A 278,699-nucleotide genomic window follows, 5' to 3' on the forward strand; every position below is an offset into this window, starting at 1 on the left:
CACACCCCTAACCCTAATCCCAACCCTATTCCCAACCATAAATGTAATCTAAACCCTAACCATAACTTTAGCCCCAACCCTAACCCTAACTTTAGCCCCAACCCTAACTGTAGCCTTAACCCTAGCCCCAACCCTAGCCCCAACCCTAACCCTAGCCCTAATGGGAAAATGGAAATAAATTTTTTTTATTTTTCCCTAACTAAGGGGGTGATGAAGGGGGGTTTGATTTACTTTTATAGCGAGTTTTTTAGCGGATTTTTATGATTGGCAGCCGTCACACACTGAAAAACGCTTTTTATTGCAAAAAATATTTTTTGCGTTACCACATTTTGAGAGCTATAAATTTTCCATATTTTGGTCCACAGAGTCATGTGAGGTCTTGTTTTTTGCGGGACGAGTTGACGTTTTTATTGGTAACATTTTTGGGCACGTCACATTTTTTGATCGCTTTTTATTCCAATTTTTGTGAGGCAGAATGACCAAAAACCAACTATTCACGAATTTCTTTTGGGGGAGGCGTTTATACCGTTCCGCGTTTGGTAAAATTGATAAAGCAGTTTTATTCTTCGGGTCAGTACGATTACAGCGATACCTCATTTATATTATTTTTTTTATGTTTTGGCGCTTTTATACGATAAAAACTATTTTATGGAAAAAATAATTATTTTTGCATCGCTTTATTCTCAGGACTATGACTTTTTTATTTTTTTGCTGATCATGCTGTATGGCGGCTCGTTATTTGCGGGACAAGATGACGCTTTCAGCGGTACCATGGTTATTTATATCTGTCTTTTTGATCGCGTGTTATTCCACTTTTTGTTCGGCGGTATGATAATAAAGCGTTGTTTTTTGCCTCTTTTTTTTTTTTCTTACTGTGTTTACTGAAGGGGTTAACTAGTGGGCCAGTTTTATAGGTCGGGTCGTTACGGACGCGGCGATACTAAATATGTGTACTTTTATTGTTTTTTTCCAGGACGTCCCCCTGACAGCACGCTGGAGGACGTCCTCCTCCTCCTTGCTGGGACAGGAAACAACACGAGAGGTTAAAAGGTCCCACTCCGCCCCCTTTCCTTTAGTGTTTTTTCCTGTCCCTGCATGGAGGGACACACGAGAGATCAAGCTTACCGGAGGGCTCAGGGGGATCGTGCGGCTGGTCCAAAATCCTTCCCCCTCGTCGGTAGCCCAGGGCACATACTCCCCGGGTGGGAGTCCCTGCGTCCAGAGACCAGTCGAGCGGACGCGCTCCTGGGTGAGCCGCTTCCTCCCAGGGGGAGGCTCTCGGCTCAGGCGCCAGGAAGGACAAGAGGCGCCGGCGCCAGGATGGGCGCAGAGGTCCGCATGCTCTTATACGAGCAGGCAGGGGCAGCAGAAACCTCCCGGCTTCAGCGTGCGTTCCACTGCGTGGAACGCGGAAGTAAGTAATATAGCGCTTCCGGTGACGTCAGCGGCAGCAGAGCGGGTACATTCGGCGGCAAGGTATGCGTTCCACAGGGTGGAACGCTAAAGCGTATATAAAAAGGCGCCAGATTTAAAAATAGGCGCCGGCATTCTACAGGTTGGAGTGAGCTTCACATTAACCAGGACGCAGGTGCATGCAAGTGAAACAGCCGGAGAGGAGGTCTGCAATGCCAGAGACAAGGGGTAAGTGCAGCAGTGCTGCAAAATCCCTATATACATATATCTAGCAGGAGATGTTCTATTTATATGATATATATATTTATATTTAAACAGAGGATGTGGATCCCAGGAGTGAGGAGACTGGGGTAAGTGCGCATAGCGCATATTACCTTTCTCACTTATTCCTAAGTCACTAAGATGTACTCATTCTTATACTTAGGATAAGGAGACTCAACAGACATCCCTGTCAGTGGCAAAAAAGTCAGGCAAAGCACTGACAAAGTCCAGACGATGTTCCATATGTAATGCTAAATTACCAGAGGCACATAAAAAGGAATTATGCGAGTCCTGCATTTCCAGAGTTGTAAGAGAAGAACAACCATCATTACTATCTGAAATGATGTCTTTAATCCGGGAAGAGGTACAAAATTCATTGGCTTCCATGACACAGCGGTACCCCTCCAGCCCAGGTCGGAGCCGTAAAAGGCCACGGTTGGATCTGGACCAAGATGATGATGAAGTGCTTTCTAAAGAAGAATCTGATGGTAGAAGTTCGGATCAAGAAGAAGGAGAGCTACCATTAGAGGAACAGGATCAAGGAAGAAAATTTCTATTCCATGTGGAAGAGACGGAAGATCTAGTGCAGGCGGTGAGAAATACAATGCAGATGAAAGAAGAACCGCGGCCGAAATCCAGACAAGATTTGATGTTTGGAGGACTGACATCACAAAGACAGACGGTATTCCCTGTGAGTGATCACCTCAAACAGATGATATTACAAGAATGGAAAGATGCTGAACGTAGACTGATAGTATCGCGAGAATTTAAATGTCGTCTACCATTTGATCCAGAAGACATCAAGGCATGGGAGGAAATTCCGAAGATCGACGTGCCTATAGCCAAAGTTACTAAAAAAACGGCTATTCCATTCGAGGACTCTTCTAGTCTTAGAGACGCTATGGACCGCAAAGCAGATATTCTGTTGCGCCGTTCATGGGAGACGTCGGCAGCACTGATAAAAGCTAACATTGCAGCCACATCAGTAGCTAGATCAATGTATTTGTGGATGGGGCAGTTAGAGGAACATTTGGTGAATAAAACCCCACGGGCCGATTTAATTTCCTCCCTACCCATCATAAAATCTGCCACAGCCTTTATGGCGGACACATCAGCAGAATCTGTTAGATTTGCGGCCAGAAATAGTTCGTTATCCAATGCGACTCGTAGAGCTATATGGCTCAAATCTTGGTCAGGGGATAATGCATCAAAAAACAAATTATGTGCTATTCCCTTTTCAGGGTCCAAGGTATTTGGACAAGCATTAGACGATATTCTGGAATCCGCATCAGATAATAAAAAAGGTTTTCCTGAGGAAAAACCGAAAAAATTCCAGCCATTTCGGAAGAGACCTCCACCTCGAAGTTCCTATAAATTCAAGCAGCCAGAGTATAGAGAACAGTGGAGACCCAGCAGAGGTTCCTATAGAGGTGCCTATTCTCAGAACCGAAGGGGAAGAAACTCCCTGTTTGGGTCAAGCCCTAGATCTTGGAGACAATGACGCCATAGGTATAGGGGGCAGGCTCAGTCTCTTTCTGGACAACTGGAAAGAAGTCACAAAAAATGCCTATGTCCTAAAAATCATTTCAGAGGGTTACAGGATAGAGCTCATATCCCCAGCACCACAGAGGTGTATCCCACCTACCAAGGTGGCAAAAGATTCACCAATGTTCATAGACATTCTGAAGTTGTTCAGTTCTCAAGTTATAGTGCGGGTCCCCACAACAGAAATAGCCAGAGGTCACTACTCTTCACTATTCTCAATCCCAAAGCCATCAGGGGAAACACGCACAATAATAAACTTAAAACCATTGAACGTCTATGTAAAATACAAAAGATTCAGAATGGAATCAATAAAAACAACGGTCCATCTCATAGACAAAGATGCGGTAATGTGTACGCTCGACCTAAAAAGCGCGTATCATCAGGTTCCAATCCATGCAACATCTCAGGAGCTTCTGAGGTTTTCTGTAAAGTTTCCGGACCAAACCTGCCACCTTCAATTTCAAGGTCTCCCGTTCGGCCTGGCGTCAGCACCGAGGATATTTACAAAATTGGTGGCGGAAGTGGTGGCATACTTAAGAAACGAAGGAATTACAATAATTCCTTATCTGGACGATTTTCTGCTGGTAGCCAGAACAAGAAACATCTTAATCCTACACAGAGATCGAGCCATTGCAGTCCTAAAATATCTAGGTTGGGTCGTGAATCAAGAAAAATCTCACATGAAACCCGAATCTCGGAAGGTATTTTTGGGAGTTCTTCTAGATGCCACCACAAGACAATCCTTTTTGCCAAAAGAAAAACAGGTGTCAATAAGAGCATTAATCATGGAATTCATAAAGCACCAGGTCACTATAAGATCAGCCATGAAGGTCTTAGGGAAGATGACAGCCTGTATCACTTGCGTAAGGTGGGCACAGGCTCACTCAAGATTGCTACAGGATCAGGTTCTCTCGGCATGGGATCGACGTCAGTCATCACTGGACAGAGTAATCCACTTATCAAAGGCAGTAAAAAAGTCATTGCACTGGTGGACACAATACAGCAACCTAAGAGTGGGGGTTCCATGGACCTGTACCCCATGTGTGGTGATCACTACGGATGCCAGCCAGTGGGGTTGGGGAGCCCATCTAGAAGGATCATTCGTCCAGGGCAGATGGCCAAAGGATATCAGTCAAAGATCTTCAAACTACAGAGAGCTTTACGCTATTTGGGAAGCTCTAAGAAGGAATCACTCCCGCTTAAAAAACCAACATGTGAAAATCTTAACGGACAACATGACAGCAGTATCCTTCATAAGACACCAAGGAGGTCCCAGATACAAACCACTTCAGGAATTGGCACGGAAAATATTTTTTTGGGCAGAAAACACAGTCCTGTCAATCACAGCAGTCCACTTAGAAGGATCTCAAAACGTCCTGGCCGATTATTTGAGCAGGAAAGAAGTCTGTCCCACAGAATGGGAATTAAACCAAGAAATCTTTCACCAATTATGTCATCGCTGGGGGACTCCCAGGATAGATCTATTCGCTACAAGAAAAAATTCAAAGGTGGCCAGATTCTATTCCCTCAACCCTACGGACATACCAGAAGCAGTCGACGCCTTGAGTCAAACATGGGTCGAACCACTATCCTATGCTTTTCCCCCAATAGCACTCATTCCGAGGGTCCTCAGGAAGATTCAGGAAGACCAAGCAACAGTTCTGATGATAGTACCATTCTGGCCAAGAAGGAGCTGGTTTCCGTTGTTAGGAGCCATGGCGATGGACAGTCCAGTCAGTCTTCCTCTATGGAAGGACATGATTCATCAAGGACCAGTGTTACATCAAAACCCGGAACGATTGCACCTTTCAGCATGGATCCTGAGAGGGACATCCTGAAATCGCGAGGGTTATCTGATGAAGTCATCTCAACGATCCAAGCTAGTCGTAAACCAGTAACTTCATCAATTTATTACAAAATTTGGAAGAAGTTCTGTATGACAGGTGGCAGGTCGGCCGGAATGTCAGAAAACCCGGATGTGCCCAGAGTTCTGGATTTTCTCCAATCGGGATTCAATATGGGGCTGAGACCTAGTACCCTTAAAGTACAAATTTCAGCACTTAGCACATTTCTGGATTATCCATTAGCCTCTCATCCGTGGATAATGAGATTCATAAAAGCTGTCCAGAGATTACGTCCCACAGTTAGGCAATTAACTCCCCCTTGGGATTTAAATTTAGTACTCAGAGCCCTATGTAAAGATCCGTTTACCCAGAAAGATGACATGCCCATTGCAATAAGAACTTGGAAAACAGCCTTTTTGGTAGCTATTACGACAGCCAAAAGAGTAGGGGAAATACAAGCCCTGTCAATTAGGGACCCGTACCTCCAGGTTCGTGAGGATCATATAATCCTAAAACTAGATCCATCATTTATTCCCAAAGTAGCTTCAGTACAAAACAGAAATCAGGACATAATTCTACCCTCCTTTTGCAATAAACCCTCTAATACAAAAGAACAATCTTTACATTCTCTTGATGTCAGACAGGCAGTACTAGATTATTTAGAGGCCACTAGTACTTGGAGAAAGGATCCCAATCTTTTTGTCCTGTTTGGGGGTAAAAATAAGGGTAAAAAAGCATCCAAAACATCTATAGCTAGATGGATCACTACAGTAATCTCAAAAGCCTATGTGTCAGAAGGGGTAGATTGTCCTGTGGGAATAAAAGCCCATTCAACTCGGGCCATTTCAGCGTCATGGGCCGAACGGGCAGGGGCATCATTAGAACAAATTTGTAAAGCTGCGACTTGGGCCAGTGTGAACACATTCTGTAAACACTACAAATTGGATGTGTTAGCAAACCAACAAATGTCTTTTGGGAGAAAGGTTCTCCAGGCAGTTGTCCCACCCTAAAGGAGTTTCTTTGGTATTCTCCAGCGTGCTGTCAGGGGGACGTCCTGGAAAATGGGTATTATACCTACCGATAATTCGGTTTCCAGGAGTCCATCCTGACAGCACCGTTACTTCCCCCCCTTATGTATACTATGTCATATGCTGTAAATATGATTTGGTTAATAAAATTCAATTGGTATCTATCCATGGTGTGGTACTTGTCAAAACACTAAAGGAAAGGGGGCGGAGTGGGACCTTTTAACCTCTCGTGTTGTTTCCTGTCCCAGCAAGGAGGAGGAGGACGTCCTCCAGCGTGCTGTCAGGATGGACTCCTGGAAACCGAATTATCGGTAGGTATAATACCCATTTTTATTATTTAGATAAAGAAATGTATTTATGGGAATAATATATATATATTTTTTTCATTATTTTGGAATATTTTTTTTTTTTTTACACATTTGGAAAATTTTTTTTTTACTTTTTTACTTTGCCCCAGGGGGGGACAATACAGATCGGTGATCTGCCAGTTTGCATAGCACTCTGACAGATCACCGATCTGAGAGAAGTGCAGGCTGCTTCACAGTGCCTGCTCTGAGCAGGCTTCTGTGAAGCCACCTCCCTCCCTGCAGGACCCGGATCCGCGGCCATCTTGGATCCGGGTCTGGAGCAGGCAGGGAGGGAGGTAAGACCCTCGCAGCAACGCGATCACATCGCGTTGCTGCGGGGGGCTCAGGGAAGCCCGCAGGGAGCCCCCTCCCTGCGCGATGCTTCCCTGCACCGCCGGCACATCGCGATCATGTTTGATCGCGGTGTGCCGGGGGTTAATGTGCCGGGAGCGGTCCGTGACCGCTCCTGGCACATAGTGCCGGATGTCAGCTGCGATAGGCAGCTGACACCCAGCCGCGATCGGCCGCGCTCCCCCCGTGAGCGCCGCCGATCGCGCTGGACGTACTATCCTGTCCGTGGTCATGGGGAACCCACCCCACCTCGACGGGATAGTACGTCCGATGTCAGAAAGGGGTTAAAGAAGCCAATCTGATGGTTGCTAACAATTGAGGGTAGGTAGTAGGTGAGCAGTGTTGTAATTACTTTAGAGAATATTTTGCTGTCTACATTAATGATATTGGATGAAAATTAGGGCAGGCATTTGGTTCTTCTCCAGGCTTTGAAAAAAAATGTTATGTGAGCCTCAACTAATTGAGGAGCAAATAGGGAGTCTTCTAAGATATTACTGAACACTTTTCCTAAAAATAAAAACAGCAGAAAAAAAAGGCAGCACCGCTTACCTGCCCAGGTCTTTGGACAAATGCACTACAGGATGAAGCCAGCCTATATAGTAAGATGTTGGCAACACAGGTGCAAAATACTAAATAGACAGCCACTCCCCACCACCTACCCATTCATCGAGGGGGTGACTCTTTAATATACATTTGCACACTAAAGGCCTGTATAGTATGCTGTTCAAATAAAGGAAATGTGTAGTGTCTGGTTCTCAGCCTATTAGTCGCGCCCCTACTTTTCGATTAGGCGGGCTGGCCAGCACTCTCTCAATGCATCCCAGTGTGATTTATTTTCCTAAAAATGGTAATACCTGGGGTGCAAACATCTTATAAAATCTATTATTGAATCCATCTGACCCAGCTCTCTTCCCGTTAGGGAATGATTTAATGGCCTCTCCTACCTCTTGTTCAGTGACAGCTTTGTCTAGTACCTCCTGCTCAGGCATCTGTAAGGAAGGAAGAGCAGTGTCCATAATATATTTGTCAATTTATGTTATGAGAATATTAGGTGGCATGTCGTGATATTGACCATGGATATTATATAGTGGGCTATAACAGTAACAAATTGCTTCAGTGATGTCAGTGGAGTAATGTATTTCTGGCCTGGGTGCCCCTTTTATTTTGCCCTTTGCATGCATGGATGTAACCCCCTTGCCAATCAGTGATCACATTTATCTGCGAATTCATACGAATACCTTCTCATGCGATCTTGGTATTTTGGATACATTTAATCTATTGAAGACTTTAGCTCCTTTCGTTTTTTAATCAGATCGTTTTTATTGAACAAAGCAAAGAATTACCAACATTTTGTTTTTATACAAACATTGTGAGAAAAACAATAAAACGAAAAACCAGTAAACAATGCAACAACCTGTTACAATGAGATAAATCCCAATTTTACTCTATCGCACAATGCTTTGGAATAGTAATTTTACATTTGTACAGACATAAATATCTGAATACTTCCTCACTGATTATATTTTCCCTATTGGGACATCAAAAGTAAAAGAATAGATCTAAGAAGGAGCAATTGTGTGGCCTGAGACAATTATTATTTGCGGACACCTTGGGTATAAGGATATAAATTCCCGATTTACTGTAAGGGAATGGAGAAACGGTCCAGTATAGTATTTTTGAGGCGTTCTGAAGCAATACCTGGGGTAATTACCCAATGCTCCATATGTATATGGATTTCTTGACAAAGTTCCTTTAATATAAGCTTCCCTTTCCAAGCACAGATTGTTATTTATCGGGAGGATTTCTGTTATTGTTGGGGGAGAATTGTCTATCCAATGTGCAGATTGGGCCATGGATATAGATATATATACAGTAAGTAATGGGAATGGTTTGTGATATCAACTTCCTGTTTGTGGCACATTAGTATATGGGAGGGGGAAAACTTTTCAAGATGGGTGGTGACCATGGTGGCTATTTTGGATCCAAGTTTATGTTTTCCAATAGGAAGAGGGTCATGTGACATCAAGCTTATTGAGAATTTAGAAATTGTGTAGATGTCTGGTGAAAGCAGTAACCGGGTCATTGCAGATTTCAATGCAAGACACCCTATGCAAGAAAACGGTCACCTTTCCCATTTGATTTAGGTGTATCCATATAAATGGCCCACCCAAAAATGTTTGCCTCATCACTGAACATAATGTTTTGTGTAAACTGAGGGTCCTGTTCCAATTTTTGTCTTGCCCATTCTGCCAACAGTGGCGCGTTGCTGCAGGCCGCAGGCTGTGATGAGGGGGTGTTGCGGTGTGCGGAGCTGCAGGTAAAAATGACTGCGGTGCTCTGTGGTGCGGGGGGCTCTGCCGGTACTTTATGAAAGCCTAGAGGCCCCTGCACATCAATTACTGCAATGCTGTGGCCTCCGGGAAAATGGCCACCGGGGGCTGCGCATGCTCAGATTGAGATCTTGGCAATGAGATCTCGTCCCAAGATGTCAATCTGAGCATGCCCCGCCACCGGCAGCCATTTTACCAGAGGCCACATCATTGCAGTAATGGATGTGCAGGAGGCTCTGGCCTTTTGCAAAATGTCGGTGGAGCCCCCCGCACCACAGCCATTTCCACTCACAGCGGCGCACATCTGAACACCCTCTCATCCCAACCTGCGGCCTGCAGCAATGTGCAACTCTTGCCTCTTTGAGCAGCGACCCTGGGACCCTGCTTCACCACAGCCACAACCCCGATAAGCAATGAGACGCACGGATTATAAGAGGTGCCACCATTTTATTAGAAAAAGTTTTCGTCCTATTTTTCGCCTCAAAATTTGGGGTGCGTCTTATAATCAGTTCCTTTCCAGTCTAGTTGCATCGTCATCAAGTTCTTGATCCATTCAGCTTTTTCTGCAACATGCTGGAACTCTCTGTGGCAATGGTGGAGCAGGTGGCCAGTCAGATATATGGATTCTGGGAATGTCCAGGGCATCAAAGAATGGTCTCATGTCGCTTGGATCTTTCAAAGTAAACAATGTTCCATTTTTCTGGACCTGCAGCTGTAAGAGGCATCCCCAGGAGCACATCAGGCCATTTTCATAAAGGGTGTCAAGTAGTGGTTTCAACACCCTTCCTTTTGCAAGTGTTATTGAGGATAGACCTGTGAGCAATTGTATGTCCACAGTGTTGGCATAATTGCTTGTGTATTGATGCTTTCAGATATACTCCTTATCTGGATATTATTGTGATTTTCTTGGTCATCACCAATATTAAACAAACTGTTTATTTGCTGGCTGTGAAGATCCACTGATTGTTTATGAGCATTATGATGGCCCACACCTTGCATTACATCATCCTGTAATCTCTGTACCTTGTCAGTAAGCTATGATAGGAATGTGAGTCCCGACACCGCTGGAACAGAGCCGTAATGGAAAGCAAGTGCGAGTGTTTTTATTTTAGCAAGGCCAAACATGAGGAATGACAAAGGGTTGTACTAGCAGTGCATAATCCCTATAAGAAAATACAATTTTCGGTTAAAACATTTCCAACATTCTGAACATGAAAAAGGCTTCACCTGTGTGTGACCTTTTAGAAGTTTATTAAGAGTTGATTTCCATGTAAAACATTTCCGACATTAAGAATTTGAAAAAAACTTTTCCCCTTTGTGAATTCTTTGGCGACTAAGAAGAGATGATTTCTTAACAAAACATTTCTGACATTCTAAACAATAAAAAGGCTTCTACACTGTGTGGGTTCTTTCATGCATATCAAGGTTCGCTTTTCGGTTAAAACACTTCCCACATTCTGAACATGAAAAAGGCTTCTCCCCTGTGTGGGTTCTCTGGTGCTTATCAAAATCTGATTTCTGATTAAAACATTTCCCACATTCTGAACATGAAAAAGGCTTCTCCCATGTGTGGGTTCTGTGGTGCTTATCAAAATCTGATTTCTGATTAAAACATTTCCCACATTCTGAACATGAAAAAGGCTTCTCCCCTGTGTGGGTTCTCTGGTGCTTATTAAAATCTGATTTCTGATTAAAACATTTCCCACATTCTGAACATGAAAAAGGCTTCTCCCCTGTGTGGGTTCTCTGGTGCTTATTAAAATTTGATTTCTGATTAAAACATTTCCCACATTCTGAACATGAGAAAGGTTTATTCCCTGTGTGAGTCATTTGGTGAATAACAAGACCCCATTTTTGGTTAAAACCTTTCCCACATTCTGAACATGAAAAAGGCTTAGCTCCTGTGTGAGTTCTCTGGTGTATAACAACATTTGATTTTCGTTTAAAACATTTCCCACATTCTGAACATGAAAAGGGCTTCTCACCTGTGTGAATTCTCTGGTGTATAACACATTCTGATTTCTGGTTAAAACATTTGCCACATTCTGAACATGAAAAAGGCTTCTCCCCTGTGTGAATTCTCTGGTGCTTATTAAAATCTGATTTCCGATTAAAACATTTCTCACATTCTGAACATGAAAAAGGCTTCTCCCCTGTGTGATTTCTCTGGTGCATAACAAGATACCATTTTTGGGTAAAACATTTCCCACATTCGAAACATGAAAAAGGCTTCTCCCCTGTGTGGGTTCTCTGGTGCTTATCAAAATCTGATTTCTGAATAAAACATTTGCCACATTCTGAACATGAAAAAGGCTTCTCCCCTGTGTGAGTTTTCTGGTGCATGACAAGATTCCATTTCTGATTAAAACATTTCCCACATTCTGAACATGAAAAAGACTTCTCTTCTGTGTGATTTCTCTGGTGCCTAACAAGAGTCCATTTCTGATTAAAACATTTCCCACATTCTGAACAGCAAAAGGGCTTCTCCACTGTGTGAGTTCTCTGGTGTATAACAACATTTGATTTCCATTTAAAACGTTTCCCACATTCTGAACATGAAAAGGGCTTCTCCTCTGTGTGAGTTCTCCGGTGGCTATCAAGATTCCCTTTACTGTTAAAACATTTCCCACATTCTGAACATGAAAAAGGCTTCTCCCCTGTGTGAGTTCTATAGTGGCTATCAAGATGTGCTTTCTGGTTAAAACATTTCCCACACTTGAAGCATGAAAAGCTATTCTTCGCTATGTGAATTTTTTTATGTTTAATAAAAGACTTTTCGACAGGAAAACTATTTCCACATTTTGAAACTGAAAAAGGCTTTTTTGCTTTAGGAGCAGTTCGTTTTTCAATGCTTAATTTGTGACTTTGATTTTCCCTAGTAGTCGGTAATGAATCAGAAGACAGGACCTGTTTCAAAGGATCAGATGACAGCTCTTTGCTGTGAAGGGATGATAGTATATCTGGAGAAATGGCATTCACTTCAATTGTATCCTGTGGGATCTCAAGATCATCTGATTTAAAAATTGAAGATGTCAGCTGTCCCTCTGTTGTCGTGGTACAGTCAACTGCCAGGAATAAAACCAACATTTATTTTTGAACAAAATATCCTTAAATGTTATATTTTTGAACATTTCTACTTAAATGGCCAGTAAAAATAGAAAGTTATGTAAAAATAATAAATTATTCACCAAGACAATGACAGTTCTCAGTCAAATAGAAAACCTCATAGGATGAACCAGTGGAGCGTGGTGTTTGTTTCTTCATTCTGCCTACCAAATCTACTATATAATTGTCTAAGGGGTACTTCCGTCTGTCTGTCCCAGAAATCCCGCGTCGTTGACTGGTCTCGCCAGCTGCCTGTCCTGGCTGCCGCGACCAATCAGTGACGGGCATAGTCCGATTAGTCCCTCCCTACTTCCGTCCAGTCAATGCCCGGCGCCCGCTCCATACTCCCGAGTGCCCCCCAGTCAGCGCTCACACAGGGTTAATGCCATCATTAACGGAGCGTGTTATGCCACGGGTAACACACTCCGTTAATGCTGCTATTAAGCCTGTGTGTCCCCAACTTTTACTATTGATGCTGCCTATGCAGCATCAATAGTAAAATGATGTAATGTTAAAAATAATAAAAAACCTGCTATTCTCACCTTCCATAGTAAGCTGAGACGCGCGCGGCCTCCGCCATCTTCCATTCCCAGAGATGCATTGCGAAATTACCCAGAAGACTTAGCGGTCTCGCGAGACCGCTAAGTTATCTGGGTAATTTCGCAATGCATCCTGGGAATGGAAGATGGCAGCAGCCGCGCGCATCTCGGCACAGCTTCGCTGGATCCCGGTGGGTGAGTATAGAACTACCGTATTTTTCGGACTATAAGACGCACCGGACTATAAGGCGCACCCAGGTTTTAGAGGTGGAAAATAGGGAAAAAAATATTTGAAGCAAAAAAATGTGGTAAAATATTTCATAACATAAATAACATACTATTATATGTGGTGTTATTATATATAATAGTACGTTATTATGTTGGAAGCTGCGGGACCAGTGTGGTGTCTGTGAAGTACTATATGAAGACGCTGGAGGGCGAGTATAAGAATGGGGGCACAGGGCTTATATTGAAAGCACCACTCCAGCACTGCAAAATAACACTGGAGTGCTGCTTTAACCCCTTCCCGACCCATGACGCCACGTAGGCGTCATGAAAACCTGTGCCAATCCGACCCATGACGCCTATGTGGTGTCATGGAATGATCGCGTCCCTGCAGAGTTAACTCCAATTTCACCCGATCTGCAGGGACAGGGGGAGTGGTACTTTAGCCCAGGGGGGGTGGCTTCACCCCCCCGTGGCTACGATCGCTCTGATTGGCTGTTGAAAGTGAAACTGCCAATCAGAGCGATTTGTAATATTTCACCTAAAAAAACTGGTGAAATATTACAATCCAGCCATGGCCGATGCTGCAATATCATTGGCCATGGCTGGAAACACTGATGTGACCCCCCCCACCCATCGCCCCCCCAAGCCACCGATCTGTGGTCCGCTCCCCTCCGTCTTGTGCTCCGCTCCCCCGTCCTCCTGTCCGCTCCACCCGTGCTCCTATGCCACCCCCCCGTGCTCCGACGCCCCCCCCCCCGTGCCCCGATCTCCACTCCCTTATACTTACCGAGGCTCCCGGTGTCCATCCATCTTCTCCATGGGCGCCGCCATCTTCCAAAATGGCGGGCGCATGCGCGGTGCGCCCGCTGAATCTGCCGGCCGGCAGATTCGTTCCAGGTATATTTTGATCACTGAGATATAACCTATCACAGTGATCAAAATAAAAAAAAAAATAGTAAATGACCCCCCCCCCCCTTTTTCACCCCCATAGGTAGGGACAATAATAAAAAAAAGAAAATATATTTTTTTCTTTTTCCACTAGGGTTAGGGTTAGAACTAGGGTTAGAACTAGGGGTAGGGCATGGGCACACAGTGCGGATTTGGCCGCGGATCCGCAGCGGATCGGCAGCGGATCCGCAGTGGATTGGCAGCGGATCCGCAGCGGATTGGCCGCGATCCGCAGCGGATTGGCCGCGGATCCGCAGCGGATTGGCCGCGGATCCGCAGCGGATTGGCCGCTGCGAATTCGTAGCAGTTTTCCATCAGGTTTACAGTACCATGTACACCTATGGAAACAATGAACAAAAGGTTGTTTCCAGCTCCAAAAAGATGCCTTGAATAAAATTAAATCCTTTATTGGTGCATGTTTAAAAGACAAGGGTTGTCATGCTCTCCATAATAAGAACGGGAAACGAGCTACGCGTTTCGATCTGTTGCAGATCTTTTTCAGAGCTACATAAACACAGACATACCAACATTTTAAAGCTACTACCAACCAATCAGCATGAAGTACAAAAACATGTGACTTAAGGTCCTTCTAATGCAATACAAAGATCATTTTTTTAAAAACAACATATTTGTGTAAAAATTCATTGCAATATAAATATACATAAGAAAGATGGAAACAAAAATATATAAACAGCTCATAATGTGATGTTAATAATGATACATTAACTCGTTACGTTTATTAAGACCGGCTAGTCAAAATGTCTGATAAAGGTGGTTTAGTGGTTGTCCTTAATGTAACTGACTATCATCTTAAATTAATGGAATTGTTGTCTGATTCATCCACCTATATTGAATTAAAGGGAAATCCATCCATGGAATTTAAAAATGAAACAATTAAAATAATTGAGGAGGGTGTCAGTCTGGGGGTTATAACCAAAAAACAATCGGATTATCTAATTGTACAAGACCCTGTGTGCCCCATCATACATGGCTTGCCAAAAGTACATAAAAGCGACAGGATCCCTCCCTTAAGACCAATAGTATCTGGCATTGGCTCAGCTAATGAGCATCTCTGTGAATGGGTTGATTCCCTATTACAACCCCTTGTAAGCAAAATCCCTGGTTATATCAAGGACTCACGGGAAGTCTTGGGAGTTCTTTCTGATAAAAAATGGTCAGCAAAATTTACTTGGCTCTGTTGCGATGTGGTCTCATTGTATTCATGTATTCCACATCATGTAGCTATGCAGGCTTTACAGTTTCATTTGGACAGTTTTAGTAATTACTCTGTCGATTTAAAACAATATATTTTACAGGTTACTTTTTTCCTTATGACTCATAATTTTTTCACATTTGATTCTCGTTATTATTTACAGAAAACAGGCGTGGCCATGGGGGCTAAATTCTCACCCTCTTTGGCTAACCTTGTCATGGCATTTTGGGAGTATAATTATATTTTTTCTGTTTCCAATCCTTTTTTTTCTTGCATCCAATGGTATGGCAGATACATCGACGATCTACTCATCATTTGGTCTGCCGATGTGTCTGCCATGCCTGATTTCATTAATTATTTGAATTTGAATGATTATAATTTACGGTTTACTCACAGATTTAATCAAAATGAAATTAGTTTTTTGGATTTAAATTTAATTGGTATTGCTGATCATGTTATAGAGACAAAAACTCACCATAAATCTCTTAGCGGTAATTCCATTCTACATGCTCGGAGTGGACACCCCTTACATACCATCCAGTCTATACCGGTTGGCGAGTTTGTCAGAGTCAAGAGAAATTGCAGTGACAATTTAGTATTAAAAGATGAAATTGATATGGCAGCCAATAAATTGAAACGCCGTAGCTATCCACATTGGATGTTAAACAGGGCTCGCAAAATTGTTGATCACAGAGATCGTCATGATTTAATTACACCAATTGGTACAAATGAATCTGTTTCAAACTCAACTAATAGAGATAGGAATAAAAAACCTTTTATTTGTTTTCAATTTAGTCCTCAGTTTAGTAAAATCAAAAATCTTATCAATAAATTTCTACCCATCCTTTATGAGGATTCGAGTCTGGCAAGAATTCTTGACACAGGCATTAATGTAATACCCAGAAGGGCTGCCACTATAGGCAACAGAATTTCTCCGAGTATGTTTCGTTCAGATAAAAACATGAGTAAAACATGGTTAAATCATAATGGGTTTTACAAATGCGGCAGTAATAGATGCAAAATGTGTGTCCACACGTCAGTCAATAAGTCATTCACCAATTCTGATAAATCAAAAAATTTTATTATCAAACAATACATTAATTGCAATACTGCCTTTGTGATATATAAAATTGACTGTACTATGTGTCAACTGTCATATGTTGGCTGTACATCACGCAAGTTAAAAGTACGGATCAATGAACATTTATATGACATTGAAAATGCAGGTAATTCTTCCCGATCCGTTTCAGCTGCATCTAGACATTTTATTACTCAACATGCTTGCAGCACTACATATTTTCTGGCACATGGTATTGAACGTGTTAATAAACCTCAGCGAGGTGGGAATTTCAAACGTTGTCTTCTTAAGGCCCCGTCTCACATAGCGAGATCGCTAGCGAGATCGCTGCTGAGTCACAAGTTTTGTGACGCAACAGCGACCTCCATAGCGATCTCGCTATGTGTGACACGTACCAGCGATCAGGCCCCTGCTGCGAGATCGCTGGTCGTGTCGGAATGGCCTGGACCTTTTTTTGGTCGTTGAGGCCCCGCTGACATTGCTGAATCGGTGTGTGTGACACCGATCCAGCGATGTCTTCACTGGTAACCAGGGTAAACATCGGGTTACTAAGCGCAGGGCCGCGCTTAGTAACCCGATGTTTACCCTGGTTACCAGCGTAAATGTAAAAAAAAACAAACAATACATACTCGCCTTCTGATGTCCGTCAGGTCCCTCGCCGTCTGCTTCCTGCTCTCACTGACTCCCGGCCGTACAGTGAGAAGTGAGAGCACAGCAGTGACGTCACCGCTGCGCTCTGCTCTCAGTGTACGGCGGCTCAGTCAGTCAGAGCAGGAAGCAGACGGCAAGGGACCTGGACACCGAAAGGCGAGTATGTACTGTTTGTTTTTTTTGGTAACCAGGGTAAACATCGGGTTACTAAGCGCGGCCCTGCGCTTAGTAACCCGATGTTTACCCTGGTTACCCGGGTGCTGCAGGGGGACTTCGGCATCGTTGAAGACAGTTTCAACGATGCCGAAGTCGTTCCCCTGATCGTTGGTCGCTGGGGAGAGCGGTCTGTGTGACAGCTCCCCAGCGACCACACAGCGACTTACCAACGATCACGGCCAGGTCATATCGCTGGTCGTGATCGTTGGTAAATCGCTAAGTGAGACGGGGCCTTTACACGTGAAGCCTTTTGGATCTATCACCTAAACACCCGGTTTCCAGCCGGTCTTAATAAACGTAACGAGTTAATGTATCATTATTAACATCACATTATGAGCTGTTTAGATATTTTTGTTTCCATCTTTCTTATGTATATTTATATTGCAATGAATTTTTACACAAATATGTTGTTTTTAAAAAAATGATCTTTGTATTGCATTAGAAGGACCTTAAGTCACATGTTTTTGTACTTCATGCTGATTGGTTGGTAGTAGCTTTAAAATGTTGGTATGTCTGTGTTTATGTAGCTCTGAAAAAGATCTGCAACAGATCGAAACGCGTAGCTCGTTTCCCGTTCTTATTATGGAGAGCATGACAACCCTTGTCTTTTAAACATGCACCAATAAAGGATTTAATTTTATTCAAGGCATCTTTTTGGAGCTGGAAACAACCTTTTGTTCATTGTTACATTTTACCACGTGGATCGGCGTGGAGTTTCCGTGCACCTACCAACGGTTGTCTGGTGAGCTGGCTTTTTGTTTTTCTACACCTATGGAAAACCAAATCCGCTGTGCCCATGGTGCGGAAAATTCCGTGCGGAAACTCTGCGTTGCATTTTCTGCAGCATGTCAATTCTTTGTGCGGATTACGCAGCGTTTTACACCTGTTCCTCAATAGGAATCCGCAGGTGAAATCCGCACAAAAAAACACTGGAAATCCGCAGGTAAAACGCAGTGCCTTTTACCTGCAGATTTTTCAAAAATCGTGCGGAAAAATCTCACACGAATCCGCAACGTGGGCACATAGCCTTAGGGTTGGAATTAGAGTTAGGGTTGGAATTAGGGCTAGGGTTGGAAATAGGGTTAAGATTAGGCTTGTGGTTAGGGTTACGGATAGGGTTAGGAGTGTGTTGGGGTTACAGTTGTGGTTAGGGTTGGGATTAGGGTTACGGGTGTGTTGGGGTTAGGGTTGTGGTTAGGGGTGTGTTGGGGTTAGGGTTGTGATTAGGGTTATGGCTACAGTTGGGATTAGGGTTAGGGGTGTGTTGGGGTTAGTGTTGAAGTTAGAATTGAGGGGTTTCCACTGTTTGGGCACATCAGGGGTCTCCAAACGCAACATGGCACCACCATTGATTCCAGCCAATCTTGCGTTCAAAAAGTCAAATGGTGCTCCCTCCCTTCCAAGCCCCGACGTGCGCCCAAACAGTGGTTTACCCCCACAGCGTACTCAGGACAAACTGGGGAACAATTGTTGGGGTCCAATTTCCCCTGTTACCCTTGCAAAAATAAAAAATTACTTGCTAAAACATTTTTTGAGGAAAGAACAATTATTTTTTATTTTCACGGCTCTGCGTTATAAACTTCTGTGAAGCACTTGGGGGTTGAAAGTGCTCACCACACATCTAGATAAGTTCCTTGGGGGGTCTAGTTTCCAAAATGGGGTCACTTGTGGGGAGTTTCTACTGTTTAGGCACATCAGGGGCTCTGCAAATGCAACGTGACGCCCGCAGACCATTCCATCAAAGTCTGCATTTCAAATGTCACTACTTCCCTTCCGAGCCCTGACGTGTGCCAAAACAGTGGTTCCCCCCCACATATGGGGTATCAGCGTACTCAGGACAAACTGGGCAACAAGTATTGGGGTCTAATTTCTCCTGTTATTCTTGTGAAAATAAAAAATTGCTTGCTAAAACATCTTTTTTGAGGAAAGAAAAATGATTTTTTTATTTTCACGGCTCTGCGTTGTAAACTTCTGTGAAGCACTTGGGGGTTGAACGTGCTCACCACACATCTAGATAAGTTCCTTGGGGGGTCTAGTTTCCAAAATGGGGTCACTTGTGGGGGGTTTCTACTGTTTAGGCACATCAGGGGCTCTGCAAACGTAACATGATGCCCGCAGACCATTCTATCAAAGTCTGCATTCCAAAACGTCACTACTTCCCTTCCGAGCCCCGGCATGTGCCCAAACAGTGGTTTACCCCCACATATGGGGTATCAGCATACTCAGGAGAAACTGGTCAACAAATTTTGTGGTCAAATTTCTCCTGTTACCCTTGGGAAAATTAAAAAATTCTGGGCTTAAAAAATATTTTTGAGGAAAGGAAACACATTTATTATTTTCACGGCTCTGCGTTATAAACTTCTGTGAAGCACTTGGGGGTTCAATGTGCTCACCACACATCTAGATAAGTTCCTTGGGAGGTCTAGTTTCCAAAATGGGGTCACTTGTGGGGAGTTCCTACTGTTTAGGCACATCAGGGGCTCTGCAAATGCAACCTGATGCCCGCAGAGCATTCCATCAAAGTCTGCATTTCAAAACGTCACTACTTCCCTTCCGAACCCCGACGTGTGCCAAAACAGTGATTTACCCCCACATATGGGGTATCAGCGTACTCAGGAGAAACTGGACAAGAACTTTTGGGGTCCAATTTCTCCTGTTACCCTTGGGAAAATAAAAAATTGTGGGCTAAAAAATCATTTTTGAGAAAAGAAAAATTATTTTTCATTTTCATGGCTCTGCGTTATAAACTTCTGTGAAGCACTTGGGGGTTCAAAGTGCTCACCACACATCTAGATTAGTTCCTTGGGAGGTCTAGTTTCCAAAATGGGGTCACTTGTCGGGGAGCTCCAATGTTTAGGCACACAGGGGCTCTCCAAACGCGACATGGTGTCCGCTAATGATTGGAGCAAATTTTCCATTCAAAAAGCCAAATGGCGTGCCTTCCCTTCCGAGCCCTGCCGTGCGCCCAAACAGTGGTTTACCCCCACATATGGGGTATCATCGTACTCAGGACAAACTTGACAACAACATTTGGGGTCCAATTTCTCCTATTACCCTTGGGAAAATAAAAAATTCCGGGCCAAAAATCATTTTTGAGGAAAGAAAAATTTTTTTTTTATTTTCACGGCTCTGCGTTATAAACTTCTGTGAAGCACCTGGGGGTTTTAAGTGCTCACTGCATCTAGATAAGTTCCTTGGGGGGTCTAGTTTCCAAAATGGGGTCACTTGTAGGGGAGCTCCAATGTTTAGGCACACAGGGGCTCTCCAAACGCGACATGGTGTCCGCTAACGATTGGAGCTAATTTTCCATTCAAAAAGTCAAATGGCGCGCCTCCCCTTCCGAGCCTTGCCGTGCACCCAAACAGTGGTTTACCCCCACATATGAGGTATCGGCGTACTCAGGAGAAATTGCCCAACAAATTTTAGGATCCATTTTATCCTGTTGCCCATGTGAAAATGAAAAAATTGAGGCTAAAGGAAATTTTGTGTGAAAAAAAAAGTACTTTTTCATTTTTACGGATCAATTTGTGAAGCACCTGAGGGTTTAAAGTGCTCACTATGCTTCTAGATAAGTTCCTTGGGGGGTCTAGTTTCCAAAATGGGGTCACTTGTGGGGGAGCTCCAATGTTTAGGCACACAGGGGCTCTCCAAACGTGACATGATGTCCGCTAGCGATGGAGATAATTTTTCATTCAAAAAGTCAAATGGCGCTCCTTCCCTTCCGAGCCTTACCATGTGCCCAAACAGTGGTTTACCCCCACATGTGAGGTATCGGTGTACTCAGGAGAAATTGTCCAACAAATTTTAGGATCCATTTTATCCTGTTTCCAAAATTGTGCTGATGTAAAGTAGACATGTGTGTAATGTTATTTGTTAACTGTTTTGTGTCACATAACTCTCTCGTTTAACAGAATAAAAATTCAAAATGTGAAAATTGCGAAATTTTCAAAATTTTCGCCAAATTTCCGTTTTTTTTCACAAATAAACTCAGAAATTATCGACCTAAATTTACCTGTAACATGAAGCCCAATATGTCACGAAAAAACAATCTCAGAATCGCTAGGATCCGTTGAAGCGTTCCTGAGTTATTACCTCATAAAGGGACACTGGTCAGAATTGCAAAAAACGGCCAGGTCATTAAGGCCAAAATAGGCTGGGTCATGAAGGGGTTAAAATCCCATGGGAGAACTATAACTCCCAGCATGTCCTGCAGATCCTATGACATGCTGGGAGTTATAGTTCACCAAAGGAGTGGCAGAGTGCTTTATTGTGTTTTGTAAAGACTAACCTCTTAATTGTGGCAGCCAGCCAGCCACTGTGATGAGGTAAAAGCATCCCATGACTGCACAGAGAGCTCCCTCTTGTTGCCTTTCCACAGCACAGGTTACAAGAGAAAGCCTGCAGATTCTAGTGGGGAGTCTGAAAGACCTGTGATGATGTCAAGAAGAGGGAGGGCTCTGAGCTGCCATGTGATGCTCCAGCCCGCCCACTTCTGACATCACACAGGTCCTCCTTGTGCACCACAGCACTCAGCGTCCAGCCCAGGCAGGTATGCAGCGATCTCCTCTCCCCTGGCCCCTGCTGCTGCTGCCTCCTCCCCCGGACACACAGATCTCCCCAGCTGCTGCAGGAATCAGCGCTGGGGAAACCATGTGTGTCCCTGCTTAAGTGCAGTATTCATTTGCTGCTCCTGGCTCACCTCAGCTGATAGGTGGGCGGGGAAGCAGCTAATGAATATTCACTACACTTAATCATCAGGACCACATGGTTTCCCCAGCGCTGATTCCGGGCAGCGGGGACATCCTGAAGTGGGATAACAGTGCGGTCCTACTCGCTGCTGCCCCCCTCCCCTCATGCTACATACGTACCATAAGACGTACCCACACTTTTCTCCCAAATTTGGGAGGAAAAAAAGTGCGTCTTATGGTCAGAAAAATACGGTATTTTTTATTTTAAATATATATATATTTTTTAACAGGAATATGGTGCCCACACTGCTATATACTGCGTGCTGCTATATACTACATGGCCAGTGTTAGATACTGCGTGGGCTGTGCTATATATTATGTGGCCAGTGTTATATACTGGGTGGGCTGTGTGATATACTATGTGGGCTGTGCTATATATTACGTGGGCTGTGTTATATACTGTTTGGCCTGTGTTATATACTAAGTGGGCTGTGTTATATACTGCGTGGCTGCTGTATACTGCGTGGGCTGTGTTATATAGTACGTGGCCTGTGTTATATACTGCGTTGCCACAGTTATATACTGCGCGGCCTGTATTAACGCATCGGGTATTCTACAATATGTATGTATGTATGTATGTATATAGCAGCCACATAGTATACAGCACAGGCCACGTAGTATTTGTCTGCTATATACTACATGGCCTGTGCTATATACTATGTGCCAGCTATATACATACATACATAGATATTCTAGAATACCCAATGCGTTAGAATCGGGCCACCATCTACTATGGAATAAAAAGCCACCCAACACGGTTATGTAGGTGAAGGTACCAATAAAAACTCCTACGCATCTAAAAAAAAAAAAAAGTCCTCCCTCAGGTCCATCATCTGTAAGCCATCTGTAAGTGGAAAAACAGAGGTTTCCACAATATTAGTGGCTCAAAGGCTCTTGAAAAGCAACATGGCTTCCATTAACCAATCCAGCAATATCGCCTCTCCCAAAGTCAAATCTCCCCCACACTTGCAGTGTGCCGAAAACACATTTACCATCCATGTATTTGGCATTACTATAGTGAGAAGAACCCACTTAATTTACGTTGTGTGTGTCTGATGGAGCACAATCTGGGCACTATGTGTCAGGTAAGAAAATGGCAAATGTGCAATTTTCACTCTCCAACATCCACCACTGCGTGCTAATATCCAGAAAGTGTCTGTGGAGTCAAAAATATTCCCTACTTCTAAAGATTAATTCATTTTGGCGTTATAATTTCCAAAATAGAGTCACTTTATGGGGATTCCTAATGCTCCAAAAGGGTTTTCTACACTTTTGTTACATTAGGTCTTCTGCACATAGTGTGTCCCATCTCCTCTGGTATCTGCTTCTGCGACGTTTCCTTCTGTCACCAGGAGCCGCCTTATTCATTCTGCAGGCAGAGCTGGTAGTGGACGAGACATGGGAACCAGAAGATTCAAGATAATTTTAAAAATAATTTGTAAGGTCATCTTGTTTCCCATTATCCTTTGTGAAGAATTCTAAAGTTATCACCACATAAAGCGACACATGTCAGATTTGAAAAATGGGCCCTGATTAGGAACACAACACTGGCTGCAGGAAGTGGTTAAATCTGATTATTTTGAGCACTTACTGTTGTAGTCAAAAACTGACTATAAACAACAACACATCTACTGATATGATAAAACTCAGCAGTCTTCTTCAATAAAAAATATGTAACTAGTGGTGAAACCTCTCTGGGGTAATAAGAGTATGTGGCTCGGTGGCTCTTAGCAATCTAAACTATCGTAGGGCCAATATTTTCTGTCACAGGAATTTCAAGAGGAAATATTAGACATTTAAAGAGAACTTTTTAATGTAGATCTCGGGCATTTGGAAGACAAAACTGAGACTTTTTTTTAAAGATACCAGGGAGTTACAGACTCACATAAGTAATCAACCTATTATACAGAATGAACCTGTAAAAAATTACATTTTTTAATTTTATGTTGCATCTTTAACAACAACATAGGTATGAGGGGAGAGCTCCAACACTAAACTGAAGTTACACTTATTTATGGTGGACCATTGGAACTACTATGAGTCCTGACCAGAAGAGTAGCGAAAGTATTAGCACCCCCATTTCAGGAGAGATTGTACAATAATCTGAATTTCTTAGGATTTAAAACATGAAGGAATTTAGGACGTGGCGTTAATCCATGAACCAGGGCTCGAGCCATGCCAACACATCTCCTGCAGGCAGGAATAAATGTATATTACAGCAATCAACCACGCGCAGCTTAGGGCTTGTGCACACGCTGCGGATTCCATTGCAGAATTTTCCACAGCGGAATTGATAAATCCGCAGTGCAAAACCACTGCGGTTTTTACTGCGGATTTATCGCGGTTTCCGCTGCGGGTTTACACCTGCAGTTTTCTATTGGAGCAGGTGTAAACCCGCAGCGGAATCCGCACAAACAATTGACATGCTGCGGAATACAACCGCTGCGTTTCCGCGCGTTTTTTTTCCACAGCATGTGCACTGCGGATTTAGTTTCCCATAGGTTTACATTGTACTGTAAACTTATGGAAAACCGCTGCGGACCTGCAGCTGCGGAAACGCTGCGGTTCCGCAGCGTGAGCACATACCCTTAAAGATATATCATTACACAGCTGTAATGTTTTTTATGTAGTTTATCACAATCCTGTTTGCAGGTAGTCAGCTTTAAAAGAAATTGAAAAGTCAGGATAAAGGGAAACTCTGTTGTTATTGTACAGAAATTCACCCTTGACCCTCACTGCACGTTTAATGTTGTCAATCATAAAAGTCAAGTTTGGCCAGAAAGACTGGACCTGGTCTTGTAGAGACTATATGAGCACATTCAGCAGCACAGAAGAAAGAGAAGGTAGATTCATCCAATAAGATATCAGGGTACTAGGAAGCCAACAGCATCATTACCCTCCGCTTCCTCTTACAGGACCATCATATTTTTTTCCAAGTGATTTTCTAACTTGTCAACACATTCTACGAATGCTGTCATTTGGCTTTGTAGTTTACAAATCTGGGCAGATAACCGTCAGCATCTTTCTTATTTCAGTTGGTAGTTGGATCTGCCAGGTTGTAAGTTCTATGGAACAGGGCTTTCAATGCCTAAAGTCATTTGAACACTTTTGGGTGGTTGAATATTTTGTGGTCGAAAAGTAAACTGGTGATCACGACTGTGATATTGCCGGACTACACGACCGAAAAAGCAGACACAGCGGCTAACTGAGAAGAATCTGTGACTTCCCTGCATTTAGTGGTCACTACTCACCTGGGTAGTCATATGTAGGAATCTCCTCTTTACACCGCTCATCACCCCTCACATAAGTCTCTGTAGTATTAATATGGGTCAGATCTTCACCCTGAAACAAATATTGTAAAAGTCACAGGCAGATGGAAAAGTCACATCTATGATCAGCTCTAATTCTGCCAACTCCACCAGTCTCATCACACTAGTATAAAACATATAATACTGGTGGATAAAACAAGACTGAGAACAAGACCTTCACAGCCGTCTACACATCAAAGGGGCGATCTCATGACACCTTCTCTCCATCTACCTGATGAAACTGATGAACATTGGGATTTTCTTGTTTACAGTCTTGTGGAAAAAAAGGACGGGGACATCTCTCTGGTGTTGTCCTCATACTGGATAGATCTGGAGGAAACACATACAGGGACTGAATTCATTCTTTACATACAGATAATTATAGGCTGTGTGTATTTAGTCCTGTCTATTACCTGGTGATGTGAGGGGCTGGGGAACCTCCATCATGACGTCCTTGTACAGATCTTTGTGTTCTCCTAAATACTCCCACTCCTTCATGGAGAAATAGACAGCGACATCCTGACATCTTATAGGAACCTGACACATACAATGATACCGTCATCCCCCCGATCCCTTCATAACATTACTGTATAACTTTCCAGCATTTCCAGTGTCACCTCTCCAGTCAGCAGCTCAATCATCTTGTAGGTGAGTTCTAAGATCTTGAGGTCATTGATGTCCTCATGTATAAGGGGGTGAGGTGGAGGCCTTAAGATTGGGCTCAGAGGTCTTCCCCATCTATCAGACACCTGGTCCTGGCAGCGCTCACTAGAGGTCTTCTTCACTACTGTGTAATCCTGGATATATAGAGACACAGAAATAAATCTCAGTACAGACATTCCCAGAGTCCTCACCTCTCCAGTTCTATCCATCTGTTATTCCCATAGATAAGAATGATGTAATGTGACATCTTCAGAGTCTCTCACCACTCCAGTAAGCCGGAAGAGAATCTCTAGGGTGAGGTTTATTATCCTCTCCGCCATCTTGTCTCTGTCCATATTCATCCTTGATGGGTAAATCAGGAAAATTCTCTTCTATAGAAGATCTTCACTGAGAGGATCCGATATTGTAGAGACCTGAATGAGAAGATGAGCCGATGTAACATCAAAAAAATCCTGTATAATAATACAATTACCGGAGATAATAAGGTAAACACATGAGATTTATTATTTTACAGTATTTAGTTTTCTTGTTGGCATCTACTAATAAAACCTATATATTTAAGGCGACAGACAACAAGAAGTTTCTCCCTCGGAGTCGGCAGCTGAATACGTTTCTCATAGACTCATCTTCCATAACGCTAATTCTCGTCTCATTTCCCGACCCTGGAATCGGCATTAGCAATACTGCAGGAGATATTCATTACACGTGACAGGAGAAATAACTACTTCATGATGAGGACGACATCTTCGTCTTCTACTACGGCTCTAGAAACATATTTGTCCAGAGTCCATCACCATCGGCCGTCTATATGAAGGTTTCCCGTCTTCCCCGCACTGTAATCTTCTATCACGTTAGATCTCAGGTCTGATTCACATACAGAAGTTTGAGGCTTTTAGAAAAGCTTTTTGGTAAGAACATCAAGACAGGAAATATCTGACGCCAAAGTCTCCATGTAGTGTTTTTTCCCTCTGGATAAGATGTTTTTTTTTTTAGCATTTTCCAGTAGGCTTCCATATATTACATGAAAAACACGAAAAGCAGGTATTCACATGTAACAAAATAAAATTGGGCATAGAGGTACTGTGGGAACATTATACTGTGTGGGGTCCTGTCATGAATATACACAGCTCTGCTACACCCATTAGGTCTGTGCAAAGTACACACACATTCAGGGATGCTGCATCTTCCTGCCTTTGTAAGTGACATGCCACTAAGACACACGCAGCAGATTTGACCCCCCCCTCTCTTTCCCCCCAGCTTTTCTCCTCACCCTGCTGACAATATAGCTGTAACGTGAGGCTCCACGATTCCGATTCCTTCCCCCCTTCAGTGCTGGCAGCTGGAGAGAACAGGTTGAAAGCAGCCTACAGCCTCATGGAATTCCCTTTGTTCTCTTAAACTGGTATATAATCGCGCAGATTAGGTCTGGAAGCAGGACAAATACATTTTTGACCTCTGCATCGGCCAGGCCATCACACAGTGCTTTTTCTAAGCTTCAACAGTAGCAGAATTTGAGAAATGCATTACTGCTTATGCAGCAGCCCCCAAACGCAGGACCGCGGGGTACTCGGTACCGGGTCTGTCTCTCTCAGTTCTGGGGATGTCACGGTGGCCCGACCCGGTCCGTGGCCCTGCTAAGGGGCGCCGCAATGAAAGGTGATGGAAGGTTGAGAGGCGCAAAGAATAACGAGGACACAGAGTTGCAGTCTCTTTACCTTTTACTGTAGACTTCAGCAATCCGCAGTCCAGAGCACTGCTAACAGGGCTGTCCGAGACCGGCCGGTCCGAAGGCACATCCAGAGTTCCCTTTGCAGGTGGAAATCAGTAGCCTTCCTACTAGCGCCTGTGTGTTGTAGTACCTCCCTGCTGAGCACCACGGGATAGTCCTCACAAACTTTCGTATCTGTTTCTGTTCTTTCTTTCTCTCCGTCCCCCAGTTGGTATGGATAGGACGCACCCGTATGACGGGGTAGGCCTGGAGTTATTCTGGGACCCTAGAGACGCCCCTCTCCCACAATTGCCTCCGTTGTCTTCATTAGGTGAAAAAGGTGAGACAAACAACCTAAAGTTAACTGCCCGGCCGTGGTTGGAGTAGTGCGTAGAGCTGTTTACTCCCTCGGTATTCCGGTCACTGGCTACGTGCCTCGGAAGGATGTTGCCACGATCTTAGGGGCAGGACTCCTCCCGGTTATCTCCTTAGTGCTGTGTCTGTGATCTCGTTTCTCACTTCTCCACAATATACTTTGCTTCCTGACCTTTCTTAGGATACCGCCGCAATCAGGTGCAGGCGCGGTTCCGTAACAATCTGACCCATGCTAGGCCACTGCCAGGATCCCACCCCTGACAGGGACCTCCCTGGATCTTCCCAAGCAACGCTCTCCTCTCACTAGATGTTGCCCGGGCAAAACCCAGTCAGCTTCTCTCTAACTTCCTCTCCGACCCCCAGTTTTACCAAAGTGTGAGGAGTGGCCTAATACATAGAACCCTTTGCTCCCCCTGGTGGCCGGGTTGTGAAATGTAATGTGTGACTATGATACCTGGTCAGGTTAACTCCTTTGGTGCCTTCAGACGTACCATCACTCCCCTTAGCGGCGGAGCGGCAGTACTGCAACGACCAGGACTCTGGGGCGCTGCACTTACCCAGTCACATAGCCAAGTCATGTTTAGACTTAATAGAACGCTAATCTCAAAACAAGATGAATAATATGCTCGGCGTCCTTCCACGAGCCCCTCCCCAAGAGTTATGAGTAATGAAAGATTTGACATAACTTCGAGAAAGGGGAGGGCATTCCAGGGTGCAGCCCACTCAGTGAGGATATGAAGCGCAGGGAATAACATTGACCAGCTGAGTTTCGGAGGTGGTCTATTGCCCAGGAAGTCAGTTAAACTCTGCAATCTGCTCTGATGCATTGGGATGTGTCGCCCTTCCCCCGCCAAATGTACTACCATTATCTGAGAGAACTTTAAGTGCTCTTCATCTTTAATCCCTTTTATTTTGTAATCGTTCTGTACATACTATCAATGTCTCATTTTGTAAGATCTTTTTATATACTTTTGTAAACACTGCCTAATTTTTTTTAAGTAAAAGCTATATTTACTAGCTTAATTTTCCTTGCTCTAAAATGTAGCTCCAACGTCCTCTGAAGTAAATTACACTACTGATTGTGTTGGCACCTCACCCGCTATTATTCATAATAGGAGCTGGTGGCAGTGAAGTGTCCTGAGATTTTGGAGAAACTGGCAGCGACGGATGGCGTTGATAATTATATTTCCCACCTGAACGGGAGTAGTTATATCGCCCTCGCTACAGTGTGCCCAATAGCCAGTACATAGCAAGGAAGACTTTCTGGCGACTAATTACCCTAGGTGCAGTTCCCTGACTGACCTGAGGGTAAGGGGGGTGCTAGAGAGCTGCAAGTTCCAAACCGGAACTGGGAAGTGGGATATAAATAAATCCCTGATGAAAGAACTGGGGCAACCAAACAACCCCGGTTCATGACAGCGACTACAGACTTTCTTTCACATCCATAAAGGGGCACTTTTCTGTGTTTGTCAGAACTGTCCAAGGATTATTAGAGGTGATAGTTTACCCAAATTAGAAGGGACACCTGTGGATAAAGTTCTGGTGTGGACCTTCCACCTGCAGAGCTGCACTCTAGTGATATTTCCTTAGTGAACGGTCCGAGACGAAGAGCCGGCTCTTTGATGTGAACGACGGGGCCCCTGGCTCACCACTGGGAGCCGAGTCAAATTTTTTTCCCCTGCTGTTTGCTTAGCTTCTTCCAGCCTGACTGAGGGCTGGGATGAGTCGAGGAGGAGACTTAGCGTACCGTCACACAGTGCCATTTTCATCGCTACGACGGCACGATTCGTGACGTTCTAGCGATATCGTTACGATATCGTAGTGTCTGACACGCTACTGCGATCCGGAACCCCGCTGAGAATCGTACGTCGTAGCAGATCGTTTGAAACTTTCTTTCGTCGTCTAGTGTCCCGCTGTGGCGGCATGATTGCATCGTGTGACACAGGTTGTATACGATGTGCGCACAGTAACCAACGGCTTCTACATCGCAAATAGATCATGAAATTATCGCTCCAGCGCCGTGTATTGCAACGTGTGACCGCAGTCTACAACGCTGGAGCGATAATCATACGACGCTGCAACGTCACGTATCGTGCCGTCGTAGCGTTGAAAATGGCACTGTGTGACGGTACCCTTAGAGCAGTGTGTACAAGTGGGGAATAATTTACAATGCTTTGTTGTGACTGGGCTCCTGCCAAGTGAACACTGAGATGTACTGTGGTTGGCTGCTCAGTGTTATGAGTGCATTCATGATCTGTGATTGGCTGCTCAGTGTAGTGAGTGCACACATGATCTGTGATTGGCTGCTCAGTGTAGTGAGTGCACACATGATCTGTGATTGGCTGCTCAGTGTAGTGAGTGCACACATGATCTGTGATTGGATGCTCAGTGAAGTGAGTGCATACATGATTTGTGATTGGCTGCTCAGTGTAGTGAGTGCACACATGATCTGTGACTATCACAATCTGCAGTTAGAGACTGGACAGTGGTGGATGTCCGGCAGCTGCAGGATGAGCAGAGGCACTGCGGTGAGGAACTGGCAGCGATTAGGTTAATAACAGGAGGAGGATTTCTACCTCCCATTAATTCCTGTAGTTCCTGCTGCTGTACAGTGGGAAAGTAATATAAATCTGACGCAGACAAATACTGTGGACAGATCCCGGTATATGTACAATAATAGTGTAATAAGTCAGCAGCACTGACACACACGGCCTCTATAGCCCCGTAAGTGTGCAATCATGGAAGGCTACCTTTTTATTATTATTATTATTATTATTATTTCTGCTCTTTCGTTTTCCCCTCCTCTTCTTCTAAGAGCTGTAACTTTCACTTTGTCAGCGGGAAAATAAAAAATGTTGTGTGGGCTTTTGTTTTTTTTCTATTGGGGTGAAAAAAATTAGAAATTCATAAAAAAATTACTTGAGTTGCAATTTTCCAAAACATCTGGGACTTGTAGATATTAAATGTTGGGGTACATATGATGCTTTGATTGCCTTCTTTCTATTTTCTTTTTATTGAAATTTTTAAGGATAACAAACAGCTTTAGAAAAATATGAATATAACAAATGCAAATATTCAAATGTCTAGTTAGCATAGTAAGCTCCGAATGTCTACTAATAAAGAGCTAACGAGCTAACGTAATATTATTGTTATTACATGCGTTTTGACTCTCTTATTTTGATTTAACAGAGTAACTTTAACATATAACAAGAAAAGTAAAGAGAAGAGGATAAAGAGAAGGAGAACAGGAGTTGAAGGGGGGGAGGGATGGGGAGGGGAGGTACAGGTTTGGTGGCACCTTGGGACATATAATTATTTATGGCGATAATGTAGCGTAGAATGTGGGCTGTGTCCAGAGTTGGGTCCAAGACTTCCAAGTGTTATGAAAGATAGCCGTGGTATGATTAATTCTCGCAGCCAGTTCCTCAATGTGGTATAGTTGTTCGATTTCGGAGTATAACTGATGGGTGGTGGGTACTGTTTTTGAGTTCCAAAATGCTGAAATTAAGGATTTTCCCACCGCCAGAATGAATTGGGCCAATTTTGTAGCGTTCCTATCATTTGGCCAGATTGGGAGATTGAGAAAAACATTCTCTGGTTTCAAGACAAAACATTTACCTAATATTTTACGTATAATAGAAGTTAACTCGTTTCAAAATGGGGAGAGCAACGGGCAGGACCACCATATATGATTATAACTTCCTTCATCCGCTTCACATCTCCAACAATTAGTGGTTGAGGTGTGGTTCCATCTCTGAATGCGTTATATACCTGAAGGTATATATCTGAAGGTGTTATATACCATCTGGTAATAATTTTAAATGAGTTTTCTTGAATGCGTACGCAGTTAGATGGGCCATGTGAGTGCCTGTATATATGTTTGATCTGTGATTCAGAAAAGGAAGTACCCAAGTCCTTTTCCCATTGGGCTATATAAGCTCGTTTCAGTGGTACATCTATTTTAAGTATGGTCTGTCTCTAGAAGGATGTCTCTAAAAGGATAACAACAAATATTATAGCAGAAATATGCCAGAAAAATAACCCCCTGCTATAGATGCTTCATTTTTATTTTTGCTATGCTTTGTTATTGCCATCAATCTGACAACTTATCTGCTTCATGCTCAGGTATGTCTGCTGGCTGCTACCCCAATCCCATCACCCAACTTTCCTGATCTTCCTCACCGTGCTGTTCCTTCCTGGTATGTCTGCTGGCTGCTATGACTGTTTTTTTTTTTATTTCTACCTTACCCTGCATGTTTTCTCATTTTATTTCCTTGATGCCAATACACAGTTTGACTTTATCTTTCCATTTGGATCTATTTCCCCTTGCATTTTCCCTTCTGACTTCTAATTAATCCCCTCCTGTGTCTGTGACCAGTCTCCCTGCTGCCCCTCCCTCCTGATCACACCTGGCCTATTTCCTGAGCTCTTAAGGTACCGTCACATTAAGCGACGCTGCAGCGATATAGACAACGATGCCGATCGCTGCAGCGTCGTTGTTTAGTCGTTGTGTGGTCGCTGGAGAGCTGTCACACAGACGGCTCTCCAGCGACCAATGATGCCGAAGTCCCCGGGTAACCAGGGTAAACATCGGGTTACTAAGCGCAGGGCCGCGCTTAGTAACCCGATGTTTACCCTGGTTACCATTGTAAAAGTAAAAAAAAAAAACACATACTCACATTCCGGTGCCCGGCGTCCGCTTCCCTGCACTCCTCCTGCATTCTGTGTCAGCGCCGAACATCTCCGGCATCTCCCACAGAGCACAGCGGTGACGTCACCGCTCTGCTTTACGGCCGGCACTTACACAGGATGCAGGAGGAGTGAAGGGAAGCGGACGCCGGGCACCGGAATGTGAGTATGTGTTTTTGTTTTTTTACATTTACAATGGTAACCAGGGTAAACATCGGGTTACTAAGCGCGGCCCTGCGCTTAGTAACCCGATGTTTACCCTGGTTACCAGTGAAGATATCGCTGGATCGGTGTCACACACACCGATTCAGCGATGTCAGCCGGAGATCCACCGACGAAATAAAGTTCTGGACTTTCAGCACCGACCAGCGATATCACAGCAGGATCCTGATCGCTGCTGCGTGTCAAACACAACGATATCGCTATCCAGAAGGCTGCAACGTCACGGATCGTTGTCGTTCTCGCTGCAAAGTCGCTTAGTGTGAAGGTACCTTTAGGCTGTTATAAATTCAGAGACCCAGGTCTGTCTGGACCTAGGTCTGTCTCTAAAAGGATAACAACAAATATTATTGCATAAATATGCCAGAAATGAGCCAGAAGTGAACAGAAGGTAAGACTAACCACTGTTAATAACTGTACTAAATTTCATTCACTTTACGCCACACTTATTCTCATCATGCTGTCATACGCTCTAACAGTTTTGGCTCCCTTACTCCTCACTCTCCTTCGCTATCCTCAAACCCCAGCACCCCCTAACCAAGTAATAATCTCTCCTTCCCTCCTGCCTCCCCACCTGTCCTCCTCTGCTGACCTGCTCCGCAACCTCAGATCTCTCCTAAAAAAAACACAAAACAAGCCGCCCTCTCCTTCTCCCACCTGCTCTGTCTCTCTCCGCTTCTCCTCACCGCTGGAGACATATCTCCCAACCCTGGGCCCCCACAGCTCATACCTCCTATTACTACCCCCTCCTATCGCTCCCAACCCAATATAAACACCCGTAATCTTGTCCACCTCAAATCCGTGCCCATGACGCCCACCCCCCTGCACCCTCTCTCTGGATCATTATGGAATGCCGGCTCCATCTGCAATAAACTCCACTTGATTCACAACCTCTTTACCTCTCGTAATCTTTTCTTTCTGGGCATCACCGAAACATGGCTGACACCCTCTGACACAGCCTCCCCTGATGCACTATGTTACGGTGGCCTCCACTTCACCCACACTCCTCGCCCTGGCAACAAACATGGTGGAGGAGTGGGTCTTCTCCTTTCTTCCAACTGTACCTTTAACCCAATCCCACCTCTACCCTCCCTTATCCTCCCCTCTTTTGAAGTCCACTCTGTCCGCATCTACTCCCCCTGCAACATCCAAATGGCCATCATATACCGACCTCCAGGCCCGACCACTGCCTTTATTGACCAATTCTCCACCTGGCTCCTTCACTTTCTGTCTGCTGACATTCCCACCATCATCATGGGTGACTTCAACATTCCCATTGACACCCACCAGTCAGCAGCCTCAAAACTCCTGTCCCTTACTTCATCCTTTGGACTTACTCAGTGGTCCTCCTCAGCCACCCACACAGACGGACACACATTAGACCTGGTCTTCACCCGTTTATGCTCCCTATCTAACTTCACAACCTCCCCTCTCCCTCTATCTGACCATCATCTACTCACTTTCTCATCCCTGTCCTCCTCACCTGTCACCCATGTCCAGCAACATGAGCACCCACGCAGGAACCTCGAACACCTAGACACCCACACACTCTCCGACTCTATCCTACCACTGTCCTCTATATCCTCACTCCATGACACAGACACTGCCACTGCTTTCTACAATGCCACTCTTGCATCAGCTTTTGACACGGTCGCCCCTGTCATGCATAGCAGAGTGCGACGTACCAATAGACAACCCTGGCACAATAACATCACTAAAAAGCTTCGGCAAGTGTCCAGAATTGCAGAACGGCGTTGGAAGAAAACGCATTCACAAGATGATTTCACTGCACTCAAACAAGCAACACTGGCATTCAAATCAGCTCTCACCTCTGCTAAACAGGCCTACTTCACAACCCTCGTATCTTCCTTATCCCACAACCCCAAACAGCTGTTCAACACTTTTAACTCCCTCCTCCGCCCACCACTGCCCCCTCCGAGTTCCCTAATCGTTGCCGAGGACTTTGCCACGCACTTCAAAAATAAGATAGACCAAACAAGGCAAGTCTTTGTTGTCCAACCACCACAACCCCTTTGTATGAGAGACCAATGCCCAAACCCCATAACTTCTCTCCAAAATCTCTGAAGGGGAGCTTGCTCATCTGCTCTCCAAATCACACCTCACCACTTGTGCACTTGACCCCAACCCATCCCACCTCCTCCCCAACCTCACCACCACACTAAACCCATCCCTAACCCATCTCTTCAACCTATCACTAACTTCTGGTACCTTCCCCTCTGCTTTGAAACATGCCACAATCACACCTATCCTCAAAAAGCCATCCCTTGACCCAAGCGCTATGTCCAGCTATCGCCCCATATCTTTGCTCCCATTTGCTTCCAAACTCTTTGAGCAGCACGTCCATGCTGAACTCTCCTCTCACTTTGCATCTAACTCTCTCTTCGACAATCTACAATCTGGCTTCCGTCCGCACCATTCCACTGAGACTGCCCTGACCAAAATTACTAACGACTTACTTACAGCCAAAGCTAACAGACAATTCTCTATACTCCTCCTCCTAGACCTGTCCTCTGCCTTCGACACAGTTGACCACTGCCTCCTACTACAGATCCTCTCTTCCTTTGGGGGTCAAAGACCTTGCCCTATCCTGGATCTCCTCATACCTTGCCAACCGCACATTTAGCTTTTCCTACTCCCATACTACCTCTTCATCTCGCCCCCTCTCTGTTGGAGTCCCCCAAGGCTCTGTCCTAGGACCCTTACTCTTCTCAATCTACACACTCGGCCTGGGACAACTCATAAGGTCCTATGGCTTCCAGTACCATCTATATGCCGATGACACTCAGATCTACCTCTCTGGCCCAGATGTCACCTCTCTGCTCTCCAGAATCCCAGAGTGTCTATCAGCCATATCCTCCTTCTCCTCTTGCTTCCTCAAGCTCAATGTGGACAAATCTCATTATCTTTCCTCCATGACGCATATCTTCCCTACCTGATCTATCAAAATAAACGAAATCACACTTTCCCTTGTCCCCAAAATCCACTGCCTCGGAGTAACCCTTGACTCTGCCCTGTCCTTCAAACCGCACATCCAAGCTCTCGCCACCTCTTGTAGCCTCCAGCTCAAAAATATTTCCAGAATCCGTCCTTTCCTCAACCCACACCCTACCAAAATGCTCGTGCATGCTCTAATCATCTCCCGCCTCGACTACTGCAACATACTCCTCTGAGGCCTACCTTCTAACACTCTCGCACCCCTCCAGTCCATCCTTAACTCTGCTGCCCGACTAATTAATCTCTCTCCTCGCTACACTCCTGCTTCACCTATTTGCAAATCCCTTCACTGGCTCCCAAATTCCCAGCGTATCCAGTTTAAATTACTAATACTGACCTACAAAGCCATCCATAACCTTTCTCCATAACCTGTATATTTCCACACTAACCTCTCAATATCTTCCCTCACATAATCTCCGGTCCTCCCAAGACCTCCTCCTCTCCTCCACACTTATTCGCTCCTCACCCAATCGCCTCCAAGACTTCTCCCGAATATCACCCATCCTCTGGAATTCAGTGCCCCAACACATCCGGATATCCACTACTTTTAGGATCCTTCAAAAGAAATCTGAAAACTCATCTCTTCAAAGAAGCTTACAGCCTGTAAAGACAACACGGCCACCTCAACACCATTGGAGCTACTGCAACCCTCGACCTACTGTCTCCTTCCCCATAATCCTGTAGAATGTAAGCCCACAAGGGCAGGGTCCTCTTCCCTCTGTACCAGTCGGTCATTGTTAGTTTTGTTTACTGTAAGTGATATTTGTATTTTGATGTAACCCCTTCTCATGTACAGCACCATGGAATTAATGGTGCTATATAAATAAATAAATAAATAATAATAAGCATAGATTGGTACATTATTGAGAGGATTCGGGTAGGAGGTTGCTTTCTGGCACCTAGTGTTTCATAGGGGGTCAGGTGTTATGGACCTGGTGGTTAGGAGCACCCGGAATGACCTGATGAGTAAACTAGAAATCGGGACTAGCTCTGGGGAAGTGGGAACTCTGCTGACCGCAAACCCTACTCCTATCGCACACTAGAAATAGCCGTGGAGCGTACCTAACTCTCCCTAGACGCCTCTTCACAGCCTAAGAGCTAACTACCCCTAAAGATAGAAATAGAAGCCTTACCTTGCCTCAGAGAAATTCCCCAAAGGTAAAGGCAGCCCCCCACATATATTGACTGTGAGTTAAGAGGAAAGTCACAAACACAGGAATGAAACAGGTTTTAGCAAAGGAGGCCAGACTTCACTAAATAGTCAGAGGATAGAAAAGGGAACTATGCGGTCAGCACAAAAAACTACAAAAACCACGCAGAGTATGCAAAAAGACCTCTACACCGACTCACGGTGTGGAGGTGCCACTCTGCACCCCCAGAGCTTCCAGCTAGCAAGGAAATATCATGATAGCAAGCTGGACTAGAATTTAGCAGTACTAAGAAATATATTCAGGAAGCAGTAACAACAAATGAACTAGCAAGGACTTAGCTTCTGCTGGAGTAGACAGGTCCTCAGAGAAGTCCAAGAGAGATCTGAACCAATACTGAGACATTGACAGCTGGCATGAAGTAACGATCTGAGTGGAGTTAAATAGGGAAGTGTTGTGAATTCCGTTCTCGGGCTCCCTCCTGTGGTCGTGAGCGGTACTGTGTGAGTTTGTTCTAGGGCTCCCTCTGGTGGCCTTTAGCGATATGGCTGGTCTTGGCTGGGCTCTGCTGATTCATTTCCTGCTATGCTGGGCCTATTTAATTCACCTGGCCCTTCATTTGTTGCCTGATGTCGGTGTATTCAGTCCTGTTTCTGAGTTCTCCTGAATATTCCTTGTGACCAGTCTCCTGCTGGAGAAGCTAAGTTTGTTTGCTCATTATTTCCTTGAAAACGTTTCTCAGTATATAATGAGTTCAGTCCAGCTTGCTTTTATGTGATTTTTTTGCTTGCTGGTTAGTTCTGGGGTGCAGAGTGCGCCCCTCACATCGTGAGTCGGTGTGGGGGTTCTTGCATTCTCTGCGTGGTTTATTTTTGATAGGACTCTGTGTGGTCAGTACAAAAACTATCTATTTTCTGTCCATCTAGTATTAGCGGGCCTCGTTTGCTTAACCTGTTTCATTTCTACGTTTGTCTTTTCCCCTTAACTCACCGTTATTATTTGTGGGGGCCATCTATAACTTTGGGGATTATTTCTCTGAGGCAAGTGAGGTCTTTGCTTTCTCTCTAGGGGTAGTCAGTTTCTCAGGCTGTGAACGTGGCGTCTAGGATTTTAAGAACGCTCCACGGCTGCCTTTAGTGTGTGTGGATAGGATCAGGATTGCGGTCAGTATAGCTGCCACATCCCCAGAACTTGTCCTATATTCTGGTCATGTGTGTCTGGTCAGTTTTGAGGTCCTACCACCGGACCACAATAGTACAGCAGGCCACAAAGTGTTAATGCAGCAGAAGAGGGAGAAGAGAAATCCTGAAGTCATTTTTTTTTTTTCTCTGCACTGTGTTTAGTCTCTCTCCTCCCCTTAATCTCTGGGTGGTTCTGAATTCAGCTGCAGATACGGACATTCAGAGTCTGTCTTCTAGTGTGGATCATCTCACTGCAAGGGTGCAGGGCATTCAGGATTATGTAGTCCGCAGTCCTATGTCAGAGCCTAAAATACCAATTCCTGAACTGTTCTCCGGAGACAGAGCTAGGTTTTTGAACTTTAAGAATAATTGTAAGTTATTCCTTTCTCCGAGACCTCGGTCCTCTGTTGATTCTGTTCAGCAAGTTAAAATTATTATCTCTTTGTTACGTGGCGACCCTCAAGATTGGGCATTCTCTCTGGCGCCAGGAGATCCTGCATTGCTAAATGTGGATGCGTTTTTTCTGGCGCTTGGAGTGCTTTATGAGGAACCAAATCTGGTAGACCAAGCAGAGAAGGTTTTGCTGGCTCTCTCTCAGGATCAAGATGAAGCAGAGGTTTACTGTCAGAAGTTTAGGAAGTGGTCTGTGCTCACTCAATGGAATGAGTGCGCCCTGGCGGCGATTTTCAGAAAGGGTCTGTCTGAAGCCCTTAAAGATGTTATGGTGGGGTTCCCCACGCCTGCGGGTCTGAATGAGTCAATGTCTTTGGCCATTCAGATTGATCGGCGTTTGCGGGAACGCAAACCTGTGCACCATCTGGCGGAATTTTCTGAGCAGAAACCTGAGCCTATGCAATGCGACAGGATTCTGACCAGAGTTGAACGGCAAAACCACAGACGTCAGAATGGGTTGTGCTTTTACTGTGGTGATTCTGCTCATGTTATCTCAGAGTGTTCTAAGCGCACAAAAAGGTTCACCAAGTCTGTCACCATTGGTACTGTACAACCTAAATTCATTTTGTCTGTTACTTTGATTTGCTCTCTGTCATCCTACTCAGTTATGGCTTTTGTGGATTCAGGTGCCGCCCTGAATTTGATGGCTTTATCATTTGCCAGGCGCTGTGGTTTTATCTTGGAGCCTTTATAATTTCCTATTCCACTAAAGGGAGTTGATGCTACGCCATTGGCCAAGAATAAACCTCAGTACTGGACTCAAGTGACCATGTGCATGGCTCCTGCACATCAGGAGTTGATTCGCTTTCTTGTGCTACATAATTTGCATGATGTTGTCGTGTTGGGTCTGCCATGGCTGCAGGCTCATAATCCAGTCCTGGATTGGAAAGCAATGTCTGTGTCAAGTTGGGGTTGCCAGGGAATTCATGGCAATGCCCCTTTGGTGTCAATTGCTTCTTCTACTCCTTCTGAAGTCCCTGAATTTTTGTCGGACTACCAGGATGTATTTGATGAGCGCAAATCCAGTGCCCTACCTCCTCATAGGGATTGTGATTGTGCCATACATCTGATTCCTGGTAGTAAGTTCCCTAAGGGACGACTTTTTAATTTATCTGTACCTGAACATGCCGCTATGCGGAGTTATATAAAGGAGTCCTTGGAGAAGGGGCACATTCGCCCGTCCTCGTCCCCTTTGGGTGCGGGGTTCTTTTTTGTGGCCAAGAAGGATGGTTCTCTGAGACCCTGTATAGATTATCACCTTCTAAATAACATCACGGTCAAATTTCAGTACCCCTTGCCACTGTTGTCCGATCTGTTTGCCCAGATTAGGGGGGCCAGTTGGTTCACCAAGATAGATCTTCGTGGAGCGTATAATCTTGTGCGCATAAAGCAGGGCGATGAATGGAAAACCGCATTTAATACGCCCGAAGGCCATTTTGAGTACCTGGTGATGCCTTTTGGGCTTTCTAATGCCCCCTCTGTGTTTCAGTCCTTCATGCACGACATCTTCCGAAAGTATCTGGATAGATTTATGATTGTGTACCTGGATGATATTTTGGTCTTTTCTGATGATTGGGAGTCTCATGTGAAGCAGGTCAGGATGGTATTTCAGGTCCTGCGCGCCAATGCCTTGTTTGTGAAGGGCTCTAAATGTCTCTTCGGAGTCCAGAAGATTTCCTTTTTGGGCTTTATTTTTTCTCCTTCTACTATTGAGATGGATCCAGTCAAGGTCCAGGCTATTCATGACTGGACTCAACCTACATCTGTGAAGAGTCTTCAGAAGTTCTTGGGTTTTGCTAATTTTTACCGTCGCTTCATCACTAATTTTTCTAGCGTGGTTAAGCCTTTGACGGATTTGACCAAGAAGGGTTCTGGATGTGACGAATTGGTCTCCTGCGGCCGTGGAGGCCTTTCAGGAGCTGAAACGTCGGTTTTCTTCGGCTCCTGTCTTGCGCCAGCCCGATGTCTCTCTTCCCTTTCAGGTCGAGGTTGATGCTTCTGAGATTGGAGCAGGGGCTGTCTTGTCGCAGAGAAGTTCTGATGGCTCTGTGATGAGACCATGTGCTTTCTTTTCAAGAAAGTTTTCGCCTGCCGAGCGGAATTATGATGTTGGTAATCGTGAGTTGTTGGCAATGAAGTGGGCATTTGAGGAGTGGCGACATTGGCTTGAAGGAGCCAAGCATCGTGTGGTGGTCTTGACGGATCACAAGAATCTGACTTATCTCGAGTCTGCCAAACGGTTCAATCCGAGACAGGCTCGATGGTCGCTGTTTTTCTCTCGTTTCAATTTAGTGGTTTCTTATCTTCCGGGTTCGAAAAACGTGAAGGCTGATGCCCTTTCTAGGAGTTTTGTGCCTGACTCCACGGAAGTTTCTGAACCTACTGGTGTCCTCAAAGAGGGGGTGATTTTGTCTGCCATCTCTCCTGATCTGCGACGGGTGTTGCAGGAGTTTCAGACCAATAGACCTGACCGTTATCCACCGGAGAGATTGTTTGTCCCGGACAGATGGACCAGTAGAGTTATTTCCGAGGTTCATTCTTCAGTGTTGACAGGTCATCCTGGGATTTTTGGTACCAGGGATTTGGTGGCGAGGTCCTTTTGGTGGCCTTCCTTGTCGCGGGATGTGCGTTCCTTTGTGCAATCCTGTGGGATTTGTGCTCGGGCCAAGCCTTGCTGTTCTCGTGCCAGTGGATTGCTTTTGCCCTTGCCTGTCCCGAAGAGGCCTTGGATGCATATTTCCATGGATTTTATTTCAGATCTCCGTGTCTCTCAGAGGATGTCTCATCTGGTTGGTTTGTGATCGTTTTTCTAAAATGGTCCATTTGGTACCCTTGCCTAAGCTGCCTTCCTCTTCCGATTTGGTGCCACTGTTTTTTCAGAATGTGGTTCGTTTACATGGTATTCCGGAGAACATTGTGTCTGACAGAGGATCCCAGTTTGTGTCCAGATTTTGGCGGTCCTTTTGTGCTAAGATGGGCATTGAATTGTCTTTTTCGTCGGCCTTCCATCCTCAGACGAATGGCCAAACCGAACGAACTAATCAGACCTTGGAAACTTTTTTGAGAGGTTTTGTTTCTGCTGATCAGGATGATTGGGTGACTTTTTTGCCATTGGCTGAGTTCGCCCTCAATAATCGGGCTAGTTCTGCTACTTTGGTTTCTCCGTTCTTTTGCAATTCTGGTTTTCATCCTCGTTTTTCCTCGGGTCAGGTTGAGCCCTCTGACTGTCCTGGGGTGGATTCTGTGGTGGATAGGTTGCAGCAGATTTGGAACCACGTGGTGGACAATTTGACGTTGTCACAGGAGAAGGCTCAGCGCTTTGCTAACCACCGTCGCTGTGTGGGTCCCCGACTTCGCGTGGGGGATTTGGTATGGTTGTCTTCTCGTTTTGTTCCGATGAAGGTTTCCTCTCCTAAGTTCAAGCCTCGTTTCATCGGTCCTTATAAGATTTTGGAAATCCTCAACCCTGTGTCATTTCGTTTGGACCTCCCAACATCGTTTGCCATTCATAATGTGTTCCATAGGTCATTGTTGCGGAGATACGTGGTGCCTGTGGTCCCTTCTGTTGATCCTCCTGCTCCGGTCTTGGTTGAGGGGGAGTTGGAGTACGTGGTGGAGAAGATCTTGGATTCTCGTGTTTCGAGACGGAAGCTTCAGTACTTGGTTAAATGGAAGGGCTATGGTCAGGAGGATAATTCCTGGGTTGTCGCCTCCGATGTCCATGCGGCCGATTTGGTTCGTGCCTTTCATTCGGCTCGTCCTGATCGGCCTGGGAGCTCTGGTGAGGGTTCGGTGACCCCTTCTCAAGGGGGGGGGTACTGTTGTGAATTCCGTTCTCAGGCTCCCTCCTGTGGTCGTGAGCGGTACTGTGTGAGTTTGTTCTAGGGCTCCCTCTGGTGGCCTTTAGCGATATGGCTGGTCTTGGCTGGGCTCTGCTGATTCATTTCCTGCTATGCTGGGCCTATTTAATTCACCTGGCCCTTCATTTGTTGCCTGATGTCGGTGTATTCAGTCCTGTTTCTGAGTTCTCCTGAATATTCCTTGTGACCAGTCTCCTGCTGGAGAAGCTAAGTTTGTTTGCTCATTATTTCCTTGAAAACGTTTCTCAGTATATAATGAGTTCAGTCCAGCTTGCTTTTATGTGATTTTTTTGCTTGCTGGTTAGTTCTGGGGTGCAGAGTGCGCCCCTCACATCGTGAGTCGGTGTGGGGGTTCTTGCATTCTCTGCGTGGTTTATTTTTGATAGGAGTCTGTGCGGTCAGTACAAAAACTATCTATTTTCTGTCCATCTAGTATTAGCGGGCCTCGTTTGCTTAACCTGTTTCATTTCTACGTTTGTCTTTTCCCCTTAACTCACCGTTATTATTTGTGGGGGCTATCTATAACTTTGGGGATTATTTCTCTGAGGCAAGTGAGGTCTTTGCTTTCTCTCTAGGGGTAGTCAGTTTCTCAGGCTATAAACGTGGCGTCTAGGATTTTAGGAACGCTCCACGGCTGCCTTTAGTGTGTGTGGATAGGATCAGGATTGCGGTCAGTATAGCTGCCACATCCCCAGAACTTGTCCTATATTCTGGTCATATGTGTCAGGTCAGTTTTCAGGTCCTACCACCGGACCACAACAGGGAAGCCAGCATAGCAATAAACGAGGGCAGCTGAGAAAGCCAACTCAGTGACCAGCAGTTCCACTCAAAGCCACCAGAGGGAGTCCAAGAGCAGAACTAACCAAAGTACCATTCATGACCACAGGAGGGAGTCCGAGAACGGAATTCACAACAGTACCCCCCCCCCTTGAGGAGGGGTCACCGAACCCTCACCAGGGCCCCCAGGCCGAACAGGACGAGCCAAATGAAAGGCACAAACTAAATCGGCAGCATGGACATCGGCGGCAACAACCCAGGAATTATCCTCCTGACCATAGCCCTTCCACTTAACCAGGTACTGAAGCTTCCGTCTCGAAATACGAGAATCCAAAATTTTTTCCACCACATACTCCAACTCCCCCTCAACCAACACCGGAGCAGGAGGATCAACGGAGGGAACCATAGGCGCCACATACCTCCGCAGTAACGACCTATGGAACACATTATGGATGGCAAAAGAAGCTGGAAGGACCAAACGAAATGACACAGGGTTGAGAATTTCAGAAATATTATAAGGACCAATGAAACGAGGCTTAAACTTAGGAGAAGAAACCTTCATAGGAACATAACGAGAAGACAACCAAACCAAATCCCCAACACGAAGTCGGGGACCAACACAGCGAAGGCGGTTAGCGAAACGTTGAGCCTTCTCCTGGGACAACGTCAGATTGTCCACTACGTGAGTCCAAATTTGCTGCAACCTTTCCACCACAGAATCCACACCTGGACAGTCAGAAAGCTCAACCTGCCCCGAAGAAAAACGAGGATGAAAACCAGAATTGCAAAAAAAAGGCGAAACCAAAGTAGCCGAACTAGCCCGATTATTAAGGGCGAACTCAGCCAATGGCAAGAAGGTCACCCAATCATCCTGATCAGCAGAAACAAAGCATCTCAGATAGGTTTCCAAAGTCTGGTTGGTTCGTTCGGTTTGGCCATTTGTCTGAGGATGGAAAGCTGAAGAAAAAGACAAATCAATGCCCATCTTAGCACAAAAGGACCGCCAAAACCTAGAGACGAACTGGGAACCTCTGTCCGAAACAATGTTCTCCGGAATGCCATGCAAACGAACCACATGCTGAAAAAATAATGGCACCAAATCAGAGGAGGAAGGTAATTTAGGCAAGGGTACCAAATGGACCATCTTAGAAAAGCGATCACAAACCACCCAGATGACGGACATCCTTTGAGAGACAGGAAGATCTGAAATAAAATCCATGGAAACATGCGTCCAGGGCCTTTTCGGGACCGGCAAGGGCAAAAGCAACCCACTTGCACGAGAACAGCAGGGCTTGGCCCGAGCACAAGTCCCACAGGACTGCACAAAAGAACGCACATCCCGTGACAAGGAAGGCCACCAAAAGGACTTAGCCACCAAATCTCTGGTACCAAAAATTCCAGGATGACCAGCCAACACCGAGCAATGAACCTCAAAAATAACTCTGCTAGTCCATCTATCAGGGTCAAACAGTTTCTCCGCTGGACAACGGTCAGGTCTATCAGCCTGAAACTCCTGCAGCACCCGCCGCAAATCAGGGGAGATGGCAGACAGAATTACCCCCTCTTTGAGAATACCAGCCGCCTCAGGAACTCCCGGAGAGTCAGGCACAAAACTCCTAGAAAGGGCATCAGCCTTCACATTCTTAGAACCCGGAAGGTATGAGACCACAAAATCGAAACGGGAGAAAAACAGCGACCATCGAGCCTGTCTAGGATTCAACCGCTTGGCAGACTCGAGATAAGTCAGATTCTTGTGATCCGTCAAGACCACCACGCGGTGCTTGGCTCCCTCAAGCCAATGTCGCCACTCCTCGAATGCCCACTTCATAGCCAGCAACTCCCGATTGCCAACATCATAATTACGCTCAGCAGGCGAAAACTTTCTAGAAAAGAAGGCACATGGCTTCATCACAGAGCCATCAGAACTTCTTCGAGACAAAACAGCCCCTGCTCCATTCTCAGAAGCATCAACCTCGACCTGAAAAGGGAGCAAAACATCTGGCTGACGCAACACAGGGGCCGAAGAAAAACGACGTTTCAGCTCCTGAAAAGCCTCAACGGCCGCAGAGGACCAATTCACCACATCAGCACCTTTCTTTGTCAAATCAGTCAAAGGTTTAACCACACTAGAAAAATTAGCGATGAAGCGACGGTAAAAATTAGCAAAGCCCAGGAATTTCTGAAGGCTCTTCACAGATGTAGGTTGAGTCCAATCATAAGTGGCCTGAACTTTAACAGGATCCATCTCGATAGTAGAAGGGGAAAAAATGAAGCCCAAAAAGGAAACCTTCTGAACTCCGAAGAGACATTTAGACCCCTTCACAAACAAGGAATTAGCATGAAGGACCTGGAATACCATTCTGACCTGCTTCACATGAGACTCCCAATCATCCGAAAAGACCAAAATATCATCCAAATATACAATCATGAATCTATCCAGATACTTTCGGAAGATGTCATGCATAAAGGACTGAAACACAGATGGAGCATTAGAAAGCCCAAATGGCATTACCAGGTACACAAAATGGCCCTCGGGCGTATTAAATGCTGTTTTCCATTCATCGCCCTGTTTAATACGCACAAGGTTATACGCCCCTCGAAGATCTATCTTGGTGAACCAACTAGCCCCCTTAATCCGAGCAAACAAATCAGACAGCAGAGGCAAAGGGTACTGAAATTTGACCGTGATTTTATTGAGAAGGCGGTAATCTATACAGGGTCTCAGAGAACCATCCTTCTTGGCCACAAAAAAGAACCCTGCTCCCAACGGTGATGAAGACGGGCGAATATGCCCTTTCTCCAAGGACTCCTTTATATAACTCCGCATAGCGGCGTGCTCTGGCACAGATAAATTGAAAAGTCGGCCCTTAGGAAACTTACTACCAGGAATCAAATTTATAGCACAATCACAATCCCTATGAGGGGGTAGGACACTGGATTTGGGCTCATTAAATACATCCTGGTAATCTGACAGAAACTCAGGGACTTCAGAAGGAGTGGAAGAAGAAATTGACACCAGCAGAACATCGCCATGTACCCCTTGACAACCCCAACTAGACACAGACATTGATTTCCAATCCAATACTGGATTATGAACCTGTAGCCATGGCAAACCCAACATGACCACATCATGCAAATTATGCAACACCAAAAAGCGAATATCTTCCTGATGTGCAGGAGCCATGCACATGGTCAACTGAGTCCAGTACTGAGGTTTATTCTTGGCCAAAGGTGTAGCATCAATTCCCCTTAATGGAATAGGATACTGTAAAGGCTCCAAGAAAAAACCACAGCGCCTGGCAAACTCCAAGTCCATCAAATTCAGGGCAGAGCCCGAATCCACAAATGCCATAACCGAGTAGGACGACAAAGAGCAAATCAGAGTAACAGACAAAAGAAATTTAGGCTGTACAGTACCAATGGTGACAGACCTAGCGAACCGCTTAGTGCGCTTAGGACAATCAGAGATAGCATGAGTGGGGTCACCACAGTAAAAACACAGCCCATTCTGACGTCTGTGTTCTTGCCGTTCAGTTCTGGTCAAAGTTCTATCACATTGCATAAGCTCAGGCCTCTGCTCAGAGGACACCGCCAAATGGTGCACAACCTTGCGCTCGCGCAAACGCCAATCAATTTGAATGGCCAAGGACATTGATTCATTCAGACCAGCAGGCGTGGGGAACCCCACCATAACATCCTTAAAGGCTTCAGAAAGACCCTTTCTAAAAATTGCTGCCAGGGCACACTCATTCCATTGAGTAAGCACAGACCATTTTCTAAACTTCTGACAATATACCTCCGCTTCATCCTGACCCTGACACAAAGCCAGCAAGATTTTCTCTGCCTGATCCACTGAATTCGGTTCGTCATAAAGCAATCCAAGCGCCAGAAAAAACGCATCTACATTAAGCAATGCAGGATCTCCTGGCGCAAGGGAGAATGCCCAGTCTTGAGGGTCGCCACGCAACAAAGAAATAATAATCTTTACTTGCTGAATGGGGTCACCAGAGGAGCTGGGTTTCAAAGCAAGAAACAATCTACAATTATTTTTGAAATTCAGAAACTTAGATCTATCCCCAGAAAACAAATCAGGAATTGGAATTCTAGGCTCTAACATCGGATTCTGAACTACATAATCTTGAATGCTTTGTACCCTTGCAGTGAGTTGATCCACACAAGAGGACAGACCTTGAATATCCATATCTACACCTGAGTCCTGAACCACCCAGAGGTTAAGGGGAAAAGAGAGACAAAACACACTGCAAAGAAAAAAAAATGGGTTCAGAACTTCTCTTATCCCTCTTTTGAGATGCATTAACACTTTGTTGGCCAGCTGTACTGTTATGGACCTGGTGGTTAGGAGCACCCGGAATGACCTGATGAGTAAACTAGAAATCGGGACTAGCTCTGGGGAAGTGGGAACTCTGCTGACCGCAAACCCTACTCCTATCGCACACACTAGAAATAGCCGTGGAGCGTACCCAACTCTCCCTAGACGCCTCTTCACAGCCTAAGAGCTAACTACCCCTAAAGATAGAAATAGAAGCCTTACCTTGCCTCAGAGAAATTCCCCAAAGGTAAAGGCAGCCCCCCACATATATTGACTGTGAGTTAAGAGGAAAGTCACAAACACAGGAATGAAACAGGTTTTAGCAAAGGAGGCCAGACTTCACTAAATAGTCAGAGGATAGAAAAGGGAACTATGCGGTCAGCACAAAAAACTACAAAAACCACGCAGAGTATGCAAAAAGACCTCCACACCGACTCACGGTGTGGAGGTGCCACTCTACACCCCCAGAGCTTCCAGCTAGCAAGGAAATATCATGATAGCAAGCTGGACTAGAATTTAGCAGTACTAAGAAATATATTCAGGAAGCAGTAATAACAAATGAACTAGCAAGGACTTAGCTTCTGCTGGAGTAGACAGGTCCTCAGAGAAGTCCAAGAGAGATCTGAACCAATACTGAGACATTGACAGCTGGCATGAAGTAACGATCTGAGTGGAGTTAAATAGGGAAGCCAGCATAGCAATAAACGAGGGCAGCTGAGAAAGCCAACCTCAGTGACCAGCAGTTCCACTCAAAGCCACCAGAGGGAGTCCAAGAGCAGAACTAACCAAAGTACCATTCATGACCACAGGAGGGAGTCCGAGAACGGAATTCACAACAGTCAGGGGTCTATTGAAATCGATCGAAAGATATCTCTGGACGGAGAGATGTGAGAGTTTACCATGCTGCAAAAATGTTAGTCCCGAAAGTCCGGGTATGTTGTGTAGTTCTTGCAAGGGTAGAAGAGCTCCGTCCTCAAATAACTGCTCTAATGGCATATGAGCAGCTCGGATAGGGAGGGAGTCTAAGAGGTCTGTGACTTTAGTTAATGGGGAGAGAGGGGGGAGTCAGATTGTGGTATAGTTTTTCCCATATCTTAGTTGTGGCTAAGGTGTGAATATTTGTTAGTCTGATTAAGGACAGATCATTGTTTTGTCCCAGCAAGATGGAACGCAGAGGGAGAGGGGACATTGCTTCTTCTATCTTTAGCCATTGTTTATCCTCTGAGTTTCTGATCCAGTGGATTGTTCTTGAAAAATGTGCTGCTTGATAATATTTTGCAATATCTGGAGCACCCATTCCTCCCATGTCTTTTGGAAGCGTAAGGGATTTAGAATTAATTTGCGTTTTACTTTTTTTTGCCAGATGTAATTAAAGAATAGGGAGTGTACTTTAGTTAAAAAGGAGTAGGGGATTTGGATTGGGAGCACATTAAACAGATAGATAAATTTTGGTAGGATTAAGCTTTTTAAAATGTTTTTCCTTCCTATCCAAGACAGAAAGGTGTCTTTCCAGGACCGGAGGCATGAAGTCGTGTTTCCTAATAGATGATTATAATTAAGGGTAACAAGATCTTTGTCAGATGCACATAACCGAATGCCTAAATATGTGAAGCTTTTCTGTTGCCAGGGAAAGGAAAAAGCAGTTTTAAGGTGATCCACCACCTTGTTCGGTAAGCCTAGGTTTAATAGTTCAGATTTTGTTTTGTTTATTTTAAAATTAGAGAATTTGGTGTAACACTCTAGAATGTCCATTATGGCCAGAATGCTCTTTAAGGGTTTTGAGATTACTAATAAAAGGTCGTCTGCAAATGCCGCTGGTTTGTAATGGGTGTCACGGATTTGCAAACCTTCTACATCTTCACATTGTTGAATGGCCTGTAAAAGTGGTTCCAGTGATAGGACAAAAGGTAACGGAGACAATGGGCAGCCTTGTCTTGTACCATTGAGGATCTGGAATGAGTCCGTGAGAAATCTGTTTAATCTTATTTTAGCTGTGGGCATTGAGTACATACCCATAATCGCAGTTATTGTTGGAAGGGGGAAACCAAATTTTAATAACGTTTCCTGTAGGAATGTCCAGTCAACCCTGTTGAAAGCTTTTTCAGCATCTATACTCATTAGTACAATCGGTATTTTCTTCAGCTTTGCATATTGCATCAGGTGAAGAATTTTATATGTATTATCTTTCCCCTATCCGGATTGATTTAAGGAGATTAACTGAGGCAGCATGACCGCAATTCTGTTCGCCATCATTCTTGCATAAAGTTTTAGATCCATATTCAACAATGATATAGGCCTATAACTGCCGCATTGTTTTGGATCTTTCCCTTCTTTATAAATCAGTGAGATTCTGGCTTCCAGAAGCTGACATGGTGCCCTTCCACCTCCCTGAAGGGAGTTGCACTTGTTAGGGTATGTTCACACGTTGCAGAATTGCCGCGGAAATTTCCGCGGCAATTCTGCGCCTCCTGCCGCGGGTATATCGCATGCAGAATTAGGCATGCATATACCCGCAGAAAACTAGCGTTTTGCAAGCATAATTAGCTTGCAGAATGCTAGAGTTTTCCAAGCGATCTGTAGCATCGCTTGGAAAACTGACTGACAGGTTGGTAACACTTGTCAAACATAGCGTTTGACAAGTGTGACCAACTTTTTACTATAGATGCAGCCTATGCCGTATCTATAGTAAAAGATAGAATGTTTAAAAATAATTAAAAAAATAAAAAAAAATGGTTATACTCACCTGCAGACCTCAGCGTCGTCCGTTCCTATAGCTGTTGTGCGGTGAAGGGCCTGTGATGACGTCACGGTTTGTGATTGGTCGCGTGACCGCATGTGACCGATCACAAGACCGTGACGTCATCGCAGGTCCTTCACCTCCCAGCAGCTATAGGAACCGAAGCGGCAGCGTGCAGCAGAGAGGCCGGAAGACTGCGGGGGACATCGAGGGTGAGTATATGGCTATTTTTTATTTTAATTCTTTTATTTTTTACCAATTATATGGTGCCCAGTCCGTGGAGGAGAGTCTCCTCTCCTCCACCCTGGGTACCAACCGCACTTGATCTGCTTACTTCCCGCATGGTGTGCACAGCCCCGTGCGGGAAGTAAGCAGGTCAATGCACTCCTATGTGTGCAGAATCGCCGCGATTCCGCAATTTTAATGAACATGCTGCGTTTTTTTCTGGAATGCAATTCCGCTCAGGAAAAAAATGCAGCATGTGCACAAAAAATGCGGAATGCATTCTATTACATAGGATGCGTAATGTTAGCGTTTTTTTCGCGGTTTTATAGCATTTTTATAGCGAAAAACCGCGAAAAAAACACGAAAAATATGCTACGTGTGCACACAGCCTTAAGAAGGTAGGGGAGTAAGATTTCAGCATTGGACTTGTAATAATGAGCTGTGAAGCCATCCGGCCCCGAGGCTTTCCCTTTGGGACACTTCGACAGGGCTGACTGGAGTTCCAGAAGTGTAAATAGCTTAATTGTTCTTGTTGAGTAAAGGTACCTTCACACTAAACGATATCGCTAGCGATCCGTGACGTTGCAGCGTCCTGGCTAGCGATATCGTTTAGTTTGACACGCAGCAGCGAGAAGGATCCTGCTGTGATATCGCTGGTCGTTGAACAAAGTTCAGAACTTTATTTGGTCGTCAGACCGGCGTGTATCGTCGTGTTTGACACCAAAAGCAACGATACCAGCGATGTTTTACACTGGTAACCAGGGTAAACATCGGGTTACTAAGCGCAGGGCCGCGCTTAGTAACCCGATGTTTACCCTGGTTACCAGTGTAAAATGTAAAAAAACAAACAGTACATGCTCACCTTCGCATCCCCCGGCGTCCGCTTCCCACACTGACTGAGCGCCGTAAAGTGAAAGTGAAAGTACAGCACAGCGGTGACATCACCGCTCTGCTGTTAGGGCCGGCGCTCAGTCAGTGCAGGAAGCGGACGCCGGGGGACGCGAATGTAAGTATGTAGTGTTTGGGGTTTTTTACATTTTACGCTGGTAACCAGGGTAAACATCGGGTTACTAAGCGCGGCCCTGCGCTTAGCAACCCGATGTTTACCCTGGTTACCCGGGGACCTCGGCATCGTTGGTCGCTGGAGAGCGGTCTGTGTGACAGCTCTCCAGCGATCACACAGCGACGCTGCAGTGATCGGCATCGTTGTCGCTATCGCTGCAGCGTCGCTTAATGTGAAGGTACCTTTACAGATAGGATTGGGAGATTTAGGTCTTTTAAGAAAGTTTGGATCTCACATTTCCTCTGGCTTTTTTCTTTTTCTCCTTCGTTAAGGCGTAGTTGGTATAGGGATTTGTAATAATTTAGAAATTCTTTTCCTATCTGGGAATAATTCTGGGTTTTAGAACCAGCTTTAGTTTTTATAGAATGAATAAATGTGCGAGCCTGCTTTTTTTGATTAATGAAATGGTCAGTTTAGAAGCTTTATCTCCATGCACTAGTATGCGGTTTTTCCAAGAGGTGAAAAATTTAGCTGATTGTTCTCTAAGAATGACCTTTAGTCTTTGTCTTTTTTCTGTAATTCTAATAGGGTTTGTGGTAGTAATGTTTTCTTGTGTTGAGATTTCAGTCGTATTATCTCTCTATGTAAAGAATATAATTCTTTATTTTTTATTTTATTCAAGTATGATGCTATAGATATAAGTTCTCCTCGTATTACTAACTTATGTGCTTCCCAAAGTATTAAGGGTGATGTCTCAGCTGTATTGTTTAAGGGTACTGTCACACTCTGCAACTTTCCAACGATCACGACCAGCGATAAGACCTGGCCGTGATCGTTGGAAAGTCGTTGTGTGGTCGCTGGAGAGCTGTCACACAGACCGCTCTCCAGCAACCAACGATGCCGAAGTCCCCGGGTAACCAGGGTAAACATCGGGTTACTAAGCGCAGGGCCGCGCTTAGGAGCCCGATGTTTACCCTGGTTACCATCGTAAAAGTAAAAAAAAAACAAACACTACATACTCACATTCCGGTGTCCGTCAGGTCCCTAGCCGTCTCCTTCCCGCTCTGACTGACTGCCGCCGTAAAGTGAAAGCAGAGCAAAGCAGTGACGTCACCGCTGTGCTCTGCTCTTACTTTCCGGCCGGCAGTCAGTCAGAGCGGGAAGCAGACGGTTAGGGACCTGACGGACACCGGAATGTGAGTATGTAATGTTTTTTTTTTTTTTACTTTTACGATGGTAACCAGGGTAAACATTGGGTTACTAAGCGCGGCGCTGCGCTTAGTAACCCGATGTTTGCCCTCGTAACAAGCGAACGCATAGTTGGATCGGTGTCACACACACCGATCCAACAATGACAGCGGGAGATCCAGCGACGAAAGAAAGTTCCAAACGATCTGCTACGACGTACGATTCTCAGCAGGGTCCCTGATCGCTGCTGCGTGTCAGACACAGCGATATCGTATGGATATCGCTGGAACGTCACGGATCGTACCGTCGTAGCGACAAAAGTGCCACTGTGAGACAGTACCCTAACTCAAAATACGTTTTAATGTCCTTATTAATGTGAGATTTAGTGGAGGGGTTGTCTAAGATGGAGTCATTTAATTGCCAGGATTTGTTTGGAGAGAATTGTTTAGATAGGATCAACGAGGTTGTTACATATGAGTGGTCAGAGAACAGCGAGGGGACAATATCTGCTTGTTGGATATTGGGCAATAATGATCTAGGAGCAAATAAATAATCTATTTGGTGATAGGAGGCATGTGGATGTGAGAAAAAAGTGTAATCACGTTTAGCCGGATGCATGTAGCGCCAAATATCTATAAGGTTTAAGGAAAGAAGAGCCTGTTTCAACCTTGCCAAGTCTCTCAAAGAGATTGCACTCTTTTTCTTCGCAGTATCAATGGAGGGTTCTAGGGCTAGGTTGAATTCTCCTCCTAGTATGAGGATACCTTCTCTGAAGTCTTATTTTCTTAAACATGGTTAGAAGCCATTTTAATTGTTTCTTGTTTGGAGCATAAACATTACAGATAGTAACGGCCACACCCGCAAACACCCCTTTTATCATTAAATACTGGCCATTTGTATCGGCACTTGGTCGTGGAGTAGGAATGGAATTTCTTTAGCTATGGCTATTGATACTCCTTTTGATTTCGTTTGGGGTGAAGTGGCATGAAACCACCGGTCATAATATGCTTTCTCAAATGTAGGAACTTTGTTGCTAGTGAAGCGAGTTTCTTGTAAAGGTACCTTCACACTAAACGATTTACCAACGATCACGACCAGCGATACGACCTGGCCGTGATCGTTTGTAAGTCGTTGTGTGGTCGCTGGAGAGCTGTCACACAGACAGCTCTCCAGCGACCAACGATGCCGAGGTCCCCGGGTAACCAGGGTAAACATCGGGTTACTAAGCGCAGGGCCGCGCTTAGTAACCCGATGTTTACCCTGGTTACCATTGTAAATGTAAAAACGTCCCTCGCCGTCTGCTTCCCGCACTGACTGAGTGCCGGCCGTAAAGTAAAAGCACAGCACAGCGGTGACGTCACCGCTGTGCTGTACTTTACGGCTGGCACTCACAGTCAGTGCGGGAAGCAGACGGCGAGGGACGTGTGACAGACAGCAGAAGGTGAGTATGTACTGTTTGTTTTTTTTACTTTTACAATGGTAACCAGGGTAAATATCGGGTTACTAAGCGCGGCCCTGCACTTAGTAATCCGATATTTACCCTGGTTACCATTGTAAAACATCGCTGGCATCGTTGCTTTTGCTGTCAAACACAACGATACACGCCAATCTGACGACCAAATAAAGCTCTGAACTTTCAGCAACGACCAGCGACATCACAGCAGGATCCAGATCGCTGCTGCGTGTCAAACACAACGATATCTCTATCCAGGACGCTGCAACGTCACGGATCGCTATCGTTATCGTTGCAAAGTCGCTTAGTGTGAAGGTACCTTAAGAGTAGTAGATCAGTACCCTTTTTCTTAAAGTGTGAAAGGGTTTGACCTCTAGGTGTCGGTGAATTGAACTCGTTAGTGTTGGAAGTAAGTAACTTAAATACCTTCTGTTTGTCAGTCATCTAGATGTATCTTCCAATGATAGTGATCGCCCCAAGGTGCCTGGGGTAGGAGGAAAGGGGGAACTAAGGGAAGGGAAGAGAGGAAAGGCGTAGTAAAATTGTGAGAATGAAATATTAGAAATTGAAGAGACATAACATAGTACTTAAATCAAGTACAACATATTGAAAAATGACGTTGAGAATAGTAAATTACTGCCAGCTAGCAGGAGGCAAAATTAACCTGTAACAACAGTTACATTCTAAACTGAAAGTATTACTTCTAATTAAAAGAAGGTTTACACAAATGGTCAAATAACTAAGATATAATATTAGGGAAGGTTATAAAGGATTTTCTTTATTCACAAACTTTAAACATGGAGGATACAGACTTCAGCACAAACCAGATGGGTAAGAATCTCAACGCGTTTCTGGAGACTAAGCTCCCTTAATCATGACACGATTGAAACGATCTCTTCAGGTGTCCGGATCTTTGGCAGGAGTCAACCTGGAGACTTTACGTTTTGTCTTTTGGGATTTGGGTGTTGAGACATGGTGCCATGGGGTAGGTGTAGGAAGAGGTTGTAGCAAAGAAGCTGCATGGAAGGTCTCAATGTCTGGATACAGGTTCAGGGAGATGTTCAGTTCTTTGCAAATTTTTGGATTTCGGCAGAGGTTCTGGCTTGTAGTCTTTTGCCTTCAGTGATGACTTGTATCCCAAATGGAAATAGTCAGCAGTATTGAAATTTTTTCTGAAGAACAGCATCGGTGAACGGTTTAAGTAGATAACGTTTCTTTAGAGTAATTGCTGAAAGGTCCTGGAAAAGTTTGACTTGTGAACCTTTAAATTTAATGTCTTGTGCTTCCCGCGCACGTTTTAGAATCAGATCTTTGGTGCGGAAATCTAAGAATCTGCATAGTACATCTCGAGGTGGGTCTCCTTGTTTAGGTTTAGGGTGGAGCACTCTGTGAATTCTTACAATTTCCATATCTTGGGGGTCTTGCTCCAATAGGAGAGAGCGGAAGACCTCAGTTGCAGCTTTATTCAAAGCGTCAAAGGCAACAGATTCCGTAAGGCCTTTTATTCGGATGTTATTTCTGCGCTCTCGATTTTCGTGGTCCTCTAGGGTGGAATGAACAATTTGCAATTGCTCCTCTTGAGCTTTGATACAGGACAGAATGGCATTAGAATACCCTGTACAGCTGTTTTGAGCATTTTCTAAGGTCTCCAGTCTAAGGCCTTGTTGTGATATTTCCTGTTTGAGATCGGTCAGCTCTTTTCCGATGGGCTCTAGTGCCTTGGATAAAATTAGTTTGATGAAGGAGCGCATCACCGGCTGGTCTTTACAGCCACAGCCCATATCAGAGTCACTTTCCATGTCTGTATCTGTTTCCCCTTCTAGAGCTGAATTAGCAGGGTAGTTTGTTTTATTAGCACTGGGATTAGTAAGACGCCTTTTTAAATATTTATCCAGGTCCGATTGAGTGGCTAAAGAATTTGCCTTAGTTAATCTGGGTGTCTTAGTGCCCGATTTGACCATTGTATAATATGTTGAAACACAAAAAAGCTATTTATTCCTCCTCTAGTTAGCAGGCAGAGTTCCTACTGTTTCATATTACTAGAGTACTAACAATGTAGCCCAATTATTAGTTCAAGTATTGCGGTCACAGTTATGAAGACCCACAGGTTCCTGTATTGTTCTCAACAAGAAAAAGGGAGTTATAGTTTCTTTATGTAACCATTAGGCGTCAGTGTTGGATCACGCAGCTACACACCACCACTGCAACAGTATAAAACTCCTACAATCCTCCTGTAAAATTAGCCAGATTCCTTAGTCAACACACAATTATGATGAGAGGTCAGATATTTAGATATTTGGTGAGGGAATGCTTCTTGTGTGGTCTTATGGGCATTGGTTTCAGAGCACCTGACCGTGGAGTTAAGGCCCCGTCTCACTTAGCGACGCTAAAGCGATCCCCACAACGATACGACCTTCAGGGATCGTTGCTGCGTCGCTATGTGGTCGCTGGTGAGATGTCAAACAGTGAGATCTTCCAACGATCGCTGCTGCGATCTCACTGTTTGACATCTCACCAGCGACCTGTAGCGACCTGTACAACGATGTCACATGGGAGCTATTTTATGACGATTCAGTGTCTGAGTCGTCAACGAGGTCGTTGGTAAGGTGTCAAACACAGCGATGTGTGCTACCCAGCGGGACCTCAACGATCAAAAAAAGGTCCAGGCCATTCCGACACGACCGGCAATCTCACAGCAGGGGCCTGGTCGCTGCTACGTGTCACACATAGCGAGATCGCTACTGAGGTCGCTGTTGCGTCACAAAACTTGTGACTCAGCAGCGATCTCGCTAGCGATCTCGCTTAGTGAGACGGGGACTTTAGTGGCTCTTCAGCACAAGAGCACTGCATCAGAGTGTCATCTGCAACAATGGGTAATCTGTCTGTGTCTCTGCCCCCCTTCAGACACCGCTCAAAAGCTTCCCTTTCTATTCCAAGTGAGGTTTCCCTTTAAGCAGTCCGAGGTGGGGATGTTACACTGCCCCCAACTTTTGCGTTTTAATGTTCCCCTCCAGTGAGTTTTATGTGGGCTTTCCTATTATGGGGTACTATATATGGGGGAGGCACTCAGGGCGCTTCCATTCAGGGTGACTCACCGCTGCTGTTTCTGTGTGTTAAGACTGTGTAAGCGGTGTCAGGGGCCTGTTTTCATCCGACTCCTGCGTTATGAGGGCGAGTCACTCCCTGCAATCGGCTTCCAGGCGGCGGATGCGGCCAGGGATCCAGGCCCAGGTGGCGCAGTAAGAAGGTGGACCACACAGGGGATAGGCAGCTCCAGGTCGCTCACCTACCGGTAAGTGCTGTACAGTCTCCTCCAGCTAAGGGCTGACCTCGCGTCGGAGATACAGGAGCCGCAACAGCCGCTGCAGAAGTCAGTGGGCGGGAAGCGCCGCTGATGGATCTGTGACCGACTCACATACCACAGATATCTTCACTCCTAGGCTCCGGGCCCTGTCTGGAGGGACCGCTCGGGATCCGAGGTATACAGGCGAAGGGGGAAGGATCTCAGCCGGCTCGCCTGATGCTATGTCCCGTCTGGAGGAGGAAGGGGGAGGAAGGGCGCCACAAGCAGAAGGCGGGAACTGCCTCTGCAAGGCTTCAGGTCCCCCTTTAGGCCTCAGATTACCGCCGAGCCCAAAGTTATAGTTTGTGCCCGGGAAGGTGGATACTGCCTTGTCTTGACGTGGATGGGCCCTGTAAAACAGTTGATTGTCTGGATTGTAGCTGCTATCCAAGGAGCTCAGGGAGATCACGACTTGCCTCTTCGGCTGCTGGCCACGCCCCAGCTTTGATTGCTTCTTAATCTATTTTTTGTGGTATTGTGACCAAAACCCCACAATTCTGACATTAATTTTTTTTTACTTTTATAGTTTTTACATATCATGTATGTTAATTTTCGATTTAAATAGATTGTTCTTTTGTAGTTATATATATATATATATATATATATATATATATATATATATATATATATATATATATATATATATATATATATATATATATATATATATATATATATATAGCACTTCTTTGTTCGGCTTCCCTCACAGGTCCATATTTACAGGACATGTGGTGATAGTTTCCACATGTACTGGAGACACTGACACACACAGACCCAGTGAAATGGATGAGTCTGGGAATATGTCAGTGTGTTTCCTCGGACCGTGTGTCGTGGACGATACCACGGATCACACGGATCCATTCAAGTCTATGAGTCCATGTGAAACGTACCCCACATGGATGCTATCTGTGCGACACGTCTCGGAGCCTGGGAATCAGTGTACAGTTTGCTCTGTTCCCAAGTGCCGAGTGCTGAACTTTCCCCTCATCATGGTTCCCAGCAGGGCCGGACTGGGACAAAAAAAAGCAGCCCTGCCACACAAATCCCACCAGCCCACATACTATAACACGTCCCACCGCCGATCAGTGGATTTTTATTTACTTACCCAAGAGTTTTGGGTTTCTTTCAGCGCTGGATTGGCGCTTCAAGTGTAAACCCCCTAGCCCCAGTGATATTCTCACCCTCCGGCATCTTCCCCTCTTTTCAGCACTGCTACGGTCCCACGTCGCCATTCTGTAAGTACAACTTCTGACAGCCGTAAGTCAGAAGTTACATCACAAGCTCTCAATACAAGGTTCTGAGAGCCAGGATGAGGCCAGGACAAGGTTCTCAAAGACTTGTACTGAAAAGTGACCTCCGCATCGCTCCATGAAACACTAGAGCTGCAGGCGGGTCACTTTCCACAGGAGACGAACCGGAGCAATGCTGGAGACCAATGAAGGCAGTGGAAGGTGATTGTGACACAGGACAGCAGCCTTCCATTTAAAGCACCACTCCAGTGGTGCAATAAAAAAAAATGGTGGAGGGGTACTTTAAAGGAGCCACATGTGAATGGCGCCGGAGTACGCAGGATTGACCACAGCTCTATTTACATGATGCTCTTCAGAGCTCCGTTTCTCAGGATTATGGGGTTCCAGCAATTGGCAAGTTATCGCATATCCCGAGGTGAGGGGATTACTTGGGGTAACCCATTTAAATGGGTTTTCCAAGATTTATTTTTGTTTGGCCATAGGAATAAAAAAAAAACAAACCAATAAAGACAATCCAGAAGTGCAATGCAGCCTCTCAAGACAACAAGACAGTAGAAGTGTATATTTACAGAATAAGGCCATGTTCACACATTCAGTATTTTACCTCCGTATTTGTAAACCATAACCAGGAGTGGGTGATGAATACAGAAGAGGTGACGGGTTTCTATTACACTTTTCCTCTGATTGTTCCTCTCCTGGTTTTGGCAATAAATAATTAGGTAAAAAACTCACCAAATACTGAAGGTGTGAATGTGGCCTTAATACAAGTACTGAGAATTACACCCAGTGTACAGGACAGGAGAAGTGGTACTGTGCAGAGTGTGCGTCTGTGTGGTGGCTCCACTCTATTTACTACATGTGTGTACTGTACCAGTACGTGGACTATGTTACGTCCTGTGGAGCTGTGATATAGTTATCTAGTGAGCGCTGCGCCTGTGTATATAATTTGCAGTGCGGAGTCCACATCACATACAGAGCTCCACACTATATACTGTGTAATGAAGCCTGGTATGGAGCTGTGTGTATAGTATATAGTGTAGAGATGTGCCTGTATATAGTATAGAGTCCACACCATCAAATATACACACAGCACCATATTATATACACATATCTACACTATAAAAAACACACAGCACCTTACTATATGCTATATACTTAAAGTGCCGCAGTCAGCACAGTAACACAGTTAAATTGTAATGTTGATTAAGTTGATAAATAAAGGTACCTTCACACTAAACGATTTACCAACGATCACGACCAGCGATACGACCTGGCCGTGATCGTTGGTAAGTCGTTGTGTGTTCGCTGGGGAGCTGTCACACAGACAGCTCTCCAGCGACCAACGATGCCGAAGTCCCCTGGTAACCAGGGTAAACATCGGGTTACTAAGCGCAGGGCCACGCTTAGTAACCCGATGTTTACCCTGGTTACCAGTGTAAACGTAAAAAAAAAAAAAAAACAGTACATACTCACATTCCGGTGTCCGTCAGGTCCCCCGGCGTCCGCTTCCCGCACTGACTGTCAGTGCCAGCCGTAAGGCACAGCACAGCGGTGACGTCACCGCTGTGCTGTGCTTTTACTTTACGGCCGGCACTCACAGTCAGTGCGGGAAGCGGACGGCAAGGGACCTGACGGACACCGGAATGTGAGTATGTACGTTTTTTTTTTTTTTTTACATTTACGCTGGTAACCAGGGTAAACATCGGGTTACTAAGCGCGGCCCTGCGCTTAGTAACCCGATGTTTACCCTGGTTACCAGTGAAGACATCGCTGGATCGGTGTCACACACACCGATCCAGCGATGTCTACGGGAGATCCAGCGACGAAATAAAGTTCTGGCCTTTCTTCTCCGACCAACGATGGCACAGCAGGATCCTGATCGCTGCTGCCTGTCAAACACAACGATATCGCTAGCCAGGACGCTGCAACGTCACGGATCGATAGCGATATCGTTGCAAAATCGTTTAGTGTGAAGGTACCTTAAGTTGATAATGTGTGCAAAACTGTAAAGCGCTGCGGAATATGTTAGCGCTATATAAAAATAAAGATTATTATTATAAGTTGTGCACAGTAACTACAGACACTGTCAGCTCGGCGCCGTTATACTGATTACAATGATACCTGGTGATGAAATCTGTCTTGTGGTTGTTGTGTAATCTTTATTTTCAGTTTTAAGTTAATAATATGCAGTCCGGGGCGGCCTGTGGGTGGTGCTGTGGGGGGGTCTTCATATGGTGCTCTGATTATATATTCATAATGCAGACTGCTGACAGGTCACTGATCCCTCACTGCCCCCTAGTTTACATAATGAATATTATATAATACTAGCTGTACTACCCGGCTTCGCCCGGGTTAATGACTGCTGTTAGCAAAATAGAATGTGTTAACAAAAATTTATTCTGCACACAAAAACCACAAAACAAATAGATAGAAATGTAATTATTAAAAGGCAAAAACTAAGCTAATAGAAGAATTTCACAACATATATTAGCTTTGTTATACTGAGAATGTCTTTGTTGCCTATATTAACCAATCAGAGCTCAGATTAATTAACTGTAGCAAAATAGAAGCTGAGCTGTGATTGGTTGCTATTGGCAGCCTGATAAATCCCCAGCCAACAGGAAGCCCTCCCCCCTGGCAGTATATATTAGCTCACACATACACATAATAGACAGGTCATGTGACTGACAGCTGCCGTATTTCCTATATGGTACATTTGTTGCTCTTGTAGTTTGTCTGCTTATTAATCAGAATTTTATTTTTGAAGGACAATACCAGACTTGTGTGTGTTTTAGGGCGAGTTTCATGTGTCAAGTTGTGTGTGTTGAGTTGCGTGTGGCGACATGCATGTAGCGACTTTTGTGAGATGAGTTTTGTGTGGCGACATGCGTGTAGCAACATTTTGTGTGTCGAGTTGCATGTGACAGGTTAGTGTAGCAAGTTGTGTGCAGCAAGATTTGTGCATGTCGAGTTTTGCGCGTGGCAAGTTTTATGTGTGGTGCGTTTTGAGTATGTGCAAGTTTTGTGTGAGGCAACTTTTGCATGTGGTGCAACTTTTGTACATGTGGCAATTTTTCTGTGTGTGCAAGTTTTGCATGAGGTGAGTTTTCCATGAGGTGAGTTTTGCACGTGTGGCGAGTTTTGCGTGAACCTAGTTTTGCATATGGCGAGTTTTGCATGTAGCGAGTTTTGAGTGGTGACTTTTGTGTTTCGACTTTTATGTGGCGAGGTTGGTGTGTGTGTGGTGAAATGTGTGCTGAGGGTCGTATATGTGTTCAAGCACATGGTAGTGTGTGGCACATTTTGTGTTTGTGTTCATATCCCCGTGTGTGGTGAGTATCCCATGTCGGGGCCCCACCTTAGCAACTGTACGGTATATACTCTTTGGCGCCATTGCTCTCATTCTTTAAGTCCTCATTGTTCACATCTGGCAGCTGTCAATTTTCCTCCAACACTTTTCCCTTCACTTTTTCACCATTATGTAGATAGGGGAAAAATTGTTTGGTGAATTGGAACGCGCGGGGTTAAAATTTCACCTCACAACATAGCCTATGACGCTCTCGGGATCCAGACGTGTGACTGTGCAAAATTTTGTGGCTGTAGCTGCGACGGTGCAGATGCCAATCCCGGACATACACACATACATACACACACATTCAGCTTTATATATTAGATATACCTGTGTGTCATCTCCCCTGTAAATAGTATATACGTGTGTCATCTCCTCCTGTATATAGTATATACCTGTATGTCATCTCTTGCTGTATGTAGTATGTACCTGTATGTCATCTCCTCCTCTATATAGTATATACCTGTGTGTCATCTCTCCTGTATATAGTATATATCTGTGTCATCTCCTCCTGTATATAGTATATACCTGTGTGTCATCTCCCCTGTAAATAGTATATACCTGTGTGTCATCTCCTCCTGTACATAGTATATATTTGTATGTCATCTCCTCCTGTATTAGACCTCGTTCACACGTTATTTGGTCAGTATTTTTACCTCAGTATTTGTAAGCTAAATTGGCAGCCTGATAAATCCCCAGCCAACAGTAAGCCCACCCCCTGGCAGTACATATTAGCTCACACATACACATAATAGACTGGTCATGTGACTGACAGCTGCCGGATTCCTATATGGTACATTTGTTGCTCTTGTAGTTTGTCTGCTTATTAATCAGATTTTTATTTTTGAAGGATAATACCAGACTTGTGTGTATTTTAGGGCGAGTTTCATGTGTCACGTTGTGTGTGTTGAGTTGCGTGTGGCGACATGCATGTAGCGACTTTTGTGAGATGAGTTTTGTGTGGTGACATGCGTGTAGCAACTTTTTGTGTGTCGAGTTGCATGTGACAGGTTAGTGTAGCAAGTTGTGTGCAGCAAGTTTTGCGCATGGCGAGTTTTGCGCGTGGCGAGTTTTATGTGTGGTGCCTTTTGTGTATGTGCAAGTTTTGTGTGAGGCAACTTTAGCATGTGTTGCAACTTTTGTGCATGTGGCAATTTTTCCGCGTATGGAAGTTTTGCGTGTGGCGAGTTTTCCATGAGGTGAGTTTTGCACGTGTGGCGAGTTTTGCATGTGGAGAGTTTTGTGCGTGGTGAGTTTTGAGCGGCGACTTTTGTGTTTCGACTTTTGTGTTTCGACTTTTATGTGGCCAGGTTGGTGTATGTGTGGTGAAATGTGCCCTGAGGGTGGTATATGTGTTAGAGCACGTGGTAGTGTGTGGCGCATTTTGTGTGTGTGTGTTCATATCCCCGTGGTGGTGTGGTGATTATCCCATGTCGGGGCCCCACCTTAGCAACTGTACAGTATATACTCTTTGGCGCCATCGCTCTCATTCTTTAAGTCCCCCTTGTTCACATCTGGCAGCTGTTAATTTGCCTCCAACACTTTTCCTTTCATTTTTTCCCCACTATGTAGATAGGGGCAAAATTGTTTGGTGAATTGGAAAGCGCGGGGTTAAAATTTCACCTCACAACATAGCCTATGACGCTCTCGGGGTCCAGACGTGTGACTGTGCAAAATTTTGTGGCTGTAGCTGCGACGGTTCAGATGCCAATCTCGGACATACATACATACATACATACATACACACATTCAGCTTTATATATTAGATATATCTCTTTTGGAAAAAATCCCCTCCTGCAGGCAGACGCTGACGGTTGCGCCTGCGCTGCAGCCTAATCGCATATGTACTGCGTATATAATTCATTTGTTTAAGGTTATCCTGAAATTCATAAAAAAATAAATAATAAAAAATCAGTTTAAAAATGGCGCCGGCCGCTCCTGCACAGTAGGAGCTATCGGTGTATACATAGGTGATCCGACAGCTGCTACTGCGCAGGCAGCGACAACTTTGTAAAGAAAAAAATAATTTCCTCCTCCAAGATGGCGCCACCGGTGCAGTAGCCGCTATTGGATCACCTTTATATACACCGATAGCTGCTACTGTACAGGCATAGCCGGCGCCATTTTCAAACTGAATTTTTTTTTTTTTAATGAATTTCAGGATCATTAAACAAATTAATTATATATGCAGTGCATATGCGATCATGCTGCAGTGCAGGGACCACCGCCAGCGTCTGCCTGCCAAGATATTTATATTATTCAGTATGTAAAATAGGGGCAGTGAGGGGTCAGTGACCTGTCAGAGGCCATACTGATGAATACCTAAGCACCACACGAAGACCCCCACAGGCCACCCCAGAGCATGAGCATATCATTAACTCAAAACGGAAAATAAAGATTACACAACCACAAGACAGATTTCATCACCAGGCATCATTGTAATCAGTATAACAGCGCCGACCTGACAGTGTTTGTAGTTACTGAGCACAATCCTGCTGACAGGTTCCCTTTAATTATGCCATTTACGTCACACACCGGGGCTGACATGTATCCACCGCACGGGACACGCCGGGGCCGATGAAAATGTGTGTGTGTGTGTGTGTGTGTGTGTGTGTGTGTGTGTGTATATATATATATATATATAACACATGCACACTTACACACATTGGAGAAGACACACACATGCATGCTCACCCACTCTGCAAAACACACACACACACTCACGCTCAAACCGATACCAAAACACACATATTGGAAAATAAACACACATGCACACTAACACGCATGGGAAAACACATGCACGCTCACACACATAGGAAAACACACGTGTAACGGGGTCTACCGTGCTGGAGTACCTCTTTCAGTACCACCCCGTGTTTCAGGAGGTCCACTCTGCTTTGGCTGGAGTCTGAATGAAGGACGCTGGCTGGAATTGCTTGGTTACATGGGCACATATAAAAGATCACTGCTTCTCCACGTATTTCCAGTGTGTCAACACTTTACTCACAGGACACAGAATATATCACACAGATACAGAGGGCAGGCCAATTGAAAAGCGGCAGGCCAGACATACATTACAATAGCCGCAGGTGGCCGGAGCCTGCCGATATTTACTGTGGGAATTACAAAGGTGGGGGAGGTCAGAAGGGGGGATATCTTGTCCCCTCTGCCCAGGGGCGCAGCCTGTGGGCTGATGTATTAGGGACATGCATCTCACATGCAACCTATTATACATACATATAACTGCACAACATATTCTGGGTGCTGGGGGGTTCCGTAACACGGCTCCCCTTTTCAGCGACGCGATTGGCATACATATTCTGATCCTTAACGGATCGGTTTGGGGATGATCGAAGTTTATGGGGTTGGTACAAGTTCCGTTTGTCGACTTAGTCCATTGGCGTTACCGTTTTGTTTGCCGGGTCTGTAGTGGATGGTGAAGTCCAGAGGTTGTAGGGCTAAACTCCACCGCAGTAATCTGGCGTTGTCTCCAGAGACCAGATTAAGCCAGACTAGGGGATTATGGTCTGTTAGGAGGGAAAACTGTTGTCAATATAAATATGGCTGCAACTTTTTGAGTGCCCATACTACCACCAGGCACTCCTTCTCGATGACCACATAGCTTACTTCACGGGGCGGTAGTTTCTGACTCAGGTAAGCTACCGGGTGTTCTTGGCCGTCCAGCCCGACTTGGCTCAGTACTTGCCCCCAATCCAAACATAGAAGCATCTGTGTGAACAAGGAAACGTTTAGTTGGATCGGATGCGGCCAATACAGGGGTATTGGAGAGGGCGTCCTTTAGCTGGTGGAAGGCTTCCTCACACTCTGGGGTCCAGGTTACCTGGCGGGGTTGGTTCTTACGGGTCAGATCAGTGAGGGGCTTGGCTACGCTGCTGTAATTGGGAACCAATTTCCTGTAATGCCCCGCTGTCCCTAGAAACGCCATGACCTGGGTTTTAGTGCGTGGGGTGGGCCATTTGGGTATGGCCTCAATCTTGGCTGGTTCTGGTTGCTGTTTCCCACTTCCCACCCAATGCCCTAAATACTGAACCTCTGCTTTGCCCACGTGACACTTGTTTGGGTTCAGGGTGATTCCGGCCTTGTGGATCCTGTCCAATACTGTCTCTAGGTGATTTAGATGCTCTTCCCATGTCACGCTGTAGATGGTGATGTCATCCAGGTAGGCACAAGCATAGTCCTGGAGACCATCCAGAAGCCGGTAAGCCAGCCTCTGGAAGGTTGCCGGGGCATTCTTCATCCCGAATGGCATAACTCGAAACTGGAATAAGCCGAACGGGGTGACAAATGCCGACTTGGGAATAGCATCAGGACTAAGGGGAATTTGCCAATAGCCTTTGCATAGATCGATGGTGGTCAAATACTTTGCCCCCGCCATCCGGTCTAACAACTCATCCACAGGCGGCATGGGATACGCATCCGTAACCGTTTTCTCATTGAGCTTACGATAGTCTACACAAAACCGTGTAGAACCCATCCTTCTTGGGCACTAACACTACGGGGGATGCCCAGGGACTATCTGACTGACTCTTCAATGACCCCTAAACGCAACATCTCTTGTATCTCTTGTCGCATCCTTTCTCGTACAGACTCCGGGACGCGGAAGGGGGGTTGTCGCAGGGGGGTCTGATCCTGGGTCTCAACCTTGTGTTGTGCCAGGCGAGTGTACCCTGGTCTCCCCGAAAACATCCTCTGTCGCTGCCTCAACAACGCTTCCGCCTGCTGTCTCTCCCGGGGACCTAGGTCTTCACCCAAGTGTACCTGGTCCCATATTTTGGACCGAGTCCTTTCCCCTAAGACATCAGGCAAGGAAAGTCCGGCTAAATCCTCTGCTTCAGGTGCACAGATGGCCACTACCTCTTCAGGGCACTCCCGGTAGGGCTTCAGCATATTCACGTGGAACATGCAGATAACCCTGGGGTCGTCACAATCGGCAACATTATAGGTGGTGTCGGCTATTTTCCCCACTACCTGGTAGGGCCCCTGCCATGCAGCTTGGAACTTGTTCTGTCTAGTGGGCTCTAACACCAGTACCTTCTGTCCTATTTCCAAGGTGCGCTCTCTGGCCCTCCGATCGTACCATACGCGCTGGCGCCGCTGGGCCACCTGCATGTTCCCACGTACAGCCTGGGTCACCTCCTTTAGGCGGTCCCGGAATTCCAGCACATAGGGTACAATAGGTACCCCTTCTATGATGCCCTCCCCTTCCCAGTGTTCTAGCACTAAGTCTAGGGGTCCCCTTACCCGCCTCCCATATACCAGTTCGAACGGGGAGAACCCCGTGGATTCTTGGAGCACCTCCCGATAGGCAAACCGGAGGTGTGGCAAGAATTTCTCCCAGTCCCTGTAGGTCCTGGTAAAAGTCCCAATGAGTTGTTTTAACGTCCCGTTAAAGCATTCACACAACCAATTGGTTTGCGGGTGGTACGGGGCGCTTCTAATGGACTTTACGCAACACAGATTCCACAGTTGGTTGGTCACCTCTGCTCTAAACTGGGTACCCTGGTCCAAGAATCTCCCGGGGAAATCCAACCCGTGAGAAAACCTGGAGCAGGGCAGCCACCACCATCTCTGCCAGTATGTTAGGTAACACAACCGCCTCTGAATACCGTATGGCATAATCTACCACTGTCAATATATACCTTTTTCCTGACGGACTGGGTTTGGCTAACGGCCCTATCAGATCGACCGCTACTCGGCTAAAGGGTTCCTCTGTTCCGTAACAACACGTGCACGCTAAGGCGCATAGGAAAACACACGTGCACGCTAACACACATAGGAAAACACACATGCATGCTCACGCATGGGAAAACACACATGCACACTCACACGCATAGGAAAACACACATGCACACTCACACGCATAGGAAAACACACATGCACGCTCACACGCATAGGAAAACACACATGCACGCTCACACGCATAGGAAAACACATGCACGCTCACACGCATAGGAAAACACATGCACGCTCACACGAATAGGAAAACACACATGCACGCTCACACACATAGGAAAACACACATGCACGCTAAGGCGCATAGGAAAACACATGCACGCTCACACGCATAGGAAACCACATGCACGCTCACACACATAGGAAAACACACATCCACACTAACACACATAGGAAGACAGACATGCACGCTAACATGCATAGGAAAACACACATGCACGCTCACACGCATAGAAAAACACACTGTGTGCCAGGTAGCGGAGCTGCCCCCTCTCACCACTGTGTGCACATTGCTGAAGCCGGCCTTGGCTGCAGTCACATGTGCACGCTATGCGTCCAACCCCCCAGTGATGCTGCATAGCTCCCAACCGTCCCTCATTGTGCGGGACTGTCCCAGTTTTGAGCCTTTGCCCCGCTGTCCTGCACGGGACGCTCTGCTTCCCGCATACAGCAGGACCGACACGCCCCCTTGTGTTAAGCCATGCCCCGGGCCCTTACCCTTCCGTATGGCTGCCTGCTTTCTGCGCACAGGACCTGTGATGAGGTCACAGGAGGGGAGGAGTCAGGGGTCACATGATCGGGACCTCCGTGGATTGCAGGACTCAGCTCTGTGCTGGTTGCCAACTTGCCACATGGTGCTGCAGGATGAGGCAAGTAATGCCTTGTGTGGGGTCAGGTGGTGTACAGTGTGGATGTAGCAGAGCCGTGTGTGCGTGCGAGGTGTGTGGAGCGGAGCCGTGTGTGTGTGCGCGAGGTGTATGGAGCGGAGCCGTGTGTGCGAGGTGTATGGAGCAGAGCCGTGTGTGTATGAGGTGTATGGAGCGGAGCTAATTGTGTACGAGGTGTATGGAGCAGAGCCGTGTGTATGAGGTGTACGGAGCGGAGCCAATTGTGTACGAGGTGTATGGAGCAGAGCCGTGTGTATGAGGTGTACGGAGCGGAGCCGTGCGTGTATGAGGTGTATGGAGCGGAGCCGTATGTGTATGAAGTGTATGGAGCGGAGCTAAATATGTACGAGGTGTACGGAGCGGAGCCGTGTGTGTATGAGGTGTACGGAGCGTAGCCGTGTGTGTATGAGGTGTATGGAGCGGAGCTAATTGTGTACGAGGTGTATGGAGCAGAGCCGTGTGTATGAGGTGTACGGAGCGGAGCCGTGTGTGTATGAGGTGTATGGAGCAGAGCCGTATGTGTATGAAGTGGAGCTAAATGTGTACGAGGTGTATGGAGCAGAGCCGTGTGTCTATGAGGTGTATGGAGCGGAGCTGTGTGTGTATGAGGTGTATGGAGCGGAGCTAAATGTGTACGAGGTGTATGGAGCAGAGCTGAATGTGTACGAGGTGTATGGAGCAGAGCCGTGTGTGTATGAGGTGTATGGAGCGGAGCTGTGTGTGTATGAGGTGTACGGAGCGGAGCTAAATGTGTAGGAGGTGTATGGAGCGGAGCGCGTGTGTACGGAGCGGAGCCGTGTGTGCAAAGTGTACGGAGCGCAGCCGCGTGTGTAGGAGTAGCTATGTGTGGCCATTATACAGTATGGAGCATCATGTGCAGTCATTATACAGTATGGAGCATCATGTGCAGTCATTATACAGTATGGAGCATCATGTGCAGTCATTATACAGTATGGAGCATCATGTGTGGTCATTATACAGTATGGAGCATCATAGTTACATAGTTATTAAGGTTGAAGGAAGACTTTAAGTCCATCTAGTTCAACCCATAGCCTAACCTAACATGCCCTAACATGTTGATCCAGAGGAAGGCAAAAAAAAACCCATGTGGCAAAGAGTTAGCTCCACCTTGGGGAAAAAAATTCCTTCCCGACTCCACATACGGCAATCAGACTAGTTCCCTGGATCAACACCCTATCAAGGAATGTAGTGTATATACCCTGTAACATTATACTTTTCGAGAAAGGTATCCAGTCCCCTCTTAAATTTAAGTAATGAATCACTCATTACAACCTCATACGGCAGAGAGTTCCATAGTCTCACTGCTCTTACAGTAAAGAACCGGCGTCTGTTATTATGCTTAAACCTTTTTTCCTCCAGACGTAGAGGATGCCCCCTTGTCCCTGTCTCAGGTCTATGATTAAAAAGATCATCAGAAAGGTCTTTGTACTGTCCCCTCATACATTTATACATTAAAATAAGATCATCCCTTAGCCTTCGTTTTTCCAAACTAAATAGCCCCAAGTGTAATAACCTATCTTGGTATTGCAGACCCCCCAGTCCTCTAATAACCTTGGTCGCTCTTCTCTGGACCCGCTCCAGTTAAGCTATGTCTTTCTTATACACCGGAGACCAGAACTGTGCACAGTATTCTAAGTGTGGTCGCACTAGTGACTTGTATAGAGGTAGAATTATGTTCTCCTCATGAGCATCTATGCCTCTTTTAATGCATCCCATTATTTTATTTGCCTTTGTAGCAGCTGCCTGACACTGGCCACTGAATATGAGTTTATCATCCACCCATACACCCAGGTCTTTTTCATTGACGGTTTTGCCCAGAGTTTTAGAATTAAGCACATAGTTATACATCTTATTACTTCTACCCAAGTGCATGACCTTGCATTTATCCCCATTAAAGCTCATTTGCCATTTATCAGCCCAAGCTTCTAGTTTATATAAATCATCCTGTAATATAAAATTGTCCTCCCCTGTATTGATTACCCTGCTGAGTTTAGTGTCATCTGCAAATATTGAAATTCTACTCTGAATGCCCCCTACAAGGTCATTAATAAATATGTTAAAAAGAAGAGGGCCCAATACTGACCCCTGTGGTACCCCACTGCTAACCGCGACCCAGTCCGAGTGTGCTCCATTAATAACCACCCTTTGTTTCCTATCCCTGAGCCAGCTCTCAATCCACTTACACATATTTTCCCCTATCCTCATTATTCTCATTTTATGTAACAACCTTTTGTGTGGCACCGTATCAAAAGCTTTGGAAAAGTCCATATATACTACATCCACTGGGTTCCCTTGGTCCAGTCCGGAACTTACTTCTTCATAGAAGCTGATCAAATTAGTCATTAGTCATGTGTGGTCATTATACAGTATGGTGCATCATGTGTGGTCATTATACAGTATGGAGCACTGTGTGGCCATTATACAGTATGGAGCATCATGTGCGGTCATTATACAGTATGGAGCATCATGTGCGGTCATTATACAGTATGGAGCATCATGTGCGGTCATTATACAGTATGGAGCATCATGTGCGGTCATTATACAGTATGGAGCATCATGTGCAGTCATTATACAGTATGGAGCATCATGTGCAGTCATTATACAGTATGGAGCATCATGTGCGGTCATTATACAGTATGGAGCATCATGTGTGGTAATCATACAGTATGGAGCATCATGTGTGGCCATTATACAGTATGGAGCATCATGTGCGGTCATCATACAGTATGGAGCATCATGTGTGGCCATTATACAGTATGGGGCACTGTGTGGCCATATTTTTTTGTTTATAATTATTGTATATGAAACAGTGTGATCAGCAGTGCTAAATGGGTGTGGTTGGGACATGGATATGGGTGTGACTAATTATGAATGGGTGTGGTCAGAGGCGTGGCCTAAAATTTGCCACGGCGCGTTGCGCGCACCGCAAACTTTGTCCCTCTTTCCCATCTTCAAAAGTTGGTGCAGCATCCATACCTCCCACCAGGAGACAGAAAAATTAAAGGTTCCGGCAGCTGGAAAACAGGCTGTTGGCACCCTAAGAGGTTGTACACCACGGCTCACCCGGCAAATGCCCAGCAGGGCAGATTAGCAATCTGGGCCTGGTTCCCAGCACCAGCAGGGGATTATGGTGAGAGTAGTAGTCCGCTCCAACTGTATCCACCTGTAAAAATAGGATAAAATTTAAAAAAAAATCCTTATACTCACCTGTCCTAAATATCCCCCACTGTAATCCATGCGACTGATCATGCAGAGGAGAATGACGCCCGCAGCGAGTGGGCCCCGGACCTTTGCTGCGCTTAGCGAGTGGTGTCCTGCATGAGAGGTCAGTTGGACACTGTGGTAGCAGACACTACTCTCATCATGGTCCCCGCTGGTGCTGATCGCCACCACCCCCAACCTCCGCGGCAAGGTAGGGATACTACAAGGCCACAAAATAGGGTCAGTATCCCAGGCGTCCTTGTATGTGATATATCTGTTTGACACACCCAATTATGGCTTGCTCTTAGCAACTAATACCCCTGATCCCAACTATTCAAAATATTTGTGACTTGAGTACCTTACTAGATAAGATTTACATCCATTCAGTGTCTCCATCATTATGGCTACTTACCGTCACATATAAGTGTTTTTTTCACAGCGGTGCTTTCTTTATTTTTGCAGGGTCAGTGAGGGCAGCGCGGACATCGCGTGGGGGGTGCCATATCACAGCAAGGTGGGGTAACCACTAGGTCACAAGTAGGGCCAGTACCCCTATTGCTCCCGTGTGTGTGTCTCCTCTCTGCTCTGTCATATAGAAGCCTTTTTAATTATTTCGGAATTAAAGCTGTTGTGTATATAGCGGGTGGGACTTTTATTATTGTTGCTTAATATGCAAATCAGCCTGCACTAGCCCCAGCCTCTCCTACTGTAATTACACTCTTGCAGGAAAAAAAAAACTTTTCTTTTTAGGCTACTTTCACACATCAGGCTTTGTTTCAGGCACAATCCGGAAATTTTTGGAAAAAAAAATGGATCCTTTTTTTTTTTTACGCCGGATCCGTTTTTTCCCATAGAGTTGTATTAGCGCCAGATTGTGCCTGATGGCCAGACGTTTCATCCGTTTTCTTCCAAATCTGTCCAAATAGTCATTTACGGCGGACGGAGAAAACGTCCACTGCAACTTTTTTTGTCAGGCGGAAAAAAAAACTTACACTGACGGAATCGTCCCAAAACACATGAAACAGAGGGGTGAAACAATGAATCCGGCGCCCGGATCTTTTTCTCAAAGCATTTTCCATACAAATTACGCATATTTTATTTATTTACTTATTTTTTCTTCTCTCTCTGTCATCCAGCTACAAACAAACTCGAAAAAACACTGGCAGACAGATGTATTCCTGGAGACCTCTATGGTTATTGATGCAGGATTGCTATGAGCGCCATCCTGTGGTCGGTGCTCAGAGCATCGCCTCTATGTAGCAGAGCCGATCATGCTATGCCAGCTTCTAGCTTCTAATGGAGGCTATTGAAGCATGCCAAAAGTAAAAAAAAGTTTTTAACCCCTTTACCCCCAAGGGTGGTTTGCACGTTAATGACAGGCCAATTTTTACAATTCTGACCACTGTCCCTTTATGAGGTTATAACTCGGGAACGCTTCAACGGATCCCGGTGATTCTGACATTATTTTCTCGTGACATATTGTACTTCATGATAGTGGTAAAATTTCTTTGATATCACCGTTTATTATTATGTGTTTACTTGTAAAAAAAAATATGGAAATTTGGCGAAAATTTTGAAAATTTGGCAATTTTCCAACTTTGAATTTTTATGCAATTAAATCACAGAGATACGTCACACAAAATACTTAATAAGTAACATTTCCCACATGTCTACTTCACATCAGCACAATTTTGGAACCAACATGTTTTTTTTGTTAGTGAGTTATAAGAGTTAAAACTTGACCAGCAATTTCTCATTTTTACAACACCATTTTTTTTTTAGGGACCACATCTCATTTGAAGTCATTTTGAGGGGTCTATATGATAAAAAATAACCAAGTGTGACACCATTCTAAAAACTGCACCCCTCAAGGTGCTCAAAACCACATTCAATAAGTTTATTAACTCTTCAGGTGTTTTACAGGAATTTTTTTAATGTTTAAATAAATATGAACATTTAACTTTTTTTTCACAAAAAAATTTACTTCAGCTCCAATTTGTTTTATTTTACCAAGGGTAACAGGAGAAAATGGACCCCAAAAGTTGTTGTGCAATTTGTCCTGAGTACGCTGATACCCCATATGTGGGGGTAAACCACTGTTTGGGCACATGGGAGAGCTTGGAAGGGAAGGAGCGCCATTTGAATCTTCAATGCAAAATTGACTGGAATTGAGATGGGACGCCATGTTGCGTTTGGAGAGCCCCTGATGAGCCTAAACATTGAAACCCCTCACAAGTGACACCATTTTGGAAAGTAGACCCCCTAAGGAACTTATCTAGATGTGTTGTGAGAGCTTTGAACCCCCAAGTGTTTCACTACAGTTTATAACGCTGAGCTGTGAAAATAAAAAATCTTTTTTTTTTTTTTTCCCACAAAAATTATTTTTACCACCCAGTTTTGTATTTTCCCAAGGGTAACAGGAGAAATAGGACCTCAAAAGTTGTTGTCCAATGTGTCCTGAGTACGCTGATACCCCATAAGTTGAGGTAAACCCCCTGTTTGGGTGCACGGAAGAGCTCGGAAGGGAAGGAGCACTGTTTTACTTTTTCTACTCAGAATTCGCTGAAATTGAGATCGGACGCCATGTCGCGTTTGGAGAGCCCCTGATGTGCCGAAACAGTGGAAACCCCCAATTATAACTGAAACCCCAATCCCAACGGTAACCCTAACCACAACCCTAACCCTAATCCCAACCGTAAATCTAATCCTAACCCTAACTTTAGCCCCAACCCTAACTGTAGCCTTAACCCTAACCCTAGCCCTAATGGGAAAATGGAAATAAATACATTTTTTAAAATTTTTTAATTTTTCCCTAACTAAGGGGACGATGAAGGGGGGTTTGATTTACTTTTATAGTGGGTTTTTTAGCAGATTTTTTTATGAATGGCAGCCGTCACACACTAAAAGACGCCTTTTATTGCAAAAAATATTTTTTGCGTTACCACATTTTGAGAGCTATAATTTTTCGATATTTTGGTCCACAGAGTCATGTGAGGTCTTGTTTTTTGCGGGACGAGTTGACATTTTTATTGGCAACATGACATTTTTTGATCGCTTTTTATTCCGATTTTTGTAAGGCAGAATGACCAAAAACCAGCTATTCATGAATTTCTTTGGGGGGGGGCGTTTATACCGTTCCGCATTTGGTAAAGTGCATAAAGCCGTTTTATTCTTCGGGTCAGAACGATTACAGCAATACGTCATTTATATCTTTTTTTATGTTTTGGCGCTTTTATACAATAAAAACTATGTTATAGAAAAAAAAAATATTTTTGCATCGCTTTGTTCTGAGGACTATAACTTTTTTATTTTTTCGCTGATGATGCTGTATGGCGGCTCGTTTTTTGCAGGACAAAATGACGTTTTCAGCAGTACCATGGTTATTTATATCCGTCTTTTTGATCGCGTGCTTTTTTTACACGGTATTCACTGAAGGGGTTAACTAGTGGCACAGTTTTATAGGTCGGGTCGTTACAGACACGTCGATGCTAAACATGTGTACTTTTATTGTTTGTTTTTATTTAAAGAAATGTATTTATGGGAAGAAAAAAAAAATAATGTGTGTGTGTGTGTGTGTGTGTGTGTGTGTGTGTGTGTGTGTGTGTGTGTGTGTGTGTGTGTGTGTGTGTGTGTGTGTGTGTGTGTGTTTTTTGGAATTTTTTTTTTACACATGTGAATATTTTTTTTTGTACACTATAACAATGCCGCAGGGGGGGGCATCATGTTATAGTGTAGGATCGCTGATCTGACACTTTGCTGTGCACTGTGTCAGATCAGCGATCTGACATGCACTCCTGCAGGCTTACCAGCCTCCTCCCTGCAGGACCCGGATGCAGACCCGCGCCCATTTTGGATCCGGGGCCTGCAGGAAGGAGGAGGTAGGAGACCCTCGGAGCAACGCGATCACATCGTGTTGCTCCGGGGGTCTCAGGGAAGCACGCAGGGAGCCCCCTCCCTGCGCGATGCTTCCCTATACCGCCGAAACACTGCGATCATGTTTGATAGCAGTGTGCCGGGGGTTAATGTGCCCGTGGCAGTCCGTGACCGCTCCTGGCACACAGCTGACACCCGGCCGCGCTCCCCCCGTGAGCGTGGCCGATCACGCTGGACGTACTATCCCGACGGTGGTCATACAGGCCCACCCCACCTCAACGTGATTGGACGTCCAATGTCAGAAAGGGGTTAAAAATATAAAAGTTCAAATCACCCCCCTTTCGCCCCATTCAAAAGAAACAATACAAAAAATTTCAAACATACACATATTTGGTATCGCCACGTTCAGAATCGCTTGATCTATCAACAAAAAAAGGATTAAAAAGTAATAACAGGCAATCAAAAGATTGTATCTGCACCAAAATGGTATCATTAAAAAAGTCAGCTCAGCACACAAAAAAATAAGCACTCACTGAGCACAGATTATGAAAAATGGAGACGCTATGGGTATTGGAAAATTGCGATTTTGTTTTTTTTAAGCAAAGTTTGGAATTTTTTTTCACCTTTTAGATAAAAAAGAACCTAGACATGTTTGGTGTCAGTGAACTCGTAATGAAAACTGAACTGCATTACTGCACTAGAAATATGAAACATGAGAGCGTTTAGCGCATAAAAATGGCCAATTTTATGTGTACCTGGTAGCCACTTTAGGGCATCTCTCGTATACCAGGTCCTACGCTTTCCTTTCCTCGCTGAGAATAAACGTCTCCATCTGAATGGGTACCTGTGAAACCTCTTCTTAAGGCCCCGTCTCACATAGCAAGATCGCTAGCGAGATCGCTGCTGAGTCACAAGTTTTGTGACGCAACAGCAACCTCAGTAGCGATCTCGCTATGTTTGACACGTACCAGCGACCAGGCCCCTGCTGTGAGATCGCTGGTCGTGTCGGAATGGCCTGGACCTTTTTTTGGTCGTTTAGGTCCCGCTGACATCGCTGAATCGGTGTGTGTGACACGGATTCAGCGATGTCTTCACTGGTAACCAGGGTAAACATCGGGTTACTAAGCGCAGGGCCGCGCTTAGTAACCCGATGTTTACCCTGGTTACCAGTGTAAAATGTAAAAAAAAAAACACTACATACTAAACTTCGCGTCCCCCGGCGTCCGCTTCCCACACTGACTGAGCGCCGTAAAGTGAAAGTGAAAGTACAGCACAGCGGTGACGTCACCGCTCTGCTGTTAGGGCCGGCGCTCAGTCAGTGCAGGAAGCGGACGCCGGGGGACGCGAAGGTAAGTATGTAGTGTTTGTTTTTTTACATTTTACACTGGTAACCAGGGTAAACATCGGGTTACTAAGCGCGGCCCTGCGTTTAGCAACCCGATGTTTACCCTGGTTACCCGGGGACCTCGGCATCGTTGGTCGCTGGAGAGCGGTCTGTGTGACAGCTCCCCAGCGACCAAACAGCGACTTAACAGCGACGCTGCAGCGATCAGCATCGTTGTCTGTATCGCTGCAGCGTCGCTGTGTGTGACGGGGCCTTTAGACCACAGGTGTTTTAATCACAACAGGTCCATTACCCCTCCACAGAGAGAGAGAATGTTAGTCTAAGAAGAGGTTTCACAGGTACCCATTCACATGGAGACGTTTATTCTCAGCGAGGAAAGGAAAGCGTAGGACCTGGTATACGAGAGATGCCCTAAAGTGGCTACCAGGTACACATAAAATTGGCCATTTTTATGCGCTAAATGCTCTCATTTTTCATATTTCTAGTGCAGTAATTCAGTTCATTTTTCATGTTTCAGCGCTGCAGTGTGCTGCCTTATTTACTTGACTGTATATGAGTTGGTGACTCTAGGTTCAGCACCTGTTCACACTTAGTCTATGTTTGGATGTGACAGTCAGTATTTTGAAAAGTGAACTCGTAATGACCTGGAGAATCATAATGGCAGGTCAGTTTTAGCATTTAGTGAACCTAGCAAAAAAGCCAAACAAATTTTTTTTCCGTTTTTCAAGTACACGACATGGTAAAACCAATAGTGTCCTTCAAAAGAACAACTCGTCACTAGTGTTGAGCATTCCGATACTTGCGGTATCGGAATTCCGATACCGAGTTCCGATACTTTTGTGATATCGGGAATTGGTATCGGGATCCATATTCATGTGTAAAATAAAGAATTAAAATAAAAAATATGGATATACTCACCCTCTGACGCGCCCTGGACCTTACCGCTGTAACCGGGAGTCTCCGTTCCCATGAATGAGCACGTGAAGGGCCTTCGATGACGTCGCGGCTTCTGATTGGTCGCGTGAGCGGTCACGCGACCAATCAGAAGCCGCAACGTCATCGCAGGTCCTTCACGGGCTCATTCTTAGGAACGGAGGCTCCCGGTTACATCGGTAAGGTCCAGGGGCCGCCGGAGAGGTGAGTATATCAATTAAAATAAAAAATATGGATATACTCACCTCTACGGCGGGCCCTGGACCTTACCGAAATGTAACCGGGAGCCTCCGTTCCTAAGAATGAGCCCGTGAAGGACCTGTGATGACGTCGCGGCTTCTGATTGGTCGCGTGAGCGGTCACGCGACCAATCAGAAGCCGCGACGTCATCGAAGACTCCCGGTTACATCGGTAAGGTCCAGGGTGCGTCAGGGGGTGAGTATATCCATATTTTTTATTTTAATTCTTTATTTTACACATGAATATGGATCCCAGGGCCTGAAGGAGAGTTTCCTCTCCTTCAGACCCTGGGAACCATTCCGATACTTTGCGTCCCATTGAAATGCATTGGTATCGGGTATCGGTATCGGCGAGATCCGATATTTTGCCGGTATCGGCTGATACTATCCGATACCGATACCAATGCATATCGGAAGGTATCGCTCAACACTACTCGTCACACAAAAAATAAGCCCTCACATTCCCATATTGACGGAAAAATAAAAAAAAAGTTATGGCTCATTTGCGGGCTTTAGATGGTTGTCCAAGACTTGCAGCATTGGTCAACCCTTAGAATAGGCCGTCAATGGCTGGATTGTAGAGTATATACTCACTGCACGCGTACAAACTGAGGAATTTTGCTTCAAGTGAATAATTTAATACAGGTGGCAGGTGAACTGACAGGCAAATTTTTAACGTTTCGGCCAGTTAATGGCCTTGATCATAATGCCGCCCTTGGAAAAATTTCCCTAGATTAGAACACGAAATGTCAATGAGGATGGTTGGTGTGAGAGTAAACAGACAAAGTCCAAAATAGGGGATGTTATGCACAAGGGTCAAAAATGACGCCACACTGATTATATATGTCTAGAAGAATCTAGTTCTGTAAGTGGTAAAGTTGTGCATGCAGACATTATTGTGTCATGGGAACAGCTGGATAGCGTTGTAGCAGAAGCCGGCACCAATGGCTATTTAGGAAATGCTGGCACGTATTGTGTCTGAGGCAGATTCAGATAAACAGGTCGGCGCTGTTGTATAGGTTAGGAGGCCAAATCCAGTAGCGGTAGCACAGTTGTAGATACAGGTACAGTTGTACCCCAGGAGCGTGTGAAAGAGACAGCTGCGGGAGCCGGCATTGGTGGATGGGTGGGAGACGCTGGTACACGTGTGTCTGAGCGCTCAATAGGACACCTCTCCATTATTAAGCCACTAGTCTGAAAGGGTTAAAAAAAAAAAACACAGCGTTTAACATTAAAGTCTTTTAATGCAATAATTAAACACACGTTTTCCAACTTTATTGCACTCTCAATCCAAGCGAAGCCCTCGTTCTCCTGTAAAAAATTGTAAAATAAAAAAGGAACAATATCCCATACCTGTCCGCCGTACAGTCAAGTCCCAAGCTGCAAACCATCTCAAGGGGTTAAATAGTTTACAATCGGGAGCAGTGCTAATGCTACCGCCCGGACTGTAAACCACTGCATAATGAATGAAAAGCTGCCTCCACAGCCTCCCCCGCCTTACCGGATATGAACTCATTACCGTAGGAAAGTTTCTGAACATTTTCCCACGCTGTCAAGTTCACCTCAGGTCAGGCGGGGCCAACTACCGCTGACGTCACTGAGCATGCACAGATTCTCAGCCTGACCTAAGGTGAACTTGACAGCATGGGAAAATGTTCAGAAACTTTCCCACGCTAATGTGTTTATGTCCGGTCAGGCGGGGAGGCTGCGCAGGCAGCTTTTCATTAATTCCTCCGTGGTTTACAGCCCGGTCGGTAGCATTAACCCCTTGAGATGGATTGCAGCATGGGATTGACTGTGCGGCGGACAGGTATGGGATATTGTTGCTTTTTTATTTTGGATTTTTTTTTACAGAAAAACGAGGGTTTCGCTTGGATTGAGAGTGTAATAAAGATGTTAAACCTGTGTGTATTTAATTAAAACTTTATTCGTAATGTGCGTGTATTTTTTTAACCCATTCATACTATTGGATTAATAATGGATAGGTGTCTTAATGACACCTCTCCATTATTAACCAGGCAATAACCTTACAACCTTACAACCAACCTTACAACCTTACAACCTTACAACCAATAACCTTACAATAGAAAGGTGACATTAACCCCTTATTACCCCATATGCCACCGATACTGGGCAGTGGGAAGAGAGAGGCTAAGTGCCCCTTTTCTGGGGTGGCTGGGGACAGATGTTTTTAGCCGGGGGGGGGGGGGGGGGGGGAGGGGACTATAACCATGGTCCCTCTCTAGGCTATTAATATCTGTCCTCAGTCACTGGCTTTCCCTCTCTGGCGGAGAAAATTGCGACGGAGCCCACAGCAGTTTTTTCCATGAATGAATCCTTTAATTTAACATCTACAGCTCCAAAATTTTACACACACACACACACACACACACTACTAACATTATTAGTGAGGGAAATAAAAAAAAATAACAGATATGCAATAGTTTACTGTATGCAAACCATGTCTCATATCCTATCAGGGTCTGTAATGATTTAACAGAACAATTAACAATTTAATTATCGGCTATTCTGCTACCTAGCTCTGCACGAAATATAAAGCTAATATATATATATATATATATATATATATATATATATATATATATATATATATATATATATATATATATATATACATACACACACATACACACATATACACATACATACATATACACACACACTAGATGGTGGCCCGATTCTAACGTATCGGGTATTCTAGAATATGTAGGTAGTATATAGCACAGGCTACGTACTATATTGCACAGTGACGTAGTATATAACACAACCGACGTAGTATATAACATAGCTACGTAGTATATAACAGAGCCACGTAGTGTATTGTACAGGCACGTAGTATATTGGTCAGCCACGTAGTATATAGCAGAGCCACGTAGTATAACATAGCTACGTAGTATTGATAAGAAATATGGGGGGCACCACACACTGATTAATCAGCCAGAGAGCTCACCATGGGCTTGGAAACAACATGAGAACATATAGAAAAAAAAGGATCATGCCCATATATTGGGAACACCTCAGATTATCTAAAAGTCAAAAAAGCTTTATTGGTAGGAATGCACAGCACAAACAACAGTTAAAAACACTAGGATCCAACCCGCACCTGTTCTTCTCCCCCTCTGCTTATGCTGGCTCCATCTCCAAATATCTGGACTCTTGGTATCTGGGTATATTTATCCTCAGATTTTGGCATGCTTTATTTTTTTGCCGTCCCCATCTGTTTTCCTATCTTCGTTCATTGTGCATTACATTTTCTTTGCAAGGATGTTATCTAACATCTTTTTGCACCCATAAAGTACTGTGACATCGGTTTAGGCACATATATTTCTCATCTGCACATTGTGTCTGGATATATGCATATTGAGACCTGTATGGTTCACTACTTAGGAGCCAGTTTTTGTATTTTCCACATATTTTGTGAGCTTGCATTTTTTTGCACATTATTTGCATATCATTTTCTGTGTGAAAAAGAACGGGGGAAGGGGACTCTAGGTGCTAGTCATCATTGCTCCTATACTAGGGCATGGTTTCTTGTATAGGTATCTGTTTGTATTTTAGTGTTTTAAACTGTTGTTTGTGCTGTGCATTCCTGCCAATAAAGCTTTTTTGACTTTTATATAATCTGAGGTGTTCCCAATATATGGGCATGATCATTTTTTTCTATGTGTTCTCATAGCTACGTAGTATATTGTAGAGCCACGTAGTATATTGCACAGGCACGTAGTATATAACACAGTCACGTAGTGTATTGCACAGCTATGCGGTATATTGGTCAGCGACGTAGTATATAGCAGAGCCACGTAGTATATAACATAGCCACTTAGTATATTGTAGAGGCATGTAGTATATTGCATAGCTACGTAGTATATAGCAGAGCCACGCAGTATATTGCACAGTCGACGTAGTATATAACAGAACCGACACAGCCACATACTATATTGCACAGCTACGTAGTATATAACACAGAGCACGTAGTATATTGCATAGTCACGTTGTATATTGCTCAGCTACATAGTATATAGCACAGAGATGTAGCATATAACAGAGCCCACGCAGTATGTAACACAGCACACGTAGTATATAGCAATGTGGGCACTATATGCGTGGTTAAAAAAAGACTTAAAATAAAAAATAAACATATACTCACTCAAGGACCCTTGAAGTCCTGGCGCCTGTGTGCGGTGCACGCGGCAGCTTCCGGTCACAGGTTGGTATGAGCGCAGGACCTGTGATGACGTCGTGGTCACATGAACATGACCTCATGGCAGGTCCTTCTCGCATAGCACCGTTGGCACCGGAACCTGCCGCTTGCGCTGCTGAGGACAGCATGCGACGTCAGATGGTGAGAATAACCTTTTTCTTTTTTATTATTATTATTTGTAACATTAGATCTTTTTACTATTGATGCTGCATACGCTGCATCAATAGTAAAAAGTTGGTCACACAGGTTTAATAGCTGCGTTAACGGAGTACGTTACACCGCGGTCCGTTAGCGCTGGCATTAACCCTGTGTGAGCGCTTAGCGCTGACTGCAGGGCAGTAAAGCAGTGGCCATTTCGCTGCCAGACTATGGCTGTCGCTGATTGGTCGTGGCAATGGTTGTGGGCGTTTTGCCATGACAATCAAGCGACTTGGATTTCTATGACAGACAGAGGCCGCGACCAATGAATATCCGTGACAGACAGACAGACAGACGGAAGTGACCCTTAGACAATTATATAGTAGATATGCAGTGCCTTGCGAAAGTATTCGGCGCACTGGAACTTTTCAACCTTTTCCCACATATCATGCTTCAAACATGAAGATACCAAATGTACATTTTTGGTGAAGAATCAACAAGTGGAACACAATTGCGAAGTTGAACAAAATGTATTTGTTATTTTACATTTTTGTGGAAATTCAAAAACTGAAAAGTGGGGTGGGCAATATTATTCGGCCCCTTTACTTTCAGTGCAGCCGTCTTACACCAGAAGTTCATTGTGGATCTCTGAATGATCCAATGTTGTCCTAAATGCCTAATGATGATAAATATAATCCATCTGTGTGTAATCAAGTCTCCGTATAAATGCACCTGCTCTGTGATAGTCTCGGGATTCTGCTTGAAGCACAGAGAGCACCATGAAGACCAAGGAACACAACAGGCAGGTCAGTGATACTGTTGTGGAGAAGTTTAAAGCTGGATTTGGATACAAAATGATTTCCAAAACTTTAAACATCCCAAGGAGCACTGTGCAAGCGATCATATTGAAATGGAAGGAGTATCATACCACTGAAAATCTCCCAAGACCCGGCCGTCCCTCTAAACTTTCATCTCAGACAAGGAGAAGACTGATCAGAGATGCAGCGAAGAGGCCCATGATCACTCTGGATGAACGGCAGAGATCTACAGCTGAGGTGGGACAGTCTGTCCATAGGACAACAATCAGTCGTACACTGCACAAATCTGGCCTTTATGGAAGAGTGGCAAGAAGAAAGCCATTTCTCAAAGATATCCATAAAAAGTGTTTAAAGTTTGCAACAAGTCACCTTGGAGACACACCAAACATGTGGAAGAAGGTGCTCTGGTCAGATGAAACTAAAATAAAACTTTTTGACAACAATACCAAATGATATGTGTGGCGTAAACGCAACACAGCTCATCACACTGAACACCCCATCCCCACTGTCAAACATGGTGGTGGCAGCATCATGGTTTGGGCCTGCTTTTCTTCAGCAGGGACAGGGAAGATGGTTGGAGCCAAATACAGGACCATTCTTGAAGAAAACCTGTTGGGAGTCTGCAAAAGACCTGAGACTGGGATGGAGATATGTCTTCCAACAAGACAATGATCCCAAACAAAGCAAAATCTACAATGGAATGGTTCACAAATAAACGTATCCAGGTCCTAGAATGGCCAAGTCAAAGTCCAGACCTCAATCCAATCGAGAATCTGTGGAAAGAGCTGAAAACTGCTGTTCACAAACGATCTCCATCAAACCTCACTGAGCTCAAGCTGTTTGCCAACGAAGAATGGGCAAGAATTTCAGTCCCTCGATGTACAAAACTGATAGAGACATACCCCAAGCGACTTGCAGCTGTAATCGCAACAAAAGGTGGCGCAACAAAGTATTCACGGTATTCACGGTGGAAAATGAAATGCTAGATGAAATCTCAAGAAACAATGAAAACCCTATATTAAGGGTCACCAATAGTGTTGAGCGATACCTTCCGATATCGGAAAGTATCGGTATCGGAAAGTATCGGCCGATACCGTTAAAATATCGGATCCAATCCGATACCGATACCCGATCCCAATGCAAGTCAATGGGACGAAAATATCGGAATTAAAATAAACCCTTTATAAACTTGTAGGTTCATTCTACATGAAGGAAAACAACTAAGAATAATGTAGGATGTATTGGGGGACGTGGCGGAGATATTAAAGGCACAGAGGTTTAGCCCAATGTAATAGAATAGCAGGATTTTTTTTTTTTTTTTATGACGTTCGGCGTTAAAAAAAAAAAAATTAACAGTCAAATTCTTTCTATGTCAGATATTGATGTTTCACTACTTCCACGCCCTTCACCTTCTTTTTTACTTCTCCCACGCTTTCTTCTTCATTATCCTCATCATCAGCTTCTTTGACATCAACTTCTTCACCTTATTCATCTTCTTCTTCATCTTCTACCTATTATTTTTTGGGTTACATTGTTCATATTCTTTTTATTTTACTATTATCTTCATCATATTCTACTTCTTCATCATATTCTTATTTGTGACAGGCATTCCCGTAGTTGTTATCTATAAAAGTTTGAAGATTACACCTTCCGTTCTGCCTGTCACAAAACAGTTACATTTGTCCGCGTTCAGTTTGGCCTGCAGCATCAGGCTTTATCCAGGGGCACCACGAGGAGGAACGGACTCACCCCCATACACTGCTTAGTCTTCTTCTGCTTATAATTTAGATAATATTTTTTGCTCTGATATTTAGTGTTATGCTTAATGTCCTTCTGCTCTTTGTTCTGCAGCCTCTTGTTCTTCTGCTTCTCGGTCTTCCAGGTCGTCGTCGTCTCCAGGGTCGTCGTCTCCGGGGTCGTCGTCATCGGGGTGGTCTCCGGGGTGGTCGTCATCGGGGTGGTCTTCAGGGTCATCGTCTCCAGGGTCGTCGTCATCACGGTGGTTGTCGTCTCTGGTGTCGTCGTCATCTTAGGGGTGGTCTTCCGGGTCATCGTGTTTAGTCTCTTGAACTTGGAAATGTAGCAGAAGGTACAAGAAGGCTGAGAAAATGCCGAGAACCAGCTGATGGAACTGGAACTCGGATGGCTACCCGAAGGTCCAAGAGCCAATGGAACTACCGAGGACCAGCTGACGTTACTGGAACCCGGTTACTAAGCAGGAGGTACCCGTGCCTGAAAGCACTACCAAGGACCACCTGACGTTGGTGGAACTCGGATACCCAGAGGGAGGCACCTAAGCCAAAGGCTCTGCCCGGAACCAGCTGACGGTACTGGAACCAGGATGGGGAGCAGAAGGTACAAGAGCAAGTGTCTGCGTGGCTTTTGCAGGACACGATGCCGGCTGCACAGCAGGGGAACAGCTGGCGGTGCTGAACCCCAGTGACACATTGGCTGGTGTTTTTCTCTGTGCAGCTAGCAGTACCGGGCCCCAACTGGCGGTGTTAGAGCCCGGGGTCAGCAGGAGGAGGAGATGGAGCAGAGTGTAGGCCGAAGCCTGCACTGGCGGCAGCTTTTGGGTCTGTTGTGCCTGCGTGGCAGTTGCAGGACACGTTGCCGGCTGCACAGCAGGGGAACAGCTGGCGGTGCTGAACCCCACTGACACATTGGCGAGGTGTTTTTCTCTGTGCAGCTAGCAGTACCGGGCCCCAACTGGCGGTGTTGGAGCCCGGGCTCTGCAGGGGGAGCAGAGTGTAGGCCGAAGCCTAATTGAACCAATTTCAAAGGTAACCTTTAACCCCCCCTCAGGGGTTACAAAGTAGAAGAGCCACAGCTTATGCAGCAGTAGTGCTGCACAAGTCAAAGGTTGCTCTTTTAATTTGGCTCCTTGCACACGCTGAATGAAACACGTATAACATTTAGCCCTTTATACAGTCAAACTGTGTTGGAGGCGCGAGTTCCCTTTGTAATGAGACGCAGCACAGATGTCAAGAATCCCACCTTGGTGCTGGGTGCAGCCTCCTGAGCGTTGTTATTTGCTGTACAGGAGTCTGCGCTGTCGTGTTATCCCCTGGCCTAGCGCTGTTAGCGCTGCCCATCTTCTGGCATCATTTAATGTCGGCCGGTGCGGTTCGCGATGACCATGAATCCCAGCCCCGCAGTGTCTTAACATTGTTAAAACACTGCGGGGCTGGGATTCAGGGCCTGGCGCAGCACATATGTTCGCCTCTCACACTCGGGTCCTTACACCCGCTTCAGACTGTGCGGCGTCATCTGATCCCTTATCGCATGCCACGGCCATGAAGCCGCACAGTCCGAAGAAGGCGGAAGGAGAGGAGGGACAGGCGAACTGATGCACTGATCATGCCCATCAATCACACCCTCGCAGTCCCAATAAATAAGACACCGAGGGGCGTTGTGTGGGTCAGGGCGGCCGCAGAGGCGCAGCCAGCCAAACAATGATGCCAGAAGACGGGCAGCGCTACCAAGGGGGTTGCAGCGTGTCATTACAAAGGAAAGTCACACCACCGGGACGGTTAAATGGTCACACAGAGGACACATTTCAGACGTGTTTTCAGTTCCACATGTGCGAGGAGAATACGTTTATGAGCCACCTTGCACACATGCAGCATTACCGCTGTACAAGGTGGCTGGATAACGTAAAAACGCCTGGGGGAGGGGGGACAGGTTCCCTTCAATTTCAGTTCTGGTGTCTGCGTGGCTTTTGCAGGACACGATGCCGGCTGCACAGCAGGGGAACAGCTGGCGGTGCTGAACCCCACTGACACATTGGCTGGTGTTTTTCTCTGTGCAGCTAGCAGTACCGGGCCCCAACTGGCGGTGTTAGAGCCCGGGGTCAGCAGGAGGAGGAGATGGAGCAGAGTGTAGGCCGAAGCCTGCACTGGCGGCAGCTTTTGGGTCTGTTGTGCCTGCGTGGCAGTTGCAGGACACGTTGCCGGCTGCACAGCAGGGGAACAGCTGGCGGTGCTGAACCCCAGTGACACATTGGCTGGTGTTTTTCTCTGTGCAGCTAGCAGTACCGGGCCCCAACTGGCGGTGTTAGAGCCCGGGGTCAGCAGGAGGGGGAGATGGAGCAGAGTGTAGGCCGAAGCCTGCACTGGCGGCAGCTTTTGGGTCTGTTGTGCCTGCGTGGCAGTTGCAGGACACGTTGCCGGCTGCACAGCAGGGGAACAGCTGGCGGTGCTGAACCCCACTGACACATTGGCGAGGTGTTTTTCTCTGTGCAGCTAGCAGTACCGGGCCCCAACTGGCGGTGTTGGAGCCCGGGCTCTGCAGGGGGAGCAGAGTGTAGGCCGAAGCCTAATTGAACCAATTTCAAAGGTAACCTTTAACCCCCCCTCAGGGGTTACAAAGTAGAAGAGCCACAGCTTATGCAGCAGTAGTGCTGCACAAGTCAAAGGTTGCTCTTTTAATTTGGCTCCTTGCACACGCTGAATGAAACACGTATAACATTTAGCCCTTTATACAGTCAAACTGTGTTGGAGGCGCGAGTTCCCTTTGTAATGAGACGCAGCACAGATGTCAAGAATCCCACCTTGGTGCTGGGTGCAGCCTCCTGAGCGTTGTTATTTGCTGTACAGGAGTCTGCGCTGTCGTGTTATCCCCTGGCCTAGCGCTGTTAGCGCTGCCCATCTTCTGGCATCATTTAATGTCGGCCGGTGCGGTTCGCGATGACCATGAATCCCAGCCCCGCAGTGTCTTAACATTGTTAAAACACTGCGGGGCTGGGATTCAGGGCCTGGCGCAGCACATATGTTCGCCTCTCACACTCGGGTCCTTACACCCGCTTCAGACTGTGCGGCGTCATCTGATCCCTTATCGCATGCCACGGCCATGAAGCCGCACAGTCCGAAGAAGGCGGAAGGAGAGGAGGGACAGGCGAACTGATGCACTGATCATGCCCATCAATCACACCCTCGCAGTCCCAATAAATAAGACACCGAGGGGCGTTGTGTGGGTCAGGGCGGCCGCAGAGGCGCAGCCAGCCAAACAATGATGCCAGAAGACGGGCAGCGCTACCAAGGGGGTTGCAGCGTGTCATTACAAAGGAAAGTCACACCACCGGGACGGTTAAATGGTCACACAGAGGACACATTTCAGACGTGTTTTCAGTTCCACATGTGCGAGGAGAATACGTTTATGAGCCACCTTGCACACATGCAGCATTACCGCTGTACAAGGTGGCTGGATAACGTAAAAACGCCTGGGGGAGGGGGGACAGGTTCCCTTCAATTTCAGTTCTGGTGTCTGCGTGGCTTTTGCAGGACACGATGCCGGCTGCACAGCAGGGGAACAGCTGGCGGTGCTGAACCCCACTGACACATTGGCTGGTGTTTTTCTCTGTGCAGCTAGCAGTACCGGGCCCCAACTGGCGGTGTTAGAGCCCGGGGTCAGCAGGAGGAGGAGATGGAGCAGAGTGTAGGCCGAAGCCTGCACTGGCGGCAGCTTTTGGGTCTGTTGTGCCTGCGTGGCAGTTGCAGGACACGTTGCCGGCTGCACAGCAGGGGAACAGCTGGCGGTGCTGAACCCCAGTGACACATTGGCTGGTGTTTTTCTCTGTGCAGCTAGCAGTACCGGGCCCCAACTGGCGGTGTTAGAGCCCGGGGTCAGCAGGAGGAGGAGATGGAGCAGAGTGTAGGCCGAAGCCTGCACTGGCGGCAGCTTTTGGGTCTGTTGTGCCTGCGTGGCAGTTGCAGGACACGTTGCCGGCTGCACAGCAGGGGAACAGCTGGCGGTGCTGAACCCCACTGACACATTGGCGAGGTGTTTTTCTCTGTGCAGCTAGCACATCTGGGACCCAACTGGCGGTGTTAGAGCCCAGGGTCAGCAAGAGGAGCAGGGGGAGCGGAGTGTAGGCCGAAGCCTGCACTGGAGCAAGTTGAAAGGAAACCTTTAACCCCCCCCCCCAGGCGTTTGTAGCTGGAAGAGCCATCGTGTACAGCACTAATGCTGGAAAAGGTAAACTTAGCTCTTTTAATTATGGTCCTTGCAGATGCTGAACCTAACACTTATGAAATGTGTCCCCTCACAGCGTTCAACCGTCCGGTAGGTGGAACTTTCCTTTGTCATGTGACGCAGCACAGCCGTAATTTTTACCCCCTTGGCGCCGTGCGCCGCCTCCTCAGCGTTGTTTGAATCTGTCCCGGAGCCTGCGCTGTTAGGTTGGCCCTTGGCCATGCACACATTTTGCGCTGCCCGTCTTCTGACATTTGCTGTCAGGCTTGCTGCGCCTGTGCGGGTGCGCTGTCCGAGATTCAGCCTCGCGGTGTCGTCTAATGTAATCCCACCGCGGGCCTGGGATCCGTGGCCATGCGCAGTGCATATCCTCGCCTCTCACTCCCCTCCCTACGGCTTCTTCAGACTGTGCGGTGTCACGGCCGTGGCATGCTATTAGGGATCAGCTGACACCGAACAGTCTTTAGAAGCCGTAGGGAGGGGAGTGAGAGGCGAGGATATGCACTGCGCATGGCCACGGATCCCAGGCCCGCGTTGGGATTACATTAGACGACACCGCGAGGCTGAATCTCGGACAGCGCACCCGCACATGCGCAGCCAGCCTGACAGCAAATGATGTCAGAAGACGGGCAGCGCAAAATGTGTGCATGGCCAAGGGCTAACCTAACAGCGCAGGCTCCGGGACAGATTCAAACAACGCCGAGGAGGCGGCGCACGGCGCCAAGGGGGTAAAAATGACGGCTGTGCTGCGTCACATGACAAAGGAAAGTTCCACCTACCGGACGGTTGAACGCTGTGAGGATACACATTTCATAAGTGTTAGGTTCAGCATCTGCAAGGAGCACCACGAAAAGAGGCACTTTTTCCCTTTGCATCATTACTGCTGCACAAGGTGGCTCCTTCAGTAACAAACGCCTGGGGGGGGACAGGTTCCCTTAAATTTAACTTGTTGTGGCTGCGTGGCGGTCGCAGTACACGTTGCCGTATACACAGCAGGGGAACAGCTGGCGGTGCTGAACCCCACTAACACATTGGCGAGGTGTTTGGCTCTGTGCGTACAGCACTTCTGGACGGCAACTGGCGGTGTTGGAGCCCAGGGACAGGTGGAGGAGGAGGAGGTTGGAGGAGGTAGGAGGGATTGCCACACACACAGCAGGGGAACAGCTGACGTTACTGAACCCCAATAACAGAGGAGGGACTGTTGACTGTGCGTACAGCACTTCTGGACGGCAACTGGCGGTGTTGGAGCCCAGGGACAGGTGGAGGAGGAGGAGGTAGGAGGGATTGCCACACACACAGCAGGGGAACAGCTGACGTTACTGAACCCCAATAACAGAGGAGGGACTGTTGACTGTGCGTACAGCACTTCTGGACGGCAACTGGCGGTGTTGGAGCCCAGGGGCAGGTGGAGGAGGTTGGAGGAGGTAGGAGGGATTGCCACACACACAGCAGGGGAACAGCTGACGTTACTGAACCCCAATAACAGAGGAGGGACTGTTGACTGTGCGTACAGCACTTCTGGATGGCAACTGGCGGTGTTGGAGCCCAGGGACAGGTGGAGGAGGAGGAGGTTGGAGGAGGTTGGAGGAGGTAGGAAGGATTGCCACACACACAGCAGGGGAACAGCTGACGTTACTGAACCCCAATAACAGAGGAGCGACTGTTGACTGTGCGTACAGCACTTCTGGACGGCAACTGGCGGTGTTGGAGCCCAGGGACAGGTGGAGGAGGAGGAGGTTGGAGGAGGTAGGAGGGATTGCCCCACACACAGCAGGAGAACAGCTGACGTTACTGAACCCCAATAACAGAGGAGCGACTGTTGACTGTGCGTACAGCACTTCTGGACGGCAACTGGCGGTGTTGGAGCCCAGGGACAGGTGGAGGAGGAGGAGGTTGGAGGAGGTTGGAGGAGGTAGGAAGGATTGCCACACACACAGCAGGGGAACAGCTGACGTTACTGAACCCCAATAACAGAGGAGCGACTGTTGACTGTGCGTACAGCACTTCTGGACGGCAACTGGCGGTGTTGGAGCCCAGGGGCAGGTGGAAAAGCAGAGGAACACAATGTAGGCCGAAGCCTGAGAAAGTCGAAAGGGAACCTTTAACCCCCCCCCCAAGGCGTTTGTAGCTGAAAGAGCCAGCTTGTGCAGCACAAAAGATGCAAAAGGAAAAGGTGGCTCTTTTCATCATGCTCCTTGCAAACACAGAACTAAACACTTATAAAATGTGTCCCCTGAAGCCGTGAAACCGTCCCGGAGGTGGGACTTTCCTTCGTAATATGACGCAGCACAGCCGTCATTCCTACCCCCCCGCCGCCGTGCCCCGGCTCCTCAGCGTTGTTTGATTCCGTCCCGGAGCCTGCGCTGTTATGTTATCCCGTGGCCAGGCACACTTAGCGCTGCCCATCTTCTGACATCATTTGGTGTCAGGCTGGCTGCGCCTGTGCGGCCGCGCTGGCCGAGAGCCCGCCTCGCAGTGTCTTCTGATTTAATCCCACTGGGGGCCTGGGATCCATGGACATGCGCAGTGCATATCTGAACATCTCACTCCCCTCCCTATGGCTTCTTAAGACTGTGCGGTGTCACGGCCGTGGCATGCTATTAGGGACCAGCTGACACCGAACAGTCTGAAGAAGCCATAGGGAGATGAGTGAGAGGTGGAGGTTCAGATATGCACTGCGCATGTCCATGGATCCCAGGCCCCCAGTGGGATTAAATCAGAAGACACTGCGAGGCGGGCTCTCGGCCAGCGCGGCCGCACAGGCGCAGCCAGCCTGACACCAAATGATGCCAGAAGACGGGCAGCGCTAAGTGTGCCTGGCCACGGGATAACATAACAGCGCAGGCTCCGGGACGGAATCAAACAACGCTGATGAGCCGGGGCGCGGCGCCGGGGGGGTAGGAATGACGGCTGTGCTGCGTCATATTACGAAGGAAAGTCCCACCTCCGGGACGGTTTTACGGTATCAGTGGACACATTTTATAAGTGTTATGTTTTGCGTGTGCAAGGAGCAAAACCAAAATAGCTACCTTTTTCCTTGTGCAGCATTACTGCTGCACAAGGTGGCTCTTTCAGTAACAAACGCCTTGGGGGGGGGGGGGGGACAGATTCCCTTACATTTCAGTTGTTGTGTCAGCGTGGCGGTCGCATGACACATTGCTGGCTACACAGCTGGGGATCAGCTGACGTTACTGAAACCCAATAACACTGGGTCGTATGTTTTGACTGTGCAGACGGCACTTCTGAGCCTCAACTGGCGGTGTTGGAGCCCAGGAATTTAAGTTCAGGTGGTAGAAAGATGAACACAACAGGAGACCTGGATAACGTATACAGTGACCTAATTAGTTAATCAGGAGGAGGAGTGGCAAATTCCTGCGAGATCCAGGCCTTGTTCATTTTCAGGAAAGTAAGCCGGTCAACGTTATCGGAGGATAGTCGCATGCGACGGTCAGTTAGTACACCACCTGCAGCACTAAAGACACGTTCCGATAATACACTGGCCGCAGGGCAAGACAGCACCTCCAATGCATACTGGCTTAGCTCTGGCCATGTATCCAGCTTTGAGACCCAAAACTTGAAAGGGGAAGAGCCGTCTGGGAGTACAGCAAGAGGGCAAGACATGTAGTCTGTCACCATCTGACGGAACCGTTGCCTCCTGCTGACTGGAGCCGTCTGTGATGGTGTAGACTTTTGTGGCGGGCACAGAAAACTGTGCCACAGTTCGGCCATACTGGTCTTGCCTTGGGCAGAGGCACTGCTTCTGCTCCCTCTTTGTGCAGAGCCTCCACCACTGCCTGGACGCACTGAGCTGCTTTGGAATGCAGTAGCAGCACTTCTCTCAGTTGGAATGGAGAAGATGATGGAATTGACCAGTGTGTCTTGGTACTCCCGCATTTTTCGCTCCCGGTTCAACGGTGTGATGAGGCTTTCTACGTTGTCCCGGTAGCGAGGATCGAGGAGGGTGAACACCCAATAATCAGACATGTTGAGAATGTGGGCGATGCGGCGGTCGTTTCTCAGGCACTGCAGCATGTAATCCACCATGTGCTGCAGACTGCCAACTGCCCAAGAACCGCTGTCCCCTGCTGGAGGCGTGATCTCTGCCCGCTCGTCATCACCCCACCCTCGCTGTACACACTGAGTACTGGACAATTCGGTAACTCCCTCCTCTGGACGGATGTCTTCCTCCTCCATTGACTCCTCCTCATCCTCCTCACAAACTGTCCCCTGCCTACGCGTTTGTGAGGAACCACGTGGCGCTGACTGTCCAGAAGATGATGGAAATGGTGAATCCTCATCCTCCACCTCTTCCACAACATCATCCCTTAGCGCTTGCAGTGATTTTTCAAGCAGGCAGATAAGGGGGACAGTCATGCTGACTAGTGCATCATCTGCACTCGCCATCCGCGTGGAATAATCAAAGGGACGCAAAACCTGGCAGACGTCATTCATAGTGGCCCACTCTGTGGTTGTGAAGTCTGTACGGCGCTGACTGCGACTTTTTTGCGCCTGAAGCAGCTGGTACTCCATTACAGCTTGCTGCTGCTCACACAACCGCTCCAACATATGTAACGTGGAATTCCACCTGGTAGGTAGGTCACATATGATGCGATGTTCCGGCAGGCGGTGTCGGCGCTGCAGAGCCGCAATGCGCGCTTTTGCCGTGCTGGAACGCCGCAAGTGAGCACACTCTAGGCGGACCTTGTGCAGCAGTGCATCAAGATCCGGATAGTCCCTCAAAAAGCTCTGCACGACCAAATTGAGCACATGTGCCAGACATGGGATGTGAGTGAGGTTGCCGAGGCCCAGAGTTGCCACCAGATTTCGGCCATTATCACACACTACCATGCCTGGCTGGAGATTCGCTGGCACAAACCACACATCGCTCTCCTGCTTGATGGCATTCCAGAGCTCCTGCGCTGTGTGGCTACGATTCCCCAAAAAAATTAATTTCAAGACGGCCTGTTGACGTTTGGCCACGGCTGTGCTCATGTCGGTCGTAACAGGTACACGTTCATCACGGGTCCATGTGGAGGTGGACTGTGACGGCTCCTGCAGCGATGATTCTGAGGAACTGGTGTAAGAGGAGGAGTCAATGCGTACAGAATGGATTCCTGCAATCCTTGGAGTGGGCAGGACACGTCCTGCGCCACTCGCACGGTCTGTACCTGGCTCAACAACATTAACCCAATGGGCAGTGAGGGAAAGGTATCGCCCCTGTCCATGTTGACTGGTCCACGCATCGGTGGTGAGGTGGACCTTGCTACTGACGGCGTTCAGTAGCGCGTGTTTTATGTGTCCCTCCACATGCTTGTGCAGGGCAGGGCCGGCTTGCCTGCTGAAGTAAAAGCGGCTGGGCACATTGTACTGTGGGACTGCCAATGACATCAAGTCACGGAAGCTGTCAGTCTCCACCAGCCTGAGTGACAGCATTTCCAGTGACAGAAGTTTGGCAATGCCTGCAGTCAGAGCCTGTGCTCGTGGGTGGTTTGACGAGAAAGGCCGCCTTTTCTCCCATGCCTGTACTACCGATGGCTGTAGACTGGGCTGGGAGTGTGTGGATGACTGGGAAAGTGGCGCTGCGGGTGGAATTACAGCGGGTCTCTGGACAACAGGGCCAGAGGTTCTTCCACGGCGATCCTGGGAGGAAGCCGAACCAGCTGCGTGTGAGCTAGAGGAAGAGGCAACACGAGCTGAAGAGGTGGTAGCTGCCGCTGTTGGTTGGCCTACCTCTTCAGTGTGTTTTTCTAACTCCGCCGGGTGCCTGTTGCGCACATGTTTCCACATGTTGGAGGTATTGAGGTTGCTGACATTTCGACCTCTTTTGACTTTTTGATGACACACGTTGCATCTGACATAGCAAATGTCATCTGCAACTGTGTCAAAAAAGGACCAGGCACTGCAAGTCTTGGGAGCGCCCTTTTTGGCTTTTGGAAGAGACATGCTCCTAACGGGTGCCAAAGCGGAGGCTGCAGGATCCGCAGTCTTCCCCCTCCCTCTCCCTCTTTGGGCCGTACGGGGAATCTCTTCCTCAGAGCTGCTCCCACCACCTTCCTGTCCCTCACGCCAAGATGGGTCGAGGACCTCATCATCTACACTACCCTCTGCCCCCAACTGCTCCTCCTGGGTAGTCTCAGCAGCAGAGCACGCACCAGTAAGTGGCACCTGAGTGTCATCATCAGCTGATGCGGCCTGCGATGTGGTGACCGGAGCCACTGGCCCACCCGCCTCTTCAGAGGAAGACAGAAAAAGCTGTTGGGCATCACTGCACCCTGCCTCTTCTTCCATTTCTCCAATGCTGCTTGGCTGGCCCCCTGTTTCCAAGCCAAGAGATTCAGAGAACAGAAGTAGAGACGGCTCCTGTCCTGGGCTCTCTGTCTGCCTGGGCAATTTGGCAGGTGGTGAAGAGACAGATGGCTGCTCTCCAGTGCTCTGTGTCTGAGAGGATGTGGCACTAATGGAAGTTGATGCATTAGCTGCCATCCATCCGACAACAGCTTCAATTTGTTCTTCACGCAGCAGCGGTGTACGGCGCTCTGACATAAAGCTACGCATGAATGACTGTTGCCTGGTGAAAGTGGGTGCTGAGGAGTCACCGGTGCCCGCAGCAGGCACAGAATCCCCACGTCCCCTCCCTGCTCCGCGACGGCTCCCACGCCCACATGCCTTACTCACTGCCTTCTTCATCTTGGTTGACTGATAAAGATAAGCAGAAAAGTACTAACGGATTTGTGTGCTTATTCCTGAGCAACTCCTCCTAACAGGTATAAGAAACACTAATTTTCTAAAGTGTGGACTAGACTTTAATATGAGCTAATGTGGCCTACACAAATGTAAAGTGGTGTAACTGGTGTGTTTGGTGAACTTTATTATTTATTTATTTTTTGGGGGCTGAACTGACAACAGATAGAGCTGCAGTCACACGGAGACCGTGCAGACAGCCGTAAACGGCGCTGCAAGGCCCAAAAACCCTCCTCTAAGTTATCCTATGTAGTGTTTTTCCACAAATTAGCTGGAGACGGGTGGAAAGACACTAATAGGATTTTTTTGAATAAATTAGCAGCAGACTACACTACTTGAAAAAAAAATGAAAATTGATTTGGCGGTATGACGCAGTGAACAACCCTGAGCTGGAGACAACCAGGCTATGGCTGCTCACAGACTACAGGGCGAGCTGCAGTCACACGGAGACTGTGCAGACAGCCGTAAACGGCGCTGCAAGGCCCAAAAACCCTCCTCTATGTTATCCTATGTAGTGTTTTTCCACAAATTAGCTGGAGACGGGTGGAAAGACACTAATAGGATTTTTTTGAAAAAATGTGCAGCAGCCTGCACTACTTAAAACAAAATGAAAATTGATTTGGCGGTATGACGCAGTGAACAACCCTGAGCTGGAGACAACCAGGCTACGGCTGCTCACAGACTACAGGGCGAGCTGCAGTCACACGGAGACCGTGCAGACAGCCGTAAACGGCGCTGCAAGGCCCAAAAACCCTCCTCTACGTTATCCTATGTAGTGTTTTTCCACAAATTAGCTGGAGACGGGTGGAAAGACACTAATAGGAATTTTTTGAATAAATTAGCAGCAGACTACACTACTTGAAAAAAAAAAAAAAAAAAAAGAACAGTATGAGGCAATGAACCACCCTCCCTGAACTGAATACAACCAGCTATGGATGGCCTATGTGGCTGCACTCAGACTAGAGAGTGGGCTGCACTCACACACACACACACACACAGACCTTGCAGATTGCTGTGAAAACAGCGCTACAAGGCAAAAGCAAGGTGAATAGTAGGTGAACACAGCGGTTGCTAAATTAGCCTTTGGAAAGCACAAAGAAGCAAATCACTATCTCTAAACTGTCCCTCAGTCAGCAAACAGCGTCCTGTCACTAACTGAATTCACAGCAGAGTGATCGCAAAATGGCGCCAGCGACTTTTAAACTGCATCATGACATCATTTCAGCAGCCAATCACAGCCTTGCCAGTACTTTCATGCCCTCCATGCTAAACAGGATGTGCCCACACTTGGAATCATTCTCATTGGCTGAATTTCTGAATTTTGAATCTTGGAACTTCCGATTCCGGTATCCGATACGCGGCAAGTATCGGAATCCCGGTATCGGAATTCCGATACCGCAAGTATCGGCCGATACCCGATACTTGCGGTATCGGAATGCTCAACACTAGTCACCAATCTAACCCAAGAAGAGGTGCGAAACCGGCTAAATAAGATTAAAATAGATAAATCTCCGGGTCCGGATGGCATACACCCACGAGTACTAAGAGAACTAAGTAATGTAATAGATAAACCATTATTTCTTATTTTTAGGGACTCTATAGCGACGGGGTCTGTTCCGCAGGACTGGTGCATAGCAAATGTGGTGCCAATATTCAAAAAGGGCTCTAAAAGTGAACCTGGAAATTATAGGCCAGTAAGTCTAACCTCTACTGTTGGTAAAATATTTGAAGGGTTTCTGAAGGATGTTATTCTGGATTATCTCAATGAAAATAACTGTTTAACTCCATATCAGCATGGGTTTATGAGAAATCGCTCAAACCAATCTAATCAGTTTTTATGAAGAGGTAAGCTATAGGCTGGACCACAGTGAGTCATTGGACGTGGTATATCTCGATTTTTCCAAAGCGTTTGATACCGTGCCGCACAAGATGTTGGTACACAAAATGAGAATGCTTGGTCTGGGGGAAAATGTGTGTAAATGGGTTAGTAACTGGCTTAGTGATAGAAAGCAGAGGGTGGTTATAAATGGTATAGTTTCTAACTGGGTCGCTGTGACCAGTGGGGTACCGCAGGGGTCGGTATTGGGACCTGTTCTCTTCAACATATTCATTAATGATCTGGTAGAAGGTTTACACAGTAAAATATTGATATTTGCAGATGATACAAAACTATGTAAAGCAGTTAATACAAGAGAAGATAGTATTCTGCTACAGATGGATCTGGATAAGTTGGAAACTTGGGCTGAAAGGTGGCAGATGAGGTTTAACAATGATAAATGTAAGGTTATACACATGGGAAGAAGGAATCAATATCACCATTACACACTGAACGGGAAACCACTGGGTAAATCTCACATGGAGAAGGACTTGGGGATCCTAGTTAATGATAAACTTACCTGGAGCAGCCAGTGCCAGGCAGCAGCTGCCAAGGCAAACAGGATCATGGGGTGCATTAAAAGAGGTCTGGATACACATGATGAGAGCATTATACTGCCTCTGTACAAATCCCTAGTTAGACCGCACATGGAGTACTGTGTCCAGTTTTGGGCACCGGTGCTCAGGAAGGATATAATGGAACTAGAGAGAGTACAAAGGAGGGCAACAAAATTAATAAAGGGGATGGGAGAACTACAATACCCAGATAGATTAGCGAAATTAGGATTATTTAGTCTAGAAAAATGACGACTGAGGGGCGATCTAATAACCATGTATAAGTGTATAAGGGGACAATACAAATATCTCGCTGAGGATCTGTTTATACCAAGGAAGGTGACGGGCACAAGGGGGCATTCTTTGCGTCTGGAGGAGAGAAGGTTTTTCCACCAACATAGAAGAGGATTCTTTACTGTTAGGGCAGTGAGAATCTGGAATTGCTTGCCTGAGGAGGTGGTGATGGCGAACTCAGTCGAAGGGTTCAAGAGAGGCCTGGATGTCTTCCTGGAGCAGAACAATATTGTATCATACAATTATTAGGTTCTGTAGAAGGACGTAGATCTGGGGGATTTATTATGATGGAATATAGGCTGAACTGGATGGACAAATGTCTTTTTTCGGCCTTACTAACTATGTTAAAGTATTAAGTTAAAGGGGCCGAATAATATTGCACGCCCCACTTTTCAGTTTTTGAATTTCCACAAAAATTTAAAATAACCAATAAATGTAGTTCAACTTCACAATTGTGTTCCACTTGTTGTTGATGCTTCACCAAAAATGTACATTTCATATCTTTATGTTTGAAGCATGATATGTGGGAAAAGGTTGAAAAGTTCCAGGGGGCCGAATACTTAAAAAAAAAAAAAAAAATTGCATCCTCGCATTGCACACGGATGACATAATGATCACTGTTAGGGAACATTGATGCGATTCTCGTGCATGAAAAACGGACCAATTTTTATTCGTTATGTGTGACTCCAGCCTAAGGCCATCGATGGTAAAGTCGTGGACACCTCTGTAAACCTGCTCTACAGGCAATACTGTCTCAATGATCATTACTAGAACTTCACTGTCACTAAAGTCAGGATGTTAGTCTACGTTCACATTTGCGGTCGGCGCCGCAGCGTCGCCGCATGCGTCATGCGCCCCTATATTTAACATGGGGGCGCATGGACATGCGTCGCACTTGCGTTTTGCACCGCATGCGTCACCCGCATCCGGGCGCAGAGGACGCAGCAAGTTGCATTTTTGCTGCATCCAAAATCAATCAAAAAAAGGACGCATGCGGCGCAAAACGCAGCGTTGTGCATGCGTTTGTTTGCATTGTGCGTTGCGGCGCCGACGCTGCGGCGCACAACGCAAATGTGAACGTAGCCTAACCAGTGCTGCAGCCATATGACTTGCTGGGAATTGTAGTGCTGTGCACAACCAGCAGGGAAAGTTGTGAGCATTTACAGGTCCTTCTCAAAAAATTAGCATATAGTGTAAAATTTCATTATTTACCATAATGTAATGATTACAATTAAACTTTCATATATTATAGATTCATTATGCACCAACTGAAATTTGTCAGGTCTTTTATTGTTTTAATACTGATGATTTTGGCATACAACTCCTGATAACCCAAAAAACCTGTCTCAATAAATTAGCATATTTCACCCGTCCAATCAAATAAAAGTGTTTTTTTTAATAACAAACAAAAAAAACATCAAATAATAATGTTCAGTTATGCACTCAATACTTGGTCGGGAATCCTTTGGCAGAAATGACTGCTTCAATGCGGCGTGGCATGGAGGCAATCAGCCTGTGACACTGCTGAGATGTTATGGAGGCCCAGGATGCTTCAATAGCGGCCTTAAGCTCATCCAGAGTGTTGGGTCTTGCGTCTCTCAACTTTCTCTTCACAATATCCCACAGATTCTCTATGGGGTTCAGGTCAGGAGAGTTGGCAGGCCAATTGAGCACAGTAATACCATGGTCAGTAAACCATTTACCAGTGGTTTTGGCACTGTGAGCAGGTGCCAGGTCGTGCTGAAAAATGAAATCTTCATCTCCATAAAGCATTTCAGCATTTCCCCAGGTCAAGCCACTTTTGAACCATAAACAGCGGCAGAAGTGCCTGACCTGGGCTACAGAGAAGCAGCACTGGACTGTTGCTAAGTGGTCCCAAGTACTTTTTTCTGATGAAAGCAAATTTTGCATGTCATTCGGAAATCAAGGTGCCAGAGTCTGGAGGAAGACTGGGGAGAAGGAAATGCCAAAATGCCTGAAGTCCAGTGTCAAGTACCCACAGTCAGTGATGGTGTGGGGTGCCATGTCAGCTGCTGGTGTTGGTCCACTGTGTTTCATCAAGGGCAGGGTCAATGCAGCTAGCTATCAGGAGATTTTGGAGCACTTCATGCTTCCATCGGCTGAAATGCTTTATGGAGATGAAGATTTCATTTTTCAGCACGACCTGGCACCTGCTCACAGTGCCAAAACCACTGGTAAATGGTTTACTGACCATGGTATTACTGTGCTCAATTGGCCTGCCAACTCTCCTGACCTGAACCCCATAGAGAATCTGTGGGATATTGTGAAGAGAAAGTTGAGAGACGCAAGACCCAACACTCTGGATGAGCTTAAGGCCGCTATTGAAGCATCCTGGGCCTCCATAACATCTCAGCAGTGTCACAGGCTGATTGCCTCCATGCCACGCCGCATTGAAGCAGTCATTTCTGCCAAAGGATTCCCGACCAAGTATTGAGTGCATAACTGAACATTATTATTTGATGGTTTTTTTGTTTGTTATTAAAAAACACTTTTATTTGATTGGACGGGTGAAATATGCTAATTTATTGAGACAGGTTTTTTGGGTTATCAGGAGTTGTATGCCAAAATCATCAGTATTAAAACAATAAAAGACCTGACAAATTTCAGTTGGTGGATAATGAATCTATAATATATGAAAGTTTAATTGTAATCATTACATTATGGTAAATAATGAAATTTAACACTATATGCTAATTTTTTGAGAAGGACCTGTAGACATTTTTGTTTCAGGTGAAATAAACTCATTTTCCTCTGTAATCTGCTTTTCTTCCATCCTGTAACCAGCATATGTGCGGTGCAGAGATCAGAGTTACTCTGTAAGGCTGGAGTCACACTACCGCATAATAGAGATAAAACATCGCATAGCACTCGGACCAGTATTAGTCTGTGGGGGAACTCAGATCACCGTTTTTTTTCTCGGGCGTATTCAGCATGCTGCGATTTTAGGTGTATATCGGATGAGTCTCGCCAATGAAAGTCTATGGGTGCGAGAAAAAATAGCACACCACACCGACCACCCGTGTGACTTGCGAGAAATACGCACACATTTTCCTCACTTCAGCCCATTAAATTCAATGAGGAAAACAGTGAGAAATGTAAAGCCATACGGATGTTATACGGATACATGGGTGCGAGAAAATCGCATCATCGCATTGCAAACAGATTACACACGGATCACCAAATGGAGAACATTGGTGCGATCCCTGGCCATCAAAATTGGACTGATTATTTATATGTTGAGTGTGACTCCGGCCTGGAAAATGTCTCCAAGGATTTACTGATGAGAATGTTCTCCAGCGCCGGCAGATGTCACAGCACTGACTAATGGAGAAACCACAAATATTAGAGAATAACACAAGTCACAATACAGATGAAGAGAGAGGGCCTTCTCGCAGGAGCTACAGTCTGAGAAATGGCTAAAAAGCCTCCACTAGGCTCCTGTACAGCTGTATAATGAGGCCCAGACTTTATAGTGAAGGGACTGGAGCGAGGGCCTGTTCCCAGGAGCTACAGTCTGAGAAATGGCTGAAAAGCCTCCACTAGGCCCCTGTACAGCTGTATAATGAGGCCCAGACTTTATAGTGAAGGGACTGGAGCGAGGGCCTGTTCCCAGGAGCTACAGTCTGAGAAATGGCTAAAAAGCCTCCACTAGGCTCCTGTACAGCTGTATAATGAGGCCCAGGCTTTATAGTGAAGGGACTGGAGGGAGAAAAGTGTGAAAAGTAGCAGCAAGAAGAGCCGGAATGCCCATAACTGACCTGCAGAGCCGTACTCCACGGTAGAGGCCTTCTTCACTACAGATATCATTCCCTGAGGCCCCTGATCACATGACCCCCTGACTCCTCCCCTCCTGTGACCTCATCACAGGTCCTGTGCGCACAGAGCAGCCATATATGTGGAGTGCGGCTCTGCAGGTGGAGGTAGGTGCTGGAGATTCCCCATTACTGAGCGCGGGGGACATTAACCCCTTCTGTACTGAGACTCTTTTGATGTTGTTGTTGCCACTTTATAAGAATCATAACGTTTTTGTTCTGTTTCCTGTAATAGATACATAGGACCCAACTATGGGAGACAGGAAGTGAGGAAACGGATTGTTCTCCTAGTACAGGGCCCCTTTCTTGGCCCCCACACAGTGTAATGCCCCCATTATGCCCCTGTAAGCAGGGTTCTGCCCCACAACCAGCTGCCTCGGGCACTTTACCATGAGCTGGTACCTCAGATTCTTCCCCGCACCCCTTTCCTTTGTTTGGCGCCAAATCTGTTCTGGCTTTGGGGCTATGGCCTTTATAATAACAGTAAACTGCGTCATCAAGGTCTCCTGACCAGGTACCATCTAGACTCTTCCTGAAACCCTCCCTCTTCCCCAGGGCCATATTTAGAGTTTCTGCTGCCCTAGGCACTTTTAGTGCTACCTCCCCCATTGGTGAGTATGACAATATCGGCAGGTACTTTGCCATAAATCGCTGATGTGAAAGTCGCCTTTTGCAGCAGATCCGGCAGTTTTTCCGCATCTGCCGCGTAATGGATCACTTACGGCAACACTGCGTTCGGCCTCATTCTTTCCCTATGGGACTTGCGGACATGTGCGGCACTTGCGGTTTTGCGGCGATCTGGCAAATGCGGTACTTGTAGCAATGGAAAAAACACTGCTAGCAGTGTTTTTTGTATCACCGCAAGTGCAAAACCGCAATTGCCGCACATGTCCGCAAGTAGCCATCACTACCTGTCCCTGCACCTTGCTAGCTCATCCCTGACCATCCCTCTGACCTAAAACTACACTATAAAGCTTTAGAAAAAACAATTTATTAACTGACATATTCCATTGACATATAATGAGGGCTCCAGGCTATGGCGTAGACTAGGACGGACAGTCTCCGGGTCTCCATTCTCTATGTGCACACCCTCAGCCCCTGCCTGACTCCCTGTGCACAGACCTCCCTCCACCGGACCGGTAGTCGCCGCTCGCAGTACCATACCGACAGAGGTGTATCTAGGGTTTCTGGCACCAGGGGCAAGAATTCATTTTGGTGCCCCCCCCCCCCTCTGCCAAGGACATATGCGATTTGCACACTCAGTCATGTGCCCACGAGCTCCTCTCCCTAATGCTCTCAATGTTCAGTGAAAAACTGAGAGAAGCAGAAGAGAGAAGCAGAAGAGAAGCTCGGTGTCACAGGACCATAAGTGTAAAAGTCGCATGTGAGTGAAGTGTCCATGTGATGACTGCTGGAACCTGCAGAGCTGAATCCTGACATCGCAGCTTCTGAATTCTCACAACGAATTGACTGCACTCTTTTAGGATTCTCCCTGGCCGGTGGACGGTCATGTCAGCACAACCATGTCATTTGTATACTTCTGACCACATTCCGACCAGACGTGCCCGGCCTCACTCAGTTCATTTTCATTGACGGAGGCCATACATGTCTAGTCAGCACGTGACCGCATTAATGTAAATCCCCAGCATGAGAGAATTCTGACAGCATGCAGTGCGCACTGTGAGAATTCAGAAGTCTGCAGTCACAAAGAATGACTGCAGACTCGTCACAAACCTGGAGATCCCCTTTAATGCTCCTAATATAAATAAAAACATGAGAGTTAGTCAGTATCACAAATAACATTTACATCCAGGTACCTTATAGATGACGTCATCTCTGGAGTCGTTCTCCTTTTCTTCATCTTGTGCAGACCCCATGATTTGTTTTCTCATCCACAGCTGTCTCTGCAGACTTCCATCTCCTCCGCTCTTTTGCAGAAAATCTCCACATGACGCCCTTAAAGATACAAGTGTCATTATAATGCTCCTGAATAAAAAATTGCCCCTCACTATATTGTCTGCACATAATATGACCCCTACACTGTCCCTCTTATGGTACATGCTCTTCACACTGACCTCTCCTTTCTATACCGGCCCCTTCTTCACACTGTCCTCTTACACTGTGTCCCCCCCCTATAGGGCCCAGTATTTATACTCCATCCTCCCACCCTGCGTGCATGGCTCCCCCATCCTCCCACCCTGCGTGCATGGCTCCCCCATCCTCCCACCCTGCGTGCATGGCTCCCCGGGGGCGGGAAGGAGAGGGGGGCGGGCACTTGACCCCGGACTTTTATTTAAAAAAAAGAAAAAGAAACACCTAGCCCAAGTGTGCCCCCCCCCCCCGCATCCTGCCCCCTAGGCACGTGCCCTCAAGTGCCTAGTGGCAAATACGGCCCTGCCCTTCCCATTAATTTCACATGGTCCCGTCTGGACGGCAGATAGCAGTCTTTTTGTACAAATGCAGCACAGCCCTGAGGATTCTTTTTTATGACACACCATTTTACACCCCTTATGCAATATATATGATGCCGCTCACACAGTATAATGTTTCTACAGTACTCGCATCTCTGGTATTGAAGGTATTTTCACACTACCGCCATACCCCCACACACAGTATAATGTTCCTACAGTACCTCCATCCCACCACACACAGTATAATGTTCTCATAGTACCGCCATACCCCCACACACAGTATAATGTTCCTACAGTACCTCCATCCCACCACACACACAGTATAATCTTATTATAGTACCGCCATACCCCCACACACAGTATAATGTTCCTACAGTACCTCCATCCCACCACACACAGTATAATCTCATAGTACTGCCATACCCCCACACACAGTATAATCTTCTCACAGTACTGCCATACCCCCACACACAGTATAATGTTCCTACAGTACCTCCATCCCACCACACACAGTATAATGTTCTCATAGTACCACCATATCTCCACACACATTATAAAGTTCCCACAGTACCATCATCCCACTACACACAGTATTTTGTTCCCACAGTAGTTGTTTCCCACAGACACAGGACAATGTTTACACAGGACTGGCATCCCCCTCACACACAGTATAATGTCCCCACAGTACTGCCTTCCCCACACTTTTTAATGTTCCCACAGTACTGCGCCCTACATGTAAAATGTGGTACCATCCACCTCACTGACTACCTCCGACCACCAGCAGTTAATTAATAAATACTCTCTTAGCCTCATTCTTGGTGCAGATGCCAATGAACCCAGGATCTATGAGATATAGATATACGATAGTTGGATAGGCAGGAGTGTATCATCCAAAACAGTAGCCCACTCGGTTGCTACAGTATGATGCCTATGAATAGACAGGGCTCATGGGGTGTGGTATTGTTCACCCTCTCCTTCCCATCATCACAATTTCAGCGATATCCACATTCCCGTGACGGCGATACCGTTGAGTAGATTAGTGAATCAGAGATGAAAGCTCCTGATCCACCATTTAGCCTTCGCTTCTGAGCCTGAGACTCCGTGCACTGCAGGTACAATGATGTCACTACATCACACCTGTAGTATGGAGCCTCAGTACTCACACCGCACAGACCAGAGCAGCGCACCTCAGGAACTGGGTTGGGTGAGTAGTGTGTGTTTTTTTTTTTTTTTCTTTTAATCAAATATCAGAAATTGTGGGGGCATCATATTAAGAAAAGAGCTGTTGTGACTCTCATACTGAATGTGTGGCTGTTAGGGGCCAATATACTGGGGTTGTGGTGGACTGTAAATGCCTCCATACTGAGTGAGGGGTTTTATTTTGTGCAGCAGGTTGTGGTGGCCATAATTAGAGATGAGTAGGGATGAACGAGTATAAGGCCGGCGTCACACTAGTGAGTTTTACGGACGTATGAGCGCAGAAAATACGCCCAGAAAATACGCATAACACACGGCCCAATGATTCGCTATGGGGCAGCTCCTATCTGCCATATATTACACATCCGTAATATGCGGTATGTTACGGCCGTAGAAAATCGCAGCATACTGTGTTTGTCAGCGTATTGCACAAAAAATCCGCCAATGAAAGTCTATGGGGGCGAGAAAATGACGGATTACACACGGACCATGCGTGTGACTTGCGAGAAATACGCACCGGTGTTCTATAGAATAGCCGGCAATTCAGTGCGGTGTACAGTAAAATCACACTGACAGAATAGAATAGGTAGAATAAATGTGTACACATAGAATAGGTGTGTATATATATATATATATATATATATATATATATATATATATATATATATATATATATAGTCAGTGAGACACATATATGTGTGTGTGTATGTATATATATATATATAATATATATATATATTTAATTCAGCGCTAGATAGCAGAAAAGCCGGTAATTCAATTGCCGGCTTTTGCTCTCTCCTTCACAAACCCGACAGGATATGAGACATGGTTTACATACAGTGAACCATCTCATATCCCTTCTTTTTTTGCATATTCCTCTTTAGTAATGTAACAAGTGTCTCTGTGTAAAATTTCCCCTGCATTCCATTCATTCACCAAGTTTTAAAGGCAGGAGCACAGCTGCATTAGCAGAGCTCCTGGGTGTAAAATGATTTAACCCCTTCAGATGGATTTACAGCGTGGGACAAGACTGAACGACAGAAGGTATGGAATATTGTTGTTTGGTTTTTTTAACTTTATTTCAGGTGACAAGGGTCTTCAGGTGGACTAAGAGTATAATAAAATATTACAACACCATGTGTCTTTATTTCTCTGACGCCCATGACGGCACCACGGAGAGAGGGGATCCGCCCACCAAGGACAGGAAACCTACAGATAAAAAGGCGGTACCTCTCTCCCGCATCAGTTGGTTTCCTGTCCTTGATGGGAGACCTACAGATTCACCTCCGTGGTGTCGTCAAGAGAGATTCTTCGTGGTCAATGCCGGGGCCAATCAGCTCGATTCAGGCAGCGGGGGCCCCCCTGCCTCGGCTGGTGTGGTGACCCGAAGCGCCACCGCTGGGGCTGGCAGGCCTTTAGGGTGCGCGGAGAGAGGTGGCTGGACCATGGCCACCTCTCTAGGTAAGACTCACCGGCAGCAGCATGATCCAAGGGGAGTCCCTCTGTGGATAAGGAGCCTACATCCTGCTCCTCCGGCGTAAGACTGCGAGCTGTAGCTCCCGGGGGTTCCGGGAAGCCAGCAACAAGGTACGGTGATGCGCGGCGCCATCTTGGATTCCGCTGCGCACGCGCGAGATTCCCCGGGATTATGACAGAAGGGGTCTCTGCGCACGCGCGGCTGGCTGTGGCACCGCTCGTGCCGGGATTCCCGTCGGCGCGCGGGCAGAAGGGCCGCGCAGGCGCGCGGAATACAGCGCTGTGCTGCCGCGCTGGCGGTGGCACGCTACACGCGGCGATCGGCGCAGGCGCGAGATTCTGCGCGATCTCGGCGGAACTGCGCATGCGCGGGGAGAGAAAAAAAAATTTAAAAAAAATGGCGCCTTCCACTACTGCTTAATGAGCACACACATGGGGGCAAGCGCTTCCTATGGAATCCGACCAGCGTTCACCAGCAATGAGCGACGTCGAGCAGGCATCTCCCCTGTCCAGGGCATCTCCACCGCCGCCGCCACAGCAGCAGCAGCAGAGGCAGCGTCCCCAGAAAGGGCACCAGGATACCGGTAAAGGACGTTCTGGATCACTGCGCAGCAAGGACTCCAGCACAGCATCCGGCCCTAATGATAGACCGACATTGGATCACTCCCAACCGGTATTTATGGGTCCATAAGGTGGTAAGTGATCTACGTGAATGTTAGTGATAGTGAGGGCCTATTTTTTGTGCTTCCTTACTATAGGGGAAGAAATGCACAGGCAAGTCTAAGCATAAGATTTGTGCTCTGTGTAGGGAAGATCTTCCATCTTCGTGGGAAAAGAGGCTTTGCAGTGTATGTATCCAACAGACAGTGTCAGAGGGCCTCCCCGGGTTCGCAGCGGACCTTAAAAACCTGATCAAAGTTCAGGTAGAAGAGACCTTCAAGTCCCTTAAAGGAGGGAAAAAGCGGAGGAAGACCAAGCACAGATCCCCGTCTCCTGAGTCCGGTGATTCAGGGGAGGATATGGATTCAGACTCCTCCACCTCTTCTTCCTCCTCGGCATCATCATCATCATCCTCGACCTCCTCTGGGAGGCGTAGTTGCTTTCCCTTGGAGGAAACAGACAGTCTAGTTAAGGCTGTCAGAAGCACTATGGGGTTGGCAGACTCTCACCCCAAAAAATCTGTCCAGGACATAATGTTTGGGGGGCTCGACCAAAAAAAGAGAAGGGCCTTCCCCCTTAATGAAAAAATCCAGGCTTTAATTAAGAAAGAATGGAAAAAACCCGTAAGAAAGACACTACTCACACCAAAAAGGAAATACCCATTCGATGATCAATCTTGCTCCTTTTGGGATAAAGCACCTAAGCTAGATGTGGCCATCGCTAAGGCATCCAAGAAATATGCCCTCCCATTCGAAGACGGGGGTCTTGAAAGACCCTATGGACAAAAAGGCAGATGCCTTCCTCCGAGGCTCATGGGAGGCAGCTGGTGGAGGTCTTAAACCAGCAGTCGCGGCAGCATGTACATCCCGCTCCCTGATGATATGGTTAGACCAGTTAGAAAGCCAACTCAAAAACAAATCATCTCGTGACTCTATTCTAAATACCTTACCAGTTATGCGTGGAGCGGCTGCCTTCTTAGCGGATGCTTCAGCCGACTCAATCAAATTGTCAGCAAGAGCGGCGTTTTTTTCTAATGCCGCTAGACGAGCCCTTTGGCTTAAATGTTGGCCAGGAGATCTCCAAACAAAGTCTAGATTATGCACCATCCCCTGTGAAGGGGAATTCCTATTCGGGCCCACTCTAGATGATATCTTGGAGAAAGCTGGGGATAAAAAGAAATCCTTTCCCGCCCTGAGTTTCCCTTCATACAGGAGGCCCTTTCGGAGCAAGAGGTTCTTCCGAAGGAAACCGGGGAAAAATCAAGATAAATGGGAAGATAAGCGAAACAAGACCAAGGGGTTCATATTCAATAGGAACCCCAACGACAACAAAAAGCCTGCCCAATGAAGGCTTGCCCCAGGTGGGGGGAAGGTTGTCCCTCTTCCTCTCGGCCTGGGAGAAAATTACCAGCAGTCCTTGGGTGTTGAGTATAATAAAGTCAGGACTGAAGCTGAGGTTCCAAAAAACCCCTCGCCCCTTCTTTATGACAACATCGCTAAGGTCTTCGGAGGAAGAACAGCTAGCGTTGGAAAGAGAAGTCATGGGACTAGTAAACAAAGGGGTTCTTACGGAAGTTCCCCTTCAAGAAAGAGGACAAGGATTTTACTCTCCTCTGTTCTTGAGAAAGAAACCGGACGGTTCTTTCAGGACAATTATAAATCTGAGAAATCTGAACAAATTTCTGGAGATTCAGTCCTTCAAAATGGAAACAATAAAAACCTCAATAAAAATGTTGTTCCCATCGTGTTTCATGGTAGTCCTGGATCTAAAGGACGCCTATTATCACGTCCCCATCCACAAAGATCACCAAAAATACCTCAGGATAGGTATCTACATTGGGGGGTGTTATGCCACTTTCAGTTTCTAGCCCTTCCCTTCGGGCTGGCTATAGCACCACGAATCTTCACAAAATTAGTGGCGGAGGTAATGGCTCACCTGAGGGAGCAAGATACCCTGATAGTGCCATACCTCGACGATTTTTTGATAATCGGTTCCTCTCCGCAACATTGCGAGGAACAGCTAAAGACAATCAGACATTCACTAGAAAATCTGGGCTGGTTAGTGAACTTAAAAAAATCCAGGTTATCACCATGTCAAATCCAGGAGTACCTGGGTCTTACGCTGGACTCTTTAAAACAAGAATGCCGTCTCCCAGAGGGGAAAATTCGGAACATCATAAATCTAGTATCCAAAAGGCGAGACACCCCCTACATAACTCTCCGTCAAGCTATGTCCCTCCTGGGGTCCATGACGGCCTGCATCCCGGCAGTCCAATGGGCTCAGCTACACTCAAGGGAGCTTCAATGGCAAATCTTGTCAGAAGAAGTCTCTCTAAAAGGAAATTTAGAAGGTCGGCTCAACTTGTCTCCAAGCACAATTCAGTCTCTGAATTGGTGGACATCGCTAGACAATCTTTCTCAAGGAATCCCATGGGTAACCCCAGTCTCACAGATAGTGACAACGGATGCGAGTCCCAGCGGGTGGGGTGCACACCTGAACGACCTGTTAGCCCAGGGAGCCTGGCCACCTCATCTGATGAGGGTGTCCTCCAATATGAAGGAACTGCTGGCGGTCAAGTATGCACTATTAGAGTTCCTGGGTCCCCTTCGGTCTCACCATGTCAGAGTAATGTCGGACAACAAGGTGGTGATAGCGTACCTAAATCACCAGGGAGGTACCCACTCTCAGAGTCTGATGGAGATAACCAAATCGATCTTCCACATAGCCGAAACCAACCTCCAATCACTATCAGGCCTTCATATAAAAGGGGTGGACAACTACAGGGCAGATTATCTAAGTCGCTCTCGCTTGAAACAGGGAGAATGGGAACTGAATCAGTCAGTGTTCTCTCAGATCTCAGGAAAATGGGGCAAACCAAATATAGACCTTTTCGCAAACCATCTAAACAAAAAAGTGAACTCCTTTTGCTCAATAACACCTTGGGGGAACCCGGTATCTCTAGATGCGTTCCTGATCGCCTGGAACCAGCCACTAGCGTATGCCTTTCCCCCTGTTGCTCTGATTCCAGCAGTGCTGAGGAAGATTCGGGAGGACGGGGCCCACATAATCTTAATAGCCCCGTTCTGGCCGAAGAGGCCTTGGTTTTCCTGGATGATGAGAATGTCCATCTCCGATCCATGGGTACTGCCGGATCTCCCGAACCTCCTCTCCCAAGGCCCAGTTCATCATCCACGGGTGGAGAATTTGCACTTGACAGCTTGGCATTTGAAAGGGAGTTACTAGAAAACAGGGGTTTTTCTCCGGGACTGGTATCTACACTGCTCAAAAGTAGGAAGCCTGTTACAACCAAGCAGTACGGGAAAGTATGGAAAAAATTTCTTTCATCTTCTGGTGTCAAAATGGGGGAGGGTGTCCCCCTTAAAGCCATACTTGAGTTTCTGCAGAAAGGATTAGAACTGGGTCTGGCCACAAATACCCTAAAAGTACATGTAGCGGCTCTAGGAGCCTTATTCAACTATGATTTAGCAGGGAATCGGTGGGTTGCCAGATTCATCAGAGCAGCCGGTAGATCAAGACCTCTACCTGTGAAGGTTACCCCTAAGTGGGATCTAAATTTAGTGCTTAAAGCATTATCTAAACCTCCCTTTGAACCCTTAGCGGAAGCTCCTATCAAAATCTTATCCCTTAAAACTTCCTTGCTCGTGCCGCTCACTTCCGCACGTAGAGTCAGTGATATCCAGGCCCTATCCGCTAACCCCCCTTTCACACAAATCCTTGATGATAGGGTCATCCTAAAAATTGACCCAGCATATCTTCCAAAGGTGGCATCCCGTTTCCATAGGACGCAAGAAATATCTCTGCCCTCCTTCTGTCCTAATCCCAAAAACAAAGAGGAAGAGGCATTACATACATTAGATGTGAGGAGATGCCTGATGCATTACATAGAAGCCACTAGGGAGAGTAGGGAGGATACCTCTCTCTTTGTGTGTTTCCAGGGTCCCCGGAAGGGGAAGAAAGCATCTAAGGGCACCCTGGCAAGATGGATTACAGAAGCCATCAGCCTGTCATACTCAGCGAGTGGCGTACCCGTTCCGGGAAATATCAAGGCACACTCAACAAGAGCAGTGGCAACCTCTTGGGCGGAGAAGGCCGGAGCTTCTATCGAGCAGATATGTAAAGCTGCTACCTGGTCTTCACCGTCCACTTTCTATAGGCACTATAGATTGGACCTTTCCTCTTCTTCGGACCTTACTTTTGGTAAAAGGGTTCTGGAAGCGGTAGTCCCTCCCTAATGTACAAATCTCTGCAATTCTCTCCGTGGTGCCGTCATGGGCGTCAGAGAAAATAGTAGTTACTCACCGATAACGGTGTTTCTCTGAGCCCATGACGGCACCCGTACATTCCCTCCCTTTCACTTCTTGGGTGTGCACAGAAATATAGTGCCTTATGTTAATAGTGTAAATAATCACGCGGTATCTCAACTAAGTAATGTTAAAATAATAATAATAATAATAATAATAAAGTCTCCGTTCATAGTCTCCCATCGTTCTCTAGTAAACAACTGATGCGGGAGAGAGGTACCGCCTTTTTATCTGTAGGTTTCCTGTCCTTGGTGGGCGGATCCCCTCTCTCCGTGGTGCCGTCATGGGCTCAGAGAAACACCGTTATCGGTGAGTAACTACTATTTTCATTAAAATACTTTTTAATAATGTGTGTGTGTTTTATTAACCATTCCGTACTATTGGATTAATAATGGATAGGTGTCATAATTGACGCCTCTCCATTATTAACCTGGCTTAATGTCACCTTACAATAGCAGGGTGACATTAACCCTTCATTACCCCATATCCCACCGCTACACGGGAGTGGGAAGAGAGAGGATAAGTGCCAGAATAGGCGCATCTTCCAGATGTGCCTTTTCTGGGGTGGCTGGGGGCAGATGTTTTTAGCCAGGGGGGTCCTATAACCATGGACCCTCTCTAGGCTATTAATATCTGCCCTCAGTCACTGGCTTTCCCACTCTGGCGGAGAAAATTGCGCGGGAGCCCACGGCAATTTTTTCCGGGATTTAACCCTTTAATTTAATAGCTAGAGCCCCCAAACTTAACACACATACACTTCTTACATTAGTAAAGAGGAATATGTAATAAAAGAAGGGATATAAGATAGTTTACTGTATGTAAACCATGTCTCAAATCATGTCTGGTTTGTGAAGGAGATAGGAAAAGCCGGCAATTGAATTATTGGCTTTTCTGCTTTCTAGTGCTGTATTAAACATAAAAAAAAACAATATATATATATATATATATATATATATATATATATATATATATATATATATATATATATATATATATATATATATAATGTTCAAAAAAAGAGGCAGCACTCCATTGTTCAGTGTAACAACGTGCAGGGTTTAATTTACCCACATGTTCAGGCAACGTTTCAGCTCACAATGAGCTTTTCTCAAGCAGTGAGTGTACCCATGTGCTTCATATTTATACATTCCTATCATCCTTAATTGTGTTAAACCTCATAAAATTAATACAGTATTTTTTAAGTTATAAAGTGCATATGTGCAATACATTATGTGCGGATTAAAAACATATCCCCCTTATCATCTCAGATTCATATAGTGCTTCTTATGTTACTTTACCATATGGACGCATGTTCTGTGTGGAGGACGCCATTGTTTTTCTTCGGCGTCTCATTGCGCCTACTGCGCATGTCTCATTACGTCATCATTACAGAATGGTTGGTCAGCTAATCTCATAGGTTGTGTGGCACCTCTCAAACTGCGCATGCGTGCGTCATCTCCTCAGCGCCATATTTGTAGAGGCTTATTTTATAATTTAAGTGAAGTGGGTACTTATTTCTTATATTGCGATCCATACGGACTATATTTAGGTGCGATATCCCACCCTGACGCACCGGACGGCACCTTACTCAGGCTGTCTCCGGGAATCAAGTGTTATGCAGGTCCGGCACTTAACCCCTTCAGGCCAAATTACCGCAACCATCAACACAAAGGTGGCTGCACCCCAGTCCTAGTTATTTCTTATATCCATGGTACCACATTCATCTTATTAAGCACTCTAATTGTTTTTTTTTTTATAAAAAGCTATCTTTTTTTTCCCTTCCCCATGACAGCACCCGGTACATGAGAGATGGTCCCGCCCCCAAGAACAGGAAACCTGCATAGGAGATAAAAGATGGGGGCGGCACCTCTCTCCTCAGTTTGGTTTCCTGTTCTTGCGGGGAACCTGCGGTGCTGCAGAGGAGGGGATCTCCTTTGTTTAACCGGTCACTGACCGAGGTCCGCGGTGGGAGCAGCGGCGACAGCGTGCGCGCGTCGCCCACATACCTGGCTGCATGTGCGTCCTTCCCCACTGCGGACTCCTCGGCGTCCGCTCCTGGCCGGAGGCTGGGCCGGGGGAGGAAGAGAGAGAGAGCGTACCCATCACGACGCTGGCGCCAAGTGAATGGAAGAACTTCTGGTTTGTATACCGGAAGTGACGCTAGACGCCGAAGGAGCGGTGTGGTGACACTTCCCGGGGGGGAGGATGTTCAGGGGCGCACACACCGTCTCCTGCCCACACTTATTTAAACTGCATGGCGGCAAGGAGACGCTGGTAACAGCCTCCTACAAAGATGGCAGATCCTGTGGAATCAGCGATCCCTGCAGACACCCCACAGCCCGTCGTGGTACTGAGGGTCCGGTGGGTGAGTGCCTTTGTAAGGCAAACAACATATCAGTAACACTGTGTTTCTGTGTGTATATGCAGGGAAGGAAAGTTATCTCTAAGCAAAAGAATAAAGTATGTGCACTCTGTGATAAAAGTCTTCCCAAGACATATGAGAAGCGTATGTGCCGCTCATGTATAAAGGAAACGATAACTGAAGAATCGTCATCATTTCTTCAGAATATAAAAGCTATTGTAAGAGACGAAGTGCAGAGCACAGTAAAGGAGCAATTAAAGCATCATGAGTTGCAGAGCTCCGTAAAGCCGCCTTCTGCGCCCCAAACATCTGATATAGAATCTGAGGGTGAACCAGGAGAGCTTCCGGCCGAGGAACTCTCGGACTTGGACTCTTCGGATGAAGAGTGTGGTCGCCCATATGTGTTGTCAGAAGATGTGGGGAAATTGCTAAAACTGGTCAGATCCACATTGGGGGTGGAGACACCAAAAGAAAAACAAACGGTTCAGGACTCCATGTTCAGCAATTTGGAAGGGAAAAAGCGGAAAGTTTTTCCGTTTCATGATAACATATTAAATCTTCTCAAAAAGGAATGGAAAAAACCGAATAAAAAGATTTCGGTTCCCCAGGCCCTAAAACGTAAATATCCCTTTGATGAGGAAATTTGCGAAAAGTGGGAAAAGGCGCCAAAGTTGGACGCGGCTATCGCAAGTACCTCCAGGGGCATAGCACTTCCTTTCGAGGATATGGGTGCTCTAAAGGACCCCCTAGATAAAAAGGCAGATGCCTTTCTAAAATTAGCCTGGGAAGCCTCAACTTGGGTGTTCAAACCTGGAGTAGCGGCTACTTGCACTGCCCGTGCCATGGTTAAATGGCTAGACGAACTAAGCGACCATATAAAAACAAGTGTCCAAGAGACAGACTTCTAGAAGTCATCCCTTCACTACAAAATGCAGCGGGGTTCCTGGCGGACGCTGCTATTGATTCTGTACGGTTTGCTGCCCGGGCAAGTGCCCTCTCTAATTCGGGCAGAAGAGCGTTATGGTTAAAAAACTGGAATGCTGGGACAGGTCTACACCCATCTACAATACCAATGTCTCCCCTTCGGGGTATCAGTGGTTCCTCGTATCTTTACAAAAATAATTTCGAAAGTAGCATCCTTCGTGAGGAGAGAAAATATTCTACTAGTGCCCTATTTAGACGATTTCCTCCTTATAGCAGACAATCAAGAAGATTGCACAAAAGCAGTTACGAAAGTACGAGAGCTACTAACCAGGCTGGGGTGGATAATAAACTTAAAAAAATCAAGAATGATTCCGGTCCAGATACAGGAGTTTCTGGGAATTCAGTTAAATTCAATCAGACAAGACTGTGTCCTTCCAGACAGAAAGATCGAGGCCATAAAACAGCGAGTAAGACAAATACAGACGGCCCAATCCGTCTCGGTGAGGGAAGCCATGTCCCTCCTAGGTATGCTTACTGCAACAATTCCGGCGGTCCAATGGGCACAACTGCATTCAAGGGACCTACAGTGGCAGATTCTGTCAAAACAAACAAAAATACCCTACAACTTAAATCGAAAAATCGTATTGTCACAACATGTACGGGACTCTCTAAGCTGGTGGCTAGATTCCGAAAATCTAAAAAAAAGGGGTCCCATGGTCAATCCAGAATCCGGTGGTACTGACCACGGATGCGAGCCCGTTAGGTTGGGGAGCACACCTATCAGATCGGATCCTACAGGGTCTATGGGATCCACAAATGCAATTAGCCTCCTCAAACCTGAAGGAATTAACAGCGGTAAGGCAAGCAATTCTTCAAACGTAAGAGGACGTCAAAGGAAGACATCTGGTAGTGTTGTCCGACAACAGCACAACGGTGTCGTATATAAATCGACAGGGAGGAACGAGATCAAGTCCCCTAATGGAAGAAGCAAGAAGGCTATTTCGTTGGGCCGAAAACCATCTCTTATCTCTTACAAGTACACACTTAAAGGGGTCGGACAACCTCGTCGCAGACTTTGAGTCGTCACGTCCTGCACCAGGGCGAGTGGTCACTAAATCAAAAAATTTTTGGAGAAATCTGTGCCATCTGGGGGCTTCCTCAAGTGGATCTTTTCTCCACAAGGCAGAATCGAAAGGTAGAAAGATTCTACTCTCTGAACCCGAAAGAGAACCCGGAAGGAGTAGATGCGTTGCTGCACCAATGGAGATTCCAACTAGCCTACGCATTTCCCCCAATCCCATTAATCCCTACAGTCCTGAAGAAGATCCGAGAGGAGAAATCGCGCATAATCTTAATCGCACCCTTCTGGCCAAAGAGAGCTTGGCTCAGACGTATGTCCATCTCGGACCCATGGGTACTTCCAGATGTTCCAAATCTTCTGCACCAGGGTCCAGTGACACATCCTCAGGTTCACAGTCTACACCTCACTGCTTGGAACTTGAGACAGGACTTCTGCTAGCGAAGGGATTCTCGGATCCGTTAGTTACTACTCTGCTGTCCAGTAGAAAGAAGATCACAGCTGATAAATACCAAAGGGTATGGGGAAAATTTTTAGAATTTTCAGGCCGAAGGATAACAGATACCGTTCAGGAAGTCCCTATATCAGAAATCTTAGAATTTCTCCAAAAGGGTCTGGAGAGAGGATTATCTACCAGCACCCTAAAAGTGCAAGTCTCGGCGCTTAGCGCCCTGTTTGACCAAAAATTGGCTGATCACCCCTGGGTGTGTAGGTTCATTCGGGCCTCCTTTACAGCCAGACCATTCAAACCTTGTCCAAAGGTCGCTCCCTGGGATTTAAATTTGGTTTTAAATGCTTTGACCACCTCTCCCTTTGAGCCTCTTTCCTCCATATCGGTGAAAGCGCTAACTTTAAAAACGGTTCTCCTGATTGCCCTTACCTCAGCCAGACGCATTAGTGAGCTCCAGGCTATATCTATAGACCCTCCTTACACTACATTCCTAGAGGACAGGGTAACTATAAAATCTGATCCGGCCTTCTTACCAAAGGTCAACTCAAAATTCCACAGTTACCAGGAGATAGTCTTGCCCTCATTTTGTGCCAATCCAAAATCCCAGGGAGAAGAAACCTTCCAGCGCTTGGACGTCAGACGTTGTCTACTTCAATATATAGAAGTGACAAAACCAAGGTGACAGTCTTCAGCCCTTTTTGTCTCCTTTCAGGGGGCAAACGGGAAAAAAGGCCACAAAATCAACCATTGCACGGTGGCTCCGTATGGCTATATCGCTTTCCTATTCCTCTGCGGGGCAGGTCCCTCCACCTGGTGTTACGGCCCACTCTACTAGGGCTATTTCCACATCTTGGGCAGAGAGGGCAAATGCGTCTATAGAGCAAATCTGTAATGCAGCAGTATGGTCTTTCTTCCGCTATTATAGGTTAAATCTGGGGCTATCAGATCTCGCCTTTGGGAGAAAAGTGCTATCTGCCGTTGTCCCACCCTAGAGGTTCCTTCTATTTCTTCCTCTCATGTACCGGTGCTGTCATGGGGAAGGGAAAAAATGATAATTACTTACGGGTAATTTGATTTTCCAGATCCATGACAGCACCGCTCTAATTCCCGCCCTATCTTGGTGATGGTTGTGTGATTCACAAAAAAAAAAAAAAAAATTATATAGATAAGTAATAAATAAATAAATAATATACATAAGATGGGGAAATAACCACTTAATATATAGTCTTTAGAGTTTAATATAATGTATATATGACTAAGACTGACATAGCGGTTACCTTGCTTTCTCTGTAAACAAACTGAGGAGAGAGGTGCCGCCCCCATCTTTTATCTCCTATGCAGGTTTCCTGTTCTTGGGGGCGGGACCATCTCTCATGTACCGGTGCTGTCATGGATCTGGAAAATCAAATTACCCGTAAGTAATTATCATTTTTCTTTTTCTCTTTTCTCTTTAGATCCACTAGCCATCCATTCACATATGATATATTTAAAAAATGATAAATGCATATATTTTACTTTGTTTTAGTTTATTTGAAAAGCATTATAATATTAATATAGTTATATTGGTCCTCCACACGTTCATGTTCCACTTGGTGTCTATATTCCATATTCGGTGCATCTAAAAGGGACAAAAGATAAATACATAAAAATTAGAGTTACCGTATTTTCCGGCGTATAAGACGACTGGGCGTATAAGACGACCCCCCAACTTTACCAGTTAAAAAATAAAATCTTCTTAAAAGTTGGGGGTCTTCTTATACACCGTATGTCGTCTTATAGGGCCGGTGAATATGTGCCTTTTGGGGGGGGGGGGAGTGATCCTGATGAGGACGAGGGGGCGTCTCACAGGAAAGTGAGTATCCCCCATTACCTTATCATAGCGCTGCAGCGTGGGGTCTCTGTGCTGGGAGCGGCGGCTGCTGTGCTGTGGCGGCTCCTCTTCTGCAGTGTGGGGCCTCTGGTGCTGTGGGGCAGTGGCGGCGGCGTATCTTCATGCAGTCGGGGCTCCTCCGGCATCTCAGCCTGGAAGCCCCGCCGGCAACTCCATCGGTACAATGCGGTCAGGTGGCCTCCGGGAAAATGGCCGCTGCTCAGATTCAGATCTCGTCCCGAGATCTCGGGAGACGAGATCTGAATCTGAGCAGCGGCCATTTTCCCGGAGGCAGCTCAATAGGTGCGATGCGGTGGCCCGGCCGCTGGGGGCTGTGCATGCTCAGATTCAGATCTCGTCCCGAAATCTCGGGACACGAGATCTGAATCTAAGCAGCGGCCATTTTCCCGGAGGCCAGCGCATTACACCGATGGAGTTGCCGGCGGGGCTTCTAGGCTTTGAGATGCCGGAGGAGCCCCGACTGCATGAAGATACGCCACCGCTGCCACCGCCCCACAGCACCAGAGGCCCCACACTGCAGAAGAGGAGCCGCCACAGCACAGCACAGCACAGCAGCCGCCGCTCCCAGCACAGAGACCCCACGCTGCAGCGCTATGATAAGGTAATGGGGGATACTCACTTTCCTGTGAGACGCCCCCTCGTCGTCATCAGGATCACTCCCCCCCCCCCACCCACCATATACACCCGGCGTACAAGGCGATTCCCGGCGTACAAGACGACCCCCGACTTTTAAGAAGATTTTCAGGGGTTAAAAAGTCGTCTTGTACGCCGGAAAATACGGTATATCCAATTAGGCAACAACTCTAATGCAACACCAACAAGTCTTGATCTTATACCATTTAGTAAGGTACGTATATCAATTCTACATTATCGTATGGATTTTAAAATCTACATTTAACCCCTTTGGTTTAAGGGTATTGAGCTCATAGATCCACATGAGCTCTTTTTTCTTTAACACTTGTTCCCTATTCCCTCCTCTCCTTTGGGGGGGTACTACATCTATGATTTTAAATTTAAGTTCTTTTTCGGTGTGATTATGTTCGGTGAAATGTTTAGGTACAGGGAGGTCCATTCTTTTTTTCCTAATAGTATATCTATGCTGGTTCATTCTAGTTTTGAACTCGCACGTTGTTTCTCCAATGTACCATAGATTACAGGGACACATTAGTAGGTAAATAACATGATCTGAGTTGCATGTAAGGTATTGTTTAATTTTATACACTTTGTTAGTTTCTGGGTGCTGGAATGTGGATCCTTTTATCATGTGTCCACAATTAACACATCCTAAACAGGGGAAACATCCTTTTTCCAAGACGTCCCCCTGACAGCACATTGGAGGACGTCCTCCTCCTCCTTGCAGGGACAGGAAATACAACACGAGAGGTTAAAAGGTCCCACTCCGCCCCTTTTCCCTCAGTGTTTTTCCTGTCCCTGCATGGAGGGACACACGAGAGGAACAGCGCTATACAGCGTGAAGACTCACCAGACCGGAGGGCTCGGGGGATCGTGCGGCCAGGCCAATATCCTTCCCCTGCAGTATTAAGCCCCTGGCAGAAACTTCCCGGTGGGGAGTCCCTCTGCCCAGAGACCAGTCGAGTGGGCGGGCTCCTGGGTTGAACCGCTTCCTCCCAGGGGGGGGGCTCTCGGTTCAGGTGCCAGGAGAAGAGGCGCCGCATGGGGGAAAAATCCGGCGCCAGCAGCAGGTGCAGCGAGCGTTCCACAGCGTGGAACGCGGCAGTAAGGACTCATATACCGGACAGTACTTCCGGTATCAGCGCAGGTAAGGTGACGTCATATCCGAGGGGGCGCGCCTCGACGCTCTCTCCTCCCGGCATCTCAGCGTGCGTTCCACCTGGTGGAACGCGGAAGTGAGCGTCTTTAAAGGCGCAAAACACAGAGCGCCGCAGATTCTCATCCAGCGTTCCTTCCGGTGGGAGGAGCACCAGATTTGAAATTCGGGAGTAGCGATTTGGCTGCAGGACACAGGATTGTGTGGGTCTGTGCTAGCCAGACTGTTGCAATATGCCGGAGACTAAGGGTACCGTCACACAGTGCCATTTTGATCGCTACGACGGTACGATTCGTGACGTTCTAGCGATATCGTTACGATATCGCAGTGTCTGACACGCAGCAGCGATCCGGGACCCTGCTGAGAATCGTACATCGTAGCAGATCGTATGGAACTTTCTTTCGTCGCTTGATCACCCGCTGACATCGCTGGATCGTTGTGTGTGACAGCGATCCAGCGATGTGTTCGCTTGTAACCAAGGTAAACATCGGGTAACTAAGCGCAGGGCCGCGCTTAGTAACCCAATGTTTACCCTGGTTACCAGCGTAAACGTAAAAAAAACAAACAGTACATACTCACATTCCGGTGTCTGTCCTCCGGCGTCTCAGCTTCTCTGCACTGTGAGCGCCGGCCAGCCGGAAAGCGAGCACAGCGGTGACGTCTGACGTCACCGCTGTGCTTTCCGGCTATGGTGCTTACACAGTGCAGAGAAGCACAGCGCCGGGGGACAGACACCGGAATGTGAGTATGTACTGTTTGTTTTTTTTACGTTTACGCTGGTAACCAGGGTAAACATCGGGTTACTAAGCGCGGCCCTGCGCTTAGTTACCCGATGTTTACCCTGGTTACCCGGGGACTTCGGCATCGCTCCAGCGCCGTGATTGCAAAGTGTGACCGCAGTCTACGACGCTTGAGCGATAATCGTACGACGCTGCGACGTCACGGATCGTGCCATCGTAGCGATGAAAATGGTACTGTGTGACGGTACCCTATGGGTGAGTGCGGCAGATGCTGCTATATCCCTCATTTGTTTGTTAAAATCACATATTTATATGGGGCATTTCTCAACAGAGAATGTGGAGGACAGAAATGAGGAGACGGGGGTAAGTGCGCAGACTACTTATATACGCCCGCACGCACACTGAGCCATTCTTATTCTTATTGTAGGATAAAGAGGCCACTCAGACTCCCCTCTCTCAGGCAAAAAAGCCGGGCAAAGTGTTAACAAAATCTAAGAGGTGCTCCATATGTAATGTGAAGCTTTCAGAAGCATACAGGAAAGCTCTCTGCAGTTCTTGTATCACTAAGGTTGTCAGAGATGAACAACCAGCAATGTTATCGGAGATGAGGAGTCTAATCCGCGAGGAGATCCAAAGTTCTTTGGCCTCTATGTCTCAACGGGATATGGGCAGTCCGAGTCCAGCCCGTAACAGACCAAGAAGGGATCCAGAACAGGAAGACCAGGAGGGTTCTTCAGAAGCAGAATCGGAATACGGTGATTTGGACCAGGAAGAGATCAAGACATGGGAAGAAATTCCTAAGGTAGATGTCCCAATAGCCAAGGTGGCAAAGAAGACATCCATACCTTTTGAAGATTCATCTAGTCTCAAAGATGCAATGGACCGTAAGGCGGATATCCTGTTATGTCGAGCCTGGGAGACTTCAGCAGCTTTAATAAAGACTAACATCGCAGCCACGTCAGTAGCAAGATCCATGTTCATATGGATGGAACAATTGGAAGGACATTTGATTAATAAAACTCTAAGGGCTGATATAATTTCGTCCCTACCTATCATAAAGTCAGCCACGGCCTTCATGGCAGACACCTTGGCTGAATCGGTTAGATTTGCGGCTAGAAATAGCTCTTTGTCAAATACAACCCGAAGGGCCATTTGGCTTAGATCTTGGTCGGGGGATAATGCATCCAAAAATAAGTTGTGTGCCATTCCATTCACAGGCTCTAGAATATTTGGTCAGGCTTTAGATGACATTCTAGAATCTGCAGCTGACAGTAAAAAAGGGTTCCCCGAGGATAAACCTAGGAGATTTCAGCCCTTTCGGAGAAGACCACTTCCCCCCCCCCCACCCCCACGCAGACAACCGGAGTATAGAGAGCAGTGGAGATCAGGCAGAGGAACCTTTAGGAGTTCTTACGCCCAGAACAGAAGGGGAAGATCCTCCCTTTTTGGTTCAAGTTATAGACCAAGAAAGCAATGATGCCATAGGTATAGGCGGGAGACTAAGCTTCTTTTTAAGTCACTGGAATCAGATATCAGACAACAGTTATGTCCTCAAAGTAATCTCAGACGGTTACAGAATAGAGCTGATTTCCCGCGTACCGCAAAGGGTTATTGCACCAACAGTGGTAGCTACAAAGTCCCCGATGTTCTCAGACCTGCAAGATCTGTACAAATCCCGGGTTATAGTTCGGGTGCCCTTTCCGGAACTAGGCACAGGTCATTATTCCTCCCTATTTTCAATTCCAAAGGCGTCGGGAGAGTCCCGTACAATAATAAATTTGAAACCTCTGAATGTATACGTCAGGCACAAAAAATTCAGAATGGAATCAATCAGGTCAACCATTCACCTGATAAACAAGGATTCGGTGATGTGCACTCTCGACCTGAAGAGTGCGTATTATCAGGTTCCGATACACCCCTCATCTCAGGAGCTACTGAGGTTCTCGGTGAGTTTTCTGGACCAAACCTGCCACTTCCAATTCCAATGCCTCCCGTTCGGTCTAGCATCGGCTCCAAGAATTTTCACGAAATTGGTAGCAGAAGTAGTGGCTTTCCTAAGAAACCAAGGAATAACAATAATTCCGTACTTGGACGATTTTCTCATCGTAGCACGGACAGAGGTCATTCTGCTGCAACACAGAGATCGGGTTATAGCAGTACTGGAACAACTAGGATGGGTGGTAAACCGAAAAAAGTCTCATCTAAGGCCAGAGACCCGAAAAATCTTTCTGGGAGTACTCTTGGATTCTACAACCAGACAATCCTTCTTGCCAAGGGACAAATGAATCTCATTAATAAAGATGATTCTACAGTTCCAAAAAAGGCCACTTACGATAAGAATGGCCATGGAAATCTTGGGGAAGATGACAGCTTGCATCCCGTGTGTCAGATGGGCTCAGGTGCACTCAAGACCTTTACAAGAACAAGTACTCTCGGTATGGGATCGTTCTCGTTCATCACTAGACAGGAAGATGCTCCTTTCAAGGAAGGCAAAAAGATCTCTACGATGGTGGACCCAGGACTACAATCTAAAAATGGGCGTCCCTTGGATATCATCCCCTTGTGTGGTAATCACCACGGACGCAAGTCAGTGGGGATGAGGAGCACACTTGGAAGGAAGATTCTTTCAGGGCAAGTGGCCCGAAGAAATCAGTCGGATGTCGTCAAATTACAGAGAACTATACGCAGCTTGGGAAGCTCTCAGAAGAAACTATTCATGTCTAAAGGACAAACACGTAAAGATCCTATCAGACAACGTGACGGCAGTATCCTTTTTGAGACATCAAGGAGGTTCCAGACACAGGGCGCTTCAAAATCTAGCGCAAAGAATATTTGCCTGGGCAGAGAACGTGGTCCTATCAATAACAGCAGTGCATCTAGAAGGATCCCAAAACATCCTAGCCGACTATCTAAGCAGAAAGAAAGTTTGTCCAACCGAATGGGAATTAAATCAAGAAATGTTTCAAATACTATGCCATCATTGGGGAACGCCCAGGATAGATTTATTTGCCACAAGGAAAAATTCAAAGGTGTCCAGATTTTATTCACTCAACCCTTCAGACATGCCGGAAGCAGTCGATGCCCTAAGCCAAACATGGAACGAACCTCTGTCTTACGCTTTTCCCCCAATAGCACTTATTCCAGTAGTGCTCAGGAAGATTCAAGAGGACCAGGCAACGGTGCTGACGATTGTACCATTCTGGCCAAAGAGAAGTTGGTTCCCTTTGTTGGGAGCCATGACCGTGGAAGATCCTATCAAACTCCCGGGATGGAAGAATATCATTCATCAAGGGCCGGTTTTGCATCAGGACCCGGAGAGATTACATCTATCAGCATGGATCCTGAAAGGGACATCTTGAAATCCAGAGGTCTTTCGGATAAAGTAATCACAACCATCCAGGCTAGTAGGAAGCCTGTGACCACAGCCATCTACCACAAGATCTGGAGGAAATTCTGTTTGGAAAGTGGCAGGTCGGCCGTGATACCAGGAGCTTTGGATGTTCCTAGAGTCTTAAATTTTTTACAGACTGGCTTTAACTTGGGGCTCAGGCCAAGTACAATTAAAGTCCAAATTTCGGCCCTCAGTACCTTCTTAGATTATCCGTTGGCCTCCCACCAATGGATAATTAGATTTGATAGAGCTATCCAGAGATTACGTCCTACTTTAAGACAACTAGCGCCTACATGGGACTTAAATCTGGTCCTCAGGGCTCTATGTAAAAATCCTTATACTCTCGAGGAGGACATGCCCATTTCAATACGTACCTGGAAAACGGCCTTTTTAGTAGCGATTACAACTGCTAAACGCATAGGTGAAATTCAGGCTCTTTCTATCAAGGATCCATACCTTCAGGTTAGAGAGGACCATATAATTCTGAAATTAGATCCAGCTTTTATCCCTAAAATAGCCTCAGTTAAAAACCGAGACCAGGAGATAATTTTACCGTCCTTTTGTGAAAACCCTGCTAATGAAAAAGAACAGGCTTTGCACTCCCTTTATGTTAGGCGGGCGGTATTAAACTATCTAGAGGCCACTAGCTCCTGGAGGAAAGATCCTAATCTTTTTATTCTTTTTTGGGGTAAGAATAAAGGTAAAAAAGCCTCCAAGGCTTCAATAGCTAGATGGATCACGACTATAATTTCAAAAGCCTACTCATCAGAAGGGATAGCTTGCCCAACAGGGATAAAAGCGCACTCTACTAGGGCTGTTTCAGCTTCATGGGCTGAACGTGCAGGAGCGTCCCTAGATCAGATTTGCAAGGCCGCTACTTGGGCCAGGGTAAACACATTTTGTAAGCATTATCAATTAGATGTGATGGCAGCTCAGCAGATGTCATATGGGAGAAAAGTTCTCCAAGCAGTTGTCCCACCCTAAAGGAGGTTTTCTTTGGTATTCTCCAATGTGCTGTCAGGGGGACGTCCTGGAAAATGGGTATTATACCTACCGATAATTCGGTTTCCAGGAGTCCATCCTGACAGCACCGTTATTTCCCCCCCTATTCATGCCAGTTCATATGCTGTAATATGTTTGGTTAATAAAGTTTTCAAAGTATATCTATCCATGGTGTGGTACTTGTCAAAACACTGAGGGAAAGGGGGCGGAGTGGGACCTGCAAGGAGGAGGAGGACGTCCTCCAATGTGCTGTCAGGATGGACTCCTGGAAACCGAATTATCGGTAGGTATAATACCCATTTTTACTTCTACCTGTCAAAGTTACTTGGGTGCTCTTTTTGGTTGGTCCGATATCCGATTTTACAAGATAATCCCTAATATTTTTGTTTTTCCTATATGAAAAAAGTGGTGGTTTACTAAGTTCTTTTATACCAGGGAGACATTTTCCCAGCATCCCCCAATGTTTATTTATAATATTACCCACTTCTTTACTTTTTTCCACATATGTTGTTACTATTGGGATACGCTGTAAATGTTTTTGCTTGTTTGCTTTTTTATTTTTAATCAGTTCACTCCTTTCAATTTTGAGAACCCTTTCTTTGGTATCTGATAGAAGATCCTTCGGATATCCCCTGTTCTTAATTTTTTTATAAGGGAGTCCATTATTGTATCAACCTCTTCCTCATTCTGGACTATTCTTCGCACTCTGAGTAGCTGACTTAATGGTATCGATCTTATCATACTATGTGGATGTTGGCTGTCGTATGTCAATAAGTTGTTTCTATCTGTACTCTTTACAAAAAGGGTAGTATCTAGCCCGTGTTCTCTCTGTCTGATTATTACATCCAAGAATTGTATTTCAGTCCTGGATGACATTAGTGTGAACTTAATAGTTGGGTCTATGGTATTTAGATATCCCATTTTACAAAATTAATTTATTAGTTAACCATACATCATTATCATTACATGTCCCTTTGTTTAGAAAATAACCTCTTTTCCTCCATGGCATCTTGGCATTGCCATTTTGCCATGCATACACTTGGCCATTTTCATAGTCACTGGTGTCTCTACTCCACTTTTTCCTTATACATAGATGTAGTACCCCCCCAAAGGAGAGGAGGGAATAGGGAACAAATGTTAAAGAAAAAAGAGCTCATGTAGATCTATGAGCTCAATACCCTTAAACCAAAGGGGTTAAATGTAGATTTTAAAATCCATATGATAATGTAGAATTGATACACGTACCTTACTAAATGGTATAAGATCAAGACTTGTTGGTGTTGCATTAGAGTTGTTGCCTAATTGGATATAACTCTATTTTTTATGAATTTATCTTTTGTCCCTTTTAGATGCACCAAATATGGAATATATGCACCAAGTGGAACATGAACGTGTGGAGGACCAATATAACTATATTAATATTATAATGCTTTTCAAATAAACTAAAGCAAAGTAAAATATATGCATTTATCATTTTTTAAATATATCATATGTGAATGGATGGCTAGTGGATCTAAAGAGAAAAGAGAAAAAGAAAAAAAAAAGATAGCTTTTTATAAAAAAAAACAATTAGAGTGCTTAATAAGATGAATGTGGTACCATGGATATAAGAAATAACTAGGACTGGGGTGCAGCCACCTTTGTGTTGATGGTTGCGGTAATTTGGCCTGAAGGGGTTAAGTGCCGGACCTGCATAACACTTGATTCCCGGAGACAGCCTGAGTAAGATGCCGTCCGGTGCGTCAGGGTGGGATATCGCACCTAAATATAATCCGTATGGATCGCAATATAAGAAATAAGTACCCACTTCACTTAAATTATAAAATAAGCCTCTACAAATATGGCGCTGAGGAGATGACGCGCGCATGCGCAGTTTGAGAGGTGCCACACAACCTATGAGATAGCTGACCAACCATTCTGTAATGATGACGTAATGAGACATGCGCAGTAGGCGCAATGAGACGCCGAAGAAAAACAATGGCGTCCTCCACACAGAACATGCGTCCATATGGTAAAGTAACATAAGAGGCATTATATGAATCTGAGATGATAAGGGGGATACGTTTTTAATCCGCACATAATGTATTGCACATATGCACTTTATAACTTAAAAAATACTGTATTAATTTTATGAGGTTTAACACAATTAAGGATGATTAAGGAATGTATAAATATGAAGCACATGGGTACACTCACTGCTTGAGAAAAGCTCATTGTGAGCTGAAACGTTGCCTGAACATGTGGGTAAATTAAACCCTGCACGTTGTTACACTGAACAATGGAGTGCTGCCTCTTTTTTTGAACTTCTATAGAAACTTGGCTGATCGTTGGACTGCTTATCTGGGGCTTTGCACCCGAAGATAAGTATTTCTGTGCTGTTCCCTTTTCTTTTTTGCTTATATGACTGTATATATGTTTTTAAGAATATTTGAGCCGATGGATCCATGATATGTCCATTTTCCAAGCCTGCGCAAAACAATCGCCATATGGAAGCCATACGGATGACACACGGATAAATTTGTGCGTAAAAGTCGCATCCTCGCATTGAATACGGAACAGTGTTTTGGGACTATTACTGCGTATTATAGCTGTAAAAAACAGACCGTATTTTCATACGCCTAGTGTGACGCCGGCCTAATCGTGGGTATTCGATACTCGGCGAGTAATGAAGTACTCACAGTACTCGGAACATAGCGAATATTTCACTACTCGCCTCGCTCTATTCGGATCTCCCGCCCAGCATTTGCCAATCACAGTAATGCCACAGCCTTCTTGGTTTTGCGCGGCATTACTATGATTGGCTGGCCGCTCAGCGTCATACATGAGTCATAGCCTGCCTCTATATAAGCACTGCCGCCGCCATTTTCTATACATTGCATGCAGACCACAGCTTGTGTAGGGAGAGTGTGAGCAACTGCTAGGGAGAGTTGTGTTTGTTTGTGCAAATTGTCCAGAAATCCTCTGTAAAACCCAAAAGCTCTTTTCAGAGCTGAAAGTGTAAGGTCATGGACTGAGTAGTGACAGTTTTCCCAGCTATTTTTAGGGTCACATTGACCCCTGCAGGGCACTTATTTTGTGCTGTTGCAGTGCTGTGTTCACAGCGAATAGGACACACGATACTGCACAACTGACACGCAGCCAGCACCGCTGTCTTGTGTGGTGACTGGGGTGCATAACCTTGCCTTAAAACTCAGGGGAATTTTTTAGTGGCAGCACCGCTGTCTTGTGTGTTGACTGGAGTGCGTGATCTCGCCTTAAACCTCAGGGCAGTTTTTTAGTGGCAGCACCGCTGTCTTGTGTGGTGACTGGGGTGCGTAATTTCGCCTTAAACCTCAGGGCAATTTTTTTAGTGCCGTTGCGGTGCTGTTTGTAAAACACAAAGCAGTTCTAGGCTGTAGTTCTACCTTCCACAAAGCACAAACTGCTCCTTGTTCCCCAATGTCTGCATCTAAACATCTGCAACTATGGCAGAAAAATCCAAAGTTCCTAAAAAGGCTGAGATGAAAGGACAGGGACGTGGACAAGGAGTTGTCATTGGTGCCCAACAAGGAGACCGAAGAAGGTTGGTGCATCTAGGTTCCTGGTGAAATTTCCCAGTCTGGAACATAAACGGGTCTGGGAGCCAGAAAAACAAGAGCAGATACTGTCTTGGATGGCTGATAAGGCCTCAACTAAATTTTCTAGCAGCACCCAATCGTCCATGACCAGTCTCCTGTCCATACAGAGAACGCTGGCTCATCCTATTCTCAACCTGTTCCTAGTTCATCACCGTGTCAGGAGTCACAGGAAACATTTGACCCCAACCTTGGCCACTCTGAGGATCTGATTGGTCCATTTCCTTTCATTGACCCTGGTCTCTCACCTCACGACATTGAAGAGGAACGTGAGGAGATATCGTCTGTTGACGATGGCCAAATATTTGAAACCCCACGGCCAGAAGAAAGCCACTTTCATCCACGTGATATACCGGGTGAGGAGGTGGAGTCTGATGGTTGTGACACACAGTTGCCATCTGACCAGTCGACAATCTCAAGACGGAAGGAGGATGACATGGACGATGAGGTGGTCGATGATGAGACCATCGATCCGACCTGGACCATTGGCATGCATAGCCAGCACGGAGGAAGAAGGTGGATACGTAGCACCAAGAAAAGCACCAAGAGCTACTGGTTTGAGCAGAGTGCGAAGTGTGTCAACTGTTGCCAAGAGCAATCCCTCTGTGCCCCAAGTCAAGGCAAGGTTGCGTTCAGCCACTGTCTGGAAAAATGTTTTCGATAGTCCTTCTGAACCAAATGTCATTTGTAGCATCTGCCATATGAAGCTGAGGAGAGGCCAGGGCAAAGGCAACCATAACACCAACAGTATGCGGAAACACGTGGCAGCCAAGCACCCTAGTCAGTTGGTAGAACAACAGAGTACAAAATCGGTGTCTGCTGGTCAAACCACTGCCATGTCATCTGTGATCTGTCCTTCCCAATCTGCAGGAAGTAGGACAAAAATCATACCTCTTGCTCACAAGCTGCGGTTGCACAGACACAGGACACAACAAGCTTATCCACTTGTTTGTCCCAGCCAAGCGTTCAATTGTCCGTGCCCCAGATGTATGGAAGGAGGCATAAATACCAAGCCACGCTCCCGTGTAAATACCAAGCCACGCACCCACAAGCACAAATACTGAACGCGCACATTGCCAAGTTGCTAGCGATGGAGATGTTGCCGTTTTAGACTTGTGGGGACACAGTCTTTCCATGATCTGTTGGCTGTGGCTGCCCCACGTTACTCGGTTCCCAGCCGGCACTATTTTTCCCGGTGTGCAGTCCCCGCGTTACACCAGCACGTCTTAAACAATCTAAAGCATGCACTCACCAACGCTGTAATCGGGAAGGTCCACCTTACAACTGACACATGGACAAATACTTGTGGCCAGGGATGATACATCTCTGTCACGGCTCACTAGCTCAACCTGGTGGAGGGTGGGACAAAGTCTGAAACTGGACCATCACATATCCTACCCACGCCACGAATAGCGGGCCCGACCTCAATCAGGGTTTCCGCCTCATCATATACGTCCTGTCTCCCTCTTCCTCCTCCTCCTCTGCCTCGTCATCCTATGCTGAATTACCCTCCACATCACTCCCAAGTTGGGAGCTGTGCAGCAGCGCATTGGCAAAGCGGCAACATGCTCTTCTAAAGCTGATCTGCTTAGGTGAAACACCACACACTGCAGCAGAGCTGTGGCAAGGAATAAAAGAACAGACCGATCAGTGGCTCTCCCCACTGGAACTCCAACCCGGTCTGGTTGTCCGCGACAATGGGCGTAACCTGGTCGTGGCTTTAAAGCTCGTTGAAGCTGGTACACATGCCATGCATGGCTCACATGCTGAACCTAGTGGTGCAGAAATTTATAAAAACATACCCTGACTTGCCATACCTGAGAAGAAGCGCCGTATTTGCGCCCATTTCCGCCATTCCTCAACCGCTGTTGCCGGTCTTGCAGCACTTCAAAAGCAATTTAATTTGCCAACCCACTGACTCACTTGTGACCTTCCAACACGGTGGAACTCAACATATCATATGTTAGCAAGGATTAGTGAGCAGCAGAGGGCACTTGCTGAATACCAACTTAAATATGCATGTCCATCACACTGAGACTCAGCCAAGACACATAACAACTGTCGAGTGGGTGTGGATCGCTGATATTTGTGAGTTGGTTGATAACTTTGATTACTGCACCAAGCTTGTGAGCGGTGATCAGGCTATTATCAGCGTAACCATCCCTATGCTATGTCTGCTGAAAAAAATCACTGCAGAATCAAAAATGGAATCTTTGCGTGCCTAGCAGCTGGATATGGAGCAAGATTTCACAATGGGTGATCCTACCCAGCCCAGCCAATATCATCAGGCAAGATTGGGAGATGAAGACGAAAACGAGTAGGGAGAGGACTTCTTTTTCAGTGGTACCGAGGGGACACCTCATGCTACAAAGGGGAATCCCAACCCCAGTCTCATGTCTGTCCAGCATGGGTGGGCTGGAGAGGAGGAGGAGAGTCAATGTGAGGAGAGGATGGGTATTGTTCCTCCTTCTGGGTTCACAGAAGATTTGCCTCTTTGCAACTTGGCACACATTTCTGACTGTGCCAAGACCCTCGCATAATCCACATTTTCAATAGCAACCTAAACTGGTTGGCCACCTTTCTAGACCCACGGTACAAGGACAAATTTCCTTCGCTACTGTTGCAGTCACCAAAGGGTTTCACAATTGAATCCTTCAAGAGGGCCGTTGTCGATCATTTGATGGCAACAGCACCCTCAGACACTGCTGCTAGCAGGGGTACCATCTCTGTGCAACAGCATGCATTAATGGGGAGAGACACGCCAAGTAGGTCCAAAAGAGGTGGTGGTAAAATGTCCACAAACTGGGCCATCTTCAACAAACCGGCTCATGACCAAGGACTAGCTGGAACAGTAACAATGTCAAGGAGGGAGAAGTTGAAAAGATGGCCAACCACTATCTAAGTGACCATACCTGCATCCTTCCTGACGCTTCTATTCTGTTTAATTACTGGGTATCCAAGCTGCATAGTTGGCCAGACCTCTCCTTATATGCCTTGGATGTGCTGGCCTGCCCTGCTGCTAGTGGGATATCAGAGCGTGTTTTCAGTGCCGCTGGGGCAATCATCACAGATACACGCACACGGTTTACTACAGAGAATGCAGACAGCCTGTCGTAGCTGAGTCCCCTGGCAAAAGACCCCCCTTTTCTGGGCCTCTGAGTTTTATACCTTTGCCCAAAACTAAGGGTCTCCCCCCTGGATGACCTCATGGGGTGGGCAGAGCTATGGAATGCACTCCTCTTTCTTGAGTATATGAAAAACCATCATCCCACATATCTCGGCGTATGAACCTCGTAGAAAGACAACCCATGTCATTATGCTCAGTGTGACATGGAGCTTCATTTAAGTATAGACATGAGGTAGCTGGGTGACTCAGTTATGTAGTAATCTGTTTCTCAATTGTGCTGGTTCTGGAACCTAGAAAACTCACTGGCTGGTAGTTCTACCGAGGCACATGCCAAAAATGTTTATGTCCCACTTCTATCATTAACTGGTGCTACGATACTTACTTTTGCAAGGGCAAAGAAACCTTGTTTTTTTCCATGTGCTTCTACTTGTACTTTCAGTTTAAGGCCATAAAACTCCTCAGTGAGGGTTGCTGGCACGCTGGTCTCACATTACAGCTGTATAGCAGGGGGGAGGGAGGGGGAGTGAAATCAGAGCGTGTGCCTGGAACCATGGACCTTCTAGAAAATTACTCAGACCATGGCATATTTACATTATCGTGACAGTCTTGGCTATCTTGCCTCTCTTTATTACCAACCAGCCACAATTCTCCAGTCCGAAGGACATGCCGATGTCTTCACTGTAGATCCTTGTCAAATGGATCAGTAATTGATGTCTTGTTCATTTTTCGCATACAACTTGATGTCATCCATGTAGAGGAGGTGGCTGTTTGTGCTTCCACTCTTGAACTTGTATCCATAGCCAGACTCTGTAATTATCTGACTGAGGGGGTTCAAGCCTATGCCGAACAGCAATGGGGACAGTGCATCACCTTGGCATGTGCCGCATTTGATGGTCACTTGTGCTAGTTGTCTTGAGTTGACTTCCAATGTTGTTCTCCATAGCCCCAGTAAGTTTCTGAGGAAGGTTCTTAATTTCCTGTTGACATTCTACAGAGCCAAGCATTCCCAGGTCCATGTGTGTGGCATTGAATCATAGGCTTTCCTGTAGTCAATCCAGGCAGTGCTGAGATTGGTCTGTCTGGATCTTGAGTCTTGAGGGACTGCTCTATCTACTAGGAGCTGGTGCTGAGAGCCTTTGGTGTCAGTCCTGATGCCTTTCTGAGCTGGATTCATGTACTGGTTCATATGGTTCTGTGGTTTGGTGGCTATGATGCCTGACAGAAGTTTCCATGTTGTTGTAAGGAAGGTTAGCCAAGCTGGGTGGTGGCCTGCTTTTAGCAGTTGGTTCATCTGCTTTGCCATGCGTTCATGTACCGCTGTGAATTTCTTTAGCCAGTAGGAGAGGATCATGTCTGGGCCAGGTGCTGTCCAGCTCTTCATGTTCTTGACCCGCTGTTGGATGTCTGCTTCTGTAATGGTGACTGGTTCTTGCTCTAGGTGGTTGCGGTGTATCATTCTGAAATATTGCAGCCACATTGCACTGGTGTTGTGTTTTTTTTCCTTCTCCCATATATTCCTCCAGTATTGAATAAACAATCATAAAACCCCAATTTATAAGATAACTGAGAGTAAATAACTCTCCCCGGACACCACAAGGGTATCCACTCAAATGGACCACTCCAAATAGATAGAACCACAAAAGAATGGAGTAATAAAGTCTCAAACAACATAGTTGTAAAATAGCCTTAGCATCAAACTTTATTATATTAACAAAGACATATAACAATTATTATTGTATACATGCTGTGTGCAATATATACCAAACAGGGAGGTGTAATGGAGGAAATGTGTCAGTACGCAGGGTTAAATGCAGTCAATACTGTTCATCTCTGAGGTATACATAGTAAAACCTATCCAACACATGGGGTCCTATATCTGCTGATCAGAAAACATATTCCCCTAATGGTGACCCCAATGCATTTGTAAATACATATGCTTACCCATCGGTGGATCAGAGGGATAGACTGCACTGCACCCGGCGACCCCCGGGCAGGGCAACGTGAAAACATTCCCTGAAAAAAGACACAAAAGGTCAATGTCATGGCCTGCAAATAGTCCGGATCTCAATCCAATCTTTGGTGGAAGTTGAAGAAAATGGTCCATGACAAGGCTCCAACCTGCAAAGCTGATCTGGCAACAGCAATCAGAGAAAGTTGGAGCCAGATTGATGAAGAGTCCTGTTTGTCACTCATTAAGTCCATGCCTCAGAGACTGCAAGCTGTAATAAGAGCCAGAGATGGTGCAACAAAATACTAGCGATGTGTGTGTTTTGTTTTTTTTGTTTGTTTTTCATGATTCCATAATTTTTTCCTCAGAATTGAGTAATTCCATAATTTATCCCCTATGCTTGGTTAAAAAAAGTAACCATTACTGACTACCACATTTTATGTTCTAGATTTCTTTTAGTGTTTCTTAAAGCCAGAAAGTTGCCATTTGAAATGACTTTAGTTTTGTGCCATGTCTGTGATCTGCTTTTTTTCTACAAAATTAAACAACTGAATGAACATCCTCCGAGGCCGGTGATTCCATAATTTTTGCCAGGGGTTGTATATAGATGTCAGTGACAAATACAATTAGTACAGTGTGTGAGAATACCAGCCCCCAGCTGTCAGCTTTAGAAAGGCTGTTTGTCACAAATTGGGGTGCCACACGCCATTTTTTTAAAATGATTTATTCAAAGAATAAAAAGTGTGGGGACCTTTTTATTCTTGATAACCAACCTTGCGGAATCTGACAGCTGAGGGTTGCAGCTCCCAGCTGTGAGTTTTGCCTGGCTGGTTATCATAAATACAGGGGAACCCATGCAGTTTCTTTTTTTATTATTTATTTACCGCACAGTAGTGCCTGATGAATACACCCATCAGCCGCGCTGGCTCTCACTGTTATTAGCGACTGTAGGGGATGATGCGAGCTGTAGTCCCATCAGCTGACACCAGTGACCAGAGGTAAACTTTATAGCTCTGATCACAGGTGAGCGGTCACGCTGTCTTCTGACAGTCAAAGTATACCCATATAGAGCAGTCCTAACTAATGTATATAATCCCTATCTGATGTATTTAAAAACCTGATCATCTGTATAGTACCTGTATAAGCAGGGTTCAGAGAGGGAATATCCATGTGGACCTGCTAGATGGAACAGCTTTAGTGCAAATGACCCACAAAGGAGTGGTGGACTGCTCTATATGGGTATACCTTGACGATTGGTGGAGCAGCTTTGTATACATTTTTTTGCAAAAAAAAGTATCAACTAAATACCCTATTTTTTCCATCTTTTGACTAGCACTTGCTTATTACTGTGATTTTTTTTTTACAACAGAGTATTTTTGACCTCACTGTGCTCTTTTGTGTCTTCAAGTTTCTTGGTGGTGTGAACATGTTTCTACAGACTTGTTCAATGTGCAAGTAGCCCATGTGTTTCTGGTTCTATCCTTTCTGTGGGGGCAGACAATGGCTGGGAGCTTATGTTCCAGGGGATTCTAGATTTCTCCCTTCCGGTTAGTGTCTGCTGAGGTGTTGTGGAGTGGGAAAACTGCTGTTCATAGCAACCAATCACAGCTCTGCTTCTTTTAAACAGCTGTGGTGAAATGAAAGATGCTTAGTGATTGGTTGCTATGTAGAATGGGCGTGGCTTGACACATACATACATACACATACACACACACACGCACATACATACATACTGTCATACATACATACTCAGCTTTATATATATATATATATATATATTTATTTATTTTTTCCTCTTTTTATATATATATATATATATATATATATATATATATATATATATACATATGTCTAAGGGTCACTTCCGTCTGTCCTTCTGTCTGTAACGGTTATTCGTTCGCTGATTTTTCTCGCCAGCTGCCTGTCATCAGCGACGCGCACAGTCCGGAAGAAAATGGCCGCTCCTTACTCCCCGCACTCACTGCCCGGCGCCCGCATACTCCCCTCCGCTCACACAGGGTTAATGCTGGCGGTAACGGACCGCGTTATGACGCGGGTAACGCACTCCGTTATTGCTGCTATTAACCCTGTGTGACCAAGTTTTTTACTATTGACGCAGCCTATGCAGCGCCAATAGTAAAAACATCTAATGTTAAAAATAATTTAAAAAAATAAAAAACGATTATATACTCACCTACGCCGCCTTTCCCGCTCCTCGCGATGCAACCTGCACGTTCCGGTGGCACAGATGGTCTGGCAGAAGGACCTGCCATGACGTCACGGTCATGTGACCGCGACGTGCCGACGTCATCACAATACTGCGCGGAAAGGACCTGCCGTGGCGTCACGGTCACCTGACCGCGACGTCATCACACCCTGGGACCGGAAGATGCTGCCTGCACCGAACACAGGCGACAGAGCTGCAACGCGCCTGCGGAAGGCGAGTATATGTTTATTTTTTATTTCTTTAACCTGTGTCATACGTGGCTGGGCAATATACTACATAGCTGGGCAATATACTACATGGGCTGTGCAATATACTACGTGGCTCTGTGCTGTATACTACCTCACTGGGCAATATACTACGTCACTGGGCAATATACTACGTCACTGGGCAATATACTATGTGGCTGGGCAATATACTATGTGGCTGGGCAATATACTATGTGGCTGGGCGATATACTATGTGGCTGGGCGATATACTATGTGGCTGGGCGATATACTATGTGGCTGGGCAATATACTATGTGGCTGGGCGATATACTATGTGGCTGGGCGATATACTATGTGGCTGGGCGATATACTATGTGGCTGGGCAATATACTATGTGGCTGGGCGATATACTATGTGGCTGGGCGATATACTATGTGGCTGGGCGATATACTATGTGGCTGGGCAATATACTATGTGGCTGGGCGATATACTATGTGGCTGGGCGATATACTATGTGGCTGGGCGATATACTATGTGGCTGGGCAATATACTATGTGGCTGGGCGATATACTATGTGGCTGGGCGATATACTATGTGGCTGGGCGATATACTATGTGGCTGGGCAATATACTATGTGGCTGGGCAATATACTATGTGGCTGGGCTATATACTACATGGGCTGTGCAATATACTACGTGGCTGGGCAATATACTACGTGGCTGGGCAATATACTACGTGGACATACATATTCTAGAATACCCGATGCGTTAGAATCGGGCAACCATCTAGTGTGTATATATACACATATATATAATATGTGTGTGTATATATATATATGTGTGTGTGTGTATATATATATATATATATATATATATATATATATATATATATATATTGTAGCGTGGCTAAAGGGTGTCTAATCGACGGGAGATATGTGTCGCATAGATGGCTTGCCGCTGTGATGTAGCCATAGCTACCTATATGTCTGTCAGGACCTGTGGTGATGTCACAACCACATGCCTGATCATGTGATGGGTTCTGGGTGTGGTTAGACCTATAAAAGAAAGCCTAATACTTAACACAGTGGATATGTGTGGAGCTGCTAGGCTCCTGAGTGTGTTAAAGTTCCAGGTCTGAGCCTGGTGGACTGGACACTTTGTTTTTCCTTTTCCTGAACTAAAGGCCATTTGTTGGGGGCGTGGCCTAGCAGGAGATGTGAGAGGACGTGTGTCGGACCTCTCCCTGCTGCCCGAACGGTGACCCGGACATATCAGAGGCGCCGCCGAACGCCAATTACTGGAGAAGGAGCTCCTGAACATCCGCGGAGCGGTGAGCACCAGCCGCACTGTGCGCAAGCCACAGAATGACACGTAGGAGGCAGAAAGAAGTGGGGATGGTGGGCAGCACGCGCTCCCAAGATGGCGCCGACAGCGCTGTGGAAGAGGCGGCAAAGGCTGATGCTGCATACCGGAGGCGGCTGGAAGTGATCGCCAAGCTGGAGCAGTTTGCAAGAACGGAGGAATCAGGACGGCAGATGCAGGGAACCGGTGGAGAGGTAACAGGAGGGGCGGCAGACTCAGGGGAGCAGGTGGAGGTGAGGTCTGGAGCACAGGCAGAGGGGATGATGAGCGGAGCCCCCATGATACCTACTACAGTTCCAGCTGGGAAGACTGCTCCACTGAATGTGATTACTGAACTGACCCAGGCTTATACTGCACAAAAGGAGACTGGGAGCGCTGATGAGGCTGGGGAGCCAACCCTGAGAGATATTTTTTCTGCAGTAATATTCTGTAAAACTGCATTGACAACCCTAACTGTCCAGGTGGACGATCTTAAGGGGGAAGTTGCCTCTTTTCGCTCGGCTATGCACAAGATGGAGGGGAGAGTTGAAATGATGGAGGAACGTGTGGGAGGTGCAGAAGATCAGATTGCTGAACTTACAAAAAGAGAGAAAAAATATGTCCAGCGAATTGCGGAGTTAGAACTTAAAACTGATGATTTGGAGAATCGTTCGCGCAGGAACAATTTAAGAATTGTCGGTGTACCCGAAAAGGCAGAGGGAAACAACCCCACTGATTTTATCAAGACATGGCTGAAAACTAAGGTTGGAGGGGACAGTCTCACTAAATTATTTGCGGTGGAGAGAGCTCACCGGGTGCCGACCAGACCTCTACCCCCTGGCTCCGCCCCACGGACCTTTCTAGCTAAAATCCTAAATTACAGAGACCGGGATATTCTGCTAAGAAGAGCCAGGAATATGGAGGAATTAACTATTGATGGCAACCGAATATCTATATACCCTGATTATTCCACAGTTGTACAGAAGCTCAGGATGAAGTTCGGAGAGGCTAAAAGACGACTACGTGAACTGGGTCTGACTTATTCTATGTTGTATCCAGCTAAATTACGTGTGGTGGCCATGGAAAAGGTCCCCTTTTTTCAAAATCCTGAGGAAGTGTCCCATTGGCTGGATTTAAATGCAAAACGTATTGGAGCAGAAAAGACCCGCTGAGGAGGATCAGACGTGAACTTCAGGCTATTGTGATAGTTGTGGGAAGGGAGGAAAATTGAGTTGTTGGTTAATTTTGATATATTACTAGAGGAATCTGTTGTGTGGTTCTTGTGTGTTAAAGTTGTGTTCGGCGGCGCAGCTGTTTTTATATTCTGTTTTTAAAGGGCGGAGGGAGGAGCGACCGAAGGAGAGTGCTAAACCTATTGGGAGTTGGTGTCGGCTTTTAGTTTCAATATGTTTATTTGAAGTTTTCATAACAAAATACAAAATAACGTGAACAGTCCTCCTTGCAAGAAGTACATAGCTGTTTGAAGTATACCATAATAGAAATATAATGGTAGCAGATACCCGCCAGGAGGGTCAAACTCACAGACCAAACGAAGAGGACAAGACAGGACATACTAGGGATAGAAACAACAAGGAAAATAACGCCAATATAGTCTACTTAAATATGGGGGCAGTCCAGCGTGTCACATGGTATTAAGAGACGATAGTTGGGTGCACACAGGCCACTTCAGTGCACAGAATAGAGTTATATAGGTATTTTCAGACATTTGAACACTTATATAGATCCCTAACAATCCCCCCATCACTAGAACGGTTAGATTAATAAAGACCATTATAAATTAAAAATTCAGGGAGACAGTATAAGGGCCTGATTCAGAGGAGCGCCAGGGTCAAGGTCGAGCCATGGGTTCCAAATCTGGAAAAAAGCATTCCAGTCATCGCCCCTGGTAGCCTGGATTCGTTCACACAGTAGGATCTCATTCATTCTATCCTTCACCATCGAAATGGACAGTGATTGAGTCCTCCATTTAGCAGCTATGTGAATTTTAGCTGCCATACAAAAGGTATTCACCAATCTCTGAAAATTCTTCGAAAACCCCTGATATTTCTTGCCCAATAAAAATAATGTGGGGTCCATAGGTATTGGTTTGCCGAATAACTGGTCAATAATTAGTATTACCTCTTGCCACAAGTTCCTGACAATCGGACATTTCCACCAAATGTGGAGCATATCACCAGGGATATTACAGCCTCTAAAGCAATTTTCAGAGATATGTGGATAAATAGCGTGCAGTTTTGTTGGAACGTAATATGCTCTATGTAACACTTTAAGTGATGTTTCAGTCAAGGACGTCTGATGGCTGCCTTTAGACAGAGTATCACTACATTTGTGCCACGTTTCCAGAGGCAAGACAAGCCCCAGATCATCCTCACACTGCAACATATATTTTAGTTTCCCTGATGTGTGCGGGACATTCATCGTAGAATATATTAATGAAATTATCCCATTACCCATAGGGTCACCAGAGCACCTTTGTTCAAAACTGGTGAGGTGGAAAGGGGACCTGTGTGACAGGATCTGTCTGGCAAAGTGAAAAACTTGATTAATACGCATAGCTTCTCTAGTCGGAGGATCATGATATTGTGCAAATTCCTGTTTAGTGAACAAAAAAATTGAATGGTGTACAAAGGTGCTTTAACATGGTGATCCCCTTTTGAGTCCACCAGGAAAATAATGCAGGTTCTAACCCTGGCTGAAACATTGGATTATAAAACAATGGTGTAAGGGGAGAAGACTTAGATTGAAGTCTATGCTTAAATCTCTCCTTTCTCCATATGATCAGAGAGAGGGACGAGAAAGGGGCTATGGTCTGGATGTCTGGCGGGAGTGCCGTTGTAGACCACAAAAGGCCACAAAGAGAGTATGGTTGCAGGAAGTAGGATTCTAGTTGTACCCATCTAGGAGTGTTGCTGCTAGAGGAAAGTTTGGCCATTTGTGCTATTTGTGCAGATTTGAAATATAACAAAAAGTTAGGTAGTGACATTCCTCCAAGCTTTCTATGTAGGAACATTATTGTTTGTTTAATGCGGGGTCTCTTTCCATTCCATATGTATTTGGATATAGTTGACTGGATATCTCAGAGGCATTTTAAAGGGACCATAATAGGGAGCGATCTAAATAAATATAGGAATCTCGGCAGAGTGACCATCTTGATAGTGTGTAACCGGCCCAGCCATGAAATTTTTAGGCGAGACCATTTTGTTATATCTGTCTGGAATTTTTTAATTAAGGGGGAATAGTTCCATTTGAAAAGAGAGGATTTATGGGTCGTGAGATTAATTCCCAAGTAAGTTAGGAAATGCTCTTTTCTTGTGAAGCCAAACTGCGAAACCAGATTGTCTTGATCTGCCTTAGGAGTGTTGATAAACAAGGCCTTGGATTTATCCACATTAATCTTAAGACCCGATATCTTTTCAAATGTGCGGAGAATTGAGAATAGATTAGGCAGAGTGGTGTAGGGGTTAGATAGCGTGAGCAAAAGATCGTCTGCAAAGAGGCTCAGTTTATATTTTTCGCCAAGATCCGTGGGTCCTAAAATATTAGGATTGTCTCTTAAGGCTGCAGCTAACGGTTCCATGGCTAATGCAAATAATGCTGGTGACAACGGGCAGCCCTGACGAGTACCTCTTTGTATATCTATAGGCAGTGGTTTAGTTGATGGGAGTTTAAGGTATGCTGATGGTTTATCATATATTAGTTGAAGGCAGGACATCAGCTTTTGAGGGAAGCCAAATTTGGTTAACACTGAAAAGAGATATGGCCAGAGAACTGTATCAAAAGCTTTTTCGATATCTAAAGCTAGTACCATTAATGGTTTCTGTGTACGATTCGCTGAGTGGATGATGTTGAGATTTCTACGTATGTTGTCAGGTCCTTGTCTCATCGGGATAAAACCCACTTGATCTCGATGTATAAGCGAGGGGAGTAGCTTGTTAAGTCTATCGGTGATAAGAGACGTGAAAATTTTTAAATCGACATTTAGTAAAGAAATGGGACGGTAATTTTTTACTGATAAGTGGTCTCGTTTTGGCTTGGGAATGACAGTCACATGGGCGACATAGAACTCAGGGGGCATTTGGGAGCCTGAGAGAAGGGCGTTGCAAAAATTTTTAATGTGAGGCACAAGGAGATTTCCAAATTTTTTATAGTAAAGGGCCGACAGGCCATCTGGCCCCGGTGCTTTCCCCGTTTTTAATCTTTTAATTATTGTATTAATTTCCTCAGGAAGAATTTCTGACTGGAGTTGCTGAATAGCCGAATCAGCAATTTTAGGAAGGGTAATATCTTGTAGGAAGGAATTCAAGGAATTCAAGGGGGTGGTCTGAGGGGAAGAGTATAATTTCTGGTAATAATCATGAAAGACTTTATAAATGACCTCTGGGTGAGCTGATATACGTCCTGTGTTATCCTTGATGGAGGGGATGGTATTTAGAAATTCTCTCGCACGTAGTTGGCGTGCTAACATTCTGGAAGGCTTATTTGCCTGCTTGTAGAAGGTGGCTCTAGTCCAGGCAAGAATTTTTTCTGTTTTAACAGTGAGTATCGTATTCAGCTGTCTTTTTATGTCTGAAATTTGTTTTATTAGGTAGCGAGATGTAGACAGCTGATTGGCCTGCTCTAGCTTGAACAATTTGGTTTCCAGTCTATTTTGGAGGGCTGATCTGTTTTTTTTACGGGTAGAAGCTATCTTAATTATAGAGCCGGTTATGTACTTTTTGTGGGCCATCCAAATGTTCCCGGGGGAGGAATCACTGGTTGCATTAGTTTGGAAAAAGAGTTTAAGGTCTTCTTTGAGTTGGGAAGAAATAGAGGAGTCTATGAGCAGGGATTCATTTAGACGCCATTTAAAGAGGCCAGACGTGGTAATATCAAATTTAAAGACAGAGCGGAGTCATGGTCTGACCATGTCGATGAGACGTGGCGCGAGTATAGAACTGATGTTAGTAAGTTTGCAGTCGTTAACTGTAAGTCAATGCGAGAGTACGATTTATGCACTGGTGAGAAAAATGTGTAGCCCCTCGCGTGCCCGTTGACCTCCCGCCAGACATCCACCAATCTATTCTCATTCATCAAGTGTAGAATTTTTTTTCTATCTGTCTTGGAAACGTCGGATCTCCGAGCTGAGCTACTGTCCTGGGATGGATCCAGTACCATGTTAAAATCACCACACCAAATCAGGTGGTGATACGAGATTTGGGAAAGTGTTGTTAAAATTATTTTGAAAACCCGGAGCTGAGTAGTAGCGGGGAGATAACTATTAATGATACAGAGATTTTTACCTTGCAAAGTTCCCTGTAAAATTATAAACCTTCCCTCTGGATCGGAATAGGAATCAGTTAAGTGGAAAGGGAAAGAATTTTTGAGTAATATAGCGACACCCCTAGTTTTACGGTCCCAAGAGGCAAGATAGTGGCGGGTATAGCTAGAGTCAAAAAATTTAGGGAAGGATGTAGCGGAAAAATGGGTTTCTTGTAGACACAAGACGTCAGGTTTGTGTTTATGGTAATCTATGAATGCCTTTTTCCGTTTAATAGGTGAGTTTAGTCCCTTTACATTGTGAGAGACCACTCTACACATTGTTAAATAAGTAATTACTGCTTACAGACCCAAAGACCCGTGCGCTCCACCGACCAGACTTGCCAGATCGCCTCTGTTGAAGGCTGTAAAGCAGACAGCATTGGGTTAATCTGTGAGAAAACAAAGGGGGAGAGACAAAACAGGGGAAAACGAACACGTAAAACATTGAAAGAACAAGAATATGAGCTCCAGGCTCACAGAAAATGGGGATCCGGAGTACCATATTAAAAGTAAACCGGGAATCACCAAAGTAAGGCAACATGTGGTAAACCTGAGGTCCTACCCGTTATAATTGGAGGCCCTGCAAGGAATAAGGGGGGGAGAGAGGGGAAATGGGGGAGGGAAAGGGGGGAAAAGGGAAGTCTAATATAAAAAGAATAAACAGGTGCGGGCATATTCAAATGAATTCGAAATCGGGAAAATACAGATCAATCTGATAATAGTGAACAGTCAACTCAAAGTAACTCAATATAGCCAACTGGCGGATTCAAAGTAATAGCCACGTCAGGCGGAATTATCAAAAAGAATTTAGGGAACAGTCAGGTGATTCGTGAGCGTTGGCTCCTAGTCGTAGGAGCTGATTGCCATTCTTTAGTCGGTCTGGGTCTTCGCTGCAGAAGTGGGGGCGGAATATCGGGAAGTGGAATTCCAGCTTGCTCTAGTGCCTTTTTGCCTTCTTCCAGGGTACGTCATATATGACGCTCGTTCTCATGTGTGAAAGATAAAGAGAATGGGAAGCCCCAGCGGTATTTTACTTGCGCTATCTGTAGTGCTGTGGTGATCGGTTTAAGGGCTCTCCTGCGGAACAACGTGGCTGGTGCTATGTCCGAGAATAGTCGCACAGAGTCTGGGAGTCCAGGAAGTGCGGACAAAGATCTCGCAGCATTGAGAATTAAATCTCTAGACTCCTCATATTGCATTTTGAGGACCACGTCCCTGGGGAAATCTGGGGATCATGGTTTACCTAGAGCCCTGTGGATTCTTGTGATATGCAACGTGGACGGGTCAGTATTTGGCAGAAGCGCGATAAATAGGGCAGTTACTGTCTCTTTCAATGTTACATGAGATTCTGGTAGTCCACGTACTCTAATATTACCTCTCCGAGACCTGTTTTCCAGATCCTCACTCCGTAACTCCAGATCCATAATGTCAGCGTGGAGCCTGAGGGTCTCCTGATCTTCACTAAGAGCCTCCGCAGTGGCCTCCATTTTTTCTTCCAGGCATGCTGTGCGCTGGGTAATGTCTTGCAGGTGGGTGGAGACAGCGTTCATGGCTGCAGAGAGCTCCGTGCGGAAGGTCTCCTGGAGAGATTTGGTGAGCGTTGCTGTGGATATGACAGCGTCCCCTCCATTATTCAAGTCCTCCTCGTCCGCTCCCTCACTGAGATGCAGTGCCGAGGTGGGAGTGGAGACAGATGCGGCAGCCATTTTACCTGCACCGCCGCCCGCCAAGAGCTCGGAAATCGGGCGGCTCACAGGCTGTCCTGCGCCTCCCTTCTTGGGCATTGTAAACCTCGGGACTCTCGGCGGTAAGGGGGAGCTGACCGCTGTGAAATTGTCCCGATTCCGGCGCTTATAAGGGGGATATACGGGCCTCAGGTTGCGGAGCTCAGCCGAGCACTTCCTGCTCCATTAGAGTCCGCGCATGCGCCTCGGTGTCGGCTTTTGAGCCACTGCTGGGATTGCGACAGCACGTTCCCCTTTCTCATAAAGAGAGGGAGTAGGAGACCTTATCTTGATTGGTATAAAGTTCTGGGGGAGGAAGTTTATTGAGGGAAGGGTAGAGGGAAGGGAAGGGTAAAGGGAAAGGTTTTGTTTGTAATAATGAGGGCTTGGGGGGGAGTTTTGGGTAGGTGGGCTCAGGTTAGGGGGGTAAGGGAGACCAACGGAAGGAAGTTGAGAAATTTCACCACTATGCCAAATGATGGGAGATAAAGTTCAAATTTTGAGCTGGAACATTAGGGGTCTATCGAATTATACCAAACGTAAGGCTATTTTGCATTATATTTTGAAGCAGAGACCCTCGCTGATATGCCTTCAAGAGACTCATTTAGTTAAGGGGAAAAAACGGGTTTATTGCAGAAAAGATGGGTGAGAAAGGCATATCATGCGACATTCTCGGCCTATGCGAGAGGAGTGTCAATACTTGTGCATACGAGTGTACTGTTCGAGGAAGTAGAGGTGATAATAGATAGTGATGGACAGTATGTATTCCTTGTGTGTAAAATATATGCTAGGTTGGTATGTGTCGTGTCCGTCTATATTCCTCCACCATACTCGGGGAAAAAACTACAGGAAATCTTAAATATATCTGGCAGGTGGGGAGGAGTACCATTGCTCATAATTGGGGATGTAAACAATATTATTGATGACCACTGGGACAGGGGGCAGCATGCTATGTTGAGGAAGGAAGGGAATTTAACAGCGTTTGGTACCTATTTGAAAGAGGTGGCATGGAGGGACTTGTGGAGAGTTCGTCATAACGATACATACTGTTTCTCCTGTTATTCAGCGACATATGGCTCTCTATCCCGTATTGATATGGCTCTGGGCAATGAAGGAATAAATAGGTTGGTACAGGAGGTAGACTATATGCCTAGAGTAGTGTCGGATCATAGTCCATTGGTAGTAACACTGCAAATTGAAGGTCCTGGGGAGATGACTAAATTGGGTTGGAAGATTAACCCCTTCTGGTTACAAATTCTTGACATGGGAAAGATCGGGGAAGAGATAGGGGAATTCTTTAAATTGAATGATGGTAGTGCAGCGAAACATGTGGTTTGGGATACCATGAAAGCTTTTTTGAGGGGAATATTATCTAAAGGGATATCTAGACATAAAACACAAACAAAGGAGTCTGACAAAGTCATATTGGAGGAATTGAAGGCAGTGGAGGCTGCATTGAGTAATTTACATTCTCAGGACACCATGAACCGTATGAAGATGGCTCAGGAGGAGGTTAACAAATTACATTTACGCAAAGCAGAGAGGGCAAGAGCTTTCCAAAGAGAGGCTTTTTATGCGGAAGGGGAAAAGGTGGGTCACCTGCTATCAGTGGTGACGTCTGCCCAGAGGGACTCGACACATGTACACGCTCTGGAACTAGAAAACGGTAGCATTGTAACACAGGGGACCCAAATCCTGGAAGGTTTTAAGGGATTTTATAGTAAATTGTATGCATCACACACGGGGCAGAAAGAAGGTGAAATTTACAGATTTCTAGAGGAGGCAAATTTACCTAGGCTGGAAGTTGAGGATAGAGATTCGTTAGATAGGCCGCTTATGGTGGAAGAGTTGGAAGGTGCCTTGAGATCAATGGCGGGGGGGAAGGCTCCTGGGGCTGACGGCGTCCCTGTTGAGATTTATGATGTCCTTTCTGAAGAGTTGCTGACCAGATTGTTGGAGGTATTTGAGGAGTCACTGGAGAGGGGAATATTGCCTGCTTCCATGAGGGAGGCCACTATTGTGGTCATTCCTAAACCCGATAAAAACCCACGGTTGCCGGAGTCATACAGACCGATATCACTCCTGACAACAGATGTTAAGATTTTGGCTAAAGCCTTGACGAACAGACTGACTCAGGTGATAGAAAAGGTGGTTCATTCGGACCAATCCGGCTTTATGCCTAATAAATCCACTGCCATTAACTTGAGAAGGTTATTCCTCAATATACAGATACCGGTGGAAAATGCTGGTAGGAGGGTGGTAGTTTCCCTCGACGCACATAAGGCCTTCGATAGTATAGAATGGCAATACCTGTGGTCAGTTCTGGGTAGCTTTGGGTTTGGGCCAGTTTTTGTGTCATGGGTGAGACTCCTATACTCCTCTCCAGTGGCCAAACTTAGGGTGAACAACACACTGTCGGAAGGCTTTCACCTATTTCGAGGTACGCGACAGGGATGCCCGTTGTCCCCGTTGCTGTTTGCTCTAGCGGTGGAGCCTCTGGCAGCGGCTATTAGAAGGTCTCAGTTAGTAAAGGGGTTTGTGTATGGGAAAATAGGAGAAAATTGCTCTGTATGCCGATGATATTTTGCTTTTTCTTGAGGGTCCTGGAGAGCCTTTAAGAAATGTGATTTCATTAATTGAAGGATTTGGGCAATTTTCTGGATTGACTATCAACTGGAATAAATCAAGTGTTATGCAGGTGGATAGGGAAGTGGATTGTACGGGGGAGGTGGAGCAGAATACGAAATTAAGGGTGGTGACGCAATTTAAATATCTAGGGATCCAGGTTTCTCTTCCCCTAACTAGATTTGAGGAACTTAATCTTGAGCCATTGATAAACAAATTACACGCAAAAATTTCAGCTTGGAATAAGTTGCATTTGTCGGTGGTGGGTAGAGTAAATCTCCTTAAAATGGTTGTGATGCCACAGGTTTTGTATATTCTGCATAACTCTCCAGTATGGATCCCTATGACCAGGTTTCGTAAACTAAGATCATTATTTGGGGAATTGGTGTGGGGTGGGAAGAACCCTAGAATTAGGCAGGAGATACTGCAGCGACCTAAAGATGAAGGGGGACTTGCCCTACCTAATCCTTGGTTATATTTTTTATCTGCGCAGAGCCAGCACCTTAGGGGATGGGGAGAAGGAATTGAGAAAGGTCAGGGGCATGGTAGCCTGGTACATATTATTGGCATGTGGCCCTTGAGTCAGGGTCTAGAGGCAGGACTATTTAAGAAATTGGGAACTTGTTTTCACACCATTAATTTAATTCATAAGGTATGGCAGACGATTAAACGTATAAGGGGAGTCGTGAAATTTACTGAGTTTTCACCTATCTGGGATAACCCCTCTTTTCAAGAATTTAATCATATGGAAGGAATGGGATAGTGGAGGGAAAAAGGCATTGGGTTGATAGGTCAGTTGATTCACAACGGGAATATTAAATCTTTTGATATGCTGCAACAGGAATTTCAGTTCCCGGGGTTAAAGTGGTATCAATATAGACGGGTTCAGCACGCATATCAGGCACAAAAAAAGAGAGGGCCTATAGTGATTGAGAAGGATCTAATGTTGGACTTTATTCTAAATAACAACGGAACAAAAGGGGCAATATCCGAAGTATATGGTGATTTACTACATACCTTTCTAATGGATTACCCTATTAAGGCCAGAGGGAAGTGGGAGGAGGAACTGGGGCAAATAGATGACGATAGGTGGGAGTCTACACTCACCGGCCACTTTATTAGGTACACCTGTCCAACTTCTTGTTAACACTTAATTTCTAATCAGCCAATCACATGGCGGCAACTCAGTGCATTTAGGCATGTAGACATGGTCAAGACAATCTCCTGCAGTTCAAACCGAGCATCAGTATGGGGAAGAAAGGTGATTTGAGTGCCTTTGAACGTGGCATGGTTGTTGGTGCCAGAAGGGCTGGTCTGAGTATTTCAGAAACTGCTGATCTACTGGGATTTTCACGCACAACCATCTCTAGGGTTTACAGAGAATGGTCCGAAAAAGAAAAAAAATCCAGTGAGAGGCAGTTCTGTGGGCGGAAATGCCTTGTTGATGCCAGAGGTCAGAGGAGAATGGGCAGACTGGTTCGAGCTGATAGAAAGGCAACAGTGACTCAAATCGCCACCCGTTACAACCAAGGTAGGCCTAAGAGCATCTCTGAACGCACAGTGCGTCGAACTTTGAGGCAGATGGGCTACAGCAGCAGAAGACCACACCGGGTACCACTCCTTTCAGCTAAGAACAGGAAACTGAGGCTACAATTTGTACAAGCTCATCGAAATTGGACAGTAGAAGATTGGAAAAACGTTGCTTGGTCTGATGAGTCTCGATTTCTGCTGCGACATTCGGATGGTAGGGTCAGAATTTGGCGTAAACAACATGAAAGCATGGATCCATCCTGCCTTGTATGGAGCATCTTTGGGATGTGCAGCCGACAAATCTGCGGCAACTGTGTGATGCCATCATGTTAATATGGACCAAAATCTCTGAGGAATGCTTCCAGCACCTTGTTGAATCTATGCCACGAAGAATTGAGGCAGTTCTGAAGGCAAAAGGGGGTCCAACCCGTTACTAGCATGGTGTACCTAATAAAGTGGCCGGTAAGTGTATATTAGAATACATACCCAGGCTGTCGATGAGTGAACCTGGGAGACTGTCACAAATATATGTGATAAATAGAGCTTACAGGACACCTGACATGTTGTTTAAAGCCGGGCTGAGAGACGACTCTGGGTGCCCTAGGTGCTCCCAATCTCAGGCGGGTATACTGCACATGTTGTGGCTGTGTCCCAGATTGTTTGCATACTGGGTTGTGGTGCTAAACCAGATAGGGGTGATTTATGGATGTTCAATTCCCAGGGATCCGGTGGTGTGTGTACTTGGGTATGTGGAGGAAATCCTTCCCGACGGCACGGCCAAAATGGCAATTGCTAGATTATTGTTCATTGCGAGGAAGGTGATTGCAAGGTATTGGATCAGGGAGGAACCTCCTACTAGATGAGAATTTGTTGCACAAGCGAATCATATTGTCCAGCTCGAAAAAAAGTATATATAATAAGAGGAACAGGATGGGGTTTTTTCAAAAACTGTGGCAGCCATGGCTGGATGGGAACAACTGAAGGGTGGTGGTAAAATGATGTTAATTGTGCTTATGCATGTAATGTGTATTCTCTTCCTTCTAAGAGTACTGTATGGTTGGAGTTGGTCTTTAAGGGGGGTGGGTGGGTCTGTTTCTTTAAAATCAAAACATTAATGTACCTTGTTATTTAAATGGACTGTATTGTATCTCTTTTGCACAATAAAAATATTTGGTTACAAATTTTTTAAAAAAAAGGCTATTTGTTTGCTGTTATTTTGCCACATGGTTTATGATGTAATAAACCTATGAACTTTTTAAAGGAACGTGCCTCCTGAAGTGTCAGCCATCGCACCTGAGTGAGTGAAACCCCTACAATTGGTGGAGAATGCGGGCAGCGTTCCCAGCGGAGACGAAAAGTCTGTTATTGAATGTCCTGGGTCAAGTCTGTTGTAAGCCAGCCGGGGAAAATGGAGGAACTGCTGAAACACTTGGTCCAGTTGCAGTCACAGCAGGAGCAACGGCAGCAGGTACAGCAAGAGACCAACAGGCTGTTGATGCAGCAGATACAACAGAGCCAGCAGGAGCAACGGCAGAGCCAGCAGGAGCAACGGCAGCAGATGCAGCTTCTGGCAACTGCCATCCAGGGCAAGACGAGCGCCCCAACCCCAGGTTTGGCTGATGACACCCACGTCCGGAAGACGGTAAGACGCGCATTACAGAAAATGACTCCCGGGGATGATGTCGAGGCCTTCCTGACGGTGTTTGAGAGGGTCGCTGAGAGGGAAAAACTTCCGCCAGAGCAGTGGGCAGAGGTGTTGGCACCTTACCTGACGGGGGAACCTCAGAAGGCCTACTATGATTTGACCTTGCAGGATGCCAAGGAGTATGACAAATTAAAGCCGAGGTTCTCGCACGTTTGGGGGTGACACTGACTGTTAGGGCACAGCGAGTTCACTCCTGGGCTTATCACCGGGACAAACCGCCTCGCTCCCAAATGTTTGACCTGTTGCACCTGGTCCAGAAATGGCTGCAGCCAGAGTCCTCTACGCCTGCACAGATGGTAGAACGAGTGATGATGGATCGGTTTGTGCATTCCCTCCCGAGGTCCATACAGACTTGGGTGGCCCAGGGTGATCCCCAGAATGCCGACGAACTGATCGGACTGGTCGAGAGATATCAAGAGTTGGAAGGCTCCTCCGGGAGACAACCCATGCCGTACTGGGGGTCCCAGAAGAGAGTGGAGTCCCAAAAAGGGGTGGTGCGTCCAAGGTCACAAAGGGCGGGGGAGGTGGTGCCCAAGGTCCCTACGGGTGATATTATTTGTTGGAGGTGCCACGGGCCAGGACATATAGCTGCCCGTTGTTCCCAGACCACTGAGCAGATGGACTGCAGCATGGGACGCCGTTGTTCATACTATGCGTATCCAGCCTGCAGTGTGAACTCTCCGCCCAACATGGGACCTCAAGCGTGTCCCGTAAAGGTGAACGGTCGAGCAGTAACGGCAATGTTAGACTCGGGGAGCCTAGTGACCCTGGTGAGGGCCACTTTTCCTCTCCACCTACTCCCGGGAAAGAAGGTCGGAGTGCGGTGCATCCATGGTGATGCAAAGGACTACCCTGTGGCTAGGGTGGACATTGAAACGGCATGTGGCACTGAGTCCCACATAGTCGGCGTCGTGCAGGACTTGTTGCACCCTATAATTATTGGCCGGGATTTCTGTTTGTTTTGGGATTTGTGGGGAAAAGGTTCTGAGCTCCCTAGCAAGAGTAGGGAACCAGTGAACCCTGGAAGGGTGTCACCACACCCAGAGACAGACAGGTTTCCTTTTTGTGTGCTGGTTGGGGATGAGGAGGAAGTGTCCCCTGCATCTGACACTATGGAGCTAGAGGTATCCGGTGAAAATTTTGGGACTGCCCAACATAGGGACCCCACTCTGAGGGAAGCCTTTAATAATGTCACAGTTATTGACGGGGTGGTACAGGAGCCGGGGGCAGACACAAGGTTTCCCCATTTTCTGATGAGTGGGGAGTTGTTGTACCGGGTCACGAAAATAAGGGAGGAGTTGGTAGAGCAGTTGGTAGTACCGGGTCCATATAGACGGAAGGTGTTGGACATGGCCCATTCACACATCTTGGGTGGACACCTAGGGATGGAAAAAACGCAGGAACGGGTTGTGCAGAGATTCTATTGGCCTGGGTGTCACCGAGAAATAGTGAACTATTGCAGGTCCTGCCCTACATGTCAGCTAACTGCTCCCACTCCTCATTTCCGGAACCCCCTTGTGCCACTGCCCATTATTGAGGTACCGTTCGAGAGAATTGCCATGGACTTGGTTGGTCCCTTAGTTAAATCAGCCCGGGGCCATCAGTATATATTAGTCATCCTGGACTATGCCACACGCTATCCTGAGGCAATTCCCTTGAGAAATTCTTCCTCGAAGAGTATAGCCCGCGAGTTGGTCCATGTCTTTTCCCGGACAGGTCTGCCGAAAGAGATCCTGACTGACCAGGGGACACCTTTCATGAGCAAGGTGATGAGGGAGTTATGCAGAGCCCTGAAAATCTTGAGGACCTCGGTGTACCATCCCCAGTCAGATGGTCTTGTTGATAGATTTAACAAGACACTGAAGAGCATGCTGAGAAAGGCTATAGAGAAAGACGGTAGAGACTGGGATTGTCTCTTACCCTATCTGATGTTTTCCATTCGTGAAGTTCCACAGGCCTCCACCGGGTTCTCATCGTTTGAGCTTCTATATGGCCGACATCTGCGAGGACTCCTGGATGTAGCCAAGGAAACCTGGGAAGCCGAAGCCACGCCCCACAGAAGCGTCATTGAGCATGTGGCCCTGATGCAGCAGAGGATTGCAAAGGTGATGCCTATCGTGAAAGAACACCTCCTCCAGGCACAAGAAGCTCAGGCCAGAATCTACAACCGGTCTGCAAGAGTGAGGCAGTTCAATCCGGGAGACCGAGTTCTTGTGTTAGTTCCGACGGTGGAAAGCAAGTTCTTGGCCAAATGGCAAGGGCCATATGAGGTTGTCGAGAAACTTGGTGAAGTAAATTATAAAATTCACCAACCAGGAAGACGGAAACCATTCCAAGTATACCATGTCAACCTCATCAAGCCGTGGCAAGATAGAGAGCCGACAGTAACTCCATCGTTGTTAAGCAACCCAGAAGGTGAGGTTGGAGTGGTTACTATAGCGGAGACGGTATCGAAGACCCAGAAACAACAGTGCCGGGAGTTACTCCAGAAAAACAGGGACCTGTTTTCAGAGTTGCCAGGACACACGAAGGTCATAGCGCACGAGGTCCTAACTGAGCCACATGTGCGGGTGAACGTGAAGCCCTATCGTATTCCTGAGGCTCGACGAGAAGTTATCTCCAAGGAAGTGGAGCGTATGTTGAAGCTTGGAGTCATTGAGGAATCCAAGAGTGGTTGGTCGAGCCCAATTGTCCTGGTCCCAAAACCTGATGGAGAGTGGAGGTTTTGCAACGACTATCGGAAGTTGAATGAGGTCTCCAAGTTTGATGCTTATCCCATGCCCCGCGTTGATGAGCTCATCGAAAGGCTTGGACCTGCCAGGTACATAACCACCTTGGATTTGACGAAGGGGTATTGGCAGATCCCCATGACACAGGAAGCCAAGGAGAAGACGGCATTTTCTACACCAGATGGATGTTTCCAGTATGTCCGGATGCCGTTTGGCTTACAGGGAGCTCCGGCGACCTTCCAGAGGGCTATGGATAGAATCCTTGCACCCCATAAGGCATACGCTGCTGCGTACCTGGATGATATCGTCATCTTTAGCCCGGATTGGGAGAGTCATCTGGAAAAGGTCCAAGCGGTGTTTGATGCCATAAGAGAGGCCGGTTTTACAATAAACCCGAAGAAGTGTGCCTTGGGTAAAGAAGAAGCTAAGTACCTTGGATACATAGTGGGTCGTGGAGAAATAAAACCCCAAATCAGTAAAGTGAGGCAATTCAAACATGGCCAAAACCAGTTTCCAAGAAGCAAGTTAAAGCCTTCCTGGGTATCGTGGGATATTACAGGAGGTTCATCCCAAACTTCGCCACGATAGCTGCGCCTCTGACTGACCTGCTAAAAGGGACAAAATCAGTAATGTTTAAGTGGTCCGAAGAAACAGAGTCAGTTTTCCAAGGAATGAAAGAGGCTTTGTGTAAGCAACCCGTTCTGATGGCCCCAAACTTCAAAAAAGAGTTTATTCTTCAGACAGATGCCTCAGATGTCGGGGTGGGAGCAGTCCTTTCCCAGGAGCTACATGGGGAGGAGCATCCTGTGCTCTATCTGAGTAGGAAGTTGTCCTCGTCTGAAAAGAACTACTCAGTCGTTGAGAAGGAGTGCTTGGCCATAAAATGGGCGGTGGACACATTACGGTACTATCTGCTGGGATGTAAATTTAGATTGATATCCGACCATGCCCCACTTAGGTGGATGAGGGAAACGAAGGGTAGAAATGCTAGGGTCACCCGTTGGTTCTTAGCCCTGCAGGACTTCTGTTTCCATGTGGAACATAGGGCCGGAAAGCTGCATGGTAATGCTGATGCCCTGTCAAGAATCCCTTGTCTAGTGGGGGAAAGTGCCAAGCCCCACGGCTTTAGGCAGAGGGGGGAGGTATGTAGCGTGGCTAAAGGGTGTCTAATCGACGGGAGATATGTGTCGCATAGATGGCTTGCCGCTGTGATGTAGCCATAGCTACCTATATGTCTGTCAGGACCTGTGGTGATGTCACAACCACATGCCTGATCATGTGATGGGTTCTGGGTGTGGTTAGACCTATAAAAGAAAGCCTAATACTTAACACAGTGGATATGTGTGGAGCTGCTAGGCTCCTGAGTGTGTTAAAGTTCCAGGTCTGAGCCTGGTGGACTGGACACTTTGTTTTTCCTTTTCCTGAACTAAAGGCTATTTGTTTGCTGTTATTTTGCCACATGGTTTATGATGTAATAAACCTATGAACTTTTTAAAGGAACGTGCCTCCTGAAGTGTCAGCCATCGCACCTGAGTGAGTGAAACCCCTACAATATATATAGATTTTTTTTTCTTTACGTTGGGGGGCCCAATTCCAGCTATTGCTGTCGGACCTGTGATTTCTATCTACACCACTGTGTACAGGATAATAGAGTATAATAAAGTAGTTATGGATGAGACTTAACTAACATTGTGCAGTGACTCTGCTTTCCATATAGTGACAGATATTTCTTGTTGCTGAATCTATGATGTTTTTCACTTTAAACTTTTTTTAAACCCCTCTGATCAGTGCGATCCTACAACATACAAGCCTCTGATGGCTCCAGTGATGCCCTGTACTACTGTAGTGCTGTGTATCATCACTGCCTTTCAGTGTAATTCTAACGGCCCCATACCCATGAGATAAGTGTTGGCTGAATGGTCATTTGGCAGACGGCCATCTCTCCCGACTCCCCCATACACACAAATATTCCACCTTTCCTGTGGTCTGTATGAGAGAGTCACCTCCAGACTCTTCTAGAGGAGGATTATCTACAGGAAAAACAAAAGGATTATCCTCTGAAATTCAGGATGTCAGATCCTTCTCTGACCTGACATCATCTGTCGGCAGGCTCCCAATTACATTATATCACCCACCCGAACTGCCGCCACGTCACCAACCACCCAAGCTGCCACCTCACCAACCACCAGAGCTGCCGCCTCACCAACCACCAGAGCTGCCGCCTCACCAACCACCCGAGCTGCCGCCACGTCACCAACCACCCGAGCTGCCGCGTCGCCATCACTAGTGCTGCAGCACCCCGACCTCCTGTCTCTTCCCCATTATCCCAAAGAATGTAAGTCCGCAAGGACAGGGTCCACTCTGTCCTCTCTCCCCTCTGTACCAGTCTGTCATTGTAATTTTGTTTACTGTTAACGATATCTATAACCCTGTATGTAACCCCATTTTACATGTACAGCACCATGGAATTAATGGTGATATATAAATAAATAATAATAATTAATAAAATAGTCACCCAAACCCCCAAAATCAGTGATTTCATGGAACTTTAGTCTAAGGTCTTTCACACATCAGTTTTTTGGAATCAGTCACAATCCGTCAAAGTGTTGAAAAGTCGGATCCTGTGCAGATTGTAAAAAAACTGATGCACTGGATCCGTTTTTTTGACGGATACGTCGAAGGAGGTGCTGCCGGAATTTAAAGGAACAAAACTCTGGAGGGGGAGAGAGCTTTTTTCCCTGAATGGAAATTCTTCCTGGCATGCTCAGTTTTAAAAAATGGAATCCGTCCCTGGATTCCATCTTATGACGGACAGCGACGGATCCTGGTCCATTGGCTTCCATTATAGCCAACTACGGACAGCCCAGGATCCATCACTGACCGATATTTCGACATACACAAAAAACATTACTATGTCCATTGTATCCGTGAGACGGACACAGAATTTACGACAGATCCGTCAAACGACAGACAAAAAGGAAGGCCATCCGTCACAATCCGTCGCTAATACAAGTTTATGAGAAAAAAAAACAGATCCAGGATCAACATTTGCTGGATCCGTTTTTTTCACAAAACGACGGATTTTGACTGAAACAAAAAGTGTGAAAGAGGCCTAATGTGTATGGGTGCGTTAAAAGGTAACTTATTGGACGCTGCCTCTGGCCTGGCCTAATAGATCTTTGTACACTGCAGGCCAAGACACCATTATTAGGCATGTAAGTATCGTAGTAACTAGGCCGCCCCATACTATCGAGTACTTGGGGGGCGGAGGGCATTCAGCCAAACTCTGTCACACCTTCTTAGATGCCAGGTTTGCATTTCACAGCAGCAAGTGGTTAAACTGCCAGGGTTTTTGTTGAAGCCGCTCCTGTGCCGTCCCTGCGGTGCACATCTATGTTCTGGTGCCCAAAAAGATTAATTTCTTTTTAATAAATGTTTAACATGTTAAAAATTATAAAATGTCTTCTGCTTTTTTCATGTTTTTTTTCTTTTTACAAGAATTGTTGGAGCCAATTTTCTTTAGAAACATTTTAATATCTGTTTTTTTCTGGTGTTTTTCTTGTAATATAGGAAAGCCTAAGGCCAGAAATAAACCCCATAAATCACTGTACATGGAGACTTTGGGATTGGATAATTTCTGTTCGCGTTGATTGTGGAAACAAAAAATCTTTTATAAAAGCCTCAAACTTCTGTGTGTGAATCAGACCTGAGATCTAACTTGATAGAAGATTCAGGGCGGGGAAGACGGGGAAACCTTCATATAGAGGCCGGTGGGGATGGAGTCAGTGACGGACTCTGGACAAATATATTTTTAGAGCCGTAGTAGAAGGTGAAGATGTCGTCCTCATCATGAAGTAGTTATTTCTCATGTCACATGTAATGAATATCTCCTGCAGTATTGCTAATGCCGATTCCAGTGTCGGTAAATGAGACAAGAATTAGAGTTATGGAAGATGAGTCTATGAGAAATGTATTCAGCTGCCGACTCCGAGGAAGAAACTGCTTGTTGTCTGTGGCCTAAATAAAACTAAATACTGTAAAATAATAAATCTCATATGTTTCCCTTATTATCTACAGTAATTGTATTATTACACAGGATTCTTATGATGTTACATCAGCTCATCTTCTCATTCAGGTCTCTACAATATTGGATCCTCTCAGTGAAGATCTTCTACAAAAGAGAATTTTCCTGATATACTCATCAAGGATTGATATGGACAGAGAAAAGATGGCAGAGAAAATATTACACCTCACCATAGAGATCCTCTTCCGGCTTACTGGAAAGGTGAGAGATTCTCATGATGTCACATTACATCATTCTTCTCTATGGGAATAACAGATGGACAGAACTGGAGAGGTGAGGACTCTGAAAATGTCTGTAGTGAGATTTATTAATGTGTCACTCCATAACCAGGATTACACAGTAGTGAAAAAGACCTCTAGTGAACGCTGTCAGAACCCTGTGTCTGAGGGATGCGGAAGACCCTTGAACCCAATCACGGGACTTCCACCTTACCCCCTGATACATGATGACATCAATGACGAGAAGATCCTAGAAATCACCTACAAGATGATTGAGCTGCTGACTGGAGAGGTGACACTGCTGGGAATGCTGGGATATTATACAGTAACGCTATGAAGAAATCGGGGGGATGACGGAATCATTGTATTTGTAGGTTCCTATAAGGTGTCAGGATGTCGCTGTCTATTTCTCCATGGATGAGTGGGAGTATTTAGAAGGACACAGAGATCTGTACAAGAAAGTCATAATGGAGGTTCCCCAGCCCCTCACATCACCAGGTAATAGACAGGACTAAATACACAAGGCCTATAATTATCTGTATGTAAAGAATGAATTCAGTCCCTGTATGTGTTTCCTCCAGATCTATCCAGTAAGAGGACAACACCAGAGATATGTCCCCGTCCTCTTCTTCCACAAGACAACAAGAAAGAACATCCCAGTGCTCCTCAGGATCATCAGGTAGATGGAGAGAAGGTGTCATAAGATGTCCCCTATGATGTGTAGACGCTGTGAAGGTCTTGTGCTCAGTCTTGTTTTATCCCCCAGTATTATATGTTTTATACTTGTGTAATGAGAACGGTGGAGAAGGCAGGATTAGAGCTGACCATAGATGTGACTTCTCTCGTGACTTTTACAATATTTATTTCAGGGTGAAGATCTGACCCATATTAATACTACAGAGACATATGTGAGGGGTGATGAGTGGTGTAAAGAGGAGATTCCTACATATGACTACCCAGGTGAGTACTAACCACTAAATGCAGAGAAGTCACAGATTCTTCTCAGTCACCGGCTATGGCTGCTTAATTGGTGGTGTAGTCTGGCCGAATTACCATGATCACCATTTTGCCTCTAGACCACAACACTCTTCTCCACCCAAAACGGTTCAAATGACTTTGGTCATTGAAAGCCCTTTTCTATAGAACTTACAACCTGATAGATCCACCTATCCCCTGGGTTTAGGAGACGCTGTTACCTGCCCAGATCTGTGACCTACAAACCCAAATGACAGCGTACGCAGAATGTGCTGACAAGTTAGAAAATCACTTGAAGAAAAATATGATGGGCCTGTAAGAGAAAGCGGAGTGTAATGATGCTGTTGACTTCCTAGAACCCTGAGATCTTATTGGATGAATCTCCCTTCTATCCCTTCTGTGCTGCTGAATGTGATCATATGGTCCCTACATGACCAGGTCCAGTATTTCTAGCCAAACTTCATTTTTATGATCGACAACATTAAATGTGCAGTGAGGCCAAGTGTGAATTTCTGTACAATAACAGCAGAGTTTCCCTTTATCCTGACTTTTCAATTTGTATTAAAACCAACTAACTTCAAGGAGGATTGTGATAATCTACATAAAACACATTCCACCTGTGCCATGATATATCTCTAAGCTGTGCGTGGCTGATGGCTGTAATATTCATTTATTCACGCCTGCTGGAGATTTGTTGGCTCGAACCCTGGTTTCATGGGTATGATGGTTCCACGTCATAAATTACATTGTTTTTTGATCCTAAGAAATTCAGATTACTGCACAATCTGTAAACTGTTGTTTAATCTGTTTTTGTAGTTTTCAGTTAATGAGATTCTCGTGCTCTGGGGCGGGGCTTTATGTGGTGCTCTGGAATGGGGCTGTGGGCGGGGCTGTGTATTGCTCTGGGGTGGGGCTGAGGGTGGGACTGTGGGCAGGGCTTTATGTGGTGCGCTGATTACATATTCATCTGTATTGACTTCTGACAGTTCCCTGATCCCTCACTGACCTGCCCCCCCCCCCATTTTTACATAATGCATATATTAGTGTTGATATTATTGTTGATAATGCCTATAATATTGTAGCTATTGGGAGGCTTAGAAAAAAATAAAATAACATCCAGCAAAATGACACCTGCGGCGCCTGTCCAATAGCATCTATCTCTTACTTATAGATGCTACTGTGCAGGCGCTGGTGACATTTTGCTGGATGTAATTTTTTTATAAGCCTCACAATAGCCACAATATTATAGGCATTATCAACACTATTATATGCATTATGTAAAAATGAGGGGCAGGTCAGTGAGGGATCAGCGACCGGTCATAAGGCAATACAGATGAATATGTAATCAGCACACCACATAAAGCCCCGCCCACAGTCCCACCCACAGCCCCGCTCGAGAGCACCACATAAAGCCCCGCCCCAGAGCACTAGAATCTCATTAACTGAATGCTACAAATACAGATTAAACAACAACCACAAGACGGATTTCATCACCAGGCATCATTGTAATCAGTATAACGGCGCCGACCTGACAGTGTCTGTAGGTTACTGTGCACAATCCTGCTGACAGGTTCACTTTAAGACATCTCAGCTCTGCACTACTATACACAGTTCTCTTTAAATGTGTTATATTTCTTCTTGAAACTCATCTGACAGAAAATATTGGAGCTTACGATAGTTTAGATTGTGAAGTCGCCGAGCCCTGTGCTCTAATTACCCCAGAGAGGTTTCACCACTAGCTACTCATATATTACTGATGGAGACTGTTCAGTTTGAGCATTTCAGTAGATGTTATTGTCTATAGGCACAGTTTATGATTACAGTAGTGTCCAAAATACTCTGATTTACCTCTTTCTGCAGCCAGTTTTGTGTTATTAATCAGGCCCCATTTTTACAATCTGATGTGGTCACTTTATGTGGTGATAACTTTGGAATTATTCACAAAGGATAATAGAAAACAAGTGGATCTTACAAACCATTTTTCAACTTCACACAATACCCTACATACGATTGTACACTACTCTCTGGGCACATGGCAGTGTTCAGAAGGGAAGGAACGCCATTTAGCTGTTTGAATGCAGATCTAGCTGGAAAAGTTTGCAGACACAATGTATTGAGAGCACTGTTCGTGGTCAACTGGCAGCTCAAAGGATGTCCACCATGAACATGCTTGGCACTATCTTCTCTGCTTTCCATCTCCCAAGGATTGCCTTGCTCATCGCCGTTTAACACCATTACATGGATCTGGACTTACACTGGGACCCCTAGGCTTGGACCATGGTGTTACCTGCTATTCTGTGGTTTAGATGGCAAGAAGCATTATCAGCTAGCTGGGTCAGAAGCAGAAAGACAGAATACAGAATCAGAAGGCACAAAAGTAGTCTGTAAACGGGCCACGGTCACAACAGTAAACAAATACACAAGCCGCAAGCTGAGCACAGAGGACTGAACCAGAGGAGAATAACCCTGTTTCTGGCAGATTCCGGCCATGTGATTTCAGCTTTAGTAGGGTGTGGTATTTTCCGATTGGCTGAAGTAGGGAGCAGATTACTCCAGCTGGATAGCAGGAACAGATTCCAGATGAGATTGGACACACCATATGCAGAAGCCCTAATATGACTAAATGACAGAAAACCAGAATAGTCGAAATCCCCATAAAGTTTTTCCATTTTATAAATTAAATCACTGAGGGTTATAATCTATACATACAGTACAGACCAAAAGTTTGGACACACCTTCTCATTTAAAGATTTTTCTGTATTTTCATGACTATGAAAATTGTACATTCACACTGAAGGCATCAAAACTATGAATTAACACATGTGGAATTATATACTTAACAAAAAAGTGTGAAACAACTGAAATTATGTCATATTCTAGGTTCTTCAAAGTAGCCACCTTTTGCTTTGATGACTGCTTTGCACACTCTTGGCATTCTCTTGATGAGCTTCAAGAGGTAGTCACCGGGAATGGTTTTCACTTCACAGGTGTGCCCTGTCAGGTTTAATAAGTGGGATTTCTTGCCTTATAAATGGGGTTGGGACCATCAGTTGTGTTGTGCAGAAGTCTGGTGGATACACAGCTGATAGTCCTACTGAATAGACTGTTAAAATTTGTATTATGGCAAGAAAAAATGAATTAACACATGTGGAATTATATACTTAACTCCTTCACCCCCAAGGGTGGTTTGCACGTTAATGACCGGGCCAATTTTTACAATTCTGACCACTGTCCCTTTATGAGGTTATAACTCTGGAACGCTTCAACGGATCCTGATGATTCTGACACTGTTTTGTCGTGACATATTGTACTTCATGATAGTGGTAACATTTCTTTGATATTACTTGTGTTTATTTGTGAACAAAAATGGAAATTTAGCGAAAATTTTGAAAATTTCGCAATTTTCCAACTTTGAATTTTTATGCCCTTAAATCATAGAGATATTTCGCACAAAATACTTAATAAGTAACATTTCCCAAATGTGTAATTTACATCAACACAATTTTGGAACCAAAATTTTTTTTTGTTAGGCAGTTATAAGGGTTAAAAGTTGACCAGCAATTTCTCATTTTTACAACACCATTTTTTTTAGGGACCACATCACATTTGAAGTCATTTTAAGGGGTCTATATGATAGAAAATAACCAACTGTGACACCATTCTAAAAACTGCACCCCTCATGGTGCTCAAAACCACATTCAAGAAGTTTATTAACCCTTCAGGTGTTTCACAGGAGTTTTTGGAATGTTTAAAAAAAAAATGAAATTTAACTTTTTTTCACAAAGCAGAGCTCGGAAGAGAAGGAGCGCCGTTTGACTTTTCAATGCAAAATTTACTGGAATTGAGATCGGATGCCATGTCGCGTTTGGAGAGCCCCTGATGTGCTTAAACATTGAAACACCCCAAAAGTGACACCATTTTGGATTGTACACCTCCTAAAGAACTTACCTAGATGTGTGGTGAGCACTTTGACCCACCAAATGCTTCACAGAAGCTTATAATGTAGAGCCGTAAAAATGAAAAATCATATTTTTTCACAAAAATGAACTTTTCGCCCCCAATTTTTTATTTCCCAAGGGTACCAGGAGAAATTAGCCCCTAAAAGTTGAGGTATAGGAAGGTAGTGTAGCGGCGCTAATGAAAAAAAGCATAAAAAAGCAGCTGGTATAGCCCTTAAACCACACAGGGCGAAGAAAGACTCAGATAAATACAATTAAAAAATATATACCTGCGCTAAAAAATGCATAGAAATTAAATAGTAACTATTTAATCAGAGGGGAGGTAGTACTGGAAGCAATAGGGTTACCCGTATGTGAGTCAGAATAGGACCTTCGGACTCTGAGGACAAGAATAAAGAAAGGGAATAGATGTGTATATACTCGTATACTGCTATATTTGGCGATTTTATAGGCAGAACGATATTAGGAGAATTACTATAACAACTGTGTTTTTAAAAACAAAAAACTAATCCCATCGAGGCTTGCAGAGCTGTGTTTCTATATATAGACACACGATAGTAATCCAGAAAGGGTTATACATACTATTCAGCGTGTAGACACCTGGATCTGAAGAACGTCAGCAGGAGAAACATACACGTGCACTTGTAAGGTTGTAACTAGATTGTTACTTTCCTTGTGAAGATCAGCGACGTTCGGAGGTGGTAATTCCTCGGCGTGCTGTCCCGGCCGGTGACAGCCGACCGTGCGGCAAGGGATGAATAGGAGCTGAGCGCTCTGTATCGTTGCAGCTGACAGGACCTTCGGGGATTTCGGGTCACGTGTCCTGTACGTCACGTGGTGCCCCTGTTGGAGGTACGGAGCACTGTAGGAGCCAAGAAAAACCGACCCTAAAAGTTGTTGTCCAATTTGTCCTGAGTACGCTGATACCCCATGTGTTGGGGAGGAACCACCGTTTGGGCACATGGCAGAGCTCAGAATGGAAGGAACACCGTTTGGAATGCAGACGTAGATGGATTTGTTTGCAGGCGTCACATTGCATTTGCAGAGCCCCTGATGCACCTAAACAGTAGAAACCCCCCACAAGTGACCCCATATTGGAAACTAGACTCTCCAAGGAACTTATCTAGATGTGTTGTGAGAACTTTGAACCCCCAAGTGTTTCACTACAGTTTATAACGCAGAGCCGTTACAATAAAAAATCTTTTTTTTTTCCACAAAAATTATTTTTTAGCCCCCAGTTTTGTATTTTCCCAAGGGTAACAGGAGAAATTGGACCCCAAAAGTTGTTGTCCAATTTGTCCTGAGTACGCTAATACCCCATATGTTGGGGTAAACCCCTGTTTGGGCACACGGGAGAGCTCGGAAGGAGCACTGTTTTACTTTTTCAACGCAGAATTGGCTGGATTTTATATCGGGTGCCATGTCGCATTTGGAGAGCCCCTGATATGCTTAAACAGTGGAAACCCCCAAATTCTAACTGAAACTCTAACCCAAACACACCCCTAACCCTAATCCCAACCCTAACTATAACCCTAACCACACCCCTAACCCGAACATGCCTCTAGCCCTAATCCCAATCTTAACCACACCCCTAACCCTAAGTCCAACCCTAATTCCAACCGTAAATGTAATCCAAACCCTAATTTTAATGCTAACTTTAGCCCTAACCCAATAGCATGGGCCATGGCTGGAGACCCCGATCTGGCCTCCCTACCGACTGGCGGCGGCGATCTGCAGCCGCCGTCAGTGTTCCCTACCTCTCCGTCCTGTCCTAAGCACCTTCCTCTCCCCTCTGACCCCCCCCCCATCCTTCCCTCCGCCCCCCCCCCCCCCCCCCCACTGTCCAATCGCACCCCCCCATACTTACCTAGTCCCGGTGTCCTCGGTCTTCTCGCATGGGCGCCGCCATCTTGGAAAATGGCGGGCGCATGCGCAGTGCGCCCGCCGAATCGGCCGGCCGGCAGATTCGTTCCCTGTACATTTTGATCGCTGTGATAAGTTCTATCACAGCGATAAAAAAAAAAAAGTAAATAAACCCCCCCCTTTATCACCCCCATAGGTAGGGACAATAATAAAGTACAGAAAATATATTTATTTTTGTTTTTCCATTAGGGTTAGGGGTAGGGTTAGAGTTAAGGGTAGGGTTAGGGTTAGAGGTAGGGTTAGGAGTAGGGTTAGGGTTGCACTTAGGGATAGGGTTGCACTTAGGGATAGGGTTGCACTTAGGGATAGGGTTGCACTTAGGGATAGGGTTGCACTTAGGGATAGGGTTGCACTCAGGGTTGCACTTAGGGATAGGGCTGCACTTAGGGATAGGGTTGCACCTAGGGCTAGGGTTGCACCTAGGGCTAGGGTTGCACTTAGGGCTAGGGTTGCACTTAGGGCTAGGGTTGCACTTAGGGCTAGGGTTGCACTTAGGGCTAGGGTTGCACTTAGGGCTAGGGTTGCACTTAGGGCTAGGGTTGCACTTAGGGCTAGGATTGCACTTAGGGCTAGGGTTAGAATTAGGGCTAGGGTTAGAATTAGGGCTAGGGTTAGAATTAGGGTTAGAATTAGGCTATGTGCACACGGTGCGGATTTGGCTGCGGACCTGCAGCAGATTGGTCGCTGCGGATTCGTAGCAGTTTTCCATCACGTTTACAGTACCACGTAAATCTATGGAAAACCAAATCCGCTGTGCCCATGGTGCGGAAAATACAGCGCGGAAACGCTGCGTTGTATTTTCCGCAGCATGTCAATTCTTTGTGCGGATTCTGCAGCGTTTTACACCTGCTCCATAATAGGAATCCGCAGGTGAAATCCACACAAAAACAGTGGAAATCCGTGGTAAATCCGTAGGTAAAGCGCAGTGCGTTTTACCTGCAGATTTTTCAAAAACGGTGCTGAAAAATCCGCGCACAAATCCGCAATGTGGGCACATAGCCTTAGGGTTAGGGTTGGAATTAGAGTTAGGGTTGGAATTAGGGTTAAGACTAGGGTTAGGGGTGTGTTGGGGTGAGGGTTGTGGTTAGGGTTGGGATTAGGGTTAGGGGTGTGTTGGGGTTAGTGTTGGAGTTAGAATTGAGGGGTTTCCACTGTTTAGGCACATCAGGGGGTCTCCAAACGCGACATGGCGCCACCATTGATTCCAGCCAATCTTGCGTTGAAAAAGTCAAATGGTGCTCTCTCCCTTCCGAGCCCGGACGTGTGCCCAAACAGTGGTTTACCCCCACATATGGGGTATCAGCGTACTCAGGAGAAACTGGACAACAACTTTTGGGGTCCAATTTCTCCTGTAACTCTTGGGGAAAAAAAATTGCGGGCTAAAAAATTATTTTTGAGGAAAGAAAAATGATTTTTTATTTTCACGGCTCTGCTTTATAAACTTCTGTGAAGCACTTGGGGGATCAAAGTGCTCACCACATACCTAGATAAGTTCCTTTGGGGGTCTAGTTTCCAAAATGGGGTCACTTGTGGGGGGTTTCTACTGTTTAGGCACATCAGGGGCTCTGCAAACGTAACGTGACGCCCGCAGAGCATTCCATCAAAGTCTGCATTTCAAAACGTCACTACTTCACTTCCGAGCCCCATTGTGTGCCCAAACAGTGGTTTACCCCCACATATGGGGTATCAGCGTACTCAGGAGAAACTGGACAACCACGTTTGGGGTCAAATTTCTCCTGTTACCCTTTGGAAAATAAAAAATTGCGGGCTAAAAAATCATTTTTGAGAAAAGAAAAATTATTTTTTATTTTCATGGCTCTGCGTTATAAACTTCTGTGAAGCACTTGGGGGTTCAAAGTGCTCACCACACATCTAGATTAGTTCCTTGGGAGGTCTAGTTTCCAAAATGGGGTCACTTGTGGGGGAGCTCCAATGTTTAGGCACACAGGGGCTCTCCAAACGCGACATGGTGTCCGCTAATGATTGGAGCTAATTTTCCATTCAAAAAGCCAAATGGCGTGCCTTCCCTTCCGAGCCCTGCCGTGCACCCAAACAGTGGTTTACCCCCACATATGGGGTATCAGCGTACTCAGGACAAACTGGACAACAACATTTGGGGTCCAATTTCTCCTGTTACCCTTGGGAAAATAAAAAATTCCGGGCTAAAAAATCATTTTTGAGGAAAGAAGAATTATTTTTTATTTTCACGGCTCTGCATTATAAACTTTTGTGAAGCACCTGGGGGTTTAAAGTGCTCACTATGCATCTAGATAAGTTCCTTGGGGGGTCTAGTTTCCAAAACGGGGTCCCTTGTGGGAGAGCTCCAATGTTTAGGCACACAGGGGCTCTCCAAACGCGACATGGTGTCCGCTAACGATTGGAGCTAATTTTCCATTCAAAAAGTCAAATGGCGCGCCTTCCCTTCCGTGCCTTGCCGTGTGCCCAAACAGTGGTTTACCCCCACATATGAGGTATCGGCATACTCAGGAGAAATTGCCCAACAAATTTTACGATCCATTTTATCCTGCTGCCTATGTGAAAATGAAAAAATTGAGGCTAAAAGAATTTTTTTGTGAAAAAAAAAGTACTTTTTCATTTTTACGGATCAATTTGTGAAACACTTGGGGGTTTAAAGTGCTCACTATGCATCTAGATAAGTTCCTTGGTGCGTCTAGTTTCCAAAATGGGGTCACTTGTGTGGGAGCTCCAATGTTTAGGCACACGGGGGCTCTCCAAACGCGACATGGTGTCTGCTAACGATGGAGCTAATTTTTCATTCAAAAAGTCAAATGGCGCTCCTTACCTTCCAAGCCCTGCCGTGTGCCCAATCAGTGGTTTACCCCCACATATGAGGTATCAGCGTACTCAGGACAAATTGGACAACAACTTTTGTGGTCCAGTTTCTCCTTTTACCCTTGGGGAAAATAAAAAATTGTTGCTAAAAGATCATTTTTGTGACTAAAAAGTTAAATGTTCATTTTTTCCTTCCATGTTGCTTCTGCTGCTGTGAAACACCTGAAGGGTTAATAAACTTCTTGAATGTGGTTTTGAGCACCTTGAGGGGTGCAGTTATTAGAATGGTGTCACTTTTAGGTATTTTCAGCCATATAGAACCCTGAAACTGACTTCAAATGTGAGGTGGTCCCTAAAAAATATGGTTTTGTAAATTTTGTTGTAAAAATGAGAAATCACTGGTCAAATTTTAACCCTTATAACATCCTAGCAAAAAAAAATTTTGTTTCCAAAATTGTGCTGATGTAAAGTAGACATGTGGGAAATGTTATTTATTAACTATTTTGTGTCACATAACTCTCTGGTTTAACAGAATAAAAATTCAAAATGTGAAAATTGCGAAATTTTCAAAATTTTCGCCAAATTTCCGTTTTTTTTCACAAATAAACGCAGAAATTATCGACCTAAATTTACCACTAACATGAAGCCCAATATGTCACGAAAAAACAATCTCAGAATCGCTAGGATCCGTTGAAACGTTGCTGAGTTATTACCTCATAAATGGACACTGGTCAGAATTGCAAAAAATGGCCAGGTCATTAAGGTCAAAATAGGCTGGGTCATGAAGGGGTTAAATAAAAAATAATTATTTTTGCATCGCTTTATTCTGAGGACTATAACTTTTCATTTTTTCGCTAATTATGCTGTATGGCAGCTCGTTTTTTGTGGGACAAGATGACGTTTTCAGCAGTACCATGGTTATTTATATCCGTCTTTTTGATCGCGTGTTATTCCACTTTTTGTTTGGCGGTATGATAATAAAGCGTTGTTTTTTGCCTCACTTTTTTTTTTACGGTGTTCACTGAAGGGGTTAACTAGTGGGACAGTTTTATAGGTTGGGTCGTTACGGACGCGGCGATACTAAATATGTGTACTTTTATTGTTTGTTTTTTTTATTTAGATAAAGAAATTTATTTATTGGAACAATATATATATTTTTTTTATTTAAGAATTTTTTTTACTTTTTTTACTTTGACCCAGGGGCACCATCACTGTGTAGTGACAGATCGCTGATCTGACACTTTGCATTGCACGTTGTCAGATCAGCGATCTGACAGGCACTTCAGAGAGGCGGCACTGCAGAGAGGCTTCCCTGCACCTGCTCTGAGCAGAGGGAGGAGGAGGTAGGAGACCCTTGGAGCAACGCGATCACATCGCGTTGCTCCGAGGGTCTCAGGGAAGCACGCAGGGAGCCCCCTTCCTGTGCTATGCTTCCCTGTGCCGCCGGAACGCTGCGATCATCTTTGATCGCAGTGTGACGGGGGTTAATGTGCCAGGAGCGGTCCGTGACCGCTCCTGGCACATTGTGCCGGATGTCAGCTATAATAATCAGCTGACACCCGGCGGCGATCGGCCGCGCTCCCCCCGTGTGCACGGCCGATCAACTGACGTACTATCCCGTCACTGGAAATTAAGTCCCAGGTCACCGCGACGGGATAGTACGTCATATGGGATTAAGGGGTTAACAAAAAAGTGTGAAACAACTGAAATTATGTCTTATATTCTAGGTTCTTCAAAGTAGCCCCCTTTTGCTTTGATGACTGCTTTGCACACTCTTGGCATTCTCTTGATGAGCTTCAAGAGGTGGTCACCGGGAATGGTCTTCCAACAATCTTGAAGGAGTTCCCAGAGATGCTTAGCACTTGTTGGCCCTTTTGCCTTCACTCTGCAGTCCAGCTCACCCCAAACCATCTCGATTGGGTTCAGGTCTGGTGACTGTGGAGGCCAGGTCATCTGGCGTAGCACCCCATCACTCTCCTTCTTGGTCAAATAGCCCTTACCCAGCCTGGAGGTGTGTTTGGGGTCATTGTCCTTTTGAAAAATAAATGATGGTCCAACTAAACTCAAACCGGATGGAATAGCATGCTGCTGCAAAATACTGTGGTAGCAATGCTGGTTCAGTATGCCTTCAATTTTGAATAAATCCCCAACAGTGTCACCAGCAAAGCACCCTCACACAATCACACCTCCTCCTCCATGCTTCACAGTGGGAACCAGGCATATAGAGTCCATCCGTTCACCTTTTCTGCGACGCACAAAGACACGGTGGCTGGAACCAAAGATCTCAAATTTGGACTCATCAGACCAAAGCACAGATTTCCACTGGTCTAATGTCCATTCTTTGTGTTCTTTAACCCAAACAAGTCTCTTCTGCTTGTTGCCTGTCCTTAGCAGTGGTTTCCTAGCAGCTATTTTACCATGAAGGCCTGCTGCACAAAGTCTCCTCTTAACAGTTGTTGTAGAGATATGTCTGCTGCTAGAGCTCTGTGTGGCATTGGCCTGGTCTCTAATCTGAGCTGCTGCTAACCTGCGATTTCTGAGGCTGGTGACTCGGATAAACTTATCCTCAGAAGCAGAGATGGCTCTTGGTCTTGCTTTCCTGGGGCGGTCCTCATGTGAGCCAGTTTCTTTGTAGCGCTTGATGGTTTTTGCCACAGCACCTGGGGACACTTTCAAAGTTTTCCCAATTTTTCGGACTGACTGACCTTCATTTCTTAAAGTAATGATGTCCACTCGTTTTTCTTTACTTAGCTGCTTTTTTCTTGCCATAATACAAATTCTAATAGTCTATTCAGTAGTACTATCAGCTGTGTATCCACCAGACTTCTGCACAACACAACTCATGGTCCCAACCCCATTTATAAGGCAAGAAATCCCACTTATTAAACTTGACAGGGCACACCTGTGAAGTGAAAACCATTCCAAAATACAGAAAAATCTTTAAATGAGAAGGTGTGTCCAAACTTTTGGTCTGTACTGTATGTGGTCAAAATTGTTGGTATCCCTCTTTTAATGACAGAAAAACCCACAATGGTGACAGAAATAACTTGAATCTGACAAAAGTAATAAGAAATAAAAGATCTATGAAAATGAACAAATGAAAGTCAGACATTGCTTTTCAACCATGCTTCCACAAAACTAAAAAAAAAAATAAAATTCATGAAATATTCCTGAACAGAAATGATGGTACCCCTGAAAATAATGTGACAAAAGGGACATGTTAAATCGCGGTGTGTGCACTAACTAGCATCACAGGTGTCTACAATCTTGGAATCATTGAGTGACCTGTATATAGGGCTACAGATACTCACTGTGCTGTTTGGTGCCATGGTGTGTATCGCACTCAACATGGACCAGAGGAAGGAAAGGAAAGAGTTGTCTCGAGATTAGAAAGAAAATTATAGACAAACATGTTACAGGTTAAGTTATAAGAGAATCTTCAAGCAGCTTGATGTTCCTGTGACTACAGTTGCACATATTCAGAAATGTAAGATCCATGGGACTGTAGCCAACCTCCCTGGACTTGGCCACAGGAGGAAACTTGATGACAAATCAAAGAGACGGATAATATGAATGGTAACAAAAGAGCCCAGAAAAACTTCTAAACAGATTAACGGTGAACTTCAAGCTCAAGGAACATCAGTGTCAGATCGCACCTTCCATCGTTGTATGAGCCAAAGTGGACTTCATGGGAGACGATCAAGGAGGACACCATTGATGAAAAAAAATCATAAAAAAGCCAAACTGGAATGTGCCAAACTACATGTTGACAAGCCACAAAGCTTCTGAGAGAATGTCCTATGGACAAATGAGAAAAAAAATTGAACTTTTTCCTATCGCCACGATGGCTCCCAACGAGAGAGGGGATACACCCACCATCAAGACAGGGAGGCTCTGTTATGTTCTGGGGCTGCTTTGCTGCATCTGGCACAGGATGCCTAGAATCTGTACAGGGTACAATGAAATCTCAAAACTATCAAGGGATTCTAGAGAGTAATGTGTTGCCCAGTGTCAGAAAGCTTGGTCTCAGTCACAGATCATGGGTCTTTCAACAGGATAATGACCCAAAACACACACCTAAAAGCACCCAAGAATGGCTAAGAGGAAAACATTGAACTGTTCTGAAGTGGCCTTCTATAAGCCCTTATCTAAATCCAATTGAGCATCTTTGGAAAGAGCTGAAACATGCCGTCTGGAAAAGGCAACCTTTAGACACGAGACAACTGGAGTAGTTTGCTCTTGAGGAGTGGCCAAAATACCTGTTGAGAGGTGTAGAAGTCTCATTGACAGTTACAGGAATCATTTGATTGCAGTGATTGCCTCAAATGGTGGTGCAACTGTGACGTCTAAGGAGGGACGTGCTATGAGAGTGAACCCTCTGGGTCACGGCACTGAAGCTCCCACAAGCGATCTGACCTGGGAGAGCCAACCCCTATACAGGGATCGTTAGGGGCAGACCCGAGGGAGTCAAGTACCGCGACAACTGGCATCAAGAGGGGCGGCTCAAGAGGAGACAAGAGGACCGCAGACCAGACCAAGGAGAAAAGGTAAACTGGACTGGACCGGAGTTAGGGAGACGGAACCACCAAGACAAAGTACTCTGAGGCAAGTACAGGTTAGGTAACAGGGAGAAACAGAGGAGTAGGACGGAACAGGTAGTCAGGAGCAGGCAGGTAGTCAGTTCCGGACAGGTAGTCAGGAAAAAGAGCCAAAACAGCATACAGTAAGCACACGGTAATTAGGCGCCTCCAATATGGAGCCGCGTGATATACCCTGTGCTGACACCTTATAGGAGTGCTAACGCCTCTGGGAATGTGCAGAGAGGGTTAAGAGGGTAGGGGAGCGCGCGCCCGCGACCAAAGGCGCATGCATGGGGCTGACACAGACCGGAAGGAGAGAGGACACCACGCAAGAACCCCCAGGCGGCAAGAAGACAGGTCGGGGAACCAGGGCGGCAATAGAGACACAAACCCTGCGCTAATCTCTCCCTGCTCCGCTGCTGTAACAACTTTATATGATCAACTTGCATAGGTTCTGGAGCAGAAGTACTGGGAAGCCTAGTCGGACAAGGACTAGGAACCCAGATAAACCTAAAAGACCTCCTTTCCCTAACCGCCTCACAAGATGGATATAAGGTCCTCTAAAGTGGTAGGCGAGCTCATCCTTTATCTTACCTATAAGGCCCCTACCAATGCCTCATTATTCCACCCCAGCTCTGACGATAGTGTTCGGAAGCGGATAGCATATTGTCCCGGAGTTCGGGAGACTGAACCACCAAGACAAAGTACTCTGAGGACCGGAGTTAGGGAGACGGAACCACCAAGACAAAGTACTCTGAGGCAAGTGCAGGTTAGGAAACAGGGAGAAACAGAGGGGTAGGACGGAACAGGTAGTCAGGAGAAGGCAGGTAGTCAGTTCCGGACAGGTAGTCAGGAAAAAGAGCCAAAACAGCATACAGTAAGCACACGGTAATTAGGCGCCTCCAATATGGAGCCGCGTGATATACCCTGTGCTGACACCTTATAGGAGCGCTAACGCCTCTGGGAATGTGCAGAGAGGGTTAAGAGGGTAGGGGGGCGCGCGCCCGCGACCAAAGGCGCATGCATGGGGCTGACACAGACCGGAAGGAGAGAGGACACCACACAAGAACCCCCAGGCGGCAAGAAGACAGGTCGGGGAACCAGGGTGGCAATAGAGACACAAACCCTGCGCTAATCTCTCCCTGCGCCGCTGCTGCAACAACTTTATATGATCAACTTGCATAGGTTCTGGAGCAGAAGTACTGGGAAGCCTGGTCGGACAAGGACTAGGAACCCTGATAAACCTAAAAGACCTCCTTTCCCTAACCGCCTCACGAGATGGATATAAGGTCCTCTAAAGTGGTAGGCGAGCTCATCCTTTATCTTACCTATAAGGCCCCTACCAATGCCTCATTATTCCACCCCAGCTCTGACGATAGTGTTCGGAAGCGGATAGCATATTGTCCCGTATTCTCCCCAAGTGCCCTGGCTCATCAAAGACCTTATGGAAAGTGTCCAAGAAGTTCTGAATACTAGAGACAACAGGGTCATCCCACTCCCACAGGGGTTCACGCAAGCTAAAGCCTCCCCCTCGAGATTGGACTCGATAAACGCCACCTTGGCTCGATCAGACGGGTATTGCTGGGGCAGGAGCTCGAAGTGTAGACTGCACTGGTTTAGAAAACCCCGACACAATTTGGGATCTCCGCTATATCTAGGAGGCTTTCCCAAACGAGGTGGCGGATGAGGTGCAGGATCACGGAGAGTGGCAGAAGCAGGGGTAGAGGACTGAAGAGAAAGTAAGTGGTCATCAACGGATGCCATGTAACTAAGAATATGGGACTGAGTATCACGCTCGCTACTGCGCGAACTCCTGCTGGAGCCCTGCCAGCAGAGGAACATTCCCTGGATTGGAAGTGTGTAAGGCGGTCAGCCAAGTGTCCATACATTTCATAACGGACACGATCCGGGTCTGATTTTCACGCAAAAGAGCAATTATTTTTGAGTTGCGGCTGTGGTACCAGGGGGGGTGCATGGCCTGATTACACTGTGATGTCTAAGGAGGGATGTGCTATGAGAGTGGACCCTCTGGGTCGCGGCACTGAAGCTCCCACGAGCGAGTGGACTTGGGAGAGCCGACCCCTATACCGGGATCATTAGGGGCAGACCTGAGGGAGTCAAGTTCCGCGACAGCTGGCACCAAGAGGGGCAGCTCAAGAGGAGAAGGACCAAGGAGAGAAGGTAAACTGGACTGGATCTGAGCAAGAGAGATGGAACCACCAAGACGGAATACTCGAACGGAAGTACAAGCTAGGTAACAGGGAAAAACAGAGGGGTAGGACTGAACAGGTAGTCAGGAGAGGGCAGGTAGTCAGGAGGGGGCAGGTAGTCAGAACCGCACAGGTAGTCAAAACAGGGCCAAAACAGCATACAGTAAGCACACGGTAATCAGGCTCCTCCAATATGGAGGAGCCGCCTGATATACCCTGTGCTGACACCTGATAGGAGCGCTAACGCCTCTGGGAAGGTACATAGAGGGTTAAGAGGGCAGAGGAGCCCGCGCCCACAACCTAAGGCGTATGCACGGGGCTGACATGGACCGAAGGGAGAGAGGACACCACGCTGGAACCCCCGGGCGGCAGGATGACAGGTCGAGCAACCAGCGCGGCGCCTGGAGTGGTGAGCGAGAGCAGGGAAGAGGACCCAGAGGCGGAAGCAGCAGCGGCAGCGGACGCCAGCATGTCAGTGGAGGCAAGTATGTCAGCGGGCGCCGGCATGACAGCAACAAAATATTAACCTTTTTGCGCCAGAGCCTGTTTTTGCCTTTTTGACCAGACCAATTTTTTCAATTCTGACCAGTGTTTCTTTATGAGGTCATAACTCTAAAATGCTTCAAGGAATCCTGGTGATTATGAGATTGTTTTCTGGTGACATATTGTACTTTATGATAGTGCTAAAAATTTATTTTATATAGCTTGCGTTTATTTGTTAAAAAAAATGGAAATTTGGCAAAAATTTTGAAAATTTCGCAATTTTCAAAATTTTTGTTTTTATGCTCTTAAATCAGAGAGTCATATCACACAGACTAGTTAATAAATAACATTTCCCACATGTCTACTTTACATCAGCACAATTTTGGAAACAATTTTTTTTGTTAGGAAGTTAGAAGGGTTAAAAGTTGCCCAGTGATTCCTGAGTTTTAGAACAAAATTTACAAAACCATTATTTTTAGGGACCAAATCACATTTGAAGTGAATTTTGAAGGGTCAATATGACAGAAAATGCCCAAAAGTAACACCATTCTAAAAACTGCACCCCTCAAGGTGCGCAAAACCACATTCAAGAAGTTTATTAACCCTTCAGGCGCTTCACAGCAATGAATGGAATGTGGAAGGAAAAAATAAACATTTACTTTTCTTTCACAAAAATTTTCCTTTAGACCTTATTTTTTTACTTTCGCAAGGGTAACAGGAGAAATTGGACCCCAAACGCTGTTGTGCAATTTGTCCTGAGTATGCTGACATCCCATATGAGGGGGAAAACCACTGTTTTGGCGCATGGCAGAGCTCGGAAGGGAAGGAGCGCCATATTGGTGAGCAGATTTTGCTGGAATTGTTTGTGGGTGACATGTCACATTGTCAGAGCCCCTGAGGTGCCAGAACTGCATAAGCCCCCAAAAGTGACTGCATTTTACAAAATACTTCCCTGAATGAATTCTTCTAGAGGTGCAGTGAGCATACTGACACCACAGCTGTTCCATAGAAAATTATACCATTGGGCAGTGAAGAAAAAATAATTACATTTTTACCATTAAAATGTTGCTTTAACCCAAAATTTTACTTTGGAAAATAGGTAGATATGTAAATGGTCACTACACCCATAGATGAATTCGCAGAGGGGTGTCATTTCCAAAATGGGGTCACTTCAGTGGGGATACTGCTGTTATGGCACTTTGGAGAGCCGCTAAGTGCCAGAACAACAGAATCCCCCTGAAGGGACCCCATTTTGGAAATGACACCCCTCTGCTAATTCATCTATGGATATAGTGACCATTTTCACTACACAGCTGATTTCTAGAAACACGTAGTGGAAGTTTTAGAGCAAAAATTGCACAAATGTCATTGTAGTACCCAATATATTGTGCCCAGCTTGTATCTCTGGAGACGTACCCCCGGAAATTGTTAAGTCAGCTCTACTCAAATGTGTCTGTCACTAAATAATAAACCAAATTCTTGCATGTCAAAACAGTTTAAAAACTTGGTTCTGTGTGGAGGATTTTAAATCAGCCATGGAGGCATTGAGCCATGAAGGCATTGATTGGCATTGTGGGCAATAATAGCGGGTATCATGCCTCATTCCTCTCTTGGAACATACACGACATCTTCTCTGGGGGTTCTTCCTTGTTTCAGTTGCTTGAATGAGTGCAATAAAATGTTGCTCAGTGAGTTTTCTAAGATCTTCAGATTCTAAAGGATTGGCGGGGACAAAATTTTCAAAAACAAGATTTTCAATGACCTTTTCCTGATAATCAAGGAAGTATCTGCATTTCAGGCTTTTTTATATAACACAAAAGAATTATATGTGGCCACCTGAAACAAATAAATGACTAACTTTTTATACCAGGTGTATGATTTTCTTGATACCTGGTATGGCTGTAGAACCTGCTCTGCAAGGTCCACACCCCCCATGTATTTGTTGTAGTCAATGACAGACACAGGTTTTGGAGTAGTGGATCCCTGTTGGTGTGGGGGTATGCTCAGGGCCGGCGTCAGCACCCGGCGTACCCGGGCAACTGCCGGGGCCCTGACGAGACGGAGGGGGCCCATAACGGTAAGACACTGCTGCCGACACTAATGCGCATCATGTGCTCCTGGGGGGGCCCCGAAGCCGGACTTCATCCCTCCCTGCAGGGCCGCCATCAGGGCATTACAGCCCTACCCTTACTGGCATATGGTGCCCGCCCGGTGAGCAGAGAGGGGCCCGAGCGGCCCCTCACTTCTGCTCTCCACTCCTGGTACAGCCGGCGTGCTGGAACACCGGGTATCAGCGCATCTGCGCGCACTCATTCTCTGCTCCTTCCTCTCTGCATAGTGAGGACTGGAGCAGAGCGCTGGCAGTGCGCGTGGCCGTGCAGAGAGTTGCTGGCTGCAGTGTAGCAAGGGCACACAGTCACACACGCTGTGACACTACTCACCGCACCTGCAGTCAGCAGCAGAAGCATCGGATCCCTCCCCTCCAGCAGCGTCACAGCTCTCACACTGTGAAGAGCCATGGAGGGGCGGGACTAAATGTCGGGGGTGGAGCCACAGACAAGCAGGGAGAAGAAGGCAGAAAGGATTAAGGAAATGTAAAAATCAGAGCGGGAGACAGAAAAGATGTAAGAAGTGAGACAGAAAACACAACAGAGAGGCAAGACACAGGTGAGAAGTTTACATATATATATATATATATATATTGTATAATTGTCTAAGGGTCACACTTCCGTCTTTCTGTCTGTCCTTCTGTCTTTCTTTCTGTCACGGATATTCATTGGTCGCGGCCTCTGTCGTCGCTGATTGGTCTCGGCAGCTGCCTGTCATGGCTGCCACGACCAATCAGCGAAGGGCACAGTCCGATTAGTCCCTCCCCTGCAGTCAGTGCCCGGCGCCCACTCCTTCCTCCCCACAATCAGTGCCCGCTCCATAATCCCCTCCAGTCACCACTCACACAGGGTTAATGGCAGCGGTAACGGGCCGCGGTGTAACGCACTCCGTTACTGCTGCTATTAACCCTGTGTGTCCCTAACTATTTACTATTGATGCTGCCTATGCAGCATCAATAGTAAAAATATGTCATGTTAAAAATAATAAAAAAACAAAAAACCTGCTATACTCACCATCCGTCGCCTTTCCCGCTCCTCGCAACACTCCGGTGACCGCTCCATGCAAGCGGCAGCTTCCGGTGCCAAGGATGTGACCTGTGACCGCAACGTCATCACAGGTCCTGCGCTCATACCAGCCCTGGGACCGGAAGCTGCCGCATGCGGTACAGGGCCAGAATTTCATCGGAGGGTGAGTATATGTTTATTTTTTATTTTAAGTCTTGTAAGGTTTCTCTTACTGAGAGTGTTGGGGGACACTCACTTGGCCGCGATATTCAAGCACACGGGCACGGGTTTATAAAACAAAGCAGTCCATGCGGTTTATTAAGCCTCATAAACCGGGGTACGCACAGTTCATAACATGAAACACAACAGGCACCAACTGGTGATATTAACTTGCAGCTTCTAACACTTCAGTGTACGGCTTTGCCTCACGGCCACTAACACGCTGGTCCTCCCTTAACCAGTTCCCAAGGGAGACCACACAGTTCATAGAACTTCACAAGCACTACCGGCCTGTACGATACCTGACGGGAGCTCCGGCTCCACCTGCTGACTCCTTGCCAGTCCGCACCTCCGGGTAAGCTGCCTTACAGGGATCACCAACTTGCCTGGCCGGCACACACTAGTCAGTCCAGAGCCACTGAAGGATTGTAGCTTCCCCAGTTCCACTGTGCACTGCTCCGGGATCCGGTCCTCCTCCTAGGACCTCCCACGCCAGCAGATGCTTTCCAAGAAGCCTCCTCTCAGGCTTCCAACACAGGAACACACCGAGCCCTCAGGAACTCCCTCAGGGATTTTGCACTTGGACCCTTCAGGTCCAAACACTGGAACCACACAGGAACCTGTGACCCACACTCTGGTCACGTTATGTACCTGTAACCACACCCACAGTAATGGATCACATGGACTGGTCACGTGATCCTGACATCACTGCAGGTCAATTCTCACGGCTTCAATACAACTCCGTGCACATCCCGGGGAGACCATGCAGCGCCCCCTACCTGTTACAGGGGTTACTGCATCACATATATCACATATCCCCCCCCCTCTGTTCACACCTGTAGGGTTGAACACCTGTCATACACGTGGGATCACGGGATATGTCATGCACGTTGCCTTGCCCTACCTGTCGAGAGAACCGTCTCAGTCGGTTTTGAGCATCACACAGACCCATCCAGTTGTTGAGTTTACCCCGCCCCCAGCGGTCAACATGTAGGCCTTGAGCTTTGGCCCTTAAGTTACAGTCTGTCCGTGACACCAAACCTTTAGTCAAGTTTGTCTCTTTACTCGACCTCTCTCTCCAGGGTCGCCACCCACGGTTGGTACGGACATTAGTCCCACTTACAGTCGAGACTAGCAACTGATCAGAGTCTGACCCTCCATCACTACGTCTACTACTGTACATGTCCTTTTTGTTTCCTTTTCGTTGGGAAGAAGGCGGCTGCCACCTTGTGTTCTGCAGCTGTTTATTGACCTGCCGTCTGTACAGTCTCAGCTGCTCTATTTCTCTCAGGTAGGCCACGCGATACTTCAGGAGCATCCGGATATTCGCTAGACTCTCCTTGGACCCGACAACCAGGAATGACACCATTCCATCTTCACCCACCTGGGCCTCGTCTTCAGCCGGAATCCTCAGTCTCTTCACACCTGACACATCCACCATCTCCTGCATCGCTTTTCCAAATCGGCCAATGAGCTTCGCTACCAGAGCTCTGGGCACTTGGACTGTGTCCTCTACCAAGCCCAGACGACTTTGAGCTTTCCTGGCTTGCTCCAAACAACGAGTGGCCTCACCATTCTCCCACAGGACCCTCTGCTTCGTGCGGAGGCACCGTAGGTGCATGTCCCTCAGGACAGCCACCCTCTTCACTGTGACTTCCTTAGTAGACAGTACCACCAACTGTTTCGTCTCCAGTGCCCAGTGCACACTAGACGCTTCCACTGCCTTTTCAAAGGCCTCATGCACACCCTTGCGGGTACATGCATCTTGCGCCTCTACGGGTACATCTATCACGCACTTGAAGAGCGGAGTCTCACTTCCTTCAAGAACAGATGGCTCCTGCCTTGCCATGGACCTTTCCATCAAGACACCTGTCACAACCGGGTGACCATCTTGTTCTGCTTTTAGCGCCAACTCCTCTTCAGCTTTACTCTCATTACCACTCTGGTACTGGCACGAGAAGTCTGCGACCACCACCTCTTTTCCTTGTAGAGGGCCTTTCAGTGCTTCTCTAAGCACTACAATGTCTTCCTTTAGGGTCTGATACACACTTTGCCGCCTGAACAGGTGGCCTCTGAGCTCCGAGACTTCCTTCTCCAGCTCATCCACTCTGCGCTCAGCCGCTTGTTTCAGGACCCTTTCTTGTTCGACATGGTCGTTCACCGTCTCTATAACCAATTCCATCTCGCTTCTCCCATCCTCCGGACTGGTGAAACATCCATCACTTGAGGAGGTATTCACTTCCGGCACCATCTCCTTGGTGGCCTCCTCCACTTCCGCACCCTCCGACTCTGCACTGTCAGGGTCGGCCCTCTCTTGGGTCTCAGCGGTGACGTCATTAGGTTCGTCCCTTTTCCCTGGGACTACAGAGTACTTCATACACCCCAGGTCCTCAGCATCTTCCGTCAATTCCCCACACGGAGCAACGGGTTCAGCCCCTTTGGCTCTTTTACGTCTCCGTCGACGGGAGGAAGAATTGCCTGAGTCAACCTTATTACACTCTTTTCCACTGGCGTCACCGTCTGAATGGGAGTCGCCACCAATCGTCACCACAGGTCCTGGACCCCGTCCTCCACCCGTCAGCACAGGTCCTGGACCCCGTCCTCCACCTGTCACCATAGGTCCTGGACCCCGTCCTCCACCCGTCAGCACAGGTCCTGGACCCCGTCCTCCACCTATCACCATAGGTCCTGGACCCCGTCCTCCACCCGTCACCACAGGTCCTGGACCCCGTCCTCCACCCGTTACCACAGGTCCTGGACCCCGTCCTCCACCCGTTACCACAGGACCTGGACCCCGTCCTCCACCTGTCACCAGGGCATACGCGTTTGTTACTGGCCATGACTTGTCACAGTCACCCCCAGAATCTGTGTCACACCCCACAGTCTGATGACCCTGCAAGTCACTCTCTGTCTGGGTGTCAGCTCCACATGTTTTATCCAGCAGACCACTACCAGTCGTATTGTGGCACACTTCAAGTGACGTCAGGTCAGTTAGTTGGGCAGTCGAACCTTTCCCTCTGGTCAGGCCTGCCTTCTCAACCTTACTAACTGACATCCACATTATATCCACAAACACTTCAGCCTTTTCCCACAGTGCTACCAAATCTTGTCCTATTACCATAGGATACGGCAAGATCGGGTCTACAACCACCTCATGGTATGTGGAAACCTCCGCTGCGACAATGTAGATAGTGGCTACCTGGAGATATTCAGTGTCGCCAGGTGACACAGAATCTCCTGGACGGGTTCTCAGCACAGACGCTTCTCTCCCCGGGTCTATCAACCCTTGCACACACTTTCCATCCAGCCAGAAAGGACACAGTCGTGACACCTCACCGATTGCCGCCCCTTTTTTGGCTCCGCCCCCTTTCTGGGCAAGTGCTCCGCTTTTTGATACCACCCCGGTTCGAGATTCAGCCCCCCTTCGGGATTCCACCCCTTTTTGGGCCATTACCCCTATTTGGGTTACCGCCCCTTTTTGGGTCTCCGCCCCCTTTTGGGCAACCATTCCCGTTTGGGCCACCGCTCACTATTAGGGATAATCCCCTCCCTGGGATACACCCCGTGGACTCCCCCACGGTACTCAGGCCCCAGTTCACACAGTACACCCCAATGTCTCTGGGCTTGTACTGGCCCTTTAAGAGTCTGCACAAAAAGAAATTTATTTATTTATTTTTTTTTCTATGTCACTTTCACCAGCTCCTGCTGGTACCGCCACAGCTCCCGCTGCAGTAACACACAACCGGCACCTCCAGGTGCTGCCAACCACAAGCCACTACAGCTCCGCCTGCTGTGGAACCTCTCGCTGCAACCACGGCTACTCTCCACACGGCTCTGCACGGATCCACCGCTGCCGCTTGTCACCTACGTGACCCCGCCGAGTCACAGCAGGCGCTTGTCACTTTCGTAACCCCGCCGAGTTACCGCCAGACGCTTGTCACCTTCGTGTCTCTGCCACAGCAATTAACTCCACGTGTGCTAGCGGGATTGTTGCCAAAATTCTCCACCAATTGTAAGGTTTCTCTTACTGAGAGTGTTGGGGGACACTCACTTGGCCGCGATATTCAAGCACACGGGCACGGGTTTATAAAACAAAGCAGTCCATGCGGTTTATTAAGCCTCATAAACCGGGGTACGCACAGTTCATAACATGAAACACAACAGGCACCAACTGGTGATATTAACTTGCAGCTTCTAACACTTCAGTGTACGGCTTTGCCTCACGGCCACTAACACGCTGGTCCTCCCTTAACCAGTTCCCAAGGGAGACCACACAGTTCATAGAACTTCACAAGCACTACCGGCCTGTACGATACCTGACGGGAGCTCCAGCTCCACCTGCTGACTCCTTGCCAGTCCGCACCTCCGGGTAAGCTGCCTTACAGGGATCACCAACTTGCCTGGCCGGCACACACTAGTCAGTCCAGAGCCACTGAAGGATTGTAGCTTCCCCAGTTCCACTGTGCACTGCTCCGGGATCCGGTCCTCCTCCTAGGACCTCCCACGCCAGCAGGTGCTTTCCAGGAAGCCTCCTCTCAGGCTTCCAACACAGGAACACACCGAGCCCTCAGGAACTCCCTCAGGGATTTTGCACTTGGACCCTTCAGGTCCAAACACTGGAACCACACAGGAACCTGTGACCCACACTCTGGTCACGTTATGTACCTGTAACCACACCCACAGTAATGGATCACATGGACTGGTCACGTGATCCTGACATCACTGCAGGTCAATTCTCACGGCTTCAATACAACTCCGTGCACATCCCGGGGAGACCATGCAGCGCCCCCTACCTGTTACAGGGGTTACTGCATCACATATATCACAGTCTGTATACTACGTGACTCTGTGCTGTATACTCCGTCACTGGGCAATATACTACGTGGCTGGGCAATATACTACGTGGCTGGGCAATATACTACGTTGCTGGGCAATATACTACGTGACTGGGAAATATACTACGTGGCTGGCCAATATACTACGTGGCTGGCCAATATACTACGTGGCTGGCCAATATACTACGTGGCTGGGCAATATGCTACGTGGGCTGTGCAATATACTACATGGCTGTGTTATATACTACGTGGCTGTGTTATATGCTATGTGGGCTGTGCAATATACTACGTGGCTGTGTTATATACTACGTGGCTGTGTTATATACTACATGGCTGTGCTATACGCTACGTGGGCTGTGTTATATACTGCGTGGGCTGTGTTATCCACTACGTGGCTGTGCTATATGCTACGTGGGCTGTGTTATATGCTATGTGGCTATGCTATATTTCTCTGCTGTATCTGTGCATCATGAATCGTGCTATGTGTTAAAGGGGGGGCCCACTGAGACTCTTTCGCCCGGGGCCCTCTAAAACCTGGAGCCGGCCCTGGGTATGCTGGTGTAGTACTTGTCAACATACAGATTGTAGCCTTTTTGTAAAAATGGAGTTATCTGCTCCCAAACGATTTTTCCAGCTGTCCCCAGATAAGTAGGGCATCCTGGTGAGTTTAGTTGGCAATCTTTCCCCTCATAAATTGAACTGTCTCACGTTTTATAGAGCTTTATTCCGAACCTTGCCCTTTTAGAAGGAAGGAATAAATTGCTTGAGGTGCAGTCTTCCTTTCAATTTTACAAGGAACTCATCAATGGAAATGTTTTCTGTTGGGGTGTAGAGCTTTAAGTACTTTTCTGTCAAGTCTTCGATGATAGGTCTGGTTTTGAATAGTCTGTCATTTTCTGGGCAGGCATTGACTATTGTCATTAAAATACCAAAATTTCATGAGCATTTCATAACAGGTCCTAGGAATTACGGGGTGGCTTGAACAGGGCGGTTGGACCAATAGGACCGAATGCTCGTTTTTTTAACAAGCACCATAGCGAATTCCTTAACTTTTTTTCATTTCTAAGACATAAGTTGGTGTCCATAAATTTGATTTAGCATAATAGGATCGTGAATTCTGGCTGATGAATTGGGACGCATATAAATTTGAAGGACAATATGCTCTAGCAAGCTATCTGTCAGAAACAAATTAAAAACAATTACCTGGTCCAAAATTTTCCACCTCCACATTTATACCAGGAATGGCATTAACCCCTTTCTGACCTCGGATGGGATAGTACGTCCAAGGTCAGAACCCCGGCTTTGATGCGGGCTCCGGCGGTGAGCCCGCATCAAAGCCGGGACATGTCAGCTGTTTTGAACAGCTGACATGTGCCCGCAATAGCGACGGGTGGAATCGCGTTCCACCCGCCGCTATTAACTAGTTAAATGCCGCTGTCAAACGCTGACAGCGGCATTTAACCGGCGCTTCTGGCCATTGGGTCAGAAATGAGAGCATCGCCTACCCCCGTCACATGATCAGGGGTCAGCGATGCATCTGCTTAGTAACCATAGAGGTCCTTGAGACCTCTATGGTTACTGATGCCGGTTTGCTGTGAGCGCCACCCTGTGGTCGGCGCTCATAGCAAGCCTGTAATTCAGCTACATAGCAGCGATCTGATGTTCGCTGCTATGTAGCTCAGCTGATCGAGTTGTGCCAGCTTCTAGCCTCCCATGGAGGCTATTGAAGCATGGCAAAAGTAAAAAAAAAAAAAATGGGAAAAAAATATAAAAGTTTAAATCACCCTCCTTTCGCCCTATTCAAAATAAAACAATAAAAAAAATCAAACCTACACATATTTAGTATCGCCGCGTTCAGAATTGCCCGATCTATCAACAAAAAAAGGATTATCCTGATCGCTAAATGGCGTAGCGAGAAAAAAATTTGAAACTCCAGAATTAAGTTTTTTGGTCGCCGTGACATTGCATTAAAATGCAATAACGGGTGATCAAAAGAACATATCTGCACCAAAATGGTATCATTAAAAACGTCAGCTTGGAACACAAAAAATAAGCCCTCAACTGACCCCAGATCACAAAAAATGGAGACGCTATGGATATCGGAAAATGGCACAATTTTTTTTTATTTTTTTTAAGCAAAGTTTGGAATTTTTCTTCACCACTTAGATAAAAGAGAACCTAGACATGTTTGGTGTCTATGAACTCGTAATGACCTGGAGAATTATAATGGCAGGTCAGTTTTAGCATTTAGTGAACCTACAAAAAAGCCAAACAAAAAACAAGTGTGGGATTGCACTTTTTTTCCCATTTTCTAGTATACGACATGGTAAAACCAATGATGTCGTTCAAAAGTACAACTCGTTTCACAAAAATAAAACCTTACATGGCCATATTGACAGAAAAATAAAAAAGTTATGGCTCTGGGAAGGAGGAGAGCGAAAAACGAACACGGAAAAACGGAAAATCCCAAGGTCATGAAGGGATTAAAATTAGGGATGAATGGAGTAGCCAAAACTGAAGCCTCCCATCTGGGAAATGCTACATCAAGAGGCAAAGCCCCTTGGACATTGGTGTGCGCCAATTCACGAGCACTAGGGACAGCGCTAGTACTGGGCATTGTTCCCTGAGTTGGAGACATTTCTCCAGAAGCGCTATTTGTCCTTCTTATTGTACTGGTCCTTGTGTGTGAGGATGGACCAGAATCGCTGCTCATTTCTGAGCTATCACTGTCGCTACTTTAGCCCTCGAAATCCACATCGCCATCTGGAGCCGCACTTTCTTAGCCATCAGAACATAAAAGTGCATAAGCCTCCTCTGCACTATAACACTGACCGGCCATTTTACTCGTTTTTATTTTATTTTTTTCCGGAAATAGAAAACTGACGTGACGTGACTGAGGTGACCAAAATATTGGTGAGACAATTGAGAAAAGCCTTATTCTTTAGCCTAACCCTAACTTTAGAATAAATCCTAACTCTAACTTTAGCCTAACAGTATCCTTAAAGGGCACCTGTCACCCCGTTTTTTCATGTATGAGATAAAAATACTGTTAAATAGGGCCTGAGCTGTGCATTACAACAGTGTATTTTGTGGACCCCGATTACCCACCTATGCTGCCAAAATACGTTACCAAAGTAGCCGTTTTCACCTGTCAATCAGGCTGGTCTGGTCAAAAGGGCGTGGTGTATTCTCCCAGATCTTGCTTAGTTTTCCGTTGGTGGCGTAGTGGTTTGCGCATGCCCAAGGTCCCGAATCCACTGCACAGGGGAGTTAAAAGAGCGCGATGTGCACTATTTCATTGGTGATCGGTGGGGGTGGCCATCTTCCTTTGGCCGCGCGTGCGCAGAAGCGGCGCTCTGCTGGCCGCGGCTTCAGGAAAATGGCCGCGGCATGCCGCGCGTGCGCAGATGGAGATCGCGGTGGCCATTTTCCTGAAGCAGAGATGCGCCGACGCGCGTTTCACGCCCCCGGAAGAAGGTACGGGTGAAACGCGCGTCGGGGCGACAGGGGAACGCCGGATCACCCGATTACCTGATACCACAGAATATACGTACTTATAGCGGTGAGATTATTTATATTTCGCAACCCCTATATATATCTACTTTAATCAATATAGTGCGGATTCCTTTGTTTGGTACCATATTATTATATATTGCTAGTAGACATTTATTGGGTGGATTGTGTTATATTCAATATATGTTTCACAAGGCTTTAATTCATATGGGCTGTTATTAGTTCTTTTCTCTGATGGTATACATGCATATCAAGGGTATTTTTCTGGCCCCTTGGGTATTTCTTTGTTATGTATGTCTCATTTTTATGGTTTTATAAATTTGACTAAATAAATAATTGATTTTATTTGGCTTTCTGTGGATCTCTTCATTGGAGCTAGCTGTTGATTCCACTGAACCTCCTAATTGTTGTTCTCTATGCTAAGAAGTGCCATAGTATATATTTGGACATTATTGTTGAATTGTGAACTGTCATTGTCTTGGTAAATAGTTCATTAATTTAAATATTTTTTTACAGAGCTTGCCATTTCTATTGACAGTTTAAGTAGAAATGTTAAATAATATAAAACTCAAGGACATTTTATTAAAAAAATGTTTATATTAGCAGATGACTGTACCAGGAGATCAGAGGGACAGCTGACATCTTCAATTTTTAAATCTGATCATCTTGAGATCTTACAAGATACAACTGAAGATATATCATCATCCATTCACAGCAAAGATCTATCATATGATCCTATGAAACAGGTCCCATCTTCTGATTCATTACTGACTACTAAGGAAAATCAAAGTCACAAAACAGGCATTAAAAAACAAACTGCTCCTAAAGCAAAGAAATCATTTTCCTGTTCAGAATGTGGGAAATGTTTTGCAAGTAAATCAATGCTTGTTACTCACCATAGAACTCACACAGGGGAAAAGCCTTTTTCCTGTTCAGAATGTGGGAAATGTTTTAGCCAGAAATCAAGTTTGGTTTATCACCATAGAACTCACATGGGGGAGAAGCCTTTTTCCTGTTCAGAATGTGGGAAATGTTTTGCACGTAAATCATTGCTTGTTACTCACCATAGAACTCACACAGGGGAGAAGCCATTTTCATTTTCAGAATGTGGGAATTGTTTTAAATGGAAAATAAATCTTGATAGCCATCAATGAACCCACACAGGGGAGAAGCCTTTTTCCTGTTCAAAATGTGGGAAATGTTTTAAGGAGAAATCAGATTTGGTTAATCACCATAGAACTCACACAGCAGAGAAGCCATTTTCATGTTCAGAATGTGGGAAATGTTTTAAATGGAAAATAAATCTTGATAGCCATCAAAGAACCCACACAGGGGAGAAGCCTCTTTCCTGTTCAGAATGTGGGAAATGTTTTAACCACAAATGGCATCTTGTTAATCACCAGAGAACTCACACAGGGAGAAGCCGGAAAGCGCGGACTGCGCAGGCGCCGATTCCGGCACCAGGAGGACACAGAAAATCTGTCCTCCTGGTGCCGGAAAAGGCGCCTGCGCAGTCCGCGCTTTCCGGCGCCATTTTCTTGAAGACACACTGCAATGTGTCTTCAAGAAAATGGCGCCGGAAAGCGCGGACTGCGCAGGCGCCGATTCCGGGAGCAGGGGGATATTCATGGCCCGGAATGGCGTCGGTGGAACGGGACAGGTAAGTATACTCACCCTCCACAAGTAACAAATTGCTGTGCCATGAGGCTGTGGCACTTCATGCCACAGCTATTTGTTACTTACGCCACTTACGTCCACAGCCGCCGCACCCAGCACAGCCGCCCACAGCCACGCACAGCCGCCGCACCCAGTACAGCCGCCGCACCCAGCACAGCCGCCGCACCCAGCACAGCCGCCTACAGCCACGCACAGCCGCTGCACCCAGCACAGCCATGCACAGCCACCGCCCCCAGCACAGCCGCCGCACCCAGCACAGCCACGCACAGCCGCCGCACCCAGCACAGCCGCCACACCCAGCACAGCCGCCGCACCCAGCACAGCCGCCGCACCCAGCACAGCCACGCACAGCCGCCGCACCCAGCACAGCCGCCGCACTCAGCACAGCCGCAGCACCCAGCACAGCCACGCACAGCCGCCCACAGCTGCCGCACCCAGTACAGCCGCCGCACCCAGCACAGCCACCCACAGCCGCCGCACTCACCACAGCCACCGCAACCAGCACAGCCGCCGCACCCAGCACAGCCACGCACAGCCGCCCACAGCTACGCACAGCCGCCCACAGCCACACACAGCCGCCGCACCCAGCACAGCCACCGCACCCAGCACAGCCGTCCACAGCCGCCGCACCCAGCACAGCCACGCACAGCCGCCTACAGCCACGCACAGTCGCCGCACCCAGCACAGCCGCCGCACCCAGCACAGCCGTCCACAGCCGCCGCAACCAGCACAGCCGCCCGCACCCAGCACAGCCACGCACAGCCGCGCCACATACAGCCGCCCGCACTCAGCACAGCCGCCGCACTCAGCACAGCCAGCACAGCCGCCCACAGCCACGCACAGCCGCCGCACCCAGCACAGCCGCCGCACCCAGCACAGCCGCCGCACCCAGCACAGCCGCTGCACCCAGCACAGCCACGCACAGCCGCCGCACCCAGCACAGCCACCGCAGCCAGCACAGCCGTCCACAGCCGCCGCACCCAGCAGCCATGCACAGCCGCCCACAGCCGCCTAGAGCCACGCACAGCCGCTGCACCCAGCACAGCCACCCACAGCCGCCGCACCCAGCACAGCCGCCGCACCCAGCACAGCCGCCCACAGCTGCCGCCCACAGCCACACACAGCCGCTGCACCCAGCACAGCCACCGCACCCAGCACAGTCACCCACAGCCGCCCGCACCCAGCAGCGCCACGCACAGCCGCCCGCACTCAGCACAGCCACCCGCACTCAGCACAGCCGCCCGCACTCAGCACAGCCGCCCGCACTCCACACAGCCGCCCGCACTCAGCACAGCCGCCCGCACTCAGCACAGCCGCCCGCACTCCGCACAGCCGCCCGCAATGATGGGGGCGGGGCGCAGGATGGAGCAGCACGTGATAGGATGGTAGGATGATACCCACGCTGCACCACCGCGCCTTCGCCCCGCAGGACCACTGCGCCACCAATTCCATTGTCACGGGCATAACTACGCTCCCCTGGCTTGCTGCTCCTGTTCCCCGCAGTACGCATATACTGCACTAACACGCCGTTGTGCCTGCATGACTACTGCGCCACCAATCTTTCCCAGTGGTCACAGTCAGGAAAGCGTTCCCGTGGCTTGCCGCAAACTTCTCCTGGACCGTCCATTTAATTGGATGTACATGATCAATTTGAGATATCCCAAAAAAACGGTGCCACTAATCTTTCGGTGACCATAAAGGCGACTATGTGATAAAGGCCGAAGTCCGGCCGAAACGTCAAAAATTGTCGCTTCACCCACCACCGTAAATAAAATTTATTCACTTGAAAGCACACATTTCCATTGAGTGCAGTGATTCTATATGTATTTTGCACGTGATAGGATGGGGGCGCAGGATGGGAGCACATGACAGGATGGGGATGCAGGATGGAGCAGCACATGACACGGTGGAGCAGCACATGACAGGATGGGGCGCAGGATGGAGCAGCACATGACACGGTGGAGCAGCACATGACAGGATGGGGATGCAGGATGGAGCAGCACATGACAGGATGGGGGCGCAGGATGGAGCAGCACATGACAGGATGGGAGAGCAAGATGGGAGCAGCACATACCAGGATGGAGACCATATACCAATATAAATGCTCGCCACCCGGGCGTAGAACGGGTTCAATAGCTAGTAAAATATAATCTGGGTAAGCCATGTGTAGATATAAAAATTCAGCTCCATCTAGTGGCTATGTGCAAAAGTGCAACCATAGAGTAAAATGTATCCTATGAGAGTGTCACTATCAAGGTTGAAATGAGATTAAGTGCACCATACAGTTGTGCTCAAAAGTTTACATACCCCGGCAGAATTTTTGCTTTCTTGGCCTTTTTTCAGAGAATATGAATAACACCAATCCTTTTTTTCACTCTTGGTTAGTGGATGGGTGAAGCCATTTATTATCAAACTATTGTTTTCTCATTTTAACCCCTTCAAGACCCTGCCCTTTTTAGGTTTTGCGTTTCAGTTTTTGCTCCCCTTCTTCCCAGAGCCATAACTTTTATATTTTTCCATCAATACGGCCATTTGAGGGCTTGTTTTTTTGCGGGACCTTTTCTACTTTTGAATGACATCATTGGTTTTACCATGTTATGTACTAGAACGGTGAAAAAATTTCAAGTGCGGTGAAATTGCAAAAAAAAGTGCAATTCCACAATGTTTTTTTGGATTTTGTTTTTTACTATGTTCAACAAATGCTAAAACTGAGCTACCATTATGATTCTACAGGTCATTACAAGTTCATAGACACCAAACATGTCTAGGTTAATTTTTTATTTAAGTAATGAAAAAAATCCAAACAAAACAAATAAAAATTGCACCATTTTCCGAGACCTCTAATGTCTCCATTTTTCATGATCTTGGGTTGAGTGAGGGCTTATTTTTTGTGTGCCGAGCTGACGTTTTTGTTAATACCATTTTGGTGCAGATACAATGTTTTGATCGCTCGTTATTGCATTTTAATGCAATGTCGCAGCGACCAAAAAACGTAATTCTGGCGTTTTGACTTTTTTCTCACTACGCTGTTTAGCGATCAGGTTAATCCTTTTTTTATGGATCGGGCGATTCTGAATTCGGTGATACCAAATATGTGTATGTTGGATTTTATTTTTTTTTTATTTTGATTGAGTCGAAAGGGGGTGATTTAAACTTTTATATTTTTTTTATATTTTTAAAAACATTTTTTTACTTTTGGCAAGCTTTAATAGTCTCCATGGGAGAATAGAAGCTACTATAGCCCGATCAGCTCTGCTCTATAGAGGCGATGATCAGATCGCCTCTATGCAGTAGAATTACTTGCTATGATGCTATGGAATTACTTGCTATGGATCGTGATTCCACCTGCGACTATTCAGGACACATGTCAGCTGTTCAAAACAGCTGACATGTCCCAGGAAAGAAGTGGCTCAGCACCGGAGCCCACATCAAAGGGAGGGAAGCGACCTCTGCAGTACAAATGACCCTGATCAAAAGTTCACATACCCCATTTCTTATTACCGTGTATTGCCCCTTGTAACATCAATGACAGCTTGAAGTCTTTTGTGGCAGTTGTGGAGGAGGTTCTTCATTTTCTCTGATGGTAAAGCTGCCCACTTTTCTAGGCATAAAGCCTCCACTTCCTGTAAATTTATTCCTGGGCTGTCTAGAATAAACTGCATGCTTGAGATCTTCCCAGAGTGGCTCAATGATACTGAGTTCAAGAGACTGAGATGGCCACTCCAGAACCTTCACTTTGTTGTGCTGTAGCCAATGACAGGGTGAATTGGTCTTGTGTTTTGGATCGTTGTCATGTTAGAACATCCAAGTACGTCCCATGCGCATCTTCCGTGCTGATGATTGCAAATTTGCCTCCAGTATTTTCTGATAACGGGCTGCAGTAATCTTTCAACTTTGACCAAGTTTCATGTGCCTTTGTAGCTCACACATCCCTAAAACATCAGCGATCCAACTCCGTGCTTTACAGTAGGAATGATGTTCATTTCATCATTGGCCTTGTTGACCACCCTCCAAATGTAACATTTTTGGTTGCAGCCAAAAAGTTCAATTTTGGTCTCATCACTCCAAATTACCTTGTTCCAGAAGTTTTGAGGCTTGTCTCTGTGCTGTTTTGTGCATTGTAGGTGAGATACTTTGTGGCAGTAATGGCTTTCTTCTGACGACTTAACCATGCAGCCCATTTTTCTTCAAGTGCCTCCTTATTGTGCATCTTGAAACAGCTACACCGCTAGTTTTCAGAGAGTCCTATATTTCAGCTGATGATATTTGTGAGTTTTTCTTTGCATCCCAAAGAATTTTCCTGGCAGTTGTGGATGACATTTTTGTTGGTCTACCTGACCATGGTTTTGTTTTTGCAGAGCCCCTGATTTTCCATTTGTTAATCAGTTTGAACACTGCTGACTGACATTATCAATTCATTGGATATCTTTTTGTATCCATTTCCTGTTTTATACAATTCAACTACCTTTTCCCGTAGATCCTTTGACAATACGTTTGCTTTCCCCATGATTCACAATCCAGAAAAGTCAGTGGCTGGATGAAAGATGTAAGAGTCTGTCTGGATCCCAGAAACACACTCCGCTTTTATGCACACACACTGATTACAAGCAAACAGGTCACAGGTGAGGATGTTGCCTTTAAGGCTGAGTCACACATAACGATATCGTTAACGATATTGTTGCAACGTCACGCTTTTGGTGACGTAGCAACGATCCCGCTAACGATCTCGTTATGTGTGACAGCGACCAATGATCAGGCCCCTGCTGGGAGATCGTTGTTCAATGGGAATGATCAGGACCATTTTTTGGTCGCTGATCACCCACTGTCATCGCTGGATCGGCGTGTGTGACGTCGATCCAGCGATGTGTTCACTTGTAACCAGGGTAAATATCGGGTTACTAAGCGCAGGGCCGGCCGAGAGCTTCCCTGCACTGACTGTGTCAGGGCTGTCCCACACGTCCAGATAATTCCGGTACCGGAATAAATCGGTACCGGAGTTATCCGTGTCCGTGTGCCTGGGAACTCACGGAGGCCATACGTGCGGCACACGTGTGCCGCCCGTATGGCGAGTGGGTACCACACGGAGCGTGTGGTACCCACTCTGCATGGTGCTGAAGCTGCTGAAGCTGCGATTCATATCCTCTCTGCAGTAGCGTTTGCTGCAGAGAAAATATGAAGAATAGTGTTAAAAATAAAGATTTAGGTGTCCGCCGCCCCCCCACCCCCTGTGCGCCCCCCCGCTGGTCAGAAAATACTTACCCGCTCCCTCACTGCTTCCTGGTCTGGCCGCGGCTTCTACTGCATGCGGTCACGTGGGGCCGATCATTTACAGTCATGAATATGTGGCTCCACCTCCCATAGGGGCGGAGCCGACTATTCATGATTGTAAATGATCGGCCCCACGTGACCGCATACAGTAGGAGGCGCGGCCAGACCAGGAAGGAGCGAGGGAGCGGGTAAGTATTTTCTGACCAGCGGGGGGGCGCACAGGGGGTGGGGGGGGCGGCGGACACATGGATCTTTATTTTTAACACTATTCTTCATATTTTCTCTATAGCAAACGCTGCTACAGGGAAGATATGAATACCGGCTTCAGCACCATGTGGGGGGGACAGCGCTTACTGTAGCGCTGTCTCCTGCACGCACACGGACCCCAGACGGAGAATGTCCGTGTGAGGTCCGTGTTTTACGCGGACCCATTGACTCTATTGGGTCCGTGTAAAACGTGCGCTCCCACGAACACTGACATGTCTCCGTGTTTGGCACACGGAGACACGGTCCGCAAAAAATCAATGACATCTGAACAGATGCATTGATTTTTATGGGTCTACGTGTGTCAGTGTCTCCGGTACGTGAGGAAACTGTCACCTCACGTACCGGAGCCACTGACGTGTGAAACCGGCCTTAGCGCCAGCCGTAAAGCAGAGCTCAGCGGTCACGTCACCGCTGTTAATTCCGGCGCTGACACATTCAGTGCAGGGAAGCTCTCGGCAGCAGCGTGTGCATATTAGCAGCGCTCTTGCTGAAAGCAGTTTTAACCCTGTGGACGCCGGCGGGGGACGTGACAGACATCAGAATGTGAGTATGTAGTGTTTTTTTTTAACTTTTACAATAGTAACCATGGTAAATATCGGGTTACTAAGCGTGGCCCGGCACTTAGTAACCCGATGTTTACCCTGGTTACCCGGTTGCTGCAGGGGGACTTCGGCATCGTTGAAGACAGTTTCAAGGATGCCGAAGTCGTTCCCCTGATCGTTGGTCTCTGGAGAGAGCTGTCTGTGTGACAGCTCCCCAGCGACCACACAACGACTTACCAACGATCACGGCCAGGTCGTATCGCTGGTCGTGATCGTTGGTAATTCGTTTAGTGTAACTCCAGCTTTAGTAGCCATTCACACCCATTTGTGTCAACCTCTGTGCATGTTATCAGGCCAAAATCAGCAGTGTATGTGAACTTTTGATCAGGGTGATTTGATGTTTTGGGTTGTTATTATGATTTACATAGAGAAAACACAGTTTGACAATAAAAGGCTTCACCCAACCACTAGCCATGAGTGGAGAAAAAGTTTTGGCGTTATCATTCATATTCTCTAAAAAAAAATAAGGCTAAGAAAACAAACATTTTGCAGGGGTATGTAAACCTTTGAGGACAACTGTATTTGAGTATAAGACAAATATATATATATATATATATATATATATATATATATATATATATATATATATATAAACGAATTGTAGGTATATCACTTGATAAGTTTATAAGGTCAATAGATACTGTGCACTTATAAATGAATAGCTTATATAATGAGAGGACACAGAGCAAAGGGTATATATAGTAAGAAAATAAAGCGCTAACAGTGCATTACATTCCTGGAATGAAAATAGGAGATATAAAGTGCAGCAAGTGCTCTATGGAATATTCCAGGAATATAGTACAGCCCATATAGTGTAAAGGAGTAAACATCCTAACAAGAGATGGAGATTACAAATCCTATAGACGACATGCCAGTAGTATACAGATAAAGATGAAATATTTACCACTATTTCCTCTTATGCGCGTTTCGCCATGTCAGCTTCCTCAGAGGGTATGGATAAGTATTTCCAACAAACCAAGGTCCTGCACTAATCCAGGCAAGGATAGTAACTATAGGATAAAGTGGGAGTGTTTCTAAAGGAATTAGGGCTGTTCCCCGGTCACATCTATGGAACACATGAATGAGTCTGCCGATGTAAGTCAATCACATTGGTAGTTATTGTTTATAACACCCTTTCCTATTCAGGTTCATGTTATTGGCGTGACACCTAATAGTGGTTGGGACATACCCCTGATGGCTTATAGGTATTGGTGTAAACCGAGCGACCTGGGGCAAATGTCAATCAGAGCTCCCAGGGAGTGAGAGTACCCAACATGGGTAAATGCATCTGTGATGCCCCTGGGTGGTGTGTCATGTGCGGGATCCAGGAAACAGTGTCACACGCCATCCTGAGTAACTCCGCCTCCGAGCACCTCCGATTGGATGGCGTTACCGAAGGGGAGTGACCGGAATGACGCTGGATGGACTCATGGAGACAGGACGGGCCCACACCACCCGAGCGTTCAGCATCCCCAGTGAAGCTGGAGGTTCAGGATGAAAACCTGTTGGTAAGACCAAGATGAATAATGCTGCATAGAACCATCTGGTAGCGATCAGTCAGGTAAAGTGATAGTGAGGGGTGTCAGGAAACAAAACAATGCATGTGAAAAGTGCCAAATGTGACACTACCAAGTGATCAGTGAAAGTGCAACGGATAAGAAATGCATAATAAAAAGTGATATGCTAAAGTAATAAAGATTAGCGATGAGCGAGTGTACTCGTTGCTTGGGTTTTCCCTAGCACACTCGGGTGACTTCTGAGTATTTATGACTGCTCGGAGATTTAGTTTTTATCGCGGCAGCTAAATGATTTACAGCTAGTAGCCAGGCTGAGTACATGTGGGAGTTACCTGGTTGCTAGGGAATCCCCACATGTAATCCAGCTGTCTAGTAGCTGTAAATCATTTAGCTGCTGCAATGAAAACTAAATCTCCGAGAAGTCATAAATACTCGGAGTTCACCCGAGCGTGCTCTGGAAAACCCGAGCAACAAGCATACTCGCTCATCACTAATAAAGATAAAAACAGCTTAAAAAACAGTGATGGATAATAAAATATATGGAAAAGTGTTTGTTGGGAAGTGTATACACTCATAAAAATACCAAAATAGAAGCAAGTCCAAAAGCAGAAAATTGGCACCGCTGGGTTGCACTTACCCCTCGTGCTGGAAATGTATTCCAAATGGCAGGGAACTCGTTATCTCCAAAGGAGGCCGTCTTGTTGAGGGTGCTGCATCCAAAGATTTCACATATAATGATTGCAGTACAGAAAAAAATTGCGCACTCCTCAGTCCTGACGATAAAAACTTCTTCTTTATTGATGCATAATCACAGGTACAAGCGGGTGGGTTCGGGCGGGGTGGGTACACGGGACAACAGCTGTTTCGCGCAAAAAGTGCGCTTCTACAGGTTCTGGACCTGTAGAAGCGCACTTTTTGCGCGAAACAGCTGTTGTCCCGTGTACCCACCCCGCCCGAACCCACCCGCTTGTACCTGTGATTATGCATCAATAAAGAAGAAGTTTTTATCGTCAGGACTGAGGAGTGCGCAATTTTTTTCTGTACTGCAATCACACTCATAAAAATGTTTTCTTTAAAATATAGAAATATAAATAAATCAGTATTAGGATGTGTAAAACAGAGAAATATGTTATTTGATTAAGAAAATGTAATGAGCAATAAATTTAGTGAATAATCATGAATTAAATTATTAAAAAATATAATGAAATCGCCTCGGTATATATGGTCTTATATTAGAATCCCTTATAACCAACTGGAAAGATAAAAACTAAGGAAAAAGGGCAGAACAAAAAACAAGCACCCAACAACTAACAACCCATAATGTAAAGTCAGAAAAAATATAAGTTTATATTCAAACTGCAATATTAGTCACATTTGATCTGTGTCTCTCCCAGAAAAAAAAGTCATCATAGTGTCATTCCCTGTAATAAACGTATAGAGGAGGAAATGATTGCGGAGAGACCGTCCATTGTTAGAATAGTGAGTAGACGCAGAGGGCATCCAATGTTCTGACTATCCGGATATCTAGAGGATTTCACCATAGGAGAGAAAAGTGCAGGTAGGCCATCTTGTGGCCATTGTATTATGAGTAGTGTTGAGCGATACCTTCCGATATTTGAAAGTATCGGTATCGGATTGGATCGGCCGATATCCAAAAAAGTCATAGTTACTCACCGTTAACGGTGTTTCTCGGAGCCCATGACAGCACTACGGAGGGGATCCGCCCTTCAGGGACAGGAAACCTACAGATAAAAGGGCGGTACCTCTCCCTCGCATCAGTTGGTTTACAGAGCATCAGAGGACCTCCAGGTTAGTTACAACAGAGAGAACATTATATTTATGACATTTCTTAAAGAGGAACCCCGTGCCTAAACTATAGTATATACATCATATAAATTATATAAATTATATTTTAGAAAAAGTGCTCACCGCACTCGTGATGGGAGGGAATAAGCAGGTGCTGTCATGGGCTCCGAGAAACACCGTTAACGGTGAGTAACTATGACTTTCTCGGTCTCCCATGACAGCACTACGGAGAGAATTGCAGAGATTAAGCTTAGGGAGGGACCACCGCCTCAAGGACCCTTCGTCCGAAGGTTAAGTCAGATACAGAGGCTAGATTTAGTCTATAGTGCCTAAAAAAGGTTGATGGTGATGACCAGGTGGCCGCCTTACAGATTTGCTCTATTGATACCTCTGACCTCTCAGCCCATGAGGTAGCTACTGCTCTTGTGGAATGCGCTTTTATACCATCCGGGATTGTATTCCCCGAAGATGAATATGCCAAGGCTATTGCCTCCTTAATCCATCTGGCTAAGGTCCCCTTGGACGCCTGGAATCCTTTTCTGGGACCCTGAAAACAGATAAACAAAGAGCCTTCCTTCCTATACTCCCTGGTGGAATCTAGGTATTGGACTAGGCATCTTCTAACGTCTAGATTATGGAAGTTTAGCTCTTTCTCGTTTTTCGGGTCTGGACAGAAGGATGGTAGTGATACTTCTTGTGACCTATGAAATTTTGATGCCATTTTTGGCAAATAGGCTGGGTCGGGTCTAAGAATGACTCTATCATCCAAGATTTTAGTGAAAGGTGGATTAGAGGAGAGGGCTTGGATGTCACTTATTCGGCGCGCAGATGTTAGAGCTACTAAGAGAATAGTTTTAAGTGATAATGTTTTTATGGAAATCGTTTGTATGGGTTCAAATGGGGGGCCCGTTAATGCTGAAAGGACTAAATTTAGGTCCCATGAGGGTGTTTTTTGAATAACTAAGGGTTTTGATCTCGTAACCGCCTTAATAAATCTTATTACCCATGGGTTAGCAGCAATGTTTTGGTTATATAAGGCTCCTAAGGCTGCTATTTGTACCTTAAGGGTACTGACTGCCAGCCCCTGCTCCAGGCCTTTTTGTAGGAACTCCAGAATTTTAGGAATTGAGGGCCTGTCCTGGATCTTTACCTTGGAGACAGATAGGAATTTTCTCCACGTCTTCCCATAAATTTTAGTGGTGATGGGCTTTCTACTTTTTAAGAGTGTAGCCACTAAGTTATCTGAGAAACCTCTTTCTCTTAATAGTCCCCGTTCAAAAACCAGGCTGTCAAATGGAGGTTCGACTCCTGTGGGTGGAAGATTGGACCTTGATGTAGAAGGTCTGGCATATCCGGTAGAACCCACGGGTCTGATATCGATAGTATCCTTAGCCAGGAAAACCATGCTCTTTTTGGCCAGAATGGGGCAATCAGGATCATTTTTGTTTTGTCCTCTCTGACTTTCCGAATGACTGCTGGAATCAGAATGGTTGGCTGAAAGGCGTATGTCAGTTTGTGTGTCCACGGAATCAAAAAAGCATCCAGAGCCTGGGGATTCCCTTCTGGGCTTAGAGAACAAAATTTGCCTACTTTTTTGTTTTTGCAATTGGCGAACAGGTCTATTGTTGGTGTCCCCCACATTTTTGTGATCTGATTGTAGATGGATTGGTTTAGGGACCACTCGCCTTGTTTTAACTGAGTCCGGCTCAGGTAATCTGCCCTTTCGTTGTTTGAACCCTGGATGTGTAGTGCCGAGAGGGATAGTAAGTTTTCTTCCGCCAGTTTGATAATTTTGGCTGAAGAACTCATCAGTGAACGAGACCTTGTTCCCCCCTGGTGGTTTATATAGGCCACAGTCACTTTGTTGTCCGAAAGAATTCGGACATGGTGTCCCTGAATATCGACTAGGAAAAAAAGAAGAGCATGATATACCGCCCAAAGTTCTTTTTGGTTTGAGGATGCCAATAGTATTTGATCTGACCAATTTCCCTGGGCTATTTTGTCCCCCAGGTGGGCCCCCCACCCTTTGGGGCTCGCATCGGTTGTTATTATCCGAGAGATGTTTGGTACCCAAGGGACTCCCTTTGACAGGTTTTGGTCTTTTCCCCACCAGAGAAGGGAATGAATAACTGACGAATCTAGGGTGAGCCGGCTTTCCAATTTGTTTTTTAGTAATAATTGCCATTCCAGGATGTGCCACTGAAGCTCTCTTGTATGAAATTGCGCAAAGGGTATCGCTGGTAGGCATGAGGACAGAGAGCCCAGAAGCGACATTGCCCTCCTTAGAGTCATTGAGGGATTGTGTAATGTTCGCGCTATCATGGACAGTATGTTGTCTTTTTTGGGACCCGGAAGCCGGCATTCTTGGACCCGAGAGTCCAATGTCAGTCCTAGGAACTCTTGTACTTGACAGGGTTCCAATTTCGATTTTTTTACGTTTATAAGCCATCCCAAGTCCGTCAGGATGGTCATCACTTGGTCTCTCTTTTCTCTGCAACTTTGTGCTGAGTTGCTTGCGATAAGAAAGTCGTCCAGGTAAGGGACTATTAGTATATCTTGTTCCCTCACGTGGGCCATCATTTCCGCTATTATTTTTGTAAATATACGTGGGGCTATTGAAATCCCGAATGGAAGAGCTTTGTATTGAAAGAACCTTATTTGTCCCTTTATGGAGACTGCCATCCTGAGGAATTTTTGGGATTGATTGTGGATGGGCACATGATAGTATGCGTCGGTTAGATCTATTACGACCATGTAGCAGTTCGGGAAGAGAATCTTTATAGTGGACCTTATCGTCTCCATTTTGAATTTGTAATTTATGACGTATCTGTTTAGGTTTTTTAGATTTATAATTGTCCGAAAGGACCCGTCGGGCTTTGGCACTAAAAATAGAGGGGAGAAAAACCCTTCCCCTACCTCCTGAGGAGATATTTCCCGAATCACCGATTTTTGTAGTAGGGTCATGATTTCCTCCTCTAATGCAGTCTGTTCTGCAGCCGAAGATCTTGTTTTTGTTATCACATAGTTCCGGGGAGGGAAAGACACAAAATCTATTTTTAGGCCATACCGTATGAGATTTAGGATCCAGCTGTTGTTGGAAATTTTTTCCCAGGCGGGAAGGAACGATGTTAGTCTTCCTCCCACCGGAGGATAAATGTCATTTGGAGAACTTTTTGTCACGGGAGGTGTTGCCAAAGAGGTAACCCCTATCCCTTCTCCTTCCTTCTTCCCACTTATTCTGCTCTCTGGGGGGTCTACGGCGAAAAAATCTGCGGCTCCGAAAAGACTGTTTAAATGGAGTCGGACCCAGATTTGGAAAGCCCTTTTTCTTATCTCCCGCCTTTTGGAGGATGTCATCCAGGGTTTCTCCGAATAAAAAATTGCCCTCACATGGGATAGAACATAATTTTAATTTTGTTTGTAGATCCCCCGGCCAGCTCTTTAGCCACAAGGTTCTTCTGGCGGCGTTGGAAAGAGCAGCGGCCTTAGATGTTAGGCGTACAGAGTCCGCCGAGGAGTCCGCCAGGAACGCTGCTGCTGCTCTCATTGCAGGGAATTAATCCAGCAATTGTTTTCTGGGTAACCCGTCTTTAATCTGACTTTCCAGCTGGTCGATCCACACCATAAGGGATCTTGAGGTGCAAGTAGCTGCAACTGTAGGTCTCAGGCTACCCCCAGCTGATTCCCATGCTCCCTTGAGGAAAGTGTCCGCTTTTTTATCTAATGGGTCTTTGAGGGTACCCATGTCCTCGAATGGCAGCGCGAATTTTTTCGAGGCTTTGGCCACTGCAACATCTAGTTTTGGTGCCTTATCCCAAAAAGAGGAAGCCTCATCCTCGAAGGGATATTTTCTTTTAAGGGAGGGTACCGAGGAATTTCTTCTGTCCGGTTTCTCCCACTCTTTTTTAATTAATGTCTGGACATTAGGATTTAGGGGAAAGGTTCTTCTCTTTTTTTGTCCCAGACCTCCAAACATCACATCTTGGGCCGTTTTGTCGGGTTTGGGATCTTCCACCCCCATAGTAGCCCTAACTGCTCTCACTAAGGAATCCACTTCTTCTAGTGGGAAGCAATGTCGGCCCGACTCTTCCTCAGATGAGGAAAGGGGGGACTTTGAATCGTCCGAATCAGCATTTTCGGATGACGATCGGGCCGAGTGGGAATGTACTGATTCCTTCACCTTCTTCACCTCTTTTTTGGAGGATAGAAGGGCATTCTGAACCTCAGATCTGATCACATTTTTAAGCTCAGAAGCGAAGTCGGGGGTCTCCTCACATAGTAAGCGTTGGATGCATGATTTACAAAGCTTTTTCTCCCAGGTTACTGGTAAAGCTTTGTTACAGGTGGGGCAGACCCTATTTTTCCTTTTCTCCGTGCTCTTCTTACCCTAGTAAGGGAGAAGAGGGAGCTCCATTATAAATATGTACATTCACGAAGATCACTCACCACCTGGATGTGAAGGCAGGTACCGGTTCTGGAGGGGGACTCGGGCCAGGTAAGGAAGGTCCTTGAGACGGAGTATCAGTTTTCGCAGCGGATCGGCTGCGCCGTGTGGAACGGCTGCTAGATCCACTCCTGGTGCTCTTTGCGTGGCGCTGCTGTACAGGCTGCAGCTCCTGCGTGTCGCTGTCCTCCATGGTTACAGGGAGAATGTGCACACATGGGTGTCGCACTATCTCCCTTTTTGTAACCGGCGCCAACTCCCCGGCGTCTGCCGCACTTCCGGTTCCTGCTCCCAGGGAGAAGATTTCACTGCGCATGCGCGCGCGATGACCCGGAAGTCCTTGCCGCATTTCCGGTGCGGCGGCCATCTTTGTGCACCCGGAGTGTGCGCTTGTCGGCGCAGGAGCTCCGGTGATCCAGCGCCCCTTCCTCCTTTGGATTCGGCGGCGTTCTCCCCTCGCTCACCCTGAAGGACCCCTCGGTCCCAGCGGTGGCGGCTTCGGGAGCCGGACAAGCCGCGGCAGGAGCCTCCTCGCTGCCGATACTCGACCGCCCGGTCCCGGTCCATCGCGGTCTTCATGCAGGTACCGTCCGATAGAGAGGTTCCCTGTCAGGGACAGGAAACCAACTGATGCGAGGGAGAGGTACCGCCCTTTTATCTGTAGGTTTCCTGTCCCTGAAGGGCGGATCCCCTCCGTAGTGCTGTCATGGGAGACCGAGAAATATCGGATATCGCCAATACCCGATACCAATACAAGTCAATGGGACACAAATATCGGAACGTAATAGGGAGCGATCCTGGATGGTTCCCAGGGTCTGAAGGAGAGGAAACTCTCCTTCAGGCCCTGGGATCCATATTCATGTAAAAAATAAAGAATAAAAATAAAAAATATGGATATACTCACCCCTCCGACGGACCCTGGCTGTCACCGCTGCAAGAGTCTGCCTCCGTTCCTAAGAATGCAGAGAGTGAAGGACCTTCGATGACGTCGCGGTCACGTGAGCGGTCACGCGACCAATCACAAGACTGCGACGTCATCGCAGGTCCTACACTCACTGCATTCTTAGGAACGGAGGCTGCCGGTTGCACCACTGAGAGCCAGGGGCCGTCGGTGGGTGAGTATATCCATATATTTTATTTTTATTCTTTATTTTTTACATGAATATGGATTCCGATTTCCGATAACGCAAAAATATCGGAACTCGGTATCGGAATGCTCAACACTAATTATGAGGAAACCTTTAAAAAAAGGGAAATAAAAAAAACAAATCAGACACATTGAAATCAGATAAAACTGTTTTATTTTAAAAAGAGTGTTGAGAACAAATTCTACCAAACACCTTATAGGAAAGGAGAGAAACTGAGAACTTCATTTACACCATTTGGTCTTAAGGCTGAGTCACACATAACGATATCGTTAACGATATCGTTGCAACGTCACGCTTTTGGTGACGTAAGCAACGATCCCGCTAACGATCTCTTTATGTGTGACAGCGACCAACGATCAGGCCCCTGCTGGGAGATCGTTGGTTGATGGGAATGATCAGGACCTTTTTTTGGTCGCTGATCACCCGCTGTCATCGCTGGATCGGCGTGTGTGACGCCGATCCAGCGATGTGTTCACTTGTAACCAGGGTAAATATCAGGTTACTAAGCGCAGGGCCGCGCTTAGTAACCCGATATTTACCCTAGTTACCATTGTAAAAGTTAAAAAAAAAAACAGTACATACTCACATTCTGATGTCTGTCACGTCCCCCTGCATCCACAGGGTTGACTGTGTCAGCGCCGGCCGTAAAGCAGAGCACAGCGGTGACTTCACCGCTGTGCTCTACTTTACGGCCGGCGCTGACACATTCAGTGCAGGGAAGCTCTCGGCAGCAGCGCGTGCATTACCAGGGCTCCTGCCGAAAGCAGTTTTAACCCTGTGGACGCCGGGGGACGTGACAGACTTCAGAATGTGAGTATGTACTGTTTTTTTTGTTTACTTTTACAATGGTAACCAGGGTAAATATCAAGTTACTAAGCGCGGCCCTGCACTTAGTAACCCGATGTTTACCCTGGTTACCCGGGTGCTGCAGGGGGACTTCGGCATCGTTGAAGACAGTTTCAACGATGCCGAAGTCGTTCCCCTGATCGTTGGTCGATGGAGAGAGCTGTCTGTGTGACAGCTCCCCAGCGACCACACAACGACTTACCAACGATCACGGCCAGGTCGTATCGCTGGTCGTGATCGTTGGTAAGTCGTTTAGTGTAACGGTACCTTTAAGGTATCTCATTACCAGATCCAATTAGTTTCTGATTGTGACCAGATCTTTTTCCAGTCGCCAGCCCTATTGGTAACCAGCACCTTATTGATGCCAGCAGGGGTGGACACAGACAACTTGGGGCCCCTGTGCAAGAAAAGTGTCAGTGCCCCCCCTGCTTTTATGGCAACAAAGCTACAGTGTATCTAATATATAAAGCTGAATGTGTGTGTGTGTGTATGTATGTATGTATGTATGTATGTCCGGGATTGGCATCTGAACCGTAGCAGCTACAGCCACAAAATTTTGCACAGTCACACGTCTGGACCCCGAGAGCGTCATAGGCTATGTTGTGAGGTGAAATTTTAACCCCGCGCTTTCCAATTCACCAAACAATTTTGCCCCTATCTACATAATGGGGAAAAAGTGAAAGGAAAAGTGTTGGAGGCGTCGCAGCTACAGGCACAAAATTTTGCACAGTCACACGTCTGGACCCTGAGAGCGTCAAAGCTATATTGTGAGGTGAAATTTTAACCCCGCGCTTTCCAAGTCACCAAACAATTTTGCCCCTATCTACATAATGGGGAAAAAATGAAAGGAAAAGTGTTGGAGGCAAATTAACAGCTGCCAGATGTGAACAAGGGGGACTTAAAGAATGACAGCGATGGCACCAAAGAGTATATACTGTACAGTTGCTAAGGTGGGGCCCCAACATGGGATAATCACACCACCACGGGGATATGAACACACACACAAAATGCGCCACACACTACCACGTGCTCGAACACATATACCACCCTCAGTGCACATTTCACCACACATACACCAACCTCGCCACATAAAAGTAGAAACACAAAAGTCGCCGCTCAAAACTCGCCACGCGCAAAACTCTCCACATGCAAAACTCGCCACACGTGCAAAACTCGCCACACGCAAAACTTGCACACGCAGAAAAATTGCCACACGCAGAAAAATTGCCACATGCACAAAAGTTGCAACACATGCAAAAGTTGCCTCACACAAAACTTGCACATACTCAAAAGGCACCACACATAAAACTCGCCACGCGCAAAACTCGCCACGCGCAAAACTCGCTGCACACAACTTGCTACACTAACCTGTCACATGCAACTCGACACACAAAAAGTTGCTACACGCATGTCGCCACACAAAACTCATCTCACAAAAGTCCCTACATGCATGTCGCCACACGCAACTCAACACACACAACTTGACACACGAAACTCGCCCTAAAACACACACAAGTCTGGTATCCTTCAAAAATAAAAATCTGATTAATAAGCAGACAAACTACAAGAGCAACAAATGTACCATATAGGAATCCGGCAGCTGTCAGTCACATGACCAGTCTATTATGTGTATGTGTGAGCTAATATATACTGCCAGGGGGTGGGCTTACTGTTGGCTGGGGATTTATCAGGCTGCCATTTTAGCTTACAAATACTGAGGTAAAAATACTGACCAAATAACGTGTGAACGAGGGCTAATACAGGAGGAGATGGCATACAGCTATATACTATATACAGGAGATGACACACAGGTATATACTATTTACAGGGGAGATGACACACAGGTATATACTATATACAGGAGGAGATGACACACAGATATATACTATATACAGGAGAGATGACACACAGGTATATACTATATAGAGGAGGAGATGACATACAGGTACATACTACATACAGGAGGAGATGACATACAGGTATATACTATATACAGGAGGAGATGACACACAGGTATATACTATATACAGGAGCAGATTACCTACAGGTATATAGTATATACAGGAGGAGATGACACAGGTATATGCTATGTATAGGAGGAGATGACATACAGGTATATACTATATACAGGAGATGACACACAGATATATACTATATATAGGTGAGATGACACACAGGTATATACTATATACAGGAGATTACATACAGGTATATCTAATATATAAAGCTGAATGTGTGTATGTATGTATGTGTGTATGTCCGGGATTGGCATCTGTACCGTCGCAGCTACAGCCACAAAATTTTGCACAGTCACACGTCTGGACCCCGAGAGCGTCATAGGCTATGTTGTGAGGTGAAATTTTAACCCCGCGCGTTCCAATTCACCAAACAATTTTGCTCCTATCTACATAATGGGGAAAAAGTGAAGGGAAAAGTGTTGGAGGAAAATTGACAGCTGCCAGATGTGAACAATGAGGACTTAAAGAATGAGAGCGATGGCGACAAAGAGTATATACCGTACAGTTGCTAAGGTGGGGCCCCGACATGGGATACTCACCACACACGGGGATATGAACACAAACACAAAATGCGCCACACACTACCACGTGCTTGAACACATATACCACCCTCAGCACACATTTCACCACACACACACACCAACCTCGCCACATAAAAGTCGAAACACAAAAGTCACCACTCAAAACTCGCTACATGCAAAACTCGCCATATGCAAAACTAGGCTCACGCAAAACTCGCCACACGTGCAAAACTCACCTCATGGAAAACTCACCTCATGCAAAACTTGCACACACAGAAAAATTGCCACATGTACAAAAGTTGCACCACATGCAAAAGTTGCCTCACACAAAACTTGCACATACTCAAAATGCACCACACATAAAACTCGCCACGCGCAAAACTCGCCATGCACAAATCTTGCTGCACACAACTTGCTACACTAACCTGTCACATGCAACTCAACACACAAAATGTTGCTACACGCATGTCGCCACACAAAACTCATCTCACAAAAGTCGCTACATGCATGTCGCCACACGCAACTCAACACACACAACTTGACACATAAAACTCGCCCTAAAACACACACAAGTCTGGTATTGTCCTTCAAAAATAAAAATCTGATTAATAAGCAAACTACAAGAGCAACAAATGTACCATATAGGAAATACGGCAGCTGTCAGTCACATGACCTGTCTATTATGTGTATGTGTGAGCTAATATATACTGCCAGGGGGGAGGGCTTCCTGTTGGCTGGGGATTTATCAGGCTGCCAATAGCAACCAATCACAGCTCAGCTTCTATTTTGCTACAGTTAATTAACCTGAGCTCTGATTGGTTAATATAGGCAACAAAGACATTCTCAGTATAACAAAGCTAATATATGTTGTGAAATGCTTCTATTTGCTTAGTTTTTGCCTTTTAATAATTACATTTCTATCTATTTGTTTTGTGGTTTTTGTGTGCAGAATAAATTTTTGTTAACACATTCTATTTTGCTAACAGCAGTCATTAACCCGGGCGAAGCCGGGTAGTACAGCTAGTATATATATATATATATATATATATATATATATATATATATATATATATATATATATATATATATATATATATTACTACTGTCCCTTATTACACAGTGCCCTCTCTTGTTATATACAGCACCGTCCCTTACATATCGGATTATATAGAGCCTTGTCATACTGTCGTAACTGTTTGCATTCTGACCCAATGCCAGACATGCCAGATCACCAGTGAGGCAAAACATGCCAGATCACCAGTGAGGCAAAGTCAGGAGGTTATGCCTTTAATTGACTAGCGCGCTTGGAGAAAAAGGAAACTGCACGCAGGTTGTGAGCAAAATCACTTTATCTTATGCAATGGAGCAAGAGGCAGTATTTTATACCATTTACAACAAATGTAACTCAATGTAATTCATGTAGCCCCCTGTTACCCTGGGTCATGCTGACCATTATTTCCCACATACCCAGAACATGCTGTTTGTTGACTATTGAGAACATATATGATAAGAAGTATAAAATCCTTGAAGAGGTGAATACCAGACTACTGCATCATGACTAAACACATTCTAGCAATTAAAGGTAAAAGGAAAATTAAAGGTAAAACATTAACATTGAATGTGGTCAGCTGGACTTTAAAACGGGCCATCAAACCAAGGATGAGGCTCCTTCTCACGTGTCTGTGAATGACCAACCAATCACCTGGATTCAGCTGATTCACGTCTGCTCTGGCATTAGGATCTAGAATGGATGAAAACACATGTTTATCCACCACATTAAGTCTTTTCTGCAAGGCCTGGACATAGGCTGTCGTAGCACCGTGTTGCATTTGTAGCACCTGTGGATAGTACAGACCAGTCTTTGGGTCACTACCAAGCAGGACTTCAAAAGGAGACAAGCTTATCTTCCTATTTAGAGTTTGTCTGACCGAAAAGAGTGCAAGAGACAAGCGCTCTACTCAGTCCTTTCCTGTGTCTGCCATGGCCTTTGAATTTTCAGTGTAAGTGTCCCGTTTAGTCTCCACTTTCCCACTACTTTGTGGTCTATATGGTGTACGAAATGCTGTACTCCCAGGGCCTGCATGACTTCCCTCATTATTTCTCCCGTGAAGTGGGTATGGGACACTACCTGCAGATCAGTTCTTTCATCAGTCTGTCTGCAGTCATTTTAGCATTTGCACAAACCAGAGAAAAGATCTACACATACTAGGACATTTTTCGTACACTTCTACCTTGGGTAGCTGTATGTAGTCAGTCTGCAGTCTCTGAAGCGGGTAGAGAGGCCTAGGTGTCCCTTTCTTAGGGACTTTTACTGTTTTACCTGGGCTGTGCTGTGTACAGATGAGGCATGACTGTACGAGTTTCGTGGCTGCGTAACTGAAACCAGGAGCAATCCAGAAGGCATTTACTATGGTACACATGTGACATTTTGAGGTGTGAGTGGGGCCATGTGTTCCTTGTGCCACGATTGGGAACAGGGACCTTGGTATATACAATTTATCCTTATTCTCCCATAATCAATTTGAGTTCAGTTCAGCTCAACTACCATTCTTCCACAATGTTCCTTCTCTGGGCAGCTGGAGGGATTTCAGGACATCTAGGCTCAGTGTGACTGGAATACGCTGACTCCCAGCCACTGCTCCATAGTCCGCCTTGCTGCTACTTTAGCAGCATCATCTGCCATTCTGTTGCCTTCTACCTCCACGGAGTCACCATTTGTGTGTACTTTCACCTTGATTATGCCAACCTGGACTGGTAACATCAATACCTCCATTAATTGTTTCACCAGCTCTGCATTTTTAATAGGCTTACCGGCTGATGTAAGAAACGCTCTGCTTTCCCAGATAGGGCCATAATCATGGGATATTCCCCATGCATAATTCGAATCTGTGTAAATATTAGCAACTTTACCTGCAGCAGCTCTACACGTCTCAGTGAGTGCCTTCAACTCTGCCTCCTGCACCGACATGGGAGGAGGGAGTGATTCAGCTCAGATTACCTCATGTGAGGATACTACTGGATATCCCATATAGAATCGCCCATCCTGGTGGTATCTGGAGCCATCTACAAAAATAAAATCCTCAAAATATGCATTAGGAACAGGTTTTTTTCATTAACATATGTAAAACCCACTGTCTCCTGACTCATCAGTTCCTATGCAGCCATGTTCATGCGTCATGTCAAAGTACTCTTCCTCACTTACGAATGCTGTCACCAATTCCCCCTTTTCTGAATCCACAGGCAGAAGGGCGGCTGGATTCAGAACATTATATCTTTTGAGGGTGATGTATTCAGGAATTAGTAGAGCACATTCAAGTCTGAGCTGTCTAGCCATAGACACGTGTTTTGTTTGAACAGGTACGAGCATGGCATGGGTGTCTCTGCCTGTGACATTCAGGTCAGAGGGCGCGATGACGTGTTAAGTGTGTGCCCTCTGCCTGAACAGTCACTGCAGAGGACACGGAAGAAAGAGCGGCGTGCAGCGGTGGAACGGGGACAGATGAATATCGCAAGTGCTGGTGTACCCGCCTGCTCAGGACAAGATGTGTGTGTCATTTTTTTTTTTAATCATTGTATGGGGCAACTGTTTCTATGGAGCATCTTATGGGGCCATAATCTACCTTTATGTAAGATTGTATGGGGCACATTTTCTATGGAGCATCTTAGGGGGCCATATTCAACCTTTATGCAGCATTATATGGGGCACATTTTCTATGGAGCATCTTATGGGGCCATAATCAACCTTTGTGCAGCATTATATGGGGCATACTTTTGTATGAAGCATCTTATGGGGCCCATCATAAACTTTATGGAGCATTATATGGGACATATTTTATTATGGAGCATCTTATGGGGCCCATCATGAACGTTATCGAGTATTATATGGGACGTATTTTGTATGGAGCATCTTATGGGGCCCATCATGAACTGTAGGGAGCATTACATGGGGCTCCTGATTCAATGTGGATATTCAAAAACACTTAACCTACTGATGTCTCAATTAATTTTACTTTTATTGGTATCTATTTTTATTTTTGAAATTTACCAGTAGCTGCTGCATTTCCCACCCTAGGCTTTTACTTGAGTCATTATGTTTTCCCAGTTTTTTGTGGAAAAATTAGGGGTCTCGGCTTATAGTCGGGTTGGCTTATACTCGAGTATATATGGTACATATTTTTTTCAAACTACCTAGGTCCATCAAGTTTAACCTTCCTTCACCCATTATAGATTTTTGTCACTCCATTATCTATAACCCACAATGTTATGTGTACTGAGGAAATCATCCAGCCCTTTTTGAAAAACTGCTCTAGTGTCGGCCATTAAAACCTGTTGAGGTAGGATGTTCCACAGTTTGACGGCTCTAACTGTAAAGAAGTGAAGGTGCCATGACTTTTTTATTATGTATATGAGTCGTCCGTCAGGGCAGTGGGGTACTTGGTACTGGGTCCGGTCATAATTAAATGGGTGGTCACGGTGGCAGCGACCCGGTCCGTGGCCTTGGGAGCCAAAGTAAAGGGGATGGTCTTTAAAGGGGTGTGTGAAATAATGAAGGTTCGTGACGCCACCTGTGGTTTTCGGTCAGAGGTGACCGATGCTGCTTAAAGGGGTCCTCTGGGGCGATGGTGCTGCAGCAAAGATGGTGTCGCTTGCCACAGGTGAAGCGGTGTCCCCAGGGCTCCCGGTGTGCTTGGCAGGGATGATGAATGTTGGCAAATAAATGGAGGACACAGAGTTGCAGTCTTTACCTGGTTTACTCGTGTTAAGCAGCCTCAGTCCAGGGTACCAGTAACAGGTACAGATGGAGTCCACGCAGTCTGAAGACAAGTGGAAATCCCTTTGACAGGTCAGTTTAGGAGCCTTCCACTATGTGCTGGTCTGTGGTCCCTTGCTGCCTGTAGTTGTCTAACAAGGTCATCTTTTTCCCCTGTCCAGGGACAGTACCTGCACGGTAGGCAGCTTGAGCCGTCTCTCTGGGGTCTCTGTCCACGGTGACTCCGGGCTCTGATTGCTGATGTACCTCAGGTATTATGTGGGCAAGTCCCTTTTAGCTTCCTGTCCTCTGCTTCTGCTGTGGGACCTGTGGTTCCTCGTGACCTTTGGCTCCCAGTCCCCAGTTTCTGCTATCAGAGAGGCCCAGGTGTAGCCCGCCTCTAGCTCCTAAGTCCTTCTGTCCTCCTTCGCTGTCTGCTACCAACTGTCAACTCGTCTGCACCAGACTAACTGGCTCCTCCCCCAGACAAGGATGTATATAGGGAAGTTCCCCTTAAACTGGGTTTAGAGCTCCCCCTTTGGGCCTGGAGTCAGAAAATGTTGCATGTAAGATTACCTGCCAAAGGGATCCCTCCTCTCTCAAGGCATGGCATTACCCTCCCCAAGAGGAAGGCACTACCACCGTGGTACCTGAACTCCTGGAGTGCCACATATATAAAAAAAATAAAGTTTTTTTTAAACCTAATATTGACTATATATGTATATTTTTAAAAAAAAAACAAACATTTTTAGTGCAGCCACTGATGGCTGCCATTTTACATTGCAGGTCTGTAAGGGTCGCTGTACGACACTTAGGGTACCGTCACACATTGAAATTTTCATCGCTGCGACGGCACGATTCGTGACGTCGCAGCGTCGTATAAGCATCGCTCCAGCGTCGTAGACTGCGGTCACACGTTGCAATCACGGCGCTGGAGCGATGCCGAAGTCCCCGGGTAACCAGGGTAAACATCGGGTAACTAAGCGCAGGGCTGCGCTTAGTAACCCGATGTTTACCCTGGTTACCAGCGTAAACGTAAAAAAACAAACAGTACATACTCACCCGTCGGTGTCCTTCAGGTCCCTTGCCGTCTGCTTCCTGCTCTGAGTGCAGCCGTACAGTGAGAGGCGAGCGCAGCACCGCTGCGCTCTGCTCTCACTTTCCGGCCGGCACTCAGAGCAGGAAGCAGACGGCAAGGGACCTGAAGGACACCGACGGGTGAGTATGTACGGTTTGTTTTTTTACGTTTACGCTGGTAACCAGGGTAAACATCGGGTTACTAAGCGCGGCCCTGCGCTTAGTTACCCGATGTTTACCCTGGTTACAAGCGAAGACATCGCTGGATCGGTGTCACACACAACGATCCAGCGATGTCAGCGGGTGATCAAGCGACGAAAGAAAGTTCCAAACGATCTGCTACGACGTACGATTCTCAGCAGGGTGTCTGATCGCAGTAGCGTGTCAGACACAGCGATATCGTAACGATATCGCTAGAACGTCACGAATCGTAACGTCGTAGCGATGGAAATTTCAATGTGTGACGGTACCCTTACAGTTTGCAAATACAGAAGGCAGCCCATGGGCATAGGAGACAACAATCAGACACCGACCCTATCTCTTACATTATTATCTGCATCAGATGGGAACTGGGTGTGCCTCTGTGGGCTGCTAAATTCACAGTTGTAGGTGTGGCCGGGAGCCATTTTATTATAGCTCAGTGCTATCTGCTGAGCTCCACTTATACTCTATCACAAGCCCTGTTATGTCGGAAGCTGTACAGTTCACTTCCGGAATAATAGGTCCTGGGCAAGCTGCACCTACCAGTGGAGCTGCAGGAGATCATAAGAGGAGAGGAGCTGCTGGATACTGGAGAAGCTGCAACGATGAAAGGAGGGGGGCGGTGACTTCATTCATTGGTAACAGGTGAAGGGCCAGCTATGCTGCTTTTTGTACAAAGTCCAAAATATGAGAGGTGGTAGAAGGCATGTGTGAGGGGAGAGATGGCTTCTGAGAGGTGGCATATCACAGAGAGGGCGATGGCATATGGAGGGGGGAGATCTCATGTGTGAGATGGCATATGATGGGGGAAATGGCATATAAGAGGGGGAGATCTCATGTGTGAGATGGCATATGTGAGGCGCTGGCCACTTACTAAAGACTATTGGACAAATGGACGTAGAGTGGAGTCCACAGCTCTACAGGATGCAGACTTTTTCCAGCACTGAGCACTGTTTATGGAACGCCCCCAAGGGTCCGTGGGGTACTCGTTACCGGGTCCTTCAGTTCACAGGGGGAATGTCAGGGTGGCTGACCCGGTCCATGGCCCTGGGACATACGTGTAAAAGGGAAAGGTCTTTAAAGGGGAAAAGTTTGTGACGCCACCTGTGGTATTCGGTCAGGGTGACCGACGCTGCTTTAAGGGGTCCACTGGGGTGATGTTATGGCAGCTAGATGGTATACCTTCCCACAGGTGAAGTATGTCCCCAGGGCTTCCCAGTGTGTAGATGGGGAATGGTGAGAGGCGCAGTGAAGAACGAGGACACAAGGTTGCAGTCTCTTTACCTTTACTGAGGACTTCAGCATCCACAGTCCAGGGCGCCAGCTCACAGGGTAGGCAGAGTCTGGCCGGTTTGGAGGCAAGTCCAGGTGGAAATCAGTAGCCTTCCCTTGTGCTGCAGCTTTGTAGTTCCTTACTGCCTAAGGCTTCACATAAGGTCCTCACAGATGTAATGTCTCTCTCTGTCCCCGTATAGGATAAGACAAACCCGTATGACTGGTGGCTTGAGGCGGTTTATAGGGACTCTATCATGCCCCAGCCTCTAAGGGGTGCCACCGTGCCTCGGTGTACGTAGGGCTGTCCTGAATAAAGGTCCCAAGTCCCTCAGTGTTCCGGCTACTGGGATTCTGCACCTCAGAAGGAGGCAGCCTGTGTAGGGCTGGTCCCCTTCTGGTATCCACTCCTTTGCTACGACTTCCTTCACGCTCGCTACAATACAGTTCTGCCTTCAATGTCTCTTTCTGGGAGCTGCAGCTCTGAGGGCATGCACAGCTCCGTATTCTTTCTCCTTCGTTGTCTGACAGGATCCCACCCCTGTCATGGGCCAACTCACTGAGCTGAGCTCAGCCGGCAACTCACTAACTTACCCTACAGGCGACCAGTTTTACCTATGTGAGGAGTAACCTAATAAATAGGAGCAGAAGTTCCCCCTGGTGGCCTGGAGTGTGAAATGTGCTGCATATTTGTGATACCTGGATGCAGTTATCCTTCTTTGCCTACAAAGGTAGCATCACTTTCCCCCCCCTCATTAAATTCAGTACTCACGGACTGGGAAAAGAAAGCTAAATTTTACAGATTGGCAAAAGACATACAAATTTTTGAAATGCTATAAAACAAATTGATATAACTAGCTTCCCTTTATGGGAGGTGAGGTCACTTAAACGTTGCGTAACAAAACATATCTACATTGTGTGCACACTTTTTGGTAATAGAACAATATAACCAAGAACTAGCTATGAAACACAAGTACCCTCTACAGGTAAAAAATCTTTTAAGGCTTCAAAGTGCAAATCAACATCTTATTACTTTTATTCTTCTTTTAGTGCAAAGTTTCTGTCCAACCCCCGCGGGTTACTTTATTTTCTCTATCTTATTCAAAAGTGTATCAGGATATTATCTACTGTATTAACTCTCTAACACATTCTAACAAAGTACAATTAGCAAACACTCCCTTTAAGGGTTCAAACAATTGTAAGGTTTAAGACAATTGGCTATATCTGCTGTTATTTTTAGTAGAACCTAGTTTTTCCTGTCGGCCATTTTGCTTTCTGTTCTGCTGTATCTACTTTGCCCTTAACCAGCATGGAGTTCTCAGTTTCAATGTTTCTGCCCTGTTCTCTGCCACTTGCCCTTTAAAAGCAGCATCAGCTGTTTAATCAGTGCTTCAGAATCAAGTCTGCAGTGTACCTGACACCTTGCTCCTGGAAGACATGGACTTATTATCCTAACCACCTTCTGCTTCAGACCCTTGGACATGTGTGGACTCAGGAATCCCTCAGCTTACCATCAACATTGGCAAGGGAAGTAGAGAGAGAACCTTTAACCTGTTTCTGTGACTAGATGGACTTAAGGTTTATTCCTACCTGTCTTGTATCCTGCCTGCAACGGTGTTAACCCTTACTTGTATGAAGTAATACAAGAACTACTTAAACAAGCCTGTGTCTTCTGTGTTTCCTTGCACCCAAGCACAAGACACTATACAGACTGTATTTTATATTTGACAAGATTCTGAAGCCAACGTTAGTGTCTGCTGGGTCTGGGAACGCCGAGTCTGCTGTGGACCGTGAATGCCAGATATCCAGTTATACCTTCTGTAATGATAGTGGTTGTGACTCCTCACAACCATTTCAGGTGAGCGCATTCTTTTTTTTCTTCAGCCAGGTGTGTTACCACAGGTAAACACTATTGTGCGCCCTTGTTTCTCTTCCAGCATTTCTATCTTAAAGGATCTGGGAAGATATTAATTTATACATTCTGTGACGACAGTGGTTGTGACTTCTCACAACCATTTCAGGTGAGCGCATTCCTTTTTTTTCAGCCAGGTGTGTTACCGCAGGTAAACACTATTGTGCGCACTTTTCTCTCTTCCAGCTTTTCTGCCGTAAAATATCTGGGAAGATGGAGGCTCGTGTAAAAGACTTATGTGGAGTGACTGATAAGATTCTTGCGGATATTCAGGCTTTAAAGACCAGCTTTGCAAGCCAGCAAGATCTTAATAATCATAACTTGCAAGTTTTCGGACAAAATACGCAGGAATTGCGAACCAGGATTGAGGCTCTGGAGGAACGAGTCCTGGCACCACCCCTACCTCCGGGTTCTGGGTTTCCAAAGTTGCCCCCTTTCCATTTTAGCGGTGAACGGGAAAAATTTAGGGGATTTATTAATCAATGCAAACTGTTTTTCTCTGCTCATGCTTCACAATTTCTCTCTGAACGATCCAAGGTGCTAACCATAATCATGCTGCTCACCAACAAAGCTCTGATGTGGGCAAACCCCCTGATTGAGACTGAGGATGAATGTTTAAATAATCTTGAAGCTTTCATTTCAGCCATGGGGCAGGTTTTTGATGACCCAAACCGAGCTGCAACAGCTGAAGCAGCCATGTTGGCCTTGCGCCAAGGTAAGCGCTCAGTAGCTGAATATGCCTTGGATTTCAGGAGATGGGCTCTCGATACCACTTGGGACAGTTCCGCAAAAAAATCTATTTTCCGTAAAGGGTTGTCTCCAATGATTAAGGACGAACTTGCTCGTGCCGACCCTCCCACCGCATTGGGAGACTTTATTAACTACTGCATCCGTATTGATACCCGTCTCACTGAATGCAGACAGGAGAGATGGTCTGAAATTAATCGTGCTAATCATTTCCTGCCTTCCTCCCCAGCTAAGGAGTCTGTGAGCCGGACCACACGGGAACCAGAACCTGAACCAATGCAGGTGGACTCCTTACAGAGACGGGTGAGTGACGCCCGCAAGGAACATTGACTAAAAGAAAATCTATGTTTCTATTGTGGTAAGTCAGGGCACTTCATTACAAGCTGCCCCAACCGTTCTCGTAAGACTGCTGCAGCAGTTATACACTGTGAGTGCTGCGAAAGGGGATCTGTCAAATCCGAATCTCAAGCTCTAGGGAGATCTGCAGCTATAGATACTGACTTCTCGGACTTAAACTCCATTATTTCAGAGCCCGATGATGGTATAAATGCAGCAATTTTCCAAGTTTCCCCAACAGTATCCCAGTTGAGCTGTAAGAAGAACAACTCTCATTGTTCCCTCTCCATCAAACTCTGGGTTGACTCGGTATGGGTGTGTAGCTCTGCCATGATTGACTCAGGGGCAAGCGGCAATTTTATGGACATCTCTTTTGCCCACAAACATGGGATACGTCCCGTGAAGAAGGCTACTCCTGTACAGATGGAGACTGTGGATGGCTCCCTGTTAAACTCTGGACCAGTGGATCAGGAGACAGAACCCTTGAAGGTGTTCATGGGTAAAAATCATCAAGAGAGACTGTCTTTTATGCTTATCGCTTCTCCCCATTTTCCCATCATTTTAGGGCTACCATGGCTGCAGGCTCAGAACCCTACAATTAACTGGGAGACCAAGGAGCTGCACTTCCCGGAGAAACAGATAGGTCCAGGAGTTGCAGCTTGTTCTGTTCCTGAGGGATCCTCAACGCTTTCAGAGCTACCGGCTATATACCATGAGTATGCCGACGTATGTGACAAGAGGAACGCTGACCAGCTTCCCCCTCATCGTCCATATGATTGTCCAATTGAACTCTTGCCAGGAGCAGGTATACCCTTTGGTAAGATCTACCCTTTGGCAGGGCCTGAGCTAAAGGCTTTGAAGGACTATATTGATGAGAATTTAGCCAAAGGCTTCATACGCCACTCCTCATCTCCTGCAGGTGCACCCATATTCTTTGTGAAGAAGAAAGATGGATCTCTTAGACCCTGCATAGATTACCGGGAGCTTAATAAAGTTACTATCAGAAATCGTTACCCACTGCCTTTGATCCCTGAGTTATTGGAGAGAGTACGGCATGCCAAAATTTTTTCTAAACTGGATCTCCGTGGGGCCTATAATTTGGTCCGTATTAGACCTGGGGATGAATGGAAGACCGCATTCAGATCACGTTATGGACATTTTGAATACTTAGTCATGCCTTTCGGTCTGTGTAACGCCCCAGCAACTTTCCAACATTTAGTGAACGACATTTTCAGGGATCTTTTGGATACTTTTGTAGTGATTTATTTAGATGATATTTTGATTTTTTCTAACTCTACAGAAGAACATCATGGACACGTGAAGTTGGTCTTAGAACTCCTACGACAGAATCATCTTTATATCAAACTTGAAAAATGCGAATTCCATCAGACCGAGATTCAATTTTTGGGGTATGTAATGTCATCACGAGGTATTTGTATGGATGAAAGTAAGACCCAAGCCATCAAGAACTGGCCAGTTCCTAAGAATGTGAAGGAAGTACAGCGCTTCATCGGGTTTGCCAATTTCTACAGGCGTTTTATTAGGAACTTTTCTGAGGTGGTGTCACCTATCACGCAACTTACCCATAAAAGATCTGTCTTCACCTGGACTCCTCAAGCCCAAGAAGCGTTTTCTCACCTGAAGAGTAAATTCACCACAGCACCTATCCTAGTGCATCCCAACCCTGAACTGGCCTTCATAGTAGAGGTGGATGCCTCTGACTGTGCCATCGGAGCTATACTCTCCCAGAGAACAGGTGAGAAGAATGTTTTGCATCCCTGTGCTTTTTTTTCACAGCGGTTGTCTGCAGCAGAAAAGAACTATGACGTGGGCAATAGAGAATTGTTGGCCATCATTGCTGCCTTCAAGGAATGGAGACATCATCTTCAGGGAACTGCACAGCAGATAGTCGTCCTGACCGACCATCGAAATCTTGAATTTATCAGATCAGCTAAGTGCCTGACTCCTCGCCAGGCTCGTTGGAGTCTGTTCCTGAATCAATTCAATTTTGTAATCTCTTACAGGCCAGGGTCGTGCAATGGAAAGGCAGATGCACTCTCTAGGATCCATTCAACTGAGACCTCTCCACTCACTACTTCTAAGACTATTCTTCCCGATTCCAGGTTCCTGGGAGTGATTCACAATCAAGACCTACTCAATGACATCAAGGACTCATACCATTCGGATTCCTTTCTGGCGCAACCTCCTAGGGATGTAAGTCTTGTTTATAAGAATGGTGTGTGGTTTCAGGGCCAACGTTTGTATATACCCGAAACGGTCAGACTGAGAGTACTACAGCTCATCCACGACTCTAAGATAGCTGGACATAGAGGAGTCTTAAAGACTCAAGAATTCCTTTCTCGTTTCTTTTGGTGGCCCACTTATAGAAAAGATGTTCTAAATTATGTCTCTTCATGTGAGGTGTGTGCGAGATGCAAGACCCCACGTTCTTCACCGACGGGTCTATTACAACCCCTACCCACCCCATCCCATCCATGGGGATCCATTTCCATGGATTTCATTGTGGAGTTGCCAACCTCGCAAGGAAAAAACACCATTTTGGTGGTGGTGGATCGTTTGACAAAGGCAGCTCACTTTATTCCTTGTAGTGGCTTACCCACTGCTAAACAGACCGCAGATTTAATAATTCAAGATGTGTTTCGCTTGCATGGACTACCGGATGAGGTAATTTCTGATCGAGGAGTGCAATTCACTTCAAGGTTTTGGCAGAATTTCTGTGCCGCATTGGACATTAAAGTAAATCTTTCTTCTGCCTTTCATCCTCAGACTAATGGCCAGACAGAACGGACCAACCAGACCCTGGAGCAGTATCTCCGCTGCTTTATCTGCCACCTACAGGATGATTGGGTGGATTTACTCCCTTTGGCTGAATTTTCTTATAATAACGCTCAGAGTGCCTCCACTAAGCAGTCTCCTTTTTATGCTAATCTAGGTTATCATCCTAACATACTTCCTCGATTTCCTATAGATACGCCTTTGCCAGCTGTGGCGGACAGAATCGCTTCTCTACAACGGAATGTTGATCTTCTAAAAGAGAATCTGGAATCAGCTCAGGAGAAATACAAGAGAGCAGCTGATAAGTTTCGTAAACCCGCACCAGCCTTCAAGGTAGGAGACTTGGTCTGGCTGTCAACTAAGAACCTTAAGTTAAGGATTCCATCATCCAAATTGGGACATAAGTACATTGGTCCCTACAGGATCAGTAAGATTGTAAGTGCCGTGGCTTGTCGTCTTCGTCTGCCCAGAACCATGAGAATTCACCCTGTTTTTCATGTTTCCCTACTAAAGGCGGCAGTACCCAATATGTTTCCTGGACGTTCTTCTCCTCATCCTGACCCAGTGCTGATTGATGGTCAGGAGGAATTTGTAGTGGAAAAGATTCTGGACTATAGGTTGCATAGAAATCAGCTACAATACCTGATTAAGTGGCAAGGCTACTCAGTTGAAGACAACTCATGGGATCCGGTTGATAACATTAATGCTCCTCGCTTACTTCGCCAGTTCCATCAGAGGTACCCAGACAAGCCGGGTCTGGGGTCATCCGGAGGCTGCCCCTAAGGGGGGAGTAATGTAAGGTTTAAGACAATTGGCTATATCTGCTGTTATTTTTAGTAGAACCTAGTTTTTCCTGTCGGCCATTTTGCTTTCTGTTCTGCTGTATCTACTTTGCCCTTAACCAGCATGGAGTTCTCAGTTTCAATGTTTCCGCCCTGTTCTCTGCCACTTGCCCTTTAAAAGCAGCATCAGCTGTTTAATCAGTGCTTCAGAATCAAGTCTGCAGTGTACCTGACACCTTGCTCCAGGAAGACATGGACTTATTATCCTAACCACCTTCTGCTTCAGACCCTTGGACATGTGTGGACTCAGGAATCCCTCAGCTTACCATCAACATTGGCAAGGGAAGTAGAGAGAGAACCTTTAACCTGTTTCTGTGACTAGATGGACTTAAGGTTTATTCCTACCTGTCTTGTATCCTGCCTGCAACGTTGTTAACCCTTACTTGTATGAAGTAATACAAGAACTACTTAAACAAGCCTGTGTCTTCTGTGTCTCCTTGCACCCAAGCACAAGACACTATACAGACTGTATTTTATATTTGACAACAATACTCAAGTCTCTTTTACTGGGGTAGTGCAAAGTATCAATACTCAAGTCAGTTAATAACGTTGTAACAGCAGGAACGATGCGAGGGACCCATTATTAACCCTCAACATTGACTTTGGGCGGGCTACAAGGTGTGTATCCCGACCTGGAATCCTGCCACGCCAAACGGGTTTTTCTTCAGGTCTCTGTAAAACAAAGTAGTTCTCACAACAAGGTTAGAAACAGTCTTTTAGAAGCAGTCTCTGTAAAAGCTTCCTTTGTAAAACCAGTAGAAAGCACCTTTAAGAAGGTGGAAAGTCCAGCCCTACCCATGCCGGCAAGTGGGCAGAACCAAGGTGCACCTTGTGGGTGCCAACTATGTGGAATGGAAAGTTTGTGGACCATTCACTGTCCATGATCCAAATGTCCATTAAATAGAAAATAACTGGGCAAAACATAGGATCCCTTTAACAGGGGACCTGTTGTGAATTCCGTTCTCGGACTCCCTCCTGTGGTCATGAATGGTACTTTGGTTAGTTCTGCTCTTGGACGCCCTCTGGTGGCTTTGGGCGGAACTGCTGGTCACTGAGGTTTGCTGTCTCAGCTGCCCTCATTTATTGATATGCTGGCTTCCCTATTTAACTCCACTCAGATCGTTACTTCTTGCCAGCTGTAAATGTTTCAGTATTGGTTCAGATCTCTCTTGGACTTCTCTGAGGACCTGTCTACTCCAGCAGAAGCTAAGTCCTTGCTAGTTCATTTGTTGTTACTGCTTCCTGAATATATTTCTTGTACTGCTAAATTCTTGTCCAGCTTGCTATCATGATATTCCCTTGCTAGCTGGAAGCTCTGGGGGTGCAGAGTTGCACCTCCACACCGTGAGTCGGTGTGGGGGTCTTTTTGCATACTCTGCGTGGTTTTTATAGTTTTTTGTGCTGACCGCACAGTTCCCTTTTCTATCCTCTGACTATTTAGTGAACTCTGGCCTCCTGTGCTAAAACCTGTTTCATTCCTGTGTTTGTGACTTTCCTCTTGACTCACAGTCAATATATGTGGGGGGCTGCCTTTTCCTTTGGGGAATTTCTCTGAGGCAAGGTTAGGCTTCTATTTCTATCTTTAGGGGTAGCTAGCTCTTAGGCTGTGAAGAGGCATCTAGGGAGAGTTAGGTACGCTCCATGGCTATTTCTATTGTGTGTGATAGGAGTAGGGTTTGCGGTCAGCAGAGTTCCCACTCCCCAGAGCTTGTCCCGATTTCTAGTTTACTCATCAGGTCATTCCGGGTGCTCCTAACCACCAGGTCCATAACAGGGACCCCTTTAAGAAATAACCCTGGTCGCGTTCAATAAACTTTAGCAGCAAAAGGCAAACAGTTAATGGTGAACTATATACAGTCAGATCAAGATTTTGGTAGTTCTCTTACAGTAGTTTGCAAGGCATCAGCCGGTAACAAACACTTCCTGGCCTGGGAAGGTTTGTATCCGAGTCCTCATCTGATGCTACATCAACGTCATCGGTTCGCCTCTCATGTATGGTCAAGTCATTAGCTGCCTGAGTACGGATGTCAGCTATAGCATTTGCCACAGCGGCAGTTTCAGTGGTGGTGATTATGCACACAGTAATAGTAGTGTTGGTTTGAGGAGTTGCTGTTTCAGAGGCTGGAGGGATAGCTCTGGTGGTCCTAGTTTTGACACCAGGTGGAGCCCCTGCAGGTGCACATCTTTTAATGTTCGGGGCATACCAGCCCTTCTCGCTCCAGTGATGGGTGTAGGTCACATGATCCTCTCGACATAAATCTCGGTCAGGGTGTCCTTCCCGGAGATGGGATTCCACGTCACGGCTGGTGACATAGACTTCTGCCAGCAGTCCTGGTTCCTGAATGAAGCCCCAACCCCTTTTCGGGTGAAAGGCTACTACTATCCCCCGCTTCGCCGGACTCCTATTACATCGTTTGGTTTTATGGTTCTGCGCTGTACGTTGGGCTTCCTGTTCCTTTCTTTCCATTGTAATATCAGGCATCGTCGATATTCCTCCCAGGTGAGGGCTCTGATGTAGGACCCTCCCTTTTGGGCCTCCCCTATGGACCCATTCAACCTGGCTCCCGGAGCGTCCCAGCGAAAGATCACCCCCTCAGGGCTCACGTCCAGCGGTATGCCCACGGATGCCAGGAGTGGGAGTAGGGTCTCGTCGGTGGTGTGGGGAGTCACTGGAGCTGGAGCGAAGGCTGGAGTCCGGTCATAGTCTGGGAGAGGAACTGTCACTGAAGCGGGATTAATGGCTGGGGGAGAGCGGTGGCTGGGGGAGAGCGGTCACTGGAGTCTGACCGGTCACTGGGGCAGGGTCGCTTTCGGTACCTGCGTCTGATGTGGTTCCATCGATGCTGGTCCGCTCCGCTGATGAGGATGCTGGAGTCAGCTGCTGCCCGAACTGCGACTCCTCCAGCGCGATCTTCCTGCACAGGGCCCGACTTCCATTTCTTCACCACGGTCAGCTCTGCGTCCAGGAGCTGGTGGCTCAGCTCCTCCACCTGTGGTTCCAGGAAGTCCGGATCCTCCTGTAGTGACGAGTCCGGGTTCGCCTCCGGTCACCTGGGATGGTCCTGGGTCACTTTTTTGTCGTTCAGGTACCTGCTGGTCGCCATCCCTGCTCCTCGGTCTGTGGCCGCACATGCACACTGCTCCTCCTTTTTCTGGGGGCGGGACTCCTTCCCCTTCTGGTTCCCGCAATTGCAAATCAGGAGGCGGGCATCCCTGACTGATGGGCATGTCTCCGTCATGTAGCACCAGTCGGAGGGAGCATTCATCACTCCTGGCGCCGCTTTGGTAGCCTCCTCCCATGTTAGCACGCCCTTCTTCTCCGGCGCTTCTCGTGGCGCTGTAATGGCGGCAGTTTTGGCGGGAATTTTTGGCAGCAAATCACAGTTCATTAGTCACACAGTCTTTTAGCACAAATCACGGTTAGGCACAATTTTGGCAGTCTCTAGGCGCACATGACCCGATTTTTCAGACTTTAGTAGATCCTGTTCGTGACGACAAAATTTGGAGCGCCTCCATGGGCCCGTGGGGTACTCGTTACCGGGTCCTTCGGTTCACAGGGGGAATGTCACGGTAGCTGACCTGGTCCGTGACCCTGGGACATACGTGTAAAAGGGAAAGGTATTTAGAGGGGAAAAGTTTGTGACGCCACCTGTGGTATTCGGTCAGGGTGACCGACGCTGCTTTAAGGGGTCCACTGGGGTGATGTTATGGCAGCTAGATGGTATACCTTCCCACAGGTGAAGTATGTCTCCAGGGCTTCCCGGTGTGTAGATGGGGAATGGTGAGAGGCGCAGTGAAGAACGAGGACACAAGGTTGCAGTCTCTTTACCTTTACTGAGGTCTTCAGCATCCACAGTCCAGGGCACCAGATCACAGGGTGGGCAGAGTCCGGCCGGTTTGGAGGCAAGTCCAGAGTCCCCTTGTCCAGGTGGAAATCAGTAGCCTTCCCTTGTCCCTTGCGCTGCAGTGTTGTAGTTCCTTACTGCCTAAGGCTTCACATAAGGTCCTCACAGATGTAATGTCTCTCTCTGTCCCCCGTATAGGATAGGACAAACCCGTATGACTGGTGGCTTGAGGCGGTTTATAGAGACTCTATCATGCCTCAGCCTCTAAGGGGTGCCACTGTTCCTCCTGGGTGTATGGCTGTCCTGCCGGTCTCTGGAGCAAAGCATAAAGGTCTTAACTCCCTCAGTGTTCAGGCTACCGAGATTCTGCGCCTCAGAAGGAGGCAGCCTGTGTAGGTCTGGTTCCCTTCTGGTATCCACTCCTTTGCTATGACTTCCTTCACGCTCGCTACGATACAGTTCTGCCTTCAATGTCTCTGGGAGCTACAGCTCTGAGGGCTTGCACAGTTCTGTGTCCTTTCTCCATTCTCTGACAGGATCCCACCCGTCAGGGACCAACTCACTGAGCTGAGCTCAGCTAGCAACTCACTAACTTTCCCTACAGGCGACCAGTTTTACCTATGTGGAGAGTGACCTAATAAATAGGAGCAGAATCTCCCCCTGGTGGCCTAAGGTGTGAAATTTGTTGCATGTTTGTGTTACCTGAATGCAGTTATCCTTCTTTGCCTCCAACAGTAGCATCACTCTCCCCGAGAGGAAAGCAATACCACTGCGACGACCAGGACCCTGGGGCGCCGCATTTACATTGATGTTATTGAATTTTATTAGATATTTGCTTACTATGTTTTATTAATGATTTTCTTGCTCGTCAGTTCAGCCTCAGAAAACAATGTTTCCATTCAGTAACAGCAAGCAGAGGAAGATTTTTCTTGCTCGTCAGTTCAGCCTCAGGAATCAATGTTTCCATTCAGTGACAGCAAGCAGAGGAAGATTTTCTTGCTCATCAGTTCAGCCTCAGGAATCAATGTTTCCATTCAGTGACAGCAAGCAGACGTGCAGGCTGGATCTTATGGATACCTAAAGGTACCTTCACACTGAACAACTTAACAACGATAACGACAGCGATCCGTGACGTTGCAGCGTCCTGGATAGCGATATCATTGTGTTTGACACACAGCAGTGATCAGGATCCTGTTGTGCCATCGTTGGTCGGAGCTAGAAGGCCAGCACCTTATTTCGTCGCTGGATCACCCGCTGACATCCCTGGATCGGTGTGTGTGACACCGATCCAGCGATGTCTTCACTGGTAACCAGGGTAAACATCGGGTTACTAAGCGCAGGGCCGCTCTTAGTAACCCGATATTTACCCTGGTTACCATTGTAAATGTAAAAAAAAACAAACACTACATACTCACCTTCTGATGTCTGTCGCGTCCCCCGGCGTCCGCTTCCCTGCACTGTGTCAGCGCCGGCCGGCCGTAAAGCAGAGCACAGCGGTGACGTCACCGCTCTGCTTTAGGGCCGGCGCTTACACACTGCAGGGAAGCGGACGCCGGGGGACGCGTCAGACACCGGAATGTAAGTATTTAGTGTTTGGTTTTTTTTACATTTACACTGGTAACCAGGGTAAACATCGGGTTACTAAGCACGGCCCTGCGCTTAGTAACCCGATGTTTACCCTGGTTACCCGGGGACTTCGGCATCGTTGGTCGCTGGAGAGCTGTCTGTGTGACAGCTCTCCAGCGACCACGCAACGACGAAACAGCGACGCTGCAGCGATCGGCATCGTTGTCTATATCGCTGCAGCGTCGCTTAATGTGACGGTACCTTAAGGCCAGGCAGGAGATTGCTAAGGCCATGTGCACACGTTCAGGATTGTTAGCGTTTTTTTCGCGTTTTTTCGCTATAAAAACGTGATAAAAACGCGAAAAAAAAACGCTTACATAAGCCTCCTATTATTTACAGGGTATTCCGCATTTTTTGTGCAAATGTTGCGATTTTTTCCGCGAAAAAATCGCATAGCGGGAAAAAAAAGCAACATGTTCATTAAAAATGCGGAATTGCAGGGATTCCGCACACCTAGGGGTCCATTGATCTGCTTACTTCCCGCACGGGGCTGTGCACACCATGCGGGAAGTAAGCAGATTATATGCGGTTGGTACCCAGGGTGGAGGAGAGGAGACTCTCCTCCACGCACTGGGCACCATATAAGTGGTCAAAAAATAAGAAATAAAATAAAAAACAGTCCTATACTCACCCTCGATGTCTTCCCGCCTCCACTGCACGCTGCCGTTCGGTTCCTGTAGCTGGTGTGCGCTGAAGGACCTTGCCGAATGACGTCACTGTCCTGTGATTGGTCGACTCGTGAGCGGTCATGTGACCGCTCACGTGACCGTGACGTCACGGGAGGTCCTGTGCGCACAGACCAGCTAGAAGAGGAGCCGGACGGCCGCTGAGGAGATGTCTGGGTGAGTATAAGCATTTTTTTTATTTTTTTTATTATTTTTAAACATTCTATCTTTTACTATAGATGCTGCATAGGCAGCATCTATAGTAAAAAGTTGGTCACACTTGTCAAACGCTATGTTTGACAAGTGTGACCAACCTGTCAGTCAGTTTTCCAAGCGATGCTACAGATCGCAGGGAAAACTTTAGCATTCTGCAAGCTAATTACGCTTGCAGAATGCTAAAAAAACGCGAAAAAAATGGAAAAAAAACGCAAAAAAAAAAATGCGGATTTCTTGCAGAAAATTTCCGGTTTTCTTCAGGAATTTTCTGCAAGAAATCCGCAACGTGTGCACATACCCTAAAGGTAAAGCAATCATTCTCTTAATCTCATCTGTATCTCAAGGTCTCAAGCCATTGTGCTGCCAGCAGTTTGGCCCATTGTGTGGATGGGGATAGTAGACCCAGGGGAGCCGCCACCACAGGGGGTCTCACATGGAATCTCAGGTGATGGATTTAAGGAATACGTAGGGGAAAGATGTCATGTGCAATGTCTTTTCACGCCAGCTCGGAGGAGGCTCGTGAAATGTCAATTTGTACCAGAGACAGAAACCATAGTTGATCTTGCATTGCCAGAAATTATATTCCTTAGATCAAAACACAAGACATTTTTTATGTAGTAACCTTTGTAATTTATTTCTGTAATTTTCTATGTTCAGACATGTTAATAAATATAAATGTTTCCCCAAATAAAAAAGTGAGTCACAGAGCAAAATATAATAAAATATATTATTTTATTAAAAATCCATAACAAAAACACAATAAAGGATAAACAGGGATAGTGACACCAAATGATCATTGCTCAGCAAGATGTATAGTACCAAGTAGTTTCAAACAGATAAGCCCATAATGCTGGGGGAAATGAAGTTTAGCAGATGCATGACATAAAATAGTGGCCTGTATGCCTGTATACACCAGTGCGCACCTGCTACAAATAGCTAGTACATAATATAGATAAGTCCACTCATAATAGCCTACACATAATGCAAGAGAATCATAGATGATAAGCAGATGGTAACCCCAAAATCCACAGTGGGTATGACCAGAAGTATTACATGGTACTAAGATATAATAAAGATGATACAGACCTAAGTGCTGAGCAAAGGAGAGGCCCCGACGGGGGGCGAGGAAGCATCTGCTTATCATGTATGATTCTCTTGCATTATGTGTAGGCTATTATGAGTGGACTTATCTATATTATGTACTAGCTATTTGTAGCAGGTGCGCACTGGTGTATACAGGCATACAGGCCACTATTTTATGTCATGCATATGCTAAACTTCATTTCCCCCAGCATTAAGGGCTTATATGTTTGAAACTACTTGGTACTATACATCTTGCTGAGCAATGATCATTTGGTGTCACTATCCCTGTTATTTTATGCTTTATTGTGTTTTTGTTATGGATTTTTAATAATTATTACAATAAAATAATATATTTTATTATATTTTGCTCTGTGACTCACTTTTTTCTTTGGGGAAATATATTGTATATAATGTGATAGAGCTTTATACCTTTGGCTTTTTTTCTGGTAAATAAATATAAATGTTGTTTGATGTTTTTTCACCTTTTCTGTGCTAATACAAAAAACTCAAAATATTATACTGTTCCTTTTTCTTGCTGTCCATACATCTTTCTCATTCAAGATGGGTTTGTCCAAAAACACATGTACAACAGTTTTGTATTCAATAATAAAGAGGAGGGAACCATCTGTTGTCAGCTAAGAATGAGGCACACATCATGTCAGCTAGTAGGAGTCACAGCTCATGTCATTTAGGAATGAGGCACACGTCATGTCAGCTAGTAGGAGTCACAGGTCATGTCATTTAGGAATGAGGCACACGTCATGTCAGCTAGTAGGAGTCACAGCTCATGTCATTTAGGAATGAGGCACACGTCATGTCAGCTAGTAGGAGTCACAGGTCATGTCATTTAGGAATGAGGCACACGTCATGTCAGCTAGTAGGAGTCACAGGTCATGTCATTTAGGAATGAGGCACACGTCATGTCAGCTAGTAGGAGTCACAGCTCATGTCATTTAGGAATGAGGCACACGTCATGTCAGCTAGTAGGAGTCACAGGTTATGTCATTTAGGAATGAGGCACACGTCATGTCAGCTAGTAGGAGTCACAGCTCATGTCATTTAGGAATGAGGCACACGTCACGTCAGTTAGTAGGAGTCACAGCTCATGTCATTTACGCATGAGGCACACGTCATGTCAGCTAGTAGGAGTCACAGGTCATGTCATTTAGGAATGAGGCACACGTCATGTCAGCTAGTAGGAGTCACAGGTTATGTCATTTAGGAATGAGGCACACGTCATGTCAGCTAGTAGGAGTCACAGCTCATGTCATTTAGGAATGAGGCACACGTCACGTCAGTTAGTAGGAGTCACAGCTCATGTCATTTACGCATGAGGCACACGTCATGTCAGCTAGTAGGAGTCACAGGTCATGTCATTTAGGAATGAGGCACACGTCACATCAGCTAGTAGGAGTCACAGATCATGTCATTTACGCATGAGGCACACGTCACGTCAGCTAGTGGGAGTCACAGGTCATGTCATTTAGGAATGAGGCACAAGTCATGTCAGCTAGTGGGAGTCACAGGTCATGTCATTTAAGATTGAGGCACAAGTCATGTCAGCTAGTAGAGGAGTCACAGGTCATGTCATTTACAAATGAGGCACACGTCATGTCAGCTAGTAGGAGTCACAGGTCATGTAATTTACGAATGAGGCACAAGTCATGTCAGCTAGTAGAAGTCACACGTCACGTCAGCTAGTAGGAGTCACAGGTCATGTCATTTACGAATGAGGCACACGTCAGGTCTGCTTGTAAGTCACAGGTTATGTCATTAAGGAATGAGGCACACGTCATATTAGCTAGTAGGAGTCACAGATCATGTCATTTACGCATGAGGCACACGTCACGTCAGCTAGTGGGAGTCACAGGTCATGTCATTTAGGAATGAGGCACACGTCATGTCAGCTAGTAGGAGTCACAGCTCATGTCATTTACGCATGAGGCACACGTCACGTCAGCTAGTGGGAGTCACAGGTCATGTCATTTAGGAATGAGGCACACGTCACGTCAGCTAGTGGGAGTCACAGGTCATGTCATTTAGGAATGAGGCACAAGTCATGTCAACTAGTAGGAGTCACAGGTCATGTCATTTAGGAATGAAGCACACGTCATATTAGCTAGTAGGGTCACAGGTCATGTCATTTAGGAATGAGGCACACGTCATGTCAGCTAGTAGGAGTCACAGGTCATGTCATTTAGGAATGAGGCACACGTCATGTCAGCTAGTAGGAGTCACAGGTCATGTAATTTACGAATGAGGCACACGTCATGTCAGCTAGTAGGAGTCACAGGTCATGTCATTTTGTCATTTACGAATGAAGCACACTTAATGTCAGCTAGTAGGAGTCACAGGTCATGTCATTTAGGAATGAGGCACACGTCATGTCAGCTAGTAGGAGTCACAGATCATGTCATTTACGCATGAGGCACACGTCACGTCAGCTAGTGGGAGTCACAGGTCATGTCATTTAGGAATGAGGCACACGTCACGTCAGCTAGTGGGAGTCACAGGTCATGTCATTTAAGATTGAGGCACAAGTCATGTCAGCTAGTAGAGGAGTCACAGGTCATGTCATTTACAAATGAGGCACACATCATGTCAGCTAGTAGGAGTCACAGGTCATGTAATTTACGAATGAGGCACAAGTCATGTCAGCTAGTAGAAGTCACACGTCACGTCAGCTAGTAGGAGTCACAGGTTATGTCATTAAGGAATGAGGCACACGTCATGTCAGCTAGTAGGAGTCACAGGTCATGTAATTTAGGAATGAAGCACACGTCATATTAGCTAGTAGGAGTCACAGGTCATGTCATTTAGGAATGAGGCACACGTCATGTCAGCTAGTAGGAGTCACAGGTCATGTCATTTAGGAATGAGGCACACGTCATGTCAGCTAGTAGGAGTCATAGGTCATGTAATTTACGAATGAGGCACACGTCATGTCAGCTAGTAGGAGTCACAGGTCATGTCATTTACGAATGAGGCACATGTCATGTCAGCTAGTAGGAGTCACAGGTCATGTAATTTAGGAATGAGGCACATGTCATGTCAGCTAGTAGGAGTCAAAGGTCATGTAATTTAGGAATGAAGCACACGTCATGTTAGCTAGTAGGAGTCACAGGTCATGTAATTTACGAATGAGGCACAAGTCATGTCAGCTAGTAGAAGTCACACGTCACGTCAGCTAGTAGGAGTCACAGGTTATGTCATTAAGGAATGAGGCACACGTCATGTCAGCTAGTAGGAGTCACAGGTCATGTAATTTACGAATGAGGCACACGTCATGTCAGCTAGTAGGAGTCACAGGTCATGTCATTTTGTCATTTACGAATGAAGCACACTTAATGTCAGCTAGTAGGAGTCACAGGTCATGTCATTTAGGAATGAGGCACACATCATGTCAGCTAGTAGGAGTCACAGTTGATGTCATTTAGGAATGAGGCACACATCATGTCAGCTAGTAGGAGTCACAGATCATGTCATTTAGGAATGAGGCACACATCATATCAGCTAGTAGGAGTCACAGGTCATGTCATTTAGGAATGAGGCACACGTCATGTCAGCTAGTAGGAGTCACAGGTCATGTCATTTAGGAATGAGGCACACGTCATGTCAGCTAGTAGGAGTCACAGGTCATGTCATTTAGGAATGAGGCACACGTCATGTCAGCTAGTAGGAGTCACAGGTCATGTCATTTTGTCATTTACGAATGAAGCACACTTAATGTCAGCTAGTAGGAGTCACAGATCATGTCACTTATGAATGAGGTACACGTGATGTCATTTTGGGCTCGCTCGCAGAAGTAGCCATATTGGCCAAGCTCAATCTGATAAAAAGAGGAATTGCACTTGGACCAATGTTATTCAAGGAGGCATTGGCGAACTGTTTATTTTTCTAAGCTGTCTCCAGCATGAGGAATATTTCTCAGCATGTTACAATTTCACTATGAAAACGTTACTGTGCGTGAAAAATACAGCAAGCGGACCTTCAGTATGAGGTGCTGGTTACAAAATCATATTGTACATGGACGTCAGACATAAGAAAAAATAAAAAAATCTTACCACAGTGAGAATCGCAGAACTATATACCTATATATACTATAATCCTTGATCTCTCCTTCAAACCACATATCCATGCCCTTTCCACTTCCTGCCAACTTCAACTCAAAAATATTTCACGAATCCGTTCATTCCTCAACCAAGAATCTGCAAAAACCCTAGTCCATGCCCTCATCATCTCCCGCCTCGACTACTGTAACCTCCTGCTCTGTGGCCTCCCCTCTAACACGCTCGCACCCATCTAATCTATTCTAAACTCTGCTGCCCGACTAATCCACCTGTCCCCGCGCTATTCCCCAGCTTCTCCCCTCTGTCAATCCCTTCACTGGCTCCCCATTGCCCAGAGACTCCAGTACAAAACCCTAACCATGACATACAAAGCCATCCACAACCTGTCTCCTCCATACATCTGTGACCTCGTCTCCTGGTACTTACCTACATGCAACCTCCGATCCTCACAAGACCTCCTTCTTTACTCCCCTCTTATCTCCTCTTCCCACAATCGTATACAAGATTTCTCTCGCGTATCACCCCTACTCTGGAACCCTCTACCACAACACATCAGACTCTCGCCTACCATCGAAACCTTCATAAAGAGCCTGAAGACCCACCTCTTCCGACAAGCCTATAACCTGCAGTAACCACCGATCAACCAAACCGCTGCATGACCAGCTCTACCCTCGCCTACTGTATTCTCACCCATCCCTTGTAGATTGTGAGCCTTCGTGGGCAGGGTCCTCTCTCCTCCTGTACCAGTTATGACTTGTATTGTTCAAGATTATTGTACTTGTTTTTATTATGTATACCCCTCCTTACATGTAAAGCGCCATGGAATAAATGGCGCTATAACAATAAATAATAATAATACCGTATTTTTCACTTTGTAAGACGCTCCAGATTATAAGACGCACCTCAAATTTTGAGGAAAAAATAGGAAAAAAAACTTTTTTTTAATAAATTGGTGGTGCTTCTTATAATCCATGCATCTTATTGCTTACCGGGAGGTGGTGGCTGCAGTGAAGGGGGGTCCCAGGGTCGCTGCTGGAGGAGGCAGGAGTGGAGCGTTGCTGCAGGCTGGGATGAGGGGTGTGCAGGTGTTCTGTGCTGCGGAGGTGTCTCCGGTGATGCTTGCGTCTCCGGTGCTGCGGGGGCTCTGCCGACATTGTGAGAAAGGCCAGAGCCCCACAGCACTTCGTCCATGCTTTCCTGTGCGACGGACTTCAGGAAAATGGCTGCCGGGAAGCAGCGCATGCGCAGATGGAGATCTCCGGACCAAGATCTCGGCGCTGAAATCTCATCTCCCGAGTTTTTGGTGCCGAGAACTATCTGCGCATGCGTCGCCTCCCGGTGGCCATTTCCCCGAAGTCCGTTGCACAGGAAAGCATGGACGAACTGCCGGGGGGCTCTGGCCTTTCACAAAATGTTGGCAGAGCCCCCCGCAGCACTGGAGATGCAAGCATCACCCTGGGTAGCGGACACCCTATCTATTATGAAGTAAACCTAATTTAGTCCAAGAACAAAAATGTCACAGACAGGTAAAGAAACACGTATTCACACCGGTCACATTCTGATAGTTATATTACACATTTTATCTCACTATACAGACATCAGATATCAGATACTTGCCTGCTTATGTGATGGATTGTGTCTGACATTTGTGAAATGCTAAGGAGAAAAAGTATATTCCTACAACATTTACAGGAACTACAGGAGAATAATGTGACGTCCAAATACTCTGATATCCACATCTGAATTACACACGATCTATTCTGGAGAATAATACAATGCCAAGTAAAAGAAAGAAATTGTCTCAATGAAACCAAAAGCCGATGTAAAAGAATTATGCCGAAGTATACAGAAGAACAGAAAGCAAAAAGAGCAAAAGAGCTTTGTGAGATTTGGGGGGATAATTCAATTATTTTATTGAATAATTTCAAAAATCAAATATGTTAAATTACTTGTTTATAGAGAAGTTTTGTACAGGGAGTTTCATGAGATGAGCCAAGGGATCAAGACCCGAACCGCATATTGTCTCTCCAGCCCCCAAAAATGAAGAACAGCAAAAAGAAGCTGAGGTTGTTCCTGGTGTAGAGAAATGGTGGAGCTGTGGACAACGTTTTCAGTTGCCAACTGCAGAGGAGTGCTGTACTACTTGCTGTAGAGATATTCATAGTTTGATAGAGGGGGGTTGTGAGCTCACCACGTCATGTCATCTGATGTTGAGGGTTGAGATCTGTGTGTCGGGTGCCGATCCTGCTGGTGACCTTCAGCCAAAGATTCAAGGATAATAATAATAATCTTTATTTATATAGCGCCAACATATTCCGCAGCACTTTACAATTAAGCGGGGACATATACAGACAAATTCAATACAAGTTAAGACAATTTAAACAGTGACATTAGGAGTGAGGTCCCTGCTCGCGAGCTTACAATCTACAAGGAATTGGGGGGACACAATAGGTGAAAAGTGCTTGTTATTTCAGGTCTGGCAATTATAATACATAGGGATTTTCATAAAAAGCTGCATGATCCAGTCATCAGCCCGTGTGTTTAAGTGCAATAGTCAAGTATCAAGTTCAGTTATCATGTGCATGGAGGGTGTGGAGACAGATGAATAGTAGGGTGCAGATTTAGAATAATATTTGGAAGGAGGGAACAGGGCAAAGTTAGTTTCCTGAGTAGTTGATGCGGTAGGCTTGTTTGAAGAGATGGGTTTTTAGAGCGCGCTTGAATAGGTCGGGGCTAGGTATCAGTCTGATCGTCTGGGGAAGTGCATTCCAGAGAGCTGGCGCAGCACGAGAGAAGTCTTGTAGACGGAGGTGCGAGGTTCGGATTACGGGGGATGTTAGCCTTAAGACATTTGTAGAACAGAGGGGACATGTAGGGCGATAGACAGAGATGAGAGAGGAGATAAGGCGGTGCAGAACTGTGGAGGGCTTTGTGGGTGAGAGAGATGAGTTTATATTGGACCCTGTAGCGAATGGGTAGCCAGTGTAATGACTGGCACAAGATGGAGGCATCGGTGAAGCGGTTAGACAGAAATATGACCCTGGCTGCCGCATTCAAGATGGATTGGAGAGGAGAAAGTTTGGTAAGAGGGAGACCGATCAGAAGAGAGTTGCAGTAGTCCAGATGAGAATGAATAAGAGCGACAGTAAGAGTCTTCGCAGTTTCAAAGGTGAGAAAAGGTCGGATTCTGGAGATGTTCTTAAGATGCAGGTGACAAGAGCGAGTGAGTGATCGGATATAGGGAGTAAAGGAAAGTTCGGTGTCGAATATGACCCCAAGACAGCGGGCATGCTGCTTGGGAGTTATGGTTGAACCCTCCAAGGTAATTTTGATGTTGGGTAGAGAGAGGTTAGTAGAAGGGAGAAACACAAGAAGTGCCGTTTTGGAGAGATTTAGTTTCAGATAGAAGGAGGACATGATGTTAGAGACAGGTGACAGACAATCCTTGGTATTTTGAATTAGGGTAGGGGTGATGACAGGGGAAGAAGTGTATAATTGGGTGTCATCAGCATAGAGATGATACTGGAACCCAAATCTGCTGATTGTTTGTCCAATAGGGGCCGTGTTGTCATGTCGGACGCTGTTCAGACCAGGTCGTCCGACAGACAGCGGTAATTCCGCTTTTGACCACTATTTACTCATTAGCGTCTGCTAGATTTTATCTAGCTGTTCCGGGGTTAATTTACCTAATCCTTGGATTGGAAGCTGGGCCATGCCCACTGCCTTTAAATAGTTCTCCTGATCATTGGGCGTCGCCGATTATAGCTTCTGTCTTGTGCGTTATCTCGGTCTGGTGAGGAGAGCTGGTGGTTGGAGATTCGTTGCTGGTGGTGTATTTTCTTTTGTCTTATTTACTCCTTCCTATATTTGTATTTATTTTGCCCTGCACATTTATAGTGTATTCCTGAGTGACTGCGCCGTGGTGTATATTTTCCTTTATCCTTGTCTGTGCTAACTGTGGGTATTGGGGAATAACATCTTCACTGGGTGGTGGGCGGAGGTTTCAGCCTAGGGCTGAGCTCAGGAGACAGGGTGAGGTTCGAGTCCTGGACATGCACACCTTCAGTGTAAACTCCAGGTAGAGGGTCAGTCAGGATTTCCCTAGTCTGAGGGAAACTGCAGGGGCCCGGGTTATTAGCTCTCGCTCACATAGTCTCTCCCTGACACGTGTATAGAGAGAAGAGGAGGGGGCCTAGGACTGAGCCCTGCGGAACCCCGATAGTAAGGGGACGAGGAGAGGAAGAGGAGCCGGCGAAAGATACAGTGAAGGAGCGGTCAGAGAGGTAGGAGGAGAACCAGGAGAGGGCTGTGTCCTTGAGGCCTATGGAGCGGAGCATAGTGAGGATAAGAGGAAATGAGCGGCACATCCGTCCAACAATAGGTAAAAATTGTTTGACAGCTGTATTTTCGGGGCGTAATTGGACACCTTCTTTTTCAAGAAAGGAGTCAATGTACTGTCTTTTCTTGGTTTCATCAGTGCACCAGTTAGGATACCCCGAGGCTTCCTGCTTATCCCTAAGATGTAATTTAATGTAAGGAGCAATTTTTTAGCAAAATGCCATATTTCATAGATGTGTGCGATCTGATACCCTTTTTCTACCGCCATCTTGAGCTCTATAGTGCACCAGGTGCCTGTCAGGGCCCGTTCTTCATCACTATGGGCACAAATATCTGCCTGGGAATTTACAGCACATGTGTAGCAAAAGGGAAACAATAATTTTTTGTGGAGTTTTACCGGTAGAACGGGAAAAAATAAATCTCTCGGCGGGTAGACCTTGACTTTAGCAATGCCAAAGTATTTTTTAATGAACCCAAAATTGTCATAGATGATGTCTGGATGGCCTACAGGGTATGTTTTAGTTTTGTTTACAAAGGGGTACAGACTGGTGAAATCGTAGTAATGTAAAGACTCCCCATTTGCCAGTTGGTGATAGAGCTTAATGGCGTTAGTTCGGCTGCCATAAAGCGTATCACGGGGGTCTAAAGGAACGGGAAATTCCATTTGGCGGAGAAATGTTTGAAGGTCAGAATCAGTTTCAACCATTTCATTCCACTCATGCTCCCACATCACTCTTATTGTGTACCCGCAGCACTGTAAATAACGCTTTTTAACTAAAAAGGCATAATATAATTGGCCATAGGATGTGTTTGTGGCCTTTTTCGTGTCATTTTCATTATAGCACACGGGACATCCGTGGTAAAAACACCCCTGAAATTCATAGGCATAACCATCTAGAAAATATTTCCCGACTTGTTTTTCACCGCCTCTCAATGATGTCGATGTTCTCGGAGTGCGCTACATACATGAGCCATTGTATAGCGGATGACGATTAGCGCTTTTTTGCCTTGTGATAATTATCACCAGGTAAAATGGCGATTGTCTTTTTTGGAAGAAATTTAAACTGATACATTGTCATACACACCGAGGCCAGGGTAACGAGTTGAAAAGGATCAACACATCTGCTCACTACAATCGTTTGCTTTTGATGCTTACAGTATTTTTTAAAATTTTTCTGTGCCATTTGCATAATACGCTCTATAGATCTTGCAGGAGCGTCTCAAAATTTCAACATCCTGTTTGCAATAAGATTTTAGCTCAGCCTTGAAGTCAAAAGTTGTATTTACCTGTGTGTCATGCCACTTCGGGAACTCTACCTTCTCACCAGGTGACATGTACCCACACCATAATATTTTACATCAGGTATGGGGCCTACATAGCTCTGGTTTTCTCTGGTGTTAAAAAAGTGTGGAAAATGTCCTTTGCCACCTGAAAAACCCATGGCCTATGGTAATTTACTGAGTTTCATGGGGATAAAATTTAGAGAGTCTATGAACCTTATAGACAAATCGGGTAGCGTCACACACAAGAGACGGCCACCTTGGGTTATCAACTTTACCTGTAGTTTTTCAGAAATCAGTTCCTTAACAATAAAGTATGAGTCGTATCTTCCACCATTGTGGGCAATAAATGCATGACCTGAAAATTTACCCCTTGTAAAGAACTGTACAAAGTCATGTGTACAGGTATCACCCTCAATCTCCCAGGAGGGGTGGCCATACAGCGTTGTAGCATAAATGTAATTTGGGGTGTGCGTGCCTGTCTCCTGCATACATTCAAAGTCGTAAAAGATATAACAGTCTGACTCATCCTGTGCTACATACCGCCGCATGTAACAAAGATGGGCATCGAATTTATTTATACAGCCGTGACATACAGGACAGCGCAAACCATTACATTTATGCTCACTCTCGCTATTTCTGAAAACAAAACGGTTGCATTCATCACAAAATGTTTTAAGCCTTGTGATGCAGCGGTATGTCCATACACAGTGAAACGGCAGTGACCCAAAACAAGTTCAAACAAAACGTTCTTTTATTGTGTTACTTCACACAGTCAATATAGAATACGGCTTCTTCATACAGTCCATTAATAATGCATGGCTATATGACGCAGTCAATGCACAGGCCGAACTTCCCTCTGTCCAGTTTCCCTGGGTGATCACACGCCGGTAACAAGTCCCTGTACTCACTCAGCGCACTGCACTCTTTATCCTCTGAAGTGCAGCCAGGTACAAATAAGACAGCCCAAGACGCAGGGTGTCAGTCCTCTGTACTCACTCAGCGCACTGCACTCTTTATCCTCTGGAGTGCAGCCGGGTACACATAAGACAGCCCAAGACGCAGGATGTCAGTTTCTCTGGTTCCATTAGCCTCTGTGCTGCTCCGCACAGAGAGCTCTGCAGACAACTGCCCTGTCTGCTTCCAAGAACACACTGACACACCTCCCCCACTACTACAGGGCTTTTTAATCAGTCACTGCTTCATTCTAGTTACAGCCACACCTGTGTCTGTAGGACGGCCTCATGGCCTCACTACGCTTCCATGCACATTCTGCAGAGCACATACAGCGCCCCCTAGCTGTAACAGGGGTCACTGCCTCACATATCCTCCCCCCTGTTCATACCTGTGGGGTAGAACATTTGTTACCCCGTAAGGGCGAAAGACAGGGCATCGGTATGCCCCCCTGACATCCTTGCTCACTACATTAAGAAACCAAAGTAGGGACCGGAACCATCGATCAACGCACGCATCCCTCCACTTTGCGTTTCTCCTCCATATTTCATTACGGGACCACCCACCCCGATCTCTATTGCAGAAGCCAAACCCTCTTTTCTGATTAACCGCAGATTTGGGCCAGTTTTGGGTGGTCTTTACTTTGTTTACTTTAGGTTCACTAACCCCACGGGTCATCCTGTCACCTAAGTATCTGCTTTCGGGCCCCTGGTACCGTTTCCTCTGTACCCTTACCCGTGCCTCAGTGACTATATCACGCTGAAACGCCACGGACCGCGCTGGCAACTCTGAGCATATATCTGTACTACGCCGCACCCGAACCTCCCGACACTGCTGTCTAGCGAGCGCTCCATCTAATTTACCCTGACCCCGGCCCCATCCTTGACCGGTGCCAGAGGGTTCCTCGTGCGCATGTCCCCAGTCGCCTCTGCGATCATACACTCTCGGCTCTTCTCATACCTGCGTCTTTTATATCTGCGTCTCCGAAAGGGACCCTGGATCTGAGCTGTCCCAACCTTACCAGGGAACACCTCCAGCTCAGGGTTCAATGGGGTCCCCACAACCTCTACTGCTACCACCTCTAGAGGGAGCCTATCGGGATTACACTCTAATCCTAAATTGGCGACCCCTGTGACATACCTCTTAGGATCTTCGGGTTCTACGCCCGAAACAACATCTTTAGCTTCTCCTGCCGCTACCTCTAGGGGGAGCCTATCGGGATTACACTCTGTCCCTAGGTTGGCGACCCCTATGGCAGGTATTTCAATATCTTTGGGTTCTGCACCCGGTATAACTTTTTCCATGAGAGGGTTTACCCTGGTCTCCCACAGGGACCAAAACAGGGGAAAATCTCTTCCCAACACAGTCCCGTAGGGAAGGGTCTTTGCCACTCCCACCACATGTCTAATGTCTCCAGATGGTGTAGAAACATTGACCTCCACGGTCGGGTACTCCCAGATTTCCCCATGGATACCCATCAGCTCCACTTTCTGTCCGTTGGTGTTGTCAACAAGGGAATGATGGACCAGAGTCACTTTACTCCCCATGTCCAGGAGAGCCTCTGTTCGGCACCCATTCACAAGTAGCTGGCACAATTTTGGTTCACCGCCAGCTGTGCCCGTAGTGGTGATACAGACAGGCTGGGCACACATAGACTCCTGACCAGTGGTCCCCCAGTCCATGGGCTTAGATGTTACCGAACAGTTACTTGCCCCATGCCCGGGCTCTGGTGCAACGCCCTGAGTGGACTTATACCGCTCAATCAATTCTATCAGCAGTTCCAGGTGGCCTAGGTCCCTCAGCCCGACCCAACGCTGCATGGCGGCCGGCAGAGCCCTCACCATCCGATCAGCCACGATTCTCTCCATCTCATAGGGAGAACAAAACTCAGGCTGGAGCCACTCCTCCACCAATTGCAAAAAGTCACTTGCTTGAGACCTGGCAGACCGATTCTCTACATAGGACCACTGGTACACCCAATGATCGCCCCTTACCTTTGGGGTCTCTTCAGGACTCTGCTGTTCACCCCTCACATTAGAGGTCTCCACTTTATATCGTTGAAGCTCTGCTAGCTCCCTCTGCAGTGTCTCCTGCTGCTGATGCTGCTGTAAAATCTCTTGCTGGGAATGTTGAAACTGCAGCGTCTCTTGTTGAAGCCTTTTCTGACTGAGCACAACCTGCTCCAAAAGTTCCTCCATTTTTCCAGCAGACTTGCACAACAATCTGCAGCACTCTCTGGGGTATGCCTTAGTTCACTGCCCGCATTCTCCACCATATGTGATGCAGCGGTATGTCCATACACAGTGAAATGGCAGTGACCCAAAACAAGTTCAAACAAAACGTTCTTTTATTGTGTTACTTCACACAGTCAATATAGAATACGGCTTCTTCATACAGTCCATTAATAATGCATGGCTATATGACGCAGTCAATATACAGGCCGAACTTCCCTCTGTCCAGTTTCCCTGGGTGACCGCACGCCGGTAACAAGTCTCTGTACTCACTCAGCGCACTGCACTCTTTATCCTCTGGAGTGCAGCTGGGTACAAATAAGACAGCCCATGATGCAGGGTGTCAGTCCTCTGTACTCACTCAGCGCACTGCACTCTTTATCCTCTGGAGTGCAGCCGGGTACACATAAGACAGCCCAAGATGCAGGGTGTCAGTCTCTCTGGTTCCATTAGCCTCTGTGCTGCTCCGCACAGAGAGCTCTGCAGACAACTGCCCTGTCTGCTTCCAAGAACACACTGACACACCTCCCCCACTACTACAGGGCTTTTTAATTAGTCACTGCTTCATCATTCTAGTTACAGCCACACCTGTGTCTGTAGTACGGCCTCATGGCCTCAATATGCTTCCATGCACATTCTGCAGAGCACATACAGCGCCCCCTAGCTGTAACAGGGGTCACTGCCTCACAGCCTGCAGAATGCTAAATCGCCAACACCCAGTTGTGTGTGATAATCTAAGCACTCGCTCGAGCGGCAATAAACCCTGCAAACAGGGCCTCTGAGCTGTTGGTCGGCACTGCTTTCTACACAATTCTCTCTCTGACAGGCTTTACAAAAATACTGACAGGAATGATTGTTCTTGTGATGAAGTGATGAAACACTGAATTGCAGAGCTCACAAAAGTAATCAGCTCCGATAAAACCTTTCATATTTTTGATATCTTAGTACTGTAGTGGTTATCATGGAACAATATGAATACGGTTTTACCATTAGCTGTATTGCCGGTCTGAAAGTAGCACCAATCACCCTGACTATAGTACAGCACTTTAATGGGGATCCCCAAATATTTTTCAAATGCCGGAATGTTGCTAAAACTCACTAATCGATCATCAGGGATGCCCAGTGCTGTGTGTATGTTTTTAGAGCGGCTCAGTAAAACAGCATCAGTGACAGCCATGTCATCCATCAGGGCGCACACACTAGCAGCCAAACACAGATTTGTAGTGTAATTGTTAAAATCATACAGCAATTGCCTCTTTTGTTTAATGATCTGACTGCTCGCTATAGATTTCAAGCGCCTTTATAAACCACCGCACCGGTTTTTAATGATGGTGACGACTAGCTTTAGCGAATTGTATGCTAGGCATTCAACGTTACTTTAAAGTGTGCGGGCAACAGCATTTAAAAAAGATTCAGAATTAAATCTTCCCGGGTTTGTTTTGTAGTGAAAATAGGGTCTAAAGTATCACCACCTTCAAGTCTTAACTGTACAAATTCACCAGGTTTAATGTCCCTGATGATTCTATCCAGTAATGACTGAATGCTGTCATGAACAATATTCACGGCCTCTACAAATGATTGTACACGCTCCAAATTTAGAAATCTAAAATGATCTGTATGTATATGCCCATTGAAATTATAGAGGGCCCTTTGATGATGATAGATTTGTTGCAAAAATACTTCAAGATCGGGGCCGCGCACATTATCATCAGCGATAGCGGCAGCGTCTGAGGCTTGTGAATTTTGTGTAGATGCATGCATGGCATTTGCAGAGTTATCTTGGCTATGTGAATGCTGGTCTGACACTTGTGGGGACAACTGGGGCGGCTGTAGAGCTATTGCAGGACACAGCCCCACGACGCCTCCTAGCGCATAGCATGCGTTTAGCGCTGACCAACAATTTTAGAGTCCTTTTTATAACTCTAGCCCTATTATACCTGGGTAATGTTGTTTTATGTGTTCAGGCCATAACCCACCATATTGAGTCATAATGGGTTAGCTGCAGCTGCTATCTCGCCATCCAGCTGCAGGTTCCGAAGTGCGTATAGTTCGGCCTTATTAGCATGTGTTGGGACTTGTGTTGATACTAATTTTTCAAAAGTATCACAAAAAAACATTATTTTGGGGGCCCAGAGTTTGTAGCGTAAGTAGCGGTCGAACTGTTCCTTAAGCACAGGCATTTCAGCAGCGCCCCGACCGATGGATTCATGCAGCAGATTTGTAGATGCCTCAGATACAGATTCTGCAGCGTTATCCGGTACTGACACCGCTACTTGAATCCTTGGCTTTTTACACACCTTAACAGCCACTGGTAACGGCCTCTTTAACCGTTTCTTGACATTAACAGAGTTAGATACACAGGCATGAGATGTGTCACCCAAATTAGAGGCGCCTGACGGACCGGCACCAGAGGAATTGGCAGGTACAGTTAGAGATGCTGCTGGCGGCACATGTATAATGAACGGTTCTATGGCGGGTTGCTAACCATCAGTGAGCTGATCAATCTCACGATCAAGCGCTTCACGAGCCATCTGGGCTGTGGCACTCACGGTGCTGGATGTGCTTGTTGGCTCTGTAGTATGCTTTGTTTTTCGCATTTGTTTTCGGGGTGCCGCTATCACTTCTGGGTATAGTAGCGACGTGTCATTCACACGACTGGTCGATGGCTGGACAGCACTTGAATGGGGTATTTCACGCTTGTCCGCTGACACAGGGTTTCCCACGCCTTGCACCACACAGATCGATGATACCGGGGGTGTTCTAACAGGTCCATTAGCCGACTGTATTGGTATTCACACTGGTGCAGTGTTATTCTTGGAGAGCTGTAGTGGTTGTAGCGGTGCTGGTGGTGTTTTTCTCATGACTTTGCGTTTAGCTGCAGGAAAGATTATATATGTGTCAGATATGTGCGAGACCACCGCCTGTCTCTGCGTTTAGCTGCAGGTAAGATTATACATGTGTCAGATATGTGTGAGACCAGGATCTCATTGGAGAAGCAAGTGTATCATTGATTGTACACAGACTATGCATGTATATCAAAATATATACTTACGGGCTTGCGATGTGGGTTGGACGATTGCAGTGGTGATTTCTGGAGCTTCTATGAGGCTCTCCATTAGCAGAGGTATATTCTCTTTTGTGAATATAATTCTCCTAGGCTTCACTTTACAAGCTATAAATAAAGATATAGGCCTTAGTAGAGGTGAGAGGAATTTTCTCAGAGCGGTTGTGCAAAAACACGTTTTCATACGCTTGCTACCTTTACCTTTCTTGCTCGTAGTCCCTCATGGATTTTTAGGGCCTTTAGAAACAGGGCTGGTTCTCGGTGTGGTGGTCTGGTACAGCATGTCTTCAGCGGCCATCTGATTGAGTTCCGAGGTATTTGGTTCTGGAATCAGGTCGACATCTGTAAAGAATTAATATAAAAGTACACGTCTAAATGCATGTACTTAAAAGATATATATATATATATATACACACACACACACAGAGACACACCTACGATGTCTTGCGCTAAATGCCCTCCCGCGGCTCCTGCTTCATTAGTGTTACTATACTCCTCTCCAGGTGTATCACACTCAAGACCAGATAAACTGAAGGCTGTTAAAATTTCATCAGGGATGTCCCTCATAAACGCATCTTAAACAAGAAAGAATAAAACATCAGAAAAATAATATACAAAACAACCCTTAATTAGAATGGCACACTAACAGTTGTGTTTATATAAACCTTGAAACATACCTAATGTCGAATCCTCAATTATGTCAGAAAAATCCAAAAAATTTTGGGATTACATCTAAAAATAAATAAACTGTGTGAATTTTCTGTACTATCTATATTAATTCTGCACAACGGACAAACATATATATATATAAATATTTTTTCTGTTCATGTTTATTATTCATACAAAATATTTCTTATCTAATATATATAATTACCGACATGTTTTTCTGCTCTCCTTCGCTTGCCAACTGCATTAACACTGTACTGGCGTCTGCAGCTGTGCTTCAACTCACCCCGATCATTATTTCTTTGAATTTGTTTACTTTGTTTTTTCAGCCCCGGCCTTTTATGAGTCTGTAACATTCCAAGGCTGACTCCCGAGTGAAAGAAGCCCATAGCTCTGTCTACTACGAGATTTATATGCATGTTATATCTCCGAATAAAGAACTCACAAGAGTTCGTGCCCCATTTCAGGCGGCTTTCGTTTTCGTTTTCTTTTGCAAACTCTTTTTTGCTTTGACTGTCATCAGTCAAAGTTAGTTAGATTGGTTCCTATGAATTCAATTTATATTAAAGACATAAATAGTATTTTTTGTTATATTGTCATTAGGGTATAATTTACTATATATATCAAACCCTTCATACATTTCTTCAGGTTTATTCAACCACAATTATAATTATTATATTTAAACTTTGTATAGTCCTATTTATTTAATTATTTCATATTCTAAAATTCTGTATGTAGTTCCTCTATGCATTTCATGCATTTTTTATTGTCTCTGTATTTCCATCCAGCTAGAACATTTGCTTCAGTTCTATGATCATGTTTGTTTTGTGTCTACTTTCATGTGTGTCTACTTGATTGGATTGATTGATTCAACTAATTATAATACCGGTGTGCCTACCGGATATCAGTATAAAAGTATGAGACATGACATGTGCCAGGTATCATGATTAAGGGTGCTTAGTCACCGGAAACGCGTTGATCTTGGTTTTTAATCTTCTTACGTGCTGATGTTTTATCCTTACACGATGCTATTTTGAAGTGAAATAAAGCTATGGATTTTTCACTATATCGTTGAGCTGGATCTCCTTCCTTCTTTCTACAACGGACAAACACATTTTATATAGTAAGCAAAGTAAATTTGTGCCTGCTGCATAAATATGACTATGTTAAGCAAAACATAGGTAATACGGAATAAGTCTTGCTACATTAATTTTACACCACAAATATGATTTATACAGTAAAACTATATTATACACCACAACAACTAAATTTATGTCTACTGCATAAATATGTTTACTGTATACTAAGCAAACACATGTAATATGGTATAAGTCTTTATACATGGCTAAACACCCCATGCGATGAATACGCTACTTAGGATGTATTAACATCTATTAACTATTGTATTACACAATGGCATAATAAACATACGGTTACATTGTTAAAACAAATAATGCCTTTAACTGTCAATATAATACAAAATTATTAAAACAAATAACAGCTTTAATTATGGTTTTAACTATGCATAGTTAAATATAATTAAGCATTTGCGAATAATAAGACAAAATAGAATAATGCAGTGCTCTGTATATACTTACATTTAGAATAGCTCTGAGATTAGTCTGGACTGGGGTTGGTAGCTGTGTGTTGTACTGCATGGTTGCAGGCACCTGAATTTATTCTGGCTAGCAGAAAACAAGCCTTCTGTTAACACCCAGAAACACACCCAGTCACGCCCCTCCACACGCCTTCTGTTAACACACAGAACACACCCATACAGACAATTATTGCTTGTAGTAACTCAATCAAGATATAGGCGGATTAAAACCTGAAATTTTATACAATTGAATTTCTGGAAGAGGCATGCGGTTGTTGATCAACGCCGCACAATCATTTATTCAATCATGGCTTCTAATTCCTATGAGGAAATATTGCAGAAACAATATTTCACACCTAAGGCACCAGGATCATTCAGTGGAATTGACAAATTATTTAGAGAGACAAGAGACCATGGAATTAAGAAATCTGGTGTGGCTGTTTTTTTGAATAAACAAGATACCTACACGCTACACAGACCTGCTAGAAAATGCTTTTTGACAAATAAAATTTACGTCTCAGACATTGATTCGCAGTGGCAAGCGGATCTCGTGAGTTTGATTGACTATTCAAGGGAAAATGATCATGTCAAATACATCCTGACAGTGATTGATACTCTATCGAGATACGCATGGTGCGTGGCCTTATCAAACAAGACTGGAGCAGCTGTAGCCAGATCATTCGAATTAATATTTCAAAATGATAAGCGCATACCGGGGAAATTGCAGACGGATCGTGGCAAAGAATTTATAAATTAATCACTCAAGCAACTATGTAATATGCATAATACTCACCATTTTTTTACCAACAATGCTGTAAAGGCCGCTATGGTGGAGTGCTTTAATCGCACATTAAAAACCCGTATGTGGTGCTATCTTACGAAGCATAATACCTTTAGGTACATTGATATTTTACCAGATTTGGTGCATAGATACATTCATACATACCACTCCGCTATTCGCTGCAGGCCTGCTGATGTGACCCCGCAAAACTCGCTACAAATCTGGCAAAATATTTACAGTTCTAGTATTACTTTAAAAATTGGTGATCATGTCAGAATATCTCGGTATAAGGGACCTTTTTCCAAGGGTTATGAACAAACATACAGCGAAGAGATTTTTTTAATTACCACCGTCTCCAATAAACTTCATAAACCTCTTTTTAAAATTAGTGATTTAGCAGGCGATGCTGTAGAGGGGTCATTTTATAAGGAAGAGCTGCAAAAAATACCTTTTGATGAGAATCGTGTCTACAGAGTAGAAAAGATTTTGAGAAAAAAAACATGTCAGGGATGTGAGCCAGTGCTTTGTCAAATGGCTGGGGTACCCCGAAAAATTAAATAGTTGGATCCCATCTTCAGAGTTGACAGATATATAGCCATGGAAGCTGGCTCGTTCTTTATCACCCTCCCTTCCAACGCGTCTAGCGATATATTTCCCGAAAATAGAATTGCCGAGTATACCACTAAATTATCTAAGTCAGTTCAACTTGGAGGCCCGTACAAAGTTGCACTAACGGAAATTCAATATCCGCATACATGGTACACATTTGAACAGAATGATGGGAATTTCTATATAGGAAAACGTGGCGATGTGCTAAAGGAATATTACGTAAAGTCAGGGTTTTATTCAACAATCGCGGACCTCATACGCGCGAATAATGAGAGAATTGATATTTTGAAGATTTCCAGTGACGGGTTTAAGCTGCGTTATGATGACGTGAAGAGGAGCGTCACCCTAACGGATTCGCCATCAATACATTTTGCCCCCGGCCACAAATTGGCGCACATTTTAGGCCTCCAACCATACATTGAGACTTCTGTAAATAATAGCCTGGTTGATCAGAAGATTTATGCAGACATAAAAGATGGATTTTATACATTGTTTGTGTACACAGATATAATACAGCATCAGCTTGTGGGGGACAGCTATGTCCAACTTCTGAGAACCGCCCAGGTAACCGGCAAGAGCGGTGAGATTATCACCCTTCAGTACACAAGACCCGATTACGTGCCCTTATGCAAGCAGCATTTTGATTCTGTGACAATCTCGATTTTATCAGACCAAGGCACACCAGTTAAATTCAAGTACCGAAAAACTATTGTGCGATTACATTTTAGACCGCGACAGTATTGACACGATAAAATGGTGTCTCAAAAGGTGTATGGAGACCCCGCTGTTTATGCCCGCTACTATATTGCCTAGTCGGGGCACGGGCTAGAGGGGTTCAGCGGCAGTGAGTAGATGTATGGTTCTGGCCTGGCCGGGATATTTAAAGGCTTATTTTGCCGCGCCGTACCACTTTTCAGAAAAGGCTTAGAATTAGTAAAGCCACACGTGAAGACGGCTGTCAGAAATATTGCTAAAGATGCTGTCACTACTGTCTCATCAGCCCTTATGAATAGGATAAATACACAACCTCAGCAGGTTCACCCTTGTGGGACAACCCATCTGCATTGCCATGCTCACTGCCCGTTTTGTGTTCGATGGTAAAGTCATACTTCTGGAGGGCAAGGCTCCAGCGTAAACACCTTCCGCTGGTTCCACACATGGCTTGTGACCAGCGCAGAGGGTTGTGGTCGATCTCCACAGTGAAGGTGCAACTGCTGCAGGGCTCAGACTATGGCCAGGCACTAATTCTCGATGGTGGAATAGGCCACTTCCCTCGTCAGAAACTTCCGGTTCAGGCACAACACGGGGTGCGCGTGGTTCCCCGAGTCGACCTGGCTGAGCACAGCACCAAGGCCAAACTCCCTGGCATCGGTCTGCACCAAGAACGGTCAACTGCTGTTGACTGCTTTCAACACAGGAGCGTTGCACAGAGCTGTTTTCACCATCTGGAAGGCCCCCTCACATCCGTCGGTCGAGTTGACTATGTGAGGTAGCTTCTTCCTGGTGAGGTCTGTCAAGGGTTGTGCCAGGCCACTATAGTGCTGTACGAAGCACCTATAGTACCCTGCAGTGCCCGGGAAGGACATCACCTGTTTCTTGGTCCTGGGGGTGGGCCAGGACACGATCGTGTCCACTTTCCCAGGCTCTGGTTTTATAGAGCCCCGCCTACCCTAGGTAGTGGACCTCACTCATGCCCATCTGACACTTTCCCGGCTTAATGGTCAGACTGACTTGGTGAATTTGCCTGAGCTCCTCCTCAAGATGCTGCAGGTATTCAACCAAGAGGAACTGAAGATGCAATGTCATCCAGGTATGCCACCGCGTACTTCTCCAGGTACGCAGGTGGTTGACCATCCACTGGAAAGTGGCAGGGGCATTATTCATGCCGAAGGGCATGACCGTGGACTCGTACAGTCCGAAGGGTGTGAAAAATGCAGACTTCTCCTGCGCGTCGGGGCTCTGGGATCTGCAAGTATCCTCGGCTCAGATCCATTATTGTTAGATATTTTACGTCAGCTAACCTTTCAAGCAGCTCCTCAATATGCGGCATTGGGTGCGAGTCAGTGATGGCGTTGAGCCCCCTGTAGTCCATGCAGAACTGGGTGGTCCAATCCTTCTTTGGCACGAGAACTACAGGTGAGGCCCATGCACTCTTTGACTGTTGAATCACCCCCAGCTGTAACATCTCATTGATCTCCTGGCGCATAACTTGATGCATTTTGTTGGAGATCCAATAGGGTGTTCGCCATAGTGGAGCATGATTCCCGGTGTCCACCTCGTGGACCGCTAACACTGTCCTTCCAAGTCGGTAGGAGAACACGACCCGGAAGGGTTCCAGCGTGGTCTGCAACTGCGACCGCTGGGGTTCGGTTAAAAAGGCGCTTACCTCCACATCCTCGATGGACCCACTAGACTTGGCTTGGGCCAGCATGTCCAGGAGGGGGTCCTCCTCCCCGTCTTCAGGCAGGCTGCAGACCAGTAGGACATAAGGTTCACATTTGTGATGAGCCTTCATCATGTTGATGTAAAAGGCCTTTCGCCTACTCCGAATGTGGTCAAGTGTGACCACGTAGGTGACCGGGTTCAGCTGTTGGTGAATGATGTATGGGCCTCCCCAGGCTGCCTGAAGCTTATCCTTTGTTTGGGGACCAGGACCCACACCTTTTGACCCACGTGGTAAATCCGCTCCTGGACGTTCTGGTCCCAGTGCTTCTGATCAGCTTGAGCCTGCGTCATGTACCAACTGCGTCAAGGTCTGTGTTTTGTCACGAAAGCGCATGACGTACTCTACGATGGACACTTCAGAATGGTTTGGCTCCTCTTCCCAGGATTCCCTTATCAACCCAAGGGGTCCCCGGACTCGCCTGGCATACAGGAGCTCAAAGGGAGAGAACCCCGTCGAGGCCTGTGGAACCTCTCGGTAAGTGAATAGCAGGTGTGAGAGGTACCGCTCCCAGTCACATCCTTGGGTCTCAACCAGCATGCGTAGCATCTGTTTGAGGGTACTATTGAAGCGCTCACACAAGCCATTGGTCGGTGGGTGATACGCACTCGATACCAGATGCTTCACCTGCATTTTCTTACAGAGCGCCTCCATTAGGCGAGACATGAATTGGGTCCCTTGATCGGTAAGCATCACCCTTGGAAATCCTACCCGTGAAAAGATAGCCAACAGTGCATCTGCCACCTTATCTGCCCTAGTGGAGGACAGAGCCACTGCCTCTGGGTACCAGGTAGGGTAGTCTACCACAGTGAGTATGTATTGCTTTCCAGAGCTGCTGGGGACAGCCAGCGGGCCCACAATGTCCACCGTGATCCTCTGGAAAGGCTTCTCTATCACTGACAAAGGGATCAAGGGAGCCTTAAGAGCAGGCCCCACCTTCCCCACTCTTTGGCAGGTGATACAGGAGCGGCAGTAGTTTGTTACATCTGTCCCCATCTTGGGCCAATAGAAGTGTTGAGACAGTGGGGCTTTAGTTTGGCTGATCCCCGAGTGTCCAGCGAGCGGGATCTCATGGGCAATCCACAACAACGCACTCCAGAATTGATGTGCGATGACCAGCTGTCTTTCCCTCAACCACTCCTTTTGGGATTTTCTCGGTACTGTCTCCTGGTACAACCTCCCTCGTTCCCAGAACACCCTCTCCTTATCAGTCACGGAGGTGGGCGTCTCGGCGAGGTGTCTCAAATTCTCCAGGCTCGCATCTGAGTGAAGACTGGCCTGGAACTCCTGGCTAGGGGCAGCCAGTAGCGACGTCAGGGTCCCTTCCCCACGGGGGGGGGACCTGCTCTGGGTCCATCTCTGGTTCAGTCACGCCTGTGATGGAGGAGGGTCCAGAAGGCAGAACGTTATCTGCGTTCCGGGCACTCTGACTGCGGGTGACAGCAGCTACGTAGGCTGTCTTCCTGGGGATTTCCACACACCCATCAGACGGTGCTGCTATGGGTACTACCTCCCCATCCACCCCCAACATCCCAGGAGCAGTGCTACTTATGGGGCAGTTACCTACCTCTGTGGCACTGATCAGTTGCATGGCATCACCTTCCTCATGGTTCCCATGCATCTCCCCATTTCCCTGAGCACCATCGCTTGCTCCTGTTAGGGGTTCCTCAGCCATCCCGCCCTGCAGAGCGACATGGCTGAGCACTCCTGCACCTGTGAACACATCATTCCTAGGAAACAAATGGTTATCAGGTAAAACATGCATATATTCATCATTAGCATTAATCGGTATTACTCTCGGAATTTTCTGAAAAATCATTATCAAGTACATGATTACCCGGTGAAGCATTGTCAGGTAACACATGCAATTTCCCATTGCTATCATCAGCAATTGATCAGGGAGGTGAGTCAGGGACATAGTATGCAACCATTCTCCCCAAATCCATCCCCCCAAAAAAATCAGTGGGCAAGTTATCTGACAGCCCCACTTCCTTCACCCCGCTCCTGGCACCCCAATCTATATACACCTGGGCCATTGGCAGAGGACAGCGGATGCCCACAATCCCGGTGACAGTCAGGGTTTTCGCCGGAATGATCTCTTCAGGGGCCGCCAGTTTGGGTCAGATGAGGGTTTGTTCAGCCCCGTTGTCCTTGAGGCCTGAAGTAACATGGCCCACCCCAGTTACGTGCTGCACGTTATCACACACCCTCCCAACCGCACCACCTACCAAAAGAACTGCTGTATTAGGCCCTGGGGCCTTGTCTGGGGGGTTCCTCTGCTTCTTAGGACACAGGGCGGTGATGTGACCAGTCCGCTTGCAGGAAAAACACTAGTGAGGGTTGGTGGTAGGTCTGATGCTGTTGGCAACGGGGATAGGGCCTCTGTTGTGTTGGCTGGCAGGGGTACTGGCGTTGGTTGCAGGCTTACCCCATCTCCAGCTGGCGGTGACTGGCTTCCGCACTTCCGATCTACGGTTGGCCTCATAGAAATCAGCAATCTGCGCTGCTTTATCCGCGTCTTTGGGCTCTCTGTCAATCACGAACTGTCGCACCTCAGCTGGTCAAAGATGTAAGAACTGGTCTTTGATCATCAGATCTCCCAGCTGCTCAAAGATGGTCACTAACAGTCCTTGGATCCACTGGTTAAAGTGGGTCCTGAGTCCATGCACCACATCGCTATGACTGTGGGACACATTGGAGGTTCCGGAACTTTTTATGGTAAACCTCAGGCGTAAGCTGGTACTTCTTTATCAGGGCCTGCTTGATGGCCTCATAATCTTCATCTTGGTCTTGCAGGTGAGAAGCAAACGCCTCCAGAGCTTTGACTTTTAGCCCCAGGGTCAAGTATCGGGCCGATTGGTTCCCAGGCAGCCGGTACTGTCTGCAGGCTTTCTCAAATGCCCACAGAAAAGTGTCCAAGTCCCATCACAGGAAAGTGCTTTGGCCGGGGTTTAGGGATCTTAGCGCTGCTGGGCTCGCCACTGGACTGGGATGACCTCTGCATCTGGAGTCGGGCTATCTCCAGCTGGTTCTCCCGTTCCGCTTGCCACTCGGCTCTCTATGCCTCCCGCTGGGCCTCTTCGAATTGCAGGACCAGCGTCAGACATCTCGCTGTGTCATCTGCGGAGCATTGTTGCAGAGCTAGCTGTGGGCGGAGGTCCGCTCTCCCCTGGTTGCAAGTGAGGCCGGCATTACGTGGTTGGACCTCTGCAGCAGCACTACCTGCACTGGTGCTGGCTTCTGCGTCCACTGGGCATGAGGACCAGCTTGGTCCGCTTCAAATCAAACCAGTTCTGTGACCAATTGGGCCTTGGTTTTGCTATGAAGGTCCAGGCCGTGGTACATGCATACTCCAACAAGAGTTTCCTTCTTCTGCTTGGTGTACCAGTTTCTCATTTTGCGGCCATCATTGCCAAATAAAAGATAGGATAGAAAAACGAAGAGAAGGGAGTAATCGGAAGTACACATGGTATCATCTCAGGACTAGTAAATACTGAGCTTGCTCACCAAACAGAGTCCTCTCAAGAACTGTGCAAGTTTTTATTGAGAGAAATGATTGCTCAAACCAGATCACTAATGCTCTATTATCCCACGGCTGCTACCAATATGTTACGGCTCACACTGTGCTGCCAAACATATGTCACGGATCCCAACAATATATCAGGGATCCCATGGAGGATATCTTTATCGTCCCCAATATTCACACCAATTTGTCACAAATCGGGGTTGTTTGATTGCCCCTGGTTTCTTCTGAAGGGGATTTATCTATATCCCACTTCCCAGTTCCGTTTTGAAACTTGCAGCTCTCTGGCGCTCTTTACCCTCAGGTCAGATTAGGTACTGCAGCTAGGGTAATTAGTCGCCAGAAAGGCTGCCTGCTATGTACTGGCTATTGGGCACACTGCAGCGAGGGTAATATAACTACTCCCACACAGGCGGGAATAATAATTATAAACGCCGCCGTCACTACAATTCCCAATCACACAGAACAAAGTATGCTGCCACCAGCTCTGATTCCACCAAAGGGTTAACGGGTCAGGAGCCAAACCAAATCAATAGCATAATTCACTTTTCGTTCATAGAGCAGGAAGAGACAGGTAGTAAATTATATATTTTACTCCATAAATAGTTAGGCAGTGTTTACAAAGTATAAAAGATATTACAAAGAAGACAAAATCATGTGTGCATTGCAGGTTACGAAAAAAAATAGGATTAACATTGGAAAGAGAACACTTACAGGTCATTTAGATCATTTTAGCTTGTGGCTGGCCGGGTGCTATGGAGAAGAAAAAGTTTCCATATATCCAGATGCATGAGCACAGCTTTGCCGAGCTGTTGTTAGCTTGCTTCCTGGATCAAGACTTAAAAACTAACTCTCCCAACTCAGCAGGGGTGAAGATATACCCTCTGTCATGACATCACTGAGTGGGCTGAGTAATTATATGCACTCTTTTCCCAGTTATTTACGTTTTTGGAAGCCCCCAGACAAAGGCATTCCTTGGTCATGGGGAGGGGGAAACGAGTAGCTTTACAGGATTGGTCACTGCAGTTTAAAAGCCACACCCTGCTCACACATTAGTATCATGTTGCACAGTGTCTCTGCCATAGGGCTTTGTTTGTGGTATGAGCTAGTGCATGGGGGTCGAAGCTGCAGTGTGTGTGTAGAAAGCCATGTAACCTTCTGACTCTAAACTCATAATCTGACATTTTTGGTATTGTCATGGCAACTGGTATATACTATATACAGGAGGCGATGATGTACAGATATATACTATATACAGGGGAGATGACATACAGGTATATAGCATATACAGGGGGAGATGACATACAGGTATATACCATATACTGTACAAGGGGAGATGACATACAGGTATATACTATATGCAGGAGGAGATGACACACAGGTATATACTATAGAACCCAGCAACTGGACCGCAACCTCCATCTTTGTGCAAGGAGGAACAGGAGGAGCACTGCCAGAGCCCTGCAAAATGACCTCCAGCAGGCCACAAATGTGCATGTGTCTGCACAAACAGTTAGAAACCGACTCCATGTGGATGGTCTGATGGCCCGACGTCCACAGATTGGGGTTGTCCCCACAGTCCAATACCGTGCAGGACTCTTGGCATTTGCCACAGAACACCAGGATTGGCAAATTCGCCACTGGTGCCCTGTGCTCTTCACAGATGAAAGCAGGTTCACACTGATCACATGTGACAGACGTGACAGAGTCTGGAGATGCCGTGGAGAGTGATCTGCTGCCTGCAACATCCTTCAGCATGACCGGTTTGGCAGTGGGTCAGTAATGGTATGGGGTGGCATTTCTTTGGAGGGCCCCACAGCCCTCCATGTGCTCGCCAGAGGTAGTCTTACTGCCATTAGGTACCAAAATGAGATCCTCAGACCACTTGTGAGACCATATGCTGGTGTGGTTGTCCCTGGGTTCCTCCTAATGCAGGACAATTCCAGACCTCATGTGGCTAGAGTGTCAGCAGTTCCTGCAAGATGAAGGCATTGAAGCTATGGACTGGCCCGCTCGTTCCCCAGACCTGAACCCGATTGAGCACATCTGGGACATCATGTCTCGCTCCATCCACCAATGTCACATTGCACCACAGACTGTCCAGGAGTTGGCGGATGCTTTAGCCCAGATCTGGGAGGAGATCCCTCAGGAGACAATCTGCCACCTCAACAGGGACATGCCCAAGCATTGTAGGGAGGTCATACAGGCACGTGGAGGTCATACACAATACTGAGCATCTTTTCCTTGTCATGAGGCATTTACACTGAAGTTGGATCAGCCTGTAATTTGATTTGCCACTTTGATTTTGAGTATCATTCCAAATCAAGACCTCCATGGGATATTAATTTTGATTTACATTGATAATTGTTATGTTTTATGGTTATGAACACATTCCACTTTGTATTGAATAAAGATTTACTTCTGGACTATTTCATTCAGAGATATCTAGGATGTAGTATTTTAGTGTTCACTTTATTTTTTTGAGCAGTGTATATACAGGGGAGATGACACAGGTATACACTATATACAGGAGGACATGACACACAGGTATATACTATATACAGGGGAGATGACATACAGGTATATACTATATACAGGAGGAGATGACACACAGGTATATACTATCTACAGGAGGAGATGATACACAGGTATATACTATATACAGGTAAGATGACACACAGGTATATACTATATAAAGGAGAGATGACACACAGTTATATACTATATACAGGGGAGATGATACACAGGTATATACTATATACAGGAGTAGATGACATACAGGTATATACTATATACAGGGAAGATGACACACAGGTATATACTATATACAGGAGGAGAGGACACATGGGTATATACTATATACAGTGTAATGTGCTGCTGCAGTGCAGTATTGTGCAACCTCCACCAGGGGGTACTGGTGAAGGAAGAGAGGTTGTACACACATTGTAGCAATCCTGAACAGCAGCACAGGTGCCACAGGTAATGAAAGAGAAGTCAGACAAGCCAAGCTCATATACAGAGAGGTAAGCGCAGTACACAGGGGCAGTCAGAAGAAAAGTCAGGGACAAGCAAGAAATCAGAGCCTACCGGGAATGTGGTAACCATAACGTGAGACGTTAGATGAAGTCGGGGATTAAGCCTGAGTCGAAGTCAGTCGGGGAGTGTGGTATCAGAGACGAAAAACAGAGGGCGAAGTCCAGAGATCAGATCGAGTCATACATGGGTTCAGGCAGTCAGAGGCACAAGGATCACTTACTGCAGGTCAGGGGCTCAAGCCATGTGGAGCATGAACTATAGTTGACACTGGCCACAGGCTGCACAGGACTGAAATAGCCCAGCCAGCTTCAAAGCGAGGCAGAGGGGATTAACTCCCGCATGACCAGTCCAGAGACAAGGCAGCTGAAAACAAACTCAGGAGTGGATCATGACAGTACCCCCCTCTCAATGAGGGGCCACTGGACCCTCAGGCTTCCCTGGATAATTAGCGTGAAAGGCCCGGACCAGCCTATCTGCATGGACCGAAGGCGCTGGCACCCACGACCGGTCCTCAGTACCGTAACCTATCCATGGACCAAGTACTGCAGTGAACAGCAGAGCATACGAGAATCCACCACCCGTTCCAACTCATACTCGGTCTGGAATTCTACCACAACAGGTGGCGGGTGCATTGGAGACTCACCTGAGGAATGCACTGACGGCTTAAGAAGTGCCTTATGGAATACATTGGGGATCCGCAATGACTGAGGCAAGCACAGACGAAAGGCCACAGGATTAACCACCTCCAAAATTTCATAATGGCCAATAAACGTGGGACCCAACTTAGCAGAGGGAATCCTGAATCTAATATTCTTAGTGGATAACCATACCTTATCCCCCAGCTGGTAAGCCGGCCCCACAGAACGTCGTTTATCGGCAAAAAATGTATACTTGCCCTGAGCCTCCCCAATGTTTCTCCGAACCTCCCTCCAGATTTCCCCCAACTGCAGAAAGGCCGAATCAGCCCCTGGACACCCCGAAACCAGCTGGGAAAATTCACCAAAGTGAGGGTGAAACCCATAGTTGCAGAAGAACGGGGAAGTACCAGTGGACTGATTGACATGATTATTCAAAGCAAATGCCATGGGTACTGCAGAACACCAATCATCCTGTCTGGATATAGCAAGACATCGCAATATCTGCTCCAAAGACTGATTAGTCCTTTCAGTCTGACCGTTGGTCTCAGGATGGTAGGCCGATGATAAGGACAGACTGATACCCAGCCTTTTACAAAATACCCTCCAGAATTTTGCCACAAATTGCACCCCTCTATCAGACACCACAATGACAGGCACACCATGCAATCGGACCACATGCTCAATGAATAGTTTTGATAAAGTCTCAGCATTAGGGAGGCCCACCAAAGGTACAAAATGTACCTGCTTACTGAACCTATCAACAACTACCCAGATCACGGTTTTGCCATTAGAGGGGGGGAGATCAGTGATAAAATCCATGGACAGATGAGTCTATGGTCTATCTGGAATTGGCAGTGGCACCAATTCCCCGGCCGGCCGGTTACGGAAGGTTTTAGCGCAAGCATAAGTTTCACAGGTAGACACAAACCCAATGACGTCAGAAGCCAATGAAGGCCACCAAAACCACCTAGTGATGGCTTTATGCATGGCCGAGATTCCAGGATGCCTACTAAGAGCCGAGTCATGGGACTCCTGAAGCACCCTTAACCGATACTGGACAGGTACAAAGAGCTTATTATCGGGTACGGACGAAGGAGCAAGAGATTGAGCCTCATGAATCTCTCGTTCCAATGCCGTGGACACCGCAGCCACCACCACTCCGCGCTGAAGAATGGAGGAAGGAGGTTCAGGAGGTGAAACTGGATCCAGGCTACGAGATAAAGCATCAGCCTTAACATTCTTGGACCCTGGTCTGAAAGTAATAGAAAACTGAAATCAGGGAAAAAAAGTGACCACCTAGCCTGTCTCGGGGTCAAACGTGTGGCAGATTCGATGTAAGACAGATTCTTGTGATCCGTAATGAGAGTGATATTATGGGCAGCTCCCTCCAAAAAATGCCTCCATTCTTCAAATGCCAATTTAATGGCCAACAACTCCCGGTTACCCACGTCATAATTCCTCTCAGCAGAGGAAAATTTTCTCGAAAAGAAGGCACAAGGTCTTAACTTAGTCAATGTGGTAGGCCCTTGGGTCAACACAGCCCCCACTCCCACCTCCGAGGCGTCCACCTCTACGATAAATGGTTTAGACAAATTAGGTTGAACCAGTACAGGAGCAGTCATGAAACAATTCTTTAAAGAAGAAAACACCACCAAAGCTGGAGCTGACCAGTTTTTGAGATCAGCCCTCTTACAAGTTAAATCCGTGAGGGGTTTGACCACCTGAGAAAACCCCTTAATGAATTTTCTATAATAATTGCGAAACCCAGAAAACGCTGAAGACCCTTGAGATCTCTGGGAAGCCTGTACCTTCCTATGGTCCATACGAAACCCCTTAGCGGACAAAATGACCCCTAGAAAGGACAGTTCCTGAACAAAAAATGAACACTTCTCTGGTTTAGCAAATAGTGAGCTCCCTAAGCCTCAGAAGAGGAGGTGCCGGGCATGACCAATTAGTGAAGCCAGGGCTGGCTCCAGGTTTTTGAGGGCCCTGGGTGAAAGAGTCTCAGTGGGCCCCCCTCTTTAACACATACCACGATTCATGATGCACAGATACAGCAGAGAAATATACCACAGCCAAGTAGCATATAACACAGCCCATGTAGCATATAACAGCCCATGTAGCATATAGCACAGCCATGTAGCATATAGCACAGGTCACGTAGTATATAGCACATGCCACGTAGTATATAACACAGCCACATAGTATATTGCCCAGCCATGTATATTACACAGCTACGTAGTATATAGCACAGCCACATAGTATATAGCACAGCTCATGCAGTATATAACACAGCCACATAGTATATAACACAGCCACGCAGTATATAGCACAGACCACGCAGTGTATAACACAGCTCACGTAGTATATAGCACAGCCCACGCAGTACATACAGTTAGGTCCATATATATTTGGACAGAGACAACATTTTTCTAGTTTTGGTTATAGACATTACCACAATGAATTTTAAACAAAACAATTCAGATGCAGTTGAAGTTCAGACTTTCAGCTTTCATTTGAGGATATCCACATTAAAATCGGATGAAGGGTTTAGGAGTTTCAGCTCCTTAACATGTGCGACCCTGTTTTTAAAAGGACCAAAAGTAATTGGACAGATTCAATAATTTTAAATAAAATGTTCATTTTTAGTACTTGGTTGAAAACCCTTGGCTGGCAATGACTGCCTGAAGTCTTGAACTCATGGACATCACCAGACGCTGTGTTTCCTCCTTTTTGATGCTCTGTCAGGCCTTCACTGCGGTGGTTTTCAGTTGCTGTTTGTTTGTGGGCCTTTCTGTCTGAAGTTTAGTCTTTAACAAGTGAAATGCATGCTCAATTGGGTTGAGATCAGGTGACTGACTTGGCCATTCAAGAATATTCCACTTCTTTGATTTAATTAACTCCTGTGTTGCTTTGGCTTCATGTTTTGGGTCATTGTCTATCTGTAGGATGAAACGACGACCAATCAGTTTGGCTGCATTTGGCTGGATCTGAGCACACAGTGTGGCTCTGAATACCTCAGAATTCATTTGGCTGCTTCTGTCCTGTGTCACATCATCAATAAACACTAGTGACCCAGTGCCACTGGCAGCCATGCATGCCCAAGCCATCACACTGCCTCCGCCGTGTTTTACAGATGATGTGGTATGCTTTGGATCATGAGCTGTACCACGCCTTCGCCATACATTTCTCTTTCCATCATTCTGGTAGAGGTTGATCATGGTTTCATCTGTCCAAAGAATGTTTTTCCAGAACTGTGCTGGCTTTTTTAGATGTTTTATAGCAAAGTCCAGTCTAGCCTTTTTATTCTTGATGCTTATGAGTGGCTTGCACCGTGCAGTGAACCCTCTGTATTTACTTTCATGCAGTCTTCTCTTTATGGTAGATTTGGATATTGATACGCCTACCTCCTGGAGAGTGTTGTTCACTTGGTTGGCTGTTGTGAAGGGGTTTCTCTTCACCATGGAGATTATTCTTCTATCCTCCACCACTGTTGTCTTCCGTGGACGCCCAGGTCTTTTTGCATTGATGAGTTCACCAGTGCTTTCTTTCTTTCTCAGGATGTACCAAACTGTAGATTTTGCCACTCCTAATATTGTAGCAATTTCTCGGCTTGTTTTTTTCTGTTTTCGCAGCTTAAGGATGGCTCGTTTCACCTGCATGGAGAGCTCCTTTGACCGCATGTTTACTTCACAGCAAAACCTTCCAAATGCAAGCACCACATCTCAAATCAACTCCAGGCCTTTTATCTGCTTAATTGAGAATGACATAACGAAGGGATTGCCCACACCTGTTCATGAAATAGCCTTGGAGTCAATTGTCCAATTACTTTTGGTCCCTTTAAAAACAGGGTCGCACATGTTAAGGAGCTGAAACTCCTAAACCCTTCATCCAATTTTATTGTGGATACCCTCAAATGAAAGCTGAAAGTCTGAACTTCAACTGCATCTGAATTGTTTTGTTTAAAATTCATTGTGGTAATGTCTATAACCAAAATTAGAAAAATGTTGTCTCTGTCCAAATATATATGGACCTAACTGTAACACAGCCCACGCAGTGTATAACACAGCACACGTAGTATATAGCACAGCCCATGCAGTGTATAACACAGCCCATGTAGTATATAGCACAGCCCACGTAGTATATAACACAGCCCATGTAGCATATAACACAGGCCACATAGTATATAACACAGCCCACATAGTATATAACACTGCCACGTAGTATATTGCCCAGCCATGTATATTGCACAGCTACGTAGTATATAGCACAGCCCATGTAGTATATAACACAGTCACGTACTATATAGCACAGCCCACATAGTATGTAGCACAGCCCACATAGTATATAGCACAGCTCACACGGTATATAACACAGCCAAGTAGTATATTGCCCAGCCACTTAATATATTGCACAGCTACATAGTATGTAGCACAACCCACGTAGTATATAGCAGAGACGCAGTATATAACACAGGTCACGCAGTATATAACACAGCTCACGCAGTATATAACACAGCCCACGTAGTATATAGCACAGCCCAAGTAGTATATAGCCCAGCGATGTAGTATATAGCACAGCCCACGTAGTATATAGCACAGCGATGTAGTATATAACACAGCCCATGCAGTATATAACACAGCCCATGTAGTATATAGCACAGCCCAAGTAGTATATAGCAATGTCGGCACCGTATCCCTGTTAAAAAAAATAATTAAAATAAAAAATAGTTATATACTCACCTTCCGGTGGCCCCTGGATCCAGGCGAGGCATTTAGCGATGCTCCTCGTGACGCTCCGGTCCCAAGAATGCATTGCGGTCTCGCGAGATGATGTAGCGGTCTCACGAGACCACTACGTCATCATCTTGTGAGACCGCAATGCATGGTGCCGGAAGGTGAGTATATAATGATTTTTTTTTTTTTTTACTATTTTTAATATTAGATCTTTTTACTATTGATGCTGCATAGGCAACATCAATAGTAAAAAGTTGGTCACAAAGGGTTAATAGCAGTGTTAACGGACTGCGTTACACAGCGGCATAACGCGGTGTAATGCAGCCATTAACCCTGTGTGAGCGCTGACTGGAGGGGAGTAGGGAGGGGGCACTGACTGGAGGAGAGTAGGAAGCGGTGAATTCGCGGCCGGACTGTGCCCGTCGCAGATTGGTCGCGGCCTTCCAGCCGCGACCAATGTGCGATGCGGGATTTCCATTACAGACAGACAAACAGATGGCAGTGACCCTTAGACGATTATATAGATAGATTATGGTAACATACAACACTATCTAATATAATGCTTTTCTATATATATAATTTATTTACATGCTGGGACGAAATTTAGTTTGATGACATAGTTGGCGCGTTGAGATTCCTATAATACGTTGCAGTTTCACTAGTTAATTGATGCCTAACCGCTTTGCGGTTCACGCATGCACACTGAGTGATAAGCAAACAGGAAACACGTGATCTATGCATCCTGTTATGCATTCCACTGCCTTGCGTCTCATGGACCGGACGTGTCTATACTCCCCAAGTGCGCTATTTTTAACTGTCTTGGCGTGCGGTCCACGCTGGATGACATGCGGTTCATGGACTCAATCCTCTGAGCTACCAATGAGGTTAGTTTGACTACTGGGCACCTGTTTGACGCGCAAATATGACTGGATGCGGACAAACAGTAAGTTGATGTGCGGGCATTTTCTTTGATATGAGTTCTTTATTGAAGAGACGTTTTTATGGAATCCTTCTTGTGAGAGGCTCCATATAGAGGCCAGCGACGGAGGAGCGCTCCATCATTTAGACTACCACTTGACTGCCCTAGTCTCTGATGAGTCCCCCCCGGGATGAAACGGGTAGGGATGTGGTCTTATATAGGAATGGTTTGAGAAATCCTGTATCAAACTTACGGATTCCTGTTCAACTGTAATAGGGGGGTTCATTGTCCATAAGGCATCCCCATCGTTTGGTGAGATTGTTCAAATTATTCATGTACCGCCCCCCCCCAAAAAAATAAAAAATAAAAAAATAAAATAGGTTTGATCTCTGTTGTTGTGTCATGTCATTTTAATCTTATTAAATCTTCTTTAGTCTTATTAAATGTTATGTTTTCTGTTCCCATTTTTTGCTATTTTCTATTATCCACTATCCAACCAACAACCTTTTCACACTGCTCTGGCTTCAATACTGCTGTCCTGCTGCGGTCCCCTAGTAATTGGGACAGGAAGGTCGAGCCAGCAATTGTGGGTGTTTGTTGTGGCCCACTTTCAGTTTGCCCACAGCCTCGACCTCTGCATGCACCATCACCATCACTTCCACTTCCCCATCCCTTGCCACGCGCCTTGCCCATTTTAAATGGACTACAATATTTTCCACGCTCACTACAAATGGCTGAATTTGGAACGAACTTATATGTGATCCGTGTCCGTCAAAACCACAATTTAAAATATCTTGTGTCAATAACCAGGGTAACACACAGCAAAAACAGTTCAACGGAGGCCTCAAATGTCACAATTTGTAGCCCACAGATAGATGAGGCGTGTGACGGAGATAACACACTGTAAAATATGTGGCCTGAAAATATGTGGCCTGTATTTTTATTTTTTACAGCAAAATAGTGTATGGAATTAGGGTACAGGAAAGATATATATATTGGTACCGTGTTAGCCAGTAGATAGAAAAATATTTAGAATTGAGAGTCCTCAGTGGTTGATACCTTTTAATGGCTAACTGAAAAGATGGTTAGAAATTAGAGAAGCATCACATGATTTTTCGAACAGTGCCAATACTTTTGTCCACCCCCTTTTTTATTTTTGGTGTGGAATTATATCCAATTTGGCTTTAGGACAATTCTTTTTGTGTCTTTTAATTTAAGACAAATTAAATGAAGATAATAATACCAAAGAATTTGTGATTGCAATCATTTTCAGGAAGAAACTGAGTATTATCTGACAGAATTGCAGGGGTGTCAATACTTTTGGCCACAACTGTAACAAATTGCAAGCTTTCGAGACTACACGGGTCTCTTCATCATGCATAGACTAAAAGAAATTCTGGAGAATCACATATTTATGCACAACATCAGGGCTGCCATCCAAGAACAATTGAAAACCAGATTACAAGAGCCACAGAATATCAAGGAATCACCTGCTACATTACAAAGCTAAAGAAGAAAATAACCGGGTACCTCTAGTAGTTACCTACAATCCAAATCTGGGGGTGCTAAGGGGAGCTGCAAGGAAATTACAGCCTTTACTACAAAAAGATGCCCGCTTACAATCCATTTTTCCAGGCCCCCCCACTACTGTGTTTTAGGCAGCCTCCAAATCTAAGAAGCATCATTGTCAAAAGCTCCCTGTCCTCTCCAACAGCTGCAGGTACCTTTCCTTGCAATCAGAAAAATGTAAAACCTGTCCATTTATAATGACCACAGACAAAATAAAGATCCCCAATTCACATCAGGACTACAAGATACCAGGTACATTCAGCTGCGTCACTTCAAATGTGGTGTACCTAATTATTTGTACTAAATGTCCAACTGGGGGTCTGTATTTGGGGGAGACGGGGCAAAAACTGAGAACAAGAATGAACTCTCATCGCCATGCAATAAGAGAAAAAAGAATGGATCTACCTGTGGCAATACATTTTTGTCTCCCCAATCATAACATTATGGACATGAAATTACTTGTATTAATGGGTAATTTCAAATCTCAGAGAGACAGAAGAATATGGGAATATAAACTGATGATGACCTTTGACACACTCAGTGCAGGAATGAATGTGTCGCATGGATTTATGTATTTTTACATCAGCTAAGAAACTAAGGAATTTGCCTCTCAGACCATGTGGGGTCATCACAACAGAACCAGACCCCAATCAGAGGACAATAAAACATTCCTTATCTAAGAACTGGTCCAATATTTATGGACATAACTGTCTATCACTGATGGTAATTCTGCTTCATGTCACCTGTCTTATCCATGTTTTTTTTTTTGTGATGTGTTGTGCATAAATATGTGATTCTCCAGAATTTCTTTTAGTCTATGCCTGATGAAGAGACCTGAGTAGTCTCGAAAGCTTGCAATTTGTTACCATCTTTTCAGTTAGCCATTAAAAGGTATCAACCACTGAGGACTTTCAATTCTAAATATTTTGGAATTAGGGCAACACACAGCAAAAATGTGAATTGAAGCCTCAAATGCCACAATTTGTAGCCCACAGATAGATGAGGTGTGTGACATAGATAGCCCACTTTCAAATACCAGGCCTGTATTTTTTTTTTCGGCCAACTAAATTGTGTCAATAAGTAGGCAATGGCACAACAAAAAAAATGCTCTGTAATTAATCCTTAGAAGGACTGTTGGTTTAGCTAGATTTGTGGATTCTATGATGGTAGACCCACACTAAATGAAAACCCCCACATCTGACCCTATCTCGGCTGAAGCTCTCCCTACACTGTCTTTATCCGGAGCTGAATGCGATGAGCAGGGCAGCGCCAGGTCTCTTATAGACCTGTTGGTGCTGTGCGGCCAGCCAATCACTGTAATACCACAACCAAGATGGCTATGGCATTATAGTGCATGGCAGACAATCCCTGCATGTTTATTGGCTCTCTAAAGAGCGCTAAACATGCAGGGCGGGGACCCGAACTCCCGCCGAGCAAACCCAGAAATGCTCGGTGCTCACTAAGTACAGCGACGCTCGGGCGAGTAACGAGCATTACCGAGTATGCTCGCTCATCACTAATGTAGTTCGCTCCCCCAGTTTTTTCGTTGTCTCTGTCCAGAGCGCTCCTCCAATGGATCCTTCATTCTGTAGCCCGAGTTATCAGCCGACGCGCTTTGTATCGCATTATTCACCTCATCTACAACACCTCCTCATTTTCCCTTACTCCCATTCACTACATATTCTATGAGCTTCCACCATAGTAATTTGACCCCGATACATGCTCATTAGCTTTCCTCCTGTAACGAGAACAGCCGCGATCAGGAACCAAGACGCGCTCTTCGAATAGACAGCTGTCACATACAAGATTTAATCACATTCTTGTTTTGTCAGCACTTCCATTTCTCACTATGTAACACCCCAGGCTGACATTCATTCTTATTACTTATTATCTATTGGGATACATATTTGTCTTCTGGTTCAATGGATTCTTTTCCAATAATCCTCTTTTTTCAGTCCAATGCTGATCCATCAAGTTCACTAGTGGCGCACAGCTTTACACCACTATACCTGTGACTTCAGAAACTTACAGAACACCAGGTCACATCTCATATAGAAAACTACTGACACAACTCAATAACACCATTTATAAATGATTTATTTACTGGCAAGAACTTTCTCATTCATATCACATACATGTTTATTCATTCTTTTAGGTGGCCTCACTTAATTCATAAGTACTTTTTAGTATAATTAATGTATGTAAATGTTTTTTTTTTTTTTTCTTGAACCATAATTTATCTTTGTTTGACGGACTTTCTTATGAACTTTGACATATCGTGCTTTGTTTGGCTTTTTTTTTTTTCAAAAAGACTGCATATAAAATGTTCCAAGCTTGACATGTTCATCCGCTATCAGGTTTTGTCCTGAGGTAGAGGTCCTGCGTGACTTTGAAATGCGTTGACATTGAAAACCTATTTGAATAAACGTTTTTAGGAAAATCTCCATATCTGATAGTCAGGGCCGTATTTAGAGTTTCTGCTGCCCTAGGCACTTTTAGTGCTGCCTCCCCTTTGGTGAGTATGACACTATCAGCAGTGACTTTGGCAAGAATCGCTGATGTGAAAGTAGCCTTTTGCAGCAGATCGGGCAGTTTTTCTGCATCTGCCGCGTAACGGATCACTTACAGCAACACTGCGTTCGGCCTCATTCATTCCCTATGGGATTTGCGGCACTTGCCGTGATCTGGCAAATGCGGTACCATACCCCCCAACTTTTGATGAAGTTAAGGAGGTATAAAATTTGCGGCGCACAAAGTGCGCCATGGCAAATTTTAGGCCACGCCTCTGACCACACCCATTTCACAACTAGTCACACCCATATCCCAACCACAGCCATTTAGCACTGCTAATCACGCTGTTTCATATGCAATAATTATAAACAAAAAAAATATGGCCACACAGTGCTCCATACTGTATAATGGCCACACATGATGCTCCATACTGTATAATGGCCCCACATGATGCTCCATACCGTATAATGGCCACACATGATGCTCGATACTGTATAATGGCCACACATGATGCTCCATACTGTATAACGGCCACACATGATGCTCAATACTGTATAATTGCCACACATGATGCTCCATACTGTATAACGGCCACACATGATGCTCAATACTGTATAATGGCCACACACAGTTCTCCATACTGTATAATGATCCCACATGATGCTCAATACTATATAATGGCCACACATGATGCTCCATACTGTATAATGGCCACACAGTTCTCTATACTGTATAATGATCCCACATGATGCTTAATACTGTAAAATGGCCACACATGATGCTCCATACTGTATAATGACCCCCCTCCTGTATGCATGGCTCATATCCCTCCTCCTGTATGCATGGCTCACATTCCCCCCCTCCTGTATGCATGGCTCATATTCCCCCTCCTGCATGCATAGCTCATATTCCCCCCTGTAGGCATGGCTCATATTCCCCCCACTGTATGCATGGCTCTATTCCTCCCCTGTATGCATGGCTCATATTCCCCTCCTCCTGTATGCATGGCTCATATTCCCCCCTGTATGCAAGGCTCATATTCCCCCCTCCTGTATGCATGGCTCATATTCCCCCCTCCTGTATGCATGGCTCATATTTCCCCTCCTGTATGCATGGCTCATATTCCCCCCTCCTGTATGCATGGCTCAAATTCCCCCTCTTGTATGCATGGCTCATATTTCCCCTCCTGTATGCATGGCTCATCTCTCAACCAACACCCCCCCGCTCCCATCTTGCATGGCGCCACTTACCGTCCTCCTTCATCCCCCCTGTCCCTTGTCCCCCGTCCCTCATACTCACCTTTCTTTCCCACACCGCGCGGCCGCGCCGACATCCCTCTGGCTCTGTCCCGACTCCCGGCACAGCACCTTCTTCCTGCTTGAATGGTCATGTGATACTGCTCATTAAGGTCATGAATATGAGCATACTCATGACCTTAATGAGCGGTACCACGTGACCGCTCACTCAGGACGAGCTGCAGACGCTGAGACAAGGCATCACTGGAGCAGGTTGAGTATGACGTCTTCAAGAAGGGTGGGTGGGAGGCGGGCGGCGGTCGGTCGGGAGGTGACCCACGACTTTAGTAAAAAAAATTTAAAAAAAACAACCTTGCTCAGGTGCTGCCCCCCACATTGTCCCTCCCTAGGCACGTACTCTCAAGTGCCTAGTGGAAAATATGGCCCTGCTGATAGTCTTCATCAGCAGTGCAGGTATAGACACATTATACCTGGATCAACTATTCTGCTCGGTCTTTGGAACCGTGTCCTGCAGCAGCTGATTTATGCATTGAACATGTTGCTAAGGTGCAACTCTATCAGGTGAGTGAAATACTCCTCTATTTTCATTAGATCTTGTTATCAGTTAAGACCCTATTTTTCGCTTGTTTGTTCCTCAGTATCTCGACTACAAGAAATCTCTGTAACGCTTTCCGGTTACTTGGTTAAAAGCAATCAAAGACAGCTTGGACGTTAACGGGGTCCATCTGAAACCCCAATGCAGAAGCCAAATGTCCTGAGAACTGGACCTGCTGTACCACAAATTGACATTTCTCCAGGTTAGCAAATAAATAGTTGTCACGCAGAACCTGGAGAACCAGTCTGACATGCTCACCATGCTCCTCCAGAGTACGTGAGTAACTCAATATATCATCCAGGAAAATTACCACAAATCTACCAATCAGTGAGAAAAAATATAATTAATGACATTTTCATTGACTGCCGACGCATTGGTTAACCCGAATGGCAGCATCAAATGTTCAATCTGCCCCTCAGGTGTATTAAAGGCGGTCTTCCATTCGTCACCATGGCGTATATGTATAAGGTTATATGCCCCTCTCATGTTCAGTTTGTAAAACCATTTATGTCCAGGCAATTGGCTAAACAGGTCAGGTGTAAGGGGTAAAGGATAGGGAAGGTGAACTGTGATTTTATTAATCTCTCTGAAGTCCAAGCATGGACGCAGGCCTCCATCCTATTAACAAAAACCCCACAGCGACTGGAGAGGTGCATGGCCGTATATGACCCTTAGCCGGACACTGGAAGGGGTTAAATAAACGAGATTTTGGCATTTTAGCTCCTGGTATGGAGTCGATAGCACAATCATATGTCGCCATATACTAGACGTCCGGTAACTGGTGATAATTCCCTCATGTGTGGGGTCTATTTGTCTCCAGAGAAATCACACGTTACATTCCACACATAAGGGTATGTGTCCACGTTCAGGATTGCCTCAGGATTTGGTCAGGATTTTATGCAGGTAAAATCCTGACCAAATCTGCACCTGAGGTCACTGGCAGGTCACATGCGTTGTTTCAGCAATGCAAGGACATGCTGCGTTCTTAAATGCATGTGCGCGGGTGTGCCGCATGCATCTTTTACTGCATAGTGGAGACGGGATTTCATGAAATCCCCTCCACTATGCTGTAACATCTGGACGCTGCATTTTTGACGCTGCGGCTCAACACAGCGTTTCCTGAATGTGGAAACATACCCTTAGGGTGCGTGTCCACGCTCAGGATGGCCAGCGGTATCGCCGCAGCGGCTTCGCTAAGCCCCGCCCCCTTTCTGGGACGCGATCATGCCGGATGTGTACTGTACACATCCGGGATCATCGCACCCCACACATAGGGCCCTGTGATATCACCTGCGGCGACGCAGCGTCGCCGCAGGTAGCACAGACATGCTGCGATCTGAAAAGACACGCAGCATGTCCGTAGTCGCAGGGCCGCCGCGTGCGGGTTTCCACGCATAGTGAAGACGGGATTTCATAAAATCCCCTCCACTATGCTGGAACATCTGGACGCTGCTTGTTTGACGCTGCAGCTCTGCGCAGCGTCAAACAAGCAGCGTTTCCTGACCGTGGAAACATAGCCTTAAGGCCGGCCTCACACTAGCGAGTTTTACGGACATATGAGCGCATAAACTACGTCCGTAAAATACGCATTAAACATGGCCCAATGATTCCCTATGTCCCAGCTCCTATCTGCCGTATTTTACGGATCCGTAATATACGGTCTTGTACGGCCGTAGAAAATCGCAGCATGCTGCGTTTGTCACCGTGTTGCGCAAAAAAATTGCTAATGAAAGTCTATGGGGGCGAGAAAAATACGGATTCCACACGGACCAGCAGTGTGACTTGCGAGAAATACGCAGCGGTGTTAGTGAAAAGTCGGTAATTCAATTGCCGGCTTTTCATTTCTCCTGCACAAACCCGACAGGATATGAGACATGGTTTACATACAGTAAACCATCTCATATCCCCTTTTTTTTTGCATATTCCACACTACTAATGTTACAGCTGCATTTAGCAGGGCTCCTGCCTGTAATATTAGTTAACCCCTTCAGATGGATTACTTCGTGGGACGAGACGGTTCACCAGAAGGTATGTATCTTGTGCGTTTATTATTTTTCCAAGCGAGGGTGTTCCTGATGGATTAAGAGAACAATAAATTATTACAACAACCGCTGTGTTTATTTCATTAAACTACTTTTTAATGTGTGTGTGTGTTTTTTAACCCTTTCCAACAATTGAATTAATAATGGATAGGTGTCATAATTGACGCTTCTCCATTATTAATCTGGCTTAATGTCACCTTACAATAGCAAGGTGGCATTAACCCTTCATTACCCCATATCCCACGGCTACAGGGAGTGGGAAGAGAGTGGCCAAGTGCCAGAATAGGCGTATCTTCCAGATGTGCCTTTTCTGGGGTGGCTGGGGGCAGATGTTTTTAGCCACGGGGGGGGGGGGGGGCAATAACCATGGACCCTCTCCTGGCTATTAATATCTGCCCTCAGTCACTGGCTTTACCATTCTGGCGGAGAACATTGTGCGGGAGCCCACGCCAATTTTTTCCGCCATTTAACCCTTTATTTCAGCAGCTACAGCGCTGAAATTTTGCACATACACACTACTAACATTAGTAGTGTGGAATATGCAAAAAAAAAGGGGATATGAGATGGTTTACTGTATGTAAACCATGTCTCATATCCTGTCGGGTTTGTGCAGGAGAAATGAAAAGCCGGCAATTGAATTACCGGCTGTTCACAGATATCGCGCTGAATGAAATCTAAATACAGAATATATATATATATGTGTCTCAATGACATATATATATATATATACTGTATATATGTTTTCCCTAACATTTGAGCACATAAATCCATAAGATGTCGGTTTTGCAAGCCTGCGCGAAAATATCGCAGTACGGATGCCATACGGATTACATACGGAGGATGCCATGCGCAAAATACGCTGACACACCCTGCCTACGGATGACATACGGACCACTATTTTGGGGACTTTTCTGCGTATTACAGCCGTAAAAAACGGACCGTATTTTTATACGCTGAGTGTGAGGCCGGCCTAACTGTGTAGAAAAGGCAGCGCGGGGTAATTGTGCCAGTAGTGAGGGGGAATAATGGCGGGAATGTCACTGACTGAGGAGAAGTTTCCATGTAGGGTCTGCACTCCGGATATCATTCCCTGAGGCCCCTGATCATGTGACCCCTGACTCCTCCCTCCTGTGACCTCATCACAGGTCCTGTGCACAGAGCAGCCATATATGTGGAGTGCGGCTCTGCGGGTGGAGGTAGGTGCTGGAGATTCCCCATTACTGAGGGGGGGGACATTAACCACTTCTGCACTGAGACTCTTTTGGGGTTATAAGAATCATAACGTTTTTGTTCTGTTTCCTGTAATAGATACATAGGACCCCACTATGGAGGACGGGAAGTGAGGGAACGGATTGTTCTCCTAGTACAGGGCCCCTTTCTTGGCCCCACACAGTGTAATGCCCCCATTATGCCCCTGTAAGCAGGGTTCTGCCCCACAACCAGCTGCCTCGGGCACTTTACCATGAGCTGGTACCTCAGATTCTTCCCCGCACCCCTTTCCTTTTCTTGGCGCCAAATCTGTTCTGCCTTTGGGGCTCTGGCCTTTATAATAGCAGTAATCTGTGTCATCAGGGTCTCCTGACCAGGTACCATCTAGACTCTTCCTTACTGACACCCTCCCTCTTCCCATTGGTGTCACATGGTCCCGTCTGGACGGCAGATAGCAGCCTGTACAAATGCAGCACAGCCCTGAGGAGTCTTTTTTATCACACTCCTTTTTACACCCCTTATGCAATATACTGTATATGATGCCGCTCACACAGTATAATGTTTCTACAGTACCTCCATCCCACCACACACAGTATAATCTTCTCACATTACCGCCATATCCCCACACACAGTATAATCTTCTCATAGTACCGCCATACCCCCACACACAGTATAATGGTCCCACAGTACCTCCATCCCACCACACACAGTATAATCTTATCATAGTACCGCCATATCTCCACACACAGTATAAAGTTCCCACAGTACCATCATCCCACTACACACAGTATTTTGTTCCCACAGTAGTTGGTTCCCACAGACACAGGACAATGTTTACACAGGACTGGCATCCCCCCACTTTCTAATGTTCCCACAGTACTGCCCCCTACATGTAAAATGTGGTACCATCCACCTCACTGACTACCTTCGACCACCAACAGTTAATTAATAAATACTCTCTTAGCCTCATTCTTGGTGCAGATGCTAATGAACCCAGGATCTATGAGATATAGATATACGATAGTTGGATAGGCAGGTGTATAATCCAAAACAGTAGCCCACTCGGTTGCTATGATGCCTATGAATTGACAGGGCTCAGTGGGGTGTGGTATTGTTCACCCTCTCCTTCCCATCATCACAATTTCAGCGATATCCACATTCCCGTGACGGTGATACCACTGAATAGATTAGTGAATCAGGGAGATGAAAGCTCCTGATCCACCATTCAGCCTTCGCTTCTGAGTCTGAGACTCCGTGCACTGCAGGTAGAATGATGTCACTACATCACACCTGTAGTATGGAGCCTCAGTACTCACACCGCACAGACCAGAGCAGCGCACCTCAGGAACTGGGTTGGGTGAGTAGTGTGTGTTTTTTGTTTTTTTTATCAAATATCAGAAATTGTGGGGGCATCATATTAAGAAAAGAGCTGTTGGGACTCTCAGGCCGGCGTCACACTCAGCGTATGTAAATGCGGTTGGTTTATTACGGCCGTAATACGCAGAAATGTTCCCAAAATAGTGATCCGTATGTCATCCATAGGCAGGGTGTGGCAGCGTATTTTGCGCATGGCATCCTCCGTATGTAATCCGTATGGCATCCGTACTGCGAGATTTTCTCACAGGCTTGCAAAACCGACATCTAATGGATTTATGTGCTCAAATGTTCCTTAAAACATATATACAGTATGTGTGTGTATATATATATATATATATATATATATATATATATATATATATATATCATTGAGACACACACACACACACACACACACACACACACACATATATATATATATATATATATATATATATATATATATAATCATTGAGACACACACACACACACACACACACACATATATATATATATATATATATATATATATATATATATATATATACATATATATATATATATATATATATATATATATATATACTGTATTTATATTTAATTCAGCGCGAGATATGTGAAAAGCCAGTAATTCAATTGCCGGCTTTTAATTTCTCCTTCCCATACCCGACAGGATATGAGACATGGTTTACATACAGTAAACCATCTCATATCCCTTTTTTTTTTGCATATTCCACACTACTAATGTTAGTAGTGTGTATGTGCAAAATTTGGGCGCTGTAGCTTGTAAAATAAAGGGTTAAATCGCGGAAAAAATTGGCGTGGGCTCCCGCGCAATTTTCTCCGCCAGAGTGGTAAAGCCAGTGACTGAGGACAGATATTAATAGCCTAGAGAGGGTCCATGGTTATTGGCCCCCCCTGGCTAAAAACATCTGCCCCCAGCCACCCCAGAAAAGGCACATCTGGAAGATGCGCCTATTCTGGCACTTGGCCTCTCTCTTCCCACTCCCGTGTAGCGGTGGGATATGGGGTAATAAAGGGTTAATGTCACCTTGCTATTGTAAGGTGACATTAAGCCAGATTAATAATGGAGAAGCGTCAATTATGACACCTATCCATTATTAATCCAATAGTACGAAATGGTTAATAAAACACACACACATTATTATAAAGTATTTTAATGAAATAAAGACACATGTTGTAATATATAATGTAATATTTTATTATACTCTTAATCCACCTGAAGACCCTTGTCACCTGAAATAAAGTTAAAAACACCAAAAAACATTATTCCATACCTTCCGTCGTTCAGTCTTGTCCCACGCTGTAAATCCATCTGAAGCGGTTAAATCATTTTACACCCAGGAGCTCTGCTAATGCAGCTGTGCTCCTGCCTGTAAAACTTGGTGAATGAATGGAATGCAGGGGAAATTTTACACAAACGTGAAATGCAGAAATCGGCTGTAAAAAGCCGTAGCCAGCTCACCAACCAGACCAAAGGCACGGAGCACAGAAGTTCGTCCTGACCTGGACGTCGAGCAGCAGCAAATCCAAACAAATGTAGATACTCCAGCTCCAGTAAAACCAGTAATGTCTTTATTCATCCAACGTGGTTAAAAAAGTAATCCTTACATATGGTGGACCAAACAGGTGATTGTACAGGTATTATGGCAACGCGTTTCGACCAATATAGGTCTTACTCATGCCCATATTGTTTCAGAAATGAGAGCTACACATATAGCACTCACAGACCTATGACACACCCCTCAATAGTCACATGACTTAACGGGAAAGTCCTGCAATCACATAAAACACATATCTTAAGATATTTTAAAAACAGAAACAATAAAGCAATTAACAATAGTGATACATTATTTTGTTTCTTTTGTTTAAGCCTACAGGAAAACGAGTATTGAGGTTATAAATCCAAAACGCCTCTCTTGTGAGTAGGCGTCTCTTCATATCACCTCCACGATTGGGAGTATAGATTTTCTCGATGCCATGCACTTTAAAAGCCGTAGTGTCCCCATTATGATTTATATAGAAATGTTTTGCTGCCATTGACACATTCCTATTTATTGCATTACAATTATTTACATCCCTAAGATGTTCCGTTATGCGCGTTTTTAACTTGTGCGACGTACATCCTATGTACGAAACTTGACATATTGTACAGTCTATCTTATATACCACATTTTTTGTATGGCAATTGATAAAGCTATTTATGCTGTAATTTTTAGTTTTTTCAGAATTTTGAAAGGTGTTACCTAACTGCGCATGCGCACACGTACTACATGCTGCGGTACCGCATTTATAAAAGCCCTTACAATCAAGCCATGTATTTGACTTAGGTTTGGGTAGAGCTGAATTGGTGGAAATTATATCACCAATAGTTTGTGCCCTTCTCGCTATTACACTAATTCCATCCTTCAATATGTCCATTAATATATTATCCTCATATAGAATGGGTAATCTTCTGTTGATTATTTTCTTTATTTGGTTAAATTGAGGAGAGAATTGTAAACATAAATGTAATTTATTCGTAAGTTTTTTCTTTTTGAAATTATTGACTGCACTAGGTACCAGTAGTTCCTCTCTCCGTTTTTTTGCCCACTATATCTATCGCTCTGTTAAATGTCCAGTTCGGATAATTCCGGACCTTAAGTTTCTTTTTTAATTCATGAAATTCTTTTAGTTTGTCCTCTTCCTTACTACAATTACGTTTCAACCTAGTGAGCTCCCCCACAGGTATAGATTTAATTGTGTGGGCTGGATGGCTACTGTCTGCATGCAAGATCGTATGTTTTGCTGGTCATAAACAAATGTAAATTTTATCCCAAAATTATTTGAATTGATGTATTCCACAAATCCCGGTATGGCAGACACATCGCCCCCCCAAATAATGAGGGTGTCGTCGATGTATCTGCCATACCAGGAGATGTCTTCAACATATGGATTTTCCGCAGAATATATAAATTTCTGTTCCCAATGTGCTATTGTTAAATTTGCTAAAGACGGTGAGTTTTTGGCCCCCATGGGTACTCCCGACGTTTGTTTAAATATTCCTCCATCAAATGAAAAAAGATTATGCTTAATGAGGAAAAAAGTAACTTTTAAAGCAAAATTAATCAAATCTTGGGAGTAATGACCATAGTCTGTTAAATGGAATTGTAACGCTCTCATCGCTACATCATGGGGTATACTTGTATATAGAGATACAACGTCACAGCTAAGCCAGGTGTAGCTCTGTTTCCATTTCCAATCCTTAAATGTTTTTAAAATCTCTCTAGAGTCCTTCACATATCCCGGCATTTTTTAGTGGCAGCACCGCTGTCTTGTGTGGTGACTGGGGTGCGTAATCTCTCCTTAAACCTCAGGACAATTTTTTTGCGGCAGCACCGCTGTCTTGTGTGGTGACTGGGGTGCGTAATTTCGCCTTAAACCTCAGGGCAATTTTTTTAGTGCCGTTGCGGTGCTGTTTGTAAAACACAAAGCAGTTCTAGGCTGTAGTTCTACCTTCCACAAAGCACAAACTGCTCCTTGTTCCCCAATATCTGCATCTAAACATCTGCAACTATGGCAGAAAAATCCAAAATTCCTAAAAAGGCTGAGATAAGAGGACAGGGATGTGGACATGGGGTTGTCATTGGTGCCCAACAAGGTGCTGAGTCAGGGAGACCGAAGAAGGTTGGTGCATCTAGGTTCCTGGTGAAATTTCTGTGCTGGCTGGGAACCGAGTATCGTGGGGCAGCCACAGCCAACAGATCATGGAAAGACTGTGTCCCCACAAGTCTAAAACGGCAACATCTCCATCGCTAGCAACTTGGCAATGTGCGCGTTCAGTATTTGTGCTTGTGGGTGCGTGGCTTGTTATTTACATGGGAGCGTGGCTTGGTATTTATGCCTCCTTTCATACATCTGGGGCACGGACAACTGGACGCTTGGCTGGGACAAACAAGTGGATAAGCTTGTTGTGTCCTGTGTCTGTGCAACCGCAGCTTGTGAGCAAGAGGTATGATTTTCTCCTTCCTGCCCAGCAGATTGGGAAGGACAGATCACAGATGACATGGCAGTGGCTTGACCAGCAGACACCGATTTGGTACTCTGTTGTTCCACCAAATGACTAGGGTGATTGGCTGCCATGTGTTTCCGCATACTGGTGGTGTTTTAGTTGCCTTTGCCCTGGCCTCTCCTCAGCATCGTATGGCAGATGCTACAGATGACAACATTTGGTTCAGAAGGACTATCGAAAACATTTTTCCAGACAGCGGCTGAATGCA

General features: G+C 46.0%; 2 protein-coding genes across 4 annotated transcripts; one reads left to right on the top strand and one right to left on the bottom strand.

The window, feature by feature from the left end:
- Positions 1-8,068: 8,068 nt before the first annotated feature.
- On the bottom strand, positions 8,069-102,874 carry LOC143767652 (uncharacterized). 2 transcript variants are annotated; one of them, XM_077256105.1, is made up of 7 exons: positions 102,768-102,874; positions 26,080-26,229; positions 25,771-25,950; positions 25,567-25,690; positions 25,386-25,483; positions 25,097-25,187; positions 8,069-12,184 (listed from the first exon to the last, which is right to left on the bottom strand). In XM_077256105.1, exons 2-7 carry the CDS (start codon positions 26,155-26,157, stop codon positions 10,512-10,514), a joined length of 2,244 nt encoding a protein of 747 aa, XP_077112220.1. In that variant the 5' UTR covers positions 26,158-26,229; positions 102,768-102,874; the 3' UTR covers positions 8,069-10,511. The 2 variants fall into 2 exon arrangements, with proteins under 2 accessions (XP_077112220.1, XP_077112221.1); XM_077256106.1 differs by lacking the exons at positions 25,097-25,187; positions 25,386-25,483; positions 25,567-25,690; positions 25,771-25,950; positions 26,080-26,229 and having other exon boundaries at positions 102,768-102,838.
- A 13-nt stretch (positions 102,875-102,887) lies between these two features.
- On the top strand, positions 102,888-188,925 carry LOC143767703 (gastrula zinc finger protein XlCGF66.1-like). Of its 2 annotated transcripts, none has more exons than XM_077256210.1 (7): positions 102,888-102,929; positions 158,744-158,893; positions 159,023-159,202; positions 159,285-159,408; positions 159,492-159,589; positions 159,780-159,870; positions 188,117-188,925. In XM_077256210.1, exons 1-7 carry the CDS (start codon positions 102,903-102,905, stop codon positions 188,665-188,667), a joined length of 1,221 nt encoding a protein of 406 aa, XP_077112325.1. In that variant the 5' UTR covers positions 102,888-102,902; the 3' UTR covers positions 188,668-188,925. The 2 variants fall into 2 exon arrangements, with proteins under 2 accessions (XP_077112325.1, XP_077112326.1); XM_077256211.1 differs by having other exon boundaries at positions 188,120-188,925.
- Positions 188,926-278,699: the final 89,774 nt, after the last annotated feature.

This window comes from Ranitomeya variabilis, chromosome 4 (assembly GCF_051348905.1).
Source record: "Ranitomeya variabilis isolate aRanVar5 chromosome 4, aRanVar5.hap1, whole genome shotgun sequence".
In the NCBI taxonomy this organism is placed as follows: Eukaryota; Metazoa; Chordata; class Amphibia; order Anura; family Dendrobatidae; genus Ranitomeya; species Ranitomeya variabilis.

Bases quoted from the DNA above. Each gene is read 5' to 3' on its own strand.
- LOC143767652 (XM_077256105.1), bottom strand. From the start codon at position 26,157: ATGAATATGGACAGAGACAAGATGGCGGAGAGGATAATAAACCTCACC. The intron at 25,691-25,770 runs GTGACACTGGAA...TGTATGTGTCAG, and splicing joins TTGAGCTGCTGACTGGAGAG to GTTCCTATAAGATGTCAGGA. The intron at 25,188-25,385 runs GTAGATGGAGAG...TATTTGTTTCAG, and splicing joins ATGTTCATCAGTTTCATCAG to GGTGAAGATCTGACCCATAT.
- LOC143767703 (XM_077256210.1), top strand. From the start codon at position 102,903: ATGTGGAGTGCGGCTCTGCAGGTGGAG. The intron at 159,409-159,491 runs GTAATAGACAGG...TGTTTCCTCCAG, and splicing joins CCAGCCCCTCACATCACCAG to ATCTATCCAGTAAGAGGACA. The intron at 159,590-159,779 runs GTAGATGGAGAG...TATTTATTTCAG, and splicing joins GTGCTCCTCAGGATCATCAG to GGTGAAGATCTGACCCATAT.